Source organism: Scleropages formosus, chromosome 5 (assembly GCF_900964775.1).
Source record: "Scleropages formosus chromosome 5, fSclFor1.1, whole genome shotgun sequence".
Taxonomy (NCBI): Eukaryota; Metazoa; Chordata; class Actinopteri; order Osteoglossiformes; family Osteoglossidae; genus Scleropages; species Scleropages formosus.
In genome coordinates, this window is record NC_041810.1 from 18,075,387 (window position 1) to 18,358,363 (window position 282,977).

Here is a 282,977-nt window from a genome sequence, read left to right on the forward strand (position 1 = left end):
ATTTTTCAGTAATTCACCCATGTTGCTGTACCAGGTTCGGCCACGAGGGGGAGACACACATCAGGTAATGAATGACCCAAACATGCTTCTGCTGGGAAATTGGTTATTAAAGTAATTATGTTTACATTTATTCACTTAGCAGACGCTTTTGTCCAAAGTGACTTACAACGGATATTATGTAGCGTTATCAGCCCACACACCTCATCCACCACAGCAATTACACTGCTAGATACACTACTTACAAGGGGTTACTCCTCCATGCATCAGTGAAACACACTCACACAGTATGGAGGAACCTGAACAGCATGTCTTTGGACTGTGGGAGGAAACCAGAGCACCCAGAGGAAACCCATACAGACACAGGGAGAACATGCAAACTCCACACAGACTGAGCAGGGATCAAACCCATGTTCTCTCACACCAGCCAGCTGCTGTGAGGCAGCAGCGCTACTCACTGTGCCACCATGCCACCATTAATCACTTCTCCTACTATAAACCCTTATTATTTCACCCAGGTTGGCATCACAGCAGAACACCCAATTTTGCAGCATGAAACTTTTTTAATGACATTAGTTAATAATTCATAAACTATAAATTAAATAATTGATAAATTAAATAATTCATTATTTAACAGTTGTCATAAATCATTATTTAAAGTAATTTTAAGAAGTTTTCAGTGTCATAGTGCTCTTAACTCTCACTTAGTTGGTTTGCAGTTAAAAAAAAAAAATGGAATATTTGGATTTTTTATTCCACTACCCATAATGAAAATCAATCCGCAAGTCTTCCAGCGTCCCCCTAAGTAAGGGTACGAGCACTGTTACTGTGGTTTGGGCAGCGGTCATCTACCGTTTCAGTCAAGAACGTAAAAAGTAAACATGGCCCAACCAGACAGGAGCCCAGCATAGCCTGCAAGAGGCTTTTAACTGCGGAAAAAACAGGGTTCATGGAAAGGAGACTCCTCTTGTACCCTTACATCTAACAGTGGGTTCAAGCCTCTCAAAGCTGCAGGGCAGGGTTCCTGCGCTCTCACATGTTTCCAATATTCAGACAAAACATTCAGCTTTCTTCGTCTTTCTGGTAATAATTATTTAGCTCATGTGTCGCAATGAAAGTCATTTTGATCATTGTTTTCATTCCTCCGGAGACTGGAGCCTTTCCACAAGAGCGTTTCCAAGAAAATGTGCGAGACAATTTCAATTTTGGTGTGAAAGCAAGCGAGGTGCTTGTTTCTTTGCTAAATTTTAAATCTTAAATGAGTCAGGCACCTCAAAAACCTTGTGAGTCTATAATATTATTATGATTGGGACTCGTGATTGGGATCATTATTATTATTATGTCATTTCAGTTGTTTCATATAGAACAAAGATCAAGTGACAATGAAAAAATTCCATAACAGACTTGATCCTTCCACACTTTCAACACACTTTCATTTCAATTCAGCTGTTCCAAATCCAGCTCACACAACAGCGAATAAAAGTATTTTTCAAACAGAATGTTTAGTAAAGAGTGTGTGGTCATGAGATGGACAAACAAGTTCTCAAAATCCATCCATTATTAAAAACTACTAGTCCAGTGCAGAGTCATCAGACATCACAACTGACGAAGGTGTCCCGTTGAGATACGTCTCAGTGAAAAGCTCTTGTGTGCCATCCCATCTTTTTCCTAATCTAATATACAAGAACAAACATCGTACATGACAGACTCTTTACATATTTAAATATTATTTCATAATTTCTAATTCAATGATCAGTTTTTTCTACTTAAACATACAAGCATTTTACTGGAGCACCTGAAGTCAAATATTCTTCTCAAAGGTACAATGGCAGATTCCTTATTTGAATTTGAACCTGAATTTGAGGGTCCCAGAAATTTGTTTCCAGTCGCTTGTCCACCACAGCTCGACACGATCGTGTAGAAATCATAAATCCGGCGTTATTGCAGCACAATAGCAGATGTCTATTTGCTATAAAGAATTTAAAGACTCTTTGCATATGAAGGACACTTTGCATGAGTGTTTCACACTTCACTGACCTGGAGGTGTTTATAGGTCTCGAGGTTGATGTCCTCAGTGACACAGAACTACAGCAAACCATGGGTTTCATCTTCATCGTCTTCTTGGCGTTCGCCTTCTGCAGTCGGGGTGAGAAAGTCGATCATCTAACTAGCTTACAATTTAGTGTTTTGTTAAATATTCATCATTTGTTGCTTTAACCTTTTGTGTTTAACTCTTAGGCTGTTATGTTTTTTCGTTTATTACTTCAACATATTTGTTCTGTGATTTTCTATTTCACTGCTTTAGGATCCAGTGGGCAGAAAACAGTGACTCAGAGTCCTCCAGTGAAATCGGCTCGTCCAGGAGACACAGTCACTCTAAAATGTAACCCCAGTACTTCGAGTGGTCTTGGTAGTGACCTGTACTGGTACCAGCAGAAAGATGGAACAGCTCCTAAACTCCTGATATACACCGTAAGCAACCGTTTCTCTGGAACCCCAGAGCGGTTCAGCGGCTCTGGATCTGGGACCGACTTCAGTCTGACCATCAGTGGAGTCCAGGCTGAAGATGCAGCCACATACTACTGTTTGGCGTATTATGGTGCACCAGACAACACACAGTGAGAGAGAGCCGTACAAAAACCTCCCTCAGAAACAGCACACAGCAACTGCTTCACTGAACCAAGACCCGCCCTACAAACAGCTCTTTCACGTTACGCTTCCTGATGAGCTCATCTGTTCTTCATGCTGTAGTTCCCTAAAAATAACCATGTTGATTTAAGAAATAAACTGACAGGAATGTTTTATTTATATTGTGGCACGCAGCGCCGTGGGTTTCGATGGGGCGAAGAAGGACGCAGGGACAGCATTCATTTCAAATATTTTATTCGAACACTGGCACAGAGGGAAATAATGGTTTCATTCCAAGGACCCCGTTTCCTTCAGGACCTGCACCTCAAGCCAGTCTTCCCAGCCTGCTTAGCATCCTCAGGCTTTCCCTAACACACTGGCAAACATGGTCACCCCATCATTTCCCCTAGAAGTGCCCCCAGTGGTTGTACACTCTAATTTACACATACACACACACACTTTCTGAACCGCTCGTCCCATACGGGGTCGCAGGGAAGCAGAGCCTAACCCGGCAACTCAGGGCGGAAGGGGGACACACCCAGACGGGATGCCAGTCCGCCGCAAGGCACCCCAAGCGGGACTCGAACCCCAGACCCACCAGCGTGCAGGACCTGGTCCAACCCACTGCACCACCGCACCCCCTCCTCTAATTTACAATTTACCTAAAATACAACTACGTACAAGAAGCAAATCTCTGTGCCCAAACATGCAGTAACATGAGTCGTTATATATACAATATATGCATTTGTATATGCAAAGAAATCTAAATTAGTGTCTATGAGTAAATGTACCACCTTGGCAAAGTACAGGCTTTTGAAAAAATATTCAACCATCTGCATAAATACTTTAATACACCTCCATCATTCTGAATGGATTTTATGTCTTAGGCATGTGGTACTACTTACTAACAAATAGTACATTCATTGAAAATCATTAATGTTAATTGCTAAAAAGAAATTTTAATAATTGTCTATTACTCAAAGGAGAACATCAGTGTGTCTGAAACCAATCTTTAGAGATACAGTTCAGCTCAAACTGTGTTATCGCTGTAAAGGTTTACCGCTAGTAATTAAGTTTACTTTAACTAAATTAGATTGTCATGTCGTCAAATGTCATATTATCAGCAGCTGAATGTTTTCTGGGGGGTGCAGTGGCGCAGTGGCGCAGTGGGTTGGCCCGCAGTCCTGCTCTCCGGTGGGTCTGGGGTTCGAGTCCTGCTTGGGGTGCCTTGCGATGGACTGGTGTCCCGTCCTGGGTGTGTCCCCTCCCCCTCTGGCCTTACGCCCTGTGTTGCTGGGTAGGCTCCGGTTCCCCGCAACCTTGTATGGGACAAGCGGTTCTGAAACTGTGTGTGTGTGTGTGTGTGTGTGTGTGTGTCCCTTACTTAGTGTAGAATGTTAATTTGAGAAGAGAAGACACCTGCTTTGGGGTGGCATCCCAAACCCAATCCTCACTCTTCCCTCCTGTTCCCCTGCCCAGCTCCAAGACTGCCATGGTACAGAGCCATCGCTTTGTCCTTCAGGACCACGTATCTGGAGTCGCATCCCAGAACAACATGTGCCGATCGACCCAACCCTTCGCCTGTTTTCTGACTACGATACCTGCCTTGTTCCTCTGGCTGACAATAAAGATGCTGCACTTGGGTCCACCATCCTGTGTGTCGGCTCTCTGCCCGTGACAATGTCTTTGCCCAGTTACTATCAAATATTTTTTATTTATTTTCATTTTTATAGAGCACGCTTTTCACGCGGTGACACAGTGAAATAGTTAGTACATCCACTGAAAATCATTAATCTTAATTGCCAAAAAGAATTTTTCATATTTGTCCATTATGCAAAGGAGAAAAGAATCAGCGTATCTGAAACAAATCATTACAGATGGCGTTCAATTCAAACTAAGGGAATCACCATAGAGGTTTACCCCTAATAATTGAGTATCTTTTAATTAAATGAAATTGTCACTTAATTACATGATATTTAATCAGCTATTGAAGTGTCTTCCATGTTTGTGTGTCCTTTATTTGGACTGGAATCTGAAAATGCGAATACAAGAAGCCTGCTTTGGGGTGGCCTGATGACTCACAGGTAGAGCCATGATATCTCACTCAGGTTGAACCCTGTCTCAGCATGTGCTTGTAGGATAGGCCCCAGACCAGCTGAACCCTGCACAGGACAAGTGGTTATTAATAATGGATGGATTCAAGAAGTGGGGGTGCGGTGGTGCAGTGGGTTGGACCATGGTCCTGCTTTCCGGTGGGTCTGGGGTTCGAGTCCTGCTTGGGGTGCCTTGCGACGGACTGGTGTCCCGTCCTGGGTGCGTCCCCTCCCCCTCTGGCCTAACGCCCTGTGTTGCCGGGTAGGCTCCGGTTCCCCGTGACCCCGTATGGGACGAGCGGTTCTGAAAATGTGTGTGTGGATTCAAGAAATCTCATAACAATCTAATTTCATCATACAAACTGTGGCAAAAAACCTCAACACATTACTGTTTGTGTCTTATACCCAGTTTTACTACAGTGCAGATCAGGAGAACTGGTCCCTCTTGAACTCCTCAGTGGCTGTTTGCATATGAAGGACACTTTGCATGAACACGTCACACTTCACTGAACTGGAGCTGTTTAAAGGTCTGCATGTTTATCACAGTATGACAGAGAGTTGAGCTTCACTCACACAGAATTACAGGAGACCATGAGTTTCATCCTGATCTTCTTGTGGGCATTTGCCTTCAGCAGTCGAGGTGAGAGACAGTGTATTGATTGATGACTCGGATTTTTTTTAATATAAATATTTAAAATTTTTGCTCTGTATTTCTGTATAATTCAATTTTTCTGCAATTTAATTTTTCATTTAATACCTCAGTAATTTTTTTCTTTGATTGGTTTAGGATCCAGTGGTCAGATCACAGTGACTCAGAGTCCTCCGGTGAAATCTGCTCGTCCAGGAGACACAGTCACTCTAAAATGTAACCCCAGTACTTCGAGTGGTCTTGGTAGCAGCCTGTCCTGGTACCAGCAGAAAGATGGAACAGCTCCTAGACTCCTGATATACAGCGTAAGCAACCGTTTCTCTGGAACCCCAGAGCGGTTCAGCGGGTCTGGATCTGGGACCGACTTCAGTCTGACCATCAGTGGAGTCCAGGCTGAGGATGCAGCCACATACTACTGTTTTGGTAATTTTTATGCTCCAAACTACACACAGTGATAGAGAGCCGTACAAAAACCTCCCTCAGTAACACCACACAGTAACTGCATCACTGAAGCAAGACCTGTCCAACGAAGAGCTGCTCTTTCGCTGTGAAACTGATCTGTGTTTTTAACACAACAACAGCAGCACTCAGTCAGTAAATCGTCCGGACGGGAGTCCGACACGGACGCGCGTTGCTATTAGTGTTACGCCCGAACACGGACGAAAAGAAAAACGACCCCACGTTCAGAGTGAAATTAGAAGTGCACTGCACAGACTGTAAAGCACTCGCTGGAGGTGAGAAAAAACGCAGGACAAGGAAAAACTCCACTCTGTGAGTATGACTTGAACCCAAGAGACTACTGATCGCCAGGAGAGAACAATGAAGCCACTGATTAAGAATCCGCAATCGGTGTTGGCTAGCGGCACTGAGTGGCGCCTCCTCTGGCCACGAGGGGTATTACCCCCGTGGGTCGTGACACAGGGGTCACAAGAGGCTCATTACTACAGTAACTATGTCTTTTTTAGTTTCTTTTCATTTTGTACTACTTTTGCATTTCGGAATTAGCTTTAAATCTATGAAAACCTCAAAGCATGACTTAGATCATTCATGAAATGTATTTTACGAAAGTTTTGTTTCTGTCGATAAATGTTGCCCGTCTGAAAACTACTGCTATTCACTGCAAAACAGAGGAAGTACAATATGTTTGTCTGGTGTCTACAGGACAAAGTAAATTAAAATAATCAAAGTCTTGTTACTCTGAGCTGTAAACTGGAGAAAAGTGTCAGTCGGATACTTAAAGTTAATTTTTCATTACAGATCGAACTGGCCAGTAAGTCTGAGAACAAAATTACTAGAAACTTAAATCTAATCACAATAAACTTCTTTACTTTTCAAAAGCATGTGCATGTAGTATTTCTTTACATAAAGATTTACAATATGATAAACACAAAAAACATTTGTAAGAAGCGTGTTTTGCAACTGATGTGACAGTGAAACATAAGTGAATAAACCAAATCACACAATAAATCCACAATGTGGTACCACGGTAAAGTTATTCCCTGTGAAGAAACGGAACACAACTCAGATGGACCCAAGATAGGAGAGGGTATTTTACTGTAATTCACCCCAGCTGAAGGGAGAGTCCCCTGTCTCAGAGTCTAGGAAGTCCCCGAGCATCCAATACACACATATTATAGGTCATAGCTCCAAAAGCACATGTTATACAGTAACCTACATAAGTTCTCATTGGATTCTTTCTGCTTGATCAATGCATGCAGAGCTCATGTATGAGTCTAATTTGTTACTTATCTACTACAAGTCCTACGGTAGAAAGTAAGTTGTGTGTATCGTACAGCAGGCACCCTACACACCCTCCCCTTACTGCCCAACCTACCAACATTTATTTTCTTGTTTTTCAGTGTCAGTTACCCCTTGAGTTGGGGGCCCAGTATTGCTACATCCCTGCTTCTCACACAAGGGGAATTTCTGCAGCAGTTACAGAGCACAGTTGTACGTTTAATGCATATCATCGTTTCAGCTCCATTTTCTTATTTTAGTCTCAGTGTGACGGCGGTGCGTCGGAGAGCGGGAGAGCAGACAGAGATACGGGATTGTTCATGCAGGTAGCTCTCGGGGCGAAGCGAAGACTGAAGTGGGGACAGGGGAAGGTTCAAAGCCGAGGGGCGAATGTCACTGCAAGGATTATCCAGAGGTGTGGTCGGACGGACGAGCGAGCGATGATCGTGGCCGTGGGAGACAGGGTACAAGGACAGGAGGATAGTAAAGACCAGGACGGGCAAAGACCAATACAGTGTGGACAGTTGATTCAATGAGATTTCACAATGGGGGAGCAGTGGACTGGTGCTCTTTATACCTGACTGCATTGATTGTGACCAGGTGCTTGTGGCTGTGCTGAGGACGAGCCCGTAACACACATGTTCTTGAAAGAGCGTCTCCATGAGGGTTTGAACTGCTGCATCTTGTGCTTTTTCCCTCCGAAAGAGACCTTCTCATGAGTGGCCGCCAGTCAAGGAAATGGGCTGTGACCCAATGTGCAACCTGTCACGTACCTTATTACATAGTTTATGACCATCTGAAATTGTGTAAAACATAGATACAGCTTGGTGAGATGTGTTAACAGCCCCTCATCAGGATGAAAGCCCAGCACCATTAGAAATATAATTTTAGTAATGTTATTCAGGTAAATCATAGGAATATTATTAAGGAAAAATGGTTCATATGTGGTCTTTGTTCATTCTATAATTTTATGACTTCACGGATTTGATTTAACGCAATACACAAAGTCACTGGTTCATGCACAGTATTTGTACATTTCTGTTTCTAATCAGTGCACAACCCACTACCCAGATGAAAATTGTGATTCAATAACACAATATTGCTACAAGCGTACAGAAGAGAAGAGCTGGTGCTTCTCGTTGCCGAGGGACTCTTTGCATATGAAGGACACTTTGCATGAGTGTTTCACACTTCACTGACCTGGAGGTGTTTATAGGTCTCGAGGTTGATGTCCTCAGTGACACAGAACTACAGCAAACCATGGGTTTCATCTTCATTGTCTTCTTGGCGTTCGCCTTCTGCAGTCGGGGTGAGAAAGTCGATCATCTAACTAGCTTACGTTTTAATGGATTGATAAATATTCAACACTTTTTGCTTCAACCTTTTGTGTTTAATTCTTAGGCTGTTATGTTTTTTCGTTTATTACTTCAACATATTTGTTCTGTGATTTTCTATTTCACTTCTTTAGGATCCAATGGGCAGAAAACAGTGACTCAGAGTCCTCCAGTGAAATCGGCTCGTCCAGGAGACACAGTCACTCTAAAATGTAACCCCAGTACTTCGAGTGGTCTTGGTAGTGACCTGTCCTGGTACCAGCAGAAAGATGGAACAGCTCCTAGACTCCTGATATATTATGCCAGCAAACGTTTCTCTGGGATCCCAGAGCGGTTCAGCGGCTCTGGATCTGGGACTGACTTCAGTCTGACCATCAGTGGAGTCCAGGCTGAGGATGCAGCCACATACTACTGTTTTGCTAATTATGGTGCACCAGACAACACACAGTGATAGAGAGCCGTACAAAAACCTCCCTCAGTAACACCACACAGTAACTGCATCACTGAACCAAAACCTATCCTGCAAAGAGCTGCTCTTCTGCATGAAAGTTCCCTGTCCTTACAGTGAGTCTCTCAGGAAAACACCAAACTCAGTATCTTTCAATTAAAAATAAAAAAACCCTCATAAGAGAATGAATATGTTTCACTATATATGTCTGTATGTTGGGGGGGCTTGCCTTGGTTCTGCCCTCTGGTGGGTCTGGGATTGGAGTCCTGCTTGGGGTTTGTTGTGGCGGATTGGCGTCCCGTCCTGGGTGTGTCCCCTCCCCCTCCAGCCTCGCGCCTCGCGTTGCTGGATTAGGCCCCGGTTTGCCGTGACCTCGCTCGGGACAAGCGGTTTCAGCCTGCGTGTGTGCGTCTGTTTATTTTGAGAAACAGAAAACTTTTTGAGTGTTAAAACAGCCACATCATTTCCATGTGTTATGTTCCCATTAGGCCTTTTTGAATAATGTTCAGTTACATGAAAATGTTGTAATTAGTGGTAATCATTTTTATTTTACATTTCATTAACCCTTTAGGTAATAATTGCTGTCAGATTTGTAACACCCATCCAAAAACCATCACTCTTCAGCTATAAATAGAGTAAGCATAATATTTTAGCCCAGTATCAACAGGAAAAGTGAATTATTTCTATCTTTCTGTCATGGCAAGGCGGGCGGTCATTTATCAAAGGGAGGGGGAGGGAGACTTGGGAAATGCAAAGCAAAGGGGGTTTGAGAACGCACAGGGATCGTTGTCTCGAGTGAGATTCCACAACTGGGAAGAGATTGATAGGTATTTTATATAGCCGAGTGTTCCAATTAAAGCCAGGTACTTTATCGGCACCAGGTGCTGCTGGTTGAGATGTGGGTGTGGTGGTGACAGTTTCACATAATATTAGGCACTCTATTTAATGTATATCATAATAAACTCATGAGGTATGGCGGGAAAGTGAAAGCTATGGAAAGTTGTAAACAATCTTCAATACGCTTATTTCTAATGGCACATTTAACTGGAGTTTTTAAAAACAAAATTGTTGGTCCAGGAGATGGACTGCGTCCCAGTGTACAACCTGTCTCATACCGCTTACTGGTTTTTGTCCAACAGGCAAAGTGAACCAACGCACATCAGCTTGGTGAGGAGTTTTCACTGACCGCTGAAGAGCGCAAAAGACCAAGAATAATAAAATACACCTGTACTGATGTTATGAAGCAAAATTGTAAAAGCACTCAGAGTAATTAAATTTTTTATTTATGGCTAAAAGGTTTGTGAGTTCCGCTCCCTTGATAGAATGTGAGGTATTTCACTTGTGTTTCTTCAGTCCATACATACATATTTCATCTTTCTGTAAAAATAGAGGAAATTAAACAGCTCTGAAGAAGTTATAATAAAGACCAGTTATACAAAGTTGAGGCGTCTTAAGTATGTTTTTGTATAAATACAATGAACAAAATTTTAAAAAAGAAAATACTCTTTTTAACTTATTTGGTTTTTTTCAGGTTTCAAATTTGAACAGTACCCCTAGAAATACTGTGAATATTTTTATTTCACCAAATTCATCGTATTCAGTGTACAGTTTGGACCCAGTCCAATCCACTGCACCACCGTGCCCCCGCTTGTACACTTCTACAAGAGGATTTTGTACTAGATAACTACAGGCAAAATATTCTAAATAAATACACACACACACATTTTCAGAACCGCTCATCCCATACCGTGTCACGGGGCACCGGAGCCTACCCAGCAACTCAGGGCATAAGGCTAGAGAGGGAGAGGACACACCCAGGACGGGACGCCAGTCCATCGCAAGGCACCCCAAGCAGGACTCAAACCCCAGACCCACCGGAGAGCAGGACTGTGGTCCAACCCACTGTGCCACTGTGCCACCGTGCCACCATGCCACCGCGCCCCCGCTTGTACACTTCTACAAGAGGATTTTGTACTAGATAACTACAGGCAAAATATTATAAATAAATATCCTCCACAAAGTCCCTCCCTGAGAACATTATTTGGGAAATGAGTTAACAGTCTGTGGCCTGAATCACAAGATCAACACGTTTCAGTATTTTTCAGATATCCAGAGTTACAAAAATACAAATCAGAACAGCTGGTGTCTCCTGGGATCCCGAGGGACTCCTTCCACATGAAGGACACTTTGCATGAGTGTTTCACACTTCAGTGACCTGGAGGTGTTTATAGGTCTGTAGGTTTACCACAGTATGACAGAGAGCTGAGTCTCAGTGACACAGAACCGCAGGAGACCATGAGTTTCATCTCCATCTTCATCTGGGCACTGATCTTCTGGGTTCAGGGTGAGAGGCAGTCTGTGGGTGAACTGCTTGATGATTCACTGATTTTCTATGTGTTCCTTATTATTTTAACACATAGGATCAATTTTTACTTTTGAATTGATTGCATTAATGCATTTGCTCATAAAAAGTGGTATTTATTTATTTTTTTTGTCTAGGATCCAGTGGTCAGATCACAGTGACTCAGAGTCCTCCAGTGAAATCGGCTCGTCCAGGAGACACAGTCACTCTAAAATGTAACCCCAGTACTTCGAGTGGTCTTGGTAGTGACCTGTCCTGGTACCAGCAGAAAGATGGAACAGCTCCTAGACTCCTGATATACAGCGTAAGCAACCGTTTCTCTGGAACCCCAGAGCGGTTCAGCGGCTCTGGATCTGGGACCGACTTCAGTCTGACCATCAGTGGAGTCCAGGCTGAGGATGCAGCCACATACTACTGTTTTGGTAATTTTTATGCTCCAAACTACACACAGTGATAGAGAGCCGTACAAAAACCTCCCTCAGTAACACCACACAGTAACTGCATCACTGAAGCAAGACCTGTCCAACGAAGAGCTGCTCTTTCGCTGTGAAACTGATCTGTGTTTTTAACACAACAACAGCAGCACTCAGTCAGTAAATCGTCCGGACGGGAGTCCGACACGGACGCGCGTTGCTATTAGTGTTACGCCCGAACACGGGCGAAAGGAAAAATGACCCCACGTTCAGAGTGAAATTAGAAGTGCACTGCACAGACTGTAAAGCACTCGCTGGAGGTGAGAAAAAACGCAGGACAAGGAAAAACTCCACTCTGTGAGTATGACTTGAACCCAAGAGACTACTGATCGCCAGGAGAGAACAATGAAGCCACTGATTAAGAATCCGCAATCGGTGTTGGCTAGCGGCACTGAGTGGCGCCTCCTCTGGCCACGAGGGGTATTACCCCCGTGGGTCGTGACACAGGGGTCACAAGAGGCTCATTACTACAGTAACTATGTCTTTTTTAGTTTCTTTTCATTTTGTACTACTTTTGCATTTCGGAATTAGCTTTAAATCTATGAAAACCTCAAAGCATGACTTAGATCATTCATGAAATGTATTTTACGAAAGTTTTGTTTCTGTCGATAAATGTTGCCCGTCTGAAAACTACTGCTATTCACTGCAAAACAGAGGAAGTACAATATGTTTGTCTGGTGTCTACAGGACAAAGTAAATTAAAATAATCAAAGTCTTGTTACTCTGAGCTGTAAACTGGAGAAAAGTGTCAGTCGGATACTTAAAGTTAATTTTTCATTACAGATCGAACTGGCCAGTAAGTCTGAGAACAAAATTACTAGAAACTTAAATCTAATCACAATAAACTTCTTTACTTTTCAAAAGCATGTGCATGTAGTATTTCTTTACATAAAGATTTACAATATGATAAACACAAAAAACATTTGTAAGAAGCGTGTTTTGCAACTGATGTGACAGTGAAACATAAGTGAATAAACCAAATCACACAATAAATCCACAATGTGGTACCACGGTAAAGTTATTCCCTGTGAAGAAACGGAACACAACTCAGATGGACCCAAGATAGGAGAGGGTATTTTATTGTAATTCACCCCAGCTGAAGGGAGAGTCCCCTGTCTCAGAGTCTAGGAAGTCCCCGAGCATCCAATACACACATATTATAGGTCATAGCTCCAAAAGCACATGTTATACAGTAACCTACATAAGTTCTCATTGGATTCTTTCTGCTTGATCAATGCATGCAGAGCTCATGTATGAGTCTAATTTGTTACTTATCTACTACAAGTCCTACGGTAGAAAGTAAGTTGTGTGTATCGTACAGCAGGCACCCTACACACCCTCCCCTTACTGCCCAACCTACCAACATTTATTTTCTTGTTTTTCAGTGTCAGTTACCCCTTGAGTTGGGGGCCCAGTATTGCTACATCCCTGCTTCTCACACAAGGGGAATTTCTGCAGCAGTTACAGAGCACAGTTGTACGTTTAATGCATATCATCGTTTCAGCTCCATTTTCTTATTTTAGTCTCAGTGTGACGGCGGTGCGTCGGAGAGCGGGAGAGCGGACAGAGATACGGGATTGTTCATGCAGGTAGCTCTTGGGGCGAAGCGAAGACTGAAGTGGGGACAGGGGAAGGTTCAAAGCCGAGGGGCGAATGTCACTGCAAGGATTATCCAGAGATGTGGTCGGACGGACGAGCGAGCGATGATCGTGGCCGTGGGAGACAGGGTACAAGGACAGGAGGATAGTAAAGACCAGGACGGGCAAAGACCAATACAGTGTGGACAGTTGATTCAATGAGATTTCACAATGGGGGAGCAGTGGACTGGTGCTCTTTATACCTGACTGCATTGATTGTGACCAGGTGCTTGTGGCTGTGCTGAGGACGAGCCCGTAACACACATGTTCTTGAAAGAGCGTCTCCATGAGGGTTTGAACTGCTGCATCTTGTGCTTTTTCCCTCCGAAAGAGACCTTCTCATGAGTGGCCGCCAGTCAAGGAAATGGGCTGTGACCCAATGTGCAACCTGTCACGTACCTTATTACATAGTTTATGACCATCTGAAATTGTGTAAAACATAGATACAGCTTGGTGAGATGTGTTAACAGCCCCTCATCAGGATGAAAGCCCAGCACCATTAGAAATGTAATTTTAGTAATGTTATTCAGGTAAATTTTAGGAATATTATTAAGAAAAAATGGTTCATATGTGGTCTTTGTTCATTCTATAATTTTATGACTTCACGGATTTGATTTAACGCAATACACAAAGTCACTGGTTCATGCACAGTATTTGTACATTTCTGTTTCTAATCAGTGCACAACCCACTACCCAGATGAAAATTGTGATTCAATAACACAATATTGCTACAAGCGTACAGAAGAGAAGAGCTGGTGCTTCTCGTTGCCGAGGGACTCTTTGCATATGAAGGACACTTTGCATGAGTGTTTCACACTTCACTGACCTGGAGGTGTTTATAGGTCTCGAGGTTGATGTCCTCAGTGACACAGAACTACAGCAAACCATGGGTTTCATCTTCATTGTCTTCTTGGCGTTCGCCTTCTGCAGTCGGGGTGAGAAAGTCGATCATCTAACTAGCTTACGTTTTAATGGATTGATAAATATTCAACACTTTTTGCTTCAACCTTTTGTGTTTAACTCTTAGGCTGTTATGTTTTTTCGTTTATTTCTTCAACATATTTGTTCTGTGATTATCTATTTCATTGCTTTAGGATCCAGTGGGCAGAAAACAGTGACTCAGAGTCCTCCAGTGAAATCAGCTCGTCCAGGAGACACAGTCACTCTAAAATGTAACCCCAGTACTTCGAGTGGTCTTGGTAGTGACCTGTCCTGGTACCAGCAGAAAGATGGAACAGCTCCTAGACTCCTGATATATTATGCCAGCAATCGTTTCTCTGGGATCCCAGAGCGGTTCAGCGGCTCTGGATCTGGGACTGACTTCAGTCTGACCATCAGTGGAGTCCAGGCTGAGGATGCAGCCACATACTACTGTTTGGCGTATTATAGTGCATCAGACATCACACAGTGATAGAGAGCCATACAAAAACCTCCCTCAGTAACACCACACAGTAACTACATCACTGAACCAAGACCTGCCCTACAAACAGATGCTCTTTCATTTGAAGTTTCACTGTTTTTAAGATGATTATGCCCCACAGTAACCATACTTAGAATGTCTGAACATACTAACAAAATATTCTCAATAAATAATTTCTAATGAATAATTGCAATGCTTAAACTGGGTATATTTGTGTTTCACATAGTGAAAGTGCAGAAGAAAAAGTATAGAAATTCTTGGTGACTAATATAACACATTCCCTCCTGTATATTTTACTCATATTAAGCCATTTGTTTGTTTTCACGGTTAGAAAAGTTGTTTTTGTGTAAAACTCATTATTTTTTAGTTATCTGGTTTCGCACAACGTGTAGATGGACATTCTCCGTCTTTTGTATTCCATAAATGTATTAACAATTTAAAAAAGAAAGACGTTTTATGTCAATATGTCGTGTTTATATTTGTTGTCATTTCATTGTACATGGGTGTAAAGAATGAATTAAAAATGATTATGTAGGTGCGGGTGCAACATAAAGTAACTTAGTACCACACCACATAGCAAACGTAGTTCACGCATAATATAATCATCCGGATACTGACATAATAATAAATACAAATAAGACAAAACGCAAAGGACACGAGCCAATAATCTTTGAGGTGAAGTGTTAACTTACATTCAGTTGGTTGCAATGGATACTTCCTTGGAATAAAGCACAGCTAGAGTGGTTATAATGAGGTCGGTAGGGACATCTGGTAGCGCAGTGGGTAGAACTCCTGTGTTTGGACCCAAAGATCTCAGGTTTGACCACCACCCCTGGCTGTAGTACCCTTTATCAATGTACTTACTGTAAAAATTCCTGCAGTGAAATTACCCAGCTGTATAAATGGGTCAATAACTGTAGTTGATCTACGTTGCATTGGCAAAAAGTGTCATGCAGAGTAAACATACACACACATACACACACACATTTTCAGAACCGCTTGTCCCATACAGGGTCACGGGGAACCGGAGCCTACCCGGTAACACAGGGCGTAAGGCCGGAGGGGGAGGGGACACACCCAGGACGGGACGCCAGTCCATCGCAAGGCACCCCAAGCAGAACTTGAACCCCAGACCCACCGGAGAGCAGAACTGTGGTCCAACCCACTGCGCCACCGCACCCCTAGAGTAAACATATGTAACTGTAATTTGATCCGAATATAAATATGTTTTTGCTGAAGTTCTGAGACGAAATAAAAATGATTTTGCTGCACTGAACAAGCATTCATGTTTTTTCCACAACTCTGGGTCCTCAACTTATAAGTACAACTGGAACCTGAAGTCTGTCGTAACTTAATTAGTTTGTAAAGGCAACCATTACATCACGATCAGTAAAATCTTAAAGTCTCTCAATTTACTGAAAGGTTACGTTATGGAAAAACTTCACATGAAGCTATAATGTTTTTTAAATATTTCTCCAAGACTTTTATTTATTTATTAATTCCATTTTTGTCGACCACCCATCTGATGCAAGGCTACGCTTTTCCAGAGTCTATCCTGGAAAGACAGTGGGTGGGAGAGGGGACATGGTTGATGGGACAAATAGCTGCTGCAGGACTTTTATTATCTCTTCTCAGCTTGAAAAATTATGTGGAATGTTCCTCAGCATCTTGTCAATTTCGGTTTCTTTTATTATCTACGTGATCAATAAAAGTATAATAACAGAGATGTACTTTGATTTGCCCACTGGGTACTTAAAATGGATAAAGGTGTAGTAAAATATAAACTGTCAGAGTTCTAAATTTGATTTACTTGTTGTCTCAACAAATGAATTTTTAATGCCAACAGTTGACTGACTTATTTCATAAATGTGCATCTTTGTCATCTTCTTATTGATCACCAACACTCACAGATATCAGACTGAGCAGTAAAAACTGGGAAAGTGAGGTGAATGAAGGGTTCCTACAATCCTGGTCTTCTTGGATGTTCTTCTCTGCAAGTACACTTCAGATTCAGAACTGCAGATGACATTCACTGAATAAGAAACAATTGTAGACTAGTTAAAAATAAAAAATAAACAGAATCTCTGTCTTTGAAAATATACAACTTGGCTGTTTGTAACATGAGGATCCAATGTTCTTATAGACTAAACTGGAAAACATGGAAGCAATAGGAAACTGCACTGTAGAAAACTATCATTGAAAGAATAAACTTACCTGTAAAATAATAATTCAGGTGTGTTGAGGAAGGTCATAGCATATATATATAAATCTGTTAAATTTTAGATCTCAGACAAAAGGGCATGAGTAAATAAAAGAGTATATTGTACAGCAGTTGGGAAAGACAGACAAAAACACACCCTGAAAAGTACAATAGCAGGATCCTTCCTGAGATTTAAACCCAACGTGTCTTTTTTTCAACAAGAAACTTATGCCAAATTCATTGTATTCAATGTACAGTGCTGTACACTTCTACAAGAGGATATTGTACTAGATAACTACAGGCAAAATATTCTAAATAAATATCCTGCACAAAGTCCCTCCCTGAGAACATTTTTTGGGAAATGAGTTAACAGTCTGTGGCATGAATCACAAGATCAACACGTTTCAGTATTTTTCAGATATCCAGAGTTACAAAAATACAAATCAGAACAGCTGGTGTCTCCTGAGATCCCGAGGGACTCCTTCCACATGAAGGGCACTTTGCATGAGTGTTTCACACTTCAGTGACCTGGAGGTGTTTATAGGTCTGTAGGTTTACCACAGTATGACAGAGAGCTGAGTCTCAGTGACACAGAACTGCAGGAGACCATGAGTTTCATCTCCATCTTCATCTGGGCACTGATCTTCTGGGTTCAGGGTGAGAGGCAGTCTGTGGGTGAACTGCTTGATGATTCACTGATTTTCTATGTGTTCCTTATTATTTTAACACACAGGATCAATTTTTACTTTTGAATTGATTGCATTAATGCATTTGCTCATTAAAAGTGGTATTTATTTTTTTTGTCTAGGATCCATTGGACAGAAAACAGTGACTCAGAGTCCTCCGGTGAAATCGGCTCGTCCAGGAGACACAGTCACTCTAAAATGTAACCCCAGTACTTCGAGTGGTCTTGGTAGCAGCCTGTCCTGGTATCAGCAGAAAGATGGAACAGCTCCTAGACTCCTGATATACATAATAAGCAGCCGTGAGTCTGGAATCCCAGAGCGGTTCAGCGGTTCTGGATCTGGGACGGACTTCAGTCTGACCATCAGTGGAGTCCAGGCTGAGGATGCAGCCACATACTACTGTTTGGCGTATTATAGTGCACCAGACATCACACAGTGATAGAGAGCCGTACAAAAACCTCCCTCAGAAACACCACACAGCAACTGCATCACTGAACCAAGACCTGCCCTACAAACAGCTCTATCACTTTATGCTTCCTGATGAGCTCATCTGTTCTTCACGCTGTAGTTCCCTAGAAATAACCATGTTGATTTAAGAAATAAACTGATAGGAATGGTTTATTCATATATTACTTTGTACATGCAAAGAAATCTAAATTAATTTAGTGTCTATGAGTAAATGTACCCCCTTTCAAGGTATATGCTTCTGATAAAATGTTCAACCATCTGCACAAATACTTTAATATACCTACATAATTTTGAATGGATATGGTTTAGATATGGATGGATTTGTCTGTCATACCCTCCACCGCACCCCTAACAAAGATACCCAAGGCTAATCAGAACTTAAGAATGTAAGGTACCGAACCTTGGCCTTCCAGATTCTCACTAGAGACAACCAGCCTCTTTGCACACTCCAGCATCCTGAACCCAGTCCTCACTCTTCACTCATTTCCTCCCTGTTCCCCTGCCCACCTTCAAGACTGCCACGGTACAGAGCCATCGCTTTGTCCTTCAGGACCACGTATCTGGAGTCGCATCCCAGAATAACATGTGCCGATCGACCCAACCCTTTGCCTGTTCTCCGACCACGATACTTGCCTTGTTCCTCTGGCTGACAATAAAGATGTTGCACTTGGGTCCACCATCCTGTGTGTCGGCTCTCTGCCCGTGACAATGTCTTCGGCATGTGGTACCATTTACTATCAAATATTTTTTATTTATTTTCATTTTTATAGAGCACGCTTCTCACGCGGTGACACAGTGAAATAGTTAGTACATCCACTGAAAATCATTAATCTTAATTGCCAAAAAGAATTTTTCATATTTGTCCATTATGCAAAGGAGAAAAGAATCAGTGTATCTGAAATAAATCATTAGAGATACAGGTCAGTTCAACCTGGAGAATCATTGTAAAGGTTTACCCACAATAATTGAGTATCCCTTAATTAAATGAAATGGCCATTTTCATTTCAGAACTGCTTGTCCCATACGGGGTCTCGGGGAACCGGAGCAAACCTGGTAACACAGGGCACAAGGCCAGAGGGGGAGGGGACACACCCAGGACGGGACACCAGTCCGTCGCAAGGCACCCCAAGCGGGACTCGAAACCCAGACCCACTGGAGGGCAGGACTGTGGTCCAACCCACTGCGCCACCGCACCCCCAAAATGGTCATTTAATTACATGCAATTTAATCCGCAACTGAAGTGTCTTCCATGTTTGTGTATCCCTTATTTGGACTGGAATCTGAAAATGCAAACACAAGAAGTCTGCTTTGGGGTAGCCTGATGGCATAGCAGGTAGAGCACTGATGCCTCACAGGTGCTGGGCCATGGGTTCCAACACGGGTTTGAATTGGGCTTTGGCTATGTGGAGTTTTCCCTGAGTTCTCCTTCTGTTCAGATGGGTTTCCTCCCAGAGCCACGGTGTGTGTATTTGTGTATGAAAAAGTGTGCCCCTCTGATGCACTGACACCCCACTCAGGGTGAACAGGCTTCATACCCTGTGCTTGTAGGATAGGCCCCAGATCAGCTGAACCCTGCACAGGACAAGTGGTTATTAATAATGGATGGATTCAAGAAATCTCATAACAATCTGATTTCATCATACAAACTGTGGCAAAAAACCTCAACACATTACTGTTTGTGTCTTATACCCAGTTTTACTACAGTGCAGATCAGGAGAACTGGTCCCTCTTGAACTCCTCAGTGGCTTTTTGCATATGAATAACACTTTGCATGAACACGTCACACTTCACTGAACTGGAGCTGTTTAAAGGTCTGCATGTTTATCACAGTATGACAGAGAGTTGAGCTTCACTCACACAGAATTACAGGAGACCATGAGCTTCATCCTGATCTTCTTGTGGGCATTTGCCTTCAGCAGTCGAGGTGAGAGACAGTGTATTGATTGATGACTCAGGGATTTTTTTTAATGTATATATTTAAAATTTTTGCTCTGTATTTCTGTATAATTCAATTTTTCTCCAGTTTAATTTTTCATTTAATACCTCAGTAATTTTTTTCTTTGATTGGTTTAGGATCCAGTGGTCAGATCACAGTGACTCAGAGTCCTCCGGTGAAATCTGCTCGTCCAGGAGACACAGTCACTCTAAAATGTAACCCCAGTACTTCGAGTGGTCTTGGTAGCAGCCTGTATTGGTACCAGCAGAAAGATGGAACAGCTCCTAAACTCCTGATATACAAAATAAGCAGCCGTGAATCTGGAATCCCAGAGCGGTTCAGCGGCTCTGGATCTGGGACCGACTTCAGTCTGACCATCAGTGGAGTCCAGGCTGAGGATGCAGCCACATACTACTGTTTTGGTAATTTTTATGCTCCAAACCTCACACAGTGATAGAGAGCCATACAAAAACCTCCTTCAGTAACACCACACAGTAACTGCATCACTGAACCAAGACCTGTCCAACAAAGAGCTGCTCTTTCGCTGTGAAACTGATCTGTGTTTTTAACACAACAACAGCAGCACTCAGTCAGTGAAACGCAAACGTCCGGACAGGAGTCCGACACGGACGCGTGTTGCTGTTACGTCCAAACACGGATGAAAAGCAAAATGACCCCACATGCAGAGTGGCTTTAGAAGTGTACGGCGCAAACTGTAAAGTACTGGGTGAAGGTGAAATGATGAACGCAGAGCAGAGACACTCAGTCAAGGTATTCGCACAAAGGTGAAAAGCGAAACGCAGATCTGTGACTGGAACCCAGAGGCGTGACGAAATACCAGACTGGAACGCTGTGCCGGGACAGGAGAACAAAAGGCAAGAACAGAAAGGACGGGCACTCGGGACTGGAACATAAACACCTATGAAACAAACTGAGAAAAGAGGAAACTACAATGTACAATGGAAATGCTGATTAAGAAACTGCAACCCAGCATCCGCCGCTTGCTCCCTTTATACCTCAGCAAGTATCTAATTGTGAGCACAGGCACTTGGGTCTGGGTCAGAATCAGAATCAGCTTTATAGCCCAAGTATATCTGAGCATACAAGGAATTTGTTTCCGGTTTAGAGCAAACCTACAGTGCACATTTACACATACAGACTACATAAGCACGTACTGAACTAGACATAGACTAATGCAAACACAATTACCGATAATGCAGCAGACAATAACATAGTATAATGCAGACAGAACATAAAACCATGCAGACATAATACAACTAAATGACCAAGCATAGAAAAAAGCACGCGTTGACCTGTATCATAAAGTGACATTATAGTGCAGTGATTGTCAGTTATTTGGAGAACATATTGCACATGGGTATGATGTTACTCAAAAGATATAAACATATTGCACATGGATATGATATTGCACAAAAGATATAAGGAAACATATTGCACATGATATTGCACAAAAGATGTAAGAAAATACTGCACATGGGTGTAATGCTGAACAAGCAGGGTACAGTGGTAGTAAAAAGTCCAGTGAAGATTGAGGTTATAGGAGGGTATTTAGAATCTTTATGGCTTCCTGGAAAAAGCTGTTTTGGTGTCTGGTAGTTCTTGTTTTGATTAGTCTGTATCGCCTGCCCGAGGGAAGTAGGCTAAACAGACAGTGAGCAGGGTGTGAGGGGTCCCCTACGATTTTCTCAGCCCGTTTCCTGACACGGGACATGTACAGGTCCTGGAGGGAAGGGAGGTTGGTCCCGGTGATGCACTCTGTTGACTTAACCAGTCTGTGAAGGCGACGCTTGTCCAATTGGGTTGGCAGAGCTGAACCAGACTGTGATTGATGAACATAGTATGGATTCAGTGGTGGCCCTGTAAAATTGGCACAGCAGTTCCTTCAGCAGGTTGTGCTTCCTTAGTTGGCGGAGAAAGTACATCCTCTGCTGGGCTTTCTTTGTTATGGTAGTGATGTTCTTCTCCCATTTCAAGTGTTTGCAAATGGTAGTGCCAAGGAACTTGAAGGAATCAGTGCTGGACACAGTACAACCTTGGATAGTGTGTGGTGGCAGAGGAGAAGGTACTTTCTTAAAGTCAACTGTCATCTCCACTGTCTTACTGGTATTAAGTTCCAGGTTGTTGTGTCTGCACCACAAAGAAAGCCGGTCCACCTCCCGTCTGTATGCAGACTCATCGCAGTCCTTGATGAGTCCTATGACTGTAGTGTCATCAGCGAATTTCAGGATCTTAACTGATGAGTCTATGGAGGTGAGGTCGTTTGTGTATATTGAAAAGAGCAGAGGGGAGAGCACACATCCCAGAGGGGGCACCGGTGCTGAGTGTGCGAGTGCTAGATGTGAATATCCCCAGCTTCACCTGCTACTCTCTGTTGGTAAGGAAGCTTGTGATCCAGTTGCAGATGGATGTTGGCACAGAGAGCTGACTGAGTTTGTAGTGAAGGATGTCTGGAATGATTGTATTAAAGGCCAAACTGAAGTCCACAAAGAGGATTCCTGCGTATGTCTTTGTTGAGTCAAGGTGCTCCAGGATGTAGTGCAGCCCCATGTTCACAGCATCTTCCACAGACCTATTTGATCTGTAGGCAAACTGGAAGGGATCCAGCAGTGAGCCTGTGATGACCTTCAGATATACTAGCACCAGCCTCTCAAAGCACTTCATTGCTACAGAGGTAAGAGCCACTGGTCTGAAGTCATTCAGTCCCGAGATGCAAGTTTTTTTTGGAACAGGTATTATGGTGGAACGCTTGAAGCACGAGGGGACCATGCTTAGTTCCAACGATCTATTAAAGATCTGTGTAAAGATGAGGGCTAGCTGGCTCGCACAGGTTTTTAGGCAAGACGGAGACACCTGATCAGGGCCGGGGGCCTTCCTTGTCTTTAATCTTTTCAACAGACGCCTTACATCATCTTCACTGATCGTCAAAGTTGGATGGGAAGAATGGTGGCTGGGTGGAGACTGGGGAAGAGGTGTTGATGGCTGGTTTAATGGGCCCCTCACATCTGCAGTAGAAAAAATTCAGGTCTTCAGCCAATTGTTGGGTGTTGTCTGAGTGAGGGGATCATGCTCTGAAGATGGTGAGGACTTGTAGGCCTCTCAACACTGATGCCGGATCGTTAGCTGAGAATGTTTGTTTCAGCTTCTCGGAATAGCGTCGTTTAGCAGTTTTGATCTCTTTAGTTAGCATGTTTCTGGCTTTGTTGTATAATGACCTGTCTCCGCTCCTATAAGCTGCCTCTTTGTCCTTCCCTAGCTGCCTCAGTTTAGCAGTAAACCGAGTGGTGGTCGGGATGCATGTGTCTTCACAAAAGCTTATCTAAGAAGTAACAACATCAGTGAGTTCATCCAGGTGGTCAGCTGCTGCTTCAAATACACTCCAATCAGCGCAATCAAAGCAGTCCTGCAGAACCGACTTGGCTTCATCCGTCCATTTCTTCACTGTAGTGATTGTGGGTTTGGCGGATTTAAGTTTATGTTTGTATGTGGGGATTAGGTGAACCAGACAGTGGTCAGAGTAGCCGAGCGCAGTACGGGGAACAGAGTGGTAGGTGTCCTTTAAGACCGTGTAGCAGTGGTCCAGAGTGTTCTTCCCTCTTGTTGGGCACTTAATGTGCTGCCTGAATTTTGGGAGTTCAATATTTAGTTTTGCTCTGTTGAAGTCACCCAAAATGATGAGGAGTGAGTCCGAGTGGTTCTGCTCCATGCCTTGAATGCGGCTGCAAAGCAGATCAAGCAATTCACTCACACAGGCTTGCGGTGGAATGTAGACATTAATCATAATGAACGATGAAAACTCCCGTGGTGAATAGAAGGGTTTGCAGTTTATGAACAGTGCTTCCAGAGAGGGCTCACTCACTGTTTTTAAAACTGAAACATCAGTGCACCAATCCTTGTTTATGTAAAAGCAAACTCCACAGCCTTCAGACTTTCCTGTTTGCGCTGATATATCATCCGCGCGGTAAATCTGAAAGCCGGGTAGGTGGACCGCGCTGTCAGGCGTTAGGTCGGATGGCCATGTCTCCGTGAAGCAAAGTGCGGCAGATTGCGAGAAGTCCTTGTTGGTTTTGAGTAGCAGTAAGTGGCGCCTCCTCTGGCCTGTATGGGTATTACCCGTTGGAGTCGTGACACAGCCTACAGTGAATAGCTCTGAATATAAAATAGCAAGAAAAATTTTTTTCCTAATTAAAATGTTTGTTTATGGACACATTCTTAAAAAAATTTTTATATTTAACTGCAAAACCTAAGGCATGTGTTTTCCTTTTTAAAGTATTTTAATTACATGAACATTCATATGAATTTCAATCAATTCAGTCAGTTTTTTGGGGTCACAAGAGACTCATTACTACAGTAGCTCTGTCTTCTTTGTTTTTTTTAGTTTCTTTTTTGTGATATTTTGCATAGCTTTAGTATACTTTCTTTTGGTATTGGGAGCTTTAAATCTATTAATACTGAATCTACCTGTTATTGACCAACATTGCCCATCTAAAAACTATTACTGTTCACTGGAAAACTGAACAAACAAATATGTTTGTCTTGTGCCCGCAGGACAAAGCAAATTAAAGTAATTCATCCATCCATCCATCCATCCATCCATCCATCTTGCCCACTTGTCCTTCTAGGGTCATGGTGGCAACAAGGAGAGCAAGAGGCTCAGCCGCCCCTGACCCCCACAACTTCATCCAGCTCAGCCCGGCGGATCCCCGGCCGTTCCCAGGTCAACTATGAGATATAATCCCTCCAGAGGGTCCTGGGCCGACCTCGGGGCCTTGTCGCAGTTGGCCGTGCCTGGTATACCTCCAAAGGGAGGCACCCAGGGGGCATCCTTATGAGATGTCCAAACCACCTCATCTGGCTTCTCTCATACTCTCACTGAGAGAAGCCAGTTGAGAGAAATTCAAGTAATGAAGGTTTTAATTACTCTGTATTGTAAACTCTGGAGAAAATTGTCAGTCAACTGCTTTAACTTTTATGATAACATAATTTTTATGATTACAGATCAAACTGGGCAGTAAATCAGAGAATAAAATAAAATTTTTAGCACTAGAAACTAACAGCTAATCAAAATAATGAACTTCCAGATTTTTTAAAAGCACTTGCATCTAATATAATTGTTTTCCACATAAATTTACAGTATGATAACCATAAAACACATTCTAAGAAATGTGTTTTGAAAAGACAACTGAGTCAACCAAAGCACACAATAAATCCATAATGTGGTACCATGGTAAAGTTATTCCGTGTTACAGCCCAGGGTATATCTCATCCAGGATGTGGCCTCAGAGTGGCGGTAATGTGTGGATTTGAAGCTTTTATTACTTCTATCCCCAATAATTGAAGGCTTACATGAGGTACATGGCATCATTTTAAAGGCAGTTTAAAATACTCGGTTTATTTGCTTCCCGAACTATTGAGTCATTGTAAAGAAAGAAATCTATTGGCTCCAAAACATAAAACAGAAAATTAAATGGAAAATTTTAAGGAGATAAAACTCCAAATGTGAAAAGCACAAACACATCAGACACACCCAACAGTTTGCAAAAATCCCTCAGTTTCACTTCTCAAGCCTGTTTCTCAAAGAGCATCTCCATGAGGGTTTTAACTGCTGCATTTTGTGCTTTTTCCCTCCGAAAGAGACCTTCTCATGTGTGGCCATCAGTCAAGGAAATGGGCTGTGACCCAATGTACAACCTGTCACATATCTTATTACATAGTTTATGACCATCTGAAAGTGTGTAAAACTTATAGATACAGCTTGGTGAGATGTGTTAACAGCCCCTCATCAGGATGAAAGCCCAGCACCATTAGAAATGTAATTTCAGTAATGTTATTCAGGTCAATTTTGCAAATATTATTAAGGAAAAATGGTTCATATGTGGTGTTTGTTCATTCTATAATTTTATGACTTCACAGATTTGATCTAATGCAATACACAAAGTCACTGGTTCATGCACATTATTTGCACGGTTCTGTTTGTGACCAGTGCACAACCCACTACCCAGATTAAATTTGTGCTTCAATAAACACAATATTGTTACAAGTGTACAGAAGAGAAGAGCTGGTGCTTCTTGTTGCCGAGGGACTCTTTGCATATGAAGGACACTTTGCATGAGTGTTTCACACTTCACTGACTTGGAGGTGTTTATAGGTCTCGAGGTTGATGTCCTCAGTGATACAGAACCAGAGCAGACCATGGGTTTCATCTTCATCGTCTTCTTGGCGTTCGCCTTCTGCAGTCGGGGTGAGAAAGTCGATCATCTAACTAGCTTACGTTTTAATGGATTGATAAATATTCAACACTTTTTGCTTCAACCTTTTGTGTTTAATTCTAAGGCTGTTATGTTTTTTCGTTTATTACTTCAACATATTTGTTCTGTGATTTTCTATTTCACTGCTTTAGGATCCAGTGGGCAGAAAACAGTGACTCAGAGTCCTCCAGTGAAATCGGCTCGTCCAGGAGACACAGTCACTCTAAAATGTAACCCCAGTACTTCGAGTGGTCTTGGTAGTGACCTGTCCTGGTATCAGCAGAAAGATGGAACAGCTCCTAGACTCCTGATATACAAAATAAGCAGCCGTGAGTCTGGGATCCCAGAGCGGTTCAGCGGCTCTGGATCTGGGACTGACTTCAGTCTGACCATCAGTGGAGTCCAGGCTGAGGATGCAGCCACATACTACTGTTTTGCTAATTATGGCGCACCAGACAACACACAGTGATAGAGAGCCGTACAAAAACTCCCTCAGTAACACCACACAGTAACTGCATCACTGAACCAAGACATGCCTGAGAAGTAATTGCTCTTTCGCTGTGACCTCGTCTGTTCTTAAGAGTGTAACACTGTACAACAACCATGGTAATGTGACAGACCTGGGTTTGTCTGGGTCAGAAAGTGACCAGGACTGAAACAGTGATGTGTGATGTCATGTGTGAACTTAAAATATTTATTACTTATGTGACCCAGAAATGAAGTGTCACTTAGGCCCCAAACTCCAGACCTGAACAGTACAAAAATTAAACAAAAAAGACAATAATCTCAATCCAACCATCCAATTTTTTTCCAAATCCTGCTCTGATCTCACTCCTGAGGACAATTTTTAAAGATGCCTTTTTGAGAGTTAAACAGCTGCACCTTGTACTTTTGTGCAATGAAGTCCTCCTGAGGTGCAGCTTTCAGCCAAGGAGATGGACTGTGTCCTAATGTTCAACCTGTAATATATCTCTTAGTGGTTTATGACCACATAACTGAATGTGAACAAACTTTCAGATTTTTTTCTTGACTGACCTCCTATCAGAATTAAAAAGCAGCAGTAGTAAAATACATTTATTAATTGAAGCAATACTTGAATCAACACACACACACACACACACACATTTCCAGAACCGCTTGTCCCATACGGGGTCACGGGGAACCGGAGCCTACCCGGCAACACAGGGCGTAAGGGGAAGGGACACACCGAGGACGGGACGCCAGTCCGTCGCAAGGCACCCCAAGCGGGACTCGAACCCCAGACCCACCGGGGAGCAGGACTGTGGTCCAACCCACTGCACCGCCGCACCCCCTGTACACTCAAAACAGTGCGTACAATTTGGACTTAGATCAAGAAATTTGTTGGCTCTAATCACCAAATAAAGGGTGGGATATTTAAAATTTTGTTGCCTCAGTTCTTACAATATCAACTAGTGAAGTGCAAGAAATTTAAGCTGCTTTGTAGAACATATCCTGATATAAACATATTTACTATGTATTTTATGGGAGGCGACATTGACTTTGACCACTCATTAATAAAAGTGCAGCGGGGATGTAGTGGTTAGTGCTTCTGTCTTCTACTCAAAGGGCCCATGATGGAGTCCTCGTCCTGCTGTACTATGGTGTAAAAATAACCGAGTTCCATAAATGGGTAAATCATTACAAGCTGCTCTAGTGAAAGGTGCCATCTGAATAATCATATTGATATTCTGCTCATAGTCACTCCAGAAGAAACAACCCCAGCACTTCAACTACTTTCAGAATTAATCTGATATCCAGCATTACTAAAAACATGAGAAAAAGTGCTGTCCCTTGATATCCTCAATGGCTTTTTGCATATGATGGACACTTTGCATGAGTGTTTAACACTTGACTGACCTGGAGATGTTTATAGGTCTCGAGGTTGATGTCTGCATAATTGAGAGTTGAGCCTTAGTAACATAAGAACTGCAGGACATAATGATTTTTATCCTCATCTTCATGTTGGTGTTTACCTTCTGCTCCAAGGAAAGTCTGTGGATAAACCGGTTAAAGATCTGGTTAAACGAGTCTCTGTGGTGTTATGTCCTGTATTTTCATTTTGTTGTTTTGTCTTTACGGGGGTGCGGTGGCGCAGTGGGTTGGACCACAGTCCTGCTCTCTGGTGGGTCTGGGGTTTGAGTCCTGCTTGGGGTGCCTTGCGATGGACTGGTGTCCTGTCCTGGGTGTGTCCCCTCCCCCTCCGGCCTTATGCCCTGTGTTACCGGGTTGGCTCTGGTTCCCTGTAACCCTGTATGGGACAAGCAGTTCTGAAAGTGTGTGTGTGTGTGTGTGTGTGTGTGTGATCACTTTTTTCTTGTAGAACACACACAGTGTGAAACTGCTTGTCCCGAGCGGGGTGGCAGCGAACTGGAGCCTAACCCAGCAACAGAGGATGCAAGGCAGGAGGGGGAGTGGACACACCCAAGAGGGGATGCCAGGCCACCTTTCTTGTACTGTTTTAATGTATTTTTCTAATAATAAATTGTGAGCTTTGAGTGGTTTAGGATCCAATGGTCAGATCACAGTGACTCAGGGTCCTCCACTGAAATCCACTTGTCCAGGAGACACAGTGACTCTAAGCTGTAAAACAAGCACCTCCAGTGGTCTTGGTAGCCACCTGTACTGGTACCAGCAGAAAGATGGAGAAGGTAAACTCCTAATATATGGCATAAACAACCGTTTCTCTGGGACCCCAGAGCAGTTCAGTAGTTCTGGATCTGGGACTGACTTCAGTGTGACCATCAGTGGAGTCCAGGCTGAGGATGCAGCCACATATTACTGTCTGGCGCTTTATGGCGCACCAGACAACACACAGTGATAGAGAGCCGTACAAAAACCTCAGTCAATAACACCACACAGTAACTGCATCACTAAACCAAGACCTGTCCTACAAACAGCTCCTTTTTCACTCAGAGATTCATTGTTCTAAGACTACAATCTTCTGGGCTAAACTGTACAGGACAAGATATATATCTAAATACAGTATATAACTTTAATTGCTGTAAATTCAACATTTATTCATTCTCCAAGAAAATACATCATGTCCAAATGTGCTGAAGAAATCTCAAAATCAATCACTAGCGATTAATTATTCAACATCGCTAGGGGTGTATATGGTTAGTATTACGTGTGCATGTTTATTAAAAAAAATTAAAAAGTTGATTACTATCATAAGACCTATATTATTTTCATGTGTTGGTTGTTCCTAAGAATCTCTTAGGTGTCTAAAATTGCTCTTCTTCCATAATAAACCCAGTTGATTGATGTATTTACTCACCGAAAATTAAGTCTGGGTGACGTTCCACCTTATGCTGTTCACACACGCACCAGGTTCAGCACCTCTTCTTTACTGCCCAACTGCTGGTCTTGTGTGCCAGCATGTCCTTCCTTTGTTTGTGCTGCTCAAACCCACCAGGAGCAGTAAAACAATGGACATCCTTATCAGGGCCAGCAGCTGACCCCCTATATACATAGCAGTAGAATACCAATGCAGGGTGCGCAGCCACTGGTATTTGGGACCGCCTGGGTTTATTTTTCTCCCCTTTCATGTTGATTTTTATTGGAATATCTATTTTTGTCAGATTGCTTACTCTAATGTCATTTAAAGCATCATCCAAAGAAGAAAAAAATGCAAGCAAACGGACGATTCAGGTGTTTAGAGGAAGGCTTTATATTTAAACCTTTTAAATTTTATCTCTCACTCTAAAGGTGATAAATGAATATGTGTGTCCACATTTATATAATAGAATATTGAGAAATACAAATGACAGTTTTACAATTTATACATCTAGATGTTGTGCAGCACTGGGGAATAACAGGAAAAAATACACTCCGAAAAGTACAATAGAAGGGCCCTTCCTGAGACTTAAACACAAAGTGTATGTTTTCAACAAGAAACTTTTGTCTCCAGTTCATTAGAGTCCATTTCCATATGAAGGACACTTTGCATGAGTGTTTCACACTTCAGTGACCTGGAGGTGTTTATAGGTCTGTAGGTTTACCGCAGTATGACAGAGAGCTGAGTCTCAGTGACACAGAACTGCAGGAGACCATGAGTTTCATCTCCATCTTCATCTGGGCACTGATCTTCTGGGTTCAGGGTGAGAGGCAGTCTGTGGATGAACTGCTTGATGATTCATTGATTTCCTATGTGTTCCTTATTATTTTAACACACAGGATCAATTTTTACTTTTGAATTGATTGCATTAATGCATTTGCTCATTAAAAGTGGTATTTTTTTTTTTTTTTGTCTAGGATCCATTGGACAGAAAACAGTGACTCAGAGTCCTCCAGTGAAATCTGCTCGTCCAGGAGACACAGTCACTCTAAAATGTAACCCCAGTACTTCGAGTGGTCTTGGTAGTGACCTGTACTGGTACCAGCAGAAAGATGGAACAGCTCCTAAACTCCTGATATACAGAGTAAGCAGCCGTGAGTCTGGAATCCCAGAGCGGTTCAGCGGCTCTGGATCTGGGACTGACTTCAGTCTGACCATCAGTGGAGTCCAGGCTGAAGATGCAGCCACATACTACTGTTTTGCTAATTTTGGTCGACCAGACTACACACAGTGATAGAGAGCCGTACAAAAACCTCCCTCAGTAACACCACACAGAATCTGCATCCCTGAACCAAGATCTGCCCTAAAAACAGTTGCTTTTTTTTACTGGAAAGTTCACTCTTAAGACTACAGTCTCCTGCAGACATCAAACTTCAAGATACACTATATAAAATAAATTCAGCTGAATTCTTGTAGAAGTCAGACTGGCAGTGACCTTCACCCCATGTTTCAATGTTTGGGGAAAGCATGTGTGACTGAAATAACCTAAGTGAAGCTGGGTTGCATCACAATCTATACTATGCTTCTGCAGCTCTTATATAATATGACTTATAGATTAAAATTTTATATAGCTGGATGCTGTGGTTTAGCCAGGAAACAGCAACACCCACGTTCTTTTTTTGACGCAAACCCCAAATATCTTCACTTAACTAGTTCAATAAAAATATTAAAAAATGGCGCATCGCAGGAGAACCATCTTGTTACTGATCACTGAATTCAGGAACACCAGACAGGAGCTGTAAACAGGCTGAAGTGTAAACTCTGTACATACAAAGTAGAACGAAATCAGTCCTGCACCTTTCCTGAAGCTGCCACCTTACAAACAGCAGGACTGATTTCCTGTTCTCGGGTCACTCAAGTCATTTGTACTTTCACTCTGCAAAAATTATAGATTTACGTTTTTTCATTTCACAGACACTTTTCACCAAAGCAACATACAACGATTAAACATTTCGGTATATTTTACATATTTAGAGTTACTGCGATACAAATGACAAAATCATGCGCCTCTTGAGCTCCTGAGAAACTCTTTGCATATGAAGGACACTTCGCATGAGTATTTCACACTTCGGTGACCTGAAGGTATTTATAGGCCCGTAGTTTCATATTCTCATTACAAAGGAGACCATGGATTTCAGCCTCATCTTCATCTTGGCACTGGCCTTCTGCAGTCAGGGTGAGCGACTCTACTCATGAATTGCTTATTTTCTTATACGCTGCATTTTTTGTTTTGACTGGAATTTTTGTCGGTGTTTTCCTTTGTTTTTTGTTGAACTTTTTTCAAGTATTACTAAAGATGCTCATGACAACATCCTGTGATTTCATTTTTTTAGGGTGCAGTGGTCAGATCATTGTGACTCAAAGTCCTCCAGTGAAATCTGCTCATCCAGGAGACACAGTCACTGTAAACTGTAACCCCAGTACTTCGAGTAACCTAGGTGATGATGTGTCCTGGTACCAATTTAAAACTGGAGTCCTTCCTAAGCTTCTGATACATGACACCAGCAGCCGTGAGTCTGGGACCCCAGAGCGATTCATTGGTTCTGGATCTGGGACTGACTTCAGTCTGACCATCAGTCCAGGTTGAGTCCAGGTTGAGGATGCAGCCACATACTACTGTTTATGTGACTTTGGAAGAAGAGGAAGGACACGGTAATACAAACCAGTACAAAAACATATCAGGATTACAAGGCACGTTCCCGTACTGTGGACCTAAGACTTGTTGCAAGAACTGAGCTGCACGGGCTTTTTAGCAGTATGAGCAACGTTGGGAGGATGACTTCAAGAAAACAAGGATTTTTTTTTTTTTCAGTTCCTATTTGTGGAAACTATAAATCCTGTTTGCCTTTATGTAGGATTACTCTGTTACCACAATTGGATGCTAATGTCAAAATGGAGTACACCCACTGGATTTTCATCCGTACAACTCAATGTTGAGGTAAGTCAAATGGATTTTTGCTAGAAGTGCTCCTCTTGGCTCTGCAAAGAATGTACATTTAACTGTTCAGCGGTGAGAAAAGAAGAGAAAAATAAATTGCCAAAAAAATACATAAACATATACACTTAAATTACATTGTTGTGGATTGAGCGCTTTTTGTTGAAAGGCAAAGAATAAATAATTAGAACAAATCATATTAAGTACATTGTTCAAAGGTTCATCAAGAAGAGTGGCAGGGCCATGCCTTAGCGGGAGTGTACTATGCTATCTGCTGCCCACAGACATCTATGGCTTCTATCATAGGAGGTACAGGCTTCCAGGTAGAGTTATTCTGGGGTGAAAGGAGAGAAGGGTGCTCAGTTGGAGACCCACAGAGAGAAGTAGAGTGAGATCAACAAGTAGGGACAACGAGAGAAGAGAGATGAATGCCTGCTTAGAGAAACAGACAATGCCACAGTCGGTGGAGAAGTGACCCTTCATTTTCATTGCCACTTTATAGAAACATTACCATTTAACCCCAAAAACCTGTTTTCCATAAAATGACTTTATCATCATGTAGTGTTCATGTTTGAACTTGGTTGAGGACATGCCAAAGATCAATTGTAAATAATTTGTTATAAATGCTGTATGGGCATTTTTATCTTTTGATGGCAAGCATTTTTAAATTTTAAGATTTCCTTGGCAATAGTGTATGCATAATTATTTCTACCACTCTTATATTTTCATATTGTAATAAAAGACCGACAGGCTAGCATGTAGATGTCAGACAGAAAAACATATAAAGGAAATGTAACACAGAAACTCAGAGAACGTGGTGGTTTGAGGACCGGGGGTGTAACTGGCAAGTTTTTGTACAGCCACCTGGTCTGTCTGAAGCACTGTGTTCATATTCGGTGGCGGCACCAAACTCGAAGTTGGAGGTAAGTTTCTGCTTTCCTTTATTGCAAAAGCTCTAGAAATGTTGCCAGAAAGAGATGAAAAACAGCATAATTGAATTTGGTTTTAACCAGAATAGTAGAAATGCTGTAATTTTCTGTCCTTGCTGAACTGGATCAGATATATGCCACCGAAAGGCAGTATTTCAGTCTAAACATTTATGTTTGTATATCCTTAGCACTAATTAAAAATTTTTAATGACTTATTTCAGAATATTTTTCTGTACTATTGATTCCTGTGTATTTTTTATGTTGAAAAAATCGTATCAAAAGTCAGTATATTATTTACAAATTGGTATGCTTTAGGAGAGATTGTCTGAGTGTTATAAATCCTATATTAGCACTGTGTAAATGTGTAAAATCAAGATTTTACACAGAACTGCACCCTCAAGTATTTACACTAAACCCTGGTAACTACAGATATAACAAAATCGATTGAATTACTTTGTTATCCTTTTAAAAATATAAATTATGTCATTATGCAAAATGCAATGTAATTTTTATTTCTATTTATTCAGCAACAATGCTCCTCTGTGTAAGAATTTTCATTGATATGTAAAATAAATAACCTGCAGGTTTTGTCCTAAGTCTTTCTATTCTGTTGGAGAAAAAGGATTTTCAGTTCAGAAAACTGATCAATACAGAGTTATTGAAAAGACTGTTCATTCTGTCTTTATTATATCAACACCTCAGACAATTAAACTTCACCTCGGAAACTTGTTCAGTTAAATCTGAAGTTTATCTTCTAATTGAGAACAGTCAGTAGCGCAGCCTTTTGGGTTAGTGGCTGGAAGAACTTGGGTTCAAATCCCTACCTCTACTGACGTACATTTCATAAAAGTTTGGTCCCTGGATTAATACAGTAAGAAAACTCAGCAGCATACACGTGCGCATAATTGTGAGTAGCTTCATATACGAAACATCACAAGCAGCTTGGACAAAAGCATCAGCTTCTGAAAAGTAAATATCCATCAACCCTGCTTATGCTTTGCCTGAATATTTTTTCATGTGTTACATAGTAATGAGGCATTAGATTGTAACATCAGTTATTAGTCATCGCTGGATATATCCAGGAACGTTTTTGTGTGTTCTGATCTAATGGCCCTCTGTTATTTCTGCCAGTCGATCAACCCCCGACCCTCACTGTCCTGCCCCCTTCGAGTGAGGAGATCTCCAAAGGATCTAATGCCAAGGTGACGTGCCTGGCCAACAACGGCTACCCCTCCGGCTGGACGCTGAGCTGGAAAGTGGACAACAAGAATGCCGAGGCGTCAGCGGTAGCCAATAGTGCAGGGCTTCTTCAGCAGGATGGCAAGTACAGCTGGAGCAGCACCCTGACCCTTTCTACTACTGAATGGAACAAGGGGGTGCCCGTCACCTGTGAGGCCACTTTCGGCTCCCATACCCCCGTCAAAGGGATGCTGAAGAGCTCCGACTGCTCGCTCTAACCTTAGCAGTGAACCTGAAATGAATCCCAAACGTCCCAAACTGTGACCACCCCCCCTCTCCCCAAGAGTGAGCAAGGAGCTACCAGCTAAGGTCCTCTGCTCTTTCCCCATAAACATGTCTCTGTGTCCTGTTGCTAGTGGTAATGTGTGTCTGGTTGCTTGCAAGCATAGTCTTTAGTCTGGAGTCTGCATCTGTTTCTTATTCCATGCCAAATATGTAATCAGTCTGCTGTTGTATGAGCTGGTCCCACAGACATTGTCAGCTGAGAAAAAAAATCAAAAATAAAGATTGTTTTCTGCCACACTTGTTTTCGTTGTGCTGATTGTTAAATGGGAACGGGCGTTAAGTCCTCCTTTAAGACCATTTTTTAAAGCACCAAACCATGTATTAGCAATAAAAGTGCACACTCTTCCACACTGGGTCCAACTGAGAATGGTAAACCACAAAGCAGCATCTTCCCTTCCAGTAAATCATGAAATTGCACTAGTGCTGAAATATTCTTAATACCTCGGGAGTAGCAAAACTAAATAAATTCTTTCTTGCTGGCAATTTCTTATGTCTCAACATATTTATTAAGGCTTTTTTAAAAAATTAGCAGTGGCTGTAGAGTGTGTTTAACTTCTCTCTCTGCGAATTCACTGCTCTCTCACTGTGAGCCACCTTCCACTCCATATTCACTCAGTGTGGAAACAATGCAATAAGGGACACACTCTGACTGGTCCAGGAACAGTGTGTGTGTACACAGTGGTCTTCATTTTTTCTAATAGTGGAATTCCTTTTATATAAACAACATTTCGGGGGGGGGGGCGCAGTCCTGCTCTCCGGTGGGTCTGGGGTTCGAGTCCCGCTTGGGGTGCCTTGCGACGGACTGGTGTCCTGTCCTGGGTGTGTCCCCTCCCCCTCCAGCCTTATGCCCTGTGTTACGGGGTTAGGCTTCGGTTCCCTGCAACCCTATATGGGACAAGCGGTTCTGCAACTGTGTGTGTGTGTGTGTGTGTGTGTGTGTGTGTGTAAACAATATTTCCCATATGAGCACGATGGAAAAAATGCATTAAGGCATGTGGTGAAAATACCATTTCCAGAAGAACACACTTGATATTATCACGACCTTTTGTAAGGCAGTATTAGCCAGGCATGTGTTTAATCTCAGGGGCGCGGAAGCGCAGTGGTGCAATGGGTTGGACTGGGTCCTACTCTCTGGTGGGTCTGGGGTTTGAGTCCCGCTTGGGGTGCCTTGCAGCAGACTGGCATCCCTTCCTGGGTGTGTCCCCTCTCCCTCCGGCCTTACGCCCCGTGTTGCCGGGTAGGCTCCGGTTCCCCGCGACCCCCTATGGGACAAGCTGTTCAGAAAGTGCGTGTGTGTTGGATCTCCAAAACTTGGCAATTAACTACTAGCAAATGATTGAAATCTGAGTATTGCTGGTATGGTTTTCTGCTGATTACTTTGTTGGAAATAGAAATTATACACTGACATTATAAGCTAATCAGAGCAAGTGCATTGAGTTTCCAGGAGAGGTTGCCCTGTCCCCATTTTGCCTGACAAAGTTCTTATAGAATAGTTGAGAGGAAGCCAAGAACATTAATAGTCTGTTTTGATAAGTCTATCAATACAGAATGCGGAATTAACAAAAGCTTTTTGTCAGTAGAGGAATTTACTCTCTCTCACTTCCGCTCACTGCTTCTCACCACCCCACCAGGGAACCGGTTCAACACCTGGCGAAACTCGTATTCTATTCTTGGTGTCACTGTGTTGCACCCAACCTTAACCAGGCAAATGAGTCACGGCTTTTCAGAATCCGCTCAACAGCCAAAAATTTTCCGTGCCCAAAAATCCCCACAGACATGAGACAGATGTATGCGGTACAATTTTGCATACCATAGATAAAAGTCTCAAACTGTCAGTTTCTCTATTGATAATAATATAAAAACGTTGCCGGTGTGTGTGTGTGTGTGTGTGTGTGTGTGTGTGTGTGTGTGTGTGTGGTTCAATAGTAAAACAGCTGCACAAGGTGTTTTGTACCTTTAAAAAAACAAAAATGCAGATTTTTGTCTATGATGTAAGATTTTATCATTTTGCTTTGTGCTGTCTTCATAGTTTAAACAATTATTTATTCCATTAAGTGATTCTTTTAAAAAAAGGACAGTGTTTGATTTTTACACTAAGGTACTTGCAGTTATTTACCCACTTATATAGTTGGGTAATTTTTTTTACTGCAACAGTTCAGGGTAATTACTTTGTAATGAATTTGTATACTAAGGTAGTTATAGTTATTTATCCATTTATATAGTTAGATGTTTTTTTACTGCAGCGATTCAGGGTAATTACTTTGTAATGAATCTATATACTCAGGTACTTGCAGTTATTTATCCATTTATATACTTCATTTTTTTTCTTAACTGCAGCAAATCAGGGTAATCAAAATTTGTAATGGAGAAGGGCATGAGGGTGCAGCGAGTTTGGTCCGGTCTTGTTCTCCGGTGGGTCTGGGGTTCGAGTCTCGATTGGGGTGCCTTGTGATGGACTGGTGTCTCCTCCTGGGTGTGTCCCTTCCCCTCCAGCCTTACGCCCTGTGCTGCCGGGTTAGGCTCTGGCTTACCATGACCTTCAGACAGTGTGTGTGTGTGTGTGTACTTTGTAATGAATCTGTACACTCAGCTACTTGCAGTTATTTATCCATTGATACAGTTGGGTGTTTTTTCCCTGTAACAATGCACAGTAATTACTTTGCTCAGAGGTATTAAAGCAGGCTGTGTGATTCGAACATGAGTCCTTTGGGTAAAAGGTGATGGATCTAAGCACTCCATTACCTTGTAGCATTCTTTTCTTGCAGTTTTATACTGATAATTTGGTTTATAAGCTTTGTTGGCATTTAACAACTTTTCATTATTATTCCAAATTTATTACATCATTGTAAGTTACTTGTAATTATTCTTTAGCTATTTTTTATTATTTTGTTTACCATATGATATTAGTTTGCATGTTTTATTTTTTCCTAATTGACCTTCTCTTTGTTTTTCCTGTAGTGTAAATTTCTGGAACATCAAGCTCCTCTCTTTAGGAGAACTTAGATGGTCTGTGCCATGCCAGTTGTCTGAAGGAAGATGGCGGACAGAAAATACAGAGCTCCAGACTTTTCTTTGAGGGGAAATCCTAAATCGTAGTCGTTGTACGGGCCAGGTCAGTCGGGGCGCAAACGGGTTTCCAGGACAATCCGACATCGAGGTCGAAGGACGAGCGGCAGTCAAACGCAGGAGGCAAGGCAACGGGGTTCGAGGGTACAGCGAACGGACAGGAACAAGGAAGGGAGATTGGGGGGGAATGTGAGTAGTTGAGAGCTAACTACAGCGAGAAGGTTTGCTGAACTAGGTTCCGCGTTGGGCGTTCTTCATCTGCGCCCTTTTGCCTCTCCCCGGGCTGGGTGTCAGCTGCTCCTCGTTGAGACAATGGCGCAAGTGTGGCAGTCTGTTTTAAGAATTAAAGGACTAATATTGGTCTTAAAGACCCTTAAGCAGGGGTGATGACACGGTGTTTAAAATTATATCTATCAAGCTGAAAATATGTGCATATGCAGTTCCTGTCAAAAGTTTGAGTACACCTGGTGACCCTGGGCAATAGTTGCATGGGATGAAATGGAGAGAAGAATGAAAGGAAAGCAACATACAAGTGTTGCACATCTCTGGGAGCGGCTGCAGTTTTGCAGTTTCCAGTAAGTGGACTCATACTGGGCTGTGTTTTTCAGTACTGAGGTTAACAGTGAAAACAAGACAAGATAAGGCCCACCAGAGAGCTCATCACACACCCTCTTCACTTGTGGATTGTTCTGCTGTGGAAACCACAGCTGCCCAAAGGCTGGACAGTAACAGTATTTACATACTGGTACCTATGTGGATGTTCTGCTTCACTGTGCGTAATTTGTTCCTTTGGGTTGTGGCTGTGCCTAGACTCCATCTGGAGCCAAAAAGCTAAATAAATAAACAGCTGAATGGGTTCTTGACCCCTCATTCCTCTGGCTCCATAAAAAACTATTTCAGTCTCTTTTTTTTTCCTTTTCCTCACATGCATCTCAGGTGGTCAATGAGACATGGACCAAGAAAAAAGGACAAGAGGAAAAAATAAAGTGGAACACACACACACACACACACACATTTTCAGAACCGCTTGTCCCATACGGGGTAAAGTGGAACATATAAATTAAAATGATTCCAGCGTTACTTAAAAAACCAGATGTGTTGCTCCCTGGCTCCACCCCTCCAGCTTCCCATCTCTCTCTCTCTCTGCACATTTCTCTTCTCCTGCTTTTCCTTCTTATTAAGGGCGGAGGGATGACAGGATCATAGAGGAAACAGAAGAAGATGCACGAAGCCAGACAAAAAGAAGCAAACTTCTGAGACAGGCAGGAAAGAAGGAAGAACAGAGAAGCACAGAAAACGCAAGCGGGATTTTGAAAACTGCAGGTACATGTGCGACAACTTTTATTATTATTGTGGTAACTGTTATGACAAGAAAACTTCAGACTGTGCTACCTTCAGACCATCTTAACATATTTGAGTTGGTGTTACACAAGGGGCTGCCGGGATTCCACCATTCCGACTTGGCACAGTTCTTGGACAACAGGACATTATAAGAGGGTACAAGGTCATGGTGAGAAACCACCAACACGACATGGGAGAGGTTTGTGAAACATTAATGTTTTAAAGCAAACCAGTTAGGTCTCATTTCAGTGGGCGTTGTCAAAACACATGGCTAACGACTCTTCAACGGTAAAGCAAATAAGGTTAACCGTTTCCTTTCAGTTTTCGGCAATTTAGAATGCACGTTTCAGGTGCGAAAGCTGTGTTTGGGTCAGTGAGCCGTGAATGCATGAATTTTCACTATGAAAATTAGTTAGTAACAGTTAGTAACTTAGATACATGTCAGTCGCCCTGCCTGCACTAGTGTATTTTACCTACATACTGTAGTAATGCAGTGATTCTCCAAACATTTATATCAGTCTTTAAACTCTCCCCGCATTCCAGTTTTGCATGCTCATGTAAATAGGGTTGACTTCATTCTTCAGATGTGAGTATCTTGTAGCACTTTTTAAACGATTTAAGGAAGTTTGTAGAATTCACTTCACATTGCATCAGGTCATGGTGTTGGTTGCAGGAAGCAGCTGGAGTGAACTAAGACTCCAGCTGCTTCCTTCAACCAACACCATGAGCTTTTTCTCATCACTGTTTCCAACATTATGTGCAGAGCAGTAATACAACAACAGCAATAATAATATAATTATATAATAATATGATAACATGAATAATAATAATGAATACACACACACACTTTCTGAACCGCTTGTCCCATAGGGGGTCGCGGGGAGCCGGAGCCTAACCCGGCAACTCAGGGCGTAAGGCTGGAGGGGGACACACCCAGGACAGGACGCCAGTCTGTCGCAAGGCACCCCAAGCAGGACTCGAACCCCAGACCCACCGGAGAGCAGGACCCAGTCCAACCCACTGCGCCACCACGCCCTGACATAATAATGAATAATAATGTATTAATAATAATGAAAATAAGATAACATTCACTATGTCACAGTAGGTAATGATGCTGCAATGCAAGTTTCATCCCATATTTTAAAGTTCTGGTGACCTAGTGAAGGGATGTGGCAGCTGAAATTAAGTATTTTTATTAATTAAATAATGACAGAAACACAGTAATATGCCATGGCAATCATGATCATAATCAAACTACAATCTATTAGAAATTTATGACAAATTTATGTGTTTTCTTTCTCAGAGGCAGTCGATCACTATACATGATGTTGGCTGCATGCCTGAAAAAACACAGCATTTAAGATGCATTTACACACACATACACATTTTCAGAACCGCTCGTCCCATACGGGGTCACGGGGGAACCGGAGCCAACCCGGTAACACAGGGCGTAAGGCCGGAGGGGGAGGGGACACACCCAGAACGGTACGCCAGTCCGTCGCAAGGCACCCCAAGCAGGACTCGAACCCCCGACCCACCAGAGAGTAGGACTGGTCCAACCCACTGCGCCACCGCACCCCCTTCAAGATGCATTTATTTGATCTAAAAAAAAATCACTCTTTATCATTCAGTAAACATTTTGTAAGAAAAATCAAAATGACTGGGAACACGATTCAAAAAGAAGCTGTGAAAAACATTAAACGTTTTATATTACGGAGTCGCGCAGTGGGTTGGACCACAGTCCTGCTTTCCGGTGGGTCTGGGGTTCGAGTCCCGCTTGGGGTGCCTTGTGATGGACTGGCGTCCCGTCCTGGGTGTGTCCCCTCCCCCTCCGGCCTTACGCCCTGTGTTGCCGGGTAGGCTCCGGTTCCCCGCGACCCCGTATGGGACAAGCGGTTCTGAAAATGTGTGTGTGTGTATTACGGAGTCTTGTAAGAAAACAAATTAGGAATTTTACATTCATTTCTCTATTAAAATGTAATGTAAAATGTTACTGAGCTACAGCATTTCGTTGTGTCACATTGGCCTTCATAGTCTTCAGCGGCTGATTAATTAAACTTCACACTGTTTTTAAATTCTTCACACACAATTTCAGACCTTGAAACCGACAAGGTAAAAGTAATAGTTTACAGTGTGAACCAACACAGTGGTCCCCGATGGGAACGTGCAGGGAGGTTCTCTTTCCCCAATAAGGACGCAAGCCCGATGGGCAAAGCAGCAGGACACACAACCGGAAAACACCAGTTTCAGAGGAAGCAGAGAAGCCCATGACTCGTGACTCTTCACCAAATGCATCAGCACTTTCAAATGCCCTTGAGGTTGACACTTTCCTGTTAGGAGACATTTCTGTTTGGGGAAGCTTACGTCATGATCACAGTCAAGAAGAACAAGTGGGAAAGATCTTCACTTGGACCACACACTTTAAATATAATGCCCTCTGCCCTCACACCCTCAAGAAAAGCACTTAATTTCTTCAGGAAATGCCTAACAAAATAAATAGTCAGCACTTCTAAATAATATATAACTTTCAATAAAGCTGCCTTCCAAGCTGACAATAAATGTAACAATGAATAATTAACCGCTGTCCGTATCTTCCGTACAGCATCTGTTCCCTTCCACTGCAGTTTTGGCCTCATTGCCAGAACATCTCAGGACAGAGGAGTGAGTAACAGGGCCCACAGTGGAAAACCTCGGTCGAGCCACACACATTAGGACAAAGCTATTGTGCATCTGCTCCCCATTTTCACAATTACCACAGTGTCTCAGAGTCCTTTCAGGCTCTCCCCAGTCATTACCTCCCTCCTTGCCTTCCTGATGCATAAGTCGTGCAATTAAATTTCATTCCATTTCCATTCTGGCCGGACGCTGTCGAGCTGATCGGAGGCGGCGCAGAGAAAATTACTATTAACACGGCACAAAACGGGATGAGCAAACCTTTTAATGCTGGATTTGTCCCAATCTCTGCACGTGACAGGCAATTAAATCCAGATTTTGAAAGTGCTAATAGATTTTAATGGATAAATTGAATTGAATTGAAAAGTTGTAGGGGGCACAGTGGGTTGGACCGGGTCCTGCTCTTCGGTGAGTCTGGGGTTCGAGTCCCGCTTGGGGTGCCTTGCGGTGGACTGGTGTCCCGTCCTGGGTGTGTCCCCTCCCCCTCCGGCCTTACGCCCTGTGTTACCGGGTAGGCTCCGGTTCCCCGCGACCCCGTATGGGACAAGTGGTTCTGAAAATGTGTGTGTGTGAAAAGTTGTAAACAAGCAATTGGTCAGCAGCAGAAGAGAAGGCAATACAAAGGAGAAAAGCAATACAAAGCAAGGTTTATCCTAGCGAATATATTTGTCCGAAAGGCATTTTATTTTCTTTTTTCAATGTGCTTATCATGCGCCATGTAGGAGAAAGGGAATCAGCGACCATGAACTACAAACTTCTGTCCACTCCAGCACCTTCTTTCTATAATTCAGTCAGATCCTACGTGTTCTTTATGTAAACATGACTAAGTGTTTAAAAACAAGTATGTAAAGAATGCGTCATGCTCTTTTCTCTCTCCCCAGTGCAACAGGAATAATATGACCCTTGGAAATGACACGCTCGTTTGCCCCCTCCTGCGCAGCATGTTGACCAGCTTGTCCCTAAACCAGAACCAGAACACGAACTTGGCCGTGGTGGCCGTACATGGCATCTTCTCAGGCATGGGCATCCTGGAGAATGCGCTCATCCTGTGGGTGGTGGGCTTCCGTGTGCGGCGCACGGTGGCGGCCGTATGGGTGCTCAACTTGGCACTGTCTGACTTCCTGGCCACGCTCACGCTGCCGCTCTTCACGTACTATCTTTACTCTTCGCACAGCTGGAAACTGGGCGAGCCGCTGTGCGTGGCGCAGTCGACTCTCTTCTTCCTTAACATGTTCGTCAGCGCCTTTCTGCTGGCTGTTATCAGCCTGGACCGCTGTCTTCTTGTGATGCAACCCATCTGGAGTAGGAGGCAACGCTCGGTTGCAACTGCCTGGAAGATCTGCGGCCTGGGCTGGCTGTTGGCAGCCATCAACACGGTGCCCTACTCTATATTCCGTGCCGTCTCCTGCAAGACTGATGGGCGAAACCTTTGCTACCACAACTTTGCCCGCTTCTCCACTCCAGCCACCCTGAACCACGACTGCCGGCTGCGTCAGGAAACCACGGCCATGAGCAAGCTGCTCCTGGCCTTCCTCATCCCATTGAGCGTGATCGCCGCCAGCTACATCAGCCTTAGCAGGAAGCTGCAGCAACGGCAGGTCATGCGGGAGAACCGCATGTTGAACGGCAACATCCAACACTGCTCTGCCACTGGCCGCTTCGCCAGCCCGCTCTCGCCCAGGTTCTCCAAGATGGTCGTGGCTGTGATCATGGTCTTCATCCTCACCTGGTCCCCATACCATGCCTTCTGTCTTCTCGAGGTGACCTCTGAGTACTATCCGAACATTCGGAAGGTCGTGGAGGTGGGCCTCCCAATCGCCACCACGTTCTCCTTCCTGAACGCGGTCCTAAACCCCTTCTTGTATGCCTTCAGCTGCCCGCACTTTTGCGTCAGAATTCGGGAGAGTATGGGCGCCCTCTTGGAGGGGCTGCTGGACGAAGGTGAGGAAGCAATGGCAACTGGATTACAGTTTAATAACATTCTTAGGACCTCATTTCAGGTGTCGGCCAAAGATAAGAGAACCAGAATAGTGTAGGAAAGGGCAGTTAGGAGAAAGACACAGGAGGGACTGCTGGGTTTTTTTCTCTTGCCCAAAAGAAGAAGTCTTGCCATTTCGCAGCTACAGTTCAGTAAACTGTGGTCATTTGTTGCTACCGGAAAAGTATTTTCTGTAAAAGTCAGTATTAACAGAAATGAGCTCGTTGACTTGAGAGCTGCTTGGCAGTACTATGGAAAAAAGGGCTCAGTAGCTTGGAAACAAAATATGAAGGTTTAGTGTTCTTAAAAAGTGATATGCAAAGGAGAATGAATGATGTAATATGTACAATGTTTGGGAATTTGTGCAATTTGCTAATTTTTTGCCTGATAATGTTTATACGAGATATACTGCTCTTGTGTTGCAGGGATTTTAAGGTCACAACTGAGGGCCGAGTCCAGAAGGTTTTCCAGTTTTCGTGGCACCACTACAACCAATGGTATAGAGTTCAATGGGTTTGCTTAAGACAGTAAGTTAAATTCGGTTGTTCGCTGGCTGGACCAGACATCTCCTGGACTCGGACCTCTAGGAGAAAGAGCAGCCTGATGTATATTGTATGTTAGCACTTTGTTAATGTAATTATTGTCTATAATGTGCTGGTTAGTGAGAAGAAAATTTCATATGACAGAAACAACAATGTCTGTGCTCATCTGTGAATCTAATAGTTTAAATAAATATTAATCACGTAAACCTTCATCAGTTGTTTTTGTAACCCTAATCCCTTAAATGAGAATACTGAACTGCTTCAGTTCCCTTGATCAAATTATTTTTCTTGAACTGGTGCAGTAAAAATATCCTGTTGTTCAAATGAGTCCTGTCCATCACAGGGTATGCCTTGAACACACACACACACACACACACACACACACACACACACACACACACACACACACTGTCTAAAGCTGCTTGTCCCAAGCCGGGTCACAGTGAGCCGGAGCCTAACCCGACAACACAGGGTGCAAGGCTGGAGGGGGAGGGGACACACCCAGGATGGGATGCCAGTCTGTCACAAGGCACCCCAAGCAGGACTCGAACCCCAGACCCACCAGAGAGCAGGACCCAGCCAAACCAGCTATGCTACCATGCCCCTCTCTTGCCTTGAACATAGATTTTATTTAAATGAAGACAATAATAAAAAATAAATAATAATAATAATAATAATAAAATTCATTTAAATAAAATCTATGTTTTACAGAACAAGTTCTGTATAATAAATCAATGAAATATGTACTCAAGGTTCCTGTTCCTCTTATTTCACTAGAGGACACCAGTATTGTAATTGGACTACTACATAAGATCTTTTTTCAAGCACTAATAGGTTTTTCCACAAATTACTTAATGAACCAAATTTTAAAAGCCATAGCCATCTACATATACAAGTGTATCTAACCAAGTTAATTGTTAGTGAGAATAATGTAGCATTCAAACTCATCCCGGCTCATCTTCCCTCAGCTCCTGGATAAGACTGATACAATAAACTGCTGTGTCCAATGAGTCAATGCATCGAACAGTCACATTTTCTCATTCATGGAAGTGGAATTACTGTGAATGTGTTATAAAATACAGGAAGAGAAAATACTGTACTGCAGATTAATAAAACTAATTTGCAGGCTTTTAAACTGCTGCACTCAGGGTTAGGGATAGTTTTTGATACTTTGATATGAACAGGATGATGAAATTCAATTTTCAAATTATTAAAAATGACTATAAGACTTCTAGAAGAAAAAGATACAGATTGGTGAAATATTACATTGACGATTTCGCCATAATAAAATTTTAAATTTTGCTGGACACGAATAATTTCAGGGGTTTTAATTACAGTCTAATGTCTAACCATTAATGGTTGTTTTGGAAGCTGTTGCCACATGTTTGGTATTTGTTTAATAATAGCCTCAGGCTGACTCACTACGCAGAAATATTTGTGCCCTTTGTACGACGATGAAAAGAAGTTTGGTTTTCAAACGAGTTCTGTAGCATCACTTACAAGCCTGCAAGACAACTAAAGTTTAAATATTTTACAAGGTGTAAAATGTAGTTCTTCTTATTATATATAACTGAGTACTGGGAGTCATGTGGTGTGTGTCTCTACAGTATACTGAACTTCTTTCTAAGCACAGTGTCCACAAACTGTACCAATTCTTCGGTCAGCACGTCTGCAATGTTCTCGATCCATTGTCTGCTTCATCAGTTTCAGGAAGTCAGTCGCCAAGCAGAGCCACATCACTTTATATTTTTCTCTTACTAACCACTCCCCTTTATCTAACACACACAACAAACAAAGTCTGCCACCTAAGACGTAATGCAGGACAGAGCTGTGAAGGATAATTACAGAGGCTGTGATCTACAGGACATTAAAGATAGAAAATCCGAAAAAAATCCCCTAATCCACAGCTAAATAGGAGGGCTCTGTATTAAAGCCCACACACATTGTTTGGGATTAACCCAACAACACCCCAGGGTTTGGGTCAAGCCTGTGCGAAGCACGAAGTGATGCTAGGAGGGTTAGTATTCAATGCAAAGGAACATGTGTAAAAAGGTCATCTATCTATGTATCCATCTATCAAGGGTTTTCCTGCTGAACACTGCAACCTTTTCCTCTTTTGCTGTATTATCTATTTTTGCCAGCCCAGTCTAGTATAATTTTGAACTACTTTAACACTCAAAAGACAAGTTGGCAAAATCAAAATTCACACATCATGCCAAGGTCTAAGGATATTTCTAAAGGTCCACTTACACAGCCATGTCTAAGTCTCTGAACTTAACTGAACCATGTTCACAGCTCTACTCATCAACTGGAGAAGCTAATATTAAAAACTGGATAAATAGAGAAAAATTACCTTTTCACAGCCCTTTATCTATCTGTCTGTCTGGTCCTGCTGTAAATTTTTTTGCCAGCATGTTGTTTCTATATTATGTCGCACGATTGTTATTTGACAAGTGTTTCCATAGTCATGTTCCAATCAGAGACCTACATCAATCCATACAGCAGCAGATAAAGGTAACAGATAGGCACCCAATAAACAGTTTAGTTTTGATAGGTCCATGGTATACATATTGCCTGCAGTTTAAATTAGGCATATGTAAACATTTTTAGAGGGGGGTTTGGCCTGTGCCTGCTCTCTGGTGGGTCTGGGGTTCGAGTCCTGCTCGGGGTGCCTTGTGGTGGACTGGCGTCCCATCCTGGGTGTGTCCGCTTCTCCTCCAGCCTTGCGCCCTGTGTTGCCACGACCCCGGTCGGGACAAGCAATTTCAGACACTGTGCGTGTGTGTAAATATCTTTATTGAATAATGGCCAGTTTTATTCCAACTTAAAGGTAGCACTATTTTTGTAAGGGTCACCTCTTCACTGCCCTTTGAATGATCGATTTCTGGCACCTACTGACCCTATATTTTCCCACGTCTTCTTTCAGCCAACCAAGAGGAGAAAACAAGTCAATGAATAATAAAGGTAATCTTTACTGAAGAGTTCTCCAGTTCCTCTCTGTTTTTTTCTTGTTGAGAGGAGAAGAGTAATCAAATGGCTGTGAAGAGATAAAACAACATGCAGTAACCAGACTCCTCGGTTTGATACTATGCTTCTCTCTCTTTCTTTGCCCTCTGGGGCTCAAGGCAGAGGTCACAGTTACAGGATCAGTGTTAAGAGTAGAGTTTAATGTTCCTTCACCCTTGCTCCCCACTATGCCCAGCTTAGCTACATGGTTTCAGACTGGATTTGTGAACCAAGGGCTACAAGTTTCAATGTCATTGGCCAAGCTGTTTGATTTCTGGATAATATAATCTGCAAATTACATGACAGTAGGAAAAATAAACAAGATCTATGTATGTCACAGAGAAATTTTCCAAAGTGGAAAGAACAATTCATAATGGGACCAGCGGGACAGCATGGTGGAACAGCAAGTAGCGCTGCTGTCTCACGGTGTCTGGGTGGTGTGAGAGGATGTGGGTTCAATCCCCAATCAGTCTGTGTGGAGTTTGTATGTTCTCCCTGTGTCTGTGTGGGTTTCCTCCGGGTGCTCCTGTTTCCTCCCACAGTCCAAAGATACAGTGTTTAGGTTCACCCAGAGTGTGTGTGTGACCGAGAGAGTGTGTTCACTGATGTATGGATGAGTGACCCAGTGTAAGTCACCTCGGTGAATAAGATGTGTGGGCTGATAACACTACATAGAGTTCATTGGAAGCTGCTTTGGAGAAAAAGCATCTGCTAAATAAATGAATGTCATGTAATAATACAGAAAAATGTCCAAAAAGTGTACTCTCATAAGACCCAAGCGTTTATTTTTGTCCACACTAGATTATATGTTTTTAGCATATCTCACAAACTGCATGACCTGCAATTTTTTTCTAATGCACCTTTCAGAGGAGATTCTATGCTTTTAAATAAAACCACATTTTAGTTTAAATACGTATCCAGAGCCTTTTTTCTAGGTCCTGGAGGACAATCATAGAGCTTAATCATAGTAAAAACACAACACACTTCTTTTGGCAACAACAGAGCTGATACCATATGGGGCAGAACACCTTGTCTCTGACCGATGCCCTCCCACCACCCTCCTCACCTTTCCCCGAGTGAACGTCACTCCCACCTGTCTTTTTCCTGTCCCAATTCTTGAAATCAATTATACAAGAAAAGGCTAATGAGTCAGGCTGCTGTCTCAAATTCAAGGAGGACTCCACTGACAAGCCCTGAGTCTTCTGTTACAGCTGGATCACTCAGGTGCCTGTTCCTCATGCTTCAGTTTTAAATGATGTAATGTTGTCTTTTTCCACTGGTGGCCTTACATGCTCAAATGAACTGTTCCAACCCTTCAGCTTTAAACTTCCATTACAGTTGCCCATTTATTTAGTCCACTGATTTCAGATGTCTACATGTCAGGAAGGGCTAAGTGTAGAAATCCACCGGTAGAACATACAGCAGAGCTACATAATAAAATCTGGATCACTCACTTCATTTGTGTGTATATACTGTATGCAGTATATGTCAACACTGGGCATGTAAATTAAATATAGATAATACAGTAAAAGAGCAAAAGGTTGCAGTGTTCAGCAAGAATACCCTTGATAGATAGATAGATAGATAGATAGATAGATAGATAGATAGATAGATACTTTGTTGATCCTAAGGGAGGCAGCATACACACAGGTAGTAAAAAATGAAAAACAGAATAATGCAGAAATAAATATATAGTGCAAATATCAGACAGTGAATAGTGTAAAAATAGAGTATATGCAGATAAATAACGAGTAAAATGCAATAGTTACTGCTAAGTACTGCTCTAGCAGTAACCTCACGTTGTAAGTGACCTTGGACAAAGGAGTCCGCTAAATAAATGAATAACATGAATGTGAGACAGCTTTGTACCAGAGTGAACATGGTATCACTACTGCCATGTAGTGCACGCTTTGTGGCAGAGTTCAATACCATGTACAGCCTGTTAGACTGTAAAGGAAACACAGATACATAACTGTAATGTTGATCAGAAGCTGTGCAGATAGCGTTATTTCTCAATAATGAATAAAACAGTCGTGAAAGACTTACCACTGGTGACAGAAGTACTGGAAGTGACAGACTCTACATAAGTAAGAGTAATGGCTCTGAAAAAATTCTAATCGTGATTATTATGTTAGTCACATGTCATCCTTCTGTTTGACTTCTGGACCTTTACTTAACCACTTAGGTTACACCGGTGCTTCTCAGTCCTGATGCCGTGCTGGCAGGCTTTTGTTGCACCCGAGTTCTTCATTTATTATGCTTGACTGAGCTGTTGATGAAATGAATGGGATTTTTCAACGCAAGTTAAACCAAACACGTTAGCAGAGGACTCAATATTGTTCTTCGGCTGAATGAAGCCACATTCGTGTTTGAGAAAATTGTTAGAGGATTAGCAGTAGAATTTTGAAGGTTAAAAAAAGATATATAAATATGGCAATTTTCATTTTCAACAATACTAAGGTGATAAAATAATGAACAGAATTCACTTAAAGACAGAAAACTAAAAATCATCTTGCTAAGCCACAACAAGATTAGTAAAGTTATGCCTCACGTTTTATTTAATTTGATTAATACAGTTAAACATGATAGTTGGTCTTAAACTAATAATTCCAGATTAATATTATTTCAGGCTTATAGTCAGCAGTTTAATGAAGCATCATTAAGGGTTCAGCTGGAAAAAAAAAAACTGTACAGACAGCAATATATAATAATCCCTCAGCTACACAACTGCAAACCAGTATTATGTTAACCACAGTAGAAATTAAATTATGGTATTGTACCCGCTCAGTTTTTTCCCCTGTCTACTTTTAATGCTCTTCTTCAGGGTTTTTCTTTTGTCATTGCTGTGAGGTGTTGGCCTTGTGTTCCGTGTTTTGCGTTAACTGTGTTGGAAAGAGCACAATAAAGATGCATTTAAAAGATTAAAAAGAAAAAAACTGCTTATAAATAAGTGCCTGAAGGCATATTGTCTGGGTTCAATGTTATTCTGGATCACGGGACACACATGAATGGGGTGGGGAAGCCTTGGCATGAGACTACAGGGGATGAGAGACAGAGGGAGAGGTGTTGGGTTGGTGTTGCGGTGATGGGGGGGTGGAGGCACCATCTCACCTGAAGGAAGCAGGGCTGGCAGGGAACCGGGGGTAGGGGGGGGACAAAAGCCTAGAAACAGAACACCTGCCAAATTGCTCCGTCAACCACGCAATAAAACAGATGCTACGGGAGAGAGATCGAGAAGGACGGGAGGAGCAGAGGTGCAGGCCAGAGGAGGGGAAACGGAGAGGGAGAGAAAGGTGCGGGAAGGGCCTGCAGGAAACACACATGACAGGCTGACAGCGGACTGGCAAACAGACTTTCGGAGACATCAAGGATGCCAATTTAATTTTTTTTTTGACAAAATAGAGGGGAATCAAGTCGGCACAAAAGGTGACTTGGTGCATTTGGGCTTAACTTGTGCTGAATTAGTGGGGAAAGAATAAAGCTAAATGGAGAAAGACTGACAGGTGTAGGAGGGAATAAGACAGGTGGAAAAGACTGCTAGGATGTAAAAAAAAAAAAGTGTTATATGTACTTAAAATAGAAAAAGTACAAGAAAAAAAGAAGAGCGAAGCCAAACTTGAGGGAAGGACAGAGAGCGGAAGAAGAGAAAGTGGAATAAAGAGTCTGTTTCCCAATGTGTCTCTTCATGTGAACTGAGGCCCCTGGCTGGTCAATCCGAGAGCAAGTGACACTGCAGGGGTGAGTGAGCGAGCGAGAGAGAGAGAGAGAGCGGGCAAGCGAGACGCAGCCATGTTTATGTTCATTCGGGAGGGACCTGCCAGTGGGCCGGGCACCGGTTCTGGAACGAGCGGAGTGCAGGAGAAGACTCCCAAACAGGTAAGGAGGAACAACCGCTTTTTTAGGTTCCCTTTCTTGCGAATACCTGCGTGTGTGTTTTTCTTCTTATTGGTCGCTTCCCAATGTTGAAAAGTTCCACAAAAAGTTTGAAAACACCTGACTGCGTGTGAACGCGACCAAGTGTTTGTGCTCCTCGTCTATTTGGGAGCACATTAAACTCCTGGTAGGCTCTTCGGCCGTTCTGTAAGCGCGAGAAAAATTTTTCCTCTACTGACTTCTTCCATGTGTCGGGCTGATGCCGGTACATCTTTGTTCGGAAAGGTCCTGGGCCCATTTCTCGGTAAAGAAAAAGTAAATCCTGGTAATAGTTACGGTTAAGTCGCTTACAATGACAGTCAAACCAGCGACTGATCATTGGCAAAACCGTAAGAGAAGTTTGCGTTCATAGTGAAGCCTGTCTAGTTATCCTCGTCAGAGTAAAACCCGGTAAATTAGCGACAAAATGAACAAGGCGGTGATACCGAGGAGGTCCAGAATTATTCGATTTTTCACATTTTAAAAACCAGATTTATTGTACATTTACACTATGTGAAATATTATCACTTTCAGAGGTGAGACTTCAAGGCCTTGTGTGTCTGGTGCAAATATTTGCTTATTAATTCCGTTGTTCTATTTCAACACATTTGTGCCTTTCTCATTTTTGCTTTTGTCTCCTTTAGCATCTACTCAACCACAAACCTTTCAAGTGAATTTGAAAAAGGGGTTTATTTTGTACTACCATGCAGTGTTGCTTAACACAGTTACCAGTGTAGTATTAGAGTAAAATATGGCACAAGTTTAATGTTTTACTCCCAAAAAATGCATGTATGCTCCAAAAAATACGATCTGCTCACCCACCCTTTGCTTTGACTCTTGATTCCTCCTCCTGCATCTGTCGGCCCTCCTCTCTCGCCGTCCCCTTGCCTCTCTTCTTTTTTGCTCTGTACCTTCCTCTGATACGCAGGTACAGGCCGCCATCAGGAAGAAGGTGGAGAAGCAGAGGAGGCGAAACTCTGAGCTCGTTGCCGGGGAGGAGATGGACAATAGCGCCAGACCCCCTCGGGCCAAGGCCCCCACCTTGTCCTCAGCTGCTGAGGAGGAAGAGGAGGAGGAACAGCAGGTTCACAAGGAGGCAGAGAGGGAGGCATTGCAGGCAGATCTGCTGCCTATAGTGGACTCAGCCTATGGCCAGGTAAGGACCCCATCTCCTCCTGGGATGTCACATGGGACGTCACCTGACCCACCCGTCACAGCTAGCATAGCACGCTTCCTATACCTGTCATGCCCACGTCTCAGCTGACTGACTGGTGCTGCACTGAAAGGTACTCTGTAAGGCATATTGCAACACGGAACATTGTGCTTTTAATATTAATAAACTGATATGTCCCATTCCACCCAGTCTGACCATGAGACCAGTCTGGCACTCGACATGCCAAGTCAGAATTCAGACTGGAAATAGTGAGGCCTGCTAATATCTACAAGAATGCCCTTTTCTAGATGTCCTTCCATTCAGTTTTGACCAGAATACTAGCACATAATGTCAACAAGGGAGACTGTAAAGGAGCCTTCGGCATCGGCACGTTTTCCATCGAGCGATGCGGAAATCTTGGAAATGATGCCATTCGATAGTCAAACCAGCAGCGCAGGAGCTCACTGCTTCATTTAGCTGACACTTTTCTCCAAAGCCACACACAAGGTTAAAGTATTTACAATTATTTATCCATTTATACAGCAGGGTAACTTTCACTGGAGCAATTTTAGGGTAAGTACCTTGATCAAGGGTACTACAGCCGGGGGGGAATCAAATGTGCGACCTCTGGGTCTAAAGGCAGTAGCTCTAAAATAGCACTAAAATACCAGCTGTTCTGCTTCATTTTCACCAGATGAGACATTGTGTTTCGCTGAGACTGGTATTTGGCCTCCCGTGTTCCCTGTTTGCGTCTCTGCTCACGACATGCAGGGGTTCGGCCCCAGATTGGGATTCAACCTGAGATCAATATATCACGTCATGTCCCACAGCCCTCATCGATTACCCTACTGACGAAACCCAGCCCTGAAAGGCAATCCTCAAGGACTTTGCATGACTTCGCCCAGAGTCTTACACACTTTCTCAAAACTCTTTGTCAGTCTTTGGTTTAGAAAATGACCAGAAATGGCCGAGATAACAGAGCTCAGTAAGTAATGGACAGATTCATGCGGGAAGTGAGTAATTACTGTCCTGCAATACAGTAAATGTTGAAAGGAAGGGGCTCATTGTGTTACAGACAGCATATCTGCTATATACAGATGGGATTGTAGACAGGCCAGTGAGATAACCATACTGAGCACTCTGGGACAGTGTGGTCAGCTGAATAATACGTTCCCCTTACATAGTATGGTAACTAATGTCAATTGAAACACCACTTTTTTTATAAAGAGGGCAATCAGCTCAACTCTAAAGACATTAAAAAAGCCACTATCTCATCAGCCAGAGCTCCCATCTCCTGCTAAATCATTAACATTTTTTCTGTAATGGATACAACCCCCCCATCCTCCTTAATCCCAGCAGGCAGCGGGGTGGAGGAACTCGAGAGCAGCCGCCATCCTGCAGCCGGCTTCCTAGCATGAGTATCAGCCTCCTGCTAATGAGAGATAAGGTGACACTGGATACTCTGGAAAGATCTTTGCCATCTCTTGGCTGACACCTGAGGTTCCCACAATGCCGCAAGGCAAGTGGGTCCTTCTCACACCTGCCGCAGTCCGACAGGCCCCAACACATTCGCATGCTGACATGCCTACACGCACACACACACACACACACACACACACACACACACACACACACACACACACACACACACATTTTCTGAACCGCCTGTCCCATACGGAGTCGCGGGGAACCAGAGCCTAACCTGGCAACACAGGGTGTAGGGCCAGAGGGGGAGGGGACACACCCAGGACGGGATGCCAGTCCGTTGCAAGGCACCCCAAGCGGGACTCGAACCTCAGACCCACCAGAGAGCAGGACCCGGTCCAACCCACTGCACCACCACGCACCCCCCAGAAAGGAATAACAAAACACATATAAAACAGAAAAGCAGGACCAGCTGAACACAGAACGTGAACAGACAGTGAGTCACGCCAGTCGACACGAAAGCATGTTCACACTTTCTTTACGTTCAGGTGAACACACACACACACACACACACACACACACACACACACACACACACAAGCCACAAGCACAATGACCTATCTCTCCGATTTCATGCTGCTCTCACTGAGCTGAGTTGCCAGTTTTTTTTCATACTCAGACCTATTAGGAGAATTATGTAAGTGGCTCCTCAATGGTCTGTGCAAAATATCAGTGGAAGACGTACTGGGCTGCTAGATGGACATTTCAATCACAGACAGACCCAATAATGTCACATAACCAGCATCTCACGATAAAAGCTGGAATATTGCATTTAGAGCATTTAGAGCTCTTACTTCCGTCAGTCTCTCTAGGCATTGAAGAGAAGGGTTATCAAGTGTCTGGTACATCCATGGCAGACAGACCCCTTTTAGTCTGCATGTGAAGGTATGAATTAGCGGCATTAAATATGGTTTTACATCAGGGTTAGAAAATGAAATAAGGCTGTCAATCCGTTCACATGATGTAAATACATTTGCAGGCCATCGTGCTCCACTTTCCACTGCTTCCCCAGCTTAATGCAGATGCAACAGTCGGTGGCGAGTGGCAAAATGGCTTATATTTAGTGACTAGGTTGCTTTTATCCAAAAAATCCTACACAGCTTAACATATTTATAAAGCTGGATATATTTAGGGAATCCATTTATTTATAAATCAGGATGTTTTCACTGAAGAAATTCATGCAGTTGCTCACAGCTAGAAAGAGGAACCCATTTATGGTGTCCACTGGAAGACCGCGCAATGTTTGTGCGTGTGTGTAAATACATGAGAGTGTATGTGTGGGTGTGTATGTGGGTGGACAACACTTAGCCCAGGTGAAGAAAATGACAGTATATTTTGGCAGTAAATCTCTGATGCCAAAGCAGGTTTGCTGTTGTTCGATTCTTGTCTACAATGTTATCTGGACTAAACATGCGGAAGACACTCCCTTCCCATTTCGAAATTTCTAATATTTCCAGACTATATTAAAAAATGATGACGGCAACTGAAAGGCAAAGGACACACCTCTGTCTTCTTGGCCCCGCCCTCAAGCCCCACACACCACATATGCCACATGTTGTGCAACACAGCCCTGCAGATACGTAAAGCCACATTAAAATCTGATAGAGCCAATAGGAGGGACCCAAGATCGTTCTTCTCTACGTAACAAGATCAAGGTGTTGACTCAAACTCAGGCATCATCTTCTTTATTTGTTCTTTCCGTGTTTAGACAAGGGTGGTGTTTGTCAATCGCCAGGGTTCGGCAAGCCAGCTTTGCAGTGCTGGTGTGACTTTTCAAGCGGGGTGTGGTGTTACAGCCATGTTTAGATGTCGAAGTGAAGCGTGACACTGGAACCCCGGTGATGACTTGTAACCCAGCCATCGCTGCCCAGGAAGGCTCCGCTTACAGGTTGATTCAATTTGCAGAACTGAACAGACTCCATTTCCTTCCAGACAAAATGCCTGTGCTACCCCACGATTAATTTACACAAAAATTACTGCTAATTCATTCATCACTTGACATCCGCTCCATCATAGCTCCAATAGAGCTCTAATTTGCTATTCAAAACCGTGCATCTGACAATATAGAACTTGTTTTCTTCTAGATGATGACAAGCAGGAAATGCCCCAGAACTTTAAGCAGACAAATAGAAATGCAAAATTTACCGCCCCCAGTGCTTAGAGCATCACTGTAGGAAACCTACAGACTTACGAGATGTTCTTTAAAGGACATCAGTCTGAAAGCAGCTATAGAAAATACACTCCTGATCTTCAAACTTTGGTCACGTTAGCCTTTCATTTCGAAACGTAACTGCATTTTGTCCACCATAGTGTTAATCTTAACAGCTCAGCGGAATCCGCTGATGCCAAAGAAGCAATATTTTTCACTGTAAATAATTCTTAATGTGTTGATAAAGTGATATTCATGCAGAGTAACAGAGAAAATGCTAATACTGACGTAAGAAAAAACAATACTAAGCAGTCCGGAGGTTCTTGATTTGAATCCCCTCCTGCTGCAGAAGTGTCAATCAAGGTATTTATCCTGAACTGGTACAGCAGGAAGATCCTGCTGTATAAAAGAGGAAACCAGAGCAAGCAGCTATACAAAGTTACATTAGAAGGAGACAAATTAATAACTTAATAATGATGTCGTGCAACACAAGCTAACATAATTACTACATTTTCACTCTGGTTCAGCACTTTATAAACATAGTGTAACAAGCTGAAACTCCCACCCAAAAACAATAAAGTCTGTTGTTAAAAAAGACACACACACACACACACACACACACACACACAGTCTGAACTGCTTGTCCCATACGGGGTCACGGGGATCCGGAGCCTACCCGGCAACACAGGGCGTAAGGCCGGAGGGGGAGGGGAACACACCCAGGACGGGACGCCAGTCCGTCGCAAGGCACCCCAAGTGGGACTCGAACCGCAGACCCACTGAAGAGCAGGACCCGGCCCAACCCACTGCGCCACCGCGCCCCCCTTAAAAAAGACAGGGGGGGGAAAAAAAAAAAAAAAAAAAAACTTCTTCTTGTAAGCAAATTTTAAACGTGTGAAAGGAACAGACTGCAGTAAGAAAGTAACAGAGAAAAGCTGTTTTCATGATGCCAGTAAAAAAACTGTAAATGCAGTTTTCTTGCAATTAAAGAAGTGAAAAGAACTCATTGCCTGGGGAAAGCCATTAGTAAGTAAACACAGCAATATATTTTGGCCAGGGTTCCTTTCAGGAAAGATTTAGTCATTTTACAGGAATCATATAAACCACGAGTGAGCTGCTCGCCAAGGAAGGACAGTCGGTGCCCAATTTCTGTGCTTTACCCCCACCTACCGGTCAACTTTTGCTATGACAGCAAGGTCCACAGCTTCAACACACACTTTGCACACACTCTTAATGTATTTTGAACACACCTGAGACCACAAGTTTGTTCATAACTCGATTTGTTCCTAAATCCAAAAACTCCTTTACCACCAGTTCACAATTATTTACCCCAAAAAATTAATACATGTAATACATAGAATTTAAATACATGTATTGGGCAGACGGGGGGCATGGTGGCGCAGTGGCGCAGTGGGTTGGACTGAGTCCTGCTCTCCAGTGGGTCTGTGGTTTGAGTCCTGCTTGGGGTGCCTTGCGACGGACTGGCGTCCTGTTCTGGGTGTGTCCCCTTCCCCCTCTGACCTCACGCCCTGTGTTGCCGGGTAGGCTCCGGATCCCTGCAACCCCGTATGGGACAAGCGGTTCAGAAAGTGTGTGTGTTGGGCAGAACAGTGGCACAGTGAGTAGTGCTGCTGTCTCACAGTGCCTGGGTGGTATGAGAGGATGTTGGTTTGATCCCTGCTCAGTCTGTGGAGTTTGCATGTTTTCCCTGTGTCTGTGTAGGTTTCCTCTGGGTGCTCTGGTTTCCTCCCACAGTCAAAAGACATGCTGTTCAGGTTCCCTGTAGTGTGTGAGTGACAGAGGGAGTGTGTTTCACTGATGTATGGATGAGTGACCCAGTGTAAGTAGTGTATCTAGCAGTGTAAGTCACCTTGGTGAATAAGGTGTGTGGGCTGATAACACTACATAGAGTTCATTGGAAGTCACTTTGGAGAAAAGTGTCTGCTAAGTAAATAAAAGTAAATTTAATAATAACAATGAGCAAATAAAGAAAATATTACTACATGCCCACTGGGGAGTGTTTCACACTTTTATGGATTATTCTGTAAGCAGTGATGGAGAGAGCACAGAAAACACCTAAACAACTTCTATTTTTCTCATTATAGTGATAGTCTCTTCTTCGTCTTTTTTAGGTAACATTTAACCCTGAAAGGGGGATGCAGTGGCGCAGTGGGTTTGGCTGCGGCCGGTTGTCGGGTGGGTCTGGGGTTCAAGTCCTGCTTGAGATGCCTTGCAACGGACTGGTGTTCCATACGGGGTGTGTCCCCTCCCCTTCCAGCTTTGCGCCTTGTGTTGCCAGGTTAGGCTCCAGTTTGCTGCGACCCCGCTTAAGCTGAGCGGTTTCAGGCAATGTGTTTTTTTCATTTAATCCTGAGGTACAATTTTCCATCTGCATAAAACTACGGTTTCAAATAAGCTGGAATCCCAGACCAGCCTTCAGGAACAGCATATAAACTAAAGAACTGTACTCAGCTGAAAAAGATAACTGTTATTATAAATATGGTCCAATAACTTGAAAGAAATGATAACATGATAATTTCAGATTGTCCCAGAAATATGAGAAATGCCTCATTTCCCACAGACAATAAAACTGCATCTAAATACCTTTATTTACTAGGCTGAACAGACAGTAAGGAAACAAGGTATTGTGATTGTTTTTTTTTGTATTTTCAGCTCAAGAAAATCCCTGAAATTTGCTATTACTTCCAGGAGCTGGGTCTGTGTATCACTGGTTAGAAAAGAGGGAAACCTGGTATTAAACATTATCTCTTTTTTTTGCAAGTGTTGGGCTCACAGCTCACACAGAAACACAGTAAATCACAGCCAGAGATAATACAGGTGAAAAAGACATTACAGTTTCATACCAACCCTACGATGCACTGTCATCCGTTCGGGGAGTGTCCACAAGAGGATAGCGCCCACAGGATTAACAGGTCTCTGTAATTCCCCCTTTCTCACTGCCCCTCGCTCCTATTAAATCAGCTCCCTGCTTAGGACAACAAGCAAAGAGGGAAGGGTTTGGGATTACAGTGGGGGCAGAGTAAGGATGGAGAGCGCAACAGGGGATCGCTCCCATCCACAGGGCAGAACAACGTGATAAGAAATGTCAGAGAAGTACTATACAACCGAGCTTAATCCTCTTACTGATCGAATGATTAAAGCTCATCTGATGGGTTTCGTTTCACTTCAGCGATACATCTCCCACGTCTTTCTTACTCCCTTCTGTTGAGAGTCGACCAGAAGTGGGGTTGGGAACCCTCTCGCTGGAGCTGGAAGTGTGGAGGCCACAATACTGACACCAACACAGTTACTCCATTATCTGTGCTGCAGTGGTGTAGACATGGTGCCCATGGGCTCAGACTCCTTGAAGCATCTTTTGTGGTGAGAACAGAGACAGACAGTGAGGATAAGAGACAGAAAGGAAAACAAAAAGATGGATCCACACAAGTGAGGTATGGGAAACTGCACCAAATCATCAGTGGGGAGCAAAACGAACATGGTAAGAATCCATCTAGTACTTTTTCTCTCTCTGCCGAGAGCCTAAGACTCTGCTGGTGAAAACTGTAAAAAAGAAAAATTAGACGTGTTTATGCAAGACCTTACATGAGCCACTTTCAGTCAGAATCAGCCCAAAATACAAGTCACAGTCATTTTTTTCAATATAGAATGCCACGTTTGTCTTTGGTTGAGATGACTGAGAGCATCTCACTTAGGGCAGCAACAAAGGACCAATATAATAATGCGTTTTCTTCCTTATTTCGCAGAAGTACGTACAGCTACAGCAGAGTGCAGCACCACTCAGTGCTTCCTTCACGCACAACACTGCACATCCTGTACTTTGTATTTCTGTCTGTGCTGCACTCTCGCTCTGCCACTCTACGTGTGTGTATGTGTGTTTGCGTGCGGGCACGCAGTTGCATGCGCATCTCACCGACAGTCTCTGTGTGTGTGTCTGTATGCAAACCCTGAAGAACAGGGACCTGCGACCAGAGGAAATTGAAGGTACCCCGAAAATCTTTTACAGCCAACCCTCCTCCCTGCGTGCCTCTGAGTGCTGTAATTCAGTGCGCATCCAGCAGTTGTGTTTTCCATCAGCACGTAAATGCATCTTTTTAACGCATTCTCACTGTCTGTGAAACGATCTCTCCGCACAGAGCTGAGGGAGGCTTTCAAGGAGTTTGATAAGAACAAGAAGGGCTTCATCTACTGTAAAGACCTGGGCGAGTGTATGAGGACCATGGGCTACATGCCCACTGAGATGGAGTTGATTGAGCTCAGCCAAACGATTGGTGAGTGCAGAAAAAAAGCTATTTATTAATATATTACATGTGATGGGCCTAAATACAAATGTGTCCAGAGGCAGAGAGAAGATTTAAATGGGGTCACTTGTTCTATAAAGAGGTACATATGTAAATGTATGTAATATAGGCATTTTTATTACATACACTTGTCTGCAAAGGAGAAGTTGTCACTTTGCTCTGACTCTTTAGGTGGCAGCAAAATAGACTTTGAGGACTTTGTGGAGCTAATGGGCCCCAAAATGCTGGAGGAGACCGCAGACATGATCGGCATGAAGGAGCTGAAAGATGCCTTTAGAGAGGTTGGCACCAAACACCCTCGCAAATTACTGATAACTAATCTCAATATTACACTTATATCATGATAAACTACTGATAAAATATTTGTACTTTTTATGAGCTAGCAGGAGGCAGGGACATCACAAGGCAATTAATAGACTATTATTATATGCACACCCAGTGCCAGTTCTAACAAAACACGATGACCAGCTGCCTATAGTAAAGAAGGCAATAAGACTGTATTATATTGCAGCTGGTCTCAGAATAGAAGTGCAAGGAGACTTCAAAGAACATGAAGGGAAAATCACTGCTCCCTGTTTGTGGTGTTTAGTTTGGACTCTGCTGTTAGTTTCCAGGGGGGTGCGGTGGCGCAGTGGGTTGGACCGCAGTCCTACTCTCCGGTGGGTCTGGGGTTCAAGTCCCGCTTGGGGTGCCTTGCGGCGGACTGGCGTCCCGTCCTGGGTGTGTCCCCTTCCCCCTCCGGCCTTGCGCCCTGTGTTGCCGGGTAGGCTCCAGTTCCCCGTGACCCCGTATGGGACAAGCGGTTCTGAAAATGTGTGTGTGTGTGTGTGTGTTAGTTTCCAGATTGTTTTCAAAGTGACTTCCAGCAAACATTATGTAGTGTTATCAGCCCACAATTTATTCATACAAAGTGACTTGCAATGCTAGGTACAGTACTTACAATGAGTCACTCATTCATACACCAATGAAACAGACTTTCTCTCTGTCACACACACACACACACACACACACACACACACAGAGCAGGTAATTTTAGAGCCACCAATCTACCTGAACTGCGTCTCATTGGACTGTGGGCGGTAACCAGGCACAGAGACAACGTGCAAACTGAACCCAGACTGAACAGATATCAAACCCACATCCTCTCGCACGACCCAGGCATTGTGAGACAGGAATGCCATCTCATTTTTTGTTTTACAAAAAAAATTATCTCCAGGCACTTCATTCTGGTTCCTGTGGCTGTCTTATACCATAACTGTACCACAAGTGATCACTACATGATCAGACATAACTTCCTGTCTTGTCCATTAATTGCTGATAGATTAATTGATGTTAGCACTATCAGTGTCAGTCAGGGTTCAAGGTCAGGCCTGAAATACAGCCTATAGTGGGTTTTATTGCCCTGTAAAACTTCTTACGATAATATTTTCGTCCTGTCTGACCTGTGTATGATTCCTCAACCCACTGTCCACCCTGCATCCCGCTGTCCAGTTTGACACAAATGGAGACGGACAGATCAGCCTTTCAGAGTTGAGGGAGGCCATGAAGAAGCTGCTTGGAGAGCAGCTGAACCCCAGAGAGATAGATGAGATCCTGCAGGATGTGGACCTCAATGGGGATGGACTGGTGGACTTCGAAGGTTGTATGGATGATTGTTGTCATTAAGTAGAGAGCAATAAAAGCAAATAGCAACAATAGAGGAAGTAGCAAGTAGAAATGGAGGGGAAACAAGCAAGAGATACATGATAAGAGTGCTAAATTCAGAGGTGTACACTTTGTCCCCCATTGCCTGTTCCATTTGTACCAATCAATTTCCATTTTGGTCTTTCCAGAATTTGTTCGCATGATGTCCCGTTGACCCTCGTTGTGATCTGCTTAATCTCAGAGAAGAACCATGGAAGACTGAGAAAATTCATACAGGCAGAAAACAAGAAGAAAGGGACAATATTTTATGTGTTCTGTATAAGAACTGTTTTGTAGTTATGAAGTATTTTTGGATTTATACATTTGTCACGTTCATATTTTGGGACTGATCAGTGATTTAGTTTAGGAATGTTTCATTTTTTAAATTAAATCTTGCAAACAATAAACAAGACCTTAAAGGTAATGGAAACGGATGACTATTAATTTTAGTGGCTCTGTTATTATGGTCATGTGGCTCAATGGGGAATGTATAAAAAATGTAGATCATATTCTACATATAGCAGAATTCATCTGGGAGGAGTTTTTCTGGTTTATCTGTGTAAAATATGTAAATCCAGAGATGAGAGGGGTACTTACGTTTACATTTATTTAGCAGATTCTTTTCTCAAGAGTGACACACATCTCATCTCAGCGTACTTGCAAAAAGGAAAAGTAGAACACCACCTTCATTTCCCTTCTAAGACTTGCATTCCATGATTAACAATCAAATAAACATCAATTTTTAGCTGGATTCCCAACAGTCAGAAGTTAACTTGTAGATGTACAGAAATTTACATTACATACTACTCTGACAGGAGGCACAGTGGTGCAGCAGGTTTGGCTTGTGCCTGCTCTCTGGTGGGTGTGGGTTCAAGTCCTGCTTGGGGTGCCTTGCAATGGAGTGGCATCCTGTCCTGGGTGTGTCCCCTCCCCCTTCAGCCCCATGCCCAGGACCCCGCAGGGGACAAGTGGTTTCAGTAAACTGGACTCATAAAGACACTATACAGTCCGGATTCCCATGATAGCTGTAGTTATCATTAAAAGTTACTCATTAAAATTAGTGTGGAGGGGAAAAGTAACAAAATCTTTTTTTTAAATAAGCTTTTCCAAAATTTTAATTTTCCAAAATTTGCATTTTGGGCAATAATCTAAACTAAAGAGAGTGCTAGTACAGTTAATGTAATACCAACTGTACTTAAGTCAGACTTAGCTCCAAGATGCACACAAAATAACTTTAATGTTAATAAAGTAAATGTTGACATATGGAATTATTCTCATGTAAACCTAGAACAGTCTGAATGCATTTTACAAAATTTAATAAACAAAGGCAAAGACACCAGTGATTAGTATTTTGTCATTTTAATGTGTATGATCACACCATTCAAAATCAAACATTTGAAACCACAACCCAGCAATTGAATTGTCACAAAAAGATTCTAAGGGAAAACAATGTCACATTTACATCTGTTCATTTAGCAGATGCTTTTCTCCTAAGTCACATCTCAGTAAAATAATTGTGCTTTGAAATAAAATATGAAAAGAGAACAAAGTTTCAGTACACATTTGTGATTCAGCAAAATCACAGGATTAAGTGAAAAGGAAAAATTAGTCTGGCTACAATTATTACATTTTAAACTGTAACTGAAAACAAGTTAAGAAGAACATGGAAAACATGTTGGATTAATATCTCATCAGTTACACTGCCTGTAGTATATCTTCATATGTCAAATAACTTTTGAACAATTTTACAAATGAAAACTGATTTTATAAACTTGATATATATTTTTCTCTCAGAATGTCTTTATACATGTTCAGCACATTCAACGCATTTTTGTGATCTTTAAAGCCTTTAGCCGAAATGGTAATTTTAACGTATAGTATGAATGTGTCTTGATTTTATTATGTTAACAAACTTAATAATCCTCTTGCTTTTTCAGCATATACGTTTCTTCCAAGCTTTTCAGTGCTTGTGCTTTAGATATTGATCTCCACTCACGTGGCAGGTCTGCAGGCTTTGCTTTGAACTCTTCTGCAAACTCTTTATTGAACTTGACAAAGACATACTTCCAGTAGTCTGACGACTCGATGCTTGGATCAGGTTGGATGAGCCAGTTGGGGAAAATATCCCGATAGTCCTTATATGGGTGATACTTTCCCTCTGTTTCGAAACAACGGAATTTCATTTCACTAGCAACTGAAGAGGAGCATATATGAGTCACTAGTTTCTTAGAGCTGTCGTATCTGTACCTCCCAATGCCTTCAGGACGATGAATCGACGCAAAGTGCTCTGTGTGATCTTTCCCTCCTGCTTCACAAGGAGTTTTACAGAATGGACACTGCTTCCCACAGCCAAACACTCTTCCGAACAGCTCATCCTGGGGCTTGAAAGTCAAACTTGTCAGTATTTCTCTCACATCCAACTTCTTTTCAAACTCTTCACTCAGGGTCTTTCCCATTTCTTCTATGATTTTCAAGAGCACCTTGGAAAATCCCTCAGGATTAGCAGAATTCAAGGCCATGAATTTATCCAGAGCATCTTTGGGAATGACAACCTCCTTATCCAAATTAATACAGATGTTCTGAATGAAGTGACAAATATCACCACCACTCTTCTCACATCCTCCTGTGGGTGCAGAGGAAACAGCATCTTTGATCTTCCCAATGATTTCCTTCTGATGACTTTCCACCAAATTTTGGAGCGTACCAGTGCTTTCTGAGAAGTGCTTCACAATTTGCTCAAATATCCACTGCTTAATAAATCGCTCATAGTGCAGAATGTACTTCACGTAGTTCTTGAAGTTAACATCTACAAGGAGTTGTTTCAGTATAGAGAACTGGAAAAAGGAGCGAGTACTGAATTCAAATGAATTATTTCCAGTTGACATTTTATCTACAATATCCGGTCCCAGTGATGTTTTTACATAATCCCCGACAGCAGGTTTAAGACATAAATTGGCAAACTCTGTAGCCTTTTTATGACACTGGTCTCTTTCATAGAACAGGTCCTTGAAGTCAGCACAGTACTGGTCTTTATATTGCTCCAGGCAACACCGAGGGTCATTCCTTTGGATAAAATCATGATGCATTTGCTGGAACTCCCTCGCTGCATGACCACAGATGTGTATCTTTAGAGAGGCCTCAAATGCAACACTTGTTTCTAGATTCTTATGATTTTCCAAGTTCTCATCTATGAGATGCAGGAGGTCCATGATGTATGTGTTGTGATAATCTGTTTTTGTTTGCACCTTGTCAGCAACAAATTCTTGACTTTGGTTGATGATTTGGTCTGCCATCTGTTGAGCCCGCTTCTTTTGCTCATCTCCAAAGAATTTATTCCAGATCCTCTTGACAAACCATTGTGCTCCACTCTGCACTTTAAATGGCTCTTTTCCACATTCACACAAGTTGCTAAAATTGTTCAGTATTTCCTGAACATTACTTCCCTTTCGCGCCATGTTGATTCTCAACTGGTTGTAGATGTCTTGGACAACATTCCGTCTGTCTAGTCCTCCGAACGAAAGCTCTTTCACAGTCTCGTCCCACATTTTCCCAAATTCAGTCCCAAGCTGGTGCTCTGACATTTCTGACTGAATTTTCCTGCATCTGTCAATCAGCATCAGTACTTTCTGTTCCATTGTGTCAGTGTATGTTTTCTTGATAGAGTCCAACCTGAGCATTCCCTTTTTGATTTCTGATGTTGTCTCCAGCTTGTTCTTTATCAAGTTTTCTGCCTCCATTCTGAGAGTCTTGGCACTGGTCATGAAGTCCTCTTTATATTTTTCAACTAAGTACACGTGGTTTTCCTGTCTCCTGTAGTATTCATCAATGTTGTCCAAAATAATTTTTTCCTGTGCAGTCAGCTGTTCGATGGCCTCGCATTTTAGGGTGCTCAGTAAATCTTCAGCATTAACAGATGGTTGAGACGCTACTGTGCCAAAGTTTGAGATCTTTGTCTCGGCTCCTGTCAGCCATGAGAACATGTGTTTCCTGAAAGCCCATTCCCACTTGTTGAATTCTGTACAAAGTTTGGAATAAGCATCGGCCACAAGACTGTTGCGAAAGCTGAAGATGAAGTTCTCGTATTTCACAGCCTTCCATAAACTCTGGGTCCATTCAAGGAACTCTAAAAATGTGTGTGCCGGGCTTTGGCACTCAGTGAATGATTTAATGAGGCTCTTCTTGAATTCATTCACACTCTCGCTGTAACCCACATTGACTGGTGCCATTGGAGGATTGCCATGCCAGAGTCCAGGGATGTACCAGTTGTTCTTCTCCGGGTTGTACTCAAGGATGTCTGTAAATTTTTTGAGATGTCCCCTCTTTTCCATTTTTGCTGCTATTTCTGTCATCTCATTCAACTGCTCCAGCAGAAGTTTCCTCTCCCTTAGATTCTTGTCATGTGCTGAAACATCTGGCACATTCTGGTGAACAAACTGACAGCAGGGCTTTCTCCCCACCTCCTTCATACGCAAGAAGGCATGCACCACAATCTGAAGGATATCCTTCATTTCTGTGGAGTTTTCCATGGAAATGTTAATGATTGTAATGTCACTCAGGCCTACCACTAGTGTAGCAAGTTCATTATCATGTTCGTAACTTTCATCAAGCTGAGCCAATTCCGGTGACTTTAACCCTTCAGTGTCAATTACCAAGATGTAGTCACATCTAAGCTGCTTCCTGAAATCTTCTTTCACTCTGATTAGTAGCATGAAGGCACCTCTTGTGCACCGACCACTGCTAACAGCAAATTGGACCCCAAACATAGTGTTGAGCAGAGTAGATTTCCCTGTGCTCTGGACTCCAAGCACAGTGATTACCCGGATCTTACACTTACATTTCATGATATGGTGGAGCTCTGTCAGAACTGCTGAAACCCACTTCATGGGGATGTTGGATGCATCCCCATCTATAAGCTCCACTGGAAATCCATCCTGCAGCAGTTCAGCACATAACAATGGCAGGTTCTTCAGCTGCTCTCGAGCAAGTTGATTTTCTGGAAGTGAGCTGGCTGATTCATACAACTGACCCATCTCTCGCAGAAAGTGTTCAACACCCAGTGAGCTACTAGATATCTGCCAGTCCAACTCAGAAATAAGCTCTTTGTTTGCCGGAGAATTAAAACACTTTTTCTTGTACTCCTCTCGAAGGTGTGACAAGTTCTTCCGGGACATGGTGTCTAGATTAATTCTCATCCACTTGAGGAAATATGGTCGCTCTTCTCTGGAATTAGAGACTGCTGACATGAAAGAAGACATTGCATCAGATATATCCATAGACCCCTGCTGCTCCTTAAGCTTTTGCTTCTGACTAGACAGCTCACTCTTATATATTTCAATGCTTTTACCCCCTGCTTTTCTCAGCCTGCATTGTTCCTTCTCCAGTTTAGTTAGTTCTTTCCACACCTTCCCCTGTAAGGGGAGCTCTTTCTCTTTGAAATGTGGAATATCAGAAATTCTTGCTGTGATTTCTTCTGCATTTTTTTTGCTGGTCTGACATTGGGGGGCATCTTCATCCACTGGGATCCCCAACTCCTGTGCAAGTTTAGACATCTCTTCAATACTTATTTTGAAGGGAGGTTCTCTCACAAGGTTACCAACACTTTCATGCAGCTTCTTGACAAATTCTGCATCATTCATCTGTGGGCCCTTTATTATGATGTTCCTAGTTTGAATCTGTAATTTGGAAATACTTGCTTTAAAATTTTGTAAATTGAAGCTCGTGTTCTGTGAATTCGTAACAAGGAACAACTGACCCTTAAAGTTCATAGGTTGAAGAAATTCACAAAAGTTTTCCAAGTCATCACAGAACAGAAACACAGCAGCAGAAGCTTCACAAAGAAAAGAAAACTGAGTCTGAAGAGAGCCAACATCCCCACGTAGATTGGCTACAGCAACAGGATCTGGAAAGATGTCAATATTTCGGTTGCCACAGGGTAGAGACCAGCTAATTTCCACTAGTCCATCCGAAATCCGCTTTGGAGTGTCACCACATGCCATATTGTGGTGAACAAAAGTATCATGGTACTGCTGTGGGTTACTCAGAACTTGGTTCAAGATATGAGACTTTGATAAACTTCTCTCACCAAGTCTGACAAAAGATACCAAGGGAAGTTGAAGGAGAACAATGCTTTCCTCCACAAACCCTTTTTGATCCTTAAGGGAATGGGGTCTGAACTTCTTCACTATGTCCCTCATTGCCCAGAGCATCAAAGTGCACTGTCGTGTGTCACAGTTTGGCAGTAAAAGAGGCACAGAAAATTGGCACATGGACATTTTCAAGACGATCTCCTGTTGAAGAAAACTGTCTGAGCAGAGGAAAACAGCAGTGATGACATCAAGGGGATGGATCCCACTCCTGTGATCATCTACATTAAAAACATGATCCAAAAGGCTGTCCGTGCTCTGGAAATCTGAGTCTTTCTTGCTTGTGCACATATCACTCCTGGCAGTCACATTGACCATCATGAGTTTCCTCAGAAAGTACCATGGCAGGGATTTTAGAGACTGATTGAGTCCATCTGCCATAGTTACAGGGCTGATCTCCAGAATAGTGCTTAGAGTGAGTTTTTGTTTCAGGTTACACTGCAGTCCCAAATCATATAGCAGTTCATCCAAGCAGGTTTCTGTAGTTGGCAAAGGATTTAAATGAACACAAAAAACATTATGCCAAATATAACGTCATAGGTATCAGCAAACTTTAACTAAGAAAAGAAAATATTACATTTGAATTAAATTTGTTGTCTGAGTAGCACAGTGGTACATTGACTAGTGCTACTGCCTCACAGCACCTGGCCTGCCTGTGATTTGGCTCAAGTCTCACTCAGTCTGTGTGGAGTTAACATGTTTTCCCTTCACTTGTGTGGATTCTCTCCCACAGTCCAAAGACATATGGTTCAGGTGAGTTGGTGACTCTAAAGTGACCATAATGGGTGTGAGTTAATGAAAGAGTTAACTTACTGGTGCACACACGTACTGAACTTCCAGTGCTCCTGTTTCCAGCTTGAATCATTGTGGAGATGGTGAAGACATATTCAGCTGCTGGTTTCAGATCAGAAAAAACAGCTGAAGTGATGCTGGATTCCTGTGTTTTTGATTTGGGCTGCTCTCCATTACAGTTGTAGGTGATGATGTACTGGTAAGAAACTCCATCCATGTCCTTTGGTCTCTCCCAGCAAAGTGTCACTGACCTGCTCCTCACCTCCTCTGCCTGGAGGTCCAGTGGAGGAGACGGTTCTGAAATGAAAATGATTTAGACTAAAAGTGTCATTACATGAGGTAATACAAATTATGACTGATAAATACAGAACAGAATTTGTGATCCGGTTTTCAGTGTTCAAACTAGGAAGTAATGTATAAATGTTTGCCTTTTTCTAACCTTTGCTGTTGAATTTAATGTGAAAAAGAAGAAATCACACCAATCCATACAGCAACTGTCACAACCTCTGGAAAATTATACCAGAGGATAACAGGAGAAGGTCATCATAGCTAATTCCACAGACGTGACAAACACCTGCACTTCATTTAAATTCTCTTTAAAGGAAGGCCACCTTCCTGCAGTGTTCGCGGAATTCAAAAACCTTGTGCTCAGCTTTGCTCTATACCCCTTGTTAACTGTTCTTCTGAGCATGAACCTCGTCCTTCAGGCTATGACTTCGGACTACGATCTCCACATTTGAATCACAGCTCTTCAGCTCACGACCCTCTCTCTTTGAACCTCGACCACAACTCCTCAGACTACGACCTTTGCCTTCTAATCCCAACCCTTCGGATCACAACCCTCACTCTTGGGACCACGACTACAATGCTTCGGACAACGATCTCTGCCCTTGCGTTCTGATCGACGTCTCACGATAAACATGACAGAATGTATGTACTCAGTTCTAGTAATTTTGAAGAGTTTATGCATATTTGTAGAAATCAAACTCCCCATACACAGTGCATTTTCATACCTGTCCATACAGACACAGAAACACAGTTGCTCCTGCTCTTGCTGCTCCGACCGTCTCTGGTGGTGACCACACTGAACACATACTCTCTGCCTGGAGACAGTTGCTTTACAGCAACACTTCTGTCATTTTTAACCTTGATGTTATTCTTCTTTCCCATGAAACTCCAGGTTACCATGTACATTTCACAAAGGCCTTCCAACCCTTCTGGAGGTCCCCAGCTCAGAGATACAGAGTCCATTGTGACTCTGTGGACTGTTATTTTTCCTGGTCGGGGAAGGTCTGGTAAGGAGACAGATCATGGTCACATTTCATAAAGGATACCTATGACAAGTCTGTTATGACAACATTCTATGAAACTGAATTATGAAATTCCAAATGATATGAGTAATTTCTCCACGATTTCACTTAACTGCTAGGAAACATCCACTTTGTTTGAAACTAGCATTGTATTGTGTGAGTAAAGACCGGTGTAGCACGCCGAGGCCGCCCGGGGAGGGGGCGGAGACGGGGGCAAAGCAGCCACAGCTGGGGCTGATTTCATCCCCTCTTTCTTCCCCGGTGCCCAGCAGCAAGGAGGAGAGACTGAGGAGGAGAACCAGACAGAGGCGACCGCAAACCCGAACCCTGAGGCTGAGACGACGCCCACGTCCCGACCGACCCGACTCTCCCAGCCCCCCTGACCAGCACGAAACCACTCCCTACCTGTTCCCTGCTCCCCCTTTCCCGTCTCTTTCCTTCTCCGCTGTCTAAGGCAAATAAAAGCCCACAGCAATGGGCGACTGCATCTCCTGTCTCCTGCCTCGTCTCTTACAACCGCTTTTCCTTTTTTGTGATCAGATAAAGCACACTTACTTGTGCGGACTGTTGTATGTAACAATGCACTCTTCACCTCAGTGCACTCCAAGACGGTGCACACGGAAAACAAATAGTCACTTCCAGGTGTCAGGCCAGCTACTTCAGCAAAGGTCTCCTTTGTTGTGATGGACTGACTTGGCTCATGAGTTGTGTCCCAAGTAACATTATATTTGTGTGGAACTCCAGCCATGTTGAGAGGTGTTTCCCATCTAAGGGTGACAGATGTTACGTTCAAAGAGCAGACGTTCATATTCTGTGGTGCTGAAGGTTCTAGGAAGGAAGAGGGAAAGCATGAGACACATTTTAATGGAAAAATCTGACTAAATTTGGAATGTTATGTTTTGGGGGGGTGCGGTGGTGCAGTGGGTTGGACCACAGTCCTGCTTTCCAGTGGGTCAGGGGTTTGAGTCCCGCTTGGGGTGCCTTGCGACGGACTGGCGTCCCGTCCTTGGTGTGTCCCCTCCCCCTCCAGCCTTCCGCCCTGTGTTGCCGGGTAGGCTCCGGTTCCCCGCGACCCCGTATGGGACAAGCGGTTCAGGAAATGTGTGTGTGTGTGTGTGTGTGTGTGTGTGTGTGTGTGTGTGTGTGTGTGTTATGTTTTAGACCAATTTATATCTGCAAAATGTGCAACTGTACCACAAACATCAGGCAAATTATTCAAAAATATAAGAGGGAATGTGGCACAGGGAACATGTATCAAATGTCAGCATCTTGTTATAAAGGCAGGCTTTGCTCTGCCAGTCATGTCTTAAACCTTGTTCTCTCACCTGTAAAGATGCTTTCAGAAACAGCAGCACTTTGCATCCCATTTTCCAGAACAGTGGAGACGCTGACAGTGTACTCAGTTCCAGGATTCAGCCCAGTGAGCTTTGTTCTCTGAGAATTGGTGGAGATGAGTTTTGGTTCTCCTCCAGAACTGTGATAGGATATGTTGAACAAGTGTGGAATTCCATCCATTCCATGTGGTTTGCTCCAACTGATAGAAACCGATGTCGTATCAATGAAGTTTACTGTCAGCTTTCCAGGTTTAGAGGGCTCTGTGAAAATATTGCATTACTATTATTCTTACACCAGTCCAGTGTTATACAATCATTAAGCAATGTAACAGACCAGGCTCTTCTGGAAGGCAACAGAGCTGAAGACAGGTAAAGCATGATGAAACATACAATACAATAGTCAGAGATAAAAAAAAAAAGGGAAATTGATGGAATGAAACAAAACAATGGAGAGACACAGAATTGGTAACAAACAGAGGCAGGACTAGAGATGTGTGGGGGCCCTCCTCTCTCTAGAAGACAAAGAATTTGTTTATCATGGATTTTCTTGATTTGCTGGCATTTTAGTTTGTGCTTCCCCTGTAATGTTGTGAATTTACATCACTGAACCCAGCTCTCTGGGTGAAATGTCTGTGATTGTACAAACTGACAGCTTTCTTTTCAGATCAGTAACCAGTTCCAGGAGATTAACACCATGACACCTATGTGTTCTAAGCATAGATGCCATCTCAGTTCATGTTTATGCGAAACAGTGCATTTTGTTCTCCTGTTGTTGTTGATGCCATCGGGTCAAACCTGACCCATAGCAACCACCCGCATGGTTTTCACAGCAAGGGAGGTTTTGCATTTAGACATTCCACTTAAATTATACTACAGCTGACCCTTGAACAACATAGGTTTGAACTGCGCAGGTTCACTTATATGCTGGGGTTTTTTTGTCAATAGATAAATTGGAAAATTTTGTGGAGATTTCCGACAATTTGAAAAAACTTGGAAACGAACCACGTAGCCTAGACATATTGAAAAAATTAGGTATGTCATGAATGCGTAAAATATATGTAGATACTGGTCTATCTTATTTTCCCTTCCTGGATCGGGGTCTTGGCGTGGCGGAAGGGCTTGCGTGATCTAGGGATCTCCAGAGCTATGTCGTCGGGAGCATTATGCTCCTGGTAGGGTCTCCCAAGGCGAACAGGTCTGGAGTGAAGATCCAGACTAACACAATCCAAAAATCTCCATACTAAAAAAATGGAAACAGAAGAACGTTTACCCTGCCCGGAATAGGGTCACCGGGACCTACCCTTGGAGCCAGGCTTGGGGGTAGTGTTCCTAGGCGAACGCCTGGTGGCCGGGCAGCCCACGTAGCCCGGCCGGGCTCAGCTCAAAAAGGCATCGCGGGGGGGGCCATGTGGGCCCACCACCTGCAAGGTCCAGCATGGGGGTCCGGTGCTATGTATACCTGGCGGCGGGAGGGGGCGGGGTGGTGCATGGCGTCACGGCCCCTCGCGACGAAAACTGGCTCTTGGTACGTGGAATGTCACCTCACTCGGGAGGAAGGAGCCGGAACTGGTGCGGGAGGTTGAGAAATACCAACTAGATATAGTTGGGCTCACCTCCACTCACAGTGTTGGCTCTGGAACCAAACTCCTTGATAAGGGGTAGTCCCTCTCCTACTCAGGAGTTCCACGAGGTGAGAGGCGCCGGGCGGGTGTGGGGATACTCACAAGTCCCCGGCTGGCTGCCATACAGTTGGAGTTTGCCCTGGTGGACGAGAGGGTCGCCTCAATGCAACTTAGGGTCGCAAAGAGGAAAACTTTGACTGTTGTGTGTGCTTATGCACCAAACAGCAGTTCAGAGTATTCGGCCTTCTTGGAGAAGGTGGGAGGGGTTCTGGACAGGGCCCCACCTACAGACTCCATTGTCCTGTTGGGGCACTTCAACGCTCACGTTGGCAGAACTGGGAAATCTGGCGAGGGGTGATTGGGAAGAACAGCCTGCCCGATCTGAACCTGAATGGTGAAATGTTATTGGACTGCTGTAGTAGTCATGGTTTGTCCATAACAAACACCATGTTTGAACACAAGGATGCTCATAAGTGTACTTGGTACCAGAGCTCCTTGGGCCAAAGGTCAATGATCGACTTTGTAGTTGTTTCTTCTGACTTGAGGCCACATGTTTTGGACACTCGGGTGAAGAGAGGTGCTGAGCTGTCAACTGATCACCATCTGGTGGTGAGTTGGATCAGGTGGCGGGGAAAACTGATGGACAGACCCGGTAGGCCCAGACATTTAATGAGGGTGTGCTGGGAACGACTCTCAGAGGACCTTGTCCGGAATGATTTTAACTCGCACTTCCAGGAGAGCTTCTTCCATGTCCCGGAGGAGGTAGGGGACATGGAGTCTGAATGGGCCCTGTTCAAAACCTCCACTGTGGAAGCAGCCAGGCACAGCTGTGGCCAAAAGCTTGTTGGTGCCAGCCAGGGCGGCAACCCGAGAACCCGCTGGTGGACACCGGTGGTGAGGGAAGCCGTCAAGCTGAAGATGGAGGCCTTTAGGGCCTGGTTCGCTCTGGGGACTCCTGACTCAGCAGACAGGTACCGGCAGGCGAAAAAGGCAGCAGCGGCTGCGGTTGCACAAGCAAAATCCCGGGCATGGGAGGAGTTTGGAGATGCCATGGAAAACGACTATCGGTCGGCTTCAAAGAGGTTCTGGAGAACCATCCGGCAACTCAGAAGGGGTCGGAGGAGTTTCGCTCAGGCTGTGTTTAGCAGGAGTGGAGAAACTCTGACCTCTGATGAGGACGTTGTCGGGAGGTGGAAGGAGCACTTTGAAGAACTCTTAAACCCGAGTGATATGCCTCCCTTACAGGAGTCAGGGCCAGAGGCTTTCGGGCTGTCAGAGTCCATTTCCCTGGTGGAAGTCACTGAGGTAGTTGGTAAGCTCCACAGTGGCAAAGCACCGGGGGTGGATGAGATTCGCCCGGAAATGCTTAAGGCCCTGGATGTTGCAGGGCTGTCATGGTTGACACGCCTCTGCAATGTTGCACGGACCTCGGGGACAGTGCCCTTGGATTTGCAAACTGGGGTGGTGGTCCCTATCTTTAAGAAAGGGGACCAGAGAGTGTGTGTTAACTATCGGGGCATCACACTTCTCAGCCTCCCTGGGAAAGTCTATGCTGGGCTGCTGGAGAGGAGGCTCCGGCCGATAGTTGAACCGCAGATTGAAGAGGAACAATGCGGATTCCGCCCTGGCCGTGGAACAGTGGACCAGCTTTTTACCCTCTCACAGACCATTGAAGGGGCATGGGAATTTGCTAATCCAGTCTACATGTGTTTTGGGGACTTGGAGAAGGCCTATGACTGTGTTCCCTGGGAAATTCTGTGGAGGTGCTTCGGGAGTATGGGGTACCGGGGCCACTACTGCAGGCCATTCTGTCCTTGTACATACGGAGCGAAAGCTGTGTCCCCATACTCGGCATTAAGTCAGGCCTGTTCAGTGTGGGTGCTGGACTCCGTCAAGGTTGTGCCTTGTCTCCACTCCTATTTGTGGTTTTCATGGACAGAATATCAAGCTGCAGTCGAGGTCAGGAGGGCATTCTGTGTAGGAGTCGGAAGGTGACGTCTCTGCTTTTTGCGGATGATGTTGTCCTTTTGGCACCATCACATGGCTGCCTCCAGCACGCACTGGAATGGTTTGCAGCCAAGTGTGAAGCGGTGGGGATGAGGATCAGCACCTCAAAGTCTGAGTCCATGGTTCTGTCACGGAATAGGATGGTATGCCCCCTCCAGGTAAGGGGAGAGTTCAAGTATCTTGGGGTCTTGTTCACGAGTGAGGGAAGAAGGGAGCGTGAGATCGGCCACAGACTGGGAGCAGCAGCAGCAGTAGTGCCATAAGGCGAAACTCTCCATTTACCGGTCGATCTATGTCCCTACCCTCACCTATGATCATCAACTCTGGGTGATGACCGAAAGAATAAGATCGCGGATACAAGCGGCCGAAATGAGTTTTCTCCACAGGGTGCTGGGACTCACTCTCCGTGACAGGGTGAGGAGTTCGGAGTAGAGCTGCTACTCCTTCACATTGAGAGGAGCCAGTTGAGGTGGTTCAGGCATCTGATAAGGATGCCCCTGGACACCTCCCTTTGGCGGTATACCAGGCACGGCCAACTGGGACGAGGCCCCGAGGTCGGCCCAGGACCCGCTGGAGGGATTATATCTCACAGTTGGCCTGGGAACGGCCGGGAATCCCCCAGGTTGAGCCGGAGGAAGTTGCGGGGGACAGGGGCGGCTAGGCCTCTCTGCTCTCCCTGCTGCTACCGCGACCCTTTTAGGACAAGCGGGACAGAAGATGGATGGACTAGTCTATTTTATCATTTACTACCATAAAGTATAAACAAATCTATTGTAACGACCCACATTACTGTGTTCGAGTGGGAAATGTGTTTATTGTAATTGGTTTGATTTGGGTGACGTATGGGGAATATAAAGGAGTAATTGTGTCTGCTAGAGATAGAAGGAAGAGAAAGCCTGGGGGTGCAAAGCAGGCTGGGATGGCTGGCTAGAAGCGCAGGTCCTGGAGGAAACAGGGTCCTTGGACCGAGAGCATTATTTCCCTGTGTGCCGGTGTTGGAATAAACGCTCGAGATGAACGCTGCCTCTGCGTCCTTCTTCGCCCCATCCAAATCCATGGCGCTGTGCGCTACACTATTATAAGTCGTTAGAATCCGACTAAACTAACCCACACACTTACAAGCAATACATGGTGCCATTCGCAGTCAACAGAAAAGTAAGCAAACGTAAAGATGCAGTATTAAATCATAACTGCATAAAATTAACTTTAGTACATACTGTACTACTATAATAAGTAGTCTATTTTATCATTTACGATCCATAAATTACACACATTTCTTAGGGAAAAAAAGGAAAGATTTTGTAAAAATTTACGCACATACGTAAAATGCAAACGATGCGCAGAAGGCTACAAATCCAACGAAATGTTTAGTGTTAGTAATACGTATAACATCTACAGTGTTTTGTATCATATAAGACAACATGATGTAGGTACTGACACAGACAGACAGACGATTCATCTTGTAAACAGACAATGTAAACTTACGGTGTCAATAAATACATTATGGTACTGTAAATGTATTTTCTCTTCCTTATGATTTGCTGAATAACATTTTCTTCTCTCTGGCTTACTTTGTAAGAGTACAGTATATAATACATATAACATACAAAATATGTGTTAATCGACTGTTTATGTTATCGATAAGGCTTCCGGTCAACAATAGGATATTAGTAGTTAAGTTTCCGGAGAGTCAAAAGTTATACGTGGATTTTCGACTGCGCGGGGGGTCGGCACCCCTATACCCCGTGTTGTTCAAGGGTCAACTGTACATGCATACATTCATTAAACAGGCAAAAAGTGAGCAGTTAAAATCTATTCTGTGCTCTACTGTTTACATATAAGAGAAAAACCATCTTCAGAACTATCCAGCCACATCAATAATAACATTTCATGAAACTTAACGATAGGGAGACTAGTTTGACAAGGAAGACCTTTGTTTTAAGAGTGACAATAGAATTAATGCTTTTGTGAGTTTTGGGTGATTTTAAGTGAATTTATAATGATTTCGGAACGGATTAAAAAATTTCATTGTAAGAAAAAAATGAGAATGGCTTCTTCGTTATCTGAACTGTTGCCTTACAAAAACAGCTGGAATAAGGCTGTGTTTGCTCAGAGCATCATATGTTGTCAGCTAGGTAACTTAAAAGTGTATGTGATTGTTTGTGTACCTTGTTCTTAAAAATTAAAAAAAACTAGAAAATTTTTGGTAGGAGTTACCAGAATTCCTCTATCCTGCGTTTTGTGCATCTACTCAAGAGATGAACATCGGTGCATCAAGTGGAAGGTAACAAACTAGGTTTACTTAAGAATCACATGACTGCAGCCATATCTCTTTCTCTTCATGTAATGCACAAATTGTATTTTTGCTGAGATGTACATCGCTTTAGAGAAAAGCGTCTGCTAAATGAATAAATGTAAATATAAAATGTGTTACCACTATCTAAATGCAGCTACAGGCCTTAGAGTTTGAATATATAAGTGGCTTGTGCTCATTCAAAGAGGTGAATGCATAAAGAATTTGAAAAATTCTGGATGCAGCAATTACCAGCACAGGCACATTTGTTCAGAACCAGGCAATGTGTTCCTTTTTCATTACGGCTTTGGACTGTAAAGGTGTACGAAGTTACAGGGTTTAGGCCGGGAAAAACAGCTGTGTTGGATGTGGCGGAGATAAATTTCTTTTTCTCCCTGGAGCTGTAGTATGATACCACATAGTTGTGGCTGTCCTGAAAACCAGCAGGTACCCTCCAGCGAAGAGAAACTGAGTCACTAGTGATCTTTTCTACCATCAGGTCATCAGTCTGTCTCAATTCTGAGAGAGAGGTAAGGTAACATTACCACAAAGTCAGACACAGACATAATGTGTTTGATACATGTCAACATAATGCTGATCCTTTACTCGGGACTCTGCTTGAGCTCAGTTATAAAACTAAGAACCAAACTCCATCAAGCAAGACAACTAACACAGACTAATAGAACCACATGTCTCAGACAGCTCATCTTGAGCAATTTTCAGAAGGGAGAGGTGATTATGGAGCAGCCAGGCAAAATACCCAAGAAACTTATATCTTTTCCTGTAGTACAGCTGCAGTCAAATGGGAATGGTAGATATATGACACAGCTCAGACTTAAATCAGTGTGCAGTAATTCACTTTTTCAGCTTCCGAAAGGCATGTATTCTAACTTTATTTTGTTGGACTTTATAACACCTTTGTTCGCTTCAGTGCCTGCTCTTTGCTGGGTCTGGGGTTCAATTCCTGCTTGGGGTGCCCTGCAATGGACTGGCATCCTCTCCTGGGTGTGTCCCATCCCCCTCCAGCCTTCTACTCTGTGTTCCTAGGTTAGGCTCAAGCTTGCCGCAGCCCTGCTCAGGACAAGTGGTTTCTCTGTGTGTGTGTGTGTGTGTGTGTGTGTGTGTGTGTTAGACTTTATAACACCTTTGTTCACTTCAGTCTTGTTTTCTTCAGAGACTTCTGCATTCCAGACCAGTATTTCTTGGGCATCTTGAAATTCCTACAATTAAATACAAATGAATTTATTCATGAATATCATTTTAAGGGGCCTGACCATCGTTAATGTGTGTGTGCGCGTGTGTGTGTGTGTGTGTGTGTGTTTTGATTTTTTTTTTTAAATCAGTACTTACATTTACAAACATGGACAAATTGCAGCAAAGCCCAACAGAACTTGCATTGTAAGAGCTCACTAAGCAGAATAGTTGCTAAATACCACAAGTGCTGCCTCAAAAATTACCATAAAACTGAATCAACACCTCTGTGACCGAGTGTCAACAAAATAACTGTAGAGCATGAGCTTCACAAAGATGGAGTTTATGGCAGGGCTGCCCTTTGAAAACTGCTTGCACTGAAGGCCAGTCCACAAGGACAAATAACCTGGTGTAAGGAGAACAAAATCTGAAGCCCTGAGCAATAGAAGAAATTAATTTGGTCCGATGAGTAATTTTTCATATTTCCTACATCCAAACAGGTTTACATTTGGAGAAAGCCAAAGGATGCCTTCTTTTACTTTGTTAGGTGTTTCTGTAATTTTCTCCACCCCCTGTACAGTGAATTTAAATACATTTGATCTGAATGAAATCACTGTATGCAGAGTATGATGACTTACCACTGTGGTATCTTCATGATCAGAAAAACTTAAATATATAATGGAGCATTTAAACTATATTCATAATAAAAAAAGGCTTTGGTGGCAGTAAAACATTTTCTGACATGAGCTAATACAAAAAACTAGCCTGAGAAAACAGAAGAAATAACATTTTGTATGACAAGGAAAAAAGGTACAAATGCTTTATTACCTCAAGAGAGAAATATTTCATTACTTAGATCGCTATTTTCTTTTGAATTTGCAGTATTGACTTTCCCTACACTGTTACGTATGTTGAACAATTTCCGAATACTGTGAATAATTCACTATAATAGCAGATACCTCACTGGCAATCCTTCGTTGTCCTTTGAACTCTTCCGCAGTGGCAGTTTTTTCAGACAGTGTGGATTGACCATCTTCAATATGTCTTTCATCATCTAGTAGCGATAATACAAACACCATTTACGTCAACAGAACAATGAATCACTTTCCTTGACCACATACACTGTAGATAACTTTTTCATGTCTATATCATAGTCCAAGCAGTTAATAGGCTGGGCAATTTCATGTCCTGTAGAGTTACAATGGAGTCATGTTACAGCTGCCGGATCAGGGTAAAAGAATGTTCCTCAAATGGGCATTAGGTTTGAGCGTGCAGCTAGGGAGTGGGTAGGCAAGAGGTTAAAGGCAAAATAACGTGTAATTAATTAAATGAATGGATATCCATATTACTAAAATTTTATCAATTCTGCAGACGATAAAGAAAGCTGAAAATACCCAGAACATATCAAATGTTGTACATGCTAATGCAATGAATCAGTCATGGATGGCGATTGCAGAGGAGGTTGTTGTACATTTGTACCTCAATTTATGAACACAACTGGGTCTGCAAGTCTGTTCTTAACTAAGAATTGTTTGTAAGTACTCCCAGTATATTACAGTCCATAAAAACTTCATAATACAGTTTTCCTGTATAAGTCACATTACATACAAATAAAACTTAAACAAATTAGTAACAATAACATAACATGTCAGGTGTTCTCTGGAATGAGAGTCAGCACATGGACAAATTTTATAAATGTATATAAGATAGAGAACATATATTGACAAATTTGCTTATGCATAGTTATGCATAGCTGAAAATAACTCACTCACTCACATACACACATTTTCTGAACTGCTTGTCCCAAACGGGGTCGCGGGGAGCCAGAGCCTACCCGGCAACACAGGGCATAAGGCGGGAGGGGACGCCAGTCCGTCGTAAGGCACCCCAAGTGGGACTCGAACCCCAGACCCACTAGAGAGCAGGACCTGGTCCAACCCACTGCGCCACCGCACCCCCATTGAAAATAATTCACTTTAAAAAAAATTAAATGCGTCTTACTCAGGGCAAGAAATCTGCTGAGAATATTTCTCAACAACATACATCTGTATGTTTATTTTCAAAGGTCTCTGATGTGTATATATAAATACATGAAGTCCAAAGCATTATGTATGCGAGTTTCCTTGGGCTACCAAATTATTCTATAAACTACAGTAAAATAAAATCAAAAAATAGAACTTAGTTAATCAATAAGACACACTCTAATTCTGCACACATAAACAACAGGTTCATGGGTTCTGAGAAGTCTAGAGGTTTTACCCTTTAAATTCTTTGAAGACTGCTGCTCTGACTGTAATTTGCAGCCACATTGACTGCAGAACTTGTCCTGTTCCCCACATGTGCAGCCGCACTGGGGACATTCCATCTCCCGAAACAAGAAAACAAAGACATTAAGAAACTGACATGATTTCCGCATAAACTTGGAGTGAATTTAAGATTACGACCTCACCATATTAACAATACTTTACTACAGCTACTTATTTAGCAGACACTAAACTATAAAACAATAAGCATACATTTAGCGAATTGAACAAAAATTCTTAATCAGTTACAGCTGCTGTTGACACATCCCATAATTCCATCATCTGAAAAAGAGCACTTCTTATATAAAAGAATAAACAAATAACTGAAGACATGCAGCTATCTCTACATTTAATTGATCATAATCTACATCCACCAACAGTAAAAATCAAGATCTATAAGACCAGTTAATTGTTCTTACTTCCTTCAATTATTTTAAATGTAAAATATTTAAGAATACATGTAAAAGTATTTCAATTTATACAATTCAGGTTTTGTTGTGTATACCTTTAGTCGAAGCTCTCCGTCTTCACCAAATAAGGTGCAGCACAAAGGGAAACAAATCCACGGTCAAAAATACTTTTTTACAAAGAAAATCATATCAAATCTCTCAATTGCTTCGCTCACAGCCTTCAGTGACCTCCAAAACATGTACATCCTGATCACATGTGAGATCCAAAAAAAACCCTTGACAGGATGACACACACACACACACACACACACACACACACACACACTTTCCGAACTGCTTGTCCCATACGGGGTCGCGGGGAACCGAAGCCTAACCCAGCAACACAGGGCGTAAGGCCGGAGGGGGAGGGGGGACACACCCAGGACGGGACGCCAGTCCGTCGCAAGGCACCCCAAGTGGGACTCGAACCCCAGACCCACCAGAGAGCAGGACCCGGTCCAACCCACCGCACCACCGCGCCCCCCCGAGATGATATATTATAACTGTAACGAGAATAAACCTGAGCAGATAAGTTTCGTTTTGTGCAAATAAAAACCGAAAGTTAAATGTGGCATCTTTGAACAATATTGTAACTGATTACACAACAACTGTGTGTCTGCCCTTTTTTTTTTTTTACATTTATTCCTTTACCTGACACTTCTCTCCCTTCAATTATTTAACCCTGTCTATAGCTGGGTAATTTTACTGGACAACTTCGGTTAAGTACAATGTTCCACAGGACTGGAGCTGGGATTCAAACTCGCAACCTTTGCGTTGAAAAGCAGCAGCTGTACCACTGCAGCACAACAAGATCGAAGAAGATGCCTTTTTTAATTAACTTTGTGGACAGTGAACCCAAAAAGACTGCGTTTCATTAAACTAGTACAATGACAGGAAATGTGAATTAAAAAAGAGACATAAACGAGAAATCTCCACAAACTGCAATCACACATCACTACGAATACGAACATAACAGACGCTTTTCTCCAGAGCAACTTTTTCGAGATCCCCCATTTCATCACAACAAGAAAGTATTTTATCTTATCTTAAGAATTACACTGACATGTCCGAATGGTTTTACCTGTAGTTCACGAAAACCCCAGATTTTGTAGAGACTCTAAAACTAATGCAGGTACTCTTCAAGTAACGGTTTTTTGCAGCAAAATGACCGCCAAGATCCGCTCGGCTGAAACGGAAAGCATCTGCGAAAAAGAAACAGAAAGTAACCTTCTTATCTAACAAGACCAGTTTTACATCCTCCTCCTGTGCAGGACCATTAACACATTAAATTATACAAACCCAATTTTCGGAAAAGAGAATATTTTCTAAACTGAAATCTAATAAAAACACACACACATATTTTCAGAACCGCTTGTCCCATACAGGGTCACGGGGATCCGGAGCCTACCCGGTAACACAGGGCGTAAGGCCGGAGAGGGAGGGGACACACCCAGGACGGGACGTCAGTCCGTCGCAAGGCACCCCAAGCGGGACTCGAACCCCAGACCCACCGGAGAGCAGGACTGAGGTCCGCGCCACCGCGCCACCGCACCCCCCTAATAAAAACAAGAATCTGCAATTTGTTAATTCTTTTGAACCAGCAGTACTGCAAGTCGATAGGGGGGCTGGAGTGAGGAAACTGTGGTGTTTTACACCAAGAACGAATCCTCGAGAGGTCTGTAAAAGAAAGGTTCCTGCTGGCCTGTAGGGTTTAAGTCGACAAAGGAAAATTGTTATTGGTTAGTTCCTAAAAGAAGCGGGAACCGTTATTGGGGGCACTATATATAACGGGGGCTTTTTCGCGCGAACGCAGATGAGGTTCCGCGGTGTGAAGTGAGTTTGTGACGCGAGCTACTGTTCTTAATAAACTCTTTGTTTGCACACTTCAAGTGTTCCAGTGCTTTGTTTCAGGGAAACCTCCAAAGAACGGTGTACCTTCCTTTTCGGACACCACAGAAACTTCCGAAATAAATGTGAATATCTCAAAAACTGCAAAGGCACAAATTCTAATTTTTATGGCACAAATATAGCACTAAGGAATAATAAGGTTTATTTCATTTGTGCTGTTTCTAGGGGGGACAACTTCACGGAGCTAATCTGCGTATGTGTGTACTTGGTGAACTGGAATCAAGTCGAAGTCGCAGAATACTGTCTGAAGTGGAGAACAATTCGATGGTATAAACCACCTCATGTCAAGTAGCTCTGTCTCCAGCCCATGATCACCCTGATCATCGGTTTTATGTAAAACAGTTCAAAATAATGATTATGCCGAAAACTCAAAGTCACCGGTCTGCGCCACTCGGTTTTCTACGGTTCATTCACATTCCTGACCAGTAGGTGGCGGCAGCGCGCTGGAGTCTTCTCACTCTGTATGAAACACCAACGAGGAAGAGAACTTCCGGAAAGGGGGCCGGCGCGTCACACGCAGGACCTCACATGTCAGTGTTTCTACATCGAAATGCGCCGCGAGCGAGCTGAATAATAACGGAGCAGCAATTTAAAGAACAAAATGGAGGAAAAAAGCGCATTCTTCGTGACCTTCCAGATACACCTGAACTCGTGCATGGAAGCCCTCGTGAGAAAGAGCACGTGTGAGATCACGAGTCTGCTGAGGAGCTCTTTCTCTCACTTCCACAGCCGCGAGATGGAGAGCAGCAGGGAGGCCGAGAACAGGCGCCTGTGGGCCAGAGCGCAGCTGCTGGAGACACATCATCATCATCATGTGGAGCAGACAGGTGTGAATGGGCCCTGTGCTGGAAGGGTGCTGGAGGAGGAGGGGGCGTGTCTGCTGCGCTTCCACACACACCTGAGCTCCTGCATGGACTCCATTGTGAGAGAGACAGTGATGGAAATCACCGCCTGGGTGAAGGGCAACGTTGGCCGCATTCATGGGGATGTGGTGTCCGGTGGGGATAAGAGTGACAGCTGTCATTCAGCCGGTGATGACGGGTCCCCAGCACAGGGGTTCGAGGAACTGGACCCTGGATACGCTGATCCTGGTGATGATCTCATATTATTATATACGAAAATGTTGTAATCTGTGTCTCCAGAGGTCGGCATTACAGTGGTTTTTAGTCAACTTAAAAGGGAATGTAGACGGCACAGCGAGTAGCATTAAATTTATTTATTTAGCAGACGTTTTTATCCAAAGCAACTTTCAATGAACTAAGTGGTTTCCTCCCACAGTCCAAAGACATGTGTCTGAGGTGAGCTGGTGATTCTGAATTGCCCTTAGTGTGTGTAAATGAGTGAGTGAGAGCATGAGTGCAGGTAGGTAATTTGCCCTGGTGTTCTGTTCAGGATTTAACCTCTCCCGCACCCTATATTTCCAGGACAACACAAGTGGTTATTGCTAAAGGCAATGTGGTTTTAAACATAAGAAAATAAATGTCTAGGAGTAAGATGTCTTATGTGGTTGTATTTTCTAGTTTTCAATATTCACTGTGCTGCTCCTTCTCCTGCAGGGCTGATCCAGGAAAAGGCTGCCGTAGCCACACGGCAGGTTCCGGAAGCAGCTTGCTTCGTCGTGGATTACGAGCTCACTGTGGCGACGACTGCCATGGAGGAACATCCGCTGGGCAAAGAGAGAGAGGAGAAGGAGGAAGAGGGAGCAGCGCTCCCCAATCCTCACCTTCGCTCATACAGTGGGGCTTGGGTGGCAGAGGAGGGTTCCCTTTCCCCGGAGGAGTCGTCTCTGGCAACCGCAGAACCCCTTGGGCCTGCGCTGGAACTGGCAAGTGGGCAAGCGGAGACACCCCTTCATAGCTGCAGCCGCTGTGGAAGAAGCTTCAGCAAGGAGTGGGTCCTGCGCAGACACATGAGGAGGCACAGCGAAGGTGGAGGCCTGGAGGCAGGGGCAGCAAGCCACATCTGCCCCCACTGTAACCGCAGCTTCAAACACCGAAAGGGCTTGGTATCACACCTGCACAGTCACAGCGGGACGAAGGCATACTCCTGTGACGTGTGCGAGCAGCGCTTCACGCGGCCCGAGTCCCTAAACAAACATCGGCGGCTGCACAGCGGCGTGAAACCGTACAGCTGCTCCCTGTGCTGCCGTCGCTTCTTCAGGTCCGACGGCCTCAAAAGCCACATGCGGACCCACGAGGGGACGAGGAGGCTTGCATCCCCTGCTGCAGCGAAGCTCTGCATGTGCGCACACTGTGGAAAGGCCTTCTCCAGCGTGACGCAGGTGGCCAATCACGAGCGGACACACACTGGAGAAAAGCCCTACGAGTGCCTGCTGTGCCACAAGAAGTTCCGGCACGCCGGGGCCCTGAGCGTCCACCGCATCACCCACCAACGCGATCGTCCCCATGTCTGTCCGCGGTGCCCGAAGAGCTTCCGCTGCTCCAAGCACCTGAAACGGCACCTGGTCACACACTCGGAAGCCAGACCCTTCGTCTGCGACCAGTGTTCCCTTGCCTTCCGCACTGCCAATGAGCTCAAGGGCCACAAGATCCGCCACAGCCTGCAGCGGACCCACGGCTGCCCTGACTGCGGAAAGAACTTCAAAACGGAGTACGAAGTGAAGCTGCACCGGCGAGCCCACAATGGGGAGAGACCCTACTCCTGCTCCGAGTGCCAGCGCACCTTTCGAAGGCTGCACCACCTGACGTCACACCGTCTCACACACACCGGCGAGAAGCCGTTCGCCTGCGACGTTTGCCAGCGCCGCTTCATCAGGGCCCGTGAGATGAGGAGCCATAAGAAGAAGGTGCACCTGGCCGCCGAGCCGTCCAAGTGCAACCACTGTCGGATGGACTTCGAAAACCTGCCGCTGCTCGAGGCTCACAAACGCTGCTGTCACGGTCAAGTGGAGAGCCAGAATCGGGAGATGCCGGGGCTCAGCAAATTCCCCAAGATCCTCCCACGACATGTGGAGACAGACAGACTGCAGGAGAGTGCAGGGAATCAGCGTGCTCAACCTGGGAAGACGATATCTGTTGAGCAGCCAGGAGGTAAGGCCTTGGGCCCCATTGTATTGGTCCTGGCTCCTCAGGGGGTCTCCCTGCCTGTCCTGCAACCCAGTCCCGTTTTGACACCAGGTACTACTGTGCTCAAATTGCCTTTGACAGCTACACCTCTCAATCAGGTGACAACACCTCTCAAAGTCCGAATTCCATCTGCTTCCAGAGCATCTGCCTGCAGAACTGCAGTTAGAACTTCACGTAGGACCAAAGCGAGCTCCTCGGGGTGCGCTTTTGTGACGATTCAGACTGATCCACCAGGGCAAGGTGTAGCTGGAGATCCTGCTACGGCTGGAACTGAAGCTAATACGAGGTCGACAGGTAAAACAAAGTTGTCACGTGTGCCCAGCTCTCCAGACGAAACGGCAGCGGACGGACCCACAAGGGCAGTGAAACCATAAACAGTACGGCGCCCAAGTGTCTCTTTACTGTAGTATTTTATTGGGTTTCTAAATTACCCCTAGTTTCAAATATCTGCCAAAATACTGTAATATTTTTTGTGTTGCTGTGTAGCAAGTGGAACAGTCTGGTGAAGATGGGGTTCTGGACCTTAGTAATTTGCAGTTTATCATGTCTTTCTATGCTTTATTTTTATTTTGTTTGGTGTTTAATGACAGTGCTATTGTGTGAACTGGACAGCAGTATGAACATTGAAATAACCACCTTGGAACATAGAGTTTAGAACCTTTGAACCAATGTATGTATAATCTACCTCTCCTCTTATGGATGTGAAAACATCCTTATTCTTTACATTTCATATTCCTTTTTTCATCACTTAATTGTTACTACATCCATGTGACCTGTCTGTCATTGATCTGCTTTAGATATTTATACTTTAGAAGTGAAAACATTTGATGTTTGTTTCTATTTTTCAGCAGCATGAACTATAAATTGTTGAGTGTGTTAATCATTCTCTATGGAATATAAACTACATTAGCAGGGACTTAATGGAATCTTTTTTTCCTACCTCTCACAATTGCACAGAGTTTTTCCTATTCTCATATCTGTGGAGTACTGCCCATCTTGTCCTCTGCGTGTCGGCCACGTTGGTACTTGTAGTGTCTACCAAAAACACAGTATTCAGTTTTGGAAAGATTCTTCTTTTAAGAGGTGTTATGGTCGAAGCTAGGCTTGGGGTTCAAGCTAGGGTTAAGGCTTTTGTAATGTCCATACATGTATGAAAAGGGAACTTCTCCCCTGTCCAGTGGAGGGAGCCCTTGCTCTGCACCAGTATTCGTAATGGGGGTAACAGGTTTGAAGGACTGTCAGTTTTCAGGACTTCAGTCAGGAAAGTATGTATTGTGTGGGATTCTTAGGAAGAAAAACACAGACTTGAGGCGGCATATCGCGACTCTGAGAAAATGTTTATTGTACATTTTTCTCTTGGCTTTGTTTTTGTTGTTCTTAACTTCCAGGGAACAGGTTCCTTTGGATGAACCATCTTCCCATCAAGATGCAGAAGAGTTTGAGCAGCGCACAGTGGAACAAAGAGGATACACAAAAGGAAGGAAGGATGAGATAGAAGATCTACAGCAGGGAGAAACGGCAGAGTTGCAGGGAGGGATTGTGGTGTTTTGGGAGCACAGCGTGGTCAAAGAATTGTGAGGACAGTTGGCGGGATACTGGAGGGTAGCACTAGTGCCCTTTCTTTGAGTGGGAAATATCAGGTGTGCTCTGAGAGAGCTGCTAATAGAGGGGATAAAACCGGAGAGTACCTGAACTCACACCTTTATCTGCTCTCTGGTTAATTATTTAAGCCGGTAAACAGAAATATGACTGACTCATAATACGCGAGAGCATGTGAAATGGACAAAAATACTGTGGACCGACACCAGCAACTGTATAGATCGCGGTCAGTGAGGCAGTAGAGTGGAACATGAGTAACACTTGATTTTTATGCACTTGCCTTCTGGGTCCTGTTTTGAAGGGAACATAAATACATGTCTTGTAAATTTTTGTCATATGCATAAATTGTGCAGTTTTTTTTTTTTTCTTTTCATTTTGATAGTGAAGGTCGGACTCCCAAACATGTCTTGATAGATTCTGGTCTCGCACAAAAATCTGTCACCCAACTAAACTACGTTTAAAGGATTCCACCTGAAGTTACTTTCTACTCTAAAAACAATTTTTCCGCTATGGTCGGAAGCGTTTTAAAAGTTGAAATATTTACTGGATTTATGGTGTACAAATGTCATTGAGCTCCACCTGCTGTTTCTTGTTTGATTATTAAAGGCAGTGTAGATGGTATTAAAAATCTTTTTATCCTTCTTGATTAAAAGATGGGAAAAAAATATTTTTCCCCATCAAGAAAAATGTCATAAATTCTGTTTTTGCTAAATTTCAAGTTTTTTTGGTTAAGTTTTTAATTTGGGAATTTATATATATAGTATTTACATAGTGTACTGTTATGTATATTGTAAAACTGATGTAAGCAAGCAATTGCAGATTAATGTTCTAGTCACCACCAGAACCAAGCACAGTAAATCATGGTACAGGTTAACTGTGTTAAACTTATCAATAATTTTAGAGATCTGTGACAGGTAAGGTGAGGATGGTTTTGATTACTCAAATATCTTCAGTTCAAAGAGGACACAAAATGTTAGATTAAATCAATATTTTTTTTATTGCAAAGGGGCTGGAAGTCATTGAGCATGAAATGATTTTAATGTACATGGTTTTAGTCTGTAAAGTGGAGGTTTTGTCCCTCGCACTTCAGATCCCAACCCAAGAAACAATTAGATACCGTTTCCTTCAGTGTTCCTTTGCTGGAATACAGGAAAAAAGAATAACAGAAAAAAAGAGGAGCATGGGGAATAAAGTTTATGCTGAGGATGAAAGGCTAGAGCTGAGAGAGAAAGAGAGGGATCGAGGGATGGCCTAAAATTTTAGAGATGTTTTTATTGTCTTATATCTATTTATTTTCCTCGTAAGACACAGTGGCATAAAGTACAAGTACTGAGAAAATAGAATTACCTATTTTTTTATATTACCTATGTGAGACATAGACCCCACTGTATAACCTATAGAGCGTGTGCTTATATATTTTCATATAACAGGTTGAAGCCTTAACAAGGCTTGATGGGTGCTTACTCCCTCTAAAGTTTTAGTGCCAGGCAGGTGTTGTGTGTCCATCTCTGTGTCCCTCTCTATCTGGACCAGGTGCCTCTCCTCAGACATCATCCTCAGACAACTCTCCTCCTCTCCCTCTTGCTGCTGCCCTCCCCCTCTCGCCCCCTCTCTCTCTTTCTCGCTCTCCTTATCCCTCACTTGTTGGCCATGACGTAGGAGCCGTGTGGGTGGAACTGCATGTCGCGGATGCGCCTCATGGACTGCATCTGTGGGTGGCGGGCACCGTACTCGTTGAAGTGCCTATATTCACCCTTCTCCAGCAGATACTGACTGCCACGGTAACCGGGGTACTGGTACCCCACGAAGCTGAGGAGGAAGGAAGGAAGGGAGGAAGGACCAGTGATGACACGGCGCTTTCAGTTGCTGCTTGATGCATTGAAATTCCTCTTTGTTGAAAGTCTTTGATACATTTAACTTAGCAGTGGGTTTGGGTTCTGGTCTGCAGTCGGTCAGAGTTACTTACGTTCCACAGCTCACCATGATGCTACCGACTCTGTCAGTGAAGCCGTAGGCGAAGAGGCTGGGCACGTCGTCATCGACGATCTCCATCTTGCGACCCTTGAATTCTCCAACCTCATACAGACAGATCTTGTGCTTCTCTGGGTCCTGACAGGTACAAAGTGATAAGGTTTATAAAAGATGGTGAAAGCAAGTGTTTCATATTCTGGGTATTGGTGTCATGGAACCCGTTTGTGTTCAAGATATCAAGTATAATTTGACACATTTTTCCAGTGCATTTTTACGCTGGGTGTTTCCAGTGCCGTACTTGAACTGGATTCTTCTGGTAAAGTACCACATGAGTGTAAAAACGGCGGTAAGAGTCAATGAGCGATGGAGTAAGAGCTCACCATTCTGACAGGCCTGAAGGACATAAGGAAGTCGTTCCTGTAGCTGTTGCTCCAAGAATCCCAGCGAGGGTACTCTCCCTTCTCCAGGATGTACATCTCACCACAGAAGTTCATCTGCTCGTAACCAACAAAGCTGCGGAGGGAGAAAGGTACAGTGAGATCACACACCCGCAACGCTCGGTTGCAGGTCGCGCCGGTCTGCTGCGTGAACGCTGTCGGATCTGGTTGTTCACGTACAGGTTCTTCAGCTGTTACTCCTGGTCTTGGTTTCAACCCAACTGTCCGGCCGGCTGATTACCGTGCATCCATGTGGACAGAGAAATTCACCGCAAGATGTTTAGATCTTTTCTTAAACTCTATAGAACTGCTGCATTTGGATCCAAAGGTTGCATGTTCGAATCCCACCTCCAGCTGTAGTGCCCTTGAGCAAGGTACTTACCCTAAAATGCTTCAGTAAAATTACCCAGCTGTACAAATGAGTAAATAACTGTAAGCAGCTAAGTATTTACATGTAAATATAATGTAATATATTTGATCTTACTAGTGTTTACACTGAATACGCTGACACAAACTTCTGAGATAGGTATGTAAATATAGGTCGTGTAAAAAAAACGTTGTGCTGTATGTTGTTATCCCATTACCGCTGCACGGAGGCCGCCTGCGAGAGACTTACGGGCCACAGTCGACACGCAGGGATCGCACCCTGTCGAATCCTCCCTCACAGATGTTCATACACTCTCCCATGATCTCCATACACCTGCCCTGGAAGTTCTCAAACTCGTAGATGCACATCTGGCAGTGGAGGAGTTTCGGGAGGAGATCACAGTTGGGGAGGGGGGGGGGGGGTTAGTTGACATGATGTAGAAACTAATAAGCGCGTTCAATTTTTACTTTACCGGTGAAGAAAGAGGAGAGGCTCCTCCAGGAATTACCATGTCATAGGAGGATTTACCACATTTCTGGTGTGAAGTCGTAAGGCTGAACGGTGTATATTTCCGTGTCTGTTGTTATTTCTATATGTTTGTCTTTTTTTTTTTTTTTTTTTTTTTTTTTACCTTGTAGGGGATCATGCCCATCTCAGACTTCTTGCTCTGGGCAGTCTTCCCATCGGTCTGGGAAGGGGTCTTAGTGGCCTTCTCTCCGCTGGTAGACATGGTGACTGGGACACACAGAGGGACAGAGCAATCTTTAAAAGTCACGAAACACAAACATAGCAGCGGACTTGCAGGTAAAGTGATGCGAACAAAGCCAGCGAGCGAGGCTCTTAAATTTAGAAAGTTGGCGACGATCCCTAATCGTTACTCGTTCCCGACAGTTCCTTCTCGTTTTTACATGCGCAGCCACTGTGTGTATCAGTAAAGTTGTGCTGTGCCTCAGTCACCGCTGGCTTGTTAGTAAACCGCGAGCTCACGCTGTGTGGCTTCTGCTCACTCTGTCGCACGTCATTCCGAGCCTTTGCTCCCTCTCTGTCTTACCTGTGTGCGTGAGACTGAAAGCTGCGTCTCCCTCTCTCTGAGTGTATCCTGCACCCCTCTCTCGTCACCCTTTTATACCCTGGCGCTCTCCATGGGGGATTAGCTCTAGAGAAGCAAACGCGCTGAGCTCACAGGACCCAGAGAAAAGAAAGCCCCCATCATCAAAGCCTGCCAGGGAAACATCTAGAGCGGGACGGGCAAACGCAGAGGAAAAGGGCGATAAAATATTTCAACCGAAAATCTTTGCTGCCGCTGAGCAGCCAGGGAGTGTTCAGCATATCGAGTATATAATGTACGTTCGGGTGTAATATTGTACTAAATTATATCATTTATATATGTGTTCAAAAAGATTTTGTTAAAAAAACCCTCTATACATAAAGTCAGGTCTTTGGCGTAACTAATCTTTTTATTTTGATCAATATGTCAAAGCTCGTGAAAGACGTAATAGAGTTTCATTGACCGGAAAAAAAAACAATCTGTCTTTTCTCTCTGTCCGCTTTTATCAGGGTTATTCATTCATGACAATTCAAAGCAAATGCTCCTGAAAAGTAGCTGTAGAGTCACAACAGCTTCAGAGGAAATATGTGATTCCTTAGTGTAGCCTAAAGATTGTGCTGAAATGGGCTGCGACGATGGAATCTGCGTGGAACTGAAATGAGCTGAAATTCTCATTTCATTACATGGATAGAATAGATAGGCCAGGACAGACGCATGATGGAAATGTTACATGTAAATCATATTTTATTTTGCCAGAGCCTAATCCGGCAAAACAGGGCGTAAGGCTGGAGGGGGAGGGGACACACCCAGGACAGGACGCCAGTCCATTGCAAGGCACCCCAAGCGGGACTCGAACCCCAGACCCACCGGAGAGCAGGACCCAGTCCAACCCACTGCACCACCACTCCCCCCTCATTAATTGGTTACATTAATTTTAAAAGTTAAAACGCTCTGAGTTCCTTCATGTTAAAAGAGCATGAAGGAAATTTTTATGCATAGAGGCAGGAAAAAAACTCCACGGGCTGATGGTGAAAGGTTTGGCACTGACTGCTCAAAGGATTTACACACTGTCTTACATTTAGCGAATGCTTTTCTCCAAAGTGGCTTACAGTGTTGAGGTTACAATTATTTACCCATTTATACAGTGAGGTAATTTTACTGGAGCAATTTACAGTTAGTACCTTGGTCAAGGGTACTACAGCTAGAGGTGGGGATTGAACCTGTGACCCTTGGGTTCAAAGGTAGCAGCTGTAACCACTACAATACCAGCTGTGCCCGATATGATATTATCATATAATACTATGATATAATATTGCTATTATATCAGTGATAGTAATATTATGATATAATATTACTATTGTGGGGGGTGCGGTGGCGCAGTGGGTTGGACCACAGTCCTGCTCTCTGGGGGGTCTGGGGTTCGAGTCCCGCTTGGGGTGCCTTGCGACGGACTGGCGTCCCGTCCTGGGTGTGTCCCCCCCCCCGGCCTTGTGCCCTGTGTTACCGGGTTAGGCTCCGGTTCCCCGTGACCCCGTATGGGACAAGCGGTTCTGAAAATGTGTGTGTGTGTATTACTATTGTATCAATCCTGTATTACCATGGGCATAATATTTACTTAAAAGTACATTTTTAAATTGCTGCACTACCCTCATATCTGAATGAAAGTCACAGCTCTGTGTATTATCGGCGCAAAACATTTCGGTGTAATTTTAAGATGATTTTGGGAGTACTTTTCTAAATATGAAAAAAAAAAATCTTCATCTTCTGTCCACTTATGCTACATTTCCTCTTTTACCGGAAGACAAAACTATCCAGGATTCGTGGTCGTTGTGTTCACGCGTATGCCTAATGATGTACAGAAGTCTTAAGGCCTCTTGACAATAAGGAGGATGGAAAGCTGGGTGAACAGCAAGTGGTGTCAAGAGCCAATCATACATTTATTCCTTCAGTTGAAACTTTTCTCCAGAGCAACTTACAATACTTGTAATTATTTGCCCATTTATACAGCTGGCTAATTTTGGGTAAGTACCTTGCTCAAGGGTACAAGAGCAGTAGGTGAGATTCGAAGCGGTGATCTTCAAATCCAAAGACAGCAGCTGTAACCCCTACACATCAGCCGCCCCTCCCTTTCCGAAATTGTGCAGCAAAAGGTGGTATTTCTTGAAGAAAATACGTACAGCCTCGACTAGGTGTCGTTTTTACCGCAAATCATATTTACTGCACGTTTGACTGCATATACTGCGTGGTGCATCTATGTGTAGCCATCAGATACCTCAAGGCGCTTGGGTTGCAAGTTGCTGGAAGCATTAGAAGGTTTTCCTCGTTTCAGAATGTGGCTCCTTCCCCCTCGGAGTACCTAACTCACAGCCTGCGAGCAAACGGTTAATTTTGGGCCCCACCTATTGCCCACCTATAGCCTCTGCCCTTTGTGAGCCATGGGGGTAGACAGTGCTGACCTACATGAATATACCGGACTCGCCCTATTGTGCGGCTCCCATTCACACCCAGCGGGCTTATAGCGCCTTCCACTCGCCACTATACTATCTGCTGAGTCGGCGCACAGAACGATTACGTGGAAAAATGTGGCAGAAAGAAAAGAAAAGGACATGTCAGTCCTATTTTTTCACCCAGTGGGCCGCCGTGTCTTTGACGTGCGCATACGGGCGCGCGCTGCGGCCGTCAGTATAAAACGGGAGCGCCAGATTCCCACAGAACTCCACACAAAGCCGCCGCTCGCAAAGGCCAAACTCTTTAAACTGTTCCCTAGGTAAGGAGCCAGTTCTGCACTGTTTCTAATGAGCCAAAGGACGAGTTTGCTTCCGAAACAAAAGACCGAGATGAGCTTGACGGAGAACCGGCAGAGGGGAGATATGTATGAAAAGCACGGCCTGCGGATGCTTTTGCTGTTGGTTTTATGTTCTCTAAATGTGCGGATGTAAGGCTGATGCTCGCGCTGCGTGTCGGTGGCGCAATTAGCCCATATAAATAAGAGTTAATAAATATAAACGCAACCGGGAGGTAACCTGAGCGTTAAATCGCCTGGACTGATATGTTTACAATTTACTTAGTGGTAGAGATGTTCATTCTGACTTTCCAGCATAAAGGAAACTGGGAAGCACATATGGTAACTTATATATACAGAATTGATAAGAATTTGTTAGTTATTGCTGCTTAGTGAGGAAAAGTTATTATAATGTATGTTTCATATAGTTATGTTTATTGTTGCTTGTTTGTACTTTTTGAATGTGAAGTGTCCTTTTGGTTTGAAAAGGCATTTTGATGATGATTATTATTATTATTATTATTATTAATGTTAATTTATTTATGTAGTTGACAGCGGTTTACCAGTGTAGTGGACAGTGCGCAGGTCCCACCGCCACTTCACTGGACCTTCTGCTGCTGTACCAGTGTCCATGAAGGATTTCAGAGAAGGATTCAGGGCTCTTTTAATGGTTGAAGGCTGAGAAGGGTGATGACAAGTGATCTTTTTATCTCTTCCCTCCCTATCTCGCCGTCACCTTCATTTGTTTTAGCGCAGCTGTAAAGATGCAGAAGACTTCCAGGCCCTCCATGATGGGATTTGGAATGGGATTTGGAATGGGATATGGAATGGGCACTGCTCCATTCTTCAAGGTATTTAGTCGCATCCGGACCCCCCGGAGCCTTGTCAGCGTCATATTCCTGCGCAGTACATGTGGCTCACCTGGATGAAGTGCCGTACATGTGGTGTGACTTTAGCGACGGCAGCGACAGCCCCTCCGGCCCATTGCCGCTGTGACGCATACGGAAGGGAAACCACGGTGGCTTTTTGCGCACGTCAGGTGCTGCAATCACTGCCTCTCTCCCTCAGATGGTCGTGTTTGAGCAGGAGCACTTCCAGGGCAAGTGCCAGGAGTTCACCAACGAGTGCTGCAACATCCAGGACTGCGGCTTTGACAACATCCGCTCCGTCAGGGTGGAGTGCGGCGCGTGAGTGAGGAACAAAGGGACACAGCCGTCCCCATGCGCTGCGGTGTTACTACCCTGTGGGGCCCGGTCCATACCGTACTCCATCGACCCTTTCTCTCCATCCTCCTGCAGCTGGGTGGGCTTCGAGCACCACGACTTCCAGGGCCAGCAGTTTGTGCTGGAGAGAGGCGAGTACCCTCACTGGGATGCCTACAGCGGAAGCTTGGCCTACCATGTGGAGAGGATGATGTCCTTCCGCCCCATCTATTGTGCTGTAAGAACTATTGTATTTGCCGTTCATCCAAGGTTGCTAACATAGGTTGAAAACATACCGTTTACAGTTACACTGCTGGGTGGATTTACTGACTATAAAAGGTTCCCTCCCCTGACTTACACCTACAGCCTTTTGGGCACAGAGTCACATCCCTGACTGCTAATCTACTGCCCTCACATATGAATCTGTAACTCATCTTTGTATATGTTTTTTTCTTCTTTTCTAATATTGTCTCCGATGGCCACCGTCCACCTCCTTCCCTCTTTCTCCATGACAGTCTCACCAGTGCAGCCGCATGATCATCTTCGAGAAGGAGAACTTCATGGGCCGCAGTGCCGAGGTGTGCGATGACTACCCCTCCCTGCAGGCTATGGGCTGGTGCAGCAACGAAGTGGGATCCATGCATGTGCAGTGTGGAGCGTGAGTCACCCAGAACCGCCTCCTTGCCCCGTTATTCTCACTCTCACGATAACGCTTATGTTTATACTTATTCGTTCAGCAGTGGTGGTGCACATTACACTAGTAGCTGCATGTAGAACTGATAGGAAACACAGGGGTGATTGTGACAGCTGTTGTGATGTAAGTTTATGCAGCACCTAGGAGATCAGGAGAAAAGTGCAACTGAAAGAGGTGTGTTTTGAAACCCTTTCTGAATGTTGAAAGGGATTCAGCAGCTCTAAGGGAGATCATTCCATCACCACGGAGCCAAAGCTAAAGGCCTTTGAGCTTTTGATTTTGGACCTCTTGTGTGTGGGCTCACCGTGCGGTCATAGGTGGAGGAGTGTAGCGATCTGGCTGCAGTGTGACAAAGTGCTTCACAAACATTTCCATGATGACGGCACATTGCAGTTACAGCCATCCATCCATTCATGTCTCCATCCATTCAGACCATCTTAAATCTGATATCATTGTGCTAAGCGGTCCTATTCGGTCATACAAGTTGTGACGCTCTCTGGGAGCCAATCAGTATCTCTGTTACTTTGCATTTCTGCTCTTTGCAGCATTGTTTCAGCCCCTTGCCTTTGTCTCTCTGCAGTTTTGTGTGCTACCAGTACCCTGGCTACAGGGGCCAGCAGTACATCATGGAGTGCGAGAGGCATAGCGGTGACTACCAGCACTGGAGGAACTGGGGCTCCCACAGCCAGACCCCCCAGATCCAGTCCATCCGCAGGATCCAGCACTGAAAGGGAGCAGACGATACAAGCCCACTGATACCAGCCCACCGATATTAGCGACCTGACAGCCACACCGACACACGTTACTGAAACACACACACACATACACACACTGATGTGTTGACTCTGCAGTGCTATAGACACACCGAGACTGGCAGTCCGACGGAGACTGACACACAGCGAGGCACTGAGACACACTGAGGAACTGCAGGGAGACTGACACACGCTGAGACTTTGGGACTGTCCACACACACACACACACACACACACACGAGAACTCTGTAATTCCTTAACCCAACAATCCGGTCCAGCATATTAGTATTAGTCAGTGATGTCCACCTGGCCGTTGCCGAGGGTGAGCCGTACTGTGTAGAGGCACTGCAGCGAATTGGGAGACAGGTGTCCATGTCCATGTCACGAAACTCAAGAGGAGCTGTGAAGACTGAGCTCCCCCGATGCCTGTCACCCCTGTGTTGGCTAATGCTATTTAATGGAATCACCACATTGCAGTACAGCTTGGATACATGTTGTCGGAAAAGGAACTGCAGGGCATTGACTAATAAACTCATGTTCACTTCAGCAGTGCATCTGAGTGTTGTTTTACTGTGTGTGTGAGAGAATATGAATATGAAGTGTTTCTCTGGTTATCAGAGGCCATGTCTTACCTAAAGCGATGCCCTGTAAGGCTCTCAACAGCACGTCACAGTTGTCACGGGAACAGCACGGACAAAGACAAGATGTGCCAATGTAACGTTTACTCGAGAACTTCAAGCGCTTGAAAAAAACCAAGCAACTAAGCAGAGGAATTTCCTGGTGATTTATAGGCACTGCAATAGGATGTGGACCTTGACAGCCTTATTAGCAAAAAAGAAATGTAAACATGAAGCAGTAATAAAAAAATCTTATATTTCACATAATATGTGCATTTTCTGGAAGTTTTTCCAAAGTTTTTTTTCAGAAATACATCTTACTTCACTACTTAAATGTCTCACCGTGGAGCTCTTCTCTGCCCTGTACTACCACACACTGTCCTTTTTGTCCATATTTGTCCCTTTTGTCCCTTTACTTAGACCAGGGCTGAGAAAATGAGCTCTTGGTGTACAACTCCATTACCTGATTTAGGCAGGGATGTTTTGAGCTGGAAATGACGAAACACAAGCCTTCTAGTCTATTCTCCCTCCCCTCTCTACTCCATTCCTCCCGCCTGCTCATAAGCATCATCCCGCCTCCTCCGGCATCCTCGGACCATCTCCCCTCCCTCCCCTAAGTCCAAATGAGAGACCTGGGAGTCTGCATCTCCATCACCATCCGCGTCTTTGTCCCTTTCCTCGCCGGACTCCACGTCCTCTTCATCGCTCTTCTCCGACTCGGATTCATCAGAGTCATCATCCTCCAGGTAGCGATAACCTTTCACCTGTCAATAAGAAAAGTTCCTCAACACATATCAAATTAAATGCATGTGCAGAAATCCAGAGGGGTTATTTCAGCATCTCAAGTGGATGTCACACCTTGTGTCTGGGGCGGGGAATTCGAGGCAAGCGAAAAGGCACTTTCTTCATCACCCGATGTTCCATAAGCACGTAGCACAGGCACGACAAGAGCAACGTCACCAACAGAATCGAGATCTTGGCCTGAAATGGTGGGGGCAGCAGAGTGTCACAAAAATGTGGGAGGAATGTGGGGGAACGTGTCTCGATCAGCACGGCACCTACCCTCATTGGAAGGCTGGACCACAGGTAGACAATGAAGATGGCAATGGCTTGCCACCAGTGGTAGATTGTGTAGACAAAGTCCAGCCGCTCCTTGTCCTCATACAGCATCCCAAGTAGAGCTGAGAGCACAGCGGGCCAGAAGGAGGAAGCACAACGGAGGCGGCTGTTAGGGACTGAGGGCTCAGTTCACTTACGAACGTGCAAAAAGTACCGTTTCACAGTCTAATCGTTTTGTCCTATCTGAAAAACAACATAATTACTCTGGGGGAAACACTGATGACACACAGGGACACTTCCGTCATCCGTCAATGACAAAACACTGGCAGAAATGAGGGAAAAGGAAGCCTATGAAGGACAGGCTGCTCTGAGGCCTCTTCTTTATCTCTCTCTGTGTGGACAACCGCGCTCATTCTCAGCCCCACCACTGTCCCACAGCCCACCAGGACGGTCAGTGACCCGGGAAATATTTATTTCTGCACGCCGAATAAGGGCAGGAATTTGCCCGTTGGTTTAATTTTAAAACGATGCCTAATTTAAAGCTACACGCTAAGGACAGGAGCTCCGTGTCCTCTCCGTCGCCTCTGACCGCAGTGTCATTGTTTTTCGTGTGTCTACATCCCTCGCCCACAACCTCTCTCAAAGTGCATGCCCCTTGTAGACGAGGCTCCTTGAGAAGAGGACTTCCCTTGAGGATCTCAGGAATATTTGGCAGCAGGATCCTTAGTTAAGAGCCAACTTGGTGTGAAACCTGAGTTATGAAACTGTGCGAAATAGTAGTGAACTGTGTGTTTTGTGGTGGAACTTTGGCTCTGTGTGTCATCAACGGCAAACCCCCCTCCTGCTGACTCACTGCTGAGGCCGGTCTTGTTCAGCGCCGATCCTATCCCCCACAGGGCTGCGAGAACCAGGAGCAGGGGCTCCCAGGAGGGGTTTCCCGGCATCGGGGACCAGGTCATGAGCCCCACGAGCACTAAGACGTGCAATACGGCGCCGCCAAGCAGCGGCACAAGGCGGGGCAGGCACAGGAACGACAGGGATAACGTCGAGGAGGCGGACGCTGACAGGCCATACACCATGACTAGGGCCCAGAGCCTCTCGAGGCCAAGGGTGCATACGCCGTAGGACTGAGGGAAGACACAAACAGGAAATGCTCAGGTGGTTAAGGGCCTTTTGGCAAAAACACTGGAAGGGCGTGCCATGGAATTAGAGGGAAAAAAACACTGGAGAACTGACACCCGACGGCACCGCTTCCAGCAAGACTGACCATAATGAGACCGGTGACGGCAAACAGCGTCTCGAAGCCGCTGTAGATGAAGAAGGGGCAGAGCAACCGGATGCGATAGTCCCGCAGGTGCTTGAAGGGCAGCTGGAAGATGTTTCCCCAGCCAATGCTGCGCAGGTCGATCTCCTCCGTGGGGCGGTATGCAGCACCGCATAGCACTAGGAACTGGAGGGAATCACAAGTGTGTGAGTATGAGTGTGTGTGTGTGTGTGTGTGTGTGTGTGTGTGTGTGTGTGTCGGGAAGAATAAAAATCATAGCAGTCTGGTGTCATGCCAGGAGGAATACTATGGTACCGACAAAACCCATCTCTTTCGGACCCAGTTCCCTCTTTAGCTCCAGAATGCTTCCCAAATGAGTCCTTTACCATCTGATACTTTTCAGCCACCTGTTTTACCATTTGTTTGTCACCATATTAGGTGGCTACTGGAACGCATGCAATACGACAACAGCGGGAACAAACAAACCACTTCAATAACTGTGTGTATGTTAAGCCCTCTGTCTGTTGCTGATTCACTTTTGTTTACCGTGAGATGTGTGTGCCTTTGAAGAAAAGCACGTCAAAGGTATAAACATAAGTGTAAAATGTAAATGCACTGATCACACTTTTTTTCAATGAGCACCTTTCACTGAACTATAGTATTTTGACACTTTACTCTTAATGGTGACTTCCTGCTATTATTAGCGCTTAAATAGCAAAAGAGACCTGGACTCCAGGACTTCCCCTTTCATTTGGGTGTGAGCCACACACAAACGACACTGTTACAGTCCAGTGTCGTTGTGACCCTGAGTGTGCACTGTGACAATGAGCTGTGAGGGAGACAGCTATAGGGTGAGAGACGAGTAGAGTGTGACGGGGCAGTGAGTGTGTGTGCTGTAGGTGTGGGCCATGCGAATGATGCAGGCGGAACGGCAAGCGCGAGAGCCTCACGATGATCATGGCGAGGAAAGCAGCCCCCATCAGCACACTCTCCACTTTGATGAGGAGCAGAGAGCGAGGAAGGTGCAGCAGGACCGTCTTGTTGAGGCCTGAAATGTAGCCCTGGGAGCTGGCCCCTGGGGGGACACACACGACAGAGAGACATCACCAAGCTGCAAAGTCATACGCGCCCCTTTTCATGTGGGCCACACTCTCCCTGGAAACACAAAAGTGACCAGATCAGGTGTCAGTCCAGCATCAAAATCAGACACGCATCTCAGAAGTGTTTGCTAACACTCAAAGTCCCACATAAAGTCCAGGGGAAATAAACGTAAATTAAAGTGCCGTAACGAACACTATTTCATGGCTACATACACTCTTCACGTAAGTCAGGGTGGAAAAACAACCGTTTACCGCATTCGGTCACTTTGAAGAGCGTGTGATTGTAGTCATAGAGGAAGTTGTTGAGGAAGAAGACCATCGGGAACTCGGCAAAAACGAGGCAGAGCTGAGAGACGGAGTGAGAGGAAAACAGGATGAGTGCGGCGACACACAGTGAGGCTGAGGGAAACCAGGACCCCCAGAGCTTCCAGCTACAGTTTACTGACACCCATTAAAAGGTCCACAGTGTAAAAAACCAAATTGACTCACATGGAAAATAACGTAGAAGACAGACTGGAAGATGATAATGTAGCGGTGGCAAGCCCCCTTGGGGATCTTCTTCTGCTCCTGGACGTGCTTCTCGTTGTAGTTGACAAACTCATAGTACTGCTGGGCCATTCTGAGCAGGACGTGGAGCGTTTATAAGTGCGCCGTTGTAAGAGTCGCTGCCTCAACTCTGCACTTGATTACAACTAAGCTCAGAATTATGGTACTAATGATTTATTTCGCAGCAGAGGGCATGTCATATAGGTGTCGTTTTTGCAGTGCTGCTTGAAAGTATGCGAACCCTATACGGATGGTCACTATTCTTGTACAAAATCTTAAAATAAAGTATAACATCTAAATCTTCAACCTTAAAATAAACTTGTAAAATGAATAAATGATAATTTACACCCTGATCCTACTTATCGACTTAGTTTAACCAATGCAACTTGGGCTTTACTTATTTTTACAGATGCACTACTTGTCTGTTTCTACCACACACACACACGATTTCCTCTAAAGTAACATATGGAATTGGTCATTACACACCTATTATGTCACAGGAGAAACACTGATTCCCATTAAATAACCATTTCGTGGTAAAACTAAGGGACACAAGGGCTTCACATACTTTCAAGCCACACTTTATAGACTATGTTGTCAATTAGCCCAGTAAAAATTCCAACAAAAAAAGCATTATGCACATATACAGTACCGTAATTTATACCGTTCACCAATTTTAAACAACAAAAAAGTGAAACGACAATGACAGAACGATGGACATTCATATAAGTCCGACCGCTTAACCCCCCTTCCCTTTGACCCACCTGGTAATGTAGTTCCCCAGAGAGGCCCATAATGGGACGATGGCCACCCCGATAGCCACTGCCGATGGTACCAACGTGTAGTAACGCTCCCAAAAATTAGTTGACACGAAAAGAGCGTAGATTCCCGAAGCCAGAAACATCATCCACTTGGTACCCAGAAACCTGGATTAATAACAACAGTCGTCTAGATGAAGTGATCACACAGAGGAGCATGTGCTCAAATTACTAAAAAGGACAAAGAGAAAGAAAACAGAGCGTGTACACACACACATACACATATACACACATAATGCAGAGAGAAAGTAGAATACCGGATTAGGACAGGAGTGTAGAGGAGGCCAATGATAGGTGTAACATTGATGCCCATGAGCATCTTGCTGTCAATGTCCTCCAGGCCCATGCTGCTGTACTTGACCTCCCGGTAGGTCTCATCGTAGTGCAGGATCAGCTGCATCTGGAGCAGGCCTGAGGGAGGAGGGGGCAGTGCTATGGGTTATGACCCTGAAGTGCATGGGCTTTCATCACAACTGCATGCTCATCCAGGTGTAGAACACGGTGTCAGTCATTGTGTCTCAGAAGGCTGTGTATTTCTACACACTATTTTCGGATGTGGGGGATGTCACTCTGCTAGATGCACACCTATATAGACGCTGTAGGTGATCATCCCGCCGGTGCTGGCAGCCACAACGTTCTTGACAACGCCCAACCTCTTCCTGCGGTAGTACTTCCTCTCCTCCTCTTCCTCGTCATACTCTGAGTGAGGATCTAGGAACTCGTCCATCTGCGAAAGGAGGAAGCAGCGAAGGAGGTGAGCAGAAGTGAACAGGAAACCTCATTAGATGAGGCACCACACAGGAAGAGCAGCTACGGGGTCTGATGAGTACAATACCATATTGTGAAGAAAAAAATAAAATATGGCCTGAGAATAAAACAAACTACAGTATAATTTATATACAATTATATGATACACACACACACACACACACACATTATATGATACATTATAGTTAAAATATATTTTATACAACACCTACCACCTATTAGAGCATTTATGGATGACATGACAACCGTTACGGCTACGGCTCCTTGTAAACGTCATTTGTTGTCTAAGCTCAACGATAACTTGAAGTGGGCTAAGCTGAAGGTGAAGCTAAGTAAATCTCTCTATTGTTGAGGAGGTACAGGAGAACTTTTGTATTGATGAGGAAGTAATTCCTTCTATTCTGGAGAAGCCAGTTAAGAGTTTGGGTAGATGGTATAGTTCTGTATTAAGTGATAAGGAGCAGGTTGTTGCGCTCAGGGAGGTGGTTGTGGAAGGCATAAAGAGCACTGATACAACCCTCCTCCCTGGGAAGTTAAAGTTGTGCTGTCTGCAGTTTGGGCTCTTGCCATGTGTTAGGTGGCCACTCATAAGTATATGAGTTTTCTGTCTGGGAGGTGGAGAAGCTCCAGGAGATTATTAGTATGGCAATAAGATAATGGCTGGGAATGCCACGCTGTTTAAGTAGTGTAGCGCTACATGGTAAGGGCATGTTGGAGCTGTCAGTATCAAGTTTGGTGGAGGAGAACAAGTGTGCAAAGGTGGGTTTGGAGCTGACTCTAATGGAGTCAAAAGATGAGATTGCGAGAAAGGAGGTGCTGTCTGTCAGGACAGGTAGGGGGTGGAACCTCAGAGATGCAGTCCAGAGTGCAAAAGGGGTGCTGATGTTGTTGGATGTGGTTGGGCATGTGCAGAGAGGGAAGGCAGGCTTTGGCTCTGGCCATTTGCAGCAGTTGTGGAGTGCTGCCCCAGAGTCAGACAGACAGCAGTTGGTTGTTGAGCAGGTCCGAGGGCAGGAAGAGGAGGTGAGGCGTGCAAAGGCAGTCGCATTAGTGAAGCAGGGTCAGTGGGTGAACTGGGAAAGTGTGGAGAGGAGGAAGTTACGCTGGCAAGATGTGTGGGCGATGAAGGCGACTTGCCTTAAGTTTATCGTTGGCGCAACTTATGACGTATTACCAACGCCACAGATTAATGTTAAGCAATGGGCAGGTGGCGATGGTTCTTGTAAGTTGTGTGGTGGTGTGGCAACACTGAGGCACACTTTGTCAGGGTGTAAGGTTAGTTTGGGGCAGGGGCTATACTTGGTGCCATAATCAAGTTCTTAGATGTTTAGTAGGTGTGTTTGAGAGTAAGTGGCAAGTTGTGAATTCCCTGCCTGTTGGCAGTTTATCTAAAGCAATTGGTTTTGAGGAGGCAGGAGAGAGTAGCACTGTACAAGGGCAGACGTGCCCTGGTAGGTGGGGTAACGTACGGGACTGGAAGCTGTTTGCTGATGTGGGCAAGCAGCTCCAGGTTCCGCAGGTCATTGCTGTTGCTTCACTGCATCCAGGCACAGTGTTATATTCGGAGGGTGAGCAGATTGTGTACTTTGTACAGTTAAGTGTCCTTCAAGGATGCTATTGGGGAGGCGTATGAGCAGAAACTGTTAAAGTATGCGGATCTGGTGGCAAAGGCAAGGGACCATGGATGGCAGGCTCATGTGAGGCCAGTAGAGGTAGGTGTTAGAGGGTTTGTGGCTAAATCAGCTACGGCATTGTTGGGGGAGTTTGATATTAGAGGCCACTTGTTAAAGGTGGCAGTGAAGAAGCTGTCTAAAGCAGCTGAGAAGGCAAGTCAGTGGTTGTGGTTGAAAAGAGAGCAGGGTAGTTGGGGTTACAGGCTGGAGGGAGGTGTGTAATGGTGGAAAATTAGTGGCAGGTGGTGAGTAATGGGAGGCAGCTGGTGATAATTAAGGAGGTATGGCCTTGTTAAGTAGGATAGGTTAAATTTGTGGAGTGGCAGGTAGGGAGCTGTGGTTTAATTGGTTGAGTTAGTGGGGGTTGTAGGTGAAGGGTATTGAACATAAGCATTAAGGGGGTGGGTCTGGGATGCTGGACTGCACTGTTGAGCCTTCTGGAGGTATTGTGGGCTTAATTCAATGAAACACAGACAAAGGGAGGTGTGCCCACTTGATAACCTCAATGAAATACTCATTGGTACCTGGCTGGTGTGGTTTGTTGGCTTGGTTGGTGAGTTAGGCTTGGTCTGTTGATCTGGCTTTGGTTGATGGTTAGCCTTGGTTTGGTTCATTGGTGGTGGATCAGACTTGGTTTGGTTTTGTTAGTGGGTGTGGTTTGATAGTTGGTTGTTAGACTTGGTTTGTGGGGTGGTTTTGGGTTGGTGTGTTTAGACTTGGTCTGTGCTGACTCATGACTGTGCTGCAAAGCTCAGTTCAAATCATATCAAGTTTGCTGATGACACTACAGTTGTGGGCCTCATCAGCAACAATGAGTCAGCATACAGAGAGGAGGTGACCCAGCTTGAAGAATTGTGTAAAGACAACAATCTCTAAATGTTGGCAAGAGTAAAGAGATAATTATTGATTTCAGGAGGACCCAAGTAGACCACACATCTCTGCACATCATTGGAACAGCTGTGGAGAGAGTGAAAAGCTCCAAGTTTCTTGACATGAAGTCCACATGACAGAGGACTTCTCTTGGACCCTGAACACCACTTGCCTAACCAAGAAGGCCCAGCAGTGTCTCCATTTCTTATGGAGGCTGAAGAGAGCGAAACTTCCCCCTCCCATTCTCAGTGTTCTACAGGGGGACGATGGAGCATGTCTTGACCATCTGTCTTCCCGCGCGGTACGGGAACTGCAGTCTCTGACCGCAAGACCCTACAGCAAGTGGTAAGAACAGCTGAAAAGATCATCGGAGTTCCTCTTTCCTCCATATACAACAACCATTGCATCCGCAAGGCCAACAGCATTGTGGACGACCCCTCACCCCTCTCATGGACTCTTCAACCTGTTGCTATCTGGCAGGAGGTGTAGGAGCATCCGCACCACCAGCAGCAGACTCCGCAACAGTTTCTTCCCTGAGGCAGTTAGACTTGTCAACACCCAGCTACCTCCCAACACTCAACTGGCTCCATTGACCAATTAACTCAGCACTACACTACTCCCCAACTGCCTGCAGCTCACAGCCATACCTGCATCCTATCCTGTGTATCTTATTTACTTATTCATTGTCTTATGCATGTTCTGTCTTGCATCATGGTCTCTGAAGAAATGACATTTCATTCCACTGTACACAAGCTGTATGGAGGAATGACAAAAACTACTTGTAAACTTGTCTTTGGTTTGATGGTTAGTGTTGGTGGGAGAAGGCTTGGTTGGTTTCTGTTGGTGGTTGAGACTTGGTCTGTAGGTTTGGCTTTGGTGGGTGTGGTGGTTGGTTATTGTTAGTGGGTTGGCTTGATGGCTTTTTTTTTTTTTTTTTTTTTTTTTTCCCCCCCCCCCTGTTTTTTGGGGGGGGGGTTGGTGTTTTGGTGGTGTTGTGTTGAGGGGAGTAGACTTGGTTTATTTGTTGGTAGGTTGGATCTGGTTGGGTCAGTTAAGCTTCCTGGTCTTGCCATGAAGTTGTACGTTGGCTATGCTGGGTATTTTCTAGCTTCAGGTTGGTGGTTAGACTGAGTCCTTGTGTATAGCAATTGAAAAATACACATGGGGTATAACATCTCTTCCTGTGTATCTTGAATGTTATAATACATTTAAGTACACACACATTGTCTGCAACCCCTGTCCCAAGTAGGATCGGGGCAATCCGCAGCCTAACGCGGCAACACAGGAGGCAAGGCCAGAGGGGGAGGGGGACATACACCCATTAGGATGCCCATCTGTCACAAGGCACTCTAAGGAGGACTCGAACCCCAGACCCACTGGAGAGCAGGCCTTGGCCAAACTTGCTGTGCCACCGTACCCCCCCCCCCTTCCTTCAGTATTTATATAAACTTCAAATTATTAAATTTTACACTTTCCTCCCTGATCACCATTTTAGCTTTATAAACTACTGTAGGCCATTTACAATTATTTACCTATTTCATCGGTTGAGGGTTTCCCCCCCCCCCTTAATTCCAGAGTGAGTGCTTTGCCCAGGGGTACGACAGCAAGAGGTAATTGAAGGTGGCTGATGTTTTAAGCACTACACTGCCCACTGTTTGGTTCCTCGGTCCTCTTGGGTATAGACAGGCCTTGGAAACTGTTCTTCCTCAAACCCAGTTCTTATTGTCCAAATAAATCAGCTGTCCCCTTGCTCTTTCACAATGTTATGTCAAGGAGAAAGTTAAAGGTCACCCAACAGACATACCAGGCCAACATGGTAAAACAGACAGCAACTACAATTCTTAAAATGTACCTGTATTTTAATTTACTTTAAATTAATTTAACCTGGAGCAGAAACCTCAAGTATGATGGGGAAAATATCAGTGTAAAGATACTGGCAGCAAATGTCCAGATGACATAGGTGCAGGCTGTGTGGAATGGGAGCTAAAAAAAAGGTAAATGAAAGAGGATATGAAAGATAGCTGCAGTACAAAATCCCCTAATTTTTTTTTCTGTTTCTAGGCATTTAGAAAAAATGGTAGAAGCAAATCAGAAGTTAAATATAACAACCATAGCACTATACACAAAGCACAAATGTTTATTAGAACAGCAGCATACAGCAAGATGTCAAACACAAGGAAATAATGCTCTTGGGCTGATAACCCCTTTTCCTTAAAGAGCTGCACCTCAAGCTAGCTTCCCTAACAGCCCTCAGGCTTTTTTTGACTCTTCATTGGCTAACACAGTCATCCCCCTTACATTCCCTGTGAGTCCCCATAGCGGTTGAACACAATTCCATTTTACCCATAATTCAATTCTTTACCATAAAACTATTTTCCTGCTCAAACTCCCACTAGTGGGGATTGTGACAATAATATCATTCCTCAACTCACTCAATCTATTTCCTACCATCTTTTTGACTAATTAGGATCTTTGCAGTGCAGAGATAGTCACAGGTAGGAAAAAGCAAAAGGAAAGGTGCAGTTCCCACACAGGACCATCGTTGCTCAATCGTAGTGAATCAGAGTAAAAACTCCGGTAAAGCAGACTGCGTACTGAATGAAGTCATGGCCCTGTAACCTGAAGGCCAGGGTTCAAGACCCCTGCATGCTAAAAATTTCCAGTAAGAACAATAAACATGGTTAAATAAGAACAAAGTTCCTTAACCGAACATTGTTCACCGCCTGGGGAAAAAGAGGGCAGATAAAGACATTAGCCTGTAAGTTAATAACAAGAGACACACTGTGTTTGTTGCTTTTAACAGCAAAGGTTTCCTTCTCATTCTGCCAGTATAACCGTGAATGAATACGGGTCTTTTACGCTGTATAATCCGTGTCGAGACAAGTTGCTCTCCCGCCATTTTGGGACTCACCTGTTCCTGCATATTTCCCTCATTGCCCACAGGCTGCACAAGCTCTGTATCGCCTGCAGGGGGCGCCCCGAGCGGCTCCGCTTCCCTGTACACGTTGTCCGCTTCTTCTGCCATCTAGTGGTCGAACGAGAGACGACGTGGAACCCGGATTTCTGTGGCCGCGATGGGGAAACAGCGCGTTCGACTCCTTGGACGACGAGACCGGTCACTGTTCTTCGAGCGCGTTACCAGGCAGCGCGTCACACTGTCACAGAGAAAAACGGCACCGAATCCCAGTACCCGTGAAACACGAAGAAATAAGCGAATATGAATGCGCGCGTCTATGAAAGAATGATGGCTCTGAATAGGTGAACGCGCGCGGCAGTAAAAAGGTGTTTTCTTTCACCCACTAGTCTGAAAACTGCAGCAGAACTTACTGACATAACTCATGTATACCCACACTTTAACGGAAGTACAAGAGCGAGCGTCGTGGACGATCGGCCGTAGTTCCAAGTTGCGCTCGAGACTGTGTACGCTGGCGGGCTGCGCGCGGCCGCCCTTGACTTCCCAGCGAGCGACTTGTCCCGCTGTTCGGCAGCACTGACCTGGCGGAGCGCGGGTCCGAGGCGGCTGCGTGGAGGTGCGCCGGCCTGGCTGTCCGTGGAGTGTATGAGGTCAGGAGGAACCTTCCTCTTTATGGCTATTGAAAGTGGTGCAGTTTGTTTCGAAGGGGAAATGAAAGTGGCAGCTTGGCGCTTCCCTCTGAGCGTTAAAGACGCAGGCGAGGCTGAAGCGCTGCCAGAAGTCCTCGGCCCTTTATTAAAATACATGATGTGCAAAGTGTGTGTGTTTGTGTGCGCGCGCGCGCAGATGTGCAGTGACTGGACCGCGGAAAGACACAGCTGACAATCTGAATAATGAAGCGATCGTCTTCGTTAGCAAACACAAACCCTTCTCCTCTGCATCCCTCCAGAAACAGTTTTTGCAAGAGACATTTGATAGAGAAAAAGATATGAGCGGATACCGCACATTCACATAGCGCATCGTGTTCAGCAGTAAAAACGGAAAGCGATTCACAAAGAACTCATTTTATTTAAAATTTAAGTCATTTCAGAACAAAAAAGGTGCCTCACATGCACGATAAAAAGGTAACATACATAAGCATAACTTTACAGAAATCCGTGACCATATCTTCAGGTGACCGTTCAGATGTGAAAACGTGACCATTTTCAATTCTCGGCGTCAAAATCAAGGTGTGAAGGAGTGTAACTTCACACTAAACTTGATTACGTGGGAAAACTGCTGTAAGGAACTGGGGGAAACCCACTTCAATCCACTCACAATTAGATAAAAAAAAATATGTATTTTTTTTTAGTCTGTCAGTGATTAAACCAACTCAACTGTCATCCTTTCATTTCACTAAGTCCTCCCAAACTAGGCTCATCGTCAGTTTCAGCGAAAGAAATCAACTCCGACATATCCCACACTCCCTTCGGAGGAAGGAGAACTGACACGTGAGCCGCGCCAACACCCCCCCGCGGAGTACTGTAGAGCTCCCCGCCCTGGCCACCATCAGGAAGCGGTGCTCCCAGCCGCCCTCCGCATCATCTCCTCGTCCTGAACAGAGAGCTCGGTCAGTTTGCGCCCCAGGCGCTCGTGCAGCTCCAGATACTTGGCCACGCAGCGGTCCAGACACACGGCTTCGCCCTTCGACAGCTCCGCCTCCTTGTAGTGCGGGGGGACGCACTTGCGGTGGCACGCGTTCGTCATGCTGCCGCGGGACGGGGCGAGAGAGGAGAGAGGAGGGGTCAGTCCTGCACCACGGTACTCTTGTTAGCTGTCCAGCAGTCTACACGGAGCCCGTACCCCCCGCCCTGGCATTCTCTGAAGAAGACAGCGTGACTCCAACACACCCCATCATAATGATTATTATTGTGTATCGTTGCTTCCCCACCAATTTCAAATGGAACTCAACGAAAATCCTTTATTTCAGGAAAACAGATTAATAATTATGTTCTCCAAAAAACATACATGCCGCTAGACACTTAAGTACAATTTGAATAAATTAATTTTCAGTTACCGATTATACATATCTGCCATCATTTCCACCTCGAGCTCCGCCGCCAACTGCTGCGCTTTCAGAGGGTCCATCCGAGCAGCTCGCTCCTACACACAAATTATAACAATAATTCTCTATAACACACCAAACCCACATGTGCGACGCCGCCTAACGTACTAAGGTTGGACCAAGTGACCGGCGTGTTGTTTAATAAAGTTTCCGTTTCAAAATCGGAAGTGCGTGCGCGCGCGCGAGGAACCGCACTAATGCCAACAGCGCCGCCTACAGATACCGGAGGACCAACTCAATGGTAATTAAAGAGAAAAAAAAAAAAAAAACAAACCTGTTGTTAACCATGGTTAATCTGTATCTGTGGTACATTTCCATCATATATGTGAGACATGACCAAATCTCCGGACTACTGACAGAAGAATGTAACTATATTATCTATTGAAACAGAGCCACCTCCACAGCTTCCTGTCATAGCCGGATAATATGGTAATATGCAACATAAATCAGTACATGTTAACATGAACATGCTTTCAGTACCTGAAAATATTGTTATGGCACTCTGCATAATGCAACATAAGCTCCAACATTACAGATTAAAGTGAAGAATAACCAAACAAAGTGTGCTGTGATAATCAAGCAAGCACACATGATCAGCAGCCTTTCTTTAACGCTCCTCTACACAGACACTTAAACTGGATGCTTGTAATTAATAGCACTGGGTTGTCAACACACACACACACACACACAAATAGTGTATACTGTGTCTGCATGCCCCCTGCCTGGCACTAATTCAATATGAAATAGGAGCTTTGCTGAAGTCTCAAGTACAGGGATGTGGGACTCACCCCCCCAACGCTAAAACACCCCTCGTGACGCTTCCTCTTCTCACACACACAGTTTAGCGTGTGAACTATGCAACGCATTCCCAACCGTTCTGTACTTGGGCCATCGTGCAGAATGTCTGCAGACAGACACATTCGTTATTATTTTATCCGTTAATGTACAAATCAGGTGGTTTTCAACCATCCCTCTTTGTTTTCTATATATTTCCTAATGATTATCTTACCTTTTAAATACTCTTTTCTTTAACCTGTTTTATTTCTCGTAAAACAAACAGCAATTTAACACAGGTCTGCTCCAAGTAATTAGTGTTAGTTTTGTCAGTGCTTGATGAATGATTGCCTCCAGAGTCTTCTATAATTAAATTTAATTATAGAAAAATTAAGTGAAACTTTAAATCTTTAAAACAGGAGGCTATTCACATCATGTAGACTTTGGAAAAGAGACATAGGGGAGGTTCTGGTGTAGGGCCAAGGTCTGCAGTTTAATCCGTCTCTTCTCCAACCACATCGATCTCCTCATCCTCCTCATCTTCCCCCTCACTCGGTGATGGTGAACTTGACCCATCGTCCAGGGTGAGCAGCGGTTTGATGAGCGCAATAGGGAAGGGGCTCGAACACTCCACCACATCCACTTCCACATCCTCTTCTTCCCACTCCAAGGTCTCATTCGTGGCCCTTGGTGGCATCTGGGAGGACGGTTCTGTTGCAGATCTAAACTGATGTGAAGCAACTAAGTGACCTGTTTCTTGCAATGCATCCACTTCTTCTGCATCTTCTGCCTCTCCTCTTCTGATTCTCTCAGCATCTGTAACACAAAAAGCACGGTTGCTATTCTTACTAGCTTATTTATCTTGCAAAGACCAATCAAAATCACACGTCGTTTTAAAAAACAGCAGAGCAGCACTTTCATTGATAAACCTGTCAAAAATACAGAATGAAGCACTTAAGACAAATGCAGTGCTTGAACCTGCTCTTATCTTCAGTAGCCTTTTAGACATTTTTTTAAGTGCCCCACTGAGTAAATGCTTACCGGGAGATGTTGAACTTGTCTTTACAGTACTCTGGGTAGGAGACATGCTCTGTTCATTTCTTCCTCTCTCCCCTCTGTCTCCATTTTTGATCTCTCCATCGTCAGCCTTATCCATCCTGCCCATCTCAGCATGTGTGTCTTCTCCATCATCTCCCTCTTCACTGCATTCCCTTGGCTGTTCTTCCAGCACTTCGACATTAACAGCTTCTTCACAGCCGTCGTCCTCTGCTTTTCTGTTGACGGGTTGCTCCTCTGGCAATCCACCACCATCGGTGTGACTCCACTCATTCCACAGCGCAACTCCTTGGGTTATTTCTCGGTCTCTGTGACACCGTTGTCCTTCCTGGTCCCCCTGCTCTTCTGTCTGCCTGCCATAACCCTCTGTTGCTCTGCTCTTCATCAACATTCTCTTGCACTGGTTGTGCTGCTGCAGCTCCTTGGTCTTGTCAAATGCTGAAGAACAACGCTTTGAAACACTGCTGCTCTTCAGGGTGCTCTTCTTCCTCACACTCAGGCCTGGAGACCATCTAGCAGGCTTCAGATGTTCTCCAATCTGCAGTGAAGGACCAGGGGTAGGAGTCTGTAGTGCGATGGCACCTGAAGGTCTCCTTAGGGCACTGCTCATTTGAACTGGATCAGCTTCCCCTAGACTACCAACCTGCTCCGGTTCAGGCCCCAAATACCACATGTCCCCTGTGTCCTCCATCTTTCTCTTCCTCCCTCTTGTAAGCAGTCCGCCTCCTTCCCACTGCTGTTCCCCTGTCCTGCCTGCCCCTTTTTCCACACCACAGACATCAGTCACTCCAGCTGCTGTGGTACCAGATGTCACTGCAGCATCTCTCTTCACTTCTTGAGTGGACTTCCTCAGTCTCCCACGAGGCCACTTTTGGACTCTGTGGTTTCTGGAATTGCACTCTGTGCCAGACACATCTGAAGTCTTCGTCCGTTTGTCTGTCAAGCTGTTTATTTCGGCCAACTTCTCCAATATGATTACAGGACTTTTCTCTGTACAAGCGCGGCCCGTCTTCATTTTAGAATTCCTTGACTCCCATTGCTCTGCATGGTCAGCAGATTTTTTCCCCAAGTAGATGTTGATGTCAACCAACCTGACTACACAGTCTCTGGTTTTCCAAATGTCCCTAGACAGACCGTGGGGCACTTTGTCTGCACCACTGTTATTTCCAACTTGCATTTTTGAATCTCTGAACAAATCTGGTTTTGTAGTTTGCCCATCCAATTTTATCCTTTCTGGTCTGTCATATGTGCCTGGACATAACTTGCACCCATTGTCCTTCCCAAGCCAAAATATTCTATCCCTCAAAAACGTTCTGCTCACCTTCCTAACCACATGTTCCGCCTCTCTTTGCATTACAGTCTGTAGATGTGCCTTGATGGGTAGTTTCCTCTTATTGGAATCGGTCTGCACCATGTCATCATCTGTTTCCACTGTTCTTGTTCTCAGAGTCCAACCTTTGGATTGACTCCTGGTCACAGTGCTTAGCTGCTGATTCTCAAACTTCGTTCTTCCTACAAAGTCTTGCCTATTTCTCAGGAGTCCTTGCAGCTTACAGTTTTGTGCAGGTCCTGTGGCAAAGCTGGTGGGAACAGGCTGCATTTTGGTTGGAGAGGAGAATGTCTGATCCTTTGATCCTTTATGAGAGGGAGCTCCTAGAAAGGGTTTCGTTTCATCCATTGAGCTTAATGGAGTCTGCAGTCCACTACAGAAAGGAGATACCCACCGCAGTTGCTGCTTTGAAGACCACTGTACGTGTGGTGGAGCAGATGATGATGTATATTGGGCCCCTACCAGCTCATCCGAGGTCACCTGTGACGTTTCTAGGGCCTTCATAGCATGTTTGGCCACATGATTTGTTCTGCTTCCCGCTTTTTGCTCTTGCTCTGGAACAAATGATGTTTCCCTAACACATGTAATTTGTAATTGCCCATCCCGAACTTGTGCCTCAGAGTCTCTTGGTTCCATGTCATTGGCTCTGGTTTGTAGAACAAGTGTAGAATCCTGGCTGCTTTGTTCCCTCTCCTCCAACCTGTCTTCCAGTGTAGAACCCTGGCTGCCTTGTTTCCCCTCCTCCAAGCTCTGCAATGCAGATGGGTGCTCACATGACTGCAGGATGTGGTCCAGGATTTCGTTCAGCTCAGCTGCTTCATGCTGAGATATTCTCGGGGCATCTATGGGAGGAGCACTGGAGACCTCTAGGCTGGTGGTTTTGGGGCCTATAGAAGCATCCAAACTTAAGTTGTCAAGTTTGCCCTGTGCGTCCAGTGTGCTGCTTCTATCCTGAGGGCTGAATGCAACTGGAGAACCCGCACAACCAGACCTCAGCAGAAGGAGAGCCCTCCCTATCTCATCTGGGAGCGAACTGCATTGTGTAAATGATACAGCTGTCGTAGCCGCTAATTGTGGCTCACACTCTGACGAAGACTTGGTGGAAGTGTCGGGGACCTGTGAGCACATGGCAGAAGGAGACAGGGGGCAGTGACAGAATTCAAGGCTCGGTTCAGTGCTGATGCCGAGGAAGGACTCGGGGAAAGGATCTGAGGCTCGGGGGCAAGAGGTACGTGAGGTAGCAGAGTGAGTGCCAAAACAGAGGGTGGTGGAGGAGGAGGTGGCTGGAGGGGGAAGGGAAGACAGCAGTGTTATAACAAGACCAACAAGGAGTGGATGCATGGTAGTACAAGATAGCAGAATTTAAATTTGAGGAAGCCATCCCATCGACAGCCATTCTCCACACTTAAAACACAGATTACCAGTGTATAACAAAATTTTCCAAACGACCCATGATCACACAATTCAAAATGATAAAAATAAGATGCAGTTTCCTTTTTTTTTACCTGATTGCAGTCACTAAAATAAATGCATACTAAGAGATAAGTCAGGTGTAAGACATTACATTTCTTTACAGAAAAGGAAACAAAAACTCTGTCAAACAAAAGGCAGTTTGATACGCTGTCCCACAAATGTGTCAATGTCCAATGCAGTAGGTTTTAGGCGACCTTGTGATACCATTTTCAAACATCTCAATGTCATGCTCACTGTTCTGAGAAAACATACTGTTGCCATGTAAAAGTGTAACTACAGCAGTCGATCTTATCATCATCAGTCGCATCACACCTAGCCGTTATTCTGAGTCCCTTCACTAACATTCCGGCTTGTGCATTAATGGCATGAATGTTGGATATAATTTCTGTGTAACTTCATCATTTCATCTGAACAAATACTGAAACATTTATTAGGGGACTTGCAAAAAAAATTATCAGGAGACGAACAAACTGCTAGCCGACTTAAAGAGAGTATAACTTTTTGACAAACCTTATTTGTTGCAGCTGGATTTCTGGTTTCAGGGTAATGGCTTTGCCCGCTGATTATCCAACCCAACCCGCAACACAAGACAGTAAATGTAATTTCATGATGGGGGAATAGTACACAGAAACTCCCTCAAAAACACACTGATGGTTTTGTCTCTGATATGCTCATTCTCAGCACACCATCTTACCTGTCTCACTGGGGCTAAGGAAAGCCCGAGTTGAAGACTCAGTTGGGCTAAGATCACTGTCTAGAACCCCAAGCTCCTGCTCTTGCTGGATGCCACAAGGCCTCACTGTGGGGTCAGGATCAAGCCCACCTGTGCTGCTGGGCAAATAACTCTTTGGGTAGCTGTCCTGAGAAATGGTGCTATTTGGAGGAAAGAAGTTGAGCCCCAGCAGGATATCCTCCAGCAACTTGTCAATCTGCCCCACCGGTTCTTCAGGATTGACGGGACTGGCAGGACTGATGGGTCTAACGGGACTGACTTGGGCAGGGGACAGGGGTGCAGTGTGGAGGACAGCAGAGCCCAAGGTCTGCTGGGGAGGGCAATTGGAGTTGGGGAGCAGGGGGGCCTGGGGAACAGGGGCAAGCTGCTGGGCAGGCAAGGTGTCACAAGAGAGGGCATTGATGAGTTGCCGAGGAGCAGGAGGGCAGGGGACGGGGTGGATTCTGAGCCGACTTCTTGGTCTTTTTATGATTGGGAAGGTGTCCTGCAGCATAGTGGAAGCACACCCGCCAAACACACTGGTGTTAGATACTACAGTTACACCATGTAAACTTTCTGCAGGTGCAGAAAGAATTCCAGAATGTCACACCATTTAAACATTTAAAGAACGGAGGAAAAATTAAACACAAAATATAGTATTACATGCAGTAGTCCTTATATAATAGGAGATGGGCACAGAATGATCAATGCTGTAGACATATGTGTTCTGTCCTTGTAGAGGAAACATCTTGTGAAAAGAGGCACCCACCTCGCTGAGTGATGGCTGACATGCTCTGCGGTGTGGCTGACCCCTGCCCCTCCGACTCACCCTGCCGATCTCGCTCAAAGCTCGCACCCTGCCAGCCTTCTCCTCCACCTTCACAATCTCCCACATACCTTCTCCTGACTGCCTCTTCAGTTTGAGCCTGATGGACTGTCTTTGCTCTAGCCGTGCCATGACACCACTCCACTGGCCCACCACACCTCCCCCCTCGCCCCTTCTCCATGTTTGCAAGATTGTTCCAAATTGTGGTCTCCAGTGCCTGGACCCTTGCACTAGTCTCCTTGACTCACTCGAGGTCTTCTCAGCCTCCTTCGTCACCGTCCCTCTGCTGGGTACCTCACACTCCGTCTGTGTCCCCCCTTTGCTCAACCTTGTGGGAGCACTTTTCCTTTTAATGCCTCCTCTTCTTTGACCAGTCCTAGCCCTGGTACTTCCCTTCTTAGAAGAGCTGCGATTCAGGAAGTAGTTGATGAAACCAGGAATGTTGCCCTCAAACCTGTCAAATCCCTCTGTGTTTCCGTCTTCCAGTGCCACCACACCATCATCCACTCCTGCTGCTACACTCTCTAATCCAAGCGCCTCGCCCACTTCCACAGCAGTTGTGGCGGTCTTTTGGGAGTCTGTGGACAGGGCTGCCTGCATAACAGAGACCTGCGGGGCAGATGAGGGCAGACACGAAGAAAGTGAAGAGGGGAGGACGTAGACAGGGGTAGGTGGGGGCTCTGAAGTTTGACTGGATAGCTGAGGAATATGCAGCACAGTGTGGTGTGCAGAAGGGTAACCCTCTGCCACAGAAGGCAGAAACAAGAGCGAGACTGGGACACTGGGCACCAGGTGGATGAGGGGTGCCACAGTGGTGTCAACCATCGGCACACCTGGTTCCAAGTGACCATGGGCAGCATTCAACACCGGCAGGGGGTCAATGTCTGTTTCTGCAACATGGAGGCATTCAGTAGCAGAGGAGGATAATGGCACTACAGCCAAGAGAGAAGGTGCAAATTCTGGGTCAGAGATAGCAGCAGCTTGAGAAGCGGCACCAGAAACTGGACCAGCGGCAACAGTGGGCAGGTCAGGGGCAAAACTATCTGGTACATAAAGAGCTGTGTCAGAAACAGCGGGGGCAGGAATAATACCTTTAGTGAAGCTGGAGCTCTTCAGCTGAGTGCCAGTGAGGGCCACAGTGTCCTCATTAGTGGCATGAGTCTCGCAGGCCGTGGTTGCCACAGAACTCTCTCCTGCCTGGCCATCACCTGTGGCACTGGGCATGGGGCACGACTGCAGCGGCTCTAGGCCTGTATGAACAGGTATCAGCTCAGAGCTGCATGGGAGGGGAACGCGGCTATGGCTCTCACTGGAGTTTACAGTCACTGAGGTGTGGGAAAGGAGCTGAGTGTTACTGTTGGCGGCTCTGAGCTGAAGTGGATCGGGGTCCATTCCGTTGCCACTCGATGTGATGTTTTGCGTCCCTGTGTTTGTCCAGTTCTGCGTCAAATCACCAAGCTCTGTCTGTGTCTCCCTGTCCCTAGTGGTTGTGGGCAGCTGTGCAGCTTTTCTTGCCAGAGTAACGCGCTCATCTTCTTTGTCCCCCTCCGTCATTGTCCACACCCTTCTCTGCCGCTCATTCTGGCAATCAGTCTGCACTCCCGTCTCCTTCTTCCCCTCCACCTGGTTGAAGAGCTCATTGGCTCCCTCCCAAATTCCACCTAATTCTCCATCCCCTTGCCTGCCCACATTTACCAAGCTCCCGATGCCCAGTTTTGAGACAGCAGTGATCACCTTCTCTCTCTCTTGCTCTCCTTCGACATCCAGCTCCCCGGAGTAGAAGAAGCCCACCAGCTTCAGAAGTGTACGAGCATCAACTGTCTGGAATTCGATTAGCTGATTCTGTCCAGCACACGCAGTGGGGGCAACAGAGAGCGCATGGGCAAACTGGGGGCTGAGTGCAGAGAGGACACAGCTGTGGGCTGGCACAGATATACCTGGGGAGGAGGAAAAAGTCCAGACTTTTTCCTGTGGCTTTTGCACAAAAAAAAATCCAAAACAGACTCTGGAATCAGAATTTTCAGACCATTCCAGCTGGAAGCGAATCAATCAAAAATCAAGAAAACTGACAGTACACAATAAGAAGACTGCTTACCGCCAGCCTGCAGAACCGTGTCACAGAACATGCTGCCTCGCTGCTGTCTCTGCAGCTCCTCCAGGAGGAGCCGCTCAAACCTGGGCTTGCAGTACCGCCACATCCACACTTCTGGACAGAGTGGGCAGAGGTCAAAGATCACATGGCAGAGATCTCCCCGCAGGCAACAGCTGAAGTTAACTAAACCACATGAACAGCAGAAACCACCTCTCCCTGACCTTTATGCCTTAGTCTTTATCATATATTTCCATTTATTTCTGCACTGTGCACTGTGCAGCTGTGCTAAATTTATCATCCACAAGTTCACTCATCCTTTATACAAATTGGTCTCATGCAATGAAGAAGTGCTACAGCGACTTATGGAAAGTAGATACCCCCTCTTTCATACAACAGGTATTTTATTCTGTACAACAGCATCACTACTTGTGCCAGATATATTCTTGGTGATTGAAACTCATAAGTTTTTTGTCCCTCAGTGGAGTCAGTCTATTTTCTTGCTAAAATCCTGTATATTAAACTCTAAATTACCCTGCAAGTAACAACCTCTAGTGTAAATGAAGACAATGTCACAAGATCACGTAATGTCAAAGATTCATTAAAATACAACAGAGCACCTCTAAGTGTGTAGCGTCCACATGTTTTACATAGTGAAAAACAGCGGCAGTGATCTTGGGAATTTTATCTTTATTTTATCTTTATATCATAAACATCTGTGAGCCCAATTATCACAATGTCTTCACCCAGGATGTATTTTGCACCACACCCCATGCTTCCAGGACAGACTTCGGACTTCTGCAACCACGCGAGAGGTTATTGATAATGATTAATGAAAATATTAAATATGGCCATTAAATACGAACTATGCATAATAATAGCCTTTATTTTGGTATTTTAATTAACTTCAAGTGCCATATTTTTCATACCGGAATGGAAACATTTTTTCCTCATGCGACATATTGGTACAGGTTGTCCTCCATTTACGACATTTGCAAGCTAGGACACCCTGGACTTATAAGGCTACTCCATCAACTTTACTATATTATTATATTTTCAAGTCTGGATATTTTGGTTTTAATTATCTAACGACAACTGTTTCATCTCCTATAGAATAACATTGACTGGCAGTAGTACTCCAAGGCAAAACCTTTCTTATAGACTCAGTTTTTGTGTTTATGAGTGATTGTGTTTCACTACAAAAACTCATTTTATTTACAGAATCTTACTGCTCTATTCACGTTATTTTTTTATAATGGTTAGCAAGCAAAAATGTGAGTATCCTAGTGGCAAAGTTTTAGTATTATTAACACAAATAATGTGTGAAATTAGTGAAAAATATAACAAAAGCCTACTATTCTACGTAGCATTCCTGCTGTTAATTGTTTGTATATCGATACATTTCATATCATACAGTATAAGGGGATCTCCGAGTTACGACTAGGGTGGCCAAAACAGAACCCCGCCGTAAACCGAGGAAAACGTGTAATTCGATCCCCTCACAACGGGGTGATTTCACGGAACGAACGAAGGCAGTTATATGAGGGACGGGCGTGCGATGCAGTTGAACTCAAAGTAAGCGCGCGGAGGGTGGCACGTGGACAACAAAAGGAAAGGCGCGTTCACCGATTCCCTCCCTGCTGTGTGAAAAACGGCTCAGAATACCGTTGGACGCCAAGCGGTTCTTCGACGCGCTTTTACACCGAATATCAGGACCACACGACTATATATCTTGTCACCATATGAAGCAACTGCGTTATGGCATTAATTAATTACGTTTCGTACTCTGCCTATGGCTCTTTCACAGTTATTACGAGTAGGTCGACCGATTTAGTAAAATCGTGTCAGCCACTCACCTTCCTGTTATTATGATACGTGTCGACGTACTGAACTTATCTTCCCTAAAATAACACCAACTCCGCACCCAAGACTAAAACATCAAGAGTCGAAAGAACCGGGGAAAATACTAGGCGGAAAACTTTGCTTCCAATTTTGCTTCCGAATTGGACACCCGTTTTCCAGAGACAGTCACGTTGCACCGGCACGACGCCCCCTAGCGGCCGGGTCCGGGACGCCCGTCTCACGAGCCCCAGCCTTAGTGGTGCGCGTGAGGTGGATGTAAGTTAATGTATCGGATGTATGGTTAATTTCGACTATAGTCGTCTGCCACAAGCGCAGGAGAAATGTGCATCGAAGCAGCTAATGATGGAGCACGTTGAGTGACCTCACAGCGTAATGACGTCTTCGGGACGTTCCCGGCATGGTGTTAGAACGTGGCGTGGTATGTAGCGTGGTACTTTTTACATTATGTTAAATCATCTGGAGATACGGTGTCTGTCTACAGCTAAATTCAAATTGTCCCACAGTGATGCTTAAATGTTCCGTTTTGGTCTTTGGGGAAAAATGCAAGTACCTTTGAGTAACAGTTTAAATCAATACTTTATTGATTTTTTTAGCTTTCAAAGCTTTGGGGGAAAAAACATGATAATAATGAAATGTAATCCTCATTTTGATGGATAAACTGAGAATGTTACATTATGGCTGTGCAGAAAGGGGACAGCGGATTCATGACTTCTCTCGACATCGTCTGTGCTTCTGTGCTAAGGTCGCTGACAAGTGTCATCCTTCAGACAGCAAGGTTCTCTTTATTCGTGACTGGATTTTGGGGGGGGGGGGGGGGATTTTACTGTCAAGTGAAAAGTCAGACTTGTTTGAAACCGTTACAGCTCCGTTATAAACAATTTTCATGCAGATTGAAATATTCAACTTGTAATTAGGCAATTACATGTGAATGTAAATACAGATTAGGAAATTTTCCAGCAATATCATCAATAATCAAAATATTTATAAAAAATAAAGAAAAAAAACACATTAAAAGCCTGAGGGGAAGTTGACATCTGGCCTATTAACCCACAAAACATGGGCCTCCATTTGTACACCTCCACATGACGCCTTCCCAAAGGTCAGTGACTTATGTTCTTGCTGGCTTCCAGTGTCTCCACCAGGTCCTTTGCCGGGTCCCGGACTAGGTTTTGGCTAGGCCTCGGCCAGCGTTGCTCAAACTTTTGGAAGAAGAGGGGGTCGGTGAAGGGGCCGCTGTACACGATGGCATGGAGCAGATACACGAGAACCACCACCAGACAGCTGATGAGGACAAAGGGTAGGAAGGGCCGCAGTTGTGCCCAGGCCACCCCCAAGCCATACAGTAGCCCACCCTGGTTCCTTGCATGTGTGGTTCGTCGTGAGGAACATGTGGGGGGCACTGCGCCTGGGGAGCCATCCCGAGAGCGGCACGGATCCTCCGTGGAATTAGCAGAGGAATCCATGAAGGCTTGGGACAGTCGGTAGTGTAGTGGTTAGCGCTACTGCCTTTGGCTCCAAAAGCTTGCAGGTTTGAGCCACACCTCCAGCTGTAGAACCCTTAAGCAAGGTACTTACTCTAAATTGTTCCAGTAAAATTATCTAGCAGTATAAAGGGGTAAATAATTGTAACCTTAACACTGGATGTTGCTTTAGAGAAAAGCATCAGCTAAATGTAAGCTACATTCTTCTTCGATAAGTTAATATGAGTAAGCTGAACCAGTAGTATGGGAAAGGTTCATAAAGTCCATTTCAAAGTAGAACGTGTAATCAATTACAAAAGGGTATCAAAATCCTTAAAAAAAAAAATTACAACGGCATCAAAAAACATGCAGAAAAAAACACTGAAAACAGATTTCAGTGGAAGGAGTCAAAGCACCATTATACTGTAATAAAAGAAATTAAAATAAAATCTGTTACATGCCCATGGTTACCATCGTACCCAAAACCTAATGTCAGTAATCTTTGTTTACAGCGGTAGTCCGCTCACCTTGTTATCCACTTTGGTAGCCAGAATAGATTACATTCCAGTGACACAAAGCACACAAACACATTTATCACAAAGTGGTACTGGTAGCTGTATCAAAATATCTTCAAAAGTCTTGCAAGAGTGTTTGGCCAGTTGTCCATGTTAGATGTGCACCATGGTAGTAGTAGCCTTCTTAACTCCTACTGTTAGTCATCACATCGGACCGCAGAATTTCTACAAGAGACTTGGCACCCTGTCCACTGTTTTTTCCGATTCTCTTTCCTGAAGTTCATAGTCCAGTGTTAATCATTTCATTTGCCCAGAATCACGTGCATATTTGTTGACCGCCTGCAACTTTACTTTTAAAAAGACTGAAACCGCTCCCCTACCTTGTAATTAGAAGGACACTGAGTCAGTAACATGACCTTGGTCTTCTTTAAGGGGGAGGGAATAAAGGAGTGACAGGAACCTTAAATAGATGTAATATTGAGTGACAGGGGCAGAAAAAGTGGGGGAGGTGGAGCAGTATAACAGACATTTGCTGCGATCAGTGTTTTTTTAAAAAAAAATGTTTCATTTGACAGGAGAGAAATGAAGGGGATGCAAGAGGTTCAATTTAGCTAAATATACAGGCAAGTGAGAAGTGAAATCACAGTAACTACACTGAGCACCAGTGACAGATTGTGCAGCTTCAACATTCTAGACACTTTCACAGAGGTGAAACTCTCAAAGTTCTGGTTTCTATATACAAATTCCTTAGCTTTAATTATCACCCAATTTTTACACATTTACAGAATTCACACAAGTCCTCAGAATCTCACGCTTGCAGCAGATGTGTACGCAAGCAAGGCTCCCGCTCATCACATGCAATGTGGCGCTTTGCTCAGGGCCATGAACAACCCAGTGGACTAAATATTGCCTCAGAGGAGTTTATATCAGCACCTGGAAGTCAAATGACTGAAACTGAGGGTGAAGTATCAGTTTACGTAGTCTAACCCTAACGATCTCCCTCCCCCTTTCCCAGGCACAGTCTTTCTATAACCTTAGCTTCCAAACTATGCACCGCACCTTCAATGTCACAAACCATGTCTAGTTGAGAAGTCAAAACATCTAAACAGCACAAAGTCATGACAGTTATGACCTACTGAACAAGAGGTTCCGGTTTTGAAGTTTTTGAAAATACCCTTCGGTTTAGTTTTCACAAAGAAGTGGACTGTCACGTCTGTTGCTCATGGCAGGGAACAGGTGTTGGCTTGTCTGGGGCCTTCAGTGTGGTTCTTCCGTTTCTGGTTTCCATTATCCTGTTTTTCAGATGTCTCTGGTTTCAGCTGGGTTCTGACCAAAATACTGGACCTGCTACTTCTGAGGATTAGGGTCCATAAAGCATTCAGGAAGCTTCACTTAGTCCACACCTATATGCCCTTGTAAAGTACCAGTCAGGAAGGTTTGAGAAAAGATCTTTATTTTATTAAAAAAGAAAAATACAGTATTGCCAGTTACATATTTTATTGAAAAAACTGCAACTTTAAGAGCAAAGGCAAAAAGAAATTAGTCTCAATATGATTTAACTTACATTTATTTAAACAAATAAATGAAAGGAAAACATTAAAAACAAAAATCATCTGTCTTTTGCCTGTTCTGTCTAAAAATAGTGGTAAATGTTTAAAGAAATTGCATATGCTCTTGTCAGCCAGAAACCCAGATCCCCAACAACCCCAGAATCACTATCAAAAGGCTTAACAAATGAACTTATTAAAAACAAAAGTCTCATACAAAGTTAAATGTGCTTTTTACTTTCTTGTGACTAGAATCAAAATCTAGTCTCAATCGTTCCTTTGCAGGAAAAGAATTTCTCCCAAATTCTGAAGCACTGGAGGAAAGGGGGGGGGGGGGGAATCAACTGACCCAGTCCCACTCTTCTGCATGCAAATCTCAATCCCATGACCCAGAGGGCTGTCTAGTATTCAAAATAACACCCTCATCTGTAACCAAAAATGCTGCTGTTATACATCAGCTCTTAGCTTCTGTATATTACTAAAGTCAGTTAGGAAAGTAACATTCTGTGGTATCAGCTATACAACACTCATTCTGTTCTCATCTGTTGAAAAAGATACCGTACTGTAGTGTTAAATCAACAAGCGACACGACCTTTCTGATAGATGTACAATCCTGTTTATTCTACACCATCTTGTGCAGTTTCACTTCAGTCAGTTCTGGCATATAGAGAAGACTACTAATGTACTGCACCGGTGACGACTGCAACAGATTAATCAGGTTTTACGGTAGGCAGATCTACGCAACGTGAAATTATGGATACATTAAATAAATTACTTCAGAAATAAGTTCTTGCAAAATAAAAAGATTAATGTAGAGAAACAAAAGGGGAGAAAGGCTTCATGCAAATGACTGGTCCATTCCAACTGGTCCCCAAATAATGCACCTTTTCTGAAATTGTGTCCAAGCTCTAGGTCTTCAGAAGCAATCTAACTGGAAACTGCCTCCTGCCTTGCTAGTTAGAAATGCCCTAACACACATCTACACCAAAGACGCCATAAAGGGACAGCTTGCTGGGTGGATGTTTGGGAGGGCTCAGCTGAAATCCATCGATCAACCAGAACTGCCCCCCTTGGTCTTTGCTACCCTCCAAGTTCTATATTTCCCAAATCAGTTTACAAAAAATTGCAACCCTGCATTAACAATGAAATACAGCTGAAAAATAGATTACATAAATTCTATACAAATACATATACATATTTTTAACCTATAGGGGAGGGGGAAATATACATCACGAATCCCATGACTATCATACTATAACCATGTCCCTTGTAGTTCAGACCAACCAGCTACATGACTCAGAAGTAATTATATTTAATTCTTCTTTACAAATAAAATGTTGAAGGACCTTTCATGTAAGGTGGTTATGAGAACTTTTGATTTTCAGTTGCAAATATTTGTTTTTAAAACTGGGGTATTTTCTGTATTCCTGAAGGGGAAAATGGCACACTTTTTCAGAACAGGAGAAAGGATAAAGTGTTCAGTGGCAGGTGACATTAGGGCTAGGCATCCACATGTTAATCCACATGACAGTGGCCATCCACAGTCAGCAAAGACACTAAACAGGAGTTAGGACACCTGTCCTTTAAAAGTTTTTATAAAAAGTCCTTACATATTAAGTGAAATGCCAGAAGAGGTACTATTTGACTTTCAAGAACTGTAGATGCTATTAAGAAACAACAATGGCCCACAACAGCAGGAGGACAGCATGTATACTGAGTAAGAATGGATCATCATTACCAATAAACAATGATTGTCAAAAACAAAACCGCTTTGAGAAAGAACAAGAGATTCAGGACATCTTACAACAGGAGATTCTATTACTAGTACTGTTATGACCACTGCAGATGTAGGGTGGACCCCTGTCTGTCCATGACAACACAAAAACAGGCTAAACATGTTCAATGCACACTCCTCCCCCAAAAAAGGCCTTTATTTACTTTGTAATAACTGAGCATTTTTTGGTCATCCACAAACAGAGCTGCATTATACTGGAAGAAAGAGTTGGTACAAAGTAGCAGGGATTTTGAAAATGGGTGGAAATTGAGGTAAAAGGGAAAGCTCCTCCTTTAGGTCAAAATATGGGACAGGCATAGGATGACATGAAAAACTGCTAAAATTCTGCTTTTTGCAAGTTTTGGATGTGGGGTGGAATTCTTCTCTAAAGATATGACATCTACAACAGACATAGCCAAACCCCACTGGTGCTTATAGTCACTATTATGGTTACTGCTGTGACACATGGGAGTGAGGTCTCCATTAGCTCTGCCTCCACAGAGAAGGAGGAAGAAGGAAAAGGTGATGAAGATTGCCAGGTCCTGTTGCTGCAGTGACTGACTTCTTCAGCAGCAATGAGATGGAAGGGGCTGATCTTGTCGAGTAATGCAGACAATCAGTTTTTCTGTGATGGAAAGAAGGGAATAACTGATATTCTATCTTTTACTTTGAACATAGTACAGAAAATATGTACACACTGCTCACTGACTTACACAAAGACCTGTTTACTAAGTATGACAGTTTGATACACACCAAGTGGAGACATCTAGCACGTCAGCGAAAGGCCAATACAACACACTTGGCAGACATGGTTCATTAGTTAAGCACAAAGCATTCTGTGAGAGCACACTTTCACACAAGAAGCACTACCAAGACTACAGCATGGAAAAAACACTGACACAGGACAACATGACACAGGGTTCGGAAACACATACACACACAGGCGCACGCAAACAATGTCGAGATCTAATGGACATACCATGCTGTGACATGCACTGTGTAAGGGGGAGGGAGGGGTTAGGGCTAACCGTCGTATGAGTCGACCAGAGGCAATGAGGCTTTTCTGTCCCCATACCTCCCTACCTGAGAGAGACAGGTAAGAAAGAGCAAAAAATGCAAGAGAGGGAGAAGTGGTTTTAGTGACAAAGGAGTGAAAGTGTAAACAAAAAAAAAAAAAAAGGTGAAAACCAAGCAGGTGTAAGGGAAAATTTAAGTGGCAAAAACGGGGGAAAAAAAAGATGTTAGTCAGGTTAATTCAGTAAAACCAGGTCTTTAACAAGGTCAGGAAGTGCTTTCTTTACCAAGAGTCATTAATTCAAGAAATGGCACAGATACTTGATTGATTCCTGGGGTGAAATTCAGTAATGTATAGCAGTATGTATAGCCAGTGAAATTTACATGAGTACAGCTCTATTGTTGGGAACATCAGTACATCATGACAACACTGGGAATTACACTGGTTCCTCAACTCGGACACACAATTAGGACTGGAGGGCTGTTTGCAGTCTAGAAAGCATAATCATTAAAGCTGTTTATTTGCAGTTGAGGTTCTATAAAAATCAGCTGTCTATTGTTACTGTTATTGTGCAGTACTATCTATTGTTTTTATTCATAGTCTGGGGAGAAGCACTCAAACAAGAATTTCATGTTACTTGTACTTATGACAATAAACCCTGAACTTGAAAATCTTGGATATAGCCATAAACTGTAAAGCAATTATTAACCTAGAGCTACTTCAAAATGAAAAATTTAAATGGCTCGCGTAAAAATACATTCTCCACAAACCAGAACTTAACCCCTATTGCTGACTGATTCATCCCATGAGGATGTGTAGGCTTTACCAGTTTCCTGACACTTTAGCTGCATTTATGTCTACATAGGACCAGTACACCTCTTACTGGCTGGAAACAGGCTGAATTCAGATGTTTCCATAGCCCTTTTCTGCTTGGAGGTGCTTTACCATCAAAAACTGGTATGCAGGTATATAAAGGGAGCATTTTGTTCTGCAGCAAACTTCAAAAATAAAGCAGAAGAAACCAATTAAAACAAGTTTTTTTTAAACTTTTAACCTGAGTATAGATTTTAGATGCTTATTTAATTAGGATTGCATAACAAAAGATATGAGATTTTCTTGATTGCTACTAGATCAGTTACTAGGGGAGGGGGAAAAAAAAAAAAGGGGGGGGAAAAAACCTCATACTATTTAGTTTGGGGAACAAATAGAAAATGGTGACTATGGGAGTTTATAACAAATGAGTGGTTTTGCAGGAGAAGGTGAAAGTTTGTGGTGTGACTGGATTGAGTCAAAACTAGCCTTACCTGTACAGTATCCCTGTCTGATGTGTTGAGAGAGTTATCCAGGCTGTGCCTCCTCTCCCTTTGATCCAGTGTGGAATAGCCATCTACACAAAAAGAGCAAGCATGTTAAAGCAGCTATATGGTTTCACTGCTGTAAATGCAAGAGTAAAAATTAGGGGGGGGGGCAACATGGAAATATGGGTTCTCACCAGGTCCCATGTCATTCAGAGGAATCATATCTCGCTCTCTGTCCCTCTTCTCTCCTGCAAGATAAGAGTGACACATGGTCAAATCAAAATTAAGAATGTAAACCCCGCACAGCAACCTTAGATCTTTTTTTATATCTTATTGCAAGATTTAAATGTACTCTAGAGAGATGGTTGTTAGGTGGTCTTCATGGGTGCTATAGCTGGACAAGTTGATAAAACTTGAAACACCAAGGAGCAGTTGCTCACCTCTGTCAATTAAAGGCATGGTGCTGTCTTCATAGCCACCATTGTTACGGGTACTTGGAGCAGGAGGGTTGGGGTTCACCATAAAGTCTGTTTTTTTCCAGCCATCCTTCTCCAAGGTTCGGCGCAGCTCCTTGTGGGCCCACACAATCTGCAGCACCTGGCCAGCACCACGCACCTCCCGGTCTGTCCTGTTACTACAATGTAGACATATCATTGAGAGTCATTTTGTAATCTCATCTCTGCCTCTTGAACCCACATTGAAGCATACAGCATAACGTTACGCATTTTCACATTTAGGTGGTTTTTTTTCCCCCCCTAGAAACCTATGAATGCCCCCCCATATAAAAATGGGAAAAAAATTGTCCGAAAGGGATGCACTTAATACAGTTATTTCACGGAAGTAAGTAACCATTATCCAAGGGATGGGTGTACAGAGAATTTAGATCAAAAGTCAATTATACATTCATAATTCATTGCTCAAAGAAAGGCCACAGCCCTACTCCATTCCCATTACCCTGAGTACCCTTTCAGTCCGACAGACTCCATGCATTTCCTGGTCCAGCACTCTCCGCTTACCCATCCTTGTTGATGAGCACCAGGCGTTCAATGCCCTGCGAAGCACGCAGTGTCTTGGCTGCTTCAACGCTGGAGCCCAACACCTCAGCCAGTGTGCTCAGTACTGACACAACCGTCTCCTCAGACAGTGCACGTGCAGGCTGCTGTTGGCCCCCACCAGGCAGGTTTGCTACCAGGTAAGGCACTGCATGCTTTCCTGTGGGGATGTAGGTTTATAACTGAGATCTTTGCTCTCAGACATATACCTGAAATGAGAAGTACAATAAACAGGAACAAGACTCACCCAGTAGGTCCCGGTTCCTGGCATCAATGGCCAGGTTCCTCAGAGCCCCAGACATGGCACGCACTACGCGGTCATTACCATGACCCAGCAGCTCTGCCATCATGGGCAGCCCCTTCTCCTGACGAACCATGGCACGAACGTATCGGCCATACTGCAAGACGATGAAATAGCGCCAGGTTATCCACACTGTCAGCCCTATACTAGAGCTGGTAGATTACATGAAAAAAAGCAATCTAGAAATTGCCTTGTGATAGATTCTTTTAAAATATTGTTTCCTTATCAAAAACCAGTTAAGGGCACATTGCTTCAGTAAAGCGGTAAAGTTGATGCAGTTAATGATAGTAAACTAGGGTTTTCTGCTCTGCATAAAATGTGATAGAGGGGAAACGATACTCACAGTCCAACGACCAGCACACAGGTTTTGAATGGCACCAGCAGCAGCTTCCAGCACTGAGGGGTTCTTGCTTTCCTTTAGTAGGGATGCATAGATCCGCACCACTTCTGGTTGGAAGAGCAGCTCATAACCTAATGAGCGTGGTGATCAGGCAATGGCCAGTTAAGCTCGTAATAAATATAAAGCTACAACCTTCACACTAAAGACCTTAATTCCAGTTAAGTTATTCTGCAACAAAACCGCCATTGCAAGATGTACTGGAAGGCATGGGCGTTCTGCTTCTTTCCTAATCTAGTCACTGTCAGTTTCACTTTATTCTCAGCTATCCTCAACATCCCTGTTCATGCCCGAGAAGCTGAAGAGAGGGAGAGGAGAAAAAAAAAAAAAAAAAAAAAAAAAGTGCACTCCTCCAATTTACACTCCAGCCTGAGAATGACACTGAGGGCTCAATCAACAGCCAGCAAACAAGTGACATCTCAGAAAATCATCTCACAGGACCTTAAGAAGCAGTAAAGCGGCAGCAAGTTAAATAAATACAATCACTGCGGCAGGTTCAAGCTTGCATTCAAACACCTACAGTGTAAAGACAGCAGGAGATTGTTTACCTTTGGCAGGAGTGGTCCTCTTTGGAAAATCAATCATGTCTGCAGCTGTGTCTTCTGCTTCCTTCTTCCCTGGGTCAGTATGGAAGGATCAGACAAGTACAAGAAACTCAATCTACTGTTAAGACAGAGAAACTACACACAGTGAGTTAAAATATTACACAATGTTAGGCCTTCAAGACCATTTTTTACACTAATTAAAGATGTTCAGTTAAATGCTATTTTAAATATACTTTATTGCTTCTGCTACTAATTTTAGCTATCTTAAATGCTTACAACATATGCAGGACACCACAAAATCTATTCCTGGTCAATTTTCAGAAAAAACAACTTTACCTCTACATGATAATGTAATTAGCATCAGACAATGCATTCTGTAGTACAAAAAATTTCAGCATTCAATTAGAGATATTAAGACTGAGTAGTTTGAATCTGGAAAACAATGAACACTTGCTTTCAGTTGCACTAAATGTCTCAAGGCAAAATTACTAAGGTGTTAGAATTTAACTGTCTAGAAATATAGTGATCTGGACACTATCTGAGCAGAAATGCTGTTCTCATTTGAAATGGTTTTAAACAAAACCACTAAACCACTATTACCACAAAAAAAAGTCTTCAGTTAGTGTTTAAATAATGCAATACCAATTAGACCATTGTTAGTTCAGCCTACCAATGCCGCAGCCCAGCAGAGGTTAAAGAAAGGAACTTACCTTTGGAAAACCACTCGTCTACTCAGGAAAAAGGGAGAAAAGAAGAGAGCACAGTGTTTTGGGAAGGGAGAGAGAAAATTCAGCATGAGAAACATTAACAGTATCCAGCCACCAGAAGCTTTTGCCTATCAAAGCCAAAAGCCAATTACAACACCACAAATAGAGCAGCAGACCAGACACTGGTATTGCTAAATGACCTTCAGCAAACAATGAATGCTAGGCCCAGCTCATCATTTCAACCTGCCTGTGTTTCTATGTGACAGTCAAGCTCTCACTTTTTTCTGTAAACACTCAAATGTCCAGGGAAAAAGTCCAAAGCACAGAAAAATGACAATGAGTAAGATGCGCAGAAGTTAGTTTACTCATGATTCCATTTCTAAAGCTTATGATGAAAATTAAAGCAGTTCACAGAAAAGTATTTCTGGTGTGCAGGAGGGAAAAAAAAAAAAAAAAAAAAAAAAAACAGAAGTGAATGTCATGGTCAGAATAAAGTAGTTTCTCCAATAAAGCTTTTACAACTGCATGTCACTTGGCCTCCAACACTGCAGTGACACCAACCTTTGCCCTTCCGTGAGCCAAAACAGCTAGCCTTTTGCACAGAGCCAGTGCTGGGACCCTGGTTCTGGGGCATTGTCTCCAAATAACGCTCGCATCCTGGTACCTCTCGGTGCACTTGATAGGACAGGTTCCTCAGCAGACAGACACAGTTCTCTATCAGCTGAAAAGGATGTGGGAGGCAAAGAACAGGTCATCACTATGGCAATAACACTGACAGAAGGCAGAGCTGCATACGCGCTTATGTTGGGAGCCATTGGAACATAATTTTGCTAAGTATGCATCAGTAAACAATGCTTAAGGCAACCATTTCCAGTAGAGGGACTGGTTAAGCACTTAAGTAAAACACAAATTATGTTAGTACCACTACCTTATTGTCAACATCCTTGCGGTCAATCTGTGACTGGACAATATACATGATGGAGTCGACCAAGCCGCTGCATTCCCTCAACTTCCGCCTGGCCTCACTACGTTCTGAGCTCACATTCCTGAGGGCAGGGAAGTATGTGAAGAGCAATGTACTGGAGCCACCCCTTGTCCTCCCAGTATATATGGGTGTGCATGTACCTGAGGCAACCGGCAGTGTTGGTTAGCGCAGTCTCCCACTCCAAGTGTCGGGGTTTGCAGCTATCCTCACCACCCTTTCCCCCTGTGCTGCCATCTCTCTCCCACCCAGAGTGTGGCACTAGGACCTCATCCGAGAGAGCATGCAAGGCGTGGTCCACAATCTCCATCTTCACAGAGTCATGTGATGACAAATTCCAAAGGGTTCCTAGAGAAGAGGGAAAAGTTCAATCATTTTCCAAGTACCCGCAGAAGCCCTTGTTCACAGAAACAGAAAAAAAAAAAAAAAATTTTCTGATCTCAAATGTGGATATAAAAGTAAACTCAAAACTTGGCCTTGACTGGCCAAAGGGATGAAATCTGCTAGCATTAATGGAAATGGGTTTATTTGGACTTGTGTGGGTCCTGGCACTGTGCAGCAGCAGACAGCTATACCAGTGATGGTGTCTGTTAGGTCGTGGTCCCTGGTCTTCCTCAATAGGCGCACCAGGGCTGGGACCCCATCACAGTTCTTGATCGCTATCTTGTTATCAGGGTCACGGCCATAGGAGATGTTTTTCAGGGCTCCACAAGCTGCGTAGTGGACCTCCTTCTTAGGGTTATCCAGCAAGGAGACCAGGGCTGGGATGCCTTTCAGGCGCCGAACATCAGATTTTACCTGAGACATCAAGACAGGGATGAACACATAGCATTCCAAGGCATCTTTTAAGACACTGAAGTTAGTACACATGGCATTCTAAAGTATCCGTATTTCACCTTGTCGTTTTTGAAGGTGAGGTGCTGCAGGAAGGCAGCTGCATTGCTCTTGACTGGGTCCAGTCGGTAATTGAGCATAGCAATAACTTCAGGCAGTTCTGGCTGCCTCCAGGCTGTAGGTACCTCTCCCTTCCTTAAGGTGCTGTCTAGTGAGGCCATGCTGCCTCTTTCCATCTGGGCCATGGTGGGGCCCCAACCATATGGGTCACCACCTGGGCCTCCCATGTCTCCATCCAGAGTGCCCTCGCAGCTCCTACAAAAATTTTGAAGTCATGTTGAGAGGTACATAACCTACTGCTTCTTTTTTCTGCTCTTCCCATTGAACTTTAATCACTTGTGTTACTATGCAGCTCCTTCATAAGTATCCCCTCAGGGAACCACTTACCTGAGTCTGCGACGGTCCAAGCCACCCCCTCCTGGCCCCAGCCTGGGTACAGTTCCGTAGCCAGAGTACATGGATTGTGGGGGGATTCCATAATCCATGTCGTCATAGCCCAGGCTGCGTTGATCATCCTCAGGGCCATAGGGTTCAGAAACATAACGTGGCATCCCTGAAAGCTCCATGGCACTGCCTAGGCGGACCTGAGGTTGGGCAGCGTATGGGTCCAGCTGCTGTCGGCTAGGTGCTCGGTATCCAGAGTCTAAGGTCCGGTAGCCATCCACTGGCCTGTCCAAAGGGATGCGGAAAGAGGGAACGGCTGTTAGTAGGAAACTAGTGATATGCATAGATACTAAGCAGAAATGGCAAAGACAGGGCGACTAGGCAAGAACTCACCTGTAGCGCTCATCCATCCGGGCACCCCTGCTTAAACTGACATAAGTCTCAGGGATTGGAGCTGTTCTATAGTCATCATAGCCCCCTGTGGGGCCATAGTGGTAATTCCTGGGCACAGTTGCAGTAGGATAATCTGGCCTACTCTGTCCATAGACACGGTCCAAAGTGGCTGCATAGTTTCCAACACCAGTCACAGATCCACCACCATCCAGTGACAGAGTGTCTGAGACTGAGGGGATCACTGTACGAGTGGTAAAGGTCTTCACAACTTTCTTTACCTAACCAGGAAACATGCAAGTCAGCGTATGACAAATGCTAGTTCAGGTGGCAGAACTCTACGTGAATCACGAAAATCACCACAAATTTTATGCAAACTTACCGTGGTCTCTGTGCGTCGTGTTGTTCCATCCTCACTCGTCTCCACAGAAACAACTGATGGGGACTCCTGTGGGTCTTCCTCAACAGTGTAGGTCTCTTCAACAACATGCCCTGGGTCCAACATTCTGTACTAAAATACATTAAAACCCCCCTGGTTGGCTTATGGCAACAGTCAGAATGTAAAATAAAATTGAAGAGGAAAAAAGAAAAAAAGACCAACAGGGTTTTACTTTAAGTATTTGAAATTGTACCCAACAGTTACCTGTGTCCCGTTAATGTAACCCTCACTCAATTTCAGTCTGTCTATGTCAACATCACCAGGCACACCACCGTTCTGTGGGGGACAAAGAAAGTGGTCAGGCCAAAAAAAAAAAAAAAACCCACAGCATTCTCTCATATCGTAATTCATACTGCAACCATTTAAGTGAACCACCAGGGGCAAAATGTTTTCATACGCTTGCCCGCTCACACTTATACACAGCGTCATCACTGCTGCAGTTCACAATCTATGAATAAAGCAGTCCATTCCTGTGTCAACATGTCAGCGCCCCTGCTGCTGAAGGCAGTATGATACTTCTGGTGTGACAGGTGGGAAGTTGAGCAATTCTACCCATACTTCTGGCAAAACTGGCAGCCAGGGGGGAGGGAAGAAAGGGAAAAAGAAAAAAAAAAAAAACTACTTGGCATCAGATGCACTAACAGCTACCCATTCAAAGGCTGGTGTTGCAGCCTTTTATAGAAATATCTCCCACATGTCTCTGTTCCAGTTATCATTTTCTAATAAACATCTTCATAACATGAAAAATACAAGTCTATTCTCCAAATATTAAGCACCAAACAGTGCAATTATTACCAATCTCCACAAGGGGATGTACAGCAGACTGAAAAAGCAGAAAATGATGCAGGTGTTCACGATTTCAGGCCAACATGGGTAAAGATGGGTTGCCAATCTTTTGCTGAATTTGGAGAAAGCTGCCTTCTTCCCTCACCAACTCAACCCAGAGACTGATGAAAACACTGTGCAGTGCCTGTGTATGTCCATGTGACATGTCAAAACACTTGCAACCCCCTGCTCTGTCTCTCAAACACCTCCCTTAGATCTGAGCTTAAGGTTGATGGCAGCTCTGCATAAGGAATAGGGCTAAAGGAAGCCACATTAATGACAGACGGGCTATAAAAGATGGCACACTGACAAATGGAGTCCCTAGAGGGAGAGTAGCAACTACACAGAGACACCTGGACAACAGCAAACCCTGCCCTCAATCACACATATAATTCACAGTACATAAGATATTTTCATAAACCCTGGAAGACATCATAATGTAGTGGATTAAATGGAAGGATGAGGAAGGGTGGGAGTACATGGAAAACCTTACACAGATGGTAAAATGGGTAGGACTGGGGAGATTCAGTGGGAGGTGGCAGGGACACCAGGACAAGAGCTGAAGATGGAGAGGTGGGAATCCTGTGGCGAGGTGATTGTTTCTGATGAGGACATGGACTGAAAAAGGAGGCATTACCTGTGGAGTGGGGAGGGGGCAGGGAAGGGGGCTGGAGTGTCCGACTCGTCTCCTTTCCTCCTCCAGAGCCCGAGTCAGGCGCTCAAACTGCACCTCCTGCTCCCGCACGGAGGCCAGCAGGGAGGCTGCACTCTCACACTGCTCCATACACACACTGAGAGAGAAAGGGAGGGAAGGTTAAACCACCACAGTAAGAAAGGCTGGGGAGGGTAGGAGAGGCGTAAACCTTTCCAAGGACAGAAAACGTAAGCTGAAGGCAGAGATAGCTAAAACACTAAAGAGTAGGTGAAAGCATCAACACCGGATAATAAAAGAATGGTTATTTCATGGAAGGGAAAAAAAGAATGGGGCAAAGGTCCAAGGCTTTGACCCACTCAAAGAGGAACAGAGGAATTCAACAAACACAGAAGTGAAAGAGCAGAAATATGCACACAGAGAAGGGGGGGAAAAAAAAAAAAAAAAGAATCGCAAGTGAGCAGTGATGAGTGGGGAAGAAGGGCTAAAAAGGATACAGAGCACAGAACAGACAGTGAAAGAGCCAGGACAGTAAGCAGAGAAGCAATAGCACAAAACAGCTTGACACCACAAGGCACTAGAGGAACTTAAAGACCAGCATAAAGAACCCTGGAGAATGGAGGAAATGCATTTACAAGTTGCCTACAAAGGAAACCAAAAATTGGAGCGGCCACACATATAACGCACTTTCACTCCATCCTTCCTCATTTTAAATGAGTATAAATGGTTAACAGCATATAACAGTGAGGGTATCAGCTCAGGTGTGTTTAACCTGTGGCCACTTGCAAAAGCTGTTTAGTGACTGTCAAAGAGCCTCAAGGATTTCACTCCAGCCACCATGGTTCTCTGTCTGCTAATCACTTGGCTACTTTATTCTTAACAGTTCTAACATGATTAGTCTCACAGTCTTATCTGGGCTTATTTAATTATACATTCAGCTTGAGATCTTTCTCATAGCAAAGAAGCACTGAGGACAGCACAGCAGTTTTTCAGCCTGATTATTTTTGCTCTCCTCATCCTGCTCCTAAGGTGACTAACTTTTGCACAGCTGGTAGTGTAGTGGTTAGTGCTACTTCCTTTGGACCCAAACATTGCAAGTCTGAGCCTCACCTCCACTTGCAGTACCCTTAGGCAAGGTACTTAACCAAAATTGCTCCTGTAAAATTACCTAGCTGTATAAATGGGTAAATACCTTAAGACTGTAAGTCACTTGAGACAAGTGTCACCTAAATGAATAAATAAAATGGTATGTAATTTACATTAAGTGTTGGTACTGGCTCATACTTTGGAGCAGGACTTGGATGTGTTTATTAGCAATTAAGGGTGGCGCGGTGGGTTGGACCAGGTCCTGCTCTCCGGTGGGTCTGGGGTTCGAGTCCCGCTTGGGGTGCCTTGCGACGGACTGGCGTCCCATCCTGGGTGTGTCCCCTCCCCCTCCGGCCTTACGCCCTGTGTTGCTGGGTAGGCTCCGGCTCCCCGCGACCCCGTATGGGACAAGCGGTTCAGAAAGTGTGTGTGTGTGTGTGTGTGTGTGTGTGTGTGTGTATTAGCAATTATAGTCTATATGAGCTAAAGCCTTCTCCGCCTTCACTTCCCTCAGTATCCAGAAAGAAAACTAGGCTCATTCACAGAATCTCTCTCACTCCAGTGTGTACCCACAGGATGTTCCCAGGGACATCTCAGTTGTGCTTTAAAAACAAAGCTTGTCTGAACACTGACATTTCTTCTGACAGTTTGACAAGATACAAGCTTACTGGACTAGGAGTACACAGAACCATCCAAGAAACCTTTAACAAAGATTTGACTTCTGCCCATCAATTTCCTTGAACACAATTTCTTTCTTGATGTTATGGTATATAGGCCAACAATTCAAACATTTCAGAAAAATGTATTCTAATGACATGGTCTACACCACAAGTTCCTTCTGTAAATATGTGGATGATGGAAGTGCTTAAATTTGTCCCACATTTGACCTGCATGACATTTCTAATTCTGGCATGTCTGGACACCCTTCTGAAAATTATTAGGAAGTGCTAGATGGTCATACCTGCAATGTACTATAACCACTTGGCCTTGAACCCTCGATCTATGTATGTGGACACATTTGCAATTTCTCGCTGTACTGTCTACCTGTATGCTGCCACAACTTTGTGCCATTGATAAAAACAATAAAAGAGGGCTTCAAACAAGAATCTAAGCAAGGAAAACTTTGGGACAACATTTTAATTTTCCAATCTGGATAGTGAAGCAGGTGGAGGGGTGGGCACACAGAACCTTCATTTTTGTTTTTTTTTGGGTAAAAAATTGCCTTTTTTGGATGTGAAAGGCCAGGTCACCTCACTGACATGTAGTTGCAAAAGCTCATGGATAGGTCAGCAGGCCACCATGCAGAAAAAAAGGAAAGAATGCTCTCTCTCCCTCTCTGCAATGAGTATCAGTACTGCAGAAAGAACAAGACCAAGCATCTTCTCCATTATTACCCTTTCCCCCCTCCATCCCTTTCTGTATCCTTTACAGATATACATGAATTGAAATTCCCATTCAGAGGCCAGACAACCACATTCTTCATCCTCTTAGTGGACTAACACCACCCAGCACTATGAGAATTGTGAGACACAGCCATTGCAGAATTAAAAAAGCTCATAACTCAGATCCAATGATACAAATACCTTCAATACAAGAAGTAATACACAAAGTCAGACAATGCCAAGCTTGAAAAATGAAATGGCGCAAATAACCCAAGTAAAAATAAAAACACTAACTTTACTGTAAAACAAGGTTAACCTTGGAAGGTAAGTGCAAAGAAATTTTCAAGCCACCTCACACTGCAGAAACTTTTCTCCATGTTTATAACATCCCAAACAACAGTATCATTGACTGGAAAATGTATTAAGGATTTTACATTAAAATTGCTACAGGATAATCTTTTCTCCTTAGTCCAATGTTTGAATTTGGTAAAGGTACTGTGTTTCAGAAATCACACACTGAAGGAGTAATATTGTGCATTTAATATCTAAAGAATTACAAATGTGATGAACAGCATAAATCTCAAGATATAACTGAAACTAATAGTCACATTAGTAACAAGTGGTTTGCGCATTTGCAGCTGGTAGCATAGGTTCAAACCCTACCTCTAGCTGTAGCACCCTTGAGCAAGGTTACTTTAAAATTGCCCAGATATATAAATGGGCTAATTGTAAGTTGCTTTAGAGAAGAGTCAGCTAAATGAATAAGTGTAAAGTTTCACCAACAGGGCAGCTATTTAGAAGCAGAACAATAAGCAGAACCAAGCAAGCAGAAACCGCTGTTGACAACAAATAAACTCAGTATTCTGCTTAATTTAGAATACACACCACCCAAAGTAAATTAGCAGCTGAAATAGCTTTCACTGATGTGTTTTGTACCAAGAGAAGCACACCTGAGTGTGAGTGCAGCATTCTGCACAGGTGATGAGATTCTCTTCCATAACAGCGTGAATGTCAGTCTGTCTCTGCCATTACAACCAGGTAGCTAGCTGTGACACCACTTCTATTCTGGGCATTGAGAAAATGCATCTCATCAGCATGAGAACAACTCCTTACAGGTGTTGACTAATGTCTCTTCTCTCCTTAACATCTGTTCTTTAATGCATTTTAGAGAAGAGTACTTCTCTTCCATACCCAGATAAACTCTTGAGGAAAAGTAAATTGGCAGGGGAAGACACATTAAAGAGTATTTTATACTAAAAAAAATACTTTATATGGGCATTGTTCTTTGTAAAGCAAGCCTCTCCATTTTCTCTAATCACAGCAGCACCACTCATAGGACCTACTGATAGTATGTGCAAACTTTGCCATTTATACAAAGTCACTTCCCAAGCACAGTACTCCAGATTCAGGGAGAACAACTTTTGCCAGATCAGACATGAGGACCCTATAGTACACACAGGTGACTGGTTTGTGACACATATGCAAGTAACACACCATTCTGCAGCTCACCTGGCTAAGATGATTCGCAATGAGAAAAGGAGTCATGTTCTTGGTCATGCCAGACACCACCCACTGTCGCAGCTGAGTCAGAGGCTCACAAAGCCTTGGGGGGGAGGGGGGCTTTCCCACAACTGGCAAGAGAACAGGCCACAGTGACGGTGGAGGCTTTACCCAGAACGGCCCTACGGGCTCAGCACAAAAGTGTCTCTGCATCGCATCATGCAAGAACTTTGAAGTCAGACAGCAATTGCTGGTTCTGAAAAAGAGGTCAGGCTGTCAGCAGACCGTCACACATTGTCACAGTCAAATTAAAACAGCAGAAAGAGGTGGCTTCTTCAGGCAGCAATCAGTGTGTTCAGCTAGTAGAAGAGAGCTCTCATTTACACACACACTAAATCTGCTCAAACCAGTTTGTCCAGGGAGTGGCTGTAAGAGAGGGAAGGTGACTGGCTGAATCAGACATTTTCATCCACTAAAGTCAGGGGATGTTGACTCACTACTAGCAATACAGAGTTTCACACACAAACTACCAAGCTGCTTCACTCATGGTTTCTCTAGAACTAAAACAACTTACCAAAAAGATCCCACTGGAGACATTTGTACTATGTAAGCAGAAACTCAGATGTGACACCACAAGCCATATTTCAGAGCTTTATCCATTAGCAGGGTTTTACAGAACATCATTGTTTTTAAAAACACTTATCTTGCACTACTTTATTTTAAATAGATTTTTTGAATTGTAAAGTATTATAATGCAGAGCTGGCAGAAGTTACACTGCAGTACAATAGAACAGGGCAATGCACATTTTGTAGACCTTGCACACCATGCAGACACATTGACTGACTGACTCACTGACTGGGCTGACCTCCAGAGCACCACAGACCAAGGCAAGAAGGATGTTCCACATAATGGAAGTGGTCACACTCCAGTCCAGTGCAGAACAGCCACAATACTGCCTGTAGAAACTTTTACCACTGCTGGACCCTCCCATTACTCAGGTGCAGGGCAGACTAATTTTGTTGCCAAGGACAGAACAGCATGAGTGCTGCACTGCAACCGTGACCCAATACCTAATAGTAAGGGCTGACATGTTACTGCTTAACTGCCCTGGTACCGCCCCCACCATGCACTGGGTTGTCATGGGGGGTGTAGAATGAATCACAGTTTCACCTGTGGCCTGTGGTCAATCAGCAGTGATAAATCAGGCAAGAATGCAATGACTTCACTCAGTACAAGGGAAAGATAACACCTTGGTCATGTGTTTGCAGAAACAGGAGGGAACAATACCTGAACAGGAAGCAAAGCACCACCATTCTACACAAAGAGGAAACGGGTCCTTGATAGCAAGAAAAATGCCAAAGGATCCAAATTTTCAAAAGACTACCTTAAATTTCACCTCACCGCTTCAGCGAGCTGACATCAGGGTAAGAGGTCAAGTTCATACCATAAGATGTGGATAAGACAATATTCCTATGAGGTCTGTACTTCAGCACAGTGATGACTCCATTTGCCAATAGTACATAACCTAGAGAAGCAAGCCAGTTGTCAGTTTCTGAAATATTTTTTTCAATCTAAGGGCATGTGCACTGACAACTGGCTAATGAAACAACAGCATGGAATTCAAAAAACTTCCACGTTAGGAACAAAAGCAGCATTTTATAATATGGACAAAAATAGACAGCAGAAAATTAAAGACATCCTATATGCAGGGGTACACTTTACCCAGGATCAAACAGCACTGAGACAGGAGCATACAGTGTTGGTACACTGCTATGAACAGAGTGGTAATCAAGGCAGACCAACAAAAACTTCACAAAAGCTTCAGATATCTTAAGCACCATGTTGAGACTTCATACAAGGACAAAAATGAACATGTCAACGTTATTAGCCGGAGACAAACTGGTACCAGCATTTAAACACACACTAAAGAGTGAGCAAACCATATTTTAATATCAAGTGCTGATTGATGGGCAGATTAAAGTTTTGCCAAAAGCCTTGTATGTTAATGTAAACTGTCACTAAAATTCTCATTTGATACTTATGTCAAAGAAAAAATTTAAGTGTTAATACAATAGCACTTTAATACAGCTTATTTACCCAAATATATTCAACTCAAAAAGTGACTTCTGGAATGTATATTTCTACTAGTTTTAAGGAATTCCCAGATAAGAATATTAATTAAAAAACACACACAACAGAACTATGCCACAAAACATTGCAGTTTGCATAATTTCAGCCAGAAGATCAAGAGAGCTAACTATCTCTGAGGTGGCAGTGAAATAATCAGCAAAAGAACTAGAAAACAAGCTTGTCTTCACAACTACTCTTAACATCAGCCCATTTGAAGGGATGCATTTCTAACAAATGAATCCCCTCTGGCAACAGCAGCAATGTGTTTGTGCCAGACGAGCGATCGAAGTAGAGATGAAATACCAACGTTGATCAGTTCAGTTAGGATGTTCATTCAGGACACTGAAGCTACTTCATTTACTTTGTCCTTCCAAGGGGCTTGACTTTAATAAGTGCAGAGTCTCCATAAAATTGGACTGAATGCCAGCCCTTTACAAGTCAAGAGGGTATCAACTAGGCCCCTTTCACCTAAGCTCACAACATATGTTTGCAAGTGCAGGTCACACACTGTGCCCCTCTGCATATCCTCTGTAGAAGTAGGAGACAAGGGATCAATAGTTTTCACTACTGGTGGTTTTTCACCTGTTAGTACTAAAGAACAAGTCTTTTACTGACAACTGAAATACTTGCAGTATGGTAATAGTGTAATGTTTCTATAAACACATGCACAAGCATGAGCGTGCACAGTCAGCAGATTACATGTGCTGTACAACTAAACCAAGCACACACCCAAGCTTTTCAGCTATTGGCTCCTTTGAAAATTGCCACCCACTTCAGAGCAATATCTTCCTACATTTGAATCAAGGTGTCTAACGGCTTTGTTTCCTTCTTTAGGGAGGAATACTAGCACACAACATAGTCCAGGAGCTATATTAAGCCACAGTCTCTGGCTGTACTGCAGAAACCTGGTCTGAAAGCTGCATCTCAGTCAGGCAACACTGTACAGAACAATCTTGACTCATCCCAAGCATTAAAACAAGCCAGTTCTTGCACCTTTCTTACCAAGAATCAAGAACCAGGGTGTGAGAAAAAGGAGGGGGGTTTGTAGGAGAGGAGGAAGGAGACAAAAGGATACGGGAAGAAGTGAAAGGTTGGAACATGTACAGGTGTTTCACAACGGTAGTTTCTGCATTGGTAGGATTTCTCCAAAAGGATGGTTACTCTTTCCAGTTTGGGAGAGGATCTTTAGCAAGACAGACTCAAACACAGGGTGAGGGACATGAGATTACATCACCATGACACCACAACCCTCGAACACCAGAAAGAAAGCTGGCCAGAATCAGAACCACTGACTAAGCAACAGAAAACAGCAGAGGGAGCTACAGCAAAACCTCAAACATATACACCATAACATTAAATCCTGATTTTGTGGTAAAGAATGTTCTAGAGCCACAGATCATTCCTATATGGTTATACACACACAAGACAAGCTAACGGTTCAACCACCTTCCACCAATTTCCCTCAGTTCAACTGAATTTTCATAGGAGACATTTGGGGGGGGGGGGGGGGGGGTGTTAATGCAAACAAATGAACTACAAGTCAAGGTATGCACAAATCTGCATCAACATTAAATTGTCATTCTCCCCAAAAGTATTTCAATACTACATCATAGCAAAATAAAAGGAGTGGTTAGATTAAGGTGTGCAGGCTGATAACACTACAGAGTCCACTGGAAGTTGCTTTGGAGAAAAGCATCTGTTAAATGTAATGATTATTAGAATATCTGCTCCACTATCATGCAGCTAAACCAAAGAGCTTTTTGCTTCACACACCTCTGCAAGCCAAAAAAAAAAAAATTTCAATGTAGTAAAGCAATTGTAGAATCAAAAAGTGACAGCATGGCACACTGACTTAGCCACCCTCCCTCACTGCTGCCTTTACTCAGTGGCCTTGTTTAGCTCTACACAGGCAGCAGTAGATTCCACCTCTCATCTACAGTATGCCATTGTGTCACACAGCCCAACATCCACCCTCCCCTCATTCAGTTTCACACCACAAGTCCTTATAAGGGTGAGTCAAGAAATGGCAAGTTATCTCCCCTGATAGCCAGGGGCAGGAAGGCAGGCAAAACAGAGGAAGACAGAAGCAGAGTAAGAGAGAGATAACAATACTGTTTGGAGTAGTGAAGCAAGCAGATTACATTCCACACATTATGTAGTGTAGAAAAGGGCATGCTGGACCATCCCAGACAGACAACCCTCACATCAGATCTGCATGTTAACATGGAGAAGAAGCCCTCAAGAAAACATCTTTAAGAAAGTGTGTTAAATGTATATATGCTGCTGAGCTATCCAAAATAGCAATTCCATGTGTGTATCCCCAATTAAAAAAAATATATATATTCAAATGTCTCAAAATACCACAGTAACGTGTGGTCCTGCATGCTCAGTGTCCTCGAGCAAGTTCTTAAAATTTGGACAGTCTTCTGTCAAAATTATACAACCAAAATCCTGGATTTGCGGGGGGGGTGATAAATTCTTGCTGGCTTGAACAGCTAGCAACATGATGGAATAGCTGGTAAAGCTAGCACCTATCTCCTGAGGTGATCACTTGGGAAGAGGTTCAAATCCAGCTCAGGGTGTGCAGAGTTTGCATATTTACATACACTCATTTAGCTCATGCTTTTCTGCAAAGCAACTTACAATGTCAAGCTACCTACAACTATTTACCCATATATACATCTGGGTGATTTTGCTGGAACAATTTGGGGTAAGTACCTTCCTCAAGGGTACTACAGCTGGAGGTGGGACTCAAATCTGTGATGTTTGGATCCAAAGACAGCAACTCTAACCACTACACTACCAGCTGCGCCCATTCTTCCAGCGACTGCAAACCAAAGACATGCGCAGAAGGCAGCAATGGTAACTGACTTCTGACCATTCCCTACCAAGAAAACCATGCCTGTGGTCGCTCTGAGTCGAATTTGACTCAACAGTGCTTATCCTTGCATGACTAAATCCCCAGTGTCTGAGAAAGGCAACACTTGACACACCAGCTCTGCTGGCAATTGATCTTTGTAAGACCAAGGTAACAGAAAAACAGGGTAACAATAAATCACTGTTTAGAATTTTACTAAAAATGTCCTTTTTGCTTAGCAAACGTTTATTCCAGAAGTTCTGAACACCTCAGAATTTACCCATTTATAGAACCAAATATGGGCCAAAGCAATCCAGGTTAGGTCCCGCTTGCTCAAAGGTACGACAGCTGAGCCCTTTTCAGAATTTGAACATGCAGACAGTTTTTCAAACTACTAACCTACTAGCTGCTTTGCATACAAGGGTGTCGGGTAAGCCAACAGAGCTACGGTAGCTAGACACTACAGCCCATTAGAGACTAGTGGAGGCTCAGTGTTCGTCTATGGGGGGGGGGGGGGATTGCAGCTGTTGGTTAGGAGGTGGGGTGGGAACAATGATAAGTTTGTGTGAGCAAGAGCAAGTGAAAATGTGTGGGAGTGAGAATAGGGCTGAGCATCAATCCATGTGGAAATCAGAGTAAGTGTATATCTGTGTTTAGAACAGGAAAAATAGTTTTTCAATCACACATTCATTGCTTGTTACCAAAATATTAATCTCAATTTCAACTTTACTTCAAGTCACTGAAATTAGAACTTCCCTCCATTAAACAATCTGACACAAAGTATTAACCAACTGAACCTTATTTTGACTTCCCACATGATACTGAGTTTCCACAACAAGAACATACAGAAAAAAACATTAGTGTATAATACATTAATGGTCAGGTTATGCAGGAAAAGACAACACTGCAAACAGTCTAGTTTTGACTACTGGTGGCCTTTGTATACAGGTGATACATAACTAGCCAACTAGGGCTGCTACTGTTCAGGGCCCAAGTAGTTCACATAAATAAGGAATATTGGTTAAGTGGTTTCTACAACATTGCCAAGACAAAAGGTCATACAAACAAGATGCACTGAGACGTAGAAAAACTCATGTTAGCCACTGCAATACATGCATGTACGAAGAAGTCTGAGAAGTGGCACAAATACAGACTGATAATTCAAGTACTGCATCATAAAGGAACTAAGATGTTTCCACTAGCTTCTCATAGTTACAGTCCATCCATAAGACAACAGATTTCAGGAATGAACAGCAGCCCAAAAAAATTTTAACTTTAGAAAATTAAGAGTAATTTTCAAAAAACAGGAATTAAAACAAATGTATAAACATGCACACATGTAAAAAAGCATACCCATCTAAGTGTGCGTGCAGACATTTGCAAAATGCATGTAGACCCATCAAAACTAGCACTATACATCAGCCAGTCAGAGCAAGCATAGCATGTGACCCAGGCTAAGTGCCTCCCTCTCCCTCGTAAAGCAAGCTCTTGGTTGCACACTTCACACTACTCACCCTCCATTGTTTTTTCTCTCCAATTCTGATTCAGTTTTTTCACTTGTTTTTTCCAGGAACAAGTGTACATTTTACATTTTCATATAATAAAACATTTTGTATACATACAGTACATGCACGTGTGTGTGTGTATATATATACATACATACACACACACACACACATACACACACACACACACACACACACGTATAGTATAGAAAAATACAAAACGTGAGGAACAAGACACTGCTCCCCCTTAGTATAGCCTGTTCTGAAAATGGATTATATCATGGCATCAAACATCAACAAGCATATTTAACAAAACACAAACTACAGAATAAGCTTTTTACAGAGGATGTCCAGCAAGGTACATAATGCAGATGGGTATTTTGTCTGGAGCTCCCAAGTGCAATGTGTAATCCACTAGTGGTTTTACATGGATTCTGTCTATAAATTGACTTTACATTTATTCATTTAGCAGACGCTTTTCTCCAAAGCGACATACATCATAGAAAATACAATTTACAATTTGTGCATTACCTTAGAGAAAGACATAGCAGCAGATGTGTGACTTAAGTAGTTTCCTTCATCAGATGCACCGACGATCATCGCACAGCTAGCTGCATAAAACTTGACCAGAATATTGCAGATTCCTAATCACCTTCCCAGCAGTATTTTTGCGATACATATAAACATTTACATTCATTGCAGGAGTGGCCCTGTAAAAGGATTGATCCGAGCATGACCACGAATATACGCACCTTACATGAACTTAAGAGTTCATGGGCAAAGTGAGCCCAGAAGAGGTGAGTTTTAAGACCTTTTATAAATGTGGACAGCAATACTGAGCAAGAGGGGTATCCACCACTGATGGCTCTGAACTCATTGACTTGAAGATGTGTTCCATTTTTCAGGTTACTGCTTTCTGCCATGTAAATCCTGAAAGATGAGTAACAACTCAGACAGGCATTAGCTAAAAATTTAACAACCAGTCACTGGATTCAAAGTGGCAAAGAAATGCTAGTGCTAGAACGACTCTGTGGTGGTTTAGCCGCAAACTTGGGCAGACTTACACAAGCCAAATATACATCTGAAAAGTCCCCAACAGATCCAAAGCTGGCCCCTCCCAGCAAGAGGACTACTGATAACTAAGGTCTGCTTATGTTTCTAATTCTCACTCTGTAGAGATTTTGGTGGCCTTGAGGGAATCAGCTGCAAGTTTCAATGAACAATGAAAACACACCCCCCCCCCCCCACCACCACCACCAACACATAGCCTCCCATCCCCTTTTTCCAAGTATCACAGCTTCCTGAGTAACAGGATGTTGTGGGTGAAAGAATCTCGCCATCTCCATTCTCAGTCAGGGCTTCATGGGGGGACTGGACCAACAGCTCCCTCCCAAATATTTCAAGTCTAGCCATTCAAAGAACGGTGCAGCAATAAGGACTAAACTGCAGGTCCCAAATATTACAGAACCAACTCCAGGGCATCTTTCCAGCTTACCTGCACACCTACTACATCACAACTCTACAGCAAAAATAATTGTTCAGAGCTAGAGTACTTCTGGCCATTCTAGGTACAGCTGGAGTGGGTAGCTATGGGTGCTTCACAGAGAAATAAAAGCAAGAACATAAAGGGAGACAAGGTTTGAGTTTAAATGTGTGTTCAGGAATTAATGAATTATTCAGGAAAATGACGCTGTGTCACGTGTTCGGCTCAGTCAGGTGTGTCCGCTTACTGTTCTTCCTGTGTACGCAATAGTGACTCCAACCATGAGACCACTCTGCACCACTCTTTCCTCCACTGAGATGATACCCACTTTTCCTCTCCTAGCCCCACTTCCTCCTTCCACCATGTTCTTTTCCCTGTGCAACCACCCTAAATCTCTTTAGAGACAACCTCTGGCTAGATGGCTCTAGCACCATGAAACAGTTTATTAATCTCTGCTGCTCTATTTTATTAATATACCAGAATGCTACATTGCACCAGGCAGAACTGCCTCACAAGAAGCAATATTAAGGTTATAGAAGCAAAACTGGCAACATTTGAAAACATTTTTGGGGTCAGCTCTATAAACAAACACTTTATAATCAGAATCCACTGAAATAGGAACTTTCCTCTCAGATTTTTAGCCCAGAAGATGGTGAGGCCTCCACTGGCCAAAGATTTCCAGTAGTAGAATAAAGGAATATGACCGCTTTTTGTGTTGTCAGCTCTCTCTAACACACGCAGGAGCTCAAAACCTATTACAATGCTGGGTTTAGCAAGTGTGGTTGCACGTGACACGCCCAATTCCAAAACAATGGTAATGACATTACCACCACCTGACTGCTGAAAATACATGGGGACTTTCCTGTTTTCAGGCCATACAGAGAGTTCAGAGGCCTTATCCAACACACACGACCCAAGACGGAATACCCCCCATGGCTCTTTGCTCCCTAGCTAGAAGAATTTGAAAGAATAGGATTTCTTATGCTACAGAAACAAAAGTGATTTGCTGGCTGCACAGTCACAACACACATTACTGTGGTGAGTTTTAATTTCACTACAAATATGTAGCAAGAAATAGTGGAATACAAAGTGAGTAAAATTTATTCCCGGGTCTCGAATTAAGAACGAACATCCTCTTTGGAATTTTGCCTCATTAAAAGAAACTCAAATGAGCAACAGTATTTACAAGTAATAGACCTAACCGTGACCAAAACAGTATAGCAAGCATGATGTGCACAAGTTTAACTTCAAGTGTGATTTATAAATGCATGCACGAACAATGACTGACATGGCAGGCAACTGTTAACACAGCTATTTGATGTCAGTTCCAGCAGATAAAAGAAAACATCCAGTGGTTGAAGAAGAGATGAGCAAAGTTGAATCAAGGAGAAGACTGACTAGAGGGAGGAAATCCAGGTGAAAAGTATGGAGAAACTGCTTTTGGTTTCACGACCTCCTCCCACCTTCTACTCCTGCCTGATTAACCTGTTCTTCTGTGAATGCATGATTGGCTCACACAGAAGGCTTTAGGAAGACAGAAAGCACTAGGGGCTAGACTACACTACTGCAGAAACCCTATGTCAAACCAAGCTCAGACCAATAAAATGCATGTTTTTCTTCTCTATGCATTATTGATAAAGCCATACACAGTACATACAGCACAGCGCCTAGAGAAAAACTAGTTGCTTAAACAGCCTGCCTCTGTGGTGTCAGTGACCTGTTCTAACTGGTCAGTCAGTGGCCCCTGAGCTGCACTATGTTTACCCTGATCTCTGCCTGCGCAGCATTCATGCACCAGGGCAACATGTCACAAGACTGAAGCAGCAGTGCCTTAACCCCAGTGTGCCTATGAGTAGGCTGATGTGATCTCACATCTTTCTCAGAAGCAGATGCTGCTTACCTTCTCAGCCTTTCATACACTGTTCAAATCCAGCCAAAGGCACCCCTCCAGTACATTGTGTGTCATTAGCAAATACAGGAGACAGACATATGCATTCCACATAGTGAACAAGCTCATTTCTAATGTGCACAACAGTGAAAATTTACAAACTCCCTTTTCTGCAAAACATAGAGCACTCCTGATGTACTGCCATTAATCATCTACTATATAAAATGTAATAACCTACTAACGCATCTCTCTCTCCTGCTTAAATCTCTGAAGTTCCTCATTTCATAAAATTACACTACTGTGAAACCCCCGTACACACCTCTGACCAAATGCCAGCAGCATCAACATGCAGCAAATCAGCAGGAGGAAAAGGCAAGGCGGAAGGTCAGGGACAGACGCAGAATGAAGGAGCGTGTGCCGGAGAGCGGAGAGGTGTGCGCTACTCATTATGCACAGAGGACAGGCCATTCAGGTCCAGGGCTATGTTGCTGGCTTCCTGTTCTACTACCTCTGTCAATTCTTCAAGTGTTTCAAAAGCAGGTCACCTGACATCGATTGTCTGCAAACAAAAATTTTAAAACCTGCACGTGTCCAGCACAAGGACAGTGATGTCCAACAATCTCCACAATGCCAATGACCTCCAGGTAACATGTAAAAGGCCCTTTCTTAAAACTCATTCAAGTGACACCAGCAATATTAGTACCTTTCAGTCCTGACAATCTTTAAGTGATTTAAATCTGCAAGCACTAATACCCCCCACATCCCATTAGACTGCTGATCCACTTACACCTGTGTTACATGACACAGAGTGAGCACTGCATATTAAGAATTTTAATGTAAACATATAGACTTGCAGAAGGGAAAGTACAACAGCACACATTTCATAATTCAATAACTGCCTGAGCAACACAGACCTAAAAAAAAAGTATCTCCAGAAGCTTGTTGGTAATTTTCTCTAGTGCCATTCCATCTATTCAAGTTTGAATGACTTAAATTACACACACACACACACACACACACACCTGAAACCGCTTGTCCCATGTGGGGTCACAGGGAGCCAGAGCTTAACCCGGCAGCACAGGGCATAAGGCTGGAGGGGAAGGGGACACACCCAGGACGGGACGCCAGTCCGTCACAAGGCACCCCAAGCAGGACTTGGTCAAACCTGCTGCGCCACCGCAGCCCCCATTGACAAATTACAACATGAATAAAAAGGTAAAACCAGTCCAGGACAGTCATTTTAAAGCTAAACTTGAGTACTCTTATTTGTAATCGTTCAAATGTTTTGTGTGATAAAGCATCAAATTCTTCCTTGAAACAGTGCAAAACCAGCAACATAAATTAAAACTGCTACAGCACATGCTTTGGTAAAGGAGAAAAAAATACAGCAAAATGTGTTCCGATGGCAGACCGGGCTTAAAGACAATATCTTATGTCTGCAACTCGGCCTGCTAGCATTACTGCTTTGCATCAGGGCAATGCTGTGGTGGCAGCATTCTTTGGAGCTGCAACAACTGCCCTCTGGGCAGCAGGCACCCCCTGGTTCCCTAAAGCCAGTGGAAACAGCTCTTAAGTCACCAGAGATTTATAGTGAGATGTAAAGGCACATCTCAATAGGCATAGACTGGCGCATCTATGACTATTCTCCAAGCAAACTATTACAAACCCATGGTAGGCCAAATGAAAATAAAGTCCACACAAGTCTTGTAAAGGTATTCTAGCTAAAACAGGTATAACTTGCAAGAAGAACTCCTTACACTGCACACAAAAAAAAAAAAAAAAAAAATCTGTGCTGTAACAGAAATGGAGGAGAAATAATATTTTAAGAAAAAGCTGATACTTTGTAGCTCAATCCACCCAAAACATTTCAACATTAAAAAACAGCTGGTACTAAATGCAAATCCTTTTCAATGACGAACATATTGATGCCATTTTTTAAAGCAAGTGGTTAGAACATTATACAGATTGCATACTTATCCTGTCAAGCAATTGTGAGGTAATGTTACTATTTGTAAAAGTGCATCAATGCTGAAAGCTAAGCATTAAATAAAAATTAGTCATACTTCAAAATTCAACGATATTCTAATTGAAGCAAAGTCGCAGGTTCAGATGAGTAGATCATTGTAAGCTGTTTAACACTGCAAACTACATTGGAGAAAAGCACCAACTAAATATGTAAATGTAAAACGAACTGACCACACCCAGCCGTTTCTCAAAGTACAGCTCTTAGAACCACACAACAGGTTATCCAAAAAAAAAAAGTTTACCTCTCCAATCTACCACCAAACCACATTATATGTCGAGACAGATCGATCTTGTATACATACTAGATTTTCTGGGAAGTATTCATAAATCCCTAAAACTCAGACTTCTATACCCGTTTCAATGAAAAAATGTAAAGTGGGGGGGGTGGGTGGGACTGCCTTAGACCTAATCTATGCAACTATATTTAAAAAAAAAAAAAACTCGCCAACACTTGGAGCACAAAATCTGATCCACATACATATACAGCCTTCCCACAATAGATTTCTGAAATTACGAAGCCTGGCCACCAATAACCTTGAGACACAAACCCAGCTGGACAGGTTAACCAATGTTTTTATAATAAGAATTGCCACAATGTACCACAAAGAAACTTCCTGTGAACCACCCTGTAAGATCACAGTCCTGTTATCCAGCCACCTTTATGTCTTGCTGAAGATGGGATATAAACAGTCAGATGGTATGTTGTGTTCAAACTCTGATTTTCCCAAATAGCTACTGGCTTCAGGGCTTACCTATCCAGGCTTTGGGGCTTGCAAATGAAAATAAAAAATGAGAGAGACCAAAAGACAATATCTTACCCGCTGTTCCAGCTGTCCCGCCTGCTGTATCGGGTGACGGTCAACGTTGCCTCCGTTATGTATTACAAGGGTCTTGGTCAAACTAAAAAAAAAGTTGGAATATTTCAAAGCAGTAATGAGTACACACAGATAAAGCATACAGTTTCTTCTCTTAGCATCTGGTCAATGCAAAATTACAGATGTGCATTAAAATATTCGTGGAGGACAGAATGGCCTTTATTTAAACGGAGGGTCAGCTCCACAAACATCTTTGTAACTGAAGATGTGGACCAGAAACCAGCCAAAGCCAAAGGGGTGGTTTACAACTGGGGAGTATCAGTGCGGGGTCAAACAACAATATTCTTTACAAAAGGTCTGCAAGCCAGACCACAGAATTAAAGACGGAACTGGGTGAGTAAGCTCAGAAAAACTACTATAATGCTTTGTTTTTAAAGATTACACAGGACGTCCATATACGGCAATGGGGCTGAGAGGAGACCAAAAGGAGTGCTTCAGAAGTACTGAAAATTTCAACTACCCTCTCGTGCAGCTACTAGCGACCAGCAACAATAGAATAGAGGCAAATGCCACAGAACCGTGTTTCCAAATACAGTATTTTCAGAAAACTATGAGCCGAAATGTAAGGGGCCGCACAACAGACGCGACTATATTTGCCTGAAACGCACATTTGGGACCAGCGACCTCCAAAATGGACTGAAAGCTGCGAAACACCGCTAGCGCCTTCAGCCCAACCGTCGTCGTACTGGAAAAGGGGGAGCTAGACGTCGACGAGCCGCGCAAGTTTTGCTCCTTTGTGTCTGATTTGAGTAGAAAATAATGAAATAAAAAAAAAGAGCGTCTGGGAGCCGCGGCGCAGTCAGTCACTGCCTCGTGCGGGAGCGCATCCAGCGCGAGAGCCACGGGCTCAGAGAGCGCGAGCAAAAGTTCGTCACGTTCCACGTAGTCGTCCATTCCAACCGACTAAAACGGTCAACGCGGCACTTAACGCAACTCCGTTCGAATACGAACACCCCGCGTGAGCCGTACAGAACTATCAGTATCAAACTGACTGTTATTACGGTAGAGAACAGCAGACGTGGGCAACAAAAAAACATTTAAATGCCACATTCTTGGTAGGGGAACAGCCACACCACCCATCCGCTAGCTACTAGTTAACTTGTGATAACAACCGGACTAGCATCTACCTACCGCACCCAAACGCAAACCCAACCGTCTGGGGAAAAAAAAAGATTTTTCTCTTAAAAGGTCTGCCGGGCTGAGGAAATAACTCGGTAAGGGCGAACGAACCGTCCTCATCCGCCAACATCGAACATCGAACCCCCCCGCGCGCCGCGGAAACAAGGCGCCGCCGCCGCTGCCGCCGCATACAATGCAGCTTGAGATAACATGATGTTTAATGCAGGTAAAACTAGACCCCTGACATAAACCAGCCGCTTCTGTCCGCTCATCCCGGTTTGCGGTCAGGCTGGAGGCCTATCCTAACAGGCTTCGCGTCACATTCCGCACCAGCACCACTTGTAGTAATCCTAGTTGAACGGAATTTGGGCGTTTTAACCTCACTTGGCCGCCGCCGTTGTCTTCACGATTCCCACTTTCAGCGGCCACCTCCTCCTCAATCCGCAAAGACCACGACACTTTAAAAAGTATACATTGGAAAGTCCTGTCTTCTATTGTTCCACCTCTCTGTAACCCACCTTTTCCTTATCCCCTCGGTCGTTCTCCACTCGATTCTTTTCTTCCTTCCTTCCTCCCCTTTTCCCCTTCTCTATCCGCCTCTGCTAAGTTTCAAGTGGGAAGCAGTACAGGACGGGCGGGGCCAACCAGAGGAAACCAGGAATGCGCTTTACCGTAAATACACACGATTTTCCAGGTCTCCAAATCGCGGTTAAAGAAAATTGCGCTTTACCGTAAAACACATAGTTTTCCAGATTGAAAAATCACAGTTAAACTTATTGAGCTGTACCATAAATACACATGGTTTTCCAGGTCCGAAAGTCGCTGTTAAAATTGTCGCGTCATACCGTAAATGCGCAAGGTTTCCCAGATCTCGCTATTAAAACAAACTGGCTTTTACCTGGCTTCAGTACACACGATTTCCAGCATCGAAGTACGAAAAAAAACCCTCCTTGGATGTGGAGGACCAACACTAAAAACTCTTGTAAGAATATGTCAGTTTTTAAGTAAAACATAGTTAATATAACGGGGGGGGCGGCGGTGACGCAGCGGGTTTGGCCGGATCCTGCTCTCTGGTGGGTCTGGAGTTCGACACCCGCTTGGGATGCCTTGTGATAGACTGGCGCCCCGTCCTGGGTGTGTCCCTGCACCCTGTGTCGCCGGGCTGGGCTCCGGTTCGCCGCAACCTCGCTCGGGACAAGCGGTTTCAGACCGTGTGTTTGTGTGTGTGTAATTAATATAACGGTTTAGGAGCGCTGCTGAAAACTTTTAATAACATATCGCTACTCAGGATATAAAGGGGGCGCGGTGGTGCAGTGGGTTGGACCGGGTCCTGCTCTCCAGTGGGTCTGGGGTTCGAGTCCCGCTTGTGGTGACTTGCGACGGACTGGTCCGTCCTGGGTGTGATCCTTACCCCTCCGGCTTTACGCCCTGTGTTGCCGGGTTAGGCTCCGGCTCACCGCGACCCTGTATGGGACAAGCAGTTCAGACAGTGTGTGTGTGTGTGTGTGTGTATATATACACTCAGGATATTGTCACGTGTCGACCGTCCTTTTCATAAGCAGAGGGGAAGGAATCTGATGTTGAGACAGACATCTTTAACAGACTGCAAACTTATTGATCTAGTCGGCCAGCATCACCTCTAAATGAAATTTAAAAAAAAAAAATCCCCAAGAAGAACGCATAAAGTTTTCACTGTATGGTTTAAATTAAATTTGCACAGGAGACGTTCGGGACGTTTATATTAAGTACTTATGGTTGATGGCGATTTTTTAAAAAATAGTACGACAACTAGGTTATGCTAATTGTTGTTATCTATCTGCCAGAAAAAAAAACAATAACTCAGGGGCCTTTAAACTTTTATAGCACGCTAATGGTTTAACACTGGCACTGCAGCACCTCCTCGTTATAGTTAAGCGCCCCCTCTCGTGGTTAAAATAAATATTGCAGGTCTACAAGTACATCATAGTTCCACTGTACACACCACTGTACATCCATAAGCACAACGTCTCCATAAAGGAACTTACTTATTACTGGTGTTCAACGTTAAACGCAATTTTTGCCTATTTGTTGCCTTTCTTTTATTAAACAATTTACATTTATTTACAAAATGTTGTAGTCATTGACCTGCTGTACACAGGAGCACAGCATCCAGTTCATTCATTGTCCACTGTACCAGTAGAACATTTTCCTTCTTCACAGTGAACAATGTACATATTGTACTGTTATAAATTAATCACACTTGGCAAACGGATGTAATTTCTGGCTGTCTATGCACGTCACTCAGTGAGTGAGTCAATGACTTTGTGTGTTTTTAAGTACTGGTTTTCAGGTTGAACTGGATTGATGGCATGTGTAGTCCTGCCTCCAGCTATTGCCTAACAGGCCCTAACGGAGCCATGTGAGAATGTCCCACCAACACTTTCCCACTGACAAACCTGTAGGAAGCGGAGCTCCTGAGAAGAATATTCATCTATTCGCTGTCCAGTCATGAAAGATTTATCCCTGGAAGCCTGTAGTCTGGTTGTACTGCCTGCTATTATGTGTTAACAAGGTAATGTGTCACTCCTGCTCCAGTAAATATGATTATTGTAATTACTATAAAATTATATTTAATATAGTTAAAATTAATTTATGACAGACGAGTCAATAATTCTCGGGCCTCTAATGATTAGATTTTTGAATATATTATTTTAAAACTACATAATTAATGCAGCAAACTACATAAGTGTGTAAATGGCCTTTCCAGGCAATTATCTGGCAAGAATCCACCTCAAGTGTGTTATTTTGTACAGTCATATGATTTGGAAGTTTAACGTAAATTTGAACAGACCTGCTGCAGTACCTTTGATAAAGGTACTTATCTTGAACTGATACAGTAAGAATACTCTGCTGGCAAATTAAACCGTATTGCGGTTTGCATTTTTTACATTTGTGGGATCTTAAAGGTCAGATTTGTGTTAACACATAAGCAAAAACGAACTAACAATAACTGTATTGGTATCGTATTCATGCTGCCTACCCTATTTTAACCACTCAGGTCATAATCTCTGACAACGCTCTGAGTGAGATAGATATTTCTCTATTTCTCTATGTACCACCCAGCATTACAGATTTTCTGCAGAAGTTGGAAAGTCACAATACGAGAAGTTGCACTCCAGCCCAAGGTTGGTATAATGTACGAGTTAATAGTAAGATAACGTGGGCCAGCAGGTGGGACAACTGCCAGGGATCGGTGCCTCGGCCTCTCACAGCATGCGAGTTCACATGTCAGGGTGCGAGTTCCCATGTCAGCTGCCTTCCACCCCCTACAGACATCAGGCTGTTGTGTGCAGCTGAGTGCAAAAGCTGAATTAGGTGCAACAAATTCTTCTTTTTAACCGTTTATAGGGTACTGAGTCATACATGAGAGAGAATTTCACGAATTTCTCATAATAATTTTTAGAGATGTAAATAGTTTCAGTCGAGATTCTGAATGGATGAGTTCCATGGCAAAAAATGTATTGTTACGTTCAGTATCAAAAGATGATGAATTTATAAAACATACTGTATTCAGTGCACAAAATTTCAAATGCGGTTTACCCTACAGGTGCCAATTTGGTTGTAGTGATAATAGTCAACTTTCTTAGTTATTTTTACCAAATGTTCAGACTCTTTTGTATAACTGAGGTAGAACATGGTTTTTCAGATTTAAAAAAAAAAGACCTTGTTGATATGCTTTAGGGGTCTTAAACTTGTGTTGGCATTATTTTACAATCAAGCTAAATCAGTCTGTAATTAAAACAGAATTTACCCCTCCATTAAATATAGTAGTAAAAATGTTAAGGTGCGAGTTTTGTGGTGAAACAGCTGGCAGAGAATTTTTTTTACAAAGTGTTTGTGTAAATTATTTAATTAATATGCCATACACTGGATATTAGGCAATATATATGCTATTTTATACCATCTATTTTGTTTTTTGTTATAAAGAATGCACAACTCTATTCTACACTTCACAAAAATCAGTTCACAAACACCACACTGAGCAACATGACACTTTTTGAGTTTTCTCACATTTAAAAAACTTTTTCCTCGTTCTTGCCTCATTTGCGTTTAAGATAAATTTCTGTATTGGTATCGTATTCATGCTGCGTACCCTATTTTAACCGTGTTACGAAATCAAGCACTAAAGCCGCTCGTTTTCGGAGAAAAAGTCGCCTTCTTCTCCATCCATCCTCAGTGATGACTGGCAGTGCAGCATCCTGTAGCACATCAGTTATTAAATGATTGTTCAGTCCTGTTTTCCACCTGCAGCGGTGCTTTCAGACACCTCCTACCCTACACCTCAAACCAACTCCGCTAATGGTGTTGCTTACATAACCCTTTTCTTTCTCCTCCGCCTTCCTGTGCGAGAAGCTTCCGTCTTTCTTCGGCCACCTGCTGCCTTTTCTATTCTGGCATTTGTGCTTCTCTTAAACAGCTGCCGTTGCAGGTTCCGCCACCGTCCCCCCGTCCTCTCCATGCAGCCGTCCCTCTGCGTCTCCTTCCCCTTGTGACAGCTCAGCTTGGCCCAGCTGCCCTCCTTCTCCTTCTGCCTTCTTTCGTGCACTTTCAACGTCCACTTCTGCCTCTGCTAAACTCTCCTCCCCGGCCTCCTGCACTCCGCTCCCAGCCGGCACCCCCCCCTCTCCTACGGCACTGCCGTCACCCTCAGTTTTGTCAGCACCGCTTCCCTTCTCTCCATTCGCCTCCCCCTCGGTTGCAGGCCTGCTCTGCCCTTGTCCGTCGCCGCTGTTCTCCTTCCGCTCCTTCCTCTCCTTCTCGATTTTGGACAGGTGCTGGCACAGTGACTGCACATAAGTGAAGACGCACAGGGGGTCTGGCTTGTTCCCCATGAGGATCATGTCTTCCACCTCCAGCAAAGGGCAGCAGTCAGCCTTCAACCTGAGAGCCAGGGAAAGGAAAAAATGTGGATGTTCCCCAGTCGATATTGTATAACTAATAAGGTTAAGGGGGTGTCATATAAATTACTCCATCGATTCTACTCAATAAAGACCCTTGTTGTGCAACGATTTAATATGAATATTGATGATAAATGCGCTTTTTGCAAAAGTTTCCCTGCAACCATTTAACATTTACTTTGGTTATGGCCCCTGATGAAAAGTCTTTTGATTGAACTGCAATCTTATTTTAAAAAAGGGGCAAACATTGATATTAATTTTACAGAAATGGATGTGATGATAAAGTTTAATTCCATTGAAAACAAACACACACTTTCTAAACCGCTGGTCCAATACAGGGTCGTGGGGAACCGGAGCCTAACCCAGAAACTCAGGGCATAAGGCCAGAGGGGGAGAGGACACACCCAGGACGGGATGCCAGTCCGTCACAAGGCACCCTAAGTGGGACTCGAACCCCAGACCCACCAGAGAGCAGGACCCGGTCCAAACCACTGCGCTACTGCACTACCACACCCCCCGCCATTGAAAACAATAAAAAAAATATGATCAGGGAAGAGTCCTTCCTTGTCTATTTGCAACTGATTTCGAATGGTAAAAATATGAAGGCAAGGTGTACCTGATCCTTGTTTACTCTGTTTAATCTTTTGTTATAAAGTGTGTTTGTGTTGTAAAATGTAGCCCTGATGTTCTTTTCTCTTTTCCATACGGATGTGAAATGCTATATGTACTGTTGTTTGTAAGGGACACAAGGGATTCGCATACTGAAGTGCAGCATGGTATAAGTTCATGTAAAAGTACTTCAATATACAATATTATATCCAGTATATATCAATACAGGTGGTCCCCAACTTACGATGGTTTGACCTTCGATTTTTTAAACTTTACGGTGATGAGCTGGCGATAGACGTTCAGTAGAAACCATACTTCGAATTTTGAATTTCGATTTTTCCCTGGGCAAGTGATATGTGGTGCAATACTCTCTTGTGATGCTGGGCAGCGGCGGCGATCCGCATCTCCCAGTCTGTCACGCAGAGGTGTGTATTAAATGCATTTTCGACTTCCGATATTTTTGACTTACGATGGGTTTCGCGAAACGTAACCCCATCGTAAGTCAGAGACCACCTGTAATCCACATTTCTTAATCACGAGTTTAAATCAATGAGATCCAATATACTCATATTAGGGTCCCTTGCACAATACCTCTGTAAAAAGTTAATTCATTAGTCAAACATACACAAAGTAATTATCTGGCTTTTTGCTCTAGAACAGACACACACACATACACAAAGCCAAGGCTTACGTACTCTGCGGTGCTGAAGGCCAAAGTGAAATTCTTCTCCCTCTCCTCTGCACGCAGGGCTGAGAAATCGAAGGCATCGGGGAAGAAGCGGTGGACGAGAGCACAGAAGGCGAGCCCATCGGACCAGGAGGAGGAGAAATCCTCAATGCACACACCCTGCAGCGAATGCAAACGTAGGGAAGAGAGATGTGTAGGTGGAAGCCGATGCACACATCGACCGAACAGAACGTTCTGGATCACATCCTTGTCCTGCAGCTCGTAGTGTGGCGGTTAGCCTTACTGCCTTTGGGTCCAACGATTGCAGGTTTGATCCTCATCTCTAGCCATAGTACCCTTGAGCAATGTGCTTACCCTGAATTGCTCTAGTAAAATCACCCAGCTGTATAAATGGGTAAATAATTGTAAGCTTATAACTGTAACCATAACACTGTAATTTGCTTTGGAGAAAAGTATATAGATACATGATTAAACATAAATGTGTTTAACTGTGTACCTCCCTTGGCAGATAAATTAATTATTTAAATGTAGTTCAGTCACGATCAAAATGAATTGAAGTTGAGATCCCCTGAACTAAGATATTGGAGATGTTGTGTAATCGACGTTGTACATTTCTGAAAGGCATAAAAAATCATATTAAAAAATCAATTCTTGACTTGAAACTGTAATTAGGCGAGTTTTAAAAACATGCAGTGAGCAACTGGCTACTGTCTTCACGGACATATTTAACACCTCCTTAAAAAGCTCAACTGTACCCACTTGTTTCAAAAACACCACCATCATCCCCGTTCCCAAGAAGAACAAAGTGAGCTTCCTTAATGACTATTGTCCAGTGGCACTGACCCCTATTGCAATGAAATGCTTTGAGAGGTTGGTGCTGGGACATATTAAGGACACCATCCCAGACACTCTGGACCCGCTGCAGTTTGCCTACCGCCACAATAGATCCACTGAAGACACGATATCACACACACTTCACACCATTCTGTCTCACCTGGATAATAAAAACTGCTATGCAAGGCTATTGTTTGTAGACTACAGCTCAGCATTTAACACTGTCATCCCAACCAAGCCGATCCACAAACTACTAGGGCTGGGACCGAGTGCCGCATTGTGCAATTGGATCCTGGATTTCCTCACCAGCAGACCCCAGCGTGTGCGGATTGGCGGTAATACCTCCTCCCCACTGACCCTCAACACTGGCACTCCACAGGGAAGCGTCCTGAGCCCGGTGCTATACTCCCTGTTCACGCATGACCGTGTGGCCAGTCTCAGCTCCGACACCATCATAAAGTTTGCTGACGATACCACCATTGTGGGTCTGATCAGCAACAACGATGAGACGGCCTACGGAGAGGAGGTGAGGCTCCTGGCAGAGTGGTGCCAGGACAACAACCTGTCTCTAAATGTCAGTAAAACTAAGGAGCTGGTGATTGACTTCAGGAAACAGGATACGGTTCAGGCACCCATCTACGTAGGAGGGGACATGGTAAAGAGGGCCAACAGCTTCAGATTCCTAAGGGTCACCCTCACTGCCAAACTCACATGGACTGAGTACACAGCATCGACCATCAAAAAGGCCCATCAACGCCTCCACTTCCTCAGGCATCTGAATAAAGCCAGGATGTCCACTACAGTCCTCACCACTTTCTACAGGTGTGCTGTGGAGTCCGTCCTCACAGGGTGTATTACATCCTGGTGTGGTAGCTGCTCCATACAGGACAAGAAAGCCCTACAGAGGGTGGTCAAAACAGCTCAGGGAATCATCGGCACACAGCTACCAGCAGTCCAGGACACCTACACCACACGCTGCCTCAGAAAGACGATGCGCATCATGGAAGATCACAGTCATCCCGCACGGGCACTTTTCTCTCCCCTGCCGTCTGCAGAACGGCTCAGGTCTATTCGAACCCGCACAGCTAGGTACAGGAAGAGCTTTTACCCCACTGCTGTAAGACTATACAACACTAACCAACGTGCCACCTTTAGTAACTAGAGTTGGACTGCTCCTTCCAAGCACATTGGTAAGTTACACTGTCACTTTAAGCATTCTCATTCTCTCCTTCTGAGTTCTCCGACCGTCAACTGGCATTATTGTTACTACTGTTACCATTATTTATTGCTATTGCCCTACTCACTGTCATTGTCATTGTTTTGTTTGTGCAGTATCTCTATTGTCTTTGTCCGTAGTCTGTGGAGAAGCATTCAGGAAGATTTTCATGACACATGTGCATGGTACTTGTATCTATGACAATAAACTTGAAAGTTGAACTTGAACTAATTACTTTAAAAAAAGCATTCATAGGAACTAGGTTCAGATGTTCTGTAGCAAATTGAAAAACCCAGTGACATAAAAAGAGTGGCCAAAAACAGGTATTTGTAAAACCTGGAAAGACAACACTGAGAAGATAAGGAAAACAAATCATTTTGAAGTGAGTGTTCATTAGTAGGGGGGGTGCGGTGGCACATCAGGTTTGGCCAGGCTCTGCTCTCTGGTGGGTCTGGGGTTTGAGTCCTGCCTGGAGTGCCTTGTGATAGACTGGCGCCCCGTCCTGGGTGTGATCCTTCCCCCTCCAGCCCTACGCCCTGTGTTGCCGGGTTAGGCTCCGGCTCACTGCGACCCTGCTTGGGACATGTGGCTGCAGCAAGTGTGTGTGTGTGTGTGTGTGTTCATTCCTGTGGTTTGCCTTATGGGTCCCAGCTCAGTTATTGTGACAAGACTAACTTTCATCGTTCTTTTCATGCATTGCTTGGACTCTTTTATATGACAGATGCTGAACATGTTTTTAAGATTTTTTAATAAAATAAAACCTTGTGGATCAGGGGAGTGCGGCAGCGCAGTGGGTTGGACCAGGTCCTGCTTTCCAGTGGGTCTGCGGTTCAAGTCCCGCTTGGGGTGCCTTGCGACAGACTGGCGTCCTGTCCTGGGTGTGTTCCCTCCCCCCCCAGCCTTATGCCTTGTGTTCACAGGTTAGGCGCTGGTTCCCTGTGACCCCAGATGGGAGTTCAGAAATGTGTGTGTGTGTAAAACCTTGTGGAGATGCTGTAGGCATCTTGTAATTGTGTTCAAGGTATTTTACAGCCAAGACAAATCAATGAGCAATTAAAATGCAGAGATCAATACAGACAATAACTGCTGGCGCACGACGGTCAGCGCATCCCATCACTTCGAGGTCCTCACCTCATAGTTGCGGGTCTTGTTGCGACACCACTGGAGCACCTTCTGCTTGATGGACCCCCCGATGGCGCCGCTCGCCGGGGATTTCTGCAGCTTGTAGTTGCGAACGACCGGCGTCCTGGAAGACAGGAAGCTCACATGGACGGGAAGGTTGCGGGTGGACGGAATGCCCCTTGGCCTAGACAGGTGGCTAGATGCAGAGTACGTTGGCAGAATGATTCATGCACAGTACGGTGTGGAGAGCGGCGAGCTGTCAGACAGAGTCGAGAACAAAGCTGTGAGGGGGGTTCAACTGGCTTACCGAATGCCGCTCTACTTGAACGCTGCCCTGTTCGGGAGGCCCGTGCTGTCCAGGATAACAGCCATCATACCAGGCGCAAATATTTAGGCACTGCAATAAATTACTGTAGACGGGGCTCAGTGTGATTAATGTTGCTGTCTTGTTTAATTCTGGTCATGGAAAATATGGAAAATGTTCATAGGCTGAGATATTATTTGCTGCATTGAATAAGGGTGAGCAAAGCAATGGATTAAAAATGTAATATTGACAGCAGGGTGGCATAGCAGGTAGTGCTGGTGCCGCAAATCTCCTGGGCTGCAGGTCCAGATATTGGTGGGAATGTGGTCCACTCTGTCAGTTTGTACCTTCTCTCTGTCCTGGTGTGGCAGTTTCAGTTGGTCAATCTAAATTGCTTGTTGTGTGTATGTATGTATGTGTGTATGTGTGTGTGTGTGAGATTGCCTAGGGTACCCAGGGTATGTTCTGCTTCACACCCTGTGCTACCACGACCCATTGGTTGATGGAAATAGGTTGAAATTAATAGAAATAAAAATAAATGCTGTTATTCCAGCACTGAGCTCAAGACAACCAGTCCTTTAAATTTAAGCATATATATGTATATATATACGTATATATACATATATATACACACACACATATATACACACATATGTTTGTGATGTTTGTGAATTTGAGGCTTGTAGTGACGATGCCGGTTGACGGGTCACACACTCACTGCGGGGCGTTCTGCTCGAACTTGGCCATTATGTCCCTTTTTGTGCTTCCTCGCCCCGTGGGTGCGGAACCGCGGGGACGGGACAGGGACAGGGGAGCAGATGGAGAGGAAGTGGCTGGAGCTGCGCCTGCCTTTCTTTTTGTTTTCCCCTTTGCTTTTCCTTCTTCCTTGGCTTTCTCAGGTTTCCCTTCGGCCTCCTTCTCCTTCTCGTTCTCTTTCCGCGTCTTCGCCCCTTTCTTCCCCGGTTTGTCACTTTCCTTCTTCCCGCCCTCCGTTTCAGTCTTCCCTTCTTCCCTCTTCTCCGCACCTTTCTTCAAGGCTCCTTCCTCCGGAGCCCTTTTCTCTTTCTCTGTTTTTACCACTCTCTCCTCATCTTCTCCACCCTTCCTGCTCTCCCCCAATTCCTTCTCTGCTTCCACCTCTGCTGTCTTGTCCTCCTCGCTGTTCTCGTGCTCCGCTTGTCCATCCTTTGCTGCCCCTTCGTCCTGCTTGGTATTCTCTTCTCCCCCCTCTTTCCCTCCATCCTGCACCGCCTCTTCCCGGTTGATTGTGGCAGCTTCCTCTACGTCCCCAGAAGCCGTTCCTTCTTTCTCAGATGCTTTTGTCTCCTCAGAGGACTCCGCAGGAGACCCGGTCTCTCCGTCCTCCCCGGCCGCTCCCTCATCAGCTTCCCTCCTGCTTTCCTCAGTGTCCCCCAGTCCTTTCTGGGTAGGACTGTTGTCCTCACCTGGTTCCAACACCCTGTCATCTTCTATCTATTGCAAAAAAATAATTTCAAAGGACTTTTAAAAAGTGTTATTGACAGGGTTTGACCACAGCAACCCCCCTCCGTTGGACAGAGAGGTCCAGCTGAGAGTGAGAGCAGGCTGAAGATGAAGCACTGTGCTCTCCAAGCACCTGGCATCTGACGCATCCCCAGGAGGCCCCGTCGCCAGGTCAGCCCATATATCTCGGCCGACTTTATTCCTCTCCCGAGAGTAGAGCGGCGCCAGCTGCAGGGTGTCCCAGCGCTGTGGACTCCCCGTTCCTCCCCTAAAACGCCCGACACACGCAGAACCCAGCCTGCACTTCTATGAGCTTCCCGCATAGGTGTTCAGCTCGATTAACGCCCTTTTGACAACAATCATGAACGTTTTGCGCAAAAACTCCAACCAATTTCAATAACTGCTTGTCCCGAGTGGGGTCGCAGTGAGCCGGAGCCTATCCCAGAGACAATGGGCACAAGGCTGAATGGGTAGGGGGGGGACACACCCTGGACGGGACACCAGTCCGTCGCAGGACCACAAGTAGTTACCCAGACACACAGCTGGGCGAAGGTACTGGAGCAATTGCAGGGCAAGCAGCTTGCTCAAGGGTACTACAGCTGGAGAGGAGGATCGAACCGACAAACCTCAGAGCCAAAGGCAGCTGCTCCAACCACGATGCCACCAGACAAAAACTCCTCTTGCATTTTTTTTTTTCTATTAATGTAGCTGACGCTTTTCTCCGAAGCGACTTATAATGTTGTTCTGCCTAAAATTATTTACCCATTTTTTACAAACTTTTTTCCTAGAGTAACTTACAGGAAATACCTTGCTCAGATGTACTACAGCTGGAGAGAGATTCAACCCTGCAACCTTTGGGTCCAAAGGCAGCAACTCTAACCTCTGCACTACCAGCTGCCCTTCCTATGATAAAACTGATCCAATATCTCGGTTTTTATGCTTTTCCCTTTATAAAGCTAAAATTTTGTCTACGTTTATTCTGTACAAAGAAATAAAATAAAGAGAATAATAAATAAATAATAAGCGTGACAAGACACTATAATGACTCAATGTTCACACACCTTCTCATTGTTTTCATCCATCTGAACGGCTGCTGAGGTGTGTTCCGGGTCCTCTCTGCATGGTGAGATGTCACCCATCTCGCCGTGTCCTTCTGCTGGGTCGCGATCCTTTTCCAGCTGGGAAAGAAAATAAATATCAGCAACCTTACCCCCCTTAGGAGACCTTAACCGCAGAGAGTCTCTGAATTTGTGTTGTACGTTTCTGTTCGTGTCCTTTACGCAGCGCTCCTGTCAGTCTTTCTGCGTGTTGTTTTAGTACCTCGACATGCCCTTCAGGAGTGTGTCCTGCACTACATTATTCATGAAGGTAACGTTCGCTCAGCTGCCGTGTGTATACAAAACTACATGATCTTCTGCTGCAGCCAGGAGAGTCTTGAGGCTTTGTGCCGAACTGGTTGGACACTTTCAGCTGTCCCTCTCGCCTTTTCTTGGCTTAAATTCCGGGGCTCTTTATCGGCACTTTATATGACCTTTATACGACGCTGGTTTCCACAAATAGAAAGAGTGACACAAACGCAGTTAAACACTCGACAGCTGCTTCTGCTGGAAACCGTTGGGCACAAACATCAAAACACAGATAAACATGTCCATGGGGTCTACGCGTCTCTACGGCACTGGGACTTTCGTCCAGCTGCAGCGCGGACGTGTGTGTGTGTGTGTGTGTGATATTGCATAAGTTCTGCCCAAATAACACAGAGCTTTTCACACACTTCTGGGCGTTCCGGGAGCGCGGTAGCAGCTTCATGGAAACTCCAGAGGTCCGAACCCTCCAACAGTTTGTAGGCCTTACAGAGCAGCTTCTCACCTGTTGCTTCTCGTTCTCAAGTGTTTTCAGAAATAGAGAAGCTCCATGCCACTAGCGAAAGCACTTAAGATGGTACACTTTTACTTTACTGGCACTTTTCTATAACTTATCCATCTTTTCAGCACTGCATAATGTCAGAGCACATTTATTTTTTGAGTTCTTTGGCTGCATGGCAATTTCACCGCACTTTTCACTTTTGCCATCCTTCGGCAGGGAATATATTCCATTAAGTACTGGTCACCTTTGGTTCAATTTGAAGTAATTGCTCATGTAACTGTTGCACTTCCACTTCTGCAAAAGTTTTTAGGGTTCATTTCAACATAATTATCTCATGTCTACAGTAGTCTGTCCAAACCACTCGCCCCATATGGGACACGGAGCCTAACCCAGCACACGGGGTGTAAGCCCGGAGGGGGAGGGGACACACCCAGGACGGAACGCCAGTCCGTCAGAAGGCACCCCAAGTGGGATTCGAACCCCAAACCCACCGAAGAGTAGGACCAGGACCAGGACTAATCCACTACACCACCGCAACCCCTATCGCTAGAGTAGTAGCAATTGGTAAATATAGGCTTTGGCCACATTTTTCAGCATTTATAAAAGTACAGGAGCTGGGATACTTGTTGACCACACAGCAAAGAAAGTCTCCCTCCTGCTGATGTAACGCACTCATTATATTTTTCTCCGAGATGCACATCACTCTGGAGAAAAGCATATGCTAAATGAATAACAGTAAATGAAAATAGAGCAAATCACCACTTAGAGAATATTAATTGGAATTGCATCAGTAACTGTTTAAGGAAACTGCTTAAAGAAAATACCTTAAAAGCCTAATAGTGGTGTAATCCGAGTTCCAAACGTCAGAGGAGGTGTTTGAAAAAGCCCCATGAAAAAATCTGTCATATATTTACGTTTTTTTTAATGCTGTCCAATGTATTCTGAGAACTGGAAGAAGAAAAAACTCATAAAACATATTATTTCTTATTGCTGTGTTCAGAAACAATTTGGAGCTGAGTTGAAGCCTTCCTTTACCAGCTCACCTGCTAATGTTACGAAACGCACACGGGATATTGTAGCACACACCAGGGGAGAGAGATGGACCATACTTACGTACTGTATCGAAATGGGCCGCTTTCCCTCTCTGTTTCAGCTCGGTGTTAATGCGCCGCAGAGTCCAGTCGCACCTCTGCGCCCTCCTGTCCTCTGGATCTCAACTCTGTGTCAATGAACAGCAGTGTCCAGTGAGTCAATGCTTCTAAATACAACCTCTGCCCCTCTCCCACAGTGTGGCATTAATGTCCAGCAATGTCCATCCAGTGGCTCTGAGGTATATATAAATGCGTGTGTGTGTGTGTGTGTGTGTGTGTGTGTGTGTGTGTGTGTGCCCGCGCATGCCCTTCCTGCCCTTGCTCCATCTTCGTCCTTTAAACTTAGCTTCTTTTTCATTCAACACAAAGCAGATGTCTTTAAAAATAAACTGCTATCTTTCTGACCCCCCCATCTTTATCCTGTCTTTATCAGCCACTCCTCTTTCTCTCTGCTCATCTGTGGCTAAGAATAGTGCAAAATTTTCTTTTCAGTCTTCCAGGAGTGCCTCTCTCCACACATCTCATTGAGGATTTCTGCCGTTATAGGAGGCTGACCTTTAAAAATGGGAAATATTTGTAATGGGAAGGAGTGATTGGTATTCAGTTAACCAAGTTTTTTAAAAAGTCTACATTTTCTTCTTTGGAGCCAGAAAGCCAAGAAAAAAAAAAAGTTTTTTTTTAATTAACTCTCCCGGCTAGAACAACAAAAAAGAAAATAATTGCACTGGAAGCAGTGCAATATTATTTTGTGGTATTACCCTTAATTAGCTTGCCTGTCTGTGCTGTTTTATCACATGAGGTGGGAAACCTTGAAACCCTTATCACAAAAGAACAGCCCTTGTTATCTTCCAGCTTCCAGACGAGCACAAACGGAGAGCCGTTAAGCTGTCGACTGTTTCCTATGATTCAAAACAAATTGCAGAATTACATGATGCTCTTAAAAAGAAAACTCTAGTGCTGCATGCTGCATTATACTATAAAGTAAAATCCGGAGTAATGCATGTACAGCTCAAATAGTAAAATCTGAACATAAAACTGACCAAACACGCAGACTATACAAATGTCTTTGTTAATATTCATAAGATTACAATTAAAAACATGGTTTTCTTAGGTGATAAGTCTAATATTAGTGTTTTTGTGTGGCTGGGTCTACTGTAAATCAACTAACAGTGGGGTACCAGTAGACAGTGTTGACTGAAATGACTCTATTCCTTGGAAGGTACTTACCCTGAATTGGTAAAGTAAGATTACAAGTTTTTTTTTAATGTTTTAATTTTTTTAAGCAGCTAAGTATACAAACCAAATACCCAGAAGGCTGTTGGGAGAAACAAATGTTAACTTGATCGTGTTAGCGAACGGTGGCAATACCGCGACATGAACACCAGGGGGCGACACATTAATGGAAATGAATGTAATTGTAAGCGGTTTTGTTGGGGAAAATATTCGAGCGGAAACGCGCTCTTCTCTTTCTCTTTCGGACCGTCAAACCCCCCACTTCTCTTCAAACTGCACCGCATGATGGTAAATACCGAAAAATTACTAGATAAGTTTTGAATGATCTCACCTCTGCTCGGTTTCGATTCAATAGATGCTGTTATTATATTACACTGTGAAATTTACCCTGTAAACTTTATACGGTCTTATGGACGCTCGGCGGCGTAGTGATCGAAGAACTAGAATTGTCTTAAGTAAGACAAATTTGTTTATTCTATGACTTTCTATCTACCCCATAATGGGGTACAGTTTATTCAATTATAATTGTATATCATGTAAATATAAATATAATTGTGTGTAATTGTATTGTACTGTGAGTTTTGGGAGAATCTTTAAATTTGTAACTAAAAATGACTAATAAAGAATGAAGTCCTGGGGAACTGGGGTTCGAATCCGGCAGTCTGTGTGGAGTTTGCATGTTCTACCTGTGTTCACAATGGTTTCTTCAAGGTGCTCCGGTTTCCTCCCACATTCTAAAGAAGTGTTTCAGATGACTAAATTTTCCTTTGTTTGTGTGTGTAAGACTGCCCTGCTATACCCTGTGTCACACCCTATAGTTCCAGGATAGGCTGAGGACCACCGCGACCCCTGCACCCTTAAAACGACTTTTGAACGCTTGTATCTCAAATAAACTTACTGTGTCCGACCTATTTATGCATCGGAGTATTTCCGCTTGAGTGTTTTCTCCCAGCAAGTACTTTACTCGTGGAAATGACAGCACTGTGAAAAGTGGGACTTGAACCAACAACCACCGGGTTGCGAGCCCACCCGTTGCAGCACTTTCTGATCGCGTTCGATCGTCGGTACACTTCCCCGACGTGTGTAAAAGCAAGAATCTTCTCAGCTGCGGAGCTGTTTTGTTTAGTGGATCGAGTGGGCGGTTATAATCGGGGTCCGAGCAGCGCATACCGAACCGCGGTACGTGTCCGGGAGCGCTCCCGATCGCGCCTGTGCGCGTGCGCGTGTGCGTGTGCACCGTTCAGGACAGCGGCTGCAGGCGGGGGGTTGGGGGTTGGGGGGGGATCAAAGGGCCTCGCAGTCCAGTCCGGGTGGGTTCGCGACGTTTCCTCCGATTTCCGAAAACGAACATACTCCATGTCGGAAGAGCAGCGGCGGGTGAGGAACACGATGGAGTCCCAACGTTGGGGTAACGGTATTTACTACAGTAAGTAACAGTGAGTGTACAGTGCAGAGAGTGTACACTGTACAGTGTACAGGGCAGGACCGGGACACGTCTGCGTACACACTTGGACCGTGTAACACACACACACATGCTCCTCTTCGTTGCGCGAGGCCACTCTGAGTCTGAGCAGTCTCCGTACCGGAGGGAGGGGGGGTAGGTGGTATTTATTACCCAGGCTGGCGTGCATTAATTTATACGTAAATAAATGTCTTGCGGTCATAAGTTATGGTTTATATTTTTGTCCTGTGCGTTTTCGCGTGTACTTGATGTCGTTCATTCAGAGAAGACGGCGATGCGGCGGTTCTGAAGAAGAGGATGTTCAGTCCTCGAGCTCCGGCTTGAAAACGTCTGTTTTATCATCATTAAGAAGGATAAAAACGTTCGTTTTTCTGCGGTGTTAAGACACGCAGTTTGTCACGTGCTATTTTTACAACACCTCTTGCGTTTTTTTTTTTTTTTTTTTTAACCTCATACATACTGGCTTCTCGGTTTACGATGACAGCTGGTGGTGTTGGGGCTCGTTCTCTTCCCAACTCTCGCATCATGTCGTTTTTAGCACCAGTTTACAAGCAATAAACAGGCCAGTAACACACGACCCCCTGTTCAGTTACGAGTTCCGTTAGAACATTTTGGATACAGGAGCTACTAAATAAAAATTACTCTTTACCTCGTAAAACTTTTAAATGTTGTTTTTTTTTCCAACTTTTAACTGCACCACAATGAAAAAGTTTAAAACTACTGTTCAGTCTCCGGTTTCACGCGCAATGTTCCTCATTTCTGACTTTCCATCCGTCCGTCCATCCGTCTCCATGGTAACGGGACGCTTCTTCCTGGCGCCGTTGGACTGAGCGACAGCGAGGAAGGGACAGTAGCAGCGAACGGGCGGAAAGGAGCTTTACTCAGTCGCTTCAACACCAGTATTATTATCACCAGGTGCCTTTTACGGGCACCTCTCGGCCCCGCCAATAAGCACACGTTGTGTTCGCTCTGCTTCAAGCAGAAATTAAATAATAATAATAATAATAATTTCTTTGATTTTTTCAAGAAGACGTTCGTGCCTTCGAAAATTCGTAACCAATTCCGTTCGTAACCCAGTAGTAGGCAGTTTGCAGTGTGTTACTTTGCTCTGCAGCCCTGTGACACTCGTTACAGTACAGTACAGTCAAACGTTTCAACATGTAAATCTATATGTATATTTCTTTTTATGGGTGTTTTGCAGTAAAGCCATTACCACCATGCTGGGAATGAAGTAATATGTTGGAAGAAGAAAGAATTGTAGGAGATGTGATGTGTCGGCCCATTTAGAGCTATAAACTTGAAGGTAAGGCTCATTTTGCAGGACCGGAGAACTCCCATCAATCATTGTTTTCCTGTTTACAAAAATAATAATTGTTGTTATTATTATTAAAAATATAATAGTATCTTATTATTTAAAATAATATTATTTAAAATTGTATTATTACTGTTGTTCTTTTTCTTATTACTAAGTGTTCCACTATACAGTGCCCAAAAAGTGCCACATATATCGAAACAGCGTATTAAGTGGATATTTTTGTCATAAGAAATAATGAGAAAGGTCAATAATGTGGGTTAATGTGGCACAATTAAACTGGAAATCTTGCAGACTGACTTAGCTTTTCATCTTTTTGCTGGAGGTGCCTTAGATTTCTTGGGTTGTGTAACTAAAGGAAGTATAAAAGGTTGGTGATGTTGCATGAATATCCACGGTTTGTGTAAAAACAGGCAAAGGAGGCCATGGGGAGCTATAATGAGGGCTCCCTGAAGTGCAAGAAACACTTTTCATATCACATTTCATATCTTACCTCATTTATTTGGCAATCTCCATCCTTATCCATAGTTATTTACATTTACACTGACATTTTTTCATTAAGCAGACGCTTTTCTCCAAAGCGACGTACATAAACAGGTAAACAAGTTTAATAACATCAGTAGCTGTGTAGGCATTTTTTAAGGTCCTGTGCATATACGATGGTAATAAAACCATATTTGAGTTAAAAAAAAAAAAAATTGAGTCTTTTGTCCATCATTTATCCAAAATTGTTCAGAGCACCCAAAGATAATACCAAAATCTGAGGAGAGATGTAAGCAGCTCAGTGATTTGTAAATGATTGTTTTATGTCTGGCCTTACGCCCTGTGTTGCCGGGTAGGCTCCGGTTCCCCGCGAACCCGTCTGGGACAAGCGGTTCTGAAAATGTGTGTGTGTGTGTTTTATGTCTTTGCTGTTATTTAAAGCCTGAGGAAAATGAGTCAAAGACAGACAATATTATATCTTAATTATCAAAATTAAATCTCTCCATCCATACAACAGTTAATTTGGTCAAATATGATATTTGTCGGAAGGGGGTGCGGTGGCGCAGTGGGTTGGACCGCAGTCCTGCTCTCCGGTGGGTCTGGGGTTCAAGTCCCGCTTGGGGTGCCTTGCGGCGGACTGGCGTCCCGTCCTGGGTGTGTCCCCTTCCCCCTCCGGCCTTACGCCCTGTGTTGCCGGGTAGGCTCCGGTTCCCCGTGACCCCGTAAGGGACAAGCGGTTCTGAAGATGTGTGTGTGTGTGTGATATTTGTTGGCAAACCCCCCAATTTACTTGCACCTTAGGATGCCCAGACAGCTCATGATATAATAAACCCAAGTTTGCCATTTGTCTTACAAAAGCACTGAATATATTATTTTAGGCTGAAGCACAAGCAGATATAACCACTACCACGAAATCAGAGTTTCTGCTTTTTTGGAGGGAATCGGAGGTGTCGCGTTAAGAGGGTCCGCATCTGGATGCAGCTCTGTTCGTGCTACCAGCTCGTTTGCCCTTTGAAAAAAGAGAAGTGCCTTGCTTTGCTGGCAGTTTCAACACAAAAGGGAAGGTGATCAGATGAAGTATCCTATGATTAACTAAATATATGGACCAGCATACTTTGCTGACTTGCAGTATTCGATGTGGCAATCACAATGAATCACATTCTGTTTTAAGTTTATAGCAGTAGCGCTCTGGATTTAATGGTTACGTTAAGCACAAAATTCAATTCATGGCAAGGACAGGCGCATATCGTCTGATCTGAATTTTTACTATGATACATCTTCATGTTATGATGGAACTGACTGCTTTTGGTTCTCCAGCTATTTATATGGGGTCAAGCTTTGACGCAGTCTGTCATGGTGGAGGAAACTGCATGATATTCCGTGAGCTGTGTTGGTCTTGTGATATGGAGTGTGAATGCTGTGATTGTGGGGATTATTATTAACCCTGTGGTTGCATCACTGCTCTGCTGACACCCAGAAAGGGGATTGCCTTCCATCTGCCGGAAATCAGAAAACCCCACATCAGTGAAAAAGATATGCTAGTGAAAACACTCGGCATCACAAGGCAATATAATAAAACTGGAACAATTACTATTAAGAATGCTTTTCTTAAGCAAAAAGCATGGAATTCAGAATCTGTGGAGTAAAGGGGAAATAAATGGAGTAAAGGTTTGTAGACTAACAGAACGACGGTCACTGGCAATGAAAATGTGCATTTTTCTCTCACTCAGTCCTTTGTGTAATTTGTCTAGGAAAGTTGCCTGTAAGCAGAATTAAGTAGCATTTCTGTTCTTTATATGCAGTTTGCTGTACAGGGTTTTCATTGGTATCAGGAGGTGATGTAGTGGTTAAAGCTCCTGCTGTGTACTCAAAAGAACCAGGTTCAAATGCCACCATCTGCTCCAGTACCTGAAATTACGCCAGTAAAAAATGACCTGGCTGTATACATGGATATATCATTTTACACAGCCTGATGTTCTAAGTCACTTCAGAAAAAAAACTGTCAGTTCAATGAATCAATAACTAACTAAATCAGGTGACACTTGAGTACTTTATTGCTGCTGGCAGACATGATGACAGTAAACACTGATGTCTGTGTTCCTACCAAGTCAAACAGGGGTGTGAAATATTTATTTTTCCTTCTAGAAATATTATTCAATATCATACAGCGGTTATTAATCACCAGTACCAGGTGCTGTAATCGATATTCAAGCTAGATCATAATATCACTAAATACAAATATATCAACATTTTGCTGAACGATGGAATCTTTTTTTTTCCGATTTCCCATCTAGCTATATTATGATGTTACCAGGCCTGTGTAATTCTATAGTTTACTGTAATTAATTACATTAGTTTTGATGTTGCATTGGGGGGGCGCGGTGGCGCAGCGGGTTGGACCGGGTCCTGCTTTCGGGTGGGTCTGGGGTTCGAGTCCCGCTTGGGGTGCCTTGCGACGGACTGGCATCCCGTCCTGGGTGTGTCCCCTCCCCCCAGCAGCCTTACGCCCTGTGTTGCCGGGTTAGGCTCCAGTTCCCTGCAACCCCGTATGGGACAAGCGGTTCAGAAAATGTATGTGTGTGTGTGTGTGTGTGTGTGTGTGTGTGTGTGTGTGTTGCATTGGCTTATTTTTATAGACTTTATGGTGTTAATATTTTAGTATCAAATACATTCAAAACACTAAACGATGATGAACACAATTTTTTTTTTTAGAAAAATGTGATAAAATATAGCCTCCAAAAATTATTTTCCATTTCAAAGCCTAGCAAAGGTCTTTTCCCTCAGTGGTTGTTACCAGTTGTTATGAATCGCCAGCAATAATTACTTTGGTCTTGACGGTACGCTAACCCAGTCGCTCAACCTCACATTTGTGATAAATGCCCCGGCGCAACAGCACACTAAGGTACGAAAAAACACATGCACTCTATCTTATTTCCTGCTTTTTTCACAAGAAAGAATCACTTCCTGTTTAATTTGTAACTTGAGCAGCAACCGGGGGCAGGGAACTTAAATAAAAAAAAGTGGGGGTTTGCATATAAAAGCAGATGATGGGGTGAAGAATTTCAGAGGGGCTGAAGACACAGTTTAGTGCTGTGGCATCTAGGTCTTTTGCTCTGGGCTGATTGATCATTTTGAGTGTAATCTATGCATTGATTGTATGATCATTTTTTATGGCTTGGGTGATGGGATCTGCTTGTTTGATTGTTTTTGGCTAATAGTGATGGGTTTTAGTATTGGGATGTTAATTGTGTAATGTTTTGTGGGGACCTGTCCTTGGCATGTTTTGCATAGTTTATTAAAAATTAAGTTGGGGAAAAAATATCATTAGTGCTTTGCTTTCTAGGTGGAATTTGATGAGTGTTTCTTTCTACGTGTGTTTTTCATTTTGCTGTGTTAATAAAAAGCACAGTGGAGAACCTTTACATCGGTTGGAACAGTTTGTCATTCACGCTTACTGTATTCCCACAACCCTGCTGACCTCTCCTCCTTGTAACCCCAGCTCTTGTTTTTCGAAGGCCAGAGACCAAAGGAGAGGGCAATAGCCTGAAGAGGAAAAGCGGGGGAGCGGCTGACCATCACAAGCATACACAAACAGAACCGAGCCTGACGCTCCGAGGCCGCTCCCGTTAAGATGCTGGGGTGCCGTGGAGGTGCTGGCGTGCGGAGCTGGCTCACGCTGGCATCCGGACTGGTGGAGTGCCTGTGCTTCGCGGGGGCTGTGTTCGGCTGGGCTTCCTTGGTCTTCGTCCTGAAGACGGACGGGTACTTCAGTGACCTGTGCGTGAATTCCACCGCGACCAACGAGACATGGAGAACAGGTGGGTCGGTGTGCGATCCACGGTCTAACAACAGAGTGTTCGGGTGGCTCGTGCCTTCGCCAGGGGAAGCCCTCCTGTGAGTCTGGAATGTCTCTGCCTCTTCCAGACTGCAGCCGCCAGGACGAGCAGTTCTCCCTCATCTTCACCATCGCCTCTTTCATGAACAACTTCCTCACCCTTCCCAATGGATTCTTATTTGATCACTTCGGCACCACAGCTGCGAGATTCCTTGCCATGTGAGTTATTGTTATATTAGTTGCCTAGCAGACAATTTTTTCCACTATCTTATATTTATTCATTTAGCTGATTCTTTTCTCCAAAGCAACTTACGGTGTTGAGCTACTTAGTTATTTACCCATTTATACATTTATAGAGCATTTATACTGGGTAATTTTTACTTGGGCAATGTAGGGTAAATGCCTTTCTCAAGGATACTACAGCTGTACGTGAGGCTTGAACCTGTCAGCTATTCATGTAATTATTTAAACATCCAGTTTAGCAACGGGGAGAAGGGGTTGTTGATGATTGATGGAAGGGTGGATTATCCAAGGGTACTACAGTAGGGAATTTTCTAGACTTCATCTCGACACCGTTTTATTCCATATTGTTCCTGTCGTGTCACTATAACGCTTTAACGACTAATGATTGAATGAGTTACGAGGGAACGCATGAACACACCGTTTCCGTACACGGAGATGTCAGAAAAATTTCTGATTCGGAATGCTATAAACCAGAACCTTGTGGACTGCGAAAGGGTTTGGTATATCTCAGTGACCACATGACCGTATAAAACATTGCATGCGGAACTCCGATGGCAACGCCGAGCATCTGTTTTTTTTTCAGAAGTCTCGCTGTTTTTGGGAAGTGTGCTGGTGCGTAATTGTAGCCACTGCTGAGAATTGGTGTGCCGCACACATCTGTGAGATTGTGACAGACTCAAGGCAAGCGTAGCTTGGCAGCCAACAGCAATTAGCAGAGCACTCAGCCTCTTCCTGTCTTTCCCTCACCCTCCTCCCTTTTCCTGTTTTGTAGCAGAAACAGCAGCTCACACCACTAAGAACTCACTGTGTCGGTCGCCACATGTTCTGAATCAGTTTGTTTTTCTGCCTTTTTCACATTAGACGCATCAGCCGGGGAAAGGCTGCAGATGCTAAATGTGCAGTCATAGTGGTAGTAAATTGTTAACATTGCTTAATTGAGAAACGCACATTTATTCAGTTAACTCATACTTTCTCTAGCGTGACTTATAATGTTAAGCTACATACAATGATTTACCCATTATTCCATCTGGGTAATTTTTATTGGATCCGCTTAGGGTTGGTACCTTGCTCAAGGGTACGACAGCAGGAGGTGGGATTCCGAGCTGTGTCTTTCAAGTGCAAAAGCAGTAGCTTTAACCACTACGCCAACTGCTGCCCCCATGCAGTTTAGAGAAGGGGGATGATGTACCCTGGCATAGAGCGGGGTGAAGTGGCAGCATTTCAAATGACAAAGTGAGCTGGATTTCTTTACGCTTGTTATATATCTACTGAAGGATTTCTAGCGGCGGGGAGCGTGGGGGCGTGGTGGGTTTGGCCGGTGCCCGGCGGGTCTGGGGTTTGAACCCTGCTTGGGGTGCCTTGCAATGGACTGGCATCCCATCTGCTTGGGACAAGCTGTTGTTGCTATTGGTTGGTTGGTTGGTTGGATTTCTAGCAAATATAAGCATAAATCTGAATGGGAGGTTCGTTTGGCCCGGTCGAGTGTAGCCGTTAGTTATTGCAAAGACGCTTCTCTGCTAGGATCAGTCATGCCAATGCTGCAGGTCAAAGATAATACAGTACAGATTTATAAAACATCTCCAGGCATCCGGGTTTCCCCAAAAGAATGTGAGAGATTAGGAGAAAGAGAAGATGGGAGTGTCTCCCCAAAGAAGTAAATGAAAACCTCCATCTGCTTCTGCTTCGGAGTGGACGGATGATAAAGATGTGGAATGTGAGTTGGAGGCAGACGGCTCTTCCAGAAAGTTAGATGGGTGGATGGAAAGGCAACAAGATATGCAGCAAAGATCAGGAGATTAGATCGGACAGGAATAACAGTTAAGGGGGGCAGTGAAAGGTTTGGAAAGGTGCGATCAAGAAAGAGGGGCTACAAATGGAGAGCAAAAGAGAGGGAGCAGTGATGAAAGAAATTTCAGTAATCTGTGTAAACAGCGCAATCTATAGCCTTTAGCCCCTGTCCAAGCCATGTGACTACCAGCACCAACTATACCGCTTGATTCCCTTTTACATCTGAACTGTCCAGCAGTGTAAATAATTAAAATGTTTGATTTTTCTGTACTTTGTCCTTTGCAGATCCGTGTATACAGCCGGCACCTTGTTTATTGCCTTCTCCAGTGCAGGTATAGTCTTTTGCTGTGAAATTTTAATATGAAATAATTACACATTGAACGCCTTCATTTCTTGATTTGGAAGCTGAGTCAGTGTCATTCTGGTTCGGATTCAGCTCAGATGTCAGCTCTGATAATTCTAGTCCTCCTTTCCTTCTCACTCCCACAGCAACGTCCATCTTGCTCTTTCCGGCCCTGTCCTTCATTGCCGTGGGAGGGATTTTATTCCTCATGACAAACATGCAGGTATGCTTCGCTTGGGTTGATCTTCACCCCAAAATCCAACACGTGAACCCGCTTAGGAGCAGATGAACCCCACAGCTTCTCGAATCCTTATATGCCTACATTCACGTTTCACTCAATAGCATGAGCATTAGCATTAGCATTTCCGTGGGTTTGTCTTGTCACGTGGGGGGATGAGCTGTAGCTCTTTAGCTCTCTACCGCACTGTCTCATCCTCTTGAATCCATGAGGGCCATCAGTGAAATGGCGGTATAACTTTAGGTCAAATGGGAACGGAAAGCTTGCTTTCAAGTACATAGAAGCAGTGCTTTCCGCAGCACCCTAACCCAGCTAAATTGATGGCAGCGACCGAGCAGAAAACCCTTGGGTAAATACAGGCTGTTTACTAATCTTGCTTATCACCCTCATGTCAAGGGGTGTGGTGTACAGTTGCTCTGGATTTGCCTTATTTTCTGGATGAGGTGGCCAAGGTCCCAAGTCCCCATTGGCTGATGAAAAATGATGAGACATAAGAGCTTTGCACATTAGCGCTAAGCCATATTCGGTGTTGCTCATACACAGAATCCATAGTGGAGTAACAGCACTGTATGAACAGTGTTGGGGGGGCACAGTACTCAGAAAGTCTCCTATTTCCGTTTGTTTAGTTTGTTTCTAGTTAATTATGCGCTTAATTTTTCATATTATATTTAAACTCAGTCAGTTACTGAAACACTCTGCTGCATTTACTTTCATTTATGGAGCTGATGCTTTTCTCCAGAGCGGCTTACGCTCTTAATGTACCTACAATGACTTACCCATTTATACAGCTGGGTAATTGTTTTTACTAGAGCAATTAAGGGTAAGTACCTTGCTCAAGGGTACTACAGACAGAGGTGAGATTCAAACCTGCAACCTTTTGGTCCAAAGCAGCAGCTCTAAGTGCTACACTACCAGCTGTCCCCCGTTACTCTCACATGGCAGTAATAAGCAGCGTGTGTGGTTTCACTCACCTTCCTTTTGTTCTGCCAACAGCTGCAATTCAGTCTGATCTAGCAGCCCGCAGTAGAAACATGTTGCACTGACAGCAGATTGCTCCATTTCCTATGATGAGACTCATGGGCTCCAGGGGTCTTATGACATGGTGCCTGAACGTGAATTGCTGGCCTTTGTTTTCACGCCGTGCATGAGATCTGGAGTTTGCCTGCGGCTGGCTAACTTATCCTTCACACGAGTTTATGGAAAAACAGAACTGACTTGTGGGTGAAAGCAGCTCTGACAGATGAGTATCACTGAGCCCATGGGTGTCTTCTTCAATTATTCATATCTGTATTTATTAACATTACTGTCACAATCATGTTTTTAGCTTACATCACATACTGGAAGTGTGTTTGGTTGATCTGTAGTTGCTGCTGAACCTATTGCAGTGACTGTTACAGTAAATCTACTACATCATATGGTAAGTGTGGCTATGCCTCACTGCACATTTACAGCTGTAATTTGCTACTAAACCAGATGAAAAAATTGCACCTGCTACACACACCTCACACTAATGATGGAAGTGTTGTTGTATCAAATATATGTATAACAACTTTTTGAAAAATTCACGTTGAACGCCAGATGCAGAAGAAAAGGCTGTGTATTCTGTACCTGGACTTGCTACTAATTTTTTTTAAAACGTGATGGGGAAATGGGAGTGGGAGGCAGTATTTAAAAATCAACGTGATGAGGGAGGATTTGTTGAAATAGCACTTTTCCAAACAGGGCGCCAAGCCATCATGGGGAAAAGTGATTTACTTTGGGTGTGGGAGGAAGCCAGTGAATGCTGTGAAAAAAAATAGAATAGGCACATCCCACATGGCCTGATGAAACCCCACTCCCCAGGAATAGAAGTCATCTACACTATTTACCCTGTACATTCCTGGAAAAATAGAGCAAAATATTAGTTTTAGTCAATTTCACTCTGTAATGGTACTACCGCTAAAAATTTTTTAGCTTCAACATTTCCAAGACTTTTGTGAGCCTGATAGTCTATCTCATCTTAAGTTTTATGCCACTAAGCTAAACAAGGAAATGTGGTATTTGACTCAGTTCAGTTCAGTTCATTTGTATGAAGCTCTTTTGACAAGGTTACAGAGCATCTGAACACCAGAGCACATATGATTGACACATAAGTTTAAAGCAAATGAAAGGAAGCCAACAGTTGTAAGTTGAAGTTGTATTCCTTCATGAAACACACACCGCCATTCCCTGGCATACGTCCAAGTTCCATACTGACCGACCGGTCAAATCTCGAAATGGACGTAAGTTGGACGTTTGGTAGCATGGCATGTAGAAGTTGGAAACCTGTACAAAATTCTTTTATCCTTCTCAATTTCTATCATGATTGTCTTGTTTTTTATTAAGCAGCTTTATTAATTCACGTTTTATATAATTTGGTAGTTTTTTTACCTTTTATTCAAGATTCTTTAGTTCATAGTGAATTTTCTTTTTTACGTTCTGCAAGTTCTATCGTGATTATCTCATCTCAACTTCTGTCCTGCTTGTCCTAAAAGGGTCGTGGTGACAGCAGGGAGAGCAAAGAGGCCCAGCCGTCCCTGTCCCCCGCAACTTCCTCCAGCTCAGCCTGGGGGATCCCCAGCCGTTTCCAGGCCAACTGTGAGATATAATCCCTCTAGCAGGTCCTGGGCCGACCTCGGGGCCTCGTCCCAGTTGGTCGTGCCTGGTATACCTCCAAAGGGAGGCGCCCAGGGGGCATCCTTATCAGATGCCCGAACCACCTCAGCTGGCTCCTCTCAATGTGGAGGAGTAGTGGCTCTACTCTGAGCTCCTCCCGGATGTCCGAACTCCTCACCCTGTCACGGAGAATGAGTCCCAACACCCTGCGGAGAAAACTCATTTCGGCCACTTGTATCTGCAATCTTATTCTTTCGGTCATCACCCAAAGTTAATGATCATAGGTGAGGGTAGGGACGTAGGTCGACCGGTAAATGGAGAGCTTCGCCTTATGGCATTACTGCTGCCGCTGCTCCCAGTCTGTGGCCGATCTCACGCTCCCCTTCTTCCCTCATTTGTGAACAAGACCCCAAGATACTTGAACTCCTCCACCTGGGGCAAAAACTCTCCCCTTACCTGGAGGGGGCATACCATCCTATTCCGTGACAGAACCATGGACTCAGACTTTGAGGGGCTGATCCTCATCCCCACCACTTCACACTTGGCTGCAAACCATTCCAGTGCGTGCTGGAGGCAACCATGTGACATTGCCAAAAGGACAACATCATCCGCAAAAAGCAGAGACGTCACCTTCCGACTCCCACACAGAATGCCCTCCTGACCTCGACTGCGCCTTGATATTCTGTCCATGAAAACCACAAACGGGAGTGGAGACAAGGCACAACCTTGGCGGAGTCCAACACCCACACTGAACAGCCCTGACTTAATGCCGAGTATGTGGACACAGCTTTCGCTCCGTACGTACAAAGACCGAATGGCCCGCAGTAGTGGCCCCGGTACCCCATACTCCCACAGAATTTCCCGGGGAACAATAGGCCTTCTCCAAGTCCACAAAACACATGTAGACTGGATTAGCAAATTCCCATGCCCCTTCAATGATCTGTGAGAGGGTAAAAAGCTGGTCCACTGTTCCATGGCCAGGGTGGAATCTGTATTGTTCCTCTTCAATCTGAGGTTCAACTATCGGCCGGAGCCTCCTCTGCAAGCACTCCGGCATAGACTTTCCCAGGGAGGCTGAGAAGTCTGATGCCCCGATAGTTGGCACACACTCTCCGGTCCCCTTTCTTAAAGATAGGGACCACCACCCCAGTTTGCAAATCCAAGGGCACTGTCCCCAAGGTCCATGCAACATTGCAGAGGCGTGTCAACCATGACAGCCCTGCAACATCCAGGGCCTTAAGCATTTCCGGGGGGATCTCATCCACCCCTAGTGCTTTGCCACTGTGGAGATTACCAACTACTTCAGTGACTTCCACCAGGGAAATGGACTCTTGACAGCCTGAAAGCCTCTGGCTCTGACTCCTGTAAGGGAGGCATATCACTCAGGTTTAAGAGTTCTTCAAAGTGCTCCTTCCATCTCCCGACAATATCCTCATCAGAGGTCAGAGTTTCACCACTCCTGCTAAACACAGCCTGAGTGAAACCCCTCCGACCCCTTCTGAGCTGCCGGATGGTTCTCCAGAACCTCTGAAGCCGACCAATAGTCGTTTTCCGTGGCCTCTCCAAATTCCTCTTATGCCCGGGATTTTGCTTCTGCCATCGTAGCCGCTGCTGCCTTTTTCGCCTGCCAGTACCTGTCTGCTGAGTCCCCAGAGCCAACCAGGGCCTAAAGGCCTCATTCTTCAGCTTGACGGCTTCCCTCACCACCGGTGTCCACCAGCAGGCTCTCGGGTTGCCACCCTGGCTGGCACCAACAAGCTTTTGGCCACAGTTGTGCTTGGCTGCTCTCACAATTGAGGTTTTGAACAGGATCCATTCAGACTCCATGTCCCCTCTCCCGGAGGTGCGAGTTAAAATCATTCTGGGCAAGGTCCTCTGACAGTCGTTCCCAGCACATCCTCATTAAACGCCTGGGCCTACCGGGTCTGTCCATCAGTTTTCCCCGCCATCTGATCCAACTCACCACCAGATGGTGATCAGCTGACAGCTCAGCACCTTTCTCCACCCGAGTGTCCATAACATGTGGCCTCAAGTCAGAAGAAACGACTACAAAGTCGATCATTGACCTTTGGCCCAAGGAGCTCTGGTACCAAGTACACTTATGAGCATTGTTGTGTTCAGACATGGTGTTTGTTATGGACAAACCATGACTAACGCAGAAGTCAATAACATTTCACCACTGGGGTTCAGATCGGGCAGGCCGTTCTTCCCAATCACCCCCCGCCAGATTTCCCAGTCATTGCCAACATGAGCATTGAAGTGCCCCAGCAGGACTATGGAGTCTGTAGGTGGGGCCCTGTCCAGGACCCCACCTACCTTCTCCAAGAAGACCAATTAATTTGAACTGCTGTTTGGTGCATAAGCACACACAACAGTCAAAATTTTCCTCTCTGCGACCCTAAGTCACATTGAGGTGACCCTCTCGTCCACCGGGGCAAACTCCAACTGTATGGCAGCCAGCCAGGGGCTTGTGAGTATCCCCACACCCTCCCGGCGCTTCTCACCTCATGCAACTCCTGAGTAGGAGAGGGATCACCCCGTATCGACAAGTTTGGTTCCAGAGCCAACACTGTGAGTGGAGGTGAGCCCAACTATATCTAGTTGGTATCTCTCAACCTCCTGCACCAGTTCCGGCTCCTTCCCCCCAAGTGAGGTGACATTTCACAAACCAAGAGCCAGTTTCCGTCACGAGGGGCTACGACGCCACCCCACCCCCTCCCACCGCCAGGTATACATTGCACCCGACCCCCATGCTGGACCTTGCAGGTGGTGGGCCCACATGGCCCCCCCACGGTGCCTTTTTGGGCTGAGCCCGGCCGGGCTACGTGGGCTGCCCGGCCATCAGGCGCTCGCCTTGGAACACTACCCTCAGGCCTGGCTCCAGGGCTACGTCCCGGTGACCCTATTCCGGGCAGGGTAACCGATCTCCTGTTTACTTTTTCCCATGGAGGTTTTTGGATCGTGTTAGTCTGGATCTTCACTCCAGACCTGTTCGCCTTGGGAGACCCTACCAGAAGCATAGTGCTCCCGACGACATAGCTCTGGAGATCCCTAGATCATGCAAGCCCTTCTGTTGCGCCAAGGCCCCGATCCAGGAAGGGCATGATTATCTCATTTTTGTTTAACCAGTTTTATGAATTGTCATTTTTTAAAATCATTCTATGGTTTATTAAAAAAAAGAAATTTTGCTTTATTTTTTACCTTATTGTAGTATTTTTATGATTTCGCCAAACACAGTAGAGTAGTATATTTATCATTCTTTAGTTTCTATTTTTTATGTGGAGTGCGGTGGCAGGGTGGGCTTGGCTGGGTCCTGCTTTCTGGTGGGTCTAGGATTCAAGCCCTGCTTGGGGTGTCTTGCGACAAACTGGTGTCTCGTCCTGGGTGTGTCCCCTCCTCCTCCAGCCTTATGCCCTGTGTTGCCGGGATAGGGTTAGGCTCCAGTTCACTGCAACTCCGCTCGGGACAAGCGATTTCGACCAGTGTGTGTAGTTTCTATTTTTATCATTTTAAAAATACCATTCTTTAGTTTCTCTTTCATCATTTTAAAGTATCTTATGGAAATATAAAAGCGTAAAGGTGACATTGCATTTGGTTGGTGAAACATAGTTCATAGAAAAATAAAATGCATTGAAAAAATACATCTTATACAATACAAAAAAAAAAGTGAAATACACGCACACCCATTGTCCAAAACTGCTTGTCCTAAGCGGGGTTGTGGCAAGCCGGAGTCCACCCCGGCAACACGGCGTAAGGCTGGAGGGGGAGGGGACACACCCAAGACGAGAGGCCAGTCCGTTGCAAGGCATCCCAAACAGGACTCAAACCCCAGACCCACCAGAAAGCAGGACCTGGCCAAACCTGCTGCGCCACCGTGCCCCCCCATAAGTGAAATAGTAAAGAACAAAAAAAATCAGCACATTTAATCAAGTTTTTCATCATCTGAACTTGATCCCTTGGGTGCACTTATACTTGGCTGTGGATCGTCACAGTGGGTTGAGGGGCATGGGGTTGTGGGGGGAATCACATGTTTGAAGAACAGGCTTAAATTTGTTTGGATTGTTTGCTTCTTTTTTCCCCATAGATTTGACGATAGCAATTTAAAGCTTCCTGAATTTGGCGATCAACTTTGGCGAATCTTTCGACATTCTGGTCCATGCTTTCCAAATCGGCAAGGGCTTTATTCGCTTGTGAAAACACATTTGCCAACCCCTTTACAGTGAACCTCTTCCTCTTTCCTCCTATGCTCCTCCACAACTCTTTCATCTTCTATTTTGATTAACTCTTTGTTGGTCTTTCGATTCAAAATCTAATAACTCTTCCACATCTTCCACTTTGACTTGTAATTCAAGAGTTTTTAAAAGTTTTACAATTTTCTCCTTAATTTCATCAAGTGCATCCTCTTTACTGAAGCCTTTAGCAAGGGATGGGTTTTTCCTCTTGCTCGTCATCTTTTTAGGGGTTTAATACAATAATAGTTGAATCTAGCATGAAAATTTGTTAGATTTAATTGAATAACACACATTTACCAAATGGCAACTGAGAGCGAGAACTGAGAGAGATGCTGTGATGTACACTATGCTGGGATATCGTCTGATGGTCACTGTTGTACACACGCTGTTAGCACTGGCGGACGTATGGCCAAGCGTAATTTTGATATTTACATGTATTTTTTTCTTAATCTTTAAAATTTATACTGTATTTTTTTCAGTTGTATGCATAGATGGTCGTAAGTCACATAGATCATAAGTATATATCTGTTTCTGTATCTGATATCTGTATAACTGTTTTGTCAATTGAATCACTGTCAGACTGTTCCGTTCCTTAAAATACACGTTCCATTTTCATTGTTCATCACACCTTCTTCCTTTCTCCGGTCCTTCCAGGTGGGGAACCTGTTTGGTGCTCATCGCTCCACTATCATCACCCTCTACAACGGAGCCTTCGATTCCTCCTCTGCTGTCTTCTTGATAATTAAGGTAGTCATCTTTAATAGTTAGGAAATGTGTAAAAAAAAACATATACAGGAAAACTAAAAAACTAATGAGAGCAGGTTATGCAAAAGCAGGAGACAAGGACAGTTGTAATCCTGTGGATAAGAAGGTGCCTCTGGTTCATATGATGCAGTCAGTGATATCTCCACACTCTGTCCACCTCTTCATGTATCTTCCCCCCAGGTGCTGTTTGAAGGAGGAGTGTCTCTGCGGGCCTCCTTTGTCTTTCTCTCCATCTGCAGCGTTATTCACCTGCTCCGCACATTCTTCCTTTTACCCCGGATGCATATTCCCCATCCTGTTCCCAAGGGCTATACTTACGGGTACGGGCACATTTCTCACCAGTTTTGGGGTGTCTGATCCTGGACATTATTGGTCCAGCAGGTTTTCAGCTGACCTCTGCAGCCATCCTCCAAATTCTGTTCTGAGTCTTCTGTCTTACATCAGGGTGAGATGTGGCAAGTCCAAGACTTATAGCTTGGATGGAGCAGGAGATGTGAAGAAGAGAGGCAACATTCCAAGTGATGGAGAGACGGAGAAGATGTCTATTCGGGCGGAGGACCCATCAGACTCCCCAAGCATAGAGAACAAAGGTGTTTTGGCTAAACTTGCCACTATTTCTGTTGACAATAGGCAGAAATTATCTGTTAGGCAACAAACACTGAATGCAGATTTGAACCCAAGCCAACCTGTGTCTTAGAGGCCAGTTTTAGGAGCTGTTTCCTGTCCTGGTTCTTCCTGTGGCACTTGATCTGGTTGTCCGTCATGCAGCTTCGTCACTACCTCTTCATCGGGACCCTTAACCCCATGCTCAGCCGGCTGACCAATGGAGACCCTGGTCTCGGTATTTATGACCCTGCCCTCTAACACACACGTGTACGGGCGTCAGCCCATCAGTGACACATTTACTTTAAACTTGCAGTTTGTTAACCTTTTTTCCGATCCCTTAGTGAGCAAATACACCAACGCCTTTGCCATCACCCAGCTGTGTGGGGTCCTATGTGCTCCCTGGAACGGCCTCATCATGGACAGACATAAGGGAAAACCCAGGCCTCCAGGTGTGCACACCTGTCTCTGGTGATTAGCGTGTCAGGTTGCAGAGCAGAGGACTGCACCACATGTGGAACCAGACTGGACATTTTCACCTTAATATCGCAGTTAATATTTTCTCTCTTTGTCTCCTAGGACAAAGCGAGCAGGAGGCTGATTTGCGGTCTGCCGCCCTCTCGCTGTTCCTCACTGCATTGCAGTGCCTTGCCTTCTCCATCTGTGCAACCTTGCCCATCCTCTCACTCCAGTACCTCTCGTTCGCCCTCCAAGTCCTCAACCGCTCCTTCCTCTATGGAGGCAACGCCGCCTTCATCAGCATAGCGTGAGTGGGCTTGGGGACCGGAGAAGCAGAGACCGTGGATGGACATGTAAATGGACTGTTGTGTTACACTGATGTGTGTCTGGTTGGCTGAGGTCTAGAGAAGGATAGAGGAGAGCAAAGGATCCAGGGCTGATTCACAGGTGACACTTGTTCCGACGCACAAAGACAAAATGAACCAATGAAACACAATTGCTCTTGGCTGCCTCCGTGTACCCAACTTGGAACTCAACATGGAATAAACATTACAGAGACATCACATTCTCCCTAATTCTTTAGCACCTCTGAGGCTTGCACGTCAGCAGGCTGTAAACGCATGCTGTGCGGAGGTAACAGAGGTAAAGGAGGCATGCTGGGAATGACGGCAGAACAGAGCAACACTGCAAGCTGCCGTTCTGTGAGCTCCTGACCGTGGAAGAAATCCTCCCTCAAAGTCTACACAAAAGATCATTCATAAAATCATCTGGTTGGGACCTAGAAGGCCTGGAATAACAAAACACCCCAGGAAGTGTATTGTCTTGCACTATCTTTGCTCTCTTTGTCTCCTTGACCATTTATAAGGACGGGAAGGAAGGAGACAGGCTTTTTCGCCCATATTTTACTGTCCCCTTCATTGTGTCCCTCTTCCTCCTCTGTAGTTTTCCTGCTTGCCATTTCGGGAAACTGTTTGGCCTTTTGATGGCGCTGTCAGCCATAGTGTCCCTATTGCAGTACCCCTGCTTCGCCGTGGTCAAGGAGCTCCTCAACGGAGACCCCTTATATGTAAGTCCAACCTCTGCATCGTGGGACAGCAGAGTCACGCACCACACGTCACTCTAGGGCAACAGAACGAAGGACTCTTCCTTTTCGGTTGTTGTCAAAGACTGCAGTTCCTTCCAACCTGTATGTGACACAGCAGTTTTGCAATATATTTAAATATTATATTTAAATAGCTTATACCAGTAAAAACTGGGAACGAGTGAAAAAGGATGAATCAGTCAGCAACAGAAGGCATTTTTGTAACTGAAGCCTTCAGTCATTGATGAGTTATAATGTAGTCACTGGCAATATAACCACAAACTCTTATTCAGCATTATTTTGTTTATTCCAAAACATTTTGACGTAATGACCAGAAATGAACATTTTCTATAAAATACTGCAAGTCTCTTTATGTCGTAGCTGATGCATACATACCAGCAGGATGGACAGCAGTCGAGGGCATGAAGAACTAGATGTGTTAAATGGGCAAAACTGTCGTTCACTTTGGATAAAAAGTCATGGGTCAAAACAACAATAATAATAATAATAATAATAATAATAATAATAATAATAATAATAGACATCACATCACTGTTATTACTGTTATTAGTGTTATTACTGTAATGTTGCTGTTGTCGTTACTGTTTACTCTTTACTTTGCTGATGGCAAAGTGACATAGAAGGACAGTTGGAGCGAAAAAGCGTTTACAAGATTTGCTGAAGTAACGTGTTACTGCTGCCGTGTCGCCCCCTGCAGGTGAACATTGCCCTGACCCTCCTGACCTTGATGGCTTTCATACACCCTCTGTATGTGTACATTCACTGCCGGAGACTGGCTGCCTGCAGGGAGAAAGGAGACAAGATCACGTCCAACACCTTCTAGGCAAACCAAAGAAAGGGAAGCTGTCACTCTTGGCAGCAAACTCACTTTTGCTAAGTTGCATCAGAGTTTTTTGTGAATGAACTTGAGCCTCTGCTGAACCAGTCACTGTTTTCCACACACCTTTTGAGAGCAGTGTTAATTGTGCACAGTGCGGTAAACAGGAGGCTATGTCAGTACTAAGAAATGCCATTTCAGGTGAAAGCAGGTGGAAGACAACTGCGGAAGCTTTTTCTGGGCCATGTGAGTCTGCGATATTTCATGTACTGTTTAGAAGAATAGCATTGGACGGGGATCAGAACACATGTGAGCAAAAACCAGCAATAACTTCTCTGTATAATATAGAGAAAATTAGTCAATGAAATGCTGCCTTTTTATTCTGTCATAATGAAATGTAGTGGATCAACCAGACAAACCAAAATGTAAAGGAAACATTTGTGTACTTAAGCTCGGCCTGTAACGTCGACAAGTGTAAACGCTTTACAAGCTGTGTAGTGTGTCTTTAAAATCAGTAATCAGCCAAAATCATTTTATATTTCAAACACACCTGCGGTGTCATAATCGAGTCATTAATGTAAGTAATTTGAATAAATTGTTAGCATGGCCATACGGTTTCTTTGTATGATTTTCCGCACGGTCCTTAAGGTTACTGCAGGAATGTTTCTACTTCGACTAATGTGTTAAGCAGTGAGAAAATGTTGCAGTGTTCATTTTGAAGAGGCCAGATATATACCATGATTAATATGCAATGAGAATGATTCCCAAAATATGAAACATTCTGAACAGAACCATGCACTCAATATATAGTCCAATTGTATCACTGTGAAACTGTCTGTTTTATGTGTCACCGCAGAGCTATTTTAAAACCCTCATTGTTGAATTGGCAAGTGTTATTTATGGTGCGGCAGATGAGGGAGCTGAGTGTGGCACTTGTAACAGTTGTATTGTTTGTCTCTTGTGTGACTTTGCCGCCACACTTTAGTGTCAGGGATTGACAAGTTGCTCCTCCATTGTGTACGCTTCAATTGTTTGTCCCCTCCGTGAGTTTGCTCTCTTGTCTGCTCGGTGCACGAACGCTTCCGGAAAGCCGTCCCCCGGCGGTCACGAGCATGACATCGCTCTCATCGCTAGCGGTGTCTCTGACACTTTGGGTCCCCCTAAGTCTTCGGAGATGACTCTCCAGTTGTTCTTTAAAAGGGCAAACGTCTCGTCTGGAGTACAGGAGTCTCATATTATGTTGTCGCTCTCAGTCTCCAACTTCTCTGAGTGTTTTTTTCCATTTTTGGGCAAGACTGTCTAACACATGTGGGAAGGACCAGAATCACCCAGCTCCAAGACTGCGGCTCGATCCGAGACAAAGAATGTGCTTCAGGGGTCCAGTTTGCAAATAAAAACATCAAGGAAAAAATAAAAATTCAAGGAAAGAAGTCAGTGTTGACCAGATTACTAGTATATGTTTACCAGTAAAGTGGACTTTGTAGAATAAGATGAGAAACTGGCCGTATTTGTCCCTATTCGCAATGTAGCCCTGAAACTTTTGTGCTTTTTCTAACATTTTCCATAGTTCGGATTTGGCCAGGAATCTTAGACGTGAAAACATGGCCTGAAACACTTCCTCAGACGCAAACTGAATAAGTATCTGAGAGCTGGGGGGAGGGGGGGTGACTTAGCATGACTGTAGTTTCACTGACTTCAGAGTTAAAGTGTAAAATGCAGAAATCACTGAGCAACACAACCATCCTTCATCTTTTCTGTGGGTGCGGAGGAGTCTTAATGGTGTTTTATAAACCTCCAATGGCCTCGACCTACAGCTCATTTAGACAGGAGAGAAGTTGAAGTTATCAACTTCACTTCCACGCCAGCTTCCCTTAGGAATCGTAGCTTAGCTCGGAACGTAGTTTGGAGAAAAGTACGTACGTACGTAAGGCGATGTAAAAAACAGTGCGGAAGGACGGTTAAACATTTTCTGTACCTTCTTCATTGCTTCATGGAAACTACTAGGAAACATTTTCATGAGGTGCTCCCACACTCCATCCTGTGCTGTTGCAGTTTCCTCTATCACTTTGCAGGATTCTAGATGCTTCTCTTTCACAGTGAATATAGAAATTCGGCAATCTGTGCATCATATGAGTCACAGACAGTAAGAGTGTTGGCGAGCAAAACTAGCTGCCTGTCTTTCCATTCGTCAATGTAGAGTAAAATTATACAGCAAATATAACAGATCTAAATTGGTTTTAATGGTACGATTGAAGTAACTCATTAATGGTGTCATACAGCTTATTAAGTCAGTTAATGTTGATTTTTGTTTAATAATTACATCTCAGGAGTCAGGATGAGGGTGTTTGGATTCTCTAGTTTCCTTATGTGATGAATTTTCTTCCCTCAGTTAAATAAGAAATTTATTATAAGAACTAACATCTCCATATGAAGTACGTTTAAGTCAAGTCAAAGTCAACTTTATTTTCTTTCTGCCTATGGGTGAGTTACACATACAGAAGAATGAAATTCAGTTTCTCTTCAGACCTCCGTGCCACACAAAACATACAGTTCAGGTTGTAAGAAAGATAAATACAACAGACAAGTGCAGAAAGAAGACAAGACAGTGCAATATACGCCCAGAGTCTGGCAGCAATGTACACAATATATAATATACACAATGCTGTAAAAGACTTACGCAAAATTTAAATGTAATATAAATACTGAAAAGGGTGTATGGGGCATGTAATTTAGCTAGAACAAATAACAGACACTAGACTAGAGACTAGAGACCCTGGACAGGTAACAGCTAACATGTATTTCTGGGAAAATCTCTGGTTAAAGTACAAAGCACTTTGAGGAAAACCTCCACTCCATTCCTGGAGCTCCCGGTACCCTTCTCAATTCCTCAGCATCCCTTTCTCAGCATCAGTTTTTCAGTTTCAGTTCCTCAGCATCAGCATCACTGAAACATCCATCTCTGGGTATCATTCTTGGGTATTGGTTTTCCCCATCATCTTCCGGTTCTCCTGGGGGACATGGCAGGCTGGAGCCACAAATAGACAGCGTTTGCCGCCACCTACTGTGCTAGGAAGTGGATGAGAGTGATCATCCCCAAGCCACCGTAAAACAGCCCATACCTGCCACAAAATATGCTCGCTAATGACGATCTTCACACTTCCCACTGGCATTTGCAAAGCAAGTTAACACATGTGTTGGCTGCCCTGAACTTCCAGTCACACTGGCAATCGCAACAGGCGCCCACATTTCTGTACTGCAGAGGTTTTTAATGGCTGCGCATTGTTTCAGAGCAATGCCGCAAAATCCCAAAGCCCTGGTTTGTGTCACAGAAGCCCTGGTTTACGTCAAGCTGACATATTTGTTGCAATCTGATCTAAAAAAGTGAAGGATTGGTAAAACGGCTGGTTATGAAACTGAAAGACTGGTTATGGGCAATAAATGTATTTCTGATTTATATCATTCAAATTTCCCCATCCAAATCAAATAATGAAAATCAAATTCCTCAACTCGTATACAGTATATACAGTTTAAGTTCAGTAAGTCAATTTGCTCCTCATCTCCATTAATTCTACGCCCACTCATAATCTTTCGTAATTTTGACAATCGTACTTTTTGCTCCCTCCTCCAGTCTCTCTCCCATTCTCAGTGTAGTTTAATGGCACCGCCGTCTTCAGGCTCGCTTGCGTCATCTCTGATCAAAATCTGATTGTCACCATGTAAAAATAAAGAAACAAATGAATGAATGGGTGGCAAAAAATAGAGGAAGGGGGAGTTTGAAAGGGTGGGGAGCAAGATTAATAAATTCGTCACAAGGAATGAGGTAATGGCTCTCTCGCCTATTTTTATCACATCGCCACCATCACTGGGAGACGGGGAGAGTTGCACACATCCAGTACATGTATGCGGGCAGACAGAACCACACACACGCATACACACACACAGATGCACTGCTTTGGACAGCGAGGGATGCCGCACAGCATCGGTCCTATGAGCATTTGGGCAGCGTGTGCGTGGTGTACAGTATGTGTGCTTGTGTGTAGGAGGGATGCTGAGGAGGAGGGCTGTGGATTCCACTGTCCTCTCAGGACAGAGCGAAAACAAGGGAGAGAGATCACTTTCGGTGTGTATGGCACAGCAGGGACACGTCATTAAATATATAATGCTAATACATAAATTGTTACAGTGTATGACCCAAACACACATTTCCATATATTATATATGTATCACATTAAACACACACAAGCACATATATATACACGGTTGTTTCCTGGACTCTGACGTATACTTCTGACTCATAATCCGAAAGAAATATTGAGGCAAGAATAAAAGAGGAGGGTAAGAGAAGAATAGAACGATCTAAGAGACACAGAAAAAGTAAGGACATAAAGACAACGAAACTGAAAAGCAGCTGTCAGACTGAAGACGGGAGCCGAGTACAGTGATTTCCCAAAGCCATATTTAGATTTCCGCCCTGCTTCCAGCATTTCTGTTACCTCCTCCTTTTCACTTTCAAAGTCAAGTTTGCATGACATCATATCTTTCTGTCGTACGTGTGATACAAGTCAGACTGGAGGTTCAAAGGAGAGAGCTGGGCGCGAGGTCAAAGGTGTCGGCTAAACAACGAATAATAACAAGTAAAGAGGAAAGAAGAGTTGCACAAGCTTTCAGCAGTTGGGACATGAAATATTCAGCAGTACAACAGGTAGACCCACCTGTCAGGAGCGCGGAGCCTCGCAGGAGAGCGTTAGTCACACACTGCAGTTACATGAGGCACGGCGACAAGAGCGGAAGGTCTGCATTGATGTCGCTGGATGAGTTGGTGGTCTCCTCCTCCGCTGGAGCTGACGAAAAGACCCAAAAACATACTGCGAAACACATACAAACACGAAAACTCGAGGAAATCTATACACCTTTACATTTTGAGTAATGAAAACAGGCGAGGTGTGATGCGGTAAATTGGTTGTGTATATTTTGACGCTTCCCAGGTTTGGAGACTAGATATCAGTGGGTGATTTGACCAGCTAGGGCCGTAATATTGAGACACTGCCAGAGTGTAAAAGCTGTTGTACAGCTCAGGTGCCCTCTGTCTTGGAGATCTCCTGTTTTGGGTTAAGGGAGCAACAAATCACCCAGCAAGACTGTCACTTCTTGAGAGCTGGTGTTCACGGTGAACTGCGAGAGTCCCCGAGCGCCTTCATACGGGTTCTCACTCAGTGCACGGAGTGCGTCACTGCCCACAGCAGAAAAGGACACGATGTTCGACATGCAAAAGGGGGCATGTCGAACGTGCTCACACGTCTGTTCGAAGCATTCCTCCTGCGCTGCCGCATGGCTAACGAATGTTGAGTGCTCATGGGCTGTGGGGGCTTTCAATGTGCTCCATCACATGTTCGGGGGCCTCGCTGATGCGTGCCACAGCATGACTGACATTTTTGCGTGTCCGCAGTATGTGCGACAGAATTCCTGGACATGTTGTGTTTACCCAGGATCAAATGTCAACGTGTCAGTGAATCAGCTGGCTGACCAAGGAGAAGGGGAGGTGGTGTCCAAGGGGGGGAATGGGGCCGACAGGGAGGGGTACAGAGGGAGAGAGAGAGATACAGCAGATACAGTATCATTTATTCAACTTAGAGATCATTAGAAGTGATGCATGCCACCAGCAGGCCCTGCTGCTGTTCTGAGATCAGAGGAGAAAGGACATGCCCCGAGGCCCAGGGAGCCTGACGCCCCTCTCCGGTCGGCTGTTTGATCGCTCGCCACGTGCTCCCCTTGTCAGCCCTGCACCGTGTGCCGCGCTTCTCGCCGTGCGCCCAAATGTCAGCGTGCTGCTGGCCGCCACCCCCGCAGCCGAGGATGATTCGCTCAGGAACAGAGAGCACACGACACGCAGGCAGCCCCCGTAGGAGGGAACGGCAGCGGTGCTTCATTCATCGCTTCTTCCTTTCAGTGGATTCCCGTGGGGGCTGCGATTTTCTATTGCTGTTTTGATCCTGTAACATGTAGAGCACGAGTTTCCTTCATTCCCACTTACTTTCCGGCACTACGTCCACAGCGCTTTACCTGTCAGTGGGTAGAAACGTGAGTGAGGAACTTGGCCAAAGCCATGGCTTCCCCTGTCCATCTAGAAACTTGCATCCCTTTTTCGGACCGTCGCTCCCAACTACGGGATCGAAGGGAGCAGATATTTTCACGGAGACCCGGAAACTCAGGTCAGGATTCGAGGTGAAATGGCCACAAATGGTCCGAGGTTCAATCCGACAAGCTGTCAGAAGTCAGCAGTCACTTCTGACTCATGTCATGTGTGACCACCCCCACACAGCCCCCTCACTGAACACTTTGCTGCGGTGTACTATAGCATGAGTAATACATGGATATACATGTTCATTGGTTTTTACAGGGATCATTATGTCATGCCAATGTCCCATGGTAAAGTACATGTGTACAGTCACCCAGGGTGTAACTGTAACCCTTCCGCTGCATGAAATTGGACCGTGGAATAGCACACACACATACCGCTCCTGAGACACTGCACAGAAAACACCTGAAAGGTCCAAAATTGTACCAGCAGGGGGTGTAGTGATGACAGCTCTAGTCGCCTATAGTGTGGAGGCCCCAGGTCCAAATCCCCACTCTTCTACAATTGATCAAGGTACTTTCCCTGAACTGATACATTAAATAACAGCAAATAAACTACAAGAAAGCACTTCGCCGGAGAAAAGGCGTCGGCTACATAGTGAATCACACCTCTGTGCTCGGAACGTCCTCGTGTTGCCTTCAGAAATGCTTCGCATTCCGACTCTTCAAATGACGTAATTCTTTTCTACGACGTGTAACTTTGCAAAGAAATTCCCCTGCTGGGTTTCCCTCGAACACATTCGAAGAAGGATGCGCCACTATTCTTCTTCTTCTTCTTCTTCTTATTATTATTATTATTATTATTATTATTATTATTATGTGTGTGGATATTTCCTCCTCCACCCACTGATCTCACTCGATGATAAGTCACTACCGGTCCCCTACCGCATCCTCCGATCCCCTCCCCTCCCCTCCCCTCCCCTCCCCCCCAACCACCACCACCCCCCCGCCCTCAGCCGACCCGACCCCAGCGCGCGCCGTGACGTGTGCGAGATCCCTCGTCTCCGTGTCCGCCCACCGCCGTGGGCTCCGGCCGCCGCTCAATAAAGAGGGGCTCCCGGCTGCGCATCTCCACTCGACTCGCTCGGTCCGCCGACCCGACTTCCCCGACCGGGACGCCAGAGCTGAAGCTCAGCGGAGATAGCAGGCACCTGGCCGCCTCAGGCTAACTCGCTTTCGGCTTTGGTTCGGGATGGAGACCCGCTGGACTGCGCGGAGCCGCCGGAGCAGCAAGATCCGCCGCTTCAAGAGTGAGTGCATTTTTCTTTCTTTCTTTCTTTCTTTCTTGGACAAACTCTTTCACTTGTTACAAAGTGTTCAGTTTAGCACAACTTTGTTTAGTATGGTTTAACTTTCCATTATTATTATTATTATTATTATTATTATTCAGAATATCATAGAGAAACTAAATGCACTGCTATTATTTGTCGTATCTTTCATGCTCTAGTATGAAGCACTTCTTCTGGTTTTGTTCATTTTTCATGCACAAGTTCTTTTTTAACGCGCACATTATTACATAATGTAACATTTTTAAAACGACGCAACTGAGAAGTAACTGTGCGACAAAAGATGAACCGAATTTATTCATTATTGTGTCCTTGTTGTCATGAACGGTAATGTTTAATATCTGTGCCTAAAGCAGGCGTGATTTTAGACAGATTTTATTGCTGTAATCTGTGGCTACAGGGAGCTTTAAACATGATTTCCATCAGCCCACAAACAAAATCTAAATCTGTCATCTGAGGTTTTTCAGTAATCCAGCTCCTCTGTGGATTAAGGAGCCAACATTTGGTTACTTAAAACGTATACTGTACATTAAATTCCTCTTAGTGCACACAGAATTCCTCTATTAAAGTATAAAAAATATTCACCAGTTCTGCACACATGATGTTCTTTCGATTTATCCGCAGGACTTATATCAAAAAAGTGCTGAGAAATAAGTTGAGGTCAGACATGGAAATTCAACCAAGTGCAGCAGAAAATAGACTAAGAGATAAAATCAAGCCTTTAAAAACCCATCTCATGTTCTGCTCCTGTTGGAAGAGTTCAGCATTTTAGATGAACTAAATGAGGTAAATTACCTAACTGCACACAGGAGCAATGAGGTGAAGCATCTGGAAAATCTTGACTTTGCCCATGAATGAGTTTGCCCTGACTTATTTATTTTAACTTCTATTCCTGGGGGCTCCTCTTTGTCCCCTGTTAGCTGATCCTAATGAAGCCTTTTTAATAATGCATGGGAACAGAAACAGAGCCGTGTCACTTTACCGGGGTCTGACGCTGATTCCACCTTTGGGGACATTAAACTTAAAGTGTGTCTTGGATCAGTCTGTAAAAAAAAGTGATGTGCCTTGTTGCTCTCAGTTTACACTTGTAGCAAGCCTGGTACCGTGTTTGCAAGTTGAGCAAACTGTTAATCAAATATAATATGAACACTGAGGACTGAGGTGATGCAGTGACCTCTATAAATACACCCCACACATGGGTATTGACATTGGTTTCTCTATCTGCATTCCTGTATGCTGAGAAATTAAAGTAAATAACATATTTGAACTAAAGTATAAGGGGACAGTGCCAGTCAAAAGTTTGAGTACACCTGGGTACCCTGGGCAATACTTGTATAGAACAAACTGGAGAGAAGAGTGAAAACAAATAATGCACAGGTGTTCTACATCTCTGAGAATTGACACAGAACACTTGGGTTGTTGCTGGCTTCTTTGTGTTGGATGAAACACGTTAACGCATTCCTTATAAAAAAATATCTAGTGGACTCGGATGTTTTTTTTATAGATCACTTTGTTATATACGGTAAATTTATTCATTTAGCTGATGCTTTTCTCCAAAGCAACTTACAAGGTTAAGCTACCTACAATGAATTTTCCCATTTATACAGCTGGGTAACTTTACTGGAACAACTTTATGGGGTAAGTGCCTTAGTCAAGGGTACTTCAACTGGAGGTGGATTCAAACCTACAACCTTTGTTTCCAAAGGGAGCAGCTCTAAGCACAACACTATTAGCTGTTCCATACACTATTCTATAGTATTATATAGTATACTATTACAATATGGTAATATAGTAATAGTCTATTATAGTATATTAAAAACATAATAATATAAGATATACACATACACACAGAGTCTGAAACCACTTGTCCCAAGCAGGGTCAAGGAACATACCCAGCAACATAGGACTCAGGGCTGATGGGGGAGGGGACACCCCAGAAAGGACGCCAGTCCGCCACAAGGCACCCCAAACAGGACTCGAACCCCAGACCTACCACATAAGAGGACCCGGCCAAGCCTGTTGGGCCACCGTGTCCTCTTAATATATGATATAATACCATAATATATGTACATTATAATTTCTTTGGCACAGCTTTCAGTCTCTCTCTGTCTCTCTCTCTCTCTCTCTCTCTCCCCCTCCCTTTCCAGCCCTCTATCATCTCTCTGTCATGGTTTCAAATTTACAATCAGTGTGATGCCTCTTGGGTGTGATCCAGCCTGTGCTGTGTAAGTAAATCCTTTGTCTCTCTGTCTGCCACCCAACATTACCTACCTTCTTCCAGGTGGTCTGTCCTTGTGGCTGGTGGTCTGGCTGGTCCTTGTGAAGCCCAGCCCAGTCCAAGGCTGCCCTCGGCTGTGCGTGTGCTACCCCTCACCCATGACTGTCAGCTGCCAATCACAGAACTTCACCTCCGTACCCGCGGGGGTGCCGTTCAACTCGCAGCGGGTCTTCCTGCAGAACAACCAGATCACCGAGCTCCGGGTCGATTCCTTTGGCTTTGAAACACAGGTATGACGGATTGTTTATGTTACAAATTGCACATTAAGTTAGTTTTTTTGACCTCTTAGAATTATTGTGCTGCTAAGGTTAAGTTTTCACTGGTTTTCCTGTCAATATTGTATTGTTACTACTGTGTACCACATTCCTGCCCCCACTTTTACCACACCTTGCTTCTTCTCATCCTCTTTCTGTTCTTTTCTCCCGTTTCCCCCCCCCCCCCCCATCCACACCTGCAGGTTCTCTGGCTGTATTCAAACAACATCTCCTGGATTGAAGCTGGAGCATTCAGCGAGCTGAGAGAGCTGGAGGAGCTGGACCTGGGGGACAACCCCCACCTGCGCCGCCTGGAAGGGGGTGCATTCCGGGGGCTGGAGAAGCTGCAGAGCCTGCACATGCACCGCTGCCGGCTGGCAGTCCTGCCCCACGACATCTTCCATAAGCTTTACAGTCTGCAGTTCCTCTACCTACAGGAGAACCAGCTTCACTTCCTGCAGGATGACCTCTTTTCTGACCTGGTCAACCTCACCCACCTCTTCCTCCACGGCAACCGTATCCGCACGCTGTCTGAGAATGTCTTCAGGGGCCTCGTGAACCTGGACCGACTGCTGCTGCACGACAACCGTGTCCGGCAGATCAATCGCAGGGCTTTCCGAGACTTGGGCCGGCTCACCATCCTTTACCTCTTCAACAACTCCCTGGCAGAGCTGCCGGGCCAGGTGCTGCGAGACACTGCCAACGTCCAGTTCCTGCGGCTCAACGGAAACCCCTGGTCCTGCGGCTGCGAGGCCCGCCCGCTCTGGGAGTGGTTCCGCAAGTCCCGCGTGTCCAGCTCCGAGCTCGTCTGCGCCTCTCCCTCTCCCAAGCGTGGTTCCGACCTCCGCTTCCTGCGGGAGATGGACTTTGCTCTGTGCCCCCTGCCCGATCCCGGCTCCCTGGCTGGGACCACCACCACCACCTTCAGCACCAAGACCCGCTGGTGGTTCTCTAAGTCTAAGCCCGTGTCCACCTCCAAGGGCATTTTTGCAAAGAGCTCCGAAGTGGTCAAGGCCTTCCCCTTTACCTCAGTAAAACCCTTCAACCCATCCATTTCATCCAACACGTTCTCCACCAAGTACGAAATCGGCGAAGAGGAGGCTGCTCTGCCCAAGCTGGACCCAGAAGAGTACTGGGCCAACTACGGGAACGAAGATGCTTCCGTCCGCTGCTTCGAGCTGGAATGTCCACCTGGTTTTGACTCCCCGGCAATTCCTCCTTCCTCCTCGTCCTCCTCTTGTCTCATTTCCCTCGTCTCCCTCTCCATTATGGCACTTTCCATTCACTTGCTCTTCGGTTGATACTTTCCTCTCTGAAAGCTCCCTTTGCCTTCTGAGAACTTTTGTTTCTCGAAACTCTGCTTGCCTTTTCTCTCTACTTCCTTTGCTAACCTGTGTCTTGATTCTATCCAGTTAAACTCCTAGACCATCCAGCAGTCTAAAAGGGTGTGCCGCTGATGGAGGAAATGACAAGGCAGCGAGGAGATGACCAAATACAGCAGCTCTCGGCTGCATAGGTAAAGAAAGGAACGGCCAGTACTACAGGTCAGCACTGTTACACGGCAAACAAACGCCTCCTATTCGCTGCTGTTGAATGCGCAGCGAGAGTGTTATTAACTGCTATAGTTGCACATACTGCAACTTCAGCAATTTCCACAGTTTTTGCCTATCAGGGTTACTAACACTACTCTTACTATTACTACTACTGTAGTAAATTCTATTGCTACTACACAGCAACATCTTTCTTACAGCTGGTGATATTATTGTAAGCCACGGGTTGAGAGGACTGGTGCATAAAGGCACAGGGATTGTTATTTTTATACTACTGATTTCATATTAATGCTGAAATTTCTGCTTTAAAATCAGTGACAATAGCGCAGTTAGTTTTTAAAGCATTCTTTCATTCACTCGACTGCAGCTGCCACCATTAGTAGATTATTCATATGCCTCCAGCCATAAACAGATTCTGGCAGCATCTCATGTCTGCTGCCATTGAGAAGGTCTCTTTCACTAAAATCATTCTTTTGTTTCGGGAAAAAATGCTAATTCCCAAACCTGGCTGAGAGAGAATGCATTGCAAAGGATTGAAATTCAATCTGAAACAGGTATTGAGAAAAACACAAATGAGACAAAAAAAGCACGAGAAAAGAGAAATGAGCCATTATTTAGATAATTAGCTGATTGATGAGTCATCGGTTGGAAATTAGAAACAGGCGTATCTAGGTAGGCTAACGGCACCAGAGAAAGATGAATATTGCAGTACGTATCATGCAGATAGAGAGCATGACGTAAGGAATGGGAAAGGAGTAAACTGGAGAATGAGACATATGGAGAATAAGAAAAAAGAGAGCAAGAGTCGACAGCTTGAAGTCGAGTAGGAGACGAAATGTAACCCGAGGAGAGGTGGCAAGAAAAGAGAAGAGAGAGAATTTGGAGATGGAGAGTGGGTGAGCTGGGAGGAGAGTAAGCCAAAGGTGCGGCAAGCAAGCGAAGAACAAGTGACTTTTTTTATTCCAGATCTGTTTCTTTTAGCATTCACCAGCAATGATGTTTTACAATGCATAGCATGTAAATACTTTAATACATCCTCTTGTACATAGCAACACTGTGGGTTTTAATATATGGAGCCTGTACTGTATTTTTTTCTGAGTGGTGGCTGTTGCCATGGCTGTTAGCGTTTGTGATGTTTAATTGTGATGAAACACAGGAAAAAGAGGAGACCAAAAACCGAGATGTAGAAGGATGAATAGGAAGGAAATATTCAAATATCCTACATATTTGGATTGAATATCCTTGACCTAATTTAATCAGTTATTACCCGTCGACGGCACTTTTTTGTTGAGCACTGTGAAAATGAGTACAGCACTGGATTTTTATGACGGAGGGATTTTAACCAAACCTCCCCAACTGTAATTTTCAAACTTTATTTTGATGATTTACTTAAAAGCCCTGCCAATACCAGAACAAGCAAAAAAAATTGCAGAGATTTAGAATATGGTGTGCCAGCTTCCAGAATGAAGAAAACACAGCAAACATTAAAGTGCTGGTCTGGATGACAAATGACTCTTATTTGACGAACCATCTGGACTGTCAAACGTACTGACCACAAACAAATCTGAGTGCAAGCAGACCATGTGAGAGGAGTCCTGGACTGCAGAACTGCCAACTGACGGGTTTCCTAAATGACTTATGGATAGCCCAACCGAGGTAGGAGCCACGTGACCGTCTGAGATGCCAGCTAAAAGACAGTCTGACCCACGCCTGACCGAATGGAAAACTCCTCTTGTCCAACAGTAGCAAGTCTACTGGTTACCGAGATGGGACAGCAGACTGACCGACTGACCAGACGGTGCTTCGGTGGAGGAGGAGGATCAGGGATTGGAAGCAGAAATGCAGTCTATTTCTGAGCTTTGCTTCCGCTGCCTGTGTCTCCCTCTCTCCATCTATTGCTCCATCCGACTTTCGTCAGGGATTGTAGGAGTAGCAGTGGGAGTTCTGACGCACTGTGCCCCCCCCACCACATCCATTCCATTACCTCTCTTCCAGTGGGACACCTGTCCTGTCTACTTTAGTCATCAGCCCTCCCCATATCACCCCCCCAGTTCACAGTGTATACAGATCACTGTTAATGCTCTGGATCCGTCTGGTAGGTTGTGTCTCTGCATATTTATGACTTTAATGCACAGAAGGATGATGAGCGATAGTTGAGACAAGAGGCAGATAGGAAGCACAGAGACAGCCCATGGCCAACAAACCTAGACCTTTCTAATATTCATATTTATTCGTTTCACTGAGGCTTTCCTCCAAAGCAACTTACACTGTTTGTACACTAGGATGCTTACAACTATTTACTCGCTTCTACAGCTCAGTAGTTTTTCTCAACCCTCAAGGGTGCTACAGTGTGAGTGGGATTTGAACCTGTGTCCTTTAAGTGGAAGGCAATAGCTCTAACTGCTGCGCCACCCATTGGTCCTTTTTGCCAGCTTCATAACTTCACATGGATTCATGATATTTCCTGCAGGCGTGTCATAACATACTAAACTGTATCGCACTGTGCAAATTTCCAAAAAAATGTATTATTAATTTGATGAACTCAAATTTCAAGCAAGTGTAAACCCCTTTGAATAACAGGTTATAGATATGAACAAATCTGAAAATTATTTTTGTTTTATTCTCCAGGGAACCACATAGGCATGTTGAGGATGAATTGAATGGATCTCACTGATTGTCTTGTGTACTGCTGTGAACTTTTGGTGGTGAACACTTTTAATCAGCTCTACCATGCTAACAGGTTAGCTGGTAATGACAATGCAGCCCATTCTGGCAGCCTGCAGTTGAGGTCAAAGAGGACCAAACCCTGAGTGACCTTCGTTGTGGGGGTCAGCACCAGATGAGGAGTGCACCAGCCCTGTGTTTCTTTCTGTGTGTGTCTGCAAGTGTGAGCGTGAGTACACGAGAGACACTGAGACTGGATGACTGTTGCAACTGTTGCTTGCAAACTGACCTTTAATGCAGTGAACTTGGTCTCTGCAAATGACTGTAAAACAAAAAAATAAACTGATATGTCACAACTGATAATCTTTTGTATTTCAAAGCGGGAAGATGCAAATAAATGTTCTCTTTGTTTTACAAAATGTATCTGTGTTTGCGATCATTTTAACAACTGAATCTCAATGCAGGGGATACCTCCACAGTGGGCATCTGCTAAAAAGTAAATGACCACAGTTAGCATATACTTTACCCTCATAAGAAGTGTGCATTGCAATGCATCACAAACAATGCACCAATATATCTACATAAATACATCTTAACCCATCCTTGCATCTTTCATAAAATATATATTACATGGCATACAAGCCGAAGTGAAACATTTTTGTACTATATGTAGGATGTGCTTACATTACACAGAATTATAATGCACTCAATGTGCCACACAGAGATTACAGCAGCGCTTTACTTACATTATCCAGATGCAAAATACTTTAAAGGGCTTCATTTTCACCAGCGCGCTATAGGTACCTTTTTTAAGGTATAGCTGAAAGGGTTGAACTAACAAACTTTTTATTCTTGTACAATAGCTTGTGTCACATCCTTTCTTTCTTTTTAATTTCCATGGAAACAGACCTACTGCTAAAATATGCCAGGTCACCTCAGTATTCAGTTTTTTAATATTCTAAGTTGCTGTGAGATTAAACAGTGTTCATGTGCACGTCTGTCAATTATGTTAATCGAGCAGATGTCAGTAACGTAGTAGAATATGTTTACTATGTATCTATATAGTGTACATGGCACAGTACATTGTAATAATTTAAATATCCTTTATGTACAGTTCACATGTACCAATCACTCATGCATTTTAATTTGCCATTGCGAGGTTAAGTAGGAAGTGTTTTTTGATTTTAATTTACAAATCTAAGCTCCTTCAAACCAAACTCTGTTTAAATATTGTACTTCAACAGATGAATGTATATGTATTTTGTTTACTTACAAGAATTACATCTGATTATCTCGTGAACAACATCGCAATGATGAATGCAAAAGGCAAAGTCAAAAAAAAAAGAAACTGGGAAGCTGGACGCCAAAAAAGTATTTGGATCAGTCATATCTGTAAGATTGAAACAGCTTACTTCCTGGAGGCTTTGCCCTGCTTGTCTTTGCCATGGGTTCAACGTTCCGAGTGGACAGATGGTCTACACTGAGAGAGGAGCAGTCTGATGTGGTGAAACTTTAATTATGGCCATCTTTAAATCTCCACTACTCTCTCAAATCCCCCAGGACCTCTGTGGTTTATAGTGACTTAGCAGTTGTGGGGGGCTAAATAACTTGTGCATGGGAGATACTTGCCAGAGAGGACAAGAGGGGGGAGGAAGACATCATTACAGACCAGGGTATGATAAGGCAAGCATTCACGAAGGGCCCTGCAATGCCAGCTACCATGTCTCTGCTATGCTTTTCCATCCTCTCTCTTAAGCTCTTCTCCCCATCTCAGGTTCAGAAGGATGCTCCAAACTGAGAAATGACAAACTATATTAGGGACTGAATAATTATGTGATGAGGGCCTGAGTCACCAGGGAAAATTAATGGTGAGCGAGAGGGGAGAACGGGGGGGGGTTGGAAGATGACATTTGGTCCCTAAATTTATGAGTCGACCGGCTGTTGTTCCAAAGATTACACCCCCACAACAGACATACACCATTAATGAAAGTGAGATGCACATGGGGACACCACACACACTCATGCTTGTTGAAGGAGTAGGAAGGGAGGCTAAAGCAGGTTAAAAGACTGAAAGAGAATCCTAGCAAATAAATGCTCTGTTTGGAACATGACATCAATGTTTGGATAAATAAAAGACTGGATTTCTTACTCTGCACCACCTAGAACTAGTTAAAGGGTAGCTTGACTTATGCTGTGCTCCTTTCTTTTCAAAAAAGATATATTTCAGATCTGAGTTTAAAAAAAGAGTATAAATGGTTATTTTTCATTTCTTCCTTTATCTTTTTGCTAAGAAGCACTGCTGTGTTTCACGCCTGCTTTTCTTCGCTTCCTCTGCACGTTCTCACCCTCATTCATTCTCCCTGTCTCCGTGACGATTGTCACCCCCTCGCTTTCACGCGATCCACTGCACGTGTCTCCTTTCTTCTGCCCAGAACGCCTGTTGGCCCCCGAGCACACTCTCCTCCTCCTCTCCTCTCCTCCTCCTCTCCTCTCCTCCTCCTCCTCCTCCCTTTCTTCGTATAATTCCATTGCTTTCCAGTCTCTCTTCTCAGTTTTCTGTCACATCTTTCAATGCTTCAGGTTCTCATATTTTTGGTCCTCCATCCTATTTCACATATATCTTCTTTCATTGTGGTTATTTTAACTTGTTTCACCTTCTTTCTCCCTTAATTACAATTGACAAAAAAATGAATTAAAAAGCATGACACAGACAGATAAGGCTGAGTGGTTGTAATTAACTGGAATGAAGTGACTTTGACGTGACTGCCTGTAAACATATATTTCCCTTAATCGCCTACATTCTGTCTCTTAGTCCCTCTTTTATGTAGCTGTCAGGCTATTGTTTTGCACTGCTCTCGTTTTTTCTCTCTCTCCCAAACATGTTGCCGGTCGTCATCTCTCAACCCTCCCATTCCTCTTCTCTTGGCCGCTCTCCATCTTTCTTCAGTTAATCGTGGACTCAAAAAATCTGGGCACTCTTTCTTTGCTCCAGATGGTAATGTTTGTCCGCCGCTGCTCAACGTGGTTGATCTGGGATTGTTTGCGTATCGATGACGTACTTCCGTGTCAGACTCAACGGTCCCAAAGTGCTTCGTTCACCCAAGTTCTCTACAGAAGTTCTCAGTGCACTTCTCTCAGCCGTCACTAGCATGCGGTGCCAGCATTTTGACCACCCATGAGGAGAGCTTTATTAGTCAATTAGGTTGAGGGGGTGGGGTTATAGATAGACAACTGATATAAACGGATGGGGGTTCACATTTCCCTGGGAAGGTGAGAGAGGCGGCGAAGAGAGAATTAATATAACTCATGCCTACATACATATTACATGCCGTATGACATCAACCCCTCACTAATAGACAGAAAGAGGTGAGAGGGAAGTGAAATATTTGAGGAATATTTTGGGATCAGTCATCATTGCTGGCATTTACATGATTCAACTACGCAAACGCGCACATGAATCGACACACACATAGTCACTCAGTCAACACAACACTCCTCCAAACACCTTAGAGAAAACCCAAAGGAAAGAGGCGTTTTCGCCATTACAGCTGAGCAAAAAGGCTCTAAATTATAGAGTGTCACACTAGAGATGCTTTACCACCCTCAGAACACATGAAAGAACATCACACTACAACACATTTAGGCACAGTAGCAGAAACAGAGAAACAAAAGTAAGACGCTTTGGGCACCAACTATTAGAGGAACAGAGGGAAACGATACTGGGAGCAGACAGCTGTTCAGGATCAGCACCACGGACAGAAGTCAACCTCACCGATGTTCATGTCATACCTGAAACAAACTGCTGATCTCATCATTATCAACCTGTTGGTGGAACACATTATTGTATTCTCAACCCCACTTGTTCAGTCACAGTGCTTCATGAGATGCATAATAGATTAGCAATTAGCAAACCGCAGCTTACGGGGAAAAAGTCATTTTAGGTTCTCACTGACACAAAACAGTGGTAGAAGTAGTTAGGGTTGCATGATGAAGATGTCACAATTTTTTGATTCTGTTCTTCTGATTGTTTAATCGTGGCCATTTTTTGTAGAATATTCATATATGAAAATTTTTCAGTCAAAATAAGCTTTTTTAAGAGACTACTGCTTTTTCCTAATGCAACATGAAAAATTTTAAGTATGAAAATGGAATTTGATTAAAAAATTTGGTGAAATAAAGAGGGACATCCCAATCTGATTCTTGAGTGTATCTGTTTCGAGGAGTGACCTAGTGAGATGAGCAGACTTGCGAGATTTGCAAGACTTACAACACATAACACTACAAAAGATGACAAAATACATGATACATGCATTCCTGGCTCACATCCTAAGAAGGGAGAAGCCCCAAAAAGCATAGAAAAGGCATGGAAAAGTACAACACAAGTTTTAAAATGCCATTAAAACTCAGAACAGGCTGTACAAAACAGAAACCAACCATGAACAAACTGGTCTAAAAAACCCCTCCATCTCAGCTTAAAACTCACATTTTATTGTAGACTTCAGTAAGGTTTCAATGGCTACAGTTAGTGCTACTTTCCTTCTATAGCTGCATCCATCAGTTCAACTGTGACTATGGTAGCCACTGGCAATGATACACCTGTGATCGGCTCATTTGTTTGTTTGAAACAGGTGACAGTCACTTTAATTACAGATGAACAGTCTTTTCACTGTACTCATGGCTCCACTGTCTCATCACGGGAGGTTTCTCCTTAGGTATCCCTCTTTGGGATCTCCTGCTCCTGCTATTTTGCCTACTGCTCATGCTCTACGCAAACCTCCGCTTGTGGTCCCACCCACTGCCTTATCTTTCTCCAGACTTGTGGTCTAAATATAGCTGAAGGAGCGAGAGGCACATTGCATCTCCTTGTGCCCCCTCTTCAAGCAGGGCTCGCCCTCAGCTGCGTCACAGGGGCCTCCGGGGGTGGTGCTGGGGCTCATCTGCTTGGTGCATGGAGCATCCTTCGGTGGACCTGTTCTCATCTATTAATACATACAGAACTGTGAAGGAGAGAAGCCTGGACTGAGAGTGTCTGTGTATGTCACAGTTTGTTTCATACATCAAACCAGAACTTAGATGATGCCATCAGACCTAAGTCGATTCTCTACTTACTGCCCTAAGTATAAAGTACGACAACTCTAAAATTTATATTTGTTCATTTATCTGTCACATTTCTCAAAATCAAAATGTACACATCTGAAACCGCTTGTCCCATGCGGGGTCACGGAGCCTAACCTGGCAACACAGGGTGAAAGGCTGGAGGGGGAGGGGACACACCCAGGACAGGACGCCAGTCCGTCGCAAGGCACCCCAAGCTGGACTCAAACCCCAGACCCACCGGAGAGCAGGACCCGGTCCAACCCACTGCGCCACCGCACCCCCACTACAACATGGCACACTTTTTAAATGTTGAGCCATGCATAGAGATGCAAACTAAAGTGTCAGCCTTGAGCATCAGTGATATTATTTATTAGGACTAAGAGAATCATCACGTCAGCAGTATTTTCAGTCAAATGTCTGTCTTCATTCTTTATTCCACCTCCCCGTGTACTTTTCTCATGCCATCCTCTTAGCTGCTTTCTTCTGACATGCCTCAGGTGTCACCATTGGTCTGTTTACTAGCTTTCAAACTGCTTTCTTGCCTTTAACCTAAGTTTTCTCCCCCAAATTTCCTCTCGCTCTCTTCACACTCTTTCCATTCTGTTTACAGTCTGTGCTGTTTAATCCCTTAATCACTGTGATTATGTTAACTCCTGATAAATTACTACAGCCTTACATTTATCTTCCTCTGCTCTGCCCTTCTTTCATTCTAGTCTATTTTTAATGCCAGTTTTTGAGGTTGGAAAATATCAGAAGTAAAAATAGCGCTGTGTTTGGTTTCGTGGTCTCTGTGTTTCTTGATAATGCGTGATATGAAAGATATGGGTTTTTTTGGATCATTGAAAGTTTCAATTCTGATGATAAATCTGTGTATTGCTCTTTCTTTACATCCATTCATTTTCTCCTATCACCTTGTCAAACAATGTCCTGGAGAACATTTCCTTTTTCCTTTATATTTACCATAATTTGTCTACTACTGGACAAACTACAGTGATCTTGTTATGTTTTTTTCATTATTAGCCTGCACAATACAGAGTTGAACCACAATAAGCCGTTAAGTATGCCGTATCCAATTATTAATTTAACATTGTCAAGACCACGCCCGCACCTCAGCCAGAAGCATCTGGCTCTAATTAGAGCACCTGGCTATGAAAAACACCACCACTGCCCAGTTGTGGAATCTCACTTGAAACAGCTGACCTCTCTGTGCTCTCAAACCTATCTTGCTGTGCTTATCCCAGGTCCTGTTCCTTATTGTCGCCTAGTCCTGCTCCATGTCTCCTTGGTTACGACCGCTTGCCTTTTCCCCCGACCACAACATCAGATCCTCACCTCTGTCCAGTTCTCCAATTGACTGACTATTTACCTGTCCCCAATCACGAGAACAAGCCTAGTCCTCTGATACTGAATAAACGATCCTGCGCTTGGGTCCAACCTCCTCTGTGTCCTTTGTTCACTATGACAGAAGATTCCGCCTTTATTGTGGACCCAGCAGAGATCGAACAACTGCAGCAGGCTGTCTCCACTCAAGGAGTGTTCTTCAAATCTCATGAGCAGATGTTGCGACAACTGTCGGACTGCATGCTGGAGGTCTTAAGTTTGGTCCAGCAGAAGAGGGATCCAGAGACCGAGGCGGCGCCTGCTTCCATGCCTGAACCCGCATCACTGTCGAGCGCCGCCCCGGTCTCAGCGACAGACCCCTGGCTTGCTATGCCCATGCACTACGATGATAATCCAGAGAAGTGCCGAGGTTTCTTGCGCCGATGCAAACTGGTTTTCTCGAGTCTGCCGCGTGTCTACCACACCGATTCCAGCCGTATAACCTACCTGGTGTCACTGCTGACTGGCCCCGCTCTTGGCTGGGCTACAGCAATTTGAAGACATTGCATACCCATTTTGCATGGACAATTCAAGAAGCAATTTGAGGCCATCTTCGACCACCCCACTGCCAGTAAGACAGCCAACAGTCGTTTGCTGACCCTGCGACAGAGCAACCAGTCTGTTTCTGAATATGCCCTGCAGATCCGCACCCTAGCCGCAGAAATGCAGTAGAACACGCAGCACAGCTAGTGTGCTTCCAGCAGGGCCTGAATCCCCGAATACAAGCTGAGCTAGCCTACCGGGGTGAAGACTGAACTCTGGACCAGTATATAGAGAACGCCATTACCCTAGACAATCTGGCCAGTGATCGCTTGCAATGCCCCTGGCAGGTCTCGAAGGACCTTGAACCTCTTTTCAACATCCCAGAACCCAAGCAAGTTGGCCAAGTGCTCTGACTCCCACTGAAAGGCAGCAGCAACTTCGAGAGGGCCTTTGCCTCTACTGCGTCTGTTCCGGCCACTTCTGAATGACTTGCCGTGAATGGCCATCCACAGGAGGCCCCTGGTGAGTGATCCCTTCTATCCGGCCATACAGCTCACCATTCCGATTGTGGGGAGAGGGAGCCAACCAGATAATCGTGCACATTTGTAGATTCCGAGGCAGCCAGTTGCTTTACGGGCACCACTTTTGCTGGCTCACACAGCATTCCCACACGAGAATGTGACGTAGCGTTACAGGTCAGTGCACTTGATGGGCAACCACTGGGAAAGGGTGCAGTGGAGTCCCGCACCGAGGCACTAGGACTTCAGGTAGGGGCTTGCCACAGGGAAGCTCTCTCCTTTTTCCTCATTGTGTCCCCTGACAACCCGATTATCCTGGGGTACACCTGGCTGGCCCAACATGACCCAGTTTTCTCCTGGAGTATGGGAGAGCTGGTTTCTTGGGGAGAGCAGTGTGCCTCCTCCCGTTTGTCCCTACCCTGTAGAGTCACCTCCATCAAGAGCCCTGGGTCCACACGGCCTCTGGCTGTGCCGAAAGAGTACAAAAACCTCACATAGGTCTTTAGTAAGGCCCAAGCACCTGCCTTGCCCCCACATTGACCATGGGACTGTGTCATTGACCTCCTGCAGGGAACCTCCCCCCGCAAGAGGCAGTGTATATCCATTGTCACTACCTGAGCAGAGGGCCATGGAGAAGCATGTGACCGAGGCATTAGCCTCAGGCATTATCAAACCATCTACTCGCTGGTCTCTGCAGGCTTTTTTTTTGTGGGTAAGAATGACAGTGAGCTGCGTCCTTGTACAGACTGTCGTGGTCTTAGTGAAATAACAGTAAAATACCGTCATCCCTTGCCGTTTATTATGGCAGCACTGGAATAGGTCCATGGGGCGCAGGTTTTTACCAAGTTGGATCTATATAGTGCATATAACCTGATCCACATTAGAGAGGATGATGAGTGAAAGATGGCATTTAGCACCGGCCTGGGTCACTATGAATATTTGGTAATTCCATTTGGGCTAGCTAATGCTCTCTCTGTTTTTCAGGTCTTCATAAACCATGTGTTGGGGGATTTGGTGAACAAGTGTGTCCTGGTATACCTGGATGACATACTGGTGTTCTCACATTCCATGGCCGAGCATGTGGAGCACGTATGTCAGGTTCTGTGCCGTCTATTGGATATTAATCTCTTTGTCAAGGGACAGAAATGCCTCTTTCACCAGAAGCGTGTGGCTTTCCTGGGCTTCATCCTTCACCTAAACGGGGTGAGAATGGACCTTCTCAAAGTTTGGGCAGTGCTAGATAGGCCCTGTCCAACTTCCATAAAGGCTCTACAGAGGTTCTTTGGGTTTTCAAATTTCTACTGCCGATTCAGTCGCGGTTTCAGTAGCATCACCGTACCCTTGACTTTTCTGCTCAAGGGACAGAGGTTCCGGCTCATTTGGCAGCCAGAGCCCCTGGAGGCTTTCCAGGAGCTCAAACAATGGATTACAACCGCCCCGGTGCACCCCGATTCCTTGTTGCCTTTCCTTGCCGAAGTGGATGCTTCAGCTGTGGGTGTAGGGATGGTTCTTTCACAAAGACAGGGGACCGCTACAAAGCTCCATCCTTGTGTGTGCTTCTCCCGTAAGCGGTCGCCCACCGAGTGCAATTATGACATCAGGAATAGGTAGTTACTGGCTATTAAATTAGCACTAGATGAATGGAGGTGGGGGGCCCGGTGGCGCAGTGGGTTGGACCACAGTCCTGCTCTCTGGTGGGTCTGGGGTTCGAGTCCCGCTTGGGGTGCCTTGCGACGGACCGGCGTCCCGTCCTGGGTGTGTCCCCTCCCCCTCCGGCCTTGCGCCCTGTGTTGCCGGGTAAGCTCCGGTTCCCCCGCGACCCCGTATGGGACAAGCGGTTCTGAAAATGTGTGTGTGTGTGTGTGTGTGTGTGTGTGTGTGTGTGTGTGTGTGTGTGTGTGTGTGTGAATGGAGGTGCTGGTTGGAGAGAGCCGCTCACCTATTCTTGGTCCTTACAGACCACAGGAATGTGGAACACCTACAAACAGCTTGTCAACTAAGCCCTTGACAAGCACGTTGGGGCTCTTTTCACTAGATTCCGGTTCACCATAGTGTATCGCCTGGGCTCAAAAAACACCAAGGCCGATGCCCTGTCCAGGCTTTATGAAAAGGACTTGGCCTCTGCCTCACCAGAAACCATCCTGCCAAAGTCATGCTTTTGTGGCCTCTGTGCAGTGGCAGTTTACACAGGGCCGGAGTAGGGCCCAAGAAGAGGATCCAGGACCAGTGGACACCTCCAACGGTAAGGAATACATCCCAGCGAGGATGCAGTCACATTTGCTTCACTGGGAGCTGACAGACTCTTTCCCTGCTAGAAAAGAGGTACTGGTGACCCTCCTTTCGTACAAGATGTACAAGAATTTGTGGAGGTATGTGAGGTTTGTGCCCAGGCCAAAACCCCAAACCAAAAGCTTGCAAGGTTGCAAGTGGGCACGGTTCCTGTCATGGGTCAAGTATGCACATAACTCTCTTTCACACTCCTCCCCAGAACTCTCCTCGATTCAGTGTCTCCTCGGGTACGAATCTCCCCTGTTCCATCGGCACCCTGGCCCCTCAGATGTCCCTTTGTTGGTTCCTGGTTCCGGAACAAGGAGGAGGTCTGGCATACAGTTCAGGAGCATCTGCGCCAGAGCGTCCACCACTACAAACAGCAGGCCAATAAATACTCCGCACCCTTACCTTCCAACCAGGACAAAGGGTGTGGCTTTCTACCTGGGACATCTACCTCAAGCTCCCCTCCAAAAAACTCAGCCCCCATTATAATGAATGCTACAAAATCATTAGATGCATCTCTCCCATCACTTAGTGGTTACAGTGGTCCCCACACTTTCATATATATCCCACTTTTCATGTCTCCCTGCTGAAGCCTTACAAGACCCCACTGGTCCAGGGATCTCAAGGAGACCCAACACCCCCTCCTGTGGAGCTAGATGAGGCACCAGCCTATGCTGTCCGCGCCCTTCTGGATTCTACGCATCAAGGCGGGAGCATGTACTACCTGGTCGACTGGGAAGGGTAGGGGCCAGAGGAACACAGCTGGGTTCCGGCATGTGACATCCTCGACCCATCCCTCATCACTGACTTTCACAGGGACAATCCAGACCGGCCAGCACCCTATCCCAGAGGTCACCCTCTTTTCGCCATCAGATCCTTGCCTCTATCCAGTTTACCAATTGGATGATTATTCATCCATCCCCAAGAATAAGCCAAGTGCTTTGATACCGAATAAACAATCCTGCACTTCTGTCCAGCCTCTGTTCTACAACCGCTTGTCCTGAGCAGGGTTGCAGCAAACCAGAAATTACCTGGCAACACAGGGTGCAAGGCCAAAGGGGGGAGGGGATACACCCTGGATGGGACACCAGACCACTGCAAGGCACCCCAAGCAGGGCTCAAACCCCAGACCCACCACACAGCAGGCAGTGGACAAACCTGCCACGCCACAACACCCCTCTCATGACATACATACAGAATCTTAATTTTAGGAAAGCCACACTACAAATTAATTATTTTCCAACCACCAGTAAACATCTCATGTATTTTGTAACTGATATCTGTTTCATAGGTGTTATCACAGACTACATACACTGGGCACTGGAAATATCTAGTCTGTGTGCTTTTGAAGGCAAAGCCAAGTAAATTGAAATGATTATGACAAGTTTTATGCTTTCGAAAGACCTTGAGCATACTGAATGAACGTAAGATTTTGTTGCCCCCCTGTGGACATATTCAAAAACTCATTTTAAAATTTATTTTGAAAAATTGTGACAATTCTACCCCTACTGTTATTCTATTCATCTATATACTGCAGAGTACAGCTTTACAACAGAAACAGAAAATATAAAACACAAAAAAATGAACCCCAGCAATTCTGCGACACAGCTTCAGTATAATCACCTTGACCTGAATCTCACCAAGGGACCGTGCAGTGTTGTAATACTGTACTGATCTTTTTTTATTATTTTGCTTCTGAGCTTCCTGCTTGGCTAGCTTTTAGGTTTCTTTGAACTCATCAGTAGCAGAGGAAGCCATCTTCAGGTATTGCCAAAGTACATCAACAGTTATAGGCTTTTATTCAGTTACTACTAATTCACATTTCCAAACCTTTGCTAGAACATCTGCAATGTAAGTGGTTTCCTTGTCTTCTGTCTAGGCTTTTCTTGGATCCTTGCTTTGCTTCTGCAGACTGCTTCTTCTGAATATAAAACCATGCTTTCAGCTGAGAAATCTGAGCATTTCCCTTGAACATCCTCTGTTGCATCTGGGGTTTCCTTCATGATACCCTCAGCAAGTCGAAGAACTTGCTCCCAATATGCTATCTTTCAGCTCATCTTGTAACAAGCATGCTCTTAATATCTTATATATGAGTCTTTCCTTTCCCTGGACATAATCATAGAATATGTCTTCATTCATCAACATCACACCAAATGTCTGACACTCCTCCAAGTGCTGCTCTATCACAGGTCTGTGAATGATACGTTTATACTCTCTTCAACATGGAAGCAGGACACCAGAGTGGAAAACAGACAAAATTTCTCCACAACTTTTAGGTACGCACAATGTGTTTTGCTTTTAAAATTAAAGAATTTCTCACATAGAGAAACAGAGAGAGATGTACCATGAGCATATTAATCAAGAAGGACCAAACTAGCAAAAAATTCAGCTTCTTTTCTTTTGAAGTTGAACCTGTTCAGGGTGTTCTTGGCAACATCTTTCAGATAAACTGGATCAAAATTGGTTTTCATAATCATGAAACCATAAAATGTGTCTGTATTCTTTTCATGGTTGTTAATTTTCTGCAGTTTTTTTTTTTGGAATTCCTCTTTCTCTGTCTTAGAGAGATTATTTCCAATGAAGACATTATTATCTGTGGCTTGTTTGTAAATCTGTGTCCCCATACAGTTTAAAATGAGTACAAGGGGGATTTAGATCATAAGTTGCTTTCTCTGATCTTGTTTTTTATCCCATCTTCCAGTTCAATCACTTCCTCCATGTCTTTAAAATCATCTACCATAAGTAGGACACTAAGAAAATCTGACACTGACCTACCATTCATTCCAAATGTTAGCAGACAGACAACTTGTATTGTGACCCCAGGGAACTTGGTCACTTAGAACTCACACACACACACTTTCTGACCCATTTGTCCCATACAGGGGTCGCAGAGAACCAGAGCCTAACCCAGCAACATAGGGCGTAAGGCTGGAGGGGGAGGGGACACAACCAGGATGGGACACCAGTCTGTTGCAAGACACCCCAAGCAGGGCTCGAACCCCAGACCCACCCGAGAGTAGGACCCAGTCCAACCTATTGCGCCACCACACCCCCAGCTCACTTAGAACTGCATATGTCTATTTTTTCCTTCTGAATGACCACTGAATGTGCATTGTGAGAGTTTTACCTCCACAGCCTGGATGATGGAAGAGGGTAAAATGGACTCAGATGCTGAAGAGATTCTTCTTTCTATTAAAATCCATTTGTTTAGGAATTACAACTTCAGTGATGTATGCATATTTCAATAAGTGTAAATGTAAATATTTGTCTCTTTTAACAAATGGTACACAATATTTAGAACTGTCTGAACGATAGAAATTCCACTGTGTCACTTTCCCACCTCAGTAGAATCTCTTCTCAACATCCTTCTTGTCTTCTTGCACCCTTTCGCACTGGTTTACACAAAGGATGATGAGAGCTTTCATACCCTCATCATCCTTCTTCTTCAAAATGATCTCTGAGGAGCCCTTGCTTGGTAAACATCTTTCACAGTTGTGTGTCAGACATCACTGTACCATTTACTTCGGGAAGTTTAAGCTCGTAAATATATTTCTCCGAAATATCAATATCACTCAAAGCATCGACTAGGTTTTTCTAGTTAATTACATTTTTGTGATTTTCAAAGATGAATACATTTGCTCAGTTCCTTTCTGGTCCTAATGCAAAACACTGAAAATTTTCTGCAGTGTATCCTTCAGATCATCTGCTCTTGACAGCAACAGAAATACTACCAAGTATCTCCTTCTGGGCATCATATCTTGTTGATATAGAAATGAGACAGTTTTGTGCTGTCATCCACCAGTGCTCTTTCATTTGTTTACCATGTTTTGAAATCTACAGACTGTTGTTTACTTTTTACTTTTCACATACTTTTACTTTATTTCCTGAATGGCCTCGTGAACCAGTACCATGCTGCCTTATTGTCCAGCAACCTTCTTTGGGGCTCATACACACCTGACAGGTAGAGAAGGAACAAACACAATGAATCACTGCAGTACTTTGAGATTCATAGGTGTTTTGCATTTCTAGGATGGCTCTGGTTTTCACAAGGTCCACATTCACACCTTGTTGGGTCAGTATGTGTCAGTGGAACCAAAGTTCTTTCAGTTTGGAAGGCATCTTTCTTCATGCTCAGCCTTAATTTTACCTGCCTTAATTTTAACAGTCAGGCAGACTAATTGGGATATCACACTGTCCAAGCTGCAGGGACATTCCAGGCTTCTATATGTTACTGTCTCTGCAATGTTTACACAGTAACTCTGCTGCTGATCCAACTCTGCTGCTTTGTCAGTTCCTTTATACTGCAGACTTTAATGATGCCCAAAAGACTCAGATCACATTCCAGCAGAAAACAGAGCCTGGCATGTTCATTAGTAATACCCATATCTATTTCCTGTAACTATTTGTTTGTCTGTCAATGGTCCAGAATCACAGGTTGCTGCTTTTTTCTGAGTCCAGTATGTTAACAATTGCTGCAACATGCTTCTTCAATATGGTCCTCCGTATGTTTGGATTGTGTTTTTGTGATGAAACTTGCTGCCCATTATTCTCCCCAGCGTAGCTGCCTGCACGTCAGTCTGTTTGCCACTGATCCGTGATCATTACCCACTGGCATTGTTAAATCCCCAAACTCAGCTCCAAAGCTTTCCCAGTTTGGACTCAGGTTGCTGGTCATCTGCTTGCTTTAAAGAGCTAGGATGTTTCCTGTAGCCGCCATGCAATCCATTGCTAAATCCAGTGGGGTACAGTTGTAATGAGCTATTTAAGCATTTCTGACACCATACTTCAATAATTAGACATGGACATCTAGGTGGGTGTTATTATTTTAATTATTTATTCTGTATGTGGAGACTGAGCAATTCAGGTCAACAGGTCAGCAGCACAACTTAAGACTACATTAATGTCTTGCATATATGCATAGGTATAGGTATATATACAGGCCTGATTTTTGTAGACTTAACAATTGCATATTTTGTTTCAGCTATTATCAACTAGTACACACATTTTATATAAGTTATCACACATCATTCATTTAGTTGACACTTTTCTGTAAAGCCACTTACAGGTATTTACTAATTAATACAGCAGGGTCATTTTGCTGCAACAATTTGGGGTAAGTACTTTACTCAAGGGGCACTGCAGCAATAAGTGTGATATGAACCAGCAACCTTTAGAGGCAGCAACTCTAACCACTATGCTGCCACCTACCCACTTTTGAAACAAAACTAGCAAAAGTACAGTGGAAATGTATTTAAAATGACCTGAGTTGGACAGTGTATGGAACCAAACACCTTTGGCCTGCTAATCCATTCTGATCCGTGACGGAAAAAAAAATGACCTGAACTAATTAAATGGGCACTCCCTCTAATTGCCACATGGTCTGTCAGAGCACCCCTGTTCCGCTGGATTGGAACCGTCCCTTTTGACCTCCCCCTCTCTTCCGGTGTATTGGAACAATCTATTTTGTCACTCCCCCCCATTGCAGATTTGGAATATTCCTTGTCCCTCTGTCGAAAGCGCGCGAGTTCAGTGCGTAGTGGGCGTTGCGGAATGGCGTCTCGTGGCAAAGCAGGTAATGTTATGAATAAGTAAGTAGTTAACTGCAAAGATTTTAAACGTGATACTCGCATTTTAAAGGTGTGTCCCTTATAATAAGTTTCTCGAGGATCGGTAGGAAGTCAGTCGGGGGGTGTGTGTCGTGTCTAGACTGTTGCATAACACTGTGACGTCGTATTCGCATGACTCTGTCTTGTCTAAATAACAAAGAAAGGTATGAAATTGGCGCGTGTTTCTTATATACAGTTTTTATCTTTATTTTTTTAAAGCAGCTTTTTCGTATTTCGAGAGAACACTGTTACAGATCAGATGACGTAACTTGTGGCGTTAGAACCACCTCAGCGTGAGGTCAACCCATGATCTCTTGGGCCCACTTCTCTCAGTCAACAGTATAATTAGTCCAACACCATCTGCTATGATTATGGATTTGCTGTTTTAATGTCACTTCTATATAGGTAGTTACTTGAGTGATGTGGACCACTAAAATGTAAATAAACAAACAAGCTCAAGATTTTGGTTTCATAACAGTTATAACTCGCCCTGTTGGATGTGCAATTTTATTTACTCAGCTTTGAGGAAAAAAAGCTCTTGCTTTGGAGAAAAGTGTCTATAAATGAATAAAAGTAAATGTTTCTGCCACCTTTCTGCATGTGTAAGGATGGCCAGTAGCATAGTGTTTAGAGCTGCTGTTTCTGAAGGTCACAGGTTTGAATCCCACCACCAGCTGTAGAACCCTTGAGTGAGGCACTTATCGTAAATTGCTCCAGTAAAAAATTGCCCAGCTGTATAAATGAGTAAATAATTGTAAGTAGCTCAGCATTGTAAATTGCTTTGGAGAAAAAAATGAGCTGAATGTGAATGTGTGTTCATTGTGTGTTCCCATGGCTTTCCACTGATGAGCAGTGTCCAATTTATGGCGTTTCTTTGCGTGTCCCCATCTGCAGCTGGTGGGCGGAAGCGGAAGGCACCTCTTGGGCAAGTGGGTGAAGAAGCCCCAGATGTGAAGAGCAAGAAGAAGGAGGAGGATGAGCTGGAGAAAGAGCAGGGCCAAAGAATTGTCATTGAACACTGGTCAGTGTGAAAAACCTGTTCCCCATCAGAGCTGTGCTCTCGTGAACACTCAGACTTTATTACTGTTGTTCACTTAGCTCACACGCTCCCAAAGCATGTTACAATTTTAATTTTTCATGCTGAGCTTATTACAGTTGTTTGCTCTTACCCAGCTCTAACTACTATACCCTCCAGTCCCGCAACTTCTGCTGCAGCAGGAAGCATAAAGTGCTAAGTGTGTGACTGTTCGTAAGTGATGCTTTAAATCAGAGATTCCTAACCTTTTCCAGGTTACAGCTCCCTCTAAGAATCTGAGGAACATTAGAAACCCCTCCAAAAATGTACATAAATAAGTTAAGAGAAAATGTCAAACTTAATTTATTGCATTGAAAATTGATTTCTTTCACGTAGTGTTGCCACAGAGAGTAATAGGTTTATTTTTAACTTTTGATGGATGCTTTGATCTTAGCCAAAAGGACAAGAAATGATTGTCAAGCATTACCTTCGGAACAAATCTGAGAGTCACAAACCCCCTGAAACCCATCCAGAAAACCCACAAGGGGTCTGTGGACCCCAGGGCACTAAACGCTGGTTTAAATCTAGATTTTCCCCTTGCGAAAGGCATTTCACCTTAGTTGCTTATTCAGATAAGAGACTGTTATGGATTTAAGTGAACTGATCATACTCTCCTTTACCGTTTTCTCTTGGTACTGTAGCAAAAGCTGACGAGTCTACAGCCGTCATGCAGAGGGGCTAAGAGAAGCCCTGGAAGCATCAAACCCTGAACTTAAGGTGCAGATTAATCCTGAGAAGCCCCGGCGCAACAGCTTTGAGGTCACTCTGTTTGGTGAAGGCAAAGGTGAGTGAATCACTGAGCAGTAGAGAAAGCCGTGGACATTGTGGTTGTATGCTTAACTGCTCACGATAGACTATATGTACCTGGTAGAGGACAGCTGGAAGAGGCCAGAAGGCAGCTTAGTAAGGCCATTGCCTTGTGAGCTGAAGGTTGCCAGTTTTAATCTCTTTCCAACTGCCTGCAACTCCCTTGCATAAAGGTGTGAGCTAAATACTTAATAATAATTATATGAGACTCCTATCTTATGACTATATGTAACCTAATTAACTCATGACAAGTTTTTTTGCTGAAGCTTAGATGTTTGCATTATGTGGGTATACGAAAAGTACTGTATGTAAAGCATATTTTTCTATTGTTTCTATGAAGGTATAGCTGTGAAAATGCAATGGAAGGAAGAATCCTAGATTAAGAAACTGCACTCTCTAGAAAGAAACTCTCCACTAACTGTCATATTTCCTATGTTGTAGAGGTTTGTCTTTGGTCAGGCATAAAGAAAGGCCCCCCTCGCAAGCTGAAGTTCCCCGATCCTGCAGTGGTGGTGTCTTCTCTACAGGAGGTGCTGAAAACCCACTAAGGTGTCCACAGTAGGTAAGAGAACATGTTGAACATGGGAAATACAGGTGCAGTATCACTGGATGTGAGAACTCACCATATTTTTGGCAATTTTCTCATTGTAAATTGAGAATCTTTTTAAGAATGAATAACGCTTTATGGCAATGACAGGTCTAGTATGAAATATTCTCAGGTGTTCTTTGTGTTGTTCTGTTCCTCATAGCCAGTCATCTTTGGAGGTGCTTTGCTGGGTGCTTTATGATGAGGACTGACGAATGGGAAGCTGCCCAGTTGTTCCTTTGATGCTGCCGCCCCATGCATTGGACCTGGATGAATGGCATCAGTGGCTCTACCTAAAATTGCTTCTTTTTTCTATTATTAGTTCCTACATGCCTGGTTGCTTGAAACATTTTAAAATGGCTTTTCTGGTGAAATGGTGATTTAACTTGTTCTTTTATTCAAAGTAAATAAAGGCATTCTGTTTGTAGATTTCTGTCTTTTCCAGTATAATTTTAACATTAGGTGTCAGTGGATGTCATGTTAAGTTTTGGTGACTTGATTTGAATGTTCAGTTTTCTCTGTGGAAGTCCTCAACGTAAGCCTTAAACAACTCTGACGCACCAAAATAATGCAAAACCCAGGAAAGTGGTGCTGTCATTTAATTCCTCTTTATTCATAATTGCATGTATGGAAACCCATGTTCAGCACTTAATTATTTGTATAAAATGGGGCAGCTGGTAGCATAGTAGTTAGGACTGCTGTATTTGGACTCAAAGGTTGTAGGTTTGATATCCAGCTGTAGTGAGGAGGAAGGTACTTACCCTGAATTGCTCCATTAAAATTATCCAGTTGTATAAATGGGTAAATAACTGTAAGTTGCTTTGGAAGAAAGCCTCCAATAAATGTAAAATACATATTTATGTATACTCTTTAAATATGCTTAGTACATAAGGTTCCATCATTTAACTAGCATAGAGAAATTTGACTACCTTCAGATTCGATCTATAAGTCTGAATTTAATATTTTCTCGTGTACTTCAGTTTAATCGGGTTATTTTTATATGAGGCTACATTTTTTTAAAACATCCCTGGTCACAAATAAATATAAAATATGTATGATAATACTTCCATGACAAAACTGAGCGAAAGGGATGATGTAACGTTTGCTATTACAATGTGACGTCACTTCTATGAGACGTGATGTTAACCATATGCGTCATTTCCACGTGATCAAGGAAACGTAATCTTTGAGCGACGGAAGCTTGTGCTACGTTTGACACATTCCCGCATGCTTTTTGTATGTATTAAATTTCACAGCCCAAGTATTCTGTGAATCCAAGTAAGTAACTTTTTCTGAGCCTGGAGTTCATCTTATTTTGTATATTTTTATATTATAGTAAGCCAATAACGGTAGAATTGTATATCATGTTTGTGTGCTACTAGTAGTAGTAGTAGTAGTAGTAGTAGTACTGTAGTCGTCAGTGTTGTTATTGTTTTCGATTCTGACTCCCCAGCAGCGGTGCATGACCATGGCATTACCTTAAATTTGGTCGTCGAGATTTTAGTTTTTTTATGGCCATATTATAGCAGAACGACCGACTGTGTGCACTTCTCTGCAATGCAATGGCCAAAACGAGCTGTGCAGGTTTAAATTTGTTTTGAAACCTGAAGTACGAGGTGAGTTGACGTGCCACGTGGTGGTGGTGTTTGAGTGAAACCAGGCTGCTGTGTGAAGGACACTGGACAGGAGCTGAGAGTGAGCAGTAAAATGTAAATGAACAACATTTGGTTTGGCTTCGCTTCTGTTTGCTCTGCTCCTCCTACTCGGGACACTCAGCATGAATTTAACAAGTGACATGTTACATCAACACTTGATGTAAGAGGTGCTCCAAGCACCCCCTGATTACAGTTGTAAGCATTCACCAGCAGTGGTTTCTTTTCTCATTCACAAAAACGGGGAGCTCTTTATTTATTCTTTGAATTTGTGTAATTTCTTAATGCTTCTTACTCAAAAAGTGTTTAACAAGAGCACTTTTTCCTGAGTACAATTAAAAAATCTGAATTTAAGTTATGCTTCTCTGATTATGTAAATGTTAAACAGTCACAGTGTGCTGTCTGTATTTTGCCCACTGCAGGGCAACAGCACACACACCAGTTCACTAAGAACACATCTTTTGACTGGGAGTAAATCCACACAAACATAGTGAGAACATGCAAACTGCATACAGACAAAGCTGGAGTTGAATCCCCCCCCACCGAGGTGCTTTGAGGTACTGGGTGTACTTCTGTGCTGTTCTGCATATTATTATTGTTGTTATATTATCAAAGGCAGCTTAGAATTCCAGGTTTGTATACAGTATTGTGTTGCCTTTGCTGTAAAGCACATGGTGATACACACTGAAGTGCTATGTCTCATTCTCACTGTATAGCCAGCCATGATGATACCTTCATACCTTCTTTAGTGCACCTTCATTCTGTGTAACAACTCCATCTTACTTTACTTCTCTGAAGTCATGGCAGGAGAAGGTCCTGAGAAGTCGAGTGAGGAAGGAACTGCATCTGCTGGGGGTGCATCCGGAGGGGGTGTGCGCTTCGAGCTGGAGAAAGAGACAGAGCTGCGGTTCGAGGTTGAAGCTGGCGAGAAGGTTCAGCTGGAGCTACTGTCTGGACTGGCAGAGGTCTTTGGCTCAGAGCTAACACGGAACAAGAAGTACACCTTTGGATCTGGGTCCAAAATTGCTGTGTTTACCTGGCACAGCTGCAGCGTGTCACTGACTGGGAAAACCGAGGTATCACGTGTTATCTAGCAGTGTGCTTCACTAAGGTTTATTATAGATTAATTTAAAATTTCTCTTATTTATACTTATACACTCTTGTCTGATTTTCATTCACTCATTCATTTATTTATTTATTTATTTATTTAAAAAACATCCTAATATGTACCTTTCCTTGTTCCTCTTACGCTCAGGTGGCTTATGTGTCCCGAGACACCCCCATGCTGCTCTACTTAAATACTCATGCAGCTTTGGAGCAGATGAGACAACAGGCTGAAAGGGATAATGAAAGAGGACCCAGGGTGTGTGTCCGTGTGTCCTTGTCTGTTTGTGTTGGTGCTGTATTGACAGACATTTCTCGCTGCTGTGCGGTGTGATGGATTATGAGGTACATACACCTCAGTATAACATGAAGCTTCACCTTCTGCTCCAGGTAATGGTGGTGGGCCCAACTGATGTAGGAAAATCAACTGTGTGTCGCCTGCTTCTGAACTACGCTGTGCGGCTGGGCAGGCGCCCCACACTGGTGGAGCTGGACGTGGGGCAGAGCGGAGTAAGTTCCAAGATTTTGTGCCATTTGGGGAAAACTTTGCTTTTTCCAGCATCTTCTTGTATCTGTAGCTTTTCATTTCGAATCATTAATGTTGAACTCTTAACATTTATTTTTAACACGCTGTCTAAGGCCCTGTTCGTCGTCTCCATCCAATTCAGGTGTCAGTCCCTGGCACGGTGTCAGCTCTGTGCATCGAGAGACCGGCTGATGTGGAGGAGGGCTTCTCTGTCCAAGCCCCACTGGTGTACCACTTTGGTTCTACCTCACCTGGCACTAACATCAAGCTTTATAATAAGGTATGAGTGTAGAACCCCTGTTTTACCTCTGTAGCAATTTACATCGCAGCCTAAAACATTGTGTTAGATCAGAGTCATTTCAGATGTTCATTTATTAATTTGCTGTATTTTTTCTTGTGGGTTTAATCCACGCTCAGTCTGTGTGGAGTTTGCATGTTCTCCCTGTATCTGTGTGGGTGCTCCAGTTTCTTCCCACAGTCCAAAGACATGCTGTTCAGGTTCCTCCATAGTGTGTGAGTGACAGAGAGAGTGTGTTCCACTGACGTATGGATGAGTGACCCAGTGTAAATTGTGTATCTAGCAGTGTAAGTCACCTTGGTGAATAAGGTGTATGGGCTGATAACACTACATAGAGTTCATTGGAAGTCGCTGTGGAGAAAAGCGTTTAATGGATAAATTAATAAATATTAACGTAGTGGTTAGAACCTTGCACTGAAAGACCTGAGTCAGAATCCCACCTCCTGGTGTCAAACCTGTCCGTAAAGTACTTAACCTGAATTGATCCAGTAAAAATTACCCTGTTCTGTAAATACAAAAATTGTCACAAGTACCTTTGTATACAAAGTTTACACTGTAATTCTCTTTAGAGATAAATTGAAATAATAATTTTTATCTCAGTGTCAGTTACAGGATTTATACTTGATAGTGTTTTGTTGTTATGGATTCCTTCAGATACTTTAATTTGTCCCCCTAGCTGACCTCCTGCCTGGCTGAGGTGTTTTCGCAGCGCTGTGAGGTGAACCGGAAGGCCAGCGTGGGCGGCTGTGTCATCAACACCTGCGGCTGGGTGAAAGGCTCTGGCTACCAGGCACTGGTGCACTGCGCCTCCGCATTCGAGGTGGATGTGGTTCTGGTTCTGGACCAGGAGCGGCTCTATAATGAGCTGAAGCGTGATTTGCCGCACTTTGTTAAGGTAGTCCTGCTACCCAAGTCCGGCGGTGTGGTCGAGCGCAACAAGGACTGTCGCAGGGAGGCGCGCGATGAGAAGATCCGGGAATACTTCTACGGCTTCCGGGGTGTTTCCTTCTATCCCCATGCTTTTGACGTGCGCTTCTCGGATGTTCGCATCTACAAGATCGGCGCTCCCTCCATCCCAGACTCCTGTCTACCACTGGGAATGTCTCAGGATGACACGCAACTGAAGCTGGTGCCAGTGACTCCAGGGAGGGATCTTACCCATCATGTCCTCAGCGTGAGCTGCGCTGAGGACGAGGGGGCTGAGGCTGGTGCCAGCGGGCCTGCAGCCCAGAGAAGAGGGATACTGGAAAGCCCCGTGTGTGGCTTCATTGTAGTGACTGCCGTTGACACTCAGGCCCAGGTGATGACTGTTCTGTCTCCTGCCCCACGCCCTCTGCCTCGACACACCCTGCTCATCATGGACATCCGCTTTATTGATCTCAAGTAGAGAGTAGTGAAGAAGAGGGAAAAGGAGGAAAGGTTCATATTCTGAGTAAACTGTTTCCTTTAACTATAATCTCTGTGTCCTTCACTGTGTGTCAGGGCCCCGACTGTTTTACTGAGTTGTGTCGTTTTTTTTTTTTTCCCCTGCAATAAGGAAGGTTTTTCCAGATGCATTTTACTTTTTATTTTTTGTATTTCCTGGTGAGTAACATTTTAGTACGTTCTGAAGATTTTTTTAAAAGTATATCTCCATAGCAGGTGTTTTTAATAAACAACTCATAGCTTACAGTTTTAACTTTTTTATATGTAGCCTTGTGTTTACAGAAACAAGTTTAATGTTTGTCTCAGTACAACATCAGTTCCTCTACTTGGGTTTTGGCCTGTATCTTTTGTCACATCACTGATATATATGCTAAAAAATCTGTCTGTTTTTGTGGAGTGGTTGGTAGAGGTGCCAGATCTGCAGATTATACAATAACCCATCTGCTTCTAATCATTTATATTTAAATGTAATTTACAGACTGAAAGGACTTAATCCTGAATCTCATTTGGTGCCTTCAGTGAAATACAATATGAATGATCTGGTTTAAATCTCAAGCCTGCATTTTTCCATTAATTTCTTCAGTACATACTAAGTTTCATGTGTTAATTTTAATTTAGAGTTGCAGGGGAATAAAACTTTGTATAATTTTGTGTATCAGGAGATCACTCTTTGGGCAGGTCCATCATTTGTTCTCATCATAAAGCTCCTCCTTGCTTCGTGTTCATGTGTTTGAACACCTCTTAGCTGTGTGTCCATTGTGACATGAGCTGGTGTGAAAGGACACGTGAAGCGGTGTGTATAAGTAAAACATCAGGGCAAATAATTAGTGGTTAAACAGATTTTTTAAAAAAGTCTTTGCTTTTCTTGTCTAACCTCTGTTTTTACAGAGTGGTGGGTGTTAAAAGAAGTCCAGTGCTGGGAAGTTAAGTAATCAGTAAGAAGCCTGTGTTGCAGCTGCCATTTGTTGGGAAAAGACAGCAGACATGCTGGTGTTTGGTGCTCCTTGGTCCTGCGCTGATCTCACAAGGTAGTGGCAGAACTGCGCCACAAGAGAGAGCCAAAGAGCCAGAGCCAAAGCCGAGTCCAACAATGTTCCTCAACATCGCTGATCTTCTTCCCTTTATTTAGGATGTGTTTCTATACACCCATTAACAACGACCTCTTGTCCAGTGTAGACTTGTAGTGGTCTGGAGCGAGTCCAGGAACTATAGGGTGTGAGGCAGCGTACGTGGGGATGCCAGTGCATTGCAGGGCAACTGCTCCACACACGCACACAAACAAACATATACTATGGGCAGTACAGTTATCAGGTCGCATGAAACAGATCTTTGGGCTGCAGGAGGAAATCCACTCAAACACAGGGAGAACATGCAAACTCTGCACAGGCTGAGCTGGGTTCCAAACTCTATGTCTGAACCCACAGCCTGGGAGCTCTGTGGTACCATTGCTGCCCACTGGGCCACTGTGCCACTTCAGGATTTTTATAATGTTAATAATTCATAGAGCAACAGCTGAAATCGCCTCTATTTGGCAGACACCACTATCTTTAACTTTAAAAGGGATCAGAGGATGGATTACAGTTGAACCCCTCAAAGCCCCCTCATTAATGTGGTGTATTTTTACTTTGCCTACTGCACGGTTTTCCCAAAACTGTTATGACAAACTTTAATGGAAGCATTGAGCAGGGAAGGAGTTGTCAAGATCTGTTATTCCTGCAGTAATACTAGGAAAATTTGTTAAACATCCATCTGTGACTTCTTCAGTGCAAATGTTGTTAATCATTTTTGTCCATGCCTTTCAATTTATTGGAAGTGAACAAGTTTCCCTCGATCACTGCAGTCTCTCTGCTGTGAGATGTCCAAATATTCTGACGACTTCTGGAAATAAATATAAAATATTAAGGTGGCTTTGCATTACCTTCACTGATGACTGCATTTACCAGATGTTATGATTTAAGGTCTCCTTTAACACGTTGTGTATGTTTTGTCAGTTATTTTCCATAAGAGTTACAAATAATATTGTAATTCTGGGACTATGTAAGTTCGTATGAAGGGTAAATAAAAAAGAAGCTGACGTAATGTAACATCACTTGGCTTTTGCTAATCGAAATTGGTTCTCAAATTCAGGACACCCAACACAAGTTATTTATTTTCTGAATTGCTTGTCTATTAGCAAAGCAATTTATATTTTCTACAGCCTGTCCTTGTGCACCAGACTTGGTGGCACACTGACTGACTGGGTAGACATAATAAAATGGTGACACAGGACACTGTGCACTCATTACTTTATTAACACTAACATACAATCAATGACTATCTGTTTGTAATAACCATTTTAACAGAAACAATAGTAGTAATAATAATCCAACAGCTATTCTGTTTACCCAGAGAGTGCAGTAAAGAAGGAACTGGATTTGTGACATAAATTTCAGTAACTGTTATGCCAAAGGCGTTTACAACATATTACAAACAGCAACATATCGCATGTTTGCAGAGGACCCTCTTCACACAGTCCTTCCTGTCCACAATACTGAAAATGTCCCTCGCTGTATTATGTTAATGAGGGAGCCTAGTGGGCGGGATTTGGGTCACCGTCCCCGATTCCGCTTGGTTAACGAACCATATTAGAGAGTCGTTCTCTCGTTCTAATTGGCGCAGATGGTCTGACTGACGGGCGCGTGAGTCGAGTGGTTCCAGAGGGGGCGGGCCCTGAGTCCGTGGGGAGGTGGTGCAAGGCCTGCACCGTACGAGGACGCGCTCGCGAGCCGTATCGACGGTTAGCTCCGCGCGCTGCTCCGTCAGGAGTTTGGACGTTTTGGCCCAAGACGATTAACGTCGCCTGGAAGTGGTTAACTAGTTTACTGGATATGCGCGGCTTCGAAGGAATGCCGGAACACAAACGCGGGGTGGGTACAGAGTTATTTTAAACGATTCGGTTTATTCTGGAGAAATGGTGAATCTGAATGTAGGAAGATAAGCCTTGAGGCGCAACTCCGCTTGACAAACTAAGACAACAACGAGGACAGATTACTAGCTCGGTTTGCCTACTGCTTGCTTGACTTTACTTAACTAGTGATCTCTTTGGTTGTTTGATAATTGACACACATCTGACGAAGTACAGTGAACTCCCATTCTTCCTGAAGTGTTACTGTGTCTATCGTGTGGAGATAGGCGGATATCGAGTGACATGATTATTTTCACTGTGTATGACCGTAATTTACCAGGTAAACACAAGTAAATTAAGTGGTGACACCTCAGCCTTCGAGGTGTAAGTGTTTCCTTATCTACCGAGAGGGTGAGTCAAGCGCACAGGATGCTGGACTGCGCTGCGTTTTGATATCCTGGTCCCCTTCTTGGAATGGTCTGGCTGGTGGATTATCCGTGAGGAGGAGAGATCGCAGGCTGCCAAGTTAAACTAAGTAGCAAAGGAGAAAAATTGGATTTTTTTTTACTGGTGCTATGAGAAGGTAACCCAGGATTTGACTCGACGAACACCCGTCCCCCGGGGCCCGCAGACACACCGGTCCGCCGTGGCGCCACATCGCTGGGTGAACGCGTCGCTCGGCCGCTGGAGTGGAGTACTAGAGCCCGTGGATTCGACCTGGGCCTAGTTGTGCCCCTCTCACGCACGTACAGTATTGTTTATACAGTACATACATACCTGCAGGTACACACACAGTACACTGCGGCTGGTAGCTGCACACACTCACTGTCTCCGTCCCACGGCACTTGTACAACAACGACGTCCTGTCATTAGATAGTAGATCTGCAGTGATAATTTTTTTTTCCTTATCGCACGCTTATTTTATTCTCCTGTCACATGTAACACCCTGGCTGATTCCTGAAGAATGTGGCCTGGCAGTCTCTTAATTATCTCTGTGGGGATCATTTTGTTGTTTGTGAAATGGGCTGTTAAATTTAGGAGGGAGAGCTGTTAGTAGACGGCTGCACGGGAGCACTTTAAAAATGAACACTTAATTTAAACGCTCATATGAAAGAAGATCCTAGGCTAGAGGTCATTCTTCTCACCTAGTTCTATCACACACATGTCATATAGCAAAGTAGGTTATAATTTAAAGTAGGTTTAATTTCCACTGATTCTGAATCGGTGAATTTGATTCAGGCCAGAACCCACTGTATTTCTTTCTGTGGGAATCTTGTTATCGTTTGTGTATTTGCGTTGTGAAATGTTTTTTTAATTTTGACATCTAGTTTTGCACAAAATGCTTTGCATTTTCTGCGTTTTGGTTCAGTTATTGCCGACACTCACATGTTGATGTTTGTACTTCTCACCATCTCACTCCACTCGTCCTCTGGCATTTTCTATCTGGAAAAGAGGCTTAAAAGTAATTATGCCTGTGACACTTTTTTTCCCCAGGGTCTGCTTTCAATATTTAATTTTTTCCCTTGTTTTTTGAAAGGCACGGTCAAATTTTATGATCCTAAATATGCAAGTGCTGTAGAGTTTGTGGTTTAGGGTGTATCGCAGACTTCAAGTCATAATTTTGCCTGTCACCATGAAGCTGAACTTGTGGTTTAGACTTGCAAAGAAGTAATAAGACTGTACAAACCACCACTGTTTTCATAAAATCCAAATGCATTTTAAAAAGTGAAACCTTGCTGTCCAGGTAATTTGTATAGCTTTATGGTAGCTGAAGGACCAAAGCAAGAACAAATAAAAAGCTTAATTACATGGAAATCAGAATTTTTTTTGTGTGTAGGGTTGTCCAAGCAGTCATATAAATGGTATCTGTTCCAAGATGGTCAAGAATTAGTGTTTTTGACAAGCTGTCTAGTGGCATGTAAAAAGTTACGTGTTAAGTTGTGTATTTCTAATGGAATTTGTAGGGTATTGGAGGTGAGTGATAGCTGTCAATTTTAAAATGAGTAACAGACAGGCATCCTGTGGTCCAACAATTTGCTGAGGTTTGCATGCAAAAGTTAAAATAACAGAAATATTGAGGTGAAAACAATTGAAGCCAAATTATGGAGAACAGCAGAGGAAGGTGATACAAGAGTGGGATCTCAACTTGTTGACTGGTAGCATTGATGGATGGCACAGTTCTGAACTCCATGAATGCATCAGATAGCAACATAATGCTAGGTCACAAAAATACTGAAGGCTGGTGAAGAGCAGACAGATTAAATTCTGTAGTGTGTATGTGTGTCACTGTTTGTCTTGGAGTGCTTTACATGGCCGGAGGGGGTCAGCCTCAAAGAACTTCATCCAGGGATTATTATACAAATAGGATGGCCCACAGATTACCACCTGACCTTGTTTCACATTTAAGGGAAGAAAGGATTTTAGACAAAAAAGAACAAAATTAATGTCTGCACAAAATAACAATTATTCAATTAATTTTGTATTTTGTTCTCTAACAAATACTGTTGCATGTGGCAGTCTGAGCCATCTGGTTATATTTTTATCCATCTTGTCAGCAGGCATTTTCTGATGGGCTCTGCTGTATATGAGAATTAAGGATTTTTTTAACCTTTTTTTTTTTTTTTACACCCCATCAGAGACAATAGAATCAGTCTTTATTGCTCTCAGTTGAACCTGTATCCAGTTCTGCTTCACTGTATGACTCTTTGTTCTCAGTTTGATTATACAGTTTCAGTAGAAATCTTTGTAAGCACCTTGCTATGTATTTAATTTAACAGTTGAAACCAAATTAATAGTATGATATGCAATTTAAAAAAAAAAAAAAAATCCTGAGCTACACCTTTCCTCTGTAGCGGAAACCACCTGGTCAGAATTGGAACTAAGCAAATTAGTGTTCAGCATGTAGGCTTATGTAAAATCACTTACCAGATTATGTATTTCTGGCTTTTAGGCTAACCTAAATTTACTGAAGTATGTTAGGGTTACTTTAGTACCTATTTCTATTTAATTTCCTGTGTAGATTTACCTAATGCATGAAAGCTTACTATATTGTTTGGAGCAGCAGAAGGGTTTGCTTAACCATTGCAAGTCAGAATTTGATAAAAGCTTGATTTTGGGGGGGGACCCAGCATGTCCTCAACCTTAACATAACCAAGCAACAGTCCACCTGAAAGTCAAAATTTTTGTTTTTTCTTTCCTTGATCTGACCAGAATATGCTATTAGTTTCCTTCCACTGGAATTCAGGTATCTATGATCACCTGATTGTCAGACATGTAGAAAGCAAGGTTAGATAGTTGTATACTATTTATCCATTAATATGCACACAGATTTGCACAAAATTAGCAAAAAGAATTTAAAAAAAAAAAAAAAAAACTGAACCAGACAGTAGAAATTGAGCTGTTGTATGACAAGTCTTTAAGCACAACACCAGTTTGTGTTTGTTTGTATCCAATCTCTCTCAATCTGTTTACTGCTGGAACAGAGGCAGACGCCCTTTTCCTGGTGAGTCAGTGTTTCAGTGAAATGGAGACGGAACAGGCTATGGTCAGGTTTCAACACAACCAAGGAACTGCTCAGTGTCTCTCCTGTGCTGGTGTTACGGTGCACCTTGAGGAAGATGGTGGCTACACCTTTCCTGTACCACACAGAATTTTATCCGTTTTTCTCTCCATCCTGCTGCATCTCTCTCCTTCATTGCCTTCTTGGTCTTTGTCTGCCCTCTGATTCCTGTACTTTCTCATCTTGTTACTGGCATGAGTGCAAAATCCACCTGTAACATAGCCCCCTTCATCATGCCATCATTCCCCTCTATGTTCCTGACTCACTGCAGGTGTCAGTAAATTTCTCACACAGCTTCCCTTCATTTCTCTCTGTCTGCTTCGTGGAAGTAGAATGATGAGCCATGTGGGATTCTGGTACATGTTTACTAGCTTGCTGGTGTTATACATATTCCTTGCCTTCGAAATGTCTGTTTTGTTTCCACGACTATCAGTTCATTTAATCAGTAGAAACTTTTGTATTTTAAAGACACAATTAAAGACAATTTTTTTTCCTTTTCATATTTCTCCCATAAAGAATGATACACTTAGTTTTTCTGCCCTCTTTAGCATTTAAATATAAATGCACCACCACATGGGTCCTATGCACTTACAGCTGTAAGCAAGACACTCAAAAAGTCTGAAGGTCAGTTGAAATCTTTGTCAAAACTTGGAGAACAATGTTGGAGCATAACTGCAACAGTGTTGTCAACCATATGATATACATTGAAATGGCAATTCTGCGCACAAGGAGACGGTAATAACCCTGTTAAAAAGACTATGAAACTTTGCTCCCTATCAAAGGAAAAAGACTTCACCCTAAAGGACAAAATGAAAAGCATTACACTTAATTGTAAAAAGTGAGCTCCAGCACATAGCAGGTGGTTGGAGGTTGAAATCCCACCTCCTGCTCTAGTACACAAAACATTTTACCTGCAATTGCTCCTGTAAAAATTACTCTGCTGCATATACAGGTAAATAGTTACAAATACCTTAACACTGTAAGTCACATTGGTGAAAAGCTTAGCATTTGGAGATGTCAGCTAAATGGAAAAAATGTAAATGACTGCACACACACACACATTTTCAGAACCGCTTGTCCCTTACGGGGTCACGGGGAACCGGAGCCTACCCGGCAACACAGGGCGTAAGGCCGGAGGGGGAAGGGGACACACCCAGGACGGGACGCCAGTCCGTCACAAGGCACCCCAAGCGGGACTCGAACCCCAGACCCACCGGAGAGTAGGACTGCGGTCCAACCCACTGCGCCACCGCACCCCCCTACAGCGACCCCGTAAGGGACAAGCGGTTCTGAAATGTGTGTGTAAATGACTGCAATTTTTTGTCCCCCAGTAATCTTTAGTACCATAATTTAATATCCTATGAATAGGATTTCTTCTTCAGTGTTGAATTCTTCAAGTTTAAAGGGAAGTCAGCTGTGAGGTGTACCTCTGAGCAATATGCACTGAACTGCTTTCAGTTACATCAGTGACCTTTGATGGGGAAACAAAAACGCAAATTGTTGCAAAGTTCAACACTGCATTTAACATGGTGAGTGGTACTTATGGAGTTTTGCAGTAGGTCAAGAGAGATTTATATAAACAAAGAGCTGAACTTCTCAACGTTCCTTCAGTTTGTGTGTCTGTGGTTTTGAGTTCTGTATCACAGGGACTGTAACGTTTTACGATCACATCCCAAGCTGTATGAGCATGCTAGCTTAAAGAGTCACAAGGAAGGGTGAAAAACAATGGTAATAGAAACCAAACCACAGTGTTTAGCTGGTTTTTTGAGCCAGAACCACATCAGTGTGAAGATCAGTGATGTTCCCCCCTCTACCCCATGGGATGCAGTTCTGGCCAAAACTTCGTTTATAGGGTACAGCTGCTTATTGCTCCAATCCATAGTGACACTTGTCTTTTTCCTTTTTACACTGGCACTCTGTTCTTTGTTGTCTTTTCCTGACATCTTCCCACTTTGATATGTAAGGTTGAAGGTCCCAGTTGATTTCCTTCTGACCTGCTAATGGTTGTGGCAGTGAGAGGATCAATTGTTGAACTACAAAACAATGCCTGCATGCACTTATTTTCTGTGACTTAGTTTAGTCACTTATAAGTTTTTCTGTTTCTCTTGAATGATCACACTTTTGCTGCATGTAATTTCTGTGGATGTCATTTAGCAACTGTCAGCCTCTTTCTGGTTTTTTCAGGAGTGAAACCTTGCCTGAGGTCAGATACTGTTGAAGCACGTCTGAACAGAGGGACTGCTAAAGAGCTGAGGACAACCTGGGCCAAGCAGCAAGGAAAGTAGACCTGCTGGTTCTCCAACTCAGTGGATTTCCAAACTGCCGTTTTGTTTTTCCTGTGAACCTTGGAAGCACAATCATTGTGCAGTCTTGTCAGAACTTTCAGACACTAAGACCGTTTAATGACTTGAGTCCACGTTGGGCTGCAGTTCAATACACTAATGTCAAAAATGGAGAAAACCTATTTTTAAATGAACTTAGTTTTTAAACTTTTGTTTCACGTTTAATCACAGTTCATTTTTGTACATTTCTGCTTCCAAAGTCAGTAGGTTATAAATTCTTGGTTTTTTTTTTTAATCGATTAGACTAAATATTTTTTTCTACACTTAATTATTCTACTGGACAAGATACATTTCCGGAAAGTAATTGTGCGCTTTTTGGATGCAGTAGTTTTTTTTTTTTTTTTTTTTTCCCTTAATACCCAAGGATTCAGACAATTTTCTTAAAGGATAACACAATCTTCTACTTTTATTCCAAAGAGCTGGATTTTTTGACTTCCACATTGCCTTTTCTCTACTTTGAATCACATTTCTCTGTTTAACCACCTTGGGCTTGTATGACTTAGGTCAGGTTTAAAGGCTTGGTTTACTTCCCCCATTCAAAAGCACACACTGTACTATCTACAGGGAAGGGAGAGGCAGAAAAAGCATTTTATTTGTGCCAGTTTGATTTACTGTTTGCAGATATTTGCAGCTTTTTCCTTTTTCGGGGAAGCGCTTGCCACGGAAACAGAAAGGAAGATCTCCTCCCTATGCAGAGCCCTGTAGATGGACGACAAGTAACGCACCTGTCAGCACAGTGCCTGTATTCACTCACTGAGTGCACTTTAGACAAAAAAGGGCCAAGCCACTGGCTTCTCAGACTCCAAACCAGTTTGAGTGCCTACCCTAGCTGCCCTTCTTGTACTTTGACTCTACAAACAGGTCAACTTGCTGTGTATCCCCAGTTACCCTCTGTTTATCAAAATCTTCAGGACTATGTGGAGTTCTGCACATGTGGAAAAGACTAAATGAACGTATCTTGACACAAAGGCACATTGGATTAATTCAGAGAAATCTCCCTGGCTAGTAACAAATGCCCTGAAATAAAATTCTTCTACCTCGTATTTTAAAAATTTTTTTTTTTTAACCAAAACGTCTCTCTCTGACTGTAAAAAGTGAATTCATTCCTTCGTTACTAGGAACCTGAACACACAAAAAAAAAATCACGTTTTGTCTGGATCTTGTCTCCTTTAGAATAAGCAGGTTTTAGAGAAATAAAGTGCTAATCTGTACAGTTCGTGGACATGGTGGAGGAAAGGCAGTCTATACCTGAATGAGTTCTTGCTCACAGTTGGCTGGAGGAAGGGAAGTGTCTGCCTGCATCGGCTCTGGACACAGCTTGTTTTTAATGGCTGTGTTTTGAAGAACCTTGCTCTGCAGGATCTGTGGTCTGTTCCTCTGGTCTTTGAATGGCTGCTGTGTGCAGTATCCTATTTTTTGGGATTCTATTAGGTCTGTTCAGTTGAAGCCATGTGGAAAGCTAGAGGGCCTATGATTGCTGAGGATAAGTGAATTCACTCTGAGGAACACTGTCTCCCCATGCCCATTTGGGCCTATGAAGCCTGCACAAAAAATTGTTTTACTTTGGAGAATTTGCACAAGTTGTGAAGTGGGTAGTTAGTATTTAGTTCACCTGCTTGGATATATTCCCCAAAGTTTTAAGGAAGAAGATGCATTTCTGTGATCAGTGAGTTTTTAAGAGGTCCACCATATGTAATGGTGTAATCCATAACGGTATGCACATTTGTAAGTGTCATTGTACCCTTATTTCATTGAGTCACCTCTGAAATTAAGATTTGCACAAATGCACCATTTTCCAGTGGGTTTTATTTTAACTGCACCAATTTTTAAAAAAAAAAAGCCATAATACGTATAATTCCAAAAAGTATTTTTCCAAAAAAACCCTTATTTTTATATCAATATTTTTTATTTAAAACATTAATTTGTATAAACACATACACAACACATATTTTGTTATAAAAGATTTGCTTTTTATTTCTCATTTATATTCTTTGATGCTTGCACTTGTCTGGTCCCAGTTAATCTACTATAAAGTTAAAACTAAAATTTAAAACATCATATTGACATAACCAAAACATTTAGGACTTGAGCTGTGCCATTTATATTTTGCAGTTTTTCACATTGATATTTATTTTCTCTGAGACTGATAGAAAGTTCTGGTATTTTAGTCATATATTCCAGCCCATAACAAAGCCTTTGCAAATGCAGTCCATCCCCATTGCTTTTTCTACCCCCCCATCACTAAAATGCCGGTGCTGTGGTCCTCACTCCATCCTGTGAGAAGACGAAAGGACCTTTTTTCTCTCTGACCCCTCTCCAGATCACCCCAACCCTAGACATTGTCATAATCCCTCATCCCCCCACTCTTAATCTTTTTTTTATAGGTTTCCCTGCCCCCTACCCCTTAATAACCCTAATACTTGATCCCCCCATCCCACCCTTACACCCCAACATCTGCTGTATTTTTTTCGGCACTATCTTGGTGTGCGCTTGCCTCACTAGCAATGCCAAGTGTTGATAAAAGTGGGGGTGTTGGCGGCCCCTCATCACCTCCCACATCTTCTCCGTCCCGCCCGCTGAGACCCAGCCGGTACATCCCTGTGTCAGCAGCAACCGCCTTTCTGGTAGGCGCCACCACACTCTTCTTCTGTTTCACGTGAGTAACCGTCCACATATAGTAAACAATGTTCTCTTTGACACACAGTTTGGACACATGTCATTTTCCCCCTTGGTTTAATTTACCTGTAAACACACATTGACCACCTGATTGTTTTGTAGATGTGAGATTTTTTTAGAAGATTGTTGTATGACACTCAGAATGATGTCCCTGACCTTGCTTCTTCACAGATGCTCTTGTTGTATTTACTTGGCAGACAGTCAACTGGTTGCTAATTCTGTAGTTCCCTTTGTTTTGCTGTCTGTGCTTCATGCGTTTATTATCAGTCAGATTATGAACTGAGAAACTAGGGCAACATCTGCCACCCCTTAGACAAAGAGAATAACCTTTCCTCCTGTTGTTGCTGTGCATCGTGGTTGTATGACCATTTTTTTTCCCCATTGGGTTTTTTGTGTTGGGAACTTGATGATTTTTAGTCTTTTTTTTTCTTATGGAACACATGCAAATAAGACAATTATATGAACTGATTTGACAACGTTCCTTCTCTCTTTTCATACTTTTTTCAGATTTTATGGTTTTTGTGGAGCACTTCTTTAGCTTTAGCTATGCAGTTTTTTGGGTTTGTAACAGATTGACACTGAAGCACTGAGATACATGATAGCCGTAGCCAGTTCATTTCAATGCCTTCCACTTTGCTTAATGTGATATTTGTGTAAATGGATTAGAATTGTTTATCCAACTGGGTCACAGGTTACTGTGCTAACCCTTTGCCCCTTCTCTCTCTGCCCCCTCCCTAGATGCCCCTGGCTTTCTGAGCAGTTCTCCATGGCCATACCAGTTTATAATGGTGTGGTCTTCCTCTTTGTCCTTGCCAACTTCTGCATGGCCACGTTCATGGACCCAGGAATATTCCCAAGAGGTACGGAGTAGTGCACTTGCCCCACTTACGTTCCTACGCTGTTGATGCATGTCTTTTGTACTTCTGTCTTGTCCATGTGTCCAGTAAACAAAAGTAAGTCCAACTGAAAAAATTAAGAAACCTATTTTTGATAAAACCAGCCACATCGAATTTAGACTGAATAAAATTTGTAAGCAAAATGTAAAACTTCACTGCTTGTCTGAAGGCAAGTGTCAAAATATAACCTAACTTTTTAAAAAAAAAAAAAAAACCTTGTTTGTTACTATTGCAGCAACTGTTATGTTTTTCAGAATCAGAGAGCATTAGGGCACTGATCTCCACTCCTAGTCCTCAGTTTGCACCACGTGTTGGCTTTTTCCAGCTGAGCTCTTAATTTTGATTTTGACTGAACATTGCATGACTCACATTAAACTTCACTTCCTACCTTTGAAATAATTTTTCAGTTGTGTGGAATCAAAACTTTAGAAAACTGTTGCTATACTACAGTGACCACATGACTATGCTGTTGCTTTCCTCCAGCGGAAGAAGACGAGGACAAAGAGGATGATTTCCGCGCACCGCTCTACAAAACTGTGGAAATCCGGGGCATTCAAGTGCGCATGAAGTGGTGTGCTACCTGTCGTTTCTACAGGCCACCACGCTGTTCGCACTGCTCTGTGTGTGACAACTGTGTGGAGGTGCGTGCCTGAATTGTCACATGTCTGTTTACAGCTGCTTACATAGATATTTGCCTGAATGTGTTCCAACAGTCATGTTTAATACAGTGCTATATTCAAAGTATTTGACTTCAAATGTTTGCCTCTTAGAAAGACACACATACGCATGTGTATTCACTTTTTTTTTTATTATAAATTTATATATTTTTTGTCTTTAGGATTTTGACCACCATTGCCCCTGGGTGAACAACTGCATTGGGAGGCGGAACTACCGCTACTTCTTTCTGTTCCTGTTGTCCCTGACGGCTCATATTATGGCTGTATTTGGCTTTGGGCTGCTGTTCATCCTGTACCACAAGCAGAAGCTGGACCATGTGCATTCTGCTGTGACGTATCCTTATAAACCTCTCGGATTTCCACTTGCCACTCGTCTGCCTGCCTGCAAAGTTTGTCTGTCTGTTCAGTCCTTGACTGCCTCTCCTTAGTATGGCAGTGATGTGTGTTGCTGGCCTCTTCTTTATTCCGGTAGCTGGCCTTACTGGTTTCCACATCGTGTTGGTAGCACGAGGCCGCACAACAAATGAACAGGTCTGTCCCTGTGAATTTTTTTTCTGTCTGAGTTTGTCTGTTTTTGAATATGTGTTTGAAGGAACCAGTTTCCTGTGCTAGTGATAGAGGGATTAATCTGAGTTCTTAGAGAAAGAAGTTTTCCAGTGATAGAGGGCACAGCTGAAGAAGCAGTGGAACTATAGCAATAGAAACACTCTGTAGTAAAAAGCTGATGGTGAATTGGTATGGTAAAGGGTAAAAGTATATAAGTGACCAGGTAGTAGTAAGAGTGCAACTAAACTTTCCACCAAGGTAAAAATACAAGCTTATACCTTTATCACTTACAAAAATGTATCTTCAACATTTTTACTATATTTTCTGTGCCATGAAGTTTTAATTCTTAAAACTAATTAAATTACATTTTCTTTTAAAGTACTTGGGTAGTTGTAAATTTTAGAACAGATAAGTACCAACTTGAAATGTCATACTTTTGGCATCAGTAAAATCTCAGCTTATGATACCACAACTTCTAATGTGTTCCTGCAATGGTAGCTATAATATAAAAATAACTAATTTTCGTGCGCTTTAGGTGCATTTTTGCATTTTGGTGTGTATAACAAACGTTCTGAAACTTGCTTTTGTTCCTGTTGTCTCGTGTCAGTTTGCATTGTCTTCACTGGTTCTGGAAATCCCTTACTACCTGTGTTGAATTGACACTGACATTAATTAATGAAATACTGTGTCTGGTATGAAGACTGATAATGTTATCTGAATAAGCAATGGTTAGTTACTTAAATAGCCAGACTGAATTTTTTATTTAACACTAGTTTATTTGCTACCTAAGTGGATTTAAATATTACAATTGAATAATACTTTAATCAATCACTAATCCCTGCAGGAAAACTCACACAGCAGCTCAAAATAGCACTTAACAGACAAATAACAAAGTGCAGTTTTACCAAAAAAAGAATAACAAAAATGACAACTTTTACAAGTTAGATATACTAGAAGAAACATGAGAATGATTAAAACGGGTGCAGTGACTCTTAGTGCACCCCTGCTTCACTGAGGTGAGGAGCTAACAGGAACTTGACTAGCATTATGGAGGCAGATGGCTGTTGATAAAAACAACACCCCAGACCACCTCTTTGTGCCACATAACTGAACAGTCCTGTGACTAAAGGAGCTCATGTCGATCATGTTGTGGCGCACTGTGGGCTATTGTACCGGTGGACAATAACTTCCTCCACATTCTGACCTCTGCCAATGTCTCCACCAAGTCAGGTGAGACCAGTGACGGAAACTGCTTTTTCTGAAGCCTGTTGAGTCTGTGGGTCTCACGAATAGAGATGATTCCCCCCAACACACAGCAGCATAAAAGATGACACTGGTGACTGCAGTCTGATAAAATGTGGATTGTTTTGTTGTACTCAATCAACTTCACAATACCAGGAGCTACAATTAATGTGCATTATTTGTAGCAGTGAAGTGTTTCTGGGCCATTTGGTGAAAGAAGTAAACACTTTTTAAATACTTATTTGTATAATCCTGTATTCATACAAATTGTGTAACCATTTTACAGAAGCAGTAATACCGTAGAGGGGATCTGTTTTTGCAGCTGTGTTGCCAGAAAATATTATGTACAATAATCCATTGTTAGCATTTGCAAGAAAAACTTAATACTTAATATTGCTTCAGTAAACATTTAAAAATAAAAATACTTATTGCTGAGACTGTCGGTCTGTTATATTCAGTTTTCTAGCAGGACTGTCATTCGGGTCAGTGCTCTGTCTTTCAGGTTGTTATAGAGGTTTAACCCTAGACATTTCATGATCTCAGCAAAAATTGTCAGCCCCCGTTCTCCCTAAAAAAAAAAAAAAAAAAGAAAAAAAAACCCCTCCTTGATAAATATATACCTTGTAATAGAGTATTCTTAGAACTTTTTTCCTGTCACTACTCCTTTGCTAGTTCTGTTTGTCATTGTCTTTGTCTCTCCCTCTGTCCTGTGTGCATCTCCTTACAGGTGACGGGGAAGTTCAGGGGAGGAGTAAACCCCTTCACCAATGGCTGTTGGAGGAATGTTACGCACGTGCTATGTAGCTCACAGGCACCCAGGTTTGTTTATCTGTCTCTTTCCCTTTCACTATGTTTTTGTGACCTCTTTCATGGGGTTTTTTTTTTTTTTGTTGTTTTTCATCAGCATTTTCCCCTCCCCTCATTCTGTATGTTTTTATCTGTTTAAATCTAACATTTAAAAAACAGCCGGTAGCGTAGTGGTTAGAGCTACTGCTTCTGGATCAAAAGGTTACAGGTTTGATTCCCCCCCCCCCAGTTCTAGTACCCTTGAGCAAGGTGCTTACCCTATATTGCTCCAGTTAAAAAAAAAAAAAAATAACCCACCTGTATGAATGGGTAAATAGTTGTAAGTCTAATAATTGTAACCTTAACATTGATGCGAAAAGTGTCAGCTAAATGAATAAATTTTAAATCTAATTTTTCTTGTTTCTGGATGCTTACGAAAGGCTGCATTTATGCATTGTTGTGGCCTCTCACAGGTACGTGGGCCGGTGGAGGAAACCTCAAACAGTAGTAGTCCAGCCACCCTTCCTAAGGCCTCAGCTTTCTGACACCCAGATGGGAGGCAAGGTGCTGGATAATGGCATCCAGGCAGACCGGCACAGCTCACGGGTATGCTTCCCAAAAAATGCTAGCCGCCCATTCTCAAGTATTGAGCCTTTATTATTGTTGACTGCCAGTTTTTTGGGTGGTTTGCTTCTTCATTATATTGTGTGATCTCTTGGTCTTACACATGCTGTATCCTTAATTTTCTACTTCTGTGCTGTAATGTGTATCTGCAGTATCCAGTTACTCTGTACCCTATACTCAGTGCCTCTGAATTGTAAATTGCCAGTTGACTATGTATGTTTGTCCTGTAGCAAGCTGTAGACTTAATGTTTACTTGGTTCATGTGTGGCAGCTTGACAGTGCACTGCGCTCTCCTCTCACACATTCCTTTTAAAACATTCTCTGACACACACCTCCCTCCCTCTTACTCAGTCAAAGAGCAGTCTGGACATGATGGAGAGCCAGTCTGCAGATGCTGAGCCTCCTCCCCCTCCCAAGCCTGAACTGAGATACCCCGGTCTGAACAGAGGGCAGATGTCCCTTGGGCCCACAGAGGGTAAATGTCTGTTGCTCAAAAGCCTGACCTGCCCTGCGGTGTTGTTCAGTACATAGAGAACAAGAGAACATGTCCCCTGTTGTCTGCAGAGAGCAGCCTGCTGAGTGAAGCTCCCCCTACGCCCACCATGTACAAGTACAGACCATCCTACAGCAGTCCAGGGAAGAACCACACGGCTCTGACCCACTCTAACAAGGTAACACACACTTCAAGGGGGCGGAATATGAATGTGGTCATCACATGGGCACAACTCCCATTGCCATTCCATTTTCAAAAAGGGATTGGAGGTCCCCAGTTTCCCACACATATCTTTGCATTTTACAATTCTCTCATTTGTGGTTTTGACCATAAAAATTGGACTTGCATATTTCATAATTTGCCATCTTAGCATGTGTGCCTGGCTGTAGCACCAGAATGATTCCCCTCATGCCACTTTCTGCAGCTTTACATCCATGCTACAGCCGTGTACTTTCAGCAGCCCTCAATTGAACTGCAGCTCAGGAGTGGAAATAAAAATGGTCCTCGGGTCATAAAGGGTAGATTTTCAGAGATGCACTTTGTGTTAACGTTGTACTACTTGGGGGTGTTTTGGGGATTCAGTTTCATTGTCCTAGTTTTACAATGGTGATTGAACACTTGTAGCAAATACATTTAATCCCAGCCACATGCATTTAGCACGTTTGTGCCACGTGCCACTGTCTTTTTGTAAACACACAACTGAAGGCAAGCAACCCTTTCCATTCTAATATTTAAATTTTTTTTTTTTAATTCAAAGATTAGGGCATATAAGATTGACACCTGAATTCTGGATTTCAGACTGATTTTGTTGAAATTGTTCTTGTAACTTTTTGTATATAATATGAGATAGTTAACATTTTTTCAGTATTAATTTTTCAGGTTTTTTTTCTTTTTTCCATAATTGTCATTCCCTTATTTTCCTTGTTTCCTCGATCAATCAGTGGCAGTCTGTTGATAAGTAAGTTAAAGCTGCAATCATTTATGTCTTTGTGGTTGTGTGGTCTTGTATCTTTTTTCCTTCACTGTTAATTTTATTTCATTTAAGTCATTTTACTACTTATTCCATTAAAATTCACAAAGTAAAATGAATGTCTTTTAAAGTAATATTTTAAAATGTTGCTATTTGTATGTGTGTTATGATGAATAGGTTTCAGTTGTTGTAAGATAGAGATCAATGTCAAGTGTGAAACAGTGTAGGTTTGAGATTGTGTTTTATGCTTGGTGGATTCCTCAAACTATTCAGCTGTGATGCGATATTAGCGTGAGAGGTGTGTGATGAGCCTTTTAATGTGGGAGGATGCCATATGCCCCCCCAACCCCTCCTTCATGTGGTGCTGTCCACATGTCTCTGAGTTTCCTCTGCTCCAGTGGGCTCATGTCATCTCTGAGTTAACTTCTTTCTGTGTGGTGCTTTCTGTGTGTTTGTGTGTTTTTAACACTCCTCTGTCATTACATACAGGGATTACACACATTGTTGTGTATACTTTTACTCTTGTAGTTAGTCTACTTTAAATACATTTTTGTTAGCAATAATTAGAAATAAATATTTTTCTTTTCTTACTCCCTCCCTCCTCCACCCAATTCCCTTTCCCCAAACCTAACACCTGTTCCCCGTTATTGTAATACTCTCCCAATATTCCCAATGCGCCCCCAGATGATTCGAGGGGACAGTCTGAAGGAGCCCCCATCCATCCTACAGTCGAGCCAGCAGCCCAGCTACCGCTCCGAGCCCAGCCTGGATGGGAGGGAGGGGCAGCGGGAGCGGGGGGACAGGGAGAGGGGTGGTGGAGGCTCCGGGGGGATGAGCAGTGTTCCCAGCTCTGGAATTTCTGGCTACTCCCTGGGGGGGCGCTCCTATCCCTCCTTCACGGACCCCATGGTATTATCAGGTGGGGCCTCGCGTTCCTCCAGCCTGCGGTCTACCCACACAGCCCACAATGCACTAGGCACACTACACTCGGAGGGCACAACCTCCACCAGTTACAAAAGCCTGGCCAATCAGACACCTCGCAATGGGAGCCTATCTTACGACAGCCTCCTGACTCCCTCTGAGAGCCCAGAATTTGAGTCAGCTGCCCCTGAGCTGTCCCCCCCGCACCCCCACCCACCAAGCGCCCCCCCACAGGTGCTGGGTTACAGTTCTCCCTTCCTGTCTGCACAGATCGCCCACCAGCGCGAGTCTGAGTTGCACCAGGCCTCCGCCGCCCTCCTTACTTCCCCCCAAAAGTCCTACGTGCGTGCCTCCAGTCCGCCCCCTGTGGAGAGAGAGAGGGAGCACTTGCTGCCGGACTCCCACCAGATGCCTCAGCAACATTCTCGGCCCCCCCGCTTCTCCCGCCCCCCTCTCCTGTCTGACTCGCAGCCTTTTTCCTATCGCGCTCGCTCCCTGGGATCCCCGGATGCTCCGCAGACCCCTGTGTCTCCGTCTGCTGTCCCTGCCGGTTCTTCGCACCCCCCTTTAGGCAAATCGCTCTCCTACACTAGCGCTGCCACCGAACTGCAGTACCGTTCGCGGCCACCGGAGGGTTCTGCTGTGTGTCCAGAGGGGCCGCACCCCAGGGGCAAGAAGGCCTCTGGGGGAGGTGCTGGCAGCGGTGGTGGGATTCAGGCTCCAAAGTGAGTACTGCTCTCTGCAGCCTCAGCCTCTTCTCCTCCCTGCTTTTCTGTGAGTGTTTCCTCCTTTTCTCTTCTCTTTGACTGTTATCACCATTGCTGCTGATGTACATACCCCCACCCTCCCTGCTGTGTGGCTCTCGTGCTTTTCATGTTATGTGTATGAACCTTTTGAATGGGGGTTGGTGGCTGTCACTGATTTGCTTTTAACTTTTGGCTCACGTTCCTCACATTACACTGAATTGTATCAGCTTTATTTAACCAGTAAGAGGGGAAACATCAAGGATTCAGCATTTTCTTGAGTCTGTTTTTTCATAGAAAGTTAACACTTTAACATTTTCTTAATTTATTCTTTTATGCTACTTTGCAGCTTGCATTTTAATTTATCGTTAACTGCTTTTATTGCTGGCATTCTGATTCTGGACCTGCCAGAAAATTCCAGGATTTTAGTGTTTTTTTTTTTTTTTTTTTCCTTTTTTCCCCCCCCTCTATTGTAATTCTTCTGAAATCGCATTACCCAGAAATATCAGATGGAAATCCAGGACTCCCATTTTTAATGAGGATGTGACAGATTGTCTTAATTTGCATACATATTGAACTTGAAGGCTGGTTGTCGAACAAGTTTTCTTTATGTATGACAGTGTAGTCCAGTGGCTTCGCACTGCAAGGAATAACTCCAGCAAAGACAAGTTTCTGCAGGAAAACGTAATCCAGTACCTGCAGCCCTCGGTGTTGTATATGTTGGATTTCTTCTAGCTACAGCTCTTTGGACTGGTTAACCTGTACAGGTCCTTAAATTTATTAATCACAGCAGTTGTCTCCTGGAGATAAAGGCAAACTTGTTTTAGGTTCGCACCATTTCACCCTGTTTTTTTTTGTTTGTGGTTTTCATAGGAGCATGCTCCGTTCTAAAACCTTAAAACACATTACTGCTTATATGTAAAGGTTTCTACTTGCATGTTTACTAGTTGATCTTTTTGTAAATGGTTTTGTAATTGTTTTTACAATGAACATTTTTCCCGTTTGATAATTTTTCTGTAATTCTTACTTTGTTGTTTCCCTTGTCTGCCCCTCTTTCCCTCCATATATCCATTTTCATTTTCCCCCGTTTCTCCCATCTCTGCAACTCCTGCAATTATTTGACATGACTGCTAGGGACGAGATTCAGATGAAGTCCTTCAGCCGGATGAATGGACACCTGAGATCCTCTCATCCCCCTCTCCCTCCTTCCTCACCTCCCCATTCAGTCAGCCCCTCCTCCAGGCACGGACCAGCCAATCACATCACTCCTCCAGTTAGTCCCACCCACAAGCCAGGGGGAGCAGTAAAGAAGGTGACAGGTGTGGGAGGGACCACCTATGAGATCTCGGTATAAGTGAGACGTATCCAATTCAGCTGGTGGCATATGGATTTGTCACCTCACTCACTACTGGATGACAAGGACATCATAAGAAGATACTTGGCAAACAAGGACAGGATATAAATGGATATGTCTTTGAACAAAGAAACTGACTTGCAAAAAACCCAGTGGACTCCTGATTGTACTTTCAAAGGCAAAGTAGAGTAATGGGAAGGAGATTAAGAGGAAGGAGATACCCTTTGTTCCTAGAATTTTTAATAAGCCGGTTCACATGTGGAACTGCAAGTGAGAATTTTAACATGTGAAGAGGAGGGACTTGCTGACACTCAGTCAATGGCGGAAAAGGTCAGTCAGCTCATCCAGCGTAGGACTGAAAGCAGTAAACTTTTTCTGTCTGAGACTGCTGGCTGTTTCAAAATATTGAATATATACATACTTTTTATTAAGATATAATAGTCATTCATACAATATAATCTCTGCACGGGTAAAAATTTATCTTGGCATCTGACCAAGTACAGTGGCGACGGCAGCACGAACATTTATATGGGCCCTCATGCTGGCCTTGTGGACTACTGTAATTGCCTTGACATCTACTGCCATCCTAACCGCTGACCAGATTTCTGCAGAGATGCAAAATAATCATGGTGAAAGGCATAGTTTTTGGTCTTAATTGGCAGAAACAGCTGTCTAGATTTTTCCAAGACGGCCTTTAGATTGCTTGGAAAATATATTTTTGTTTCACTTTTTATTATTTTTTATGGAATGTCTCCACAAGATCAAGACAACCAGTAACTTTGTAGGCAGTTGATGGGTTTGGAGTAAACAAAATGGGCTGGTTGCTCATTTCAGTGGACAGTTTCAGTAGCCAGAGGCTTGACTGGAATTCTCACCCAAAGATGGCTGGATGATCAGGGATTTTCTCTGACAAATACATGTTAAGCCAAAAAATGCAGCATAACCACACAATACATTTTTTGTGGAATATAAATCAAGGATATTGTATGCAACTTGTCTGTTGTAGGCTTAAAATTGTCTTTGGTGTTCGCAATGTTTCACTCCTCAGCCAGGATTCCTTTTTCTGGCATTGTGTAATGGTGATAGATGGACAAACAGGATGAAAATCTGCAAGTGATGCAAAATGTTTTCCCATGAAAGATCCATACCAAGTTTTAAAAGAAAAAATAATTTTTTTTTTTTTTTAAAAATAATCATCATGACTTTAAACATTTTATATGATTGACAAATCATCTTTGGGCATTTGGTCTGTGTTCTGACCAGCCGGTCAGATTGACCCTTGAGACTTGAATTATTAGTTAAATGCACAGCATCATGTTTTCAAGTGAACGTTTAAGGTTTTGATGGACAACCATCCAGCGGCAAAGAAAAATCTTCAGGCCCAGACAATTGTAGGTATTTTAAAGATATATTTTTGGATGTGTGTGTGATTGAGTGAGACTGAGTGCAAGCGTGATTGAGCATACATAATAAATCCTTGGAAATAAACACAAGTGCATCATTGCTATGTGTGGATTTCTGTCATGAATATTTGAGTGGGAATGTCCTGCATTACAGGGGTCATGTAGCACATTCATTTTACAGAAAGTGTATCCCACAAGGCAAAACCGAAGCTCCTGCTCAGGTATGTGGTGTAAGTTTTTTTTCTGCAGTGGTACAATGTCAAGTTTTTAATCTGATAAAGTTGTGTACAGTCTGATTATGTGGTGTCAATTTTACACTGTGACCCCACCCGCAATTGGATGATAAATAAAATGTAAGGCTTCATGATTCCCTTGGAAAAGTGAAATAATTTAGGCTAAATATAAACAAGCATAATTGTGTAAGGATGTTAAACTGTTGTACAGTGAAACAAAGGAATGTATTATGGAAACACTTCTGCTGTGCATCAAGGATGTTTCCCCCTTAGGCTATCTAGTTGTTTTGATCTTGTGTAAGTGAAAGTTTTAATATATGAAAGGTGTTTTACCACAGTGTGTTTTCTGGTCACTTGCAGTTTTTTCTCAATGCCTTTTATTTGCTGGTTAGGGAAATGAATCTCCTGAATCTGTTATTCCTGTTCCTTGACCATCTTTAGTTCATAGCTCCCTTGAATTTTATTACATTAAAAGCTCCCACAGCCAGACATACTTACGCAATTTATTAGTATTGTAAATACACTGGGCTCTTGCAATACAGTTCACTGTGACAGCTTCCTGACATTCATGTGGATCTGAAAGCAAACTGCAGTGGCACACAAACCCATGCCAGGAGCTCAATTTACTATCAGTCAGACAAGGATGGTTGTGGAGTCAGTAAGTCTGATATTAGAGCTGATTCAGTGGTGTAAGACTACCTGTTCAAATGCAATAATTGGCAGATGATGGCAGCAAGTAGCTGCCTGCATCACTGCTTTGCAATTTAAGGAACTAAAACTAGTAAAACCTTACAGTACTTCTGACAAGGGAGTAGGACATGTCACTACTTGGGCTGGTTGTAAATGAGGGGAAGCAGATTCAGGCCTGGTGAGCCAGGGTGGTTTTCAGTCCAAGTGAACCCTTAATTACTTAGCCTTTTAAAGGGATTTGGTGTCACTGCACACCACCACTGGAATTACAGGGGTTTGTTTAATTTACTATAGTTCCTCCATCACATTTAAATAACTTTTCCTTCTTTGTACACTTGAAATGAAACTCCCAGTTTAGGTTTACACATCTTTCATTGTTAACTGCTTAAATTCAATGACATCTTGTGACAAAAACTACATATACATGAACACAACTGGTACATCTTGGCAGGTAGAATATTTCTGTAAGGAAAAACAGGGCAGTGGAGATGTCATGTGAATTTTACATAGCATTTAGTGAAAATGTCAAATGAACAGCCTGCCTACCTTCCAAGGGTCCTGGGTTCAACTAGCCCCTAGCTGAACTGAAATGCCTGGACATTTGTCTCACAAGGACAACAAAGGACTGGTGTTGCTTCCAGCTCATATCTATCACCAGGCAATTTATACCTTCATTAGTGTCTACTGCGCTTATCTGGCAACAAAAGACAAAAGTATATTTGAGCACATCTTCAAGAACATTCCACATACAAGTTTCATGTACAAGTACACTTCACTGTGCATTTCCCCAGCAATACAAAAATGAAAGGACCTCCCTGTACCAAATCCTACTTAAAAGGCAAAAAAGCAGAATGTGATGACTAGTCCTGTAGAGTCTGGGCGAGGGAGAAACTTAAGAGATGGTCTTCTGATTTAGTTCACTTGGAGTCACAGTTACAGAATAAAACAAATTTAAATCTTTTTTTCAAAAGCTATATTACATGTTGAATAAAAACTGATTTTTAAATCAAAGGTTTATGCCTTAACTATAAAATGTTTCACCTTAAACCCCAAATTCTGTCATACCACTGTAACATCTCACTATTGAAAAGTATGTTGCAATCTTTAGCTTTTTTATTTGTCCTTCTTGCTCTCGGCCTCTTCTCCCTGGGTCTCTGGCTGCCCTTCGCTCTCATCGGGCACTGGTGGACACCCCTCAGCCTTCTCCCCCCTCCCTTTGGACAGTTTCTTGGCTTTCTGATAGAGTTCGTTGAGGTTGAACTCCCGGATGATGTTCTCCTATTTTTAAAAAAAAAATAGGCAGAAATGGCTAAGGTTACCAAATGCAAATATATCACAATCTGTCAATTAATGCAGAAATCCTTTTTTTTTTTTTTTTTTTTTACTGCAGTTGCTTGTGCACTTCAACAGCCCTCTACCAGCAGTACTGAGAAACTTAGAACATTGCTGATAAATGCCAGGATTTTCCACAGGCATTAAACTGGATTTTTTAAAAAAAAAAAAAAAAAAAAAACCCCAGGCAGTACAAGAATCTGCAGACATTTGCAGTTCAGACTGTATCAGCAAGCGTGCAGTCATGACATTCTGATACAGCTCCTCCTTACTTCGGTGAAGCTCCAGGACACGGCTCTGCCCTTCTTATCAATCTGTGGGCGTCTCATAACCTCCTTGCCTCCCTGAAAGAGCACCAGCGTGGGGAGCTGCTTGGAGAGGGGAGAGGCACTAACCTTGTACCTGGAGTGAGGGAGCAAGGGAATATTGTACACATTAGCGCAGCTGGTTTACACCCCACTGGGATCACGGACCAATTCTACAGAGGTAGAGAATACAAAAATTAAGTAGAAAGCCACACTGAACATTAAACTTACTTTTTTGACACCTCTCCATATCGGCCAATATCCACCTTCCCAAATTTGAGGCCAGCGCAGTTGTACCTGATGTGTGAGAGGGAGGTTAACATTTTCCTTATTAAAGGCCAACTAATACAAATCAGCAAGTGTTCTCAAATGACGATAGGAAACACTCTGCGATGAGCTGTCGCAGCACTGAACTCTGGGTAATGTGCAAGAATGAGATTAGCCTTGAACCACACGTCTTTGAGTCCGCAGATGGGATGGTGGTGCTCTGCATCAGTCGAGAAAGCGTACTTGAGGGAGAGGTCAGCGAAGACAGAGGCGAAGGACTGGCACTCGGATGACCAGTTGGCGAAGAACTCCACGATCCACGTGACACGGCTGTCCCTCTCGAGCTCCTCCTGCGATTTGCACACAGCCGACAAAACCGACGTCAACGGTCACAATCAATCACGTTATTCGATCGGGACTCAGTAAGCAGTGAAACTACTTTTCTGTTCTGCCATGTCGCCACCTTTCTCCCATTGGTTTATAACCTGTTACACCACTTTGCGCTCAAAGGACCCAGGTTTGAGCCCCACTTCCTACTATAGTACCCATAAGCAAGACACAGTCAAAAACACCCAACAAAGACTTCTTCCTCAAGAAACAACCAGCTCCCGCTCCCAAAGAAACTCCTGATAAATTTCTACAGGACCGCCATTGAGAGCATCCTGACCAACTGCACTGTTGTGCGGTATGCCAGCTGCACAGCCGCCACGTAAAAGGATTTGCGTCGTGTGGCGAAGGCAGCCCAGCGCATTGTCGGGATGGAGCTTCCCAACTTGGACACTACCTATGCTAGTCAACTGAGGTAGAAGGCTGCCAGTATCATCAAGGACACAACACACCCCGGTCACTCCCTGTTTGAACCTCTGCCATCTGGCAAACGGTTCACGACAATAAAATCCCGCACCAACAGCCTGAGGAACAGCTTCTTTCCCAGAGCTGCGGCTTCCATCACACCCTCCCCGCCCAAAGCCGCCTCCACTACTCCCGCACATCCGCCGTCAATGGGTGCAAAGAACCGAGGACTCCAAAGCTCAGTCTAATCCTTATTTATTTACTTATCTCAAGTGTTCTTTCTGTTGCTGCTGCTTTTCTGGGGGTTGCCACATGGAATTTCATTGTATTGCATACAGTGACAGTAAAATATCTTATCTTTTATCTCTAATACAGATAAATTACCCAGATCCATGAATACGTAAATATGTCAATTTGGAGAAAATAAGCTAAAATAATAAAATCTAGAAATTCTATGGTATCTCTTCTGTAATACTCACATCCATGGTCTTGTCACTGAAGTACTTGATGTACTCTGGGCCCATGTAGAGAGGTGGTTTGCATGTCATGAGGAATACTGAAACAGAGAGACAAGAGCAGCAACCATGTGGGTGGGAGGAAGAAAAAAAAAACCACAACACCACTTGTGCTCACAGGCACCGTTTCAGGAAACGAGGACTCCGGCCAGACGACCACACACGATCCAGCAGCAATCCTCGGCAGGAGTGTTTGACAGCAGCGATCGAGAATACCGTCACCACAAATATTAAGCCGCATGACTGCACTGACCGATGCACAAGGTGAGGTAGAGGAGGCCCAGGCGAACGTCAAGTCGGAAGAACAAGATCACATTGGCGACTTTACTGAAGAGGAAGATGTTCCCCACGTGTTGCTCCACAGTGACTGGAAAACAAAGTCACAAACAGCAGCGTATCCCAGTCTGCACCCCACTTGTCCGTGCAAGTCTCAGGTATGTACGTACTATGTCTATAACCTGAACCAGGTAAATATTCACCTGCATGTATAGGTAGGTAAAGTATAAAGCATCTACATTAGTCCATTTAGCCAATGCTCTTCTCCAACATGACATACAATCATGTTACATGTAATTTTTACTGTATCAGTACAGTACCTTGATCAAGAGTACCACAGCAGGACATGGGATTGGAACCCGAGCCTTTTCCATGCAAGGCACTAGCTTCAACCACTACATCACCAGCTGGCCCTTACCTGATGCGTAACAGTCATGTTGTTATAATAAATACACCGAGCAAATACTTACTGGCCCTCCTATTCTTCATCATGACGATGGCACTGAGGAACATGAGGATTTCCACCTCCCTCTGTGGGAGTGACACACAAAAAAAGAATTACAGATGCACTGTAGCTTCTCTCAGCATCGCAGTGGCTGCATGGCATTCGTTCAGTGTGTGTGTGTGTGTGTGTTTCATTCATCTGATCTGATCTGCCCGTCTGTAAAACCAGTGCAATGAATGAATGAGACGGCTAACCCACAGCACATCAAACCTCACATCTCAACCGCAATGCAGTCTAAGCGTTTCCTTCTAGATCTTTCTCCCTGGAAGTGTGTTTCAGAGAGACGAACCCAGTCGAAGTCACAGGAGTTGCCGTCCTCTCGCTGCGATGACAGGTGTTCGCAGATGCCCGGCGTCTTGCGCACCACAAGGAAGGCGACCGAGAGCAGGAAGGAGGCGACATAATACGGCTTCAGGAGCCACTTGTAAACACGTGGCAAGTGATAGAGAAAGGCAAAGAACGTCGTGAGCAACGCCATTTTCTACACGGTGAAGCGAGAGAGACGTAAACAGCTGCCGCGCTCCTAGAGTCGCATAGGTGGAAGAATGGCGTGTAAAGAGATACGCGCATGTGTGTCCGCCAGTCTGCGTGTGCGTTCTTTAAAGGGACTTGTGAGACTGTGGAGGTCAACACGGACGAACCACGGCCTTTGGTACCGCCCCCTAGCAAAATTTTATTGGTCACCAGTACGGTGCTCAGCGCGGTGATTGGACAACTCTGTTGCCAACCGCACGTTGAAGGTAACGGAAAAGGGAAGTGTGTGAAAAAACTTACCGTAATCAACTCTTTACAGGCGACAGTGCATTTCGCGGTGACGCAGGAGCGCGAAACTGTGAAAACGGGGAAAAAAAAGACAAGTTTTCCGTCCAGGAGACAGCTGTGCGTTTAGTGCCTCATCCGCTCTCGCTGCGGAATAACTGTAACAACAACCAGAAAGTATGACCACGTAATGAATGTTATTACACAGCTGCGTACGGAACATTCTTCTCAGATTGCACTGCTCACTTAGAAGATACTACACTTTGATCTTAGCCAAAAGGCCCAGATTAGAAGTGTGAGCTCCGGCCCTGGCCGAGTGCCGAGAGAACAACCGCCTCTAAAAGAGACTAAATAAAGCCGGAGAAGGCAGCAAGTCACTGGTCGATGTGTACAGCAGCACAAAAGGACCTAAGTCTCAGTAAGCAGACTGGAGGCTTAGTCCCAACACATACGAAGGCTCGTTTATGTGTCTTTGACCATTCAGTGGACATTGTTGTGGCATCTTAGTTTAGCCAGAACAGTAAAAATTGCCATTATCTTACGCTTTCGTGCTCTCCTTCCGCTCAGGGTCCGAAGAAGGAGAGCACGAAAGGTTGAGATAATAGTAATGTAACGACCCGCGTTACTGCGAGGTTGAGCTTGGAATGCGTTTATTGTAAATAGTTGCATTGTGGGTAATTTATAAATAATGTGTTCAACCCCCGGGGGCATCTCTAGGGAAAATGATGGGGTGACCGTGCTGCTATTGAGAAAAACAAAGCCTGGGGGAGCTTAGCAGGCTGGCTTGGTGTGGTGTATTCATTTCTTTTGTCTGTTTTTTGGGGTATGATCAAGTTTTATGTTATACTTTGGAAGTATTTTATGTGTTTTGAAAGAAGCATGTATTATAGTGATGACTTTGGTTGAGCTGCTACTGGGGGACAGTCCTTTTGGGTATGTTGGTGTGGGGAAGATATGGGTCGGTTATTTTTTGAAGCCAGAAAGGGATTGTTATGGGAAAGGCTTTGTCTTGACAATATATTTTATGTAATGGTTGTTTAGTAACTTTGTTGACAAACTGTAAGAAAATGGTGTTGGGTTTGTTTGATTATGGATTTTAATGTATTATTTTAGTTGTGTATTATTGATAACTTCAAATAAAGTTTGTAAGAAAGAATTTATTTATTGAATAAGGATTTAATGACTAGTATTAGTGTAAATCTTTAAAATCATGCTGATGGTAGATTAGGCCTTTGTTAATGGCACCCATTATTTTTTCCACTACCAGGTAACAGTGTTACCTTGAGTAGCAACAAAACATGCAGTCTGTTGACCTTTATTCATGTTTTTATTGAGCTTTCTTGATATGCAACCCCATAGTATCTACAGTAAGAGGGTAAATCAAAAAGAATATTTTTTTGTAAACATGATTGCTGATACTTTTGACTTTCGCTGTACTTGTAGTTACATTTATTTACGTGGAAACACCTTTCTTCAATGCAATGCACAACAGAGTAAATAAAAGTGTGTAAGTTGGATTAATTTACTTTTGAAAACAGTAAAACTTATAACCATCAAAACTAATAAATCACACACACACACACACACACACACATTTTCAGAACCGCTTGTCCCATACGGGGTCACGGGGAACCGGAGCCTACCCGGCAACACAGGGCGTAAGGCCGGAGGGGGAGGGGACACACCCAGGACGGGACGCCAGTCCGTCGCAAGGCACCCCAAGCGGGACTCAAACCCCAGACCCACCGGAGAGCAAGACTGTAGTCCAACCCACTGCGCCACTGCATCCCCTACTAATAAATCATCTTTTAAAAAATATTTTTCCCCAAAATAATTGTACAGTGCTTAAAATTAGCACATAATAAAAATGACAAAACAGGAATTTGTTTCATAAAATGTGAAATTTTTGGTAAATTGGATAGTGAGGGAGAGGACAGAATATTCAATTAATAATTTATCCATATATAGCAGGAGGGTGATGTCTAAGAGGGTGGTGATGGGCTTGTTGGGGTTGTTGGGGTTGTGGGGTGGACTGAGAGTGGAGCAGGGACTCCTCTTGCTGCTCTGGCCTCTTTCCTGACCAGCCATGCTAGTATAAGCGCAACAGTCACTCCAACTGGAATGCCGAGGATTGAACCAACCACCCCCCGGGATGCTCCCCCGATGGAGCCAATTAGTGCCCCAACGACTGCGGAAATAACCACAATCGCTGGCTTGAAGTAGTGTGTTACAACGTTCATGGCCTCTTCCCTGTAACCCAAACGGACAACTTCCAGGTCCACTCTCTGTCCCCCTTCCCTCATTTGCTCTTCCTCCTCGGCTGTCTTCGCTGGTGCTTCAGGTCCTCTGGTTCCTCCCACTGAAATATGAAATGAAAGAAATTCAAATGATGTGTATTTGTAGAAAACATCCTGAATAATTGATTAAAGACAAGAGAGCCTACACAGTACATTTACATTTATTCATTTAACCAATGCTTTTCTCCAAAGTGATTAACATGTTTATACATCAATATAAACGTTTATCATGAAAATTAATTACGTTTTGTTTATTCTTAAATTTTAGACTTGTTTCAATTTATAAACTTTCAATATATTGTAATGCTATTTTATGAATACTGAAAATGGACAGCATGGCGGTGCAGTCCGGTAGCACTGATACTATGCGTTCCTGGGTGTTTCATTTCTATGATCTCCCTGTGTTTGCATGAGTTTCCTCTTGGTCCTCCTGTTTGCTCCTACAGTCCAAAGCCATTTCATATATGGGTTTCATGTGAATTACTGATTAAATTACCCATTGTGTGTGTGATTGCCCTGCAACAGACTGGCATTCTGTCCAGGGTCTACCCTGCTTTGTGCCCTATGGTTCTGTCATAGGTATTGGACCACCATGACTCTGCACTGGGAAAGCAGTTATTGATTAAAAAAATGTTCTGATGTTTTTCCAGCTTGGTTTTGTTTTTGATGATAACAGAATCTTTTATTTAAAAAAATATAATATGTGGAAAAAAGAAATGTGAACAGACTTCTGTTACATATATGTTTAAGGAAAAAAATCTGTAACCCCTGCATAGAATCAGTTTTTCTTATTTTTAATTAATCTTAATTGTATTAGTAATCTTATTTTATTATTATATTCCTAGGAGTTGCACTCCACATTTGTTAAATTTTTAAACCTTAAAACAGTTATGACTTATTTTTGCCTACTTTCATGCATGCTATGAATGTTATACACACATTGTCGGGATCTTGTTTTGAGCAGGTTTTACTGGAAATAGATAAGAGAACTTTGCATTTTTATAGAGAAGATTTTTTCCACTTACAGTTAGGATGAATAAGGTCGAAGCTGCTCCTTCGCTTTCTTAATCCTCCCCTAAGTTCATTTCCTCTCTTTTCCCACTCTAATTTCTTCTCTAGGTCTGCAGTTTTTCTCTTATATGTCTGTTTTAGCTCCTCTTCTCTTTTCTCATACATCACTTTCACCTCTCTTAAGTCTCTTGGTATTTTGCTCTCTATTAACTCATAGTAAACTGGAGGAATATAGAAATCACCACAGTTCTCTTGCACAATCTCCTCAATCTTTTTCAGCAGCTCAGTGACTTGGGTGCGAGAGTTGGAGGAGATGTTAAGAACATGATACCTGTTCTCACATTGCTCCAGGAGCCTCTCAAGAGCTTTCCCACTTTTTTGGATATGGTCCTCAATGGTCGTGTCCCTTAGTTCATCCTCACAAACAAACAGCACTAAAGTGTGTTTCCAGACTCTATCTTGCAGGAAGTCCATGTGTTTGACAACTGTTTTCCTCTCTCTTTCGGGAAACTTGCCAACAGGGATGACGAGGAGGATGGCGTGGGGTCCTGGTTCGCAGAGGGACACACTGCGAATGATCTGCTGTCTGATGGGATCTGGCGGGCGCTGCTCAACTCTGTCCCAACCTGGGGTGTCCACTATTTTGAGGTACCGTCCAGCAACTTCACCTTTTTTCTTTACACACATGAACCCTTCGTTCCTGAATTCCTCTCTGCCGAGAATGATGTTTCCTACGGAAGTCTTCCCAGCTCCCTTCTTCCCCAGAAGCACCATCCTCAGCTCCTGGTCATGTGGTGGTTTACTTCCTGTCGGAGAAAAGCACAACAATTTTCACATTTGAGTGCCGAATATTGTTGTCAGCTATGGATGTCTATTGATGTATGTAGATTTTTATGTAATGTTTATAAAGTTAATTTGCTTTAGGCATATGTTTTGCAGTATCAGCTGGTTATGTGATGGACTTGGTATAAATCCAAATACATTTCCCCATGATTTTCTCAAACATTGTAGACTCAGATTTTACAGTTTTTAGCTGCTGGAACTGGACTCAATAAAATATACACCGACTCATTAGAAAATATTACTAAAAGTCATAAACTCGAATTTATAAACAACTCCTTCCTCCGTGACATTTCATCCTCGATCCATTTCATACCATAAAATTCGTCAGAATTAAGAAGTCCATATTAACACCCATTAAGTTTTTGTCGTATAATGTCATGTGATATAAATATAAAATAATATAATAAGTTGACAAACTTCGATGACGATAAGAGTGACGTAACGACTTCTCACTGACTGAGGACATGGAAGCCAAATACTACCAAAAAGTATTCAGTGGAGTAAAACAAATACCGGGAGGATAAAGTCTGTGAGAAAATAGCAAAATGTGACGTAAAAATGTAAGATATGATTAATATAAACGGCTTTTGTTGTCTCACCGAGCCAACTTGTTCCGAGATTCGCCGCCATTTTTTTCTTGCTTGCTTCTGCCAAACGTTTTCCTGGATTTAGTAACTAGACTAGAGCGCCTTTCCCGGCGTGGTAAAAAGGATGTTTAATCGGTTTTCCGTCGAATTGGGTGTAGAAGAATGACCCCGACTATAAGTAAAAACTGTTAGTAAGACCAAAGTTCGCCACGAAGTGTTTCACTTTCGTTTTTTTCGTGACAGATAACGTGCAAGGTGGAGAGGGCGCCTCCCCCCAGGTCTCTCCGTTCCTATAGGCTATAGCACTCGCGAATGTCCCTGTTGTGCTCGTCTCTTTTAATAAAAACGTCTTTTAAAGGATCATGATCATGTTTTGGCGAAACTTTTCAGGTGGAAGCACATACACTTTAAGACACAAATTCTGAAGCTGTGAAAAGTCCAGGTTCATGTGTTCGGTCATCAGGAAATTGGTGGTCTTGGGTTGACCTTCTTTTCTCCTGAGGTGCAGCGCATGATGTGGTGAAGACAGTGCAGACCTTCTCCCAGCCGAATGAACGCACAGCTGTAGGCCCACAGCTGTTTGGATTTGCAGACATGAGGGTAGCATCCCAAACAAATGAATCAAGCAGATGGGAGAAGAAGCTTCGCAACACGGTGTAGATACAACGTGAGGCTGAGCTCGCATGTAGAGAGGGGACGTCGGAGAATGCGCGCAATGAGCGTCATCCTTTTCGCTCATTTCCGAATCCTTCAAAAGGGTTAAGTGCCTCATGTCACAAATTAAGTGGTATCTTCCTGAGAGGCTCGAGTCTGCTACACAACTGGAGTTAGACTAACTGCGTTCAAACACAACTGCTTTACTGAGCTGTGTGCGTGTGTTGAGGGGGGATAAGGAGTCTCTGCATGATCTTTAAATAAACAAAACATCAGCATCAAATGTTGACCACGTGTAAGAAAAGCACTGAAATGAGAACTAAGGTGTTATTTTTTTTTGTTTATTAGCATTGTATTAATATTTCACCAATGGACATGATTTTTGAGGTGTGTTGGAATACAACATACAAGTACAACAGAAGAATTAAAGGCAAATGTAGACAAGTAGGTGGATTTTTGTTTCTTCAACTGCTGTAATATTTTAATTCACACAAATACAACATTGTTTCAACATTGATTCAATGAGTTAGAAGTCAACTCTTACCAGAACTGTGGTATTCTAGTAAACCAACAGTGAAATTTACTATGTCCAGCAGCTCAGTTGTGTAACAGCAAATGACCTTTAATACTGAATTCATTGAATTCTTTCTGTTGCATAATTTCAGACTGGAAGAAACTCAAGCAAACTATAACAAGAGTGCTGAAGTACAGAAATGGATCCTCTGGTAACCTGAGTTTTCCTAAAAGAGATTTTGGCTGGTGCAGGAATTACATTCAGTGTATTTCAAGGCACTTTCTGTGAAACAGTGATTTATAGCCATGGTCTAGAACTCTCCTGGGACAGATGTTCCAACATGTTCATGCATTAGAGTCAGCGTGCTAACTAACAACTTCACTAGAGACCTAAAATACTGCACAATATCATTACTGTGTGTTCATTTTGTTCGAAGCTGGAAATACACTGCACCGCCCTTTATTTTAAAAGTGAGCAAAATCTTCAATCTTAATGTGATTTGGTGACAGCACATATATTCTTCTAAATAAATAAACTATATAAATAAATAGAAAAAAAATGTGTCCCAAAATTACCCACAGTCCACAATTTTTTTCCACTTTTCATAAAATGTATAATTCATCGTCAGAAGAATACCTATAGATATTTAAAATACACACTCAAAATTTCAGTTTCCAAAAAACTTGCAAACAGAACATCCAATTTGTTTTCCAGAAAATAGAAATATATCTTTATACCTGCAGGAAATGTGGATTTAAATAACCAGATTTTTTGCTCTACTCCCAGAAAATCCACTGAAGTTACATTGAACGGTAGAAACATAAGATTCTAAAAGCCACAGACTGATGTACAGATGCCGGTGAAATGAAGAGGAAGCACATGATGATACACTGGATCTTACTCTGAGGGAGAGGTAGATGTCTAAGTGTTCATCACAGACTATTTAGCTACTGTTTTTGTTACAGCAAAAATACCTGTTAGCCGTGTGACGATCAGTGACATAGTATTTTGAAATGATAATGAAGATTCCGGTATTTAATGAATTTGAAATCTTTAGCTTCCACACTCCCATGAAATTGAGGTCCAGTTGTAAATATTAATTTTTTTGTAATTTTGCTGATTTCCTCAGGCTCTGCGACAAAAACCAAACTTAAAACACGCACAGGAAATTTGTGTAGTGTCTCTGAGACATAATATTTAAAAACAGAATTAATGGAAATATGTAATGCAAAAATTAAATATTCTAATAAGGGCAAAGAAAAACAACATGTACACACTAAGACACTACAGGAAACAACAGAATATTAAACTCAAGTTGTGTTCACCTTTTTGGATTTTCCTTAAAAAATAAGATTGCGTGGACAAAACAGGCAAGTGACGCCAAATTCAATTGAACATTTACACCGGTAATTTGCTACAGTTGCAAAGATAAACCATAATGAGAACTTTGGTGACATTTAAATAAAGCCATAAACAATTCATGTCTGTGTTTGTCCTCCTAAGCTTCCCGTGTGAGATGGTTGCTGCTTTAATATGCAACACCATTGCTTTTTCCGTGGGCCAGAGCTTCACTCTCCTTATCTAAACAGCCATCTGCCACCTTTTCTGTCTTCCTCCTCTCTTGGATGAGGTTCCAACGGTGATAAAACAGGTACCCAGGCAACAGGAATCCAGCCAGTGAGGAAATGAGCAGCAGCAGATTGATCTGTTGAGAGAGATTGGGGGGGGGTTGGATCAGTGACCACCAGTCAGCGTGTGTTCCTCAACACTGCGGCGCTCCCGTGTCTCACCCAGTGAGGGTCTCCCCTCAGGGGTCCCAACATGAGCATGAAGAGTGGCTGCTGCAAGAGGGCAAAGATGGCGCTGATGGTGGACTGCAGCCCCGTCAGCGTCCCAAAGTGGTTCGGGGGGTACCTGAAAAGTAGGAGGAACGGGCAAAGGGGCGTTAGAGCAGCTGGCGTCATCGTTTCAAGTCTGACTGATGAGCAGGTGAGGAAAGCATCAGCAAAAGCGATGTGTAGGGATACTCACACGGCAGCATAAAGGCCTCCGCAACAAGAGTGGATGAAGCCTCGCACCACTGTGTGCAGGATGAAGGAGATGATCTGCGGAGCAACGGAGAGAACGCTTTACCTTTGAAAAACAAGAGCCCCTCCTCACCGCCGTTCTGCATGTCGGAGACCACGGCGCACTAAACAGAAGGTTCTGCATAATGTAGCAGTGCAGTGCAGCAGGAACATGGTGTTTGAGTTGTGGAATGTGATGACTGGCAGGCGTAGACCTATTCCTATTCGCCTCTCACCTGTACAGGCAGGTTGTTTATCATGCAGGTGATGCCGAAGACGAACAGCAGCAGGTTTGTGAAGCTGAAGGCTCTTATTGTGTTGCTGAGTTTCTGGATCTTTGCACTTTTCTTCGGAGATCTACGTGGAAAAAGGAAGCAGGTGAAGGGTGATGTATTTTCGGGACATCCCTGTCCCTGCTTCTTAAGGCTGTAGAAAAATACCCCCCTCCCCAAATCATGTTCTCCCTCGCCCTCTGACCTGTCCTGCTCCTTGCAGACCCTCTCATCTGACTCGCACTCCTTCATCTTCCAGTCCATGATGTAGCCGATGAGGGGGCACGTGAACAAACAGAGCAGCTGCAGAGCGCCAAAAATGGAGGCGTAGAAGTCCACTGTCACCGAACGAACACAAAAACACACACACAGTGAGATCAAAAAAAGTCAACTGATAGCATCACACCTCCTTTGCATTAACACTCTTTCTTACAAACGTTCAAAGAGACAAATATTTTCCTGATTGTTTATTTTTAATTACGTTTTTCTTCACTTATTTAATAAAATTTGTCTGTTGTGGGATGACAACGAACAATGTTTCTGCATCGTCATTAGTCAGCAGTAAAACAAAACCAAACAGAATAGGAGTATGTCGAGAATCAATCATTTTAAATGAGTTTTGATTATAATGTATTTTTCTGTTAACAAAGAATAAAAATGACACAGTATTTATCATAGCTTTATCTCAGGTTTTACAGAACCCAACCTGTAAATAAACCAAATAAGACAAGTGAATCATGGAGCTTTTACAGATTGTCACTTAATGGTAAAACTGACATTGGATTTATGAACAATTTGTGAATTTGGGGTGCATGGATTTCGGGTGCCAATTCTGTTTGAAACGCGAGGAACCAACGTACGCGGTACCTGCAATCGGCACTGCTGGGCACTACACGTGTCTAGCACACGCTTAAATCCTAATATCTGAGATAACCCCTAACGTCAATGCATTACACAGTGAAACACACTTTGATCAAACGGTTTAATTGGCAGAGAAATGTCTGTCTCACCTTTATGTTTTGCTTCTGTTAACAGTTCCTCTGAGGCTGAAACAGACATCACAGATGTAAGACAACGGGCCATTCGTCAGATGAACAAGTACGTGTCAACGGCTTCTCTAGGCTGTATTACTCCAAGTGTACAAACTGCTTAAATATTCTGTTTGGCCCTTTGCCAGGTGAACGGCTCCAGGAGACTCACAGTTGCCGTGGGTGACCTGGAACTCCAGCATCTTATTCATGGCCCCCATGTAGAAGATGAGACGCAGCTGCGTTATGCCCATAGTGATGAGGCTCCACATGAAGATGGGGGAACAGACAGACCTGCGGAACGGGACTGAGCCAAACACAAAGGTGATCATTGTGGGACAATTCTGGGAGTTCAACGAGGTACTCTAAAAGGAGAAGGTGAGTAGAAGACAGGATGGATGTTAGTAATTCTAAAATGAGCATATCTGCTAGCACTAAGAAACATTTTGGACACACTAGCGCTACAAATAGACGTCCTGCACACTCTACTTCCGTCAATCTAACATCGGTACTACTGAATGTGCCAGTGACTACGCAAAACGTTCAGCAGCTACGTGTTCTGCTTTACCTGTGCTCTGCAGTGTGCTCAGGTGCTGTTATGTTGGCACATTGCTGCTGATTTAATCACATTGGATTACGGTTACGATGCCGTCAGTCGCCGTGTTATCGCAGTGTGGAGAGTATTCAGGGAGTTAATGGTTGCCACCATCCAGCTGATGTCCTCCGGCAGCTTAAGGCTTCTCAGTAGCATAATTTGCAGTAAAAACGAATAACCTTGCAGTAAGAAAAACGGTGGTGCTGTCGACAGAACATGCTTCACAGACTAACGGACTTGAAAAGGACACCTTTTTTTCCGAAACTACACAGGACTGCCCCGTGGATCCTTACTGAAATACACGTTCACGTGACCATGCTAGATAAGTACACGGCACACACAGGGTACCACCAAACATTGACTCTGCCATATGCTTAAGTGTTTCTACTGATCCACAGCTTTGTTCCTTAACTCACTTTGTTGGTCGGCGCCAGCTTTGCACGGCTGCTTGGAGGACTGATCCTTCTGGTTCTGAACCTGGTCCCCTGCGGTCACTTCATTGCAGAGGCAATTTTCTGTCTCCATGGTGTCCAGGGTCACACTCTCACCCTTTGTCTTCTTCCTGTTAGAAATGACACAGCTCATCACAACAGTCCACTATGGTGCTGTACGGTACAATGGCGCTGCAGCAAATGAGCAGCACGTGTAACCTGTTTTGTCGATTTACTACTAAGTACAGACTAGGTAATACAGTATATAACATTATATGAGCTAAATAAAGTAAAGCAAGGGAAGGTGCCGTAGAGTTGATGTTGACCACTCCGTTTTCAAGGTAGGGGAAGCATGTGGGAAAAGGGTGTAGTAAAACCCTGCAAACTCTTCACTATTTTGAAAACCACAAATGGTCAGAAATCAGCCCTGACTGAGTGGCAGTTACCCTAAATTTACCTTAATCTACTGCTCTGGCGAATCCGTACCTCATTTGGAACTAGTTTGAAGATCGAATTGAAGTTGACAAAATTACGAAACTGTAACAGCTAGAATTCTACACATCAGAAGCTAAATTTAATCCCGTCCCAGTGGAATATTTTTCAGACAGTCATGTGCTCTTTTATTGATATGTAAAGCATGTGCTTTATCGCATTGGGCTTTCACAGTAATATTGAGGTGTACCTCAGGTCATCAGGTGTAAGGAAAGGTTCCGCAGGCCAGTTGAGGAAGCAGTTCAGGAAGACGAGACACGCCAGTCCTGACCACACCCACATGATCACCCGGAAAGACACACCGGCATCATAAATCAGCTGGAGAGGAAAGCGAGATGCATATGAGATGTGAGGATGACATCAAAAAACACTAGTCAGAGAACACAGCAGTGGAGCATCTCAGACAAGGAAAAGGAATGGAGCTCACAAATTAGCGTCAATACACTACAGACACGCGTGTTTCCGCATGCCAGTCCCTACAACACACGTTCCATTGTAGCACAGTTAAAGTACCTGCAATATTGAGATAGTATATCCGAATATCTGACTTCACAGTAGCCTGTTATAAAAAATACCATGGGCAAACAGTAACACTCACTCCTTCAACATGTGTTCAATGTACCTCTTTGTCAGTGCGCTGCTAATATTTAGTAATTCGGCTGATGCTTGTCTCCAAAGTGACTTACAGCCTTATTTACAGTAATTTTCCCCATTAACACAACTCAGTAATTCTTGTACTGGAGCAATTTGGGTTAAATACTTTGCTTAATGGGGGGGTGCGGTGGCGCAGTGGGTTTGGCCGTTGCCTAGCTGCGTGGCAGGTCTGGGGTTCGAGTCCTGCTTGGGGTGCGGTGGCCCTGTCTTTCTCCCTGTGTTTGCCTCCCCCGCCATGCAGAGGAAGGACCTGGCAACCCACCTCTGTTTCCTCCCTTGACTTGCCTTGAAAACCATGCGAGTGGTTGCTATGGGTCGGCTTTGACTTGGCACTTACCATACCTTGCTTAATGGTACTAATGAAGAAGGAAGCGTTCAATCCTTGGAGCTCAAGGCTACACCTCTGAGTACTATGCTATCTGCTGCCCCATCACTATTAATGAGAACTGCTGTCTCTTTTTTATTTCTCTATGCTTTTACCCAAAAGGCTTTTTACTGCTATCTGTAGAACTGGGTCATTTTTAATAAAGACATTCAGGTTACCTACATTCCTCAGTGGGACTAAAGCAGGCCTCCTTCTGCATGACACAGTGTTAGGGTTAAGGTTAGGGTTATCTCCGGCCTGCTGCCCCAGTATGCGTGTTTCTGGACAAAGAGGAAACAGTTCACAGATGTATCTGCGTTTGATAGCACTTCATTTCCGGCAGTTACCTTGACTCCCAGGAACGTGACAGCGGAGGAGGCGTAGGAGCCGATCATGAAGGACATGATGGTGGAGCTGAGACTTCCAAACATGTTTGGTAACTGAAAGAGAGAAATACTGAATTACATGACGATGGCCAGGAAACTGAAACTGTGGTACTCGGTAAAGCCCAGTTTATATAACGCCACCTTAGAGTATTAAGGCCCCCAATGATCTCAGTCATGTTTTCCTTGTGCAAGTTTACCATCGTGGTCCTTTCTGTAGAAATTGTTGCAGTGAATGGCTCTTAATTAACGGGCATGTCACTGTGATATTTTCATCAATTCTTCTCTACATTTACATTTATTCATTTAGCAGATTCTTTTGTCCAAAGCGACATACATCTCAGCAAAAGTACAATTCATGCATTACATTGAGAGGAGGAGACATAGTTGCAGACATGAAAGTCTCAAGCAAACCTAGTTTGTTACCGAGCACTTGCTGCACTGAGGTTCATCGTTCGAGTAGGTGCATAAAACACAGGATAGACAAATCCTGATACCCTCCTACTATTTTTTTTTTTTTTTATTATAAGATACACAAGCAAGCAAAAACAATGCCGGAGTAGTGGCTGATTAAAAGCTTCATCTGGCGATGCTCATGAAGTTACGGTGCATGAACATTTACACCGTACACGAGCTGCAGAGATCTTGGGCGAAAAGGGTCCGGAAAAGGTGAGTTTTCAGACCCTTCTTCTCTACAATACCAACTTCAGTTGATGTGGAAGCGGCATGTTTTACAGCACTACAGCTGGTCCTGGTATTTCTGGAGGTGGGGTACAGTGAGCAGTAGGGGGCACTAGTGAGCACCAATGAGAAGATTGAAAAAGGCAGAAAGAGGCTGGGGAGGAAATGCAGACGAACATCTGGCAGCCAGTAGAAACAGCACTCCTTTTGTTTCGCTGATCACATAACTGTTTGTTTCCTTTCTGTACCCTTGGCGTCTCTCGGACCCTGTCCGCTAGGTAAACAGGTGTGTAAACACAGGACGACAGACGGGTACGCGCCGATGTTGATGGAGCACGCATCGAACCTCAGTTCGGCAGAAATGAATGCAGAAGCAGTATTTCCCACTTTTTTTTTTTTTTTTTTTTTTTTACCAGAAAGGATTCAAAACAGTTCTGTTTGGTTGCATGCGGTAAATTTGAATGTTTTGTGCTGCAGGACACACTACCCAGTGCTGTATTTGCCACATGCAGTGTTTTTTTTTGATTAAATTAACTGGTCTTACCTTACTTAAATGTAAACAATCTGGTAAAAATGAGTAAAGTGCACCTCACCGCCACTCTGCCTCCTAGCCAACTACAGCTTAATACAGTTATAAACCGTCATCCTTGCCCTCCCTCCTCATCCTCCCTGGTTTTCAGTGCTCCTTCTCTTTTCCCTTCTGCTCAGAAGCATCTTCCAGGATCTCATTGTTTCACTTGGTCTTGCATATCGTTCCTTTTTTTTTTTTCCTTCAAAGAGCAATTTTTACTTTATTTTTTAAAGGTACATGGCATTCCGGTCACTTCTGCTGACCCCACCAGGTGGCCACAGAGCTGCTGCAGGCTATTACAGTACTGTGCCCAATTTATGAGTCTGCGTGTGGAACAGCGCTGGACTCGAGCCACATCCTTATCTCGCTCCTCACCCCTCTTTGAGGGTATCTGGCACCTATTTTTGTTCTGCTTGGATTGTTTTTAATGGTCAACAACTAAACCTCTTGGCAGGTGAACAGAGAACTGTAACCAGCTGAATCTTTTCACCAACTAAAATGTGACTATTTTTGTTTTGGTTAAAATAAATTTCTATTATGATACTACATATGAAATAAAAATGTAGTCAGTAAATACACATAAATAATGAGCATCCAGCCTGGATTCTGTTCAGGACTTATGAGGACCCCCCCCGCCCCAAATCACAAGGTTTTGCAGAAAATGGTAGTGTACAGAAACACCCCAATGACACTGTGTACTTAGTAGTCTGCTGTTAAACTGTTCTATTATTTCCTGCTTTCAGGATTCTGCTTTATTAGTCCTTTGCACCATATTTCAAAGTCATTTCTTCCTCCACACTTCACTTTTCCAGTGTGTCCTTTCCCCACCTTTATTTGCAGGCTGTAAGATGTGGGCAGGTTACGGTAGGTCAACAGCCAACACACTGCAGCGCTGCATCTCGTCTCCCTTGACAGAAACTCACTGGAGTGAACCAGTCTCTCCTGCAGTGCAATTTTTCACGCCACATTTCCTCTCTGCATAGCCGTCAACCGTTGTTCTCCCGTGCCCTCGGGCGATCGTTCGACCGTACCACACCGAAGATTTCCGGCCCTGTTGTTTAGCCTCCATAATTGCCAGCTTCTACTTTCCTTCTCAAGGGCAACTATGGAAGTGCAGCTCTTTCTCAACACCCGGAGCCCGCCACACACCCCGGTCTTCGGCTGCCTTCTCTATTAGGACACATCGAATTACTAATTTCCTCTGACTTCTTTCTTCGTAAGTTCCACATCGTCCAGTTCTAAATTTCTGAATTACTGAAAGCGAGCGCCTTTAGTAAGATAAGTCGTCTAGGTGTCCTTGCTCCTTATGAGTGAAACGTTGAAGCCGTACTCATGGCCTTGTGCTCCTCCCTCAGAATGTTAACACGGCCAGTTCCCACTGGGCACAAACATTTCCTTCGGTGTGTTTATTTGTGTCTCTCTACCTGTGTGAATTTTCCCAGCCACCTTGAAACATGATCCTGAGCAACAACAACCTTGTTGTATCCAAATTATTACGATGCCATACTCCCTTCTTATCCTCCATTAGGCCCTTAAACGTGTGATCCTGCACCACTTTCCGTATTTAATAATTCCATTTAATACAGCCTTTGTCTGATGAGAGTTTCAGGTCTGGGGTTTTGAACTTGCAGCGCTTGACCTGCACTTCCTTTGCAACCTTTAGGTAGATATTTTGCAGTAAAAGTGTCCCTGTAGGCTTCCTTTGGACCAGTCCATGCAAGGCCACGTGACAAACTGCCTCATCCCAATACACGTTACCGTGAATTTGCGGTGCCCGTGAATTTCTCTGCAAACAATGTCATGTGAGACAGCGAGGCAGAGAGGGGAACAACAGAAGGGCAAGAGGAGAGAGGTTAAGCACATGCTTTCTGTTTGATGTCAACATAAATGTCATTCGCTATTTGAATATTCCAGGGCCACAGCATTCGGGTTCATAACGTTACTACACGTCATGGTAATGAGCACTGGTTCCCTACATGTGAAACCTTTGGAGACTTTAGCTGCTTTTCACCTCCTGCTCTGGCCGGTTCTTCGGCAGCTCTTATTTCAGCTATAGAGCCTCCGAATACATTAGAGAAAGTGGGAGACTGAGCAAAACTTACTGCGGTACCTAGTAGGTGGGTAACGTGCACAGACAGGCAAAGGGAATTGTGGCGTTGGTTATATGAGCACTTCAAGCCTGGACAGAAAAGGCTTAAGAGACAGAGCATGTGCCTCTTTGTCATAGTGTGTTTCTAGCAGAGGTTGAAGGACACGGCGGAGGAGAAGGCGTGGGGGCAGCAGTGGCTTCTGATTGGTCACACACCATGTGCCTTTATTTCCATCCTGGCTGCGGAAAGTCAGATGCACTGACATTCCTTCGCCGATGCCAACACACACACACCTGCTGTAGCTCATATACACATGGCACCAGGCAAAAGTCACACAAACTAAAATATCCCGACTCTGTCCGCTTTGAATATACACTGCGTTTAGAAATGTAAGTTTAATGCGCAAGTGTCATTTTCAACATTATACATAAAATTAAAGCACTGACCAAGACAGCAGATTCCTATACAGACACACTAAGGTGTGTTTTCAGTTTCAAAAAACTGTGAAAGACATTACGAAGTTAAACGGTACAAAATTAGAAATGTATAAATAATTGAATTCAGCTGTTATTTTCCATGGACACAAATAAAAGGTTTTACAGCAAGCTGACTGACAGCACATCTAAAGATAATGGCCTTGTATCTGTCAGTATAATGTGAGAACTCCTACGTATCACAGATTTATAAACATTTGTATATATTATGAACACATTTTTGAAAATGGGCTCCGTTGTTTCAGTGTTTTCTCTCACCGTGAGGGAAGTGAAGGTCAAACAGATTCCTCCGAAGCCATTTAAAGACAGGGCGAGGAAGATGAGCGGGGACAGGGCTGGGGAGAAATGATGAAGTATGATCATCACATGACAACACTGCTGTGCTAATGTAGAACCCTCCTACAGAATTGGGCCAGGACCCATTGCTAAAATGACCCGTGAGCAATTAAAAACACACACAACACACACAAGGATACTCCAGCCCCGATGTACATAGTGGATGGACTAGAATTAGAATCAGCAACACACTCTTTGACTATGTGATGGAAGTGTGGTGAACTGGAGCCCATAAATCAAGCAATGAAACTGAAGAATTTCCTGCTGTTTTATGCTGCTTCACTTTATTCACTGTTGTTAAATTATGCAGCAAAAAGGATGTGAGAGCACATTCTTAAGGGGCGTAAAAAAAATACCGGTAACACTTATTCTGGCATTTGCAGGCTGTCATGAAAAGTCAGGCTGACACTTCGAACCACTGAGCAAATCTATTTTTCCCCCAATTAATAATGAAGTTTTTTTTTTTTTTTTTGTGAACCAAGCATAGTGAACTTCATGCTTCATTCAACACATCGAGGCTGCCCCAGGGTCTACAGAGTATGCCGAGTACCTGTGTACGTACCTCTGTATTCCCATGTATATCTGTATACATCCACTATTGTTTCCAGTTTGTCTTTTAAGGTTATGCTTTCATTAATTCTTTCTTTATCACAAACTGATTCTCTAGTGCAGGGCTGCAATGGTCTGCAGTTTACTTAGGAAGCATAAAGGGTGAGGCAGGGTACACCCAGGACGTAGACATCTCAGCAACTAGGCTCCCGGATGTTTAAAACTAACAAGATCACCGTCTTTCACTCTGTGCAGCATGAGGACATTATGTCTGTAAATGCCGTCGGCAGTGGCACTAACAGATATATGTGGCTGAATAATCTTCATTTGATCCATCTCCATTTAATCTAGGCTTTATATGTAATAGTGTAATTATGTTAGAAAGGAAATCTGTGTGTTTTAAAAAGCTGAGATATAAGTTACATGCTTACACTTTATTTCTAAAAGGACTGAAAGGTCCCAGGTGTGAATCCCACTCCTTCTGCATCACCCTTGCGCTTGTCTTGCATTAAGCAATATTTATGTGAATAGTTTAATTTATTGTGCTCTTTTTCTTGAAGGTTCCCATGAGTGTGTGTTCTGTTCACTTTGTTGTTGTTCAGCTCAACGACTGACTGGGAATCACAGAAGTGAGGTTCATTACTCGTGCGATTATACTGTCTGTCGTTTCTCCGTCATTACTGCGTGAAGAACACGTATGAGGATCCAACTCGGCTTTCTCTTCATAATAAATATGTATGAAATTAGAATGACCCTGTAAAGGCAAAAATGCCATTGTACTGAATAATAAGCCTGTTGTATGAAGAAAGGGTATTTATTTTCCCAAACCAGCGTAGTGGTTTCTCATTCTATGGAACCGTGTTACATGAAGGCTGAGTGGACATGTGTGCGGCTGTCTTTGCCCAGATGGGGTGCTGCAGACTCACCCGTGGGATTGTACGCAGTAATGGCAACGATGGCACAGGAGACGGCGAAACATGTGCTAGGAGAGAGGAAGGAGCACGAGAAGATGGGGGGAAAGGAGAAGCGATGTCAGCACAAAGTGAGGTACGTCCAAGAGGCAACAAAGACACTCAGAGCTGAGGATAAATGTAACATCCTTGTTTCTGCCACCTTTTTCTCCACCCAACTTATTCAATGAGACGTTCTATATCAGACTCAGTAGATTCCAGGTTTCCATTCAGCGTTATATACTGGAAATGGACCAGCTGTCACTCAAGTCATTTTGACATTCTGAACTAATGCAAAGATACATGAAATACATGTTAAATGGTGGTGACAACTGGCCCATAAATAAAAATCATCCGTTCGTGATCAGTAACTACGTGTTTGCCGAACTAATCCTATGGCACGAAGGAATGGGGAAACCTTACGGCACAAAGCGTGCGTGTTACATCAGCAACTCAGTAATGCCTACATTCATAACTTCAGTACAGCTTTGCCAGCATTTGTACAGCACACAGACAGATGTGGCACACCCACATACGTAGATAGAGTAACTGCTCAAACCACTCCTTGTTTGACTGCTTCTTATTCCAACAGTGAGCAAGAATTAGGACTAGTTTTAACACCTCCAGTAGCTGCTTATCCTAAGGCTGAGTCACGGTAGCCTAGAGCCTCTTCTGAAAGTATAAGACAAGACTAAGGATGGTAAAATGTGGACAGGGTGCCCGTCCAGCACAGGGTAGCCACACGCAGTGACATTATACGGGCAATTCAGAGTCACTAGTTAACTTGAAACATGCCTTTGGACTGCGGGAGGAAACCAGAGCATCTATAGGAAGCCCAGATAAACACAGGGAGAACATGCATACATCACATACTGGGAGCGAGGATCAAACCTACATCCAGCAGTGTAGCCCTAGCTGATGTGAGGCACCTTGTGCTGCCCGCTGCACCACTGTGCCTCCAAGACAGTCCAATAAACAATTATTACTGGAGTTCAGGGGGTGCGGTGGCGCAGTGGGTTGGACCGCAGTCCTGCTCTCCGGTGGGTCTGGGGTTCGAGTCCCACTTAGGGTGCCTTGCGACGGACTGGCCGTCCCGTCCTGGGTGTGTCCCCTCCCCCTCCGGCCTTACACCCTGTGTTGCCGGGCAGGCTCCGGTTCCCTGCGACCCTGTATGGGACAAGCGGTTCTGGAAATGTGTGTGTGTGTGTGTGTACTGGAGTTCAGACACTCTTATTATAGCCAAAATATGACCTTTGTTTCCTACAGGCAGTTCTGCAGAGTGCAGGAAAGCTGCTGAAGCACTGATGTACGCAGGCATGACACACATGTGCCACCTCAAATAAGCTGATCAGCAGGGTTACAGACAGCAGCTGGTAGCATAGTGGTTAGAGTTGTTCCCTTAGGACCCAAAGCAGGTTGCAGGTTTAAATCCCACTTCCAGCTGTAGTACTGTCAAAGGTCCTTAGTTTAAATTGCTCTAGTAAAATTACCCAGCTGTATAAATGGGTCAATAACTGTAAGTATTTTAGCATTGTAAGTCACTTTGGAGAAAAGTGTTAGCTAAGTATGTTAGCTATGTAAATGATCAAGTATTAAAAAGTGAGTACACTCCTACGTTATGCTGACACAAAGGAATGGGACACAGCGAAATGCGCTTTTTGCCGTATGAGTCATTTTTCTGTAGTATCTGCCACGCAAGATTGCCCTGTTTGAGCCCCACCCCATCCGTCTTACCTGCCCACCAGACGCAGGGGGCGGGGCCCATACTTGTCCATCAGGATTCCGAGGGGGAGGGTGGCAGCGCTCAGCAGGAAGGAGCCGATGGTGAAGCCCAGGTTGAGCATCTCCTCCTGCTCCACACAGCTGAGCCACTCATCAGCCTTGTGTTCATAGTTGCTGCTGCCATTAGCATGAACCTGCTCCCCTTCAGAGGACAGAAATGTTCCTCATCAGCATAACGGCACCTGCGATAAAAACTCATTGTAGATCCTGAAACTAGGAGCTCGCTGTCGTACCTGAACATAGGTGCGAATAAAATCCCTCACTCTTCAGCATAATGAGCAGAGATGCCCAGCCCAGCAGGACCGCAGAGAAGAGCAGATTCTCCACGACGGCGGTTGCAGCCATCCACCATCGCCTCCTGTAGGCTTGGCTGGCAGAAGGCACCATTTTCTGAAACACAGAGAGACAGAGATGTTGCGTACACTCAACACGCCACATACCTGCAACATGGGGATCGCTACAAGGGGTTGGACACACGCACACACAGAGTCCAAAGCCGCGTGTCCCGAGCGGGGTTGCGGCAAGCCAGAGCCTAACCCGGCAACACAGGGCACAAGGATGGAGAGGGAGGAGACACACCCAGGACGGGATGCCAGTCCATTGCAGGGCACCCCAAGCAGGACTTGAACCCCAGACCCACCAGAGAGCAGGACCCAGCCAAACCCGCTGCACCACACATCCCCCACAAGGGTTTGGAAAGAACATAACAAGATTTTAAAAAATGGTTTATCAGATGACAGACCAGGTTTTCAATCCCAAAGGAAAAAGTTCTGGATTATTTATTTACATATACACATGACCGCTACATCAAGGTAAAGAACTCACTTTGAGTTCTACTCATGGAAAGCTGTCCTATTTGCTGGTCCAGGTCTTGGTATTGTTTAAATACATCCGAATACCATGGAAACATTACTTTAATACACGAAGCCACTGTCTTAACATGATGGGAATTACCAGCAGAAGAAAGAGAATATACAAATTTGTAGCAAATGGGGACAGCGAGTTGCACGACAGTGAATAAGGCCGCTCTTAATTTGACAATACTTATCATACGCAGGGCTTTGTGACCTTTTATTTTATTCCAGTTCACTTCCTTCACCTTCATGTGTTTCAGACAACAATAACTGTTAGGCGAAAATGCAAATGTAGGTATAATGACTGCAGAAACTGAAAGCGATTCAATGCATACGCAACATGAAAGAATCTTCCGCAGCGGGTTTGGCCAGGGCCTGCTCTGTAGTGGGTCTGGGGTTCGAACCCTGCTTGGGGTGCCTTGAAGCAGACTGGTGTCCTGTCCGGGGTGTTTCCCCACCCCTTTCGGCCTTGCGCCCTGTGTTGCTGGGTTAGGCTCGGGACAAGCGGTTATAGACGTGTGTGTGCGTGTGTGTGTATTTGGGTGCTTGAACAAATTTCAGGTGAAGAGTGCAGTCCTTCGCCTCAAATGACAGAACGTACGTTTGTAAACGCCTCTTCTCTGTTTGGTTTTGTGGTTCGGTCACATGGAAACCCAGAGTGCACAAACAAGGCCTTTGCCCCCCTCCTCTGCCCCCCAATAAGGACAGCGGTGTCCTCATCTGCGTAACGTCTGACATTTCTGGATTCATCCAGGTCAACTCAACCATCGGTGCTAAAACAGGAAACGTGGACCTTTTAAGACAAAGCTGATATGGCCCAAAATCAAGCCACCAGATATACGTTCATATGTCAGCACTGGCCTCCATGATTTTCTGGAACCTAGAGCCAAGAGCAACAGGTGCTATGAGATCGTTACCGCGAAGACGGCGACTGGGAACACAGAGTAGGGACAGGAAATAAACTTCACGCTTGTCATTTCGAAACATTAGCAGATGGTGGCAACAGTTGTTGCATTTTACTATTCGGTTGCATCTTGCGAACATCCAGCAACAAACTATAAAGTTGCTTCTACTACTGGGCAAATTCCCATTAAACTTAAAAGGCGGGGTCAACCTAATCATTTGAGCAGAGGTAGAAAAATGAAGGCTGAACAACGTTACATCAAAACACGGTGCCAGTGGAACATTCAACAGGAAATCCGACTTGCTTTTCAAAGGCGGCGGCATCAACGCGTCTATCTAATATTATTAGACGCGCTTCAGTGGGGCCATTTGAGGTCGGCTGGTATAGCTAAAGAGATTTTCTTTTGAAACTGACTCCTGTTTGGTCAGGCACACTTCTTAACTGCCCTCGAATCTACGGTATTCCGGCACACAACGTAGAAGAGCACACAGGCGGGGGGTAAACCTTTGCGCAATTGTAACATTCGGCTGCTGCTGCTATTTACAGTGGGTTCCTATTAATAGGAGATGTTAAAGGTACTCCCTGTATCGCGGTCCTGCGAGAGGAACTACTCGTCAGCATTCCTGGCTGTTCCAGCAAGGCAGCTGTCTTAACAACAACAAAAACAATGATAATGATACTAATAGTAACAATAATAATAAAAATAATAATCATAATCATAATAAATATATTATTATTGTTGTTACCCAATGTTTTTTCCTGAGACCTGAAACTTGTCTGTATTCCACTTTTGTCACAATAAACCACATCATTTTAAGGCATGTGTACAATGCTCATACTAGCTCACTGGTGTTAAAAAAAAAAAAAAAAAAAAAAACTCATTACCTTTGTGTTGTTCATGGGAAAACATATTTCACGATGTCTAGTACTGTTAAACCACCACATTGCTTTCTTTTTAATTTCAAATATAGTCAATCAGACAGCTAGCTTTTTAAAGTGTCCATATAAGGCTGTGCGTTCAGCGCATGGCATTTTGCCGGAGGTCTTTATTAACATCGTGTATGTAATTAAAATCCAAAGAATGTCACTTGTTCTGCGAAAAAATGCAAAATATGCCACAGTTTCTAACATTTTACCTGGATATCCTGCAAACTAACATCAAAAGGTCGATTTTGTTTTCTTTCTGAAGTCAGATTGATGTTTTGTACAGTACTTCCCACTTGACTGTTTCTAGTGCAGGATAATGAACGGGCGAAGCTACACCCACAGCGAGGGAAAGTGTTCCCAGCTGCAGCAGTTTAACTGCTGTGTGACTCAAATCGTTCCTTTTCCTCTTTCTCTCGCTCTCTCTCTCTCACCCTATTTCCCGCCACTTTACACTAGTTTACACTGTCTCCTCCTACTCCGTATGTATGACAAAAAAGAGGGCGTTGCAGATTGTAAACTAGGTACAGAGAGTTCTCGTTTCCCGCCGTAAAAGGGGCGCCTATGTGGCCAAACTAACCGCCGAGAAAAGGAGTCCCGCACCTAACGACATACTTTCACGTCGGCAAGTCACAGTTTAAAGTGACTGCTGGGGGTGTAGAGTAGACAGCATGTTGTTGACACAAGTGTGTAAACGAAAGCTTGCGTACAAACACGATAGCACGGAGTTGTGAATATGTGACAGATGGATGATGAGTGCGACTGAGACCAGATCAAAACCGTTATCAGGATTTGCCTGCTACTTCACAAACGCCATAACAAGGAAGAATTAGGCAGGTGTGCGAACTTACCATACTGATACTGTGTACCATACAATAACTGCAATGCTGACACTGTTACACTGGTACTGTTAACTTATTTTCTGCTGCCGTTGGTAACCGTTGAGGTTTTTTACAGTGGCGTACAGGCCACAAGGAGTTAAAGCACAGGTAACAAACCGAGGGGAGAGGAGAATGTGAAAAATTAGTCGTTCAGGGCAGAAGCCAAAATTAAAAGATATGAAATAACACTCACTGAGCCTGAGTGCGCAAGCAAGACTTTGTATACATTTTTCCACTACATACTTCTTAAAATGTGCTAAACACGGGGAACAGGCAACAGCGGGCCTACAGCTGCAGCTGTAACGTATTTGGTTTAACTTCAATGCACGTCCACTTCCAGGGAACTCGGGCATTTTAGATTGTTGTGCTTTTCATCGGTCACACATTTGCCAGACAAGTTTTTAAAAGGTCAGTGCGGTGTCTGTTTAGCCCTAGTACCCTGGTTCCGAAAGCAGGGCATCGGAGATGACGGAAAACCGCGGGAAGTAGACGGATCATCGTGAACTCATCACGTCGTCTTCGTTTTTTTCCCTCCAGCCACCACGGAAAGCAGCAGTAAATGGAGAAAGCCAAAGGGGACCTTTTCTCATGCTGCGCTTGAGGCAGGGTCGAGGCCTTGGAGGCTCGGAGCCCCCGAGTACTGAACCCAGAACAGCCCCCTTTGGCCACCCCTCAGCAGCTGTCCCTGGAGCCGTCCACAAAACCAGCAGGAATTTCAAAAGTGTTCTTTCACAAACAGCTCTGCTCTGTTACAGTGTTTGCCACACTCCACTCCACCATTTTCCCTTCCTTTTTACTCCGTTTCAACACAGACCATAGAGCTCTTCTTCGCGAACAAACACTAGCGACATTATTTTGAACAAATAAGAAAGCAAATGTGCCAAAAATCTCACGTTTACATTCACAAAAGACACGAAGAGTAATATTATATATAATTACACTGAATTCTACCCGGAGATTTCACTAGTAAATCACCATCAGTTTTGCCTCACCTGCACAAACTTTAACTGTCCGGGGGAAATTAAATCAATGGACTCAAAATGTTCAACTACACAGTTTTATTTTACTGACTCATTTCTTGAAGCGGAGTGTCAGTGTGTGTAACACCGTATTATAACACCGTGACTGTTTAACAGGATATGTAACACTTAAAGAGGCTAACACTATTTAACACTAACACAGTTTAACACTGTGTGTAACGCTGCCGACGTTGCAGTAGCGTAAAAGTAAGTGACCGAGCCGGCGAGGCGAGGGCACGTTTAGATATTATTGCATCAGCTGAAGTATTTTTTTCCACGGAACTCAACCCGCCACGTCTTGGAGTCTGAGCAGCAGCGGAGTCTGTTCCGACCGACCGAGTGCCCAGCAGCAGCAGCGCTACAGTCACTGTGTGTGACACTACCTACAGAAATGTCCCCAAATTCAAAACACGCACTTTTCTTACAGACAAACTGTTTTCGATCATTTATTTTTCAACATTTTCCACCACGGCACGTGTCCCTCCCTGCAAGTGCCAGCACAAACAAAGGAAGAGCCACAATCATCATGTGAATGAATGTAGGTGCAGCTGTAAATAATGAATGACTCGTGTGCCGTTAACCCGAAGACCTGGGATATCCTACCTGAAGGACTGCATTACAGGTAAAGACAAGGTTTTAAACAGGTTTTTTTTTTTAAAAAAAATTGAACTTTCCCCTGGCAAGTACGGTAACTGAAAAAGTTTGAAACTGACCGCCGCACGGAAACTGGTGGTTGGCAACAAAAGCGCACGAAAAAGTGGTAAAGTTCGAACGTGAGGGGCCGTCGAAAACAGCAAAGTTATTATATAGTAATCGTTTCTTTTTTTTTTCCAAAATTAAAAAATAAAACCTGCCCCTTTTGTCCCCGCGATTTCGTGACACCCGTGTGGCGCGCGCGCACGTGTCCTCCCTCCGCGCGCACATGGTAACACCGATAAGACACTTACGCTCGTTTTCATCCCTTCAAAGTCTCTCTTTCGGCTTCTTAAATTCCCCCCGCTGTTTCCTTTTTGCCCTCTGCGTTCCCCGTGTGTCTCTTTTCGCTGTTTCGCTCTTGATCTTCTACGAAGAAGCCATAATTATGGGCTCTTCAACTTTCCAGGTTGTTTCCGCAGCAGCATCTGCCGTCATAAGCTGTACATTTGGGTGGGAAGTGTTTCGTACAGCCCTCCTCCTCCTCCTCCTCCTCCTCCTCCTCCCCCCCCCTTCCCCTCTCCGTGTCCTTCTACCCTCCCCTATTCTTCCCCTCCTCCTCTTGCTCCTGCCCACCAAACACACAACGCACACAGACAGAGCAACGGCTCGTGTCTTTCCCACAGCCACAAAATATAATCACGTAAAGTGAATTTATTTCATCACTTTTCGAGCCCTCAGCAGTTGTTGGTAAGACATTGTCTCCAAACATCATTATAGAAATTTTTACATTTTACGGGGACATTTAACATGATTTTATAATTAAGTTTATTAATTACGCCTGTCGGTAGACTTATTTTTAAACATTATTTTGCAACACACACACACATTTTCAGAACCGCTTGTCCCATACGGGGTCACGGAGCCTAACCCGGCAACACAGGGCGTAAGGCCGGAGGGGGAAGGGGACACACCCAGGACGGGACGCCAGTCCGCCGCAAGGCACCCCAAGCGGGACTTGAACCCCAGACCCACCGAAGAGCAGGACTGCGGTCCAACCCACTGCGCCACTGCGCCACCGCACCCCCTATTTTGCAACACCAAATATAAAAATAAGTTTTAGCTTCTCTTTTTCAGATTATTATTCTAACCTTTTTTCTTTTTTAGATAAGTATTCTAACCCGTTTAAAAGGTCTAAAGATTAATGTAGTAATTTATAATACAAATGTCACATTTTACTTTGATTCTTTTACTGTACATAAAAATCAGTTACCATATTATTATATTGCAAAGTGAGTGTGTAATAATTATCCCTTAGTAAAATTATTACGAAATGAATGTGCAACTTTTTAACCACTTTTAAACGCAATGTTAGTTTATCGTGCCCTTATCTGTAATGAGTTTTTCTACTCGTAAATACTTTATCGGATTTTTTTGAAGTCAGATATTACCGTCAGATTTTAATCGCCGTAAATACCGCTGTCGATCGCACCGCTCGTTACATGTAACAGCGGCGGCTCAGTCCCTTTTCTTCGTATCTGGCGACACCCAGCGGTGATTGTTTTAATCGAACTTGTCCGTTTGCCTTCACTTAACTTTTATTTTATTTCACTTTTTAGTTTCATCACAGAATTTAGATACTGTTGAATTACACAAACATCTCGGTCTCTCTGCAAAAATTATGCCACTGAAAATTCTAGTACTATGGTTCATAGCGTTTACCAATGTTTCAATGGGGACCCTCGTCCTGACAAAACCAGCTCGAAATGCTTCATTACAGAAAGAGAGCGACGAAAGGAAAATTATAAAGACAAAATATAAAGAATTCTGGCTCATTTACTCTCTTGTGAAATTTAGTGACGACTATATGTATTCTTTCTTCGTTTACGGAAAGTGTTACATGTGGAAACACATACCTGACATCTTTTTAAACAGCGCAAGTCAGAAATGTGTCACAAAAACACCTAAACACAGTATAACTTGGAGTGGTTTTTACCTTATAAACTAAAGTGTGTTTTTTTTTTACATGTGTTCAAAATCACACCGACCATTCCCAACAAAGGCTTTTTGGAGAAATGTATTGGCTGTAAGCACTTTTTTAATGATTTAATCCAGTGATGGAAGTTGACTTGGATGTTTCCAGGAAATACTCTTTGAAGAGGTTCGGACGAAAGATTACATTGTATTCAATCTTCTGGAAATACCATCAACGTGTTCCACCCGTTCTGTACCTTTTCTCCTTTTTTTCTGCTACTGATAGCTTTACTGGCAGACAAAATAATGTGTTTAAGGAACTTCCATACAATTCTAACAGGCTGATTGTGTTTTCCTTTAAAAAGAAACAATGGCTGTAAATAAACAACACTGAGAGATAACAGTTAAGACTGAACGGACCAGATGATTCACAAAACTTATAGCTGTGCCCGGTGATACCCATTATGCTGTAAAACGTAATAAAATGTAATAATTGATAGATAATAAATATTTTATTAATTATCCCATCCATCCATCCATCGAGTTTAAATAACCGCTTGTCCTGAGCAGGGTCGCGGTGAGTCGGAGCCTATCCCGAAAGCATCGGCCGCAGAGCTGTGGGAGTTTACATCTCTGGACGGGACGCCAGCCCAACACACTTTATTATGATTAACTAATTAATTAAAAGACAAACTCTGTAAAATGAAATCTGATGAATTATGGAGCCCACGGCACGCGCCTCAGATGACGAAAAGAGTGTCTCCGGTTGTTGTGAAATATGAACGTTATACAGTTATATGACCCACGACTTGGAATGTTCGAGAAGGAAAGCGGTCAGGACTAAAGAAGGGTTCATAGACCCAGATCCCAGGTGAAATACATTTGTACTGTTTTTAAAACGCAGTGCTGTCGGTCCTCGTTGCGCTCATGCAAATATTGTTGAGCGCTGCTTTATGGTTGATCAGTTTTTCATACTTGTGTTCGTTTCTGAATCCGTTCTGTGTCCAGTGTGAACGACGACTTTACAATGATGAGTAATTTTAACTTAACTTCTAAGTGCAATGTTAGATCTCATAGAGGCCGTTTTTTATGACATTTTG

At 43.9% G+C, this 282,977-nt stretch overlaps 19 protein-coding genes, 2 long non-coding RNA genes and 2 gene segments (V, D, J or C); 12 read left to right on the plus strand and 11 right to left on the minus strand.

Moving 5' to 3' along the window:
- The first annotated feature begins 5,238 nt into the window (after positions 1-5,238).
- Positions 5,239-5,940, plus strand: LOC114910594 (Ig kappa chain V-VI region NQ2-6.1-like). The segment is given in 2 exon segments: positions 5,239-5,358; positions 5,506-5,940. Coding segments are annotated over 2 exon segments (366 nt in total).
- Positions 5,941-17,565: 11,625 nt separating this feature from the next.
- LOC108930910 (Ig kappa chain V-III region MOPC 63-like) lies at positions 17,566-35,312 on the plus strand. The segment is given in 4 exon segments: positions 17,566-17,635; positions 20,206-20,511; positions 33,515-33,550; positions 34,688-35,312. Coding segments are annotated over 4 exon segments (717 nt in total).
- Positions 35,313-39,315: 4,003 nt separating this feature from the next.
- Positions 39,316-44,865, plus strand: LOC108930895 (prostaglandin D2 receptor 2-like). 3 transcript variants are annotated; one of them, XM_018746376.1, is made up of 4 exons: positions 39,316-39,469; positions 39,580-39,686; positions 43,042-44,101; positions 44,564-44,865. In XM_018746376.1, exons 2-4 carry the CDS (start codon positions 39,654-39,656, stop codon positions 44,659-44,661), a joined length of 1,191 nt encoding a protein of 396 aa, XP_018601892.1. In that variant the 5' UTR covers positions 39,316-39,469; positions 39,580-39,653; the 3' UTR covers positions 44,662-44,865. The 3 variants fall into 3 exon arrangements, with proteins under 3 accessions (XP_018601892.1, XP_018601894.1, XP_018601893.1); XM_018746378.1 differs by lacking the exon at positions 39,580-39,686; XM_018746377.1 differs by lacking the exon at positions 44,564-44,865 and having other exon boundaries at positions 43,042-44,352.
- A 6,610-nt stretch (positions 44,866-51,475) lies between these two features.
- On the plus strand, positions 51,476-62,639 carry LOC108930881 (calcium-binding protein 2-like). The gene is made up of 7 exons (XM_029252417.1): positions 51,476-51,562; positions 52,527-52,754; positions 60,357-60,387; positions 60,540-60,674; positions 60,876-60,985; positions 62,196-62,343; positions 62,537-62,639. Exons 1-7 carry the CDS (start codon positions 51,476-51,478, stop codon positions 62,560-62,562), a joined length of 765 nt encoding a protein of 254 aa, XP_029108250.1. The 3' UTR covers positions 62,563-62,639.
- Positions 62,640-64,300: 1,661 nt separating this feature from the next.
- LOC108930879 (interferon-induced very large GTPase 1-like) lies at positions 64,301-83,025 on the minus strand. Its single transcript, XM_029251907.1, has 10 exons — positions 82,913-83,025; positions 81,888-81,907; positions 81,339-81,444; positions 80,039-80,133; positions 79,033-79,108; positions 71,958-72,227; positions 71,188-71,460; positions 70,336-70,614; positions 69,344-69,619; positions 64,301-69,009 (listed from the first exon to the last, which is right to left on the minus strand). Exons 3-10 carry the CDS (start codon positions 81,442-81,444, stop codon positions 64,301-64,303), a joined length of 6,084 nt encoding a protein of 2,027 aa, XP_029107740.1. The 5' UTR covers positions 81,888-81,907; positions 82,913-83,025.
- Positions 83,026-83,498: 473 nt separating this feature from the next.
- On the plus strand, positions 83,499-88,994 carry LOC108935912 (zinc finger protein 260-like). The gene is made up of 5 exons (XM_029252404.1): positions 83,499-83,506; positions 83,905-84,006; positions 84,469-84,830; positions 85,296-87,119; positions 88,214-88,994. The coding sequence occupies exons 3-5, from the start codon at positions 84,476-84,478 to the stop codon at positions 88,318-88,320; spliced, it is 2,286 nt and encodes a 761-aa protein (XP_029108237.1). The 5' UTR covers positions 83,499-83,506; positions 83,905-84,006; positions 84,469-84,475; the 3' UTR covers positions 88,321-88,994.
- A 1,067-nt stretch (positions 88,995-90,061) lies between these two features.
- Positions 90,062-91,929, minus strand: LOC108935954 (beta-crystallin B1-like). The gene is made up of 5 exons (XM_018754958.1): positions 91,831-91,929; positions 91,449-91,567; positions 90,776-90,908; positions 90,391-90,533; positions 90,062-90,233 (listed from the first exon to the last, which is right to left on the minus strand). Exons 1-5 carry the CDS (start codon positions 91,927-91,929, stop codon positions 90,062-90,064), a joined length of 666 nt encoding a protein of 221 aa, XP_018610474.1.
- On the plus strand, positions 90,877-98,137 carry LOC108935952 (beta-crystallin A1-like). The gene is made up of 6 exons (XM_018754956.2): positions 90,877-90,924; positions 95,781-95,880; positions 96,098-96,216; positions 96,328-96,469; positions 96,747-96,889; positions 97,506-98,137. Exons 2-6 carry the CDS (start codon positions 95,794-95,796, stop codon positions 97,651-97,653), a joined length of 639 nt encoding a protein of 212 aa, XP_018610472.1. The 5' UTR covers positions 90,877-90,924; positions 95,781-95,793; the 3' UTR covers positions 97,654-98,137.
- Positions 98,138-98,448: 311 nt separating this feature from the next.
- On the minus strand, positions 98,449-110,104 carry unc93b1 (unc-93 homolog B1, TLR signaling regulator). Of its 3 annotated transcripts, none has more exons than XM_018754904.2 (13): positions 109,888-110,104; positions 109,304-109,547; positions 103,667-103,808; positions 103,339-103,492; positions 103,028-103,189; positions 102,207-102,336; positions 101,970-102,063; positions 101,568-101,692; positions 100,621-100,803; positions 100,207-100,480; positions 99,357-99,475; positions 99,153-99,275; positions 98,449-99,058 (listed from the first exon to the last, which is right to left on the minus strand). In XM_018754904.2, exons 2-13 carry the CDS (start codon positions 109,415-109,417, stop codon positions 98,831-98,833), a joined length of 1,848 nt encoding a protein of 615 aa, XP_018610420.1. In that variant the 5' UTR covers positions 109,418-109,547; positions 109,888-110,104; the 3' UTR covers positions 98,449-98,830. The 3 variants fall into 3 exon arrangements, with proteins under 3 accessions (XP_018610420.1, XP_029108243.1, XP_018610421.1); XM_029252410.1 differs by having other exon boundaries at positions 109,743-110,104; XM_018754905.2 differs by lacking the exon at positions 109,888-110,104 and having other exon boundaries at positions 109,304-109,731.
- A 307-nt stretch (positions 110,105-110,411) lies between these two features.
- timm10 (translocase of inner mitochondrial membrane 10 homolog (yeast)) lies at positions 110,412-111,609 on the minus strand. Its single transcript, XM_018754965.2, has 2 exons — positions 111,363-111,609; positions 110,412-111,053 (listed from the first exon to the last, which is right to left on the minus strand). Exons 1-2 carry the CDS (start codon positions 111,431-111,433, stop codon positions 110,855-110,857), a joined length of 270 nt encoding a protein of 89 aa, XP_018610481.1. The 5' UTR covers positions 111,434-111,609; the 3' UTR covers positions 110,412-110,854.
- Positions 111,610-112,493: 884 nt separating this feature from the next.
- On the minus strand, positions 112,494-119,415 carry LOC108935894 (uncharacterized). Its single transcript, XM_018754867.2, has 4 exons — positions 117,525-119,415; positions 116,738-117,260; positions 113,226-115,853; positions 112,494-113,000 (listed from the first exon to the last, which is right to left on the minus strand). Exons 1-4 carry the CDS (start codon positions 119,133-119,135, stop codon positions 112,678-112,680), a joined length of 5,085 nt encoding a protein of 1,694 aa, XP_018610383.2. The 5' UTR covers positions 119,136-119,415; the 3' UTR covers positions 112,494-112,677.
- LOC108935964 (uncharacterized) lies at positions 119,416-121,605 on the minus strand. Its single transcript, XR_001966245.1, has 3 exons — positions 121,527-121,605; positions 119,677-119,787; positions 119,416-119,518 (listed from the first exon to the last, which is right to left on the minus strand). It is a non-coding gene; the product is annotated as an uncharacterized LOC108935964 (long non-coding RNA).
- Positions 121,606-125,652: 4,047 nt separating this feature from the next.
- ctnnd1 (catenin (cadherin-associated protein), delta 1) lies at positions 125,653-155,204 on the minus strand. 6 transcript variants are annotated; one of them, XM_029252398.1, is made up of 22 exons: positions 155,080-155,204; positions 153,386-153,467; positions 136,696-136,849; positions 135,438-135,509; positions 135,177-135,305; positions 134,798-135,075; positions 134,408-134,689; positions 134,023-134,275; positions 133,702-133,924; positions 133,270-133,474; positions 133,073-133,190; positions 132,706-132,865; positions 132,148-132,165; positions 131,441-131,509; positions 130,839-130,966; positions 130,442-130,592; positions 130,159-130,354; positions 129,583-129,776; positions 129,337-129,390; positions 129,149-129,231; positions 127,809-127,912; positions 125,653-127,454 (listed from the first exon to the last, which is right to left on the minus strand). In XM_029252398.1, the coding sequence occupies exons 3-21, from the start codon at positions 136,840-136,842 to the stop codon at positions 127,853-127,855; spliced, it is 2,820 nt and encodes a 939-aa protein (XP_029108231.1). In that variant the 5' UTR covers positions 136,843-136,849; positions 153,386-153,467; positions 155,080-155,204; the 3' UTR covers positions 125,653-127,454; positions 127,809-127,852. The 6 variants fall into 6 exon arrangements, with proteins under 6 accessions (XP_029108231.1, XP_029108232.1, XP_029108233.1 ...); XM_029252399.1 differs by lacking the exon at positions 155,080-155,204 and adding an exon at positions 154,946-155,072; XM_029252400.1 differs by lacking the exon at positions 132,148-132,165.
- A 1,803-nt stretch (positions 155,205-157,007) lies between these two features.
- LOC108935965 (uncharacterized) lies at positions 157,008-160,922 on the plus strand. The gene is made up of 3 exons (XR_001966246.2): positions 157,008-157,112; positions 157,664-157,725; positions 160,856-160,922. It is a non-coding gene; the product is annotated as an uncharacterized LOC108935965 (long non-coding RNA).
- Positions 158,069-168,886, minus strand: smtnl1 (smoothelin-like 1). Of its 4 annotated transcripts, none has more exons than XM_018754915.2 (6): positions 168,734-168,886; positions 166,815-166,931; positions 164,990-165,744; positions 163,977-164,091; positions 160,803-160,954; positions 158,069-159,481 (listed from the first exon to the last, which is right to left on the minus strand). In XM_018754915.2, exons 2-6 carry the CDS (start codon positions 166,890-166,892, stop codon positions 159,010-159,012), a joined length of 1,572 nt encoding a protein of 523 aa, XP_018610431.2. In that variant the 5' UTR covers positions 166,893-166,931; positions 168,734-168,886; the 3' UTR covers positions 158,069-159,009. The 4 variants fall into 4 exon arrangements, with proteins under 4 accessions (XP_018610431.2, XP_018610432.2, XP_018610429.2 ...); XM_018754916.2 differs by having other exon boundaries at positions 168,730-168,886; XM_018754913.2 differs by lacking the exon at positions 168,734-168,886 and adding an exon at positions 167,074-167,250.
- Positions 168,887-176,010: 7,124 nt separating this feature from the next.
- On the plus strand, positions 176,011-191,104 carry LOC108935961 (solute carrier family 43 member 3-like). Its single transcript, XM_018754968.2, has 13 exons — positions 176,011-176,352; positions 176,713-177,015; positions 177,122-177,251; positions 179,349-179,395; positions 179,553-179,629; positions 187,165-187,257; positions 187,456-187,595; positions 187,720-187,865; positions 187,973-188,116; positions 188,223-188,330; positions 188,458-188,644; positions 189,280-189,403; positions 190,137-191,104. The coding sequence occupies exons 2-13, from the start codon at positions 176,829-176,831 to the stop codon at positions 190,260-190,262; spliced, it is 1,509 nt and encodes a 502-aa protein (XP_018610484.1). The 5' UTR covers positions 176,011-176,352; positions 176,713-176,828; the 3' UTR covers positions 190,263-191,104.
- Positions 191,105-197,451: 6,347 nt separating this feature from the next.
- On the plus strand, positions 197,452-204,801 carry LOC108935928 (reticulon-4 receptor-like 2). The gene is made up of 3 exons (XM_018754919.2): positions 197,452-197,641; positions 199,959-200,185; positions 200,413-204,801. The coding sequence occupies exons 1-3, from the start codon at positions 197,584-197,586 to the stop codon at positions 201,508-201,510; spliced, it is 1,383 nt and encodes a 460-aa protein (XP_018610435.1). The 5' UTR covers positions 197,452-197,583; the 3' UTR covers positions 201,511-204,801.
- Positions 204,802-219,650: 14,849 nt separating this feature from the next.
- On the plus strand, positions 219,651-222,678 carry selenoh (selenoprotein H). 2 transcript variants are annotated; one of them, XM_018754963.2, is made up of 5 exons: positions 219,651-219,747; positions 220,676-220,802; positions 221,498-221,640; positions 222,105-222,225; positions 222,383-222,678. In XM_018754963.2, the coding sequence occupies exons 1-4, from the start codon at positions 219,726-219,728 to the stop codon at positions 222,209-222,211; spliced, it is 399 nt and encodes a 132-aa protein (XP_018610479.1). In that variant the 5' UTR covers positions 219,651-219,725; the 3' UTR covers positions 222,212-222,225; positions 222,383-222,678. The 2 variants fall into 2 exon arrangements, with proteins under 2 accessions (XP_018610479.1, XP_018610478.1); XM_018754962.2 differs by having other exon boundaries at positions 222,413-222,678.
- A 478-nt stretch (positions 222,679-223,156) lies between these two features.
- On the plus strand, positions 223,157-227,354 carry clp1 (cleavage factor polyribonucleotide kinase subunit 1). Of its 2 annotated transcripts, none has more exons than XM_029252416.1 (6): positions 223,157-223,865; positions 224,700-224,977; positions 225,157-225,264; positions 225,396-225,515; positions 225,674-225,811; positions 226,506-227,354. In XM_029252416.1, the coding sequence occupies exons 2-6, from the start codon at positions 224,702-224,704 to the stop codon at positions 227,214-227,216; spliced, it is 1,353 nt and encodes a 450-aa protein (XP_029108249.1). In that variant the 5' UTR covers positions 223,157-223,865; positions 224,700-224,701; the 3' UTR covers positions 227,217-227,354. The 2 variants fall into 2 exon arrangements, with proteins under 2 accessions (XP_029108249.1, XP_018610437.1); XM_018754921.1 differs by having other exon boundaries at positions 223,157-223,527.
- Positions 227,355-237,964: 10,610 nt separating this feature from the next.
- LOC108935913 (palmitoyltransferase ZDHHC5-like) lies at positions 237,965-249,943 on the plus strand. 4 transcript variants are annotated; one of them, XM_018754888.2, is made up of 11 exons: positions 237,965-238,695; positions 239,454-239,575; positions 240,095-240,252; positions 240,450-240,622; positions 240,717-240,819; positions 242,804-242,895; positions 243,336-243,468; positions 243,838-243,961; positions 244,051-244,157; positions 245,634-246,595; positions 247,748-249,943. In XM_018754888.2, the coding sequence occupies exons 1-11, from the start codon at positions 238,544-238,546 to the stop codon at positions 247,965-247,967; spliced, it is 2,346 nt and encodes a 781-aa protein (XP_018610404.2). In that variant the 5' UTR covers positions 237,965-238,543; the 3' UTR covers positions 247,968-249,943. The 4 variants fall into 4 exon arrangements, with proteins under 4 accessions (XP_018610404.2, XP_018610407.1, XP_018610406.2 ...); XM_018754891.2 differs by having other exon boundaries at positions 246,141-246,595; XM_018754890.2 differs by having other exon boundaries at positions 245,634-246,644; positions 247,748-247,820.
- On the minus strand, positions 249,138-254,919 carry LOC108935941 (thioredoxin-related transmembrane protein 2-B-like). The gene is made up of 8 exons (XM_018754938.2): positions 254,575-254,919; positions 254,251-254,311; positions 253,758-253,871; positions 253,469-253,545; positions 252,441-252,547; positions 252,162-252,227; positions 251,898-252,027; positions 249,138-251,571 (listed from the first exon to the last, which is right to left on the minus strand). Exons 1-8 carry the CDS (start codon positions 254,761-254,763, stop codon positions 251,407-251,409), a joined length of 909 nt encoding a protein of 302 aa, XP_018610454.1. The 5' UTR covers positions 254,764-254,919; the 3' UTR covers positions 249,138-251,406.
- Positions 254,920-256,812: 1,893 nt separating this feature from the next.
- LOC108935936 (GTPase IMAP family member 4-like) lies at positions 256,813-260,055 on the minus strand. The gene is made up of 3 exons (XM_018754928.2): positions 259,795-260,055; positions 258,367-259,158; positions 256,813-257,403 (listed from the first exon to the last, which is right to left on the minus strand). Exons 1-3 carry the CDS (start codon positions 259,823-259,825, stop codon positions 257,027-257,029), a joined length of 1,200 nt encoding a protein of 399 aa, XP_018610444.1. The 5' UTR covers positions 259,826-260,055; the 3' UTR covers positions 256,813-257,026.
- A 2,267-nt stretch (positions 260,056-262,322) lies between these two features.
- On the minus strand, positions 262,323-280,431 carry LOC108935922 (large neutral amino acids transporter small subunit 3-like). The gene is made up of 15 exons (XM_029252413.1): positions 280,218-280,431; positions 274,922-275,078; positions 274,641-274,830; positions 272,883-272,938; positions 271,330-271,406; positions 267,200-267,292; positions 266,025-266,152; positions 265,328-265,473; positions 264,489-264,623; positions 264,299-264,334; positions 263,494-263,626; positions 263,253-263,373; positions 262,982-263,055; positions 262,741-262,864; positions 262,323-262,655 (listed from the first exon to the last, which is right to left on the minus strand). The coding sequence occupies exons 1-15, from the start codon at positions 280,227-280,229 to the stop codon at positions 262,479-262,481; spliced, it is 1,659 nt and encodes a 552-aa protein (XP_029108246.1). The 5' UTR covers positions 280,230-280,431; the 3' UTR covers positions 262,323-262,478.
- Between the last annotated feature and the right edge of the window lie 2,546 nt (positions 280,432-282,977).

Coding starts and splice junctions, on each gene's coding strand:
- timm10 (XM_018754965.2), bottom strand. CDS start 111,433: ATGGACCCTCTGAAAGCGCAGCAGTTGGCGGCGGAGCTCGAGGTGGAA. Junction 111,054..111,362: donor ATGGCAGATATGTATAATCG/GTAACTGAAAAT, acceptor GTCCCGCGGCAG/CATGACGAACGCGTGCCACC.
- LOC108935894 (XM_018754867.2), bottom strand. CDS start 119,135: ATGACGGAGGGGGACAAAGAAGATGAGCGCGTTACTCTGGCAAGAAAA. Junction 117,261..117,524: donor GTCAGCCATCACTCAGCGAG/GTGGGTGCCTCT, acceptor ACTATGCTGCAG/GACACCTTCCCAATCATAAA. Junction 113,001..113,225: donor GACAAGTTCAACATCTCCCG/GTAAGCATTTAC, acceptor TTTGTGTTACAG/ATGCTGAGAGAATCAGAAGA.
- ctnnd1 (XM_029252398.1), bottom strand. CDS start 136,842: ATGGAGCAGTGTGAGAGTGCAGCCTCCCTGCTGGCCTCCGTGCGGGAG. Junction 129,232..129,336: donor TCTGAATGACATGGGACCTG/GTGAGAACCCAT, acceptor CTTTTTGTGTAG/ATGGCTATTCCACACTGGAT. Junction 127,913..129,148: donor CAGACAGGGATACTGTACAG/GTAAGGCTAGTT, acceptor TGTCTCTCTCAG/GTAGGGAGGTATGGGGACAG.
- LOC108935954 (XM_018754958.1), bottom strand. CDS start 91,929: ATGTCTACCAGCGGAGAGAAGGCCACTAAGACCCCTTCCCAGACCGAT. Junction 90,909..91,448: donor CTGCGTGTCGACTGTGGCCC/GTAAGTCTCTCG, acceptor CTCCCTCCGCAG/CTTTGTTGGTTACGAGCAGA. Junction 90,234..90,390: donor ATCATGGTGAGCTGTGGAAC/GTAAGTAACTCT, acceptor CTTCCTCCTCAG/CTTCGTGGGGTACCAGTACC.
- LOC108935913 (XM_018754888.2), top strand. CDS start 238,544: ATGCCAAGTGTTGATAAAAGTGGGGGTGTTGGCGGCCCCTCATCACCT. Junction 240,253..240,449: donor TGTGTGACAACTGTGTGGAG/GTGCGTGCCTGA, acceptor TTTTGTCTTTAG/GATTTTGACCACCATTGCCC. Junction 243,469..243,837: donor CAGACCGGCACAGCTCACGG/GTATGCTTCCCA, acceptor CCTCTTACTCAG/TCAAAGAGCAGTCTGGACAT.
- LOC108935941 (XM_018754938.2), bottom strand. CDS start 254,763: ATGGCGTTGCTCACGACGTTCTTTGCCTTTCTCTATCACTTGCCACGT. Junction 254,312..254,574: donor ACTCCTGTGACTTCGACTGG/GTTCGTCTCTCT, acceptor TCACTCCCACAG/AGGGAGGTGGAAATCCTCAT. Junction 252,548..253,468: donor TCAGTGACAAGACCATGGAT/GTGAGTATTACA, acceptor TGCAAATCGCAG/GAGGAGCTCGAGAGGGACAG.
- LOC108935928 (XM_018754919.2), top strand. CDS start 197,584: ATGGAGACCCGCTGGACTGCGCGGAGCCGCCGGAGCAGCAAGATCCGC. Junction 197,642..199,958: donor CAAGATCCGCCGCTTCAAGA/GTGAGTGCATTT, acceptor ACCTTCTTCCAG/GTGGTCTGTCCTTGTGGCTG. Junction 200,186..200,412: donor CCTTTGGCTTTGAAACACAG/GTATGACGGATT, acceptor CCACACCTGCAG/GTTCTCTGGCTGTATTCAAA.
- LOC108930881 (XM_029252417.1), top strand. CDS start 51,476: ATGTTTATGTTCATTCGGGAGGGACCTGCCAGTGGGCCGGGCACCGGT. Junction 51,563..52,526: donor AGGAGAAGACTCCCAAACAG/GTAAGGAGGAAC, acceptor TCTGATACGCAG/GTACAGGCCGCCATCAGGAA. Junction 52,755..60,356: donor TGGACTCAGCCTATGGCCAG/GTAAGGACCCCA, acceptor CAAACCCTGAAG/AACAGGGACCTGCGACCAGA.
- unc93b1 (XM_018754904.2), bottom strand. CDS start 109,417: ATGGCAGAAGAAGCGGACAACGTGTACAGGGAAGCGGAGCCGCTCGGG. Junction 101,693..101,969: donor CTTCAAAGTGACCGAATGCG/GTAAACGGTTGT, acceptor GTGTCCCCCCAG/GGGCCAGCTCCCAGGGCTAC. Junction 100,481..100,620: donor CCGTCACCGGTCTCATTATG/GTCAGTCTTGCT, acceptor GTCTTCCCTCAG/TCCTACGGCGTATGCACCCT.
- LOC108935922 (XM_029252413.1), bottom strand. Junction 265,474..266,024: donor CTTACACCTGATGACCTGAG/GTACACCTCAAT, acceptor CATTTCTAACAG/GAAGAAGACAAAGGGTGAGA. Junction 263,374..263,493: donor GTCTGCAAGGAGCAGGACAG/GTCAGAGGGCGA, acceptor TTTTCCACGTAG/ATCTCCGAAGAAAAGTGCAA.
- clp1 (XM_029252416.1), top strand. CDS start 224,702: ATGGCAGGAGAAGGTCCTGAGAAGTCGAGTGAGGAAGGAACTGCATCT. Junction 224,978..225,156: donor CACTGACTGGGAAAACCGAG/GTATCACGTGTT, acceptor TCTTACGCTCAG/GTGGCTTATGTGTCCCGAGA. Junction 225,265..225,395: donor ATAATGAAAGAGGACCCAGG/GTGTGTGTCCGT, acceptor CTTCTGCTCCAG/GTAATGGTGGTGGGCCCAAC.
- LOC108935952 (XM_018754956.2), top strand. CDS start 95,794: ATGCAGAAGACTTCCAGGCCCTCCATGATGGGATTTGGAATGGGATTT. Junction 95,881..96,097: donor GCACTGCTCCATTCTTCAAG/GTATTTAGTCGC, acceptor TCTCTCCCTCAG/ATGGTCGTGTTTGAGCAGGA. Junction 96,470..96,746: donor TCCGCCCCATCTATTGTGCT/GTAAGAACTATT, acceptor TCTCCATGACAG/TCTCACCAGTGCAGCCGCAT.
- LOC108935936 (XM_018754928.2), bottom strand. CDS start 259,825: ATGGCGGCGAATCTCGGAACAAGTTGGCTCG. Junction 259,159..259,794: donor TCTCGGAACAAGTTGGCTCG/GTGAGACAACAA, acceptor TTTCTCCGACAG/GAAGTAAACCACCACATGAC. Junction 257,404..258,366: donor CGACCTTATTCATCCTAACT/GTAAGTGGAAAA, acceptor TTCATATTTCAG/TGGGAGGAACCAGAGGACCT.
- LOC108930879 (XM_029251907.1), bottom strand. CDS start 81,444: ATGGAATGTCCCCAGTGCGGCTGCACATGTGGGGAACAGGACAAGTTC. Junction 79,109..80,038: donor AACGAAGGATTGCCAGTGAG/GTATCTGCTATT, acceptor ATTTAATTGTAG/GAATTTCAAGATGCCCAAGA. Junction 72,228..79,032: donor CAAGACTGAAGTGAACAAAG/GTGTTATAAAGT, acceptor ATATTTTCACAG/AGCCCTCTAAACCTGGAAAG.
- smtnl1 (XM_018754915.2), bottom strand. CDS start 166,892: ATGGGTGACATCTCACCATGCAGAGAGGACCCGGAACACACCTCAGCA. Junction 164,092..164,989: donor TTCGAGCAGAACGCCCCGCA/GTGAGTGTGTGA, acceptor CCTGTCTTCCAG/GACGCCGGTCGTTCGCAACT. Junction 160,955..163,976: donor ACAAGACCCGCAACTATGAG/GTGAGGACCTCG, acceptor CATTCGCTGCAG/GGTGTGTGCATTGAGGATTT.
- LOC108935912 (XM_029252404.1), top strand. CDS start 84,476: ATGGAGAGCAGCAGGGAGGCCGAGAACAGGCGCCTGTGGGCCAGAGCG. Junction 84,831..85,295: donor CCCTGGATACGCTGATCCTG/GTGATGATCTCA, acceptor CTTCTCCTGCAG/GGCTGATCCAGGAAAAGGCT. Junction 87,120..88,213: donor AGCTAATACGAGGTCGACAG/GTAAAACAAAGT, acceptor CTTAACTTCCAG/GGAACAGGTTCCTTTGGATG.
- LOC108930895 (XM_018746376.1), top strand. CDS start 39,654: ATGGTGAGAAACCACCAACACGACATGGGAGAG. Junction 39,687..43,041: donor ACCAACACGACATGGGAGAG/GTTTGTGAAACA, acceptor CTCTCTCCCCAG/TGCAACAGGAATAATATGAC. Junction 44,102..44,563: donor GGAGGGGCTGCTGGACGAAG/GTGAGGAAGCAA, acceptor CTTGTGTTGCAG/GGATTTTAAGGTCACAACTG.
- LOC108935961 (XM_018754968.2), top strand. CDS start 176,829: ATGCTGGGGTGCCGTGGAGGTGCTGGCGTGCGGAGCTGGCTCACGCTG. Junction 187,258..187,455: donor CTGTCTTCTTGATAATTAAG/GTAGTCATCTTT, acceptor TCTTCCCCCCAG/GTGCTGTTTGAAGGAGGAGT. Junction 188,117..188,222: donor CAATGGAGACCCTGGTCTCG/GTATTTATGACC, acceptor CCGATCCCTTAG/TGAGCAAATACACCAACGCC.